General features: G+C 41.0%; 4 protein-coding genes across 12 annotated transcripts; 2 read left to right on the forward strand and 2 right to left on the reverse strand.

The window, feature by feature from the left end:
• The first annotated feature begins 98,115 nt into the window (after window positions 1–98,115).
• LOC121073924 (serine/threonine-protein kinase TNNI3K) lies at window positions 98,116–187,155 on the forward strand. Of its 2 annotated transcripts, XM_040565498.1 has the most exons (27): window positions 98,116–98,240; window positions 98,392–98,559; window positions 100,027–100,119; window positions 113,174–113,282; window positions 115,709–115,794; window positions 117,330–117,427; window positions 118,758–118,868; window positions 131,633–131,731; window positions 132,918–133,056; window positions 136,868–137,012; window positions 137,104–137,208; window positions 137,839–137,933; window positions 138,569–138,718; window positions 141,114–141,200; window positions 143,115–143,171; window positions 143,998–144,090; window positions 144,177–144,234; window positions 144,345–144,539; window positions 144,884–144,988; window positions 163,045–163,097; window positions 164,512–164,564; window positions 165,776–165,908; window positions 169,524–169,633; window positions 176,058–176,117; window positions 177,687–177,856; window positions 180,930–181,009; window positions 186,168–187,155. In XM_040565498.1, the coding sequence occupies exons 1-27, from the start codon at window positions 98,162–98,164 to the stop codon at window positions 186,242–186,244; spliced, it is 2,808 nt and encodes a 935-aa protein (XP_040421432.1). In that variant the 5' UTR covers window positions 98,116–98,161; the 3' UTR covers window positions 186,245–187,155. The 2 variants fall into 2 exon arrangements, with proteins under 2 accessions (XP_040421432.1, XP_040421431.1); XM_040565497.1 differs by lacking the exons at window positions 113,174–113,282; window positions 115,709–115,794; window positions 117,330–117,427; ... (19 more) ...; window positions 180,930–181,009; window positions 186,168–187,155 and adding an exon at window positions 100,957–105,208.
• A 1,726-nt stretch (window positions 187,156–188,881) lies between these two features.
• ERICH3 (glutamate rich 3) lies at window positions 188,882–223,563 on the reverse strand. Of its 2 annotated transcripts, XM_040565678.1 has the most exons (15): window positions 223,475–223,563; window positions 213,106–213,199; window positions 211,443–211,568; window positions 210,485–210,559; window positions 208,534–208,662; window positions 207,788–207,868; window positions 207,143–207,298; window positions 205,604–205,822; window positions 205,003–205,183; window positions 203,462–203,648; window positions 201,185–201,483; window positions 198,845–199,063; window positions 196,996–197,505; window positions 191,062–192,887; window positions 188,882–190,545 (listed from the first exon to the last, which is right to left on the reverse strand). In XM_040565678.1, the coding sequence occupies exons 1-15, from the start codon at window positions 223,492–223,494 to the stop codon at window positions 190,474–190,476; spliced, it is 4,194 nt and encodes a 1,397-aa protein (XP_040421612.1). In that variant the 5' UTR covers window positions 223,495–223,563; the 3' UTR covers window positions 188,882–190,473. The 2 variants fall into 2 exon arrangements, with proteins under 2 accessions (XP_040421612.1, XP_040421613.1); XM_040565679.1 differs by lacking the exons at window positions 207,143–207,298; window positions 207,788–207,868; window positions 208,534–208,662; ... (2 more) ...; window positions 213,106–213,199; window positions 223,475–223,563 and adding an exon at window positions 206,685–206,927.
• A 2,259-nt stretch (window positions 223,564–225,822) lies between these two features.
• CRYZ (crystallin zeta) lies at window positions 225,823–233,861 on the reverse strand. Of its 3 annotated transcripts, none has more exons than XM_040565403.1 (9): window positions 233,753–233,861; window positions 232,129–232,253; window positions 231,631–231,783; window positions 229,932–230,095; window positions 229,045–229,096; window positions 227,510–227,659; window positions 226,983–227,084; window positions 226,792–226,887; window positions 225,823–226,512 (listed from the first exon to the last, which is right to left on the reverse strand). In XM_040565403.1, the coding sequence occupies exons 2-9, from the start codon at window positions 232,243–232,245 to the stop codon at window positions 226,351–226,353; spliced, it is 996 nt and encodes a 331-aa protein (XP_040421337.1). In that variant the 5' UTR covers window positions 232,246–232,253; window positions 233,753–233,861; the 3' UTR covers window positions 225,823–226,350. The 3 variants fall into 3 exon arrangements, with proteins under 3 accessions (XP_040421337.1, XP_040421338.1, XP_040421339.1); XM_040565404.1 differs by lacking the exon at window positions 233,753–233,861 and adding an exon at window positions 233,201–233,315; XM_040565405.1 differs by lacking the exon at window positions 233,753–233,861 and adding an exon at window positions 233,140–233,209.
• On the forward strand, window positions 233,855–242,430 carry TYW3 (tRNA-yW synthesizing protein 3 homolog). 5 transcript variants are annotated; one of them, XM_040565409.1, is made up of 7 exons: window positions 233,856–234,100; window positions 234,222–234,305; window positions 238,962–239,060; window positions 239,909–239,980; window positions 240,279–240,412; window positions 241,038–241,136; window positions 241,245–242,430. In XM_040565409.1, coding segments are annotated over exons 1-7 (663 nt in total). In that variant the 5' UTR covers window positions 233,856–233,926; the 3' UTR covers window positions 241,246–242,430. The 5 variants fall into 5 exon arrangements, with proteins under 5 accessions (XP_040421340.1, XP_040421343.1, XP_040421341.1 ...); XM_040565406.1 differs by lacking the exon at window positions 241,038–241,136 and having other exon boundaries at window positions 233,855–234,100; XM_040565407.1 differs by lacking the exons at window positions 239,909–239,980; window positions 241,038–241,136 and having other exon boundaries at window positions 233,874–234,100.
• The last annotated feature ends 16,062 nt before the right edge of the window (window positions 242,431–258,492 follow it).

Below are 258,492 nucleotides of genomic sequence, written 5' to 3' on the forward strand. Positions count from 1 at the left end.
CAGAGGAAAAGAACAAGGACAGCCGAACAATGGCCACACATTTATTTCCTTGGGTTTTCATTGTGGTTACACTGAGCTTTTTTCCCTTCTCATGTGTTCACGAGCACTAAGGGACCTCTTCAGGTGTAATGGCTACAATAAAAACCTGTACACCATGGGAAGTTCTCAGTCCCCCTGTGAAGTCACCCTGTCCAGAAGTGGCTTTCAAAAAAATACTGTGGGTGTTTTTTTTCACTTGGCGATGCAGAGGAGGATGGCTGGCCAGCATAGCCAAGCGGCAGCTGGGGACAGCCACTGTGCTCTGAGGCAGTGAACAGTCAGGTGCAGTAAAAGGGATTTATGAGAAAGGTGGCCTTGCTGTGCAAATATTGATGGCATCTGGTAGGTGGAGCCCTGTCCAGTGCCAGGGGCAGCATAAAGCAATCCGCTTGCCCATTTACAAAGTGTGTGTCTGAACCCTGCAAGAAAAATTGGGCATAATGTTGTTCCCTCTTCCACAGGTACGAGCCTGGTGGATTCAGAAAAGTCACATTTGTTATAAATCCAGCCTCATTATGCCTGTGTTCCCATCCTGTTCTGTTAGGTCAACATCTGATATAACCACTTAAGAAAAAGCAAATTCAGATTTTCTTCCATGACTTCAGCAGGGAGAGTTCCTCCATCCAAGAAGGATGGCAGCAAAGGCAGGCCACTGACACGGTGCTGCCAGCAGCAGCGCACCCCCAGGACTGTGCAGAGGGGTCAGTGGGGCTCAGTGCTCCCTGCCAGGCTGTGCTGGATGCTCCTGGGGGCACCAAGTCCACCCCCACCGCCTGCACCCAAAGCTCGGTCTGCACAAGAGGTTTGGGATCAGCCCTAGCCAAAAGCCTGGACACGCTCTACATCATCAAGAAGAAGGCTCAACAGGCAGAGTACTTGCCATGTGTTGCTCAACCACAGAACTTCAGATGCTGCAGAATTTATTTTTATACTAAATAGTTCACCTCATTGCCTCAGTTTCGTAACTCTTCATTTCTGACATAGCTAATTCTCCAGAGCAAAAGTGAGTGGAAAATGGGTAACTCTGGGACTGGAATTATGGTGAGGGTCACTGGGTAACGCACATGATGCGGTCATGATTCCAGTTTCTCTCTGAAAGGTTTTGGTGTGTTGTTTTTTTTTTATTTACTTATTATTCACGATTAGCTTTTTTATTTCCTGAGAAACAAGCTGTGTGAACCCAGAGTGCCTGATGAACAATCTGCTGTTATATTTATGAACTGTACAATTGGCCAGATTTTGTGACACGGGTAGCAATTTAGCGAAGGAACAAAAACAAAACAATTTATGCCTGGGTGAAAACCATGTATGCAAAATGTCAGCTCAGGGCAACTTTTCACAGACAATATATAGTAATTATAACTCCTGAAAACAAGTTCATAATGGAATCGCTGGCACGACCTCTGTGGCAGTGATACGAACAAGATGCTGCCGTGGCTGCCGCACACGTGCTGAAGGGGTCGAGGGATGTCAGCTGCCATGAGCACCGCAGGGATGGGACCCACTGCCCACCGCCACCATCCTGGCTGCAGTCCCCTGCTTGGAAGGACAAGTGGAGGTAGCTGTCCACCACCCTGCTGGAGGGGCGATAGGGCAGCTGCCAGCCCCACCAGCATGAGCCCGTCCTGGCTCTGCCCCTCTCCTCCACACCGCTGCGGCCACCAACATACAGCACTCCTGCATCCGTACTCTCTTCTGTCTCTGTGCAGCGGGCCCGGTATATCAGCCAGCTCACAGACTTTCCCAGGTGCAATTAACACACCCTGTTCTTTTCTATCGAGTGGAGCTGAAGAATTTCAGCATGGCATAAATTAATTTAGCCTGCAGTAGTAAAGTGTATTACAGAGATGATTATATTCCCATACTAAAATGCATGCACCTTAATAAAAACCCAGCTAAACAGCATATGGAAAAGGTAACATTGCAGATTTATCTTTTTTTTCTGTATTCTTTTATAGCCTCCATTTGCTTTTGTTCTCTTTTTTTTACCCTTCTTGCTTTTATGTTTGCAAGTGATAAATTTTTCCATGTTTTACATTTTATATTTAGTTTATCTCTTTATTTTGTACTCATTTTGCATCGAAAATGGAATGAGTCTTTAGAATAATACAGCTGATATTGAATTTTTTAAATTGCTATTGGGTATATACTGCATAAGGTGGTTATCTGATCTCCAACTTAATCATGTGAAAATATTGCTATGGGGAAAGCTGGCTTGGTAACAATGAGACCCCTATGCTTTCATAAAATTTATTTAACTATCAACCTATTATAAAGCATTAATATAGAATTCTCTTACATTCTGTGGCATTCAGGTCAGATTTATTGTACATCATTGCTGAATTCACACCAAAAATGAATTCATAAACTTACAGTCTCTATGCTGTATGCTGTTTGAGCTTATCAAGATATACTACTGCACCGAGGATTTACTAGCTACAAAAGTCAGTAAAAATAAACAAAATGGTGGGGTTTTGTAGTTCAAAAGTTGAGATTCGAGGGTGACATAGAACATTATGTATTTGTTCTGCTAGAAATAACGGTTATCTAAAGCTTGAGGAACAAAAGGTAGATTAACACCCTAAACATTTCCAATACCTCAGAAAACACACAGCACTGGAGTTTACAAATGCTACAGTCACAGCTCATGCATGTCTACCATAGCTGTAAAAATAATAACAGCACTTTTTCACAGTGATCATTTATTGCCAGTACACTATTAGTATTGTTTCAATGCTTTTGTAAATATTGGTCTTATGTTCTTTAATGGCGCTACTGCAATGTTAATTTAATACAGCACTGTAGAGCGTGTGGTCTCACTTGGCAAAACAAGCAGCAATCCTGTGGATGGAAATGCTCCACTCAGCATCGGTCTGGACTGATCAGCCAGTGCACATGGGAAGTGGAACAATGCGTCTACTAAACGCTGTTCTGCTAAGAGACCTCTGCTGCTGCAGCCCACCCAGTTACTTCTAGGTGCTGGATTTGAAATCCAAGTGCTGCAGAGTGATTGACATGAGGAAAATCCAAAGCAAAATTATTTTGTTGGTGATTCTGTATTAATCTGCACTCACACAAGGGTGACTGTGCACAACGTTTTGCCCTGTAGCCTGAACTTGCAATGCCCCAAATTGCCTCAAAGTGGAGATGACTCATCTGGCTGCAACAAGAGCAGATAACTGTGGGTTCGGTGGGGTGAACCAAAGCCACAACTCCGCTCTGTCCTTCAGGTCATGCCAGAGCCTTACCATGGAAATGTGAACAGCCACAGGGTGTGTAGGTTTGGGACCTATCATTCATCCAGACTAGATGCCTGTTGAAGAGGGTCTCTTGCCTGACATGTGTTTGATTTCAACTGGACTGGATTTACCTATATCATTTTAGCCTGTAGGACATTTGACACAGATGGCACAACACAAGGCATGTTGCCCTTGGTTAGCAGCTGCAGGTGTGGGCCTTTCACAGGAAGCTTGGAAGCTGCAGCCTTGTAAAGTTTCTTGTATCACAAGTGGGTTTTTATTACTACAATAATTCAATCTGTTCAGGGGCTCCAAGTGAAATTATTTCTTCCAGAATTTTTACTTAAATGCAGTATTGATCGTATGACAGAATGATCACATTGCTAAATTGTAATCTCCATAATAACTGACCCTTGGAGCAACATCCAGATCACACTGTCCGTAGAGGATCCTGTCAAAACTAGGTGACTTTGGCCTCACCTGACTCCAGTGAAAGTGGAAGAAAGGCGATAGCTTTTGTTGGTAAGCCCCCAGATGGGCAAATCCAAATGTATACAGAAACAGAGGAAAGGAGAGAGTTAGTCTGAAAGTAAACAGTCCCTTTTGAGATATTATGTTGATTTCTCTTCACATTATTTAATGTGAGATATTATGCCCTAAGGATGCTATATATGAAGTTAGAGAATTACGCTAAAATAATGTGAATCTGTAAAGTGCTTTTTTCCCATTCTTAGCCCACCCTAAAATGAATTTTGGAGGCATTTATGTCAGGCTGTAGAAGCAAATGGGGACTCTTCATTTTCTGTGCAACCTAATCACTCTATTTTTAGTGAATTTATCTCTATAGGGCCATCAGAATTTCCATGCTGTGTAGGCAAATCCAACACATCTGCTCCAGCTCCCCTTTCCTCAAATGGCTAACATCAGAGATTTTTCCAAGGAAGATGATAAAATGCCTGAGCTGAGAGTTAACAAATACAAGAAACACAACAAAGCTACCATCATGCAATGATGTTTTATATTCTGCAGCTTTTAGATAATAATATTAAATATTATTAATTATTTTCTGTATTTTCCGCAGGGACAGTATGTGGATGTTCTTGCTATTTATTGGTAATGTTGGATGCTGATAATGACTCAAATGACAACTTTCAGCAGTGAATTCAATAGCTATTAATTTCTGAAGTAAAGTAGGAGTGGTTTTAAGTTGGTTCCCTTCTCATTTATGAGACATAAACTTGTGACAGACCCCCCGTGAATCTTTGTAGCTGTTACCTTACCAAAAGGGAAGGTGGAGACTTTTCTTCCTTTTGATTCTGGGAGTCATTACAATTGTCAGTATAAGTTGTTACACCTCTGGAACCAAAGTCAACCACAGCGTAAATCAATGGATGGATCCAGTCCGTTAGTTTCTTTATGTATCAAGGGGCAGTAGATATCATGTTTGATTTTTCAGGCAGTTGATTTCAGAGGCATTTGTCTGATGTAAAACCAAGTTAACAGAGCAGAGAATTTAGTCTACCTGAATCCAACATCACTTTCAATATACTGTTGTGGGTACAGATGTTTCGGAAGAGAGCAAAGGGTTAAAAAGGTAAGATATTGAAGAGATGAATACTTAAACAAAAAGCAAGTATAGCAGAAGACTTTGAATGTTAACTTTCCTTTGAATGCTATTTTTCTTCCATTATGGAAATGGTTAATATAAAAGCATTTCATACTTGTTTTTCCAAAAATTTTTGCTCAAGCACATTGCATATTCCCAGTAGAGAAAAGCAATATCATACAATTGATGAAAGCACTGCACACTGATGAAAGCATGGCTTATTCAAGTTTCTGCAATTGTGATACATATTAGGATCTTCTGCATCTTATTTCCCTGTGTGAGGTGAGATATACAGCTGAAGTTAGCCACTGAACTACTACCTGGAAGTGCGTGGAGCTAGTTATACTGATTGTAGCTGGTATAGCCAGCTGTACTTCTGTCTGTATTGGATCTTAAGGCTTGCACCTTCAGCCTGTATCCAGTGAAGCTAATTTCCCTTACCAATACAGTAGGATTTGGTCCTTCATATTAATTCTAGTTTGGTAGTTCCCAGCTCACTCCTAAGGATCATCAAGTCATTCCTGAGGGTTGCAGTCATGTGAAATCCATAACCTCATGATCGAAAATCTCACTGTCAGAACTCAAGACACCCGTCTAACACCTACACACATGACCTTTAAAGTAATAATATATATTTTGACTGGTTCCCCAGTTTACCTCATCTCCAGCATTTATTGTGATTTCAGACAGTGGGACATTCATCACAAGGTAGTTTTAATGTCATTCCATCAGAAGAAAAACTATTCCTCAAAACCTAGACTTCATTCTTTCAGGGCTGCAGAATCACAGTGCTAAGAAATTAAGCAAGGAATTCTGCAGCAACGGATGGGAGCTATAACAACTTTCCCCCATTGCCACTCTGAAGATTTTCTCAGGATTTGGGGAACTCAGAAAGTTTAATGCAAATTTCTTTATTCTGCAACCATTAAGAAACAATAGAAAAGGCTGTCGCTGTATGTTGACATACAGGCACTCAGGATCGCTGCAGATAGGACATGCTTCATGGCAAAGCAACGGTGGCAAATTCAGGCTCTGCACAAAGGCCTAACAGACCAGGCAGACCCAGAGGTCCCTGCCAATCTCAACCATTCTGTGATTCTGTGATGTGTTGCCTTATTCTCTTGGTCTCTACCCCAAGTATCAGGGCCCCAAGAGCACAATGAATAGGCCATAGCAGCCTCAGTCACAGATCCTGTCTGTGTTCACGTGCACAGACACACACACATCTGCAGGCTGCAGTTTCACCTTGTGTACGTCGGGCTGGAGCTGCTGAAGCCCACGGAAGCAGATGCCAAGCTGCATGTACCGCCTCATGCGCAGGTTTGGGCATTACACGAGCTACATTGCTTATAGCTCTAAAACTTAATTTTAAATGACTAATCATTAAAAGCAAAAGTTGGTCTCTGCCCTCTAATTTAAAGGTTAACTGGACAGAAGGAAGAAAAAATGTAGAAATTAGCTTATGGAAACATCACCCAAATGAGGTTACTCCTGCAGCCAGAACAGAGAAGCTGTGTCTGCCCCGGGCATATCACAGGGCTGGTGGCACTAACACTGACCATTAGTCCTCTGGTTCCTCTTCTGATGCTGATCTGCTGCTCACAGCAGAGCACTGAGCATCCACAGCACATGATGGGGCCTTTCACAGTAATTTTATTACACGTTCTACTGATAATGGCCCAATTTGCTGGAGTACATCAGTGAATAAATGCACAGTACTGCAATTTTTTTCAGAAGACATACCTAGAAAGCATTGTTGATCTGCATAAGCAATATCGTTTGGCCCCAAGTTTTAGAACAATAGTGGTGGCTGAGCTGTGGGGGAAGGAGGGCAGGCATGAGCCTGCTGAGGTGCATGTGCGTGTGGCTGGACAGGAGCACGACCAGCAGCGCAGGCTGCCTCACTGGCTCGCCACCAGAGGCGAGCTCAGGAGCCAGGCTCTGCCAGCCATAGGCAGGTCAGGTACAAGCCTCCACATCGTGTCCTGGGGAGCAAAACAAAAGAAAAGAGGGAAGAAAAAGACAGATCTGAATTTTAGTAAAAGGTTTTAATTTTAAGCATCTTCTGTTTACTCCTCTCTTCTTGAGCATCATCGGTTAGTTAAATAAAAATAAATTATCTTTGCAAACCATGCAGATTAAAAATAGATCATTATTTTATTTTAGTTGCAGTCTGTTTCTCAGCCATATGCCTTTGCTAATCCTACCATGGGCACCATTAGTACCCTTCATTCCAGGTGATCTTTCTAATACAGCCTTTGTGGTCTTCTGTATCTTGTTTATATTAATTGGAGTCTAAATAGTCAGTTTAAGAAAATAAGCTAAATCTATAAATTAGTTTTCCTTCATAGCCCAGACCAAGAGTTTGCTGGGCATTGCCTGTATCTAGAGACCAAGGGCAAAATTAAAAGAAATGTTCTGATAAAGATGTGAAGGAAAAAGGAAAAAAAATCATGAAAAATTTAAAGGCAATGGAAGTTTTGCCATTTTGTTTCTCAGGATGAGGAGTTTGCCCTTGGTGTTTATCAGCATATTCAACCAGGACGTAGCGGAGCTGTGCTGGACCCACTTAGGGCAGGTGCCACACAATCTGAAGGTGGGGCTGAGGTGCCTGCCCCCTCCAGTCTCCTGCTTCTCTTCTCGCGGGGTGTGGCAGTGCCGGTGGGCAGCACGTACCCAGCCGTGCCCACACCCAGCACCCAGCAGTGCCCACACCCAGCAGTGCCCGCACTCAGCATCCATCAGCGCCGCTTGCCACAGCCAGACACAGGCCTTCAGGCTGCGGTCCCTCAGGCAGAGCCTCAGGAACCACACGCGTTCTCCTCAGTAACAGCAGCCTGAATTTCAGGTGCACCAGCCATCGACAGCTCCCACTACAATGCTGCCTGCCAGTACAGTTTCTTCAGGACAGAAAGAAAAGAGCTTTGCCAGTTTTCAGCCAACTTACAACACTGCCCTGATCTCCAGGCCCTGCTCACACACCCTGTAGGACTGACCAAAGGCCGGCCGTGCCTTGCAGCTCCGCGGCATCGCAGGGGAACGCATGGCAAGGTGCCTGCCCACTGCCTGCACACCAACAGGACCCCGCAGGCCCTCAGTGCCCATCATGAAGTCTGAGTCTGTCGCTTTGGTGTCAACAAGTGTCTATTGTCAGGCTTTATGTACGGAGCCATCTCTAACACCCTGGCTTGCCCCAGCTGGAAACCGAGGCACCGCGCACCCCTGCGGCCACGCCGTGTGAGGGGCACTCACGGCAGCCGCGTGCCAGCACTAAGAAGGGATGTTCTCAAAGCCTGCGGTCAGGTATCTTGAAGTAAATCACACAAGGCTGGAGGTATGCATTATATGTCAGTGTATCTAGTGAGATGCAAATTGAAACATAAGATTTTTCTCAGTAATGTACAATAAAAATTCAATGCTTAGCAGCTGATACAAAGCATATAAATATGTTTTCAAATAAGTACAACAGCTATGAAATCAGGAATTGGTAAGTCATAATGCATTTCAGCACAATACTGATGAACCCATTTTTCTGGCACATATGAAATAAGTAGCTCATTTTAATTCTTTATAAATAGCAGATAACAGCTTGAGAGGTATGCTCCATGCAATTCATTTTTATGACTCTGTCTCCTCCACACTTGATGCTCCCATGACACTGGGGTCGGGAGGAGAGGATGTATTATACATTCTTTCTTGCTTTTCTTTTCTTCGTTGCTTTACAGTGTAGCTATCATTCCAAAAAAAAAAAAAGGGAAAACAGCAATTTAGTGCGTCAGAGTACCATTTGACTGATGTGGCCAGAGATCATGTCATTAGTAACTTTTTCTGTAATTTATTTCACTTATCCATACTATCTATCTCTGCTGTTGCTTTGTAATCATCACTCCCACTAGGCATTGTTTTCATATCAAGGCACCAACTAAATGAGCTGAGAATTAGATCTATATTACATCAGCAGTGGGCATTGCAGATATTACCCACACATTAAAAGAGAAATTCAAATGAAACAAACAAGAACATGTTCCTTCCTATTTCAGAAATTGATCCTGATCCCACAGTTTAGTGGCTGAACACTGTTCAGGAGGAAGAGATGAGTTTTGTCACAAGCAAGCTATTACATGAGATCATTAACTGAAATAAGATTACTGCTACTCTATAATTTCATTTTTCTTTGTTCTTAGAAGATTGACTACGCTGGAAGAGGGCTGATCCTTTGTTTAGGTAACAGTCTAAGGCTCTAAAATTTAAAAGTCTTGTTTATCAAGGGATTACACTTTTGCATGTAAAGAAGACCAGCAAAAAAAACACAGGTCCACTGCTGGTGGAGGTAGTCAGTGTTTATCTCAGACACAAAATGCTCCTTGTGTCCCTAGCCATTGCAGAAGTAGCACCACAGTGCTGTGGGAACCAGCCATCCTCTAACCCCCATGGAAAGGCAACAGAGTAAGGGGCATCAGAGCAACAGCAGCCTGACAACATCCATTTTGGTGGTTTTGCCACTTCTGCATTGCAAGTGAAAAAGCACGGCCTGCACCTCCTGAATCTTGTGGCTGTTTCAAATGGAGGCTAATCAGAGGTGCCTCTGAGATGCCTAATGTGGGTCTGATGAAGGCCTAATGAAGGTGGTAAGCTGCACATCTGAAAGCAGCAGTCAGGTTCCTTTTCTTCTACAAGAAGACTGGTATAATAATAATTAAATCAGGTCTCCATTCAGAAGAGAGCTGCCAAGTGTCTCATCTCAGCCTAATTCTGCATCTGCTTCAGCAGCAGCAATGAATTTCCCATGCTGTGTGCCACACTGCTCGACCCGCTGAGCTCCTCGCTGGGGCGCCCCGCACTGCTGCATCCTCCTCCAGCCGCTGCACGCGGGGCCAGGGGGCTCCTCCCAGGTCCCCTCATTATTGTGGTCATTCCCCCACTCTCCCACCAAAGCATTTTGCCCTTCAGTGGTTTTATCCATTGCTGTATCTCCATTTACCACTGGCATATATTGTTTTCTACCCACTCTGTGACATAATAGTATTTTTCAGAAAGGCCATATTCCCCCAAATACCTCTTCCCTCATCTCTCTGTAACCAAAGGAGCAGAAACATGCGGTTGCAGTTAAAACCTGGAGCACAGTAAGCAGCATGTGGGACAAGAGTGACCAAAGCCACCACCATGAGGCTGGCAGCACCACACACCTTGCCCCAATGCCACTATGGTTGAAGACTCCTCACCCACTGCAGGCTGCTCGCAGACATGGGATGTGTGATGGTCCTGTCCCTGGCCCCTTGCAGGGGCTGAGGTGCTCAGGGAGATGCAGGACAGCATGGGACAAAGAGCTTCTGTGTGGACAGAAGCATGGACACACTGACAGTGGTGCCACCAGCCCTGCCAGCCCATCGCATCTTTCTTGTTGTGGGAGATTTGGCTCCAGCATCTGCCAAGGATGTGTATGGACACTTGATCACACCTTATTAAGACTGAAAACAATTAGCCTTCTCCTGTTTCACAGAGTCTTTAGCACGATAGAAATTCAACTTCATTTAATACACAGCACAACAGCAAACTAAGTGCAAAACGGCAGTTCTGTGGACTGTAGCAGCCCATGGAGAACAACGTGTGTATAAATTAAAAATCAGAGTCCTAGAAGGCATAAGTTTGTTGTGGAATGGTTCTTTGTAGCTGTCTTGTGAATAACTAATGATGAATGAATGTGTATTAAAAACGTTGAGTGACGTGGCAAAAGGCAGACCTGGAAGAATCTCCTTTTGCTACACTTGGGCACTGTCTGCCCTATGCCAAAAGCTGTCCTGTAGTGCTGAGCTTGATCTCTTGTAATGCTAGGATTGATCCTCATCCTTGTATCATGGTTGAGAAATAAATGGTGTGAACTGTGTGATCCGTATGTTCAGCTGTCCTCCTGGACTCCACTGCAGCCTTTACAGTGTCCCAGCCCAAGGGGGCATGGAGCTGGTGCACGAGGTTGGGCCATCGCACCGTGCCGGCGCCTCCACGCCGCTGCTGCTGCCGCTGCCGCTGCTCAGGCCATGCTGGGTGCACTGGCAGCTCCTTTAATTGGCATACTTTGGATTTGCCTTACTAACCAAACCAGTTAAGGTAAAATTTACAGACAATTAAAATAAAGACAATTGCATTGGTCATTTAAATAAAACTGTTGAAAATCCAGTTAAAAGATAAAAATTAAGAGGAAATGCACATGAAAGCCTGGACAATTTCTAGAATATTCAAGAAGGAAATGTTAGCATCCAGGTGGTGCTGTAGTGATCCATCCAAGAGATTTGGTCTAGTTTTAGGAGTCATTGTGTTTATACAATTGTCAGTGATTGCACAACCAAAGCTAATTCTAAAATACCAATTGGTAAAGTTGAACTGCTATTCAACTTCTGCAATGTCAATTCAATCTACAGCATTCCACCATAAAGATAATTTATACCAATGACTTTCATAAATTTATACAGGCATATCTCACAGTAGCTTCAAGAAAACACTCAAAGAGCAGCTTCTGATTTCCTTTGGACTTTACCAGATAAGTGTTAGAAACAGCTATTTGTAACCCTATCTGTAGGTTATTCTAGGTTCTACTGTTACCTTAATTAATACTTAAAAAACAGTAAATGCTCTATCTTGCCATTTGTAACTCATTAATCCAAACTCCTCTCTGCTCATAAAAAGCTGCCAGCCTTGGGCAACACCACGAGCTGCCTCAGTCAGTCCCTGCAGCTGCCTGTGGCATGTGGGTGCTGTCCCCACTGCACTGCCCATGCACAGTGACACCACCCTCCAAGCACCAGCACATGCAAGATGACACCCTGCTCGAAGTACTGCCCCATGCATGGTGGCACCACCCTTGAAGCACCATCCTGCTGCACCCCCAGGGAGACACCTCCAGTGCCAGCATGTGCCCAAGGGCCAGGCACTGTTTCTTGGCATTCAACATGTAACACTGGAAAGCAACACAAAATCACATGTGCTGCTTGCACACCTTAAGACTTGCTAGGTTCTTTAAAAAAATATATAATAATAATAATGTATCTTACACATATTTGAAACCCTCCCTAGTAGCAATAATTTTTTTTCTTTCAAATAAAATCATTACTACTTGTCTAGATGACATGCGAAACACAAGCACTGCCATGCGTAGCTGTCTCTTCATAGCTGCAGTTGGGATCCAGCCCCATCTGAGCTGTCTTTGCTCCTCATCTAAGGAAGGGGGCGATCAGGGCAGAGAATAATATTACAACTTTCGCCTTGCTGATGTTTTGGTGAAATACAGTTTGAGGCTTGTTCTTTGCATGTGTTACCTATTCAGAGATTTGCAGACAACGTGAATACTCCTACAAATGTTTTCAAATCCCAGTCTGATTAGGAGCCAAGGAAACACACAACCAAATGTTTGGGTTAATAGTGGCCATCCTTCTTCTGTTTCAGAAGTCTCCGTCCTTCCATCAGATCTGAAATATCATCTGACCAACTGGCTGAAATAATGGATAGCGGCTGACTCCTAGCTGATGCAGCTATAAGTATTAGGCAATTAGGTTTATACTTATCAGCGTGCTTTTCAGCAGTTCAGTCCATGCCCATGTTTTCTCTCCCCTTTTTTCCTTTTGCCGTTGCTCTCTGCTGCCTCTCCCCGCAGCAGTGACAGCGCACCAGGACCATGTGCCCACCCAGGCCCACCACCAGCCTCAGCCATGCCCTGCGGGTGTGGAGACCAGTGTCCTGAAATTCTCCTTGTGATAGCGAGGCAGCTTAGAGGACTCCCAGCATGGCCATGTCCTCACACAGCCTCCCTGAACATCTTCCCAGCACACGGCACGCCTGCCCCAGGGCTGCTTTGTTTCTTCTTCACCAGCAAATTTGCCTCTCCAAGTTTCTGTACGTGAACTTCCACGTTGTGCTCCAGCCTTAGGAGGGTCTCTTTTCTGCAATGAAAGAAGAAGTTGAGGGCTAGGGAGAGGGGACACGTTTCTGGAGGTTTGCTCCCTTGGGAGGAGCAGGACAAACAGCCTCACAGGGCAACAGGCCCCAGGAGTGGTCTCCTGCAGCCACCCTCTACCTCTCTGGCACCCACAGATCTGCTTTGGCTTGCCGCTGCCAGCTGACTGTGTGCCCATGCTCCATTACCATCATTCCGGAAATGTGGAAAGGCTGCAAACCAAAACCTCTACAAATATTTGCTTTAATGTTTAATTAATTTGCTTCAGCTGTGTTTACCCTGCTTTTGTGTTCACTTTCTCCCAACACTCATGCATGAAAGCCTTGCAAATATAAGTCAAGGCTGAAGCAAAAGATCCATTAAGGCTTCCTGCAGCTCTCTAGCGGGAGCGCTGGGCGGCACGGGGCAGGCACTTGCGGCACTGCCCAGGCGCGGCACCGCCCAGGCACGGCACCCACCAGCGGCACCTGCGCTGGGACGCGGCAGCAGCCCCGGCAGCCGGCTGGGACCCTGCCACCAGCACAGTGTGTCCTGACGGCATGGAGCAGAGGCACCGTGGCATCCCACCAGCCCCATGCCCCCGAGGGCTCTCAGAAAGCTGGCATTTGCAGAGCACTCCAAGGCAGGCCAATTCCCAGGCATCGTCACCGTCTTCTGCTGGATGTAAACAGATGACATCTCCCACCCTGGGCTGAGCTCCCCGCTCACTGGTACCCATCACAAAGGGTCAAAGCATCTTCCCAGCATGGGCTAACCCACAAGGGCACTTAATTATATAGATAACATAGTTTGTGTCACAACTGATCAGACTTCATGTTACAAAAGAATCTCTTCTGAAGTAAGAGGTCAAACGCATCTTTTTTTGTGAATGACAGTATGCTCAGCTACTATGAGTAAAATTGTCCAAAGGGGATGTTCTACCCACACCATAATGTATTTATTTATTTATTTATTTGGTTATTTATTTATTTTGAGGAGAGAATTAAGTTGGACCACTGACATTCTTAACTCCAGAAATGCAAATATATATATATATATATGTCATGTGTGGATTGGTAAGTCAGGACAAAATAGAATTCAGTGCACCTCAGTATATTTGAAAGTGATTAAAATCTGTCACATAACAGAAAAGGTGCCTGCTATTTTTTTCTAGCAAGAAGTGATTGCAGTTCCATTTTTGTGTTACTGAGAACAATGGAGGCACACTGTATAGTACGTTTATTCACATTGACTTTCACCTACTCCACTATAATCAATGTTAAAATTCAATCAATAGGACTATTTATATGCCTTAAGTTGGGTTTGTAAATGAAGGTCATCCATGAATTAGGGTCTCACAGTGTAATCATAAAGATTCAGAAACAAAATAAATGTTAAAGCATAACCATCTGACCTAAACGTACTTTTTATAGCAAGCAATACCCAGTGTCTATGAATACTGTGAAACCAAAAATAAAGTCTCTCCATAATGGGATATTTGTTTGCATTTATTGTGCAGCTGGATAAAGACAGAATAATTGTTAGTTTCTGTAGCCCAGAAGAGCACGTACAAGGCACTCCCATTTCCTTTAGTTCCTTCTACTTGGATTTCTTTGTATTATAGGCGATACTAAAAAGTTTGATCCATGCTTTTCCTTAGTGTTTATACATTATTTCTTTTAATAGAGGAAATAAAATGTGAGTGGGTACTGTGTCTTAAGATAGATTCATTGCCAAGTTAACATTAGATGTTATTTTAAAATCTCATAAAATTGACAAGTAGCATGGCTTGATGAGTTGTAATAAAGAAATTTTGTTTGCTTTGAACAGCAGTCAGAAGTAATGGTTATATCTTCAGACTTACAAGAAAATGTTTTTGATGTATTTTATAATTTGTACAAAGAGCAAGAACAGTAGTACATGGTGAGGCCAGATGCCTGGAGACTGAAGTCTGAATGAAGCCATTTAGATTAGACTGGGTGTTTTAGTGAATGTTTCTTGAGTATTGGCAAGAGGGAAAGCATACTGGGGAAAAAGGGTAAAAGGTAAAACTCTCTCTTGTGAGACTGTCTTGATGATGCTGAATAAAAATAAATAAATAAATAAATAGAAACACAATTAGGGGCACAGCGCTACATGGGAAAGCTCTCTGCTGTTGGGCTGATAGCGTGTTGGTGTTTTATGCAACCCAGGAAAAAGGAAAAAAAAAATCAGGCAGGAATGTAGAGTAGCAGCATAAAAAAGTAATGTTCCCTTTGACTGCATTCACCTGGCCTATTCAACTGATGCATAATAGTTTCCAGAGCCTGGCTTTCCTTCCCAGCTGCATCACAAGATGAGGAAATTTGCCTTACAGAGATTTGTCAGCCTGAAAGTATGGAACCCCTGGCAAAGAAGGGAGCACAACAAATGCACACGAGGCCTCCAGTGGTGGACAGGGGCAGTGGCATGGCACTGGGGTACCTAGCACAGCAGGGGCCCAAAATGGCTCAGGATGCTGGGTCCAGGGTTCTGCAGGCCCACGGACACTGCATGCAGGTGCCTGCTGGAGACAGGTTCTCCTCGGCTTGCTTTGGTTTGGGGGCCTGAGGCAGAGCCTAGCGCTTACAGATGCTGTGCCTGTTGGAAGCCCACAGCTCTCTCCCCTGCTCCGTGCCCACTCCACGAGCAGCACCAGGGCCTTCCTTCCTTCCACAGCCCCCTGGTGTGTATGCTGCTTGTGAGGATGCAGGGCTCTGCCAGGCCTTGTGCTCTCCCCCCACACCCTGTGCTGCACCACACATGGGCAGGATTGTAAGCAAAGATCAAGCTTCACAGCCAACACTGGCAAAAAAATTCTGTTTTGTCAAGGGGGACAAATGGAGAAATAATTCTAACACAAGTTGTGAAGGTTGGGATGAGAACTATTGATTCTGAAGTATTTTTATTTCCTTTAAAGCTAGGACAACAAACTATGGATATTAAATGGTACTTTGTGACTAACCAGCTTCTCAGACCTTTATGCTCTTGCTAACGATTTAAAATATAGGCAAGCATGGCAAGACAAGCTTTCATCAGACATTATGCTTACTGCTGTTTGCAGGACAGGAATAAAGTGCACATGCACCTTCTTCAGCTGTGAAATAAAAAATGCATTTGTTTTCTTAAAAGAATGAAAATACCCCATGAGTGCACTGTGATAATGAAAATCAATTCAACCTCTGAGGTCTCCAAGGAGTCACTCTCATCACTCTGTAACGAGTGCCTGCATTCCCCATGCAGGGAGGAGCCCTGGAGCTGGGTGGCCTGTACCCAGCACCGAGGGATGCACACCTCATGGCACCTGTCCCACAGGGAGAACGGGACATGCTCTAAATAACACCCCCCTGCACATATATATTTATATATAAAAATATATATTTGTATTTATATGCAAATTTGCGGGTGACTGGCATGATGAAATACAGAATAAAATGGAAATGCAGTGGGGAAAACCACAGCTGAGCCTTGGTTCATGGCATATACCTCCCAGCTACAGCAAAGAGAATAGAACAAACTTGAATGCACGTGAATCTGAAAGCTGCTTTTGTAGCTTTTGTGCTGTATTTCAAGTAAAGTGCAGGGGGGCCTCACACCAGCACTTGAAGGAAGAAACAATTCCAGTTTGTGAGAGAAGGGAGGTCAGGATACCCTTTACATTTGCCCTTGGAAAAAAAAAATGTAAAAGGAAGAAAATGTTGTTTGAGCAGCAGCGTTGCAATGAGCAGCGTTCCCCTGTGGTCGGGCAGAGGACCGCCGCGTTGGGGTGAGCAGCTCTCCCGCTCCGAGGCCGCAGCCTGCACAGGCCGGGCAGCGCAGCCCACATGGGCCATGGCTCTGAGAGAGGGCCTGGGCCTGGGCCTGGGCCTGGCCTTTCAGGAGCTCCGTGTGCTGAGCAGCGCGCGGGTTCATCAGTGATTTACCTTCCACCGAAGTATTTCACTGCCAGTCTTCACAAGGATCACCCGATGTGCTGAATGCTTTTAAAAACCTGTTAATCTGTTGTGGTGCCCAAGCATGGATTGAGTGCATGTGGAAGTGTAGCACCAGACCTTGCATAAACAGAGAGCTGTGCCTGCATGAATATGCAGGAAGGAAGAAAGGGCTTTCCAAATAAACTGTTCATGGCACATAGCTCCAATGGTTAAATGAAATAGATTCAGAGAAATGCTGACACGTTTTATAAAGTACATGTATCTGTGCCAGACATGATAGAGTGTTCAGAAGAGTGCTATAGATATTTATATATATTCTCTACTCCACAGGGGTAATGTTTACAACGCTCAAGGCTTAAAAAAATAAAAATGTGATTTTTGTTTGTTTGGTTGTGTGGATTTTTTTTGCAAAAATGTTGTCCATGAGGGACCAGGGGAAGGCTGTGCCTCGGCGGGATGGGGCTCACCGTGCCGGTTAGTGCGGACCCTAGCTGCTTCCCAGCTGAGCCCGTCCGAGCCATCCTCTTCATTTTATGTCAACCAGCTATAACTGTGCAAAACCATGCTACTAATTCATATTTTGCAGATTAATTCCAGCAGCATCAACATATTGGAGATTCAATTAGCTAATTTTTTAATGTGTTTGTTTTCTTTTAAAATACCCATGTTGTTATAAAAAATGCCAGAACCTATTTCAATTATTATTACTTTTAAAGCCCAAATGACACTTTTAATATCCTCCTGGATGCTTATTACAGTAGGAAATAGCCACAGGAATCCAGTAACATCTCTCTTTATAATGGATATTTATGATCTTCTCGTTACTTCTTTGGCCTCACCCAGCACTCACACCCATCTTACCGTTACAAGGCAGTAACAGGAGCAAGACTTTGCCACAAGACTAAATGTGAAATAGAAATATTTTAAGATGGCAGACAGTGATAAAGCTGTAGAATAATGTCTGATGGACATGGAGTTGATCCTAGCTTCTCCTGGTCAAAAGGGGAAGCAGTCTGGCCATGAGTGCTCGGTGGCCCTGCTTCCCACCCCACCTGGCAGGAAGCAAGCTGGGCGACTGTGCGTAGGTGTGTGTCACTGGGAACTGCTATGAAGTGTACCTGGCAACCGTGACATCTGGGAATCAGCATACACAAACACCTGAGAACATGCTGCAGGGGCATATGCAGAACCTCGGTGCTTGCAAAACAAAACCTTTCAGCATCCTGGGGTTTGGACCAGTGCACAGATGCAAAGTGTGCAGGACTTCCAACCATCCTTGTTGAATCCTTGAAGAAATAGAGATACACACCTTCAGATAGTAATTTGAACTACCCTTAGTAGTAGCAGATTACTACCCTTAGTAGATTAGTCTGGTGATACAATGCCCCACCAAATTGCTTGCTTATGTACCTAAAGCCAGAAATGGACCTCCAAATGCACTGAACAGAGCGGTGGAGAGAAGCCTCCACTTTCTATTTTCTCTTTCAGGGCAGTGCTGAATGCAAGCTTCAGTGATTTTGCCCAGAATCTCATTTTTACCTGATCAATGATTCCTAGGAAAATCATGCCACAAAGATGTGAAGCATGAAGTTACTGATATCCTCAATAACACGTGTGCCCCCTCCTTAAGTAGGCATCGCTATTCAGAGCAAGCTGAGGTTCCTATGCCTGGGCTCAAAATGAAGGTGCTTTGCTTCAGCAAATGCCCATGCCTACCTCCACCTCAGCTGGCGCCCACCGCCGGCACCAGCATGTGCCATTGCCATGCCAGGGAAATGGAGCTCCGTGGTCATGCCCGTGCCGTGCTGCCGCAGCACTACTCCATCAAGGCCCAGTCTCCATGGATGCTAGGCTTTAGAGAGCAGTATGGAAAGGAAAAAAGGAGTGTGGATTACACTGAAAGAAGGCCTTGCATAAAGCCACTGTGACACACTCATGCTTCTGTGCTGGCTTCTGCCAGAAACTCAAGAGTGGTCAGTGGAGCAGGAAGAAACCCACCAGTGCCCACACTCCTCTCACCTACACCACGTTAAAATATGGGTCTAACAGGTGTTGGTACAGCCAGAGCATGACCTTAGGGCAGTAACTAAAATCCAAACCCATGACCAAATTAAGAATAAAGTACAAAAATAACACACTAGAGAGACGCATTAAAAATACCCATTTACAAATTTACCTTTTAGTATCTGCATCTGCCCTGGCAATGTTTGGAAGATCAGCTGCTTAGCATTTGGACTGGAATTTATTTTGTGAACTGAAGTGAAAAGAGTGGAGCTCAATGCTCATGTTATTGATACGCTGGTCGTCCCAAATTTCTCACCTCACTACCCAAATTGCTTTCTAAGGACCTGATCCAAAGCCTACTGAAGTAAAGAGGAGTTTTTCAATTAACTGCAGCAGACTTTGGATGGAGCCCTGCCTCTTGCAGGGGCTGTTGCTAAAAGTCATTGCTGTATAAGAATTGTATCGTATTTTTATGAACTGGTTCAGTAATATTCTCAGGCTGAGCCCTCAAAGCGCAATGCACAAAAGAGATTGTTTGTATATAGTTTTAATCATAAACTCTCACATCTATGAACAGAAATATATCCTCCTCCCCACACATCCCACAGGGCAGGTATCCATCACCTACCCCTCCCTGTCCGAGGCAGCACAAGCTCACACCAGCCTTGCTGTCCTTGGATTGCTCTCGATTTATTGCTCCTCTGGCTACCAGGGTTACGTTAGCGGTATGCTGTCCACCTGCACTATGGTACAGATCCAGAAGGATTAACGCTGAGGTTCCCTTATGGCTCTCCATAGCCGGGATCTCTGAAGCTGTGAAGAAGTGAGTGATGCTCCCACCACCCCGCAGTGCTCCGCTCCCTCGAATCACGGCACCCTGCTGCGCAGCACAGACTCACGCACAGCATATTGCAGCAACGTACTCCATCACAGATGACACTGCACACACAGCAGTTCTCTTGTTTTCTACACAAAATAATTGATGTTTTATCCATTTTCCACCAGCATTTTCCTTAGCCTGATTTTCGAATACAGTCCTGCTTGCAGAGCAGTTGGTGCACATCAAAAAGAGTCAAACCATAGTAGAGCTGAGCTCAATAATTAAACAAGTAAGACAGTATAAAAAGAAACGAACTTTAAGTGAAGCTGGCCTAGATTCTAACACTAGAATATCAATTTGAAAGCACAAGGCCAAAACCCGCATCCTACAAGGCCTTACAGCTATCAAGACACATCTTTGAATTCCTGCAGAGGGGATCAGCTTTCTACTTAAACTTTGTCACATCCTCCTCACAGGAGAGCCTCTTTTAACTTGCAGATGCCTCTGACTTCCACTGTAAATTACTGCAACTGTATAGCCTAAAAGCAGCAATTGTAATGGCAGGCCCTGGCAGTTTAAATCACTGCATCAAATGCTAACAAATAGTTCTCTCTTCTTCCTGCATAAGCTAAATGTATTCATTACAAAATTAATTGTGCAAATAAACAGATACCGGGACTCCTGTCTGTCCATGGCAGACTAGTATAATGTAATCAGCATCACAGACTGTAATCTGACCTCCTCTTCCTCCGTCTCTTACAAAACAAGGCTTGCACAGCACTTACTGGTAACAGCAGGCGTCTGTTTGAATTCCAGAAGTTACGCATATACAAAATGAAACCTACTGATCCCGGATCAATTGTTTTTAATAAGTCTCTTTGTTGACATCCATGAGTATAAGATTGCACCTCTCCTAAGACTGCCAGCACGCACCGCCCCCAGAAAGCCCCTCGAGCCCCTTGTGCACCTCCCAGGTACCCACAAGTTCTGGTCACCTCAGTGTCCCAGCGAGAGGCATCCCAAAGTGCGCCGCTCCTGGTCAGCCTGCAGCCGACGAGCCCAGCACTCCGCTGTGTGCCTGGCACTGCGCCTCCGAGCTGCACGGCCCTGGGCAGGGATTTCGCACATGGAGCAACCCTCCACACCCCTGGCCTCTTCCGCATCGGCCATCCCTCGGCAAATCCCTGCTCTGTCAGTTAGCAGCAAGCAGCTCTTCCTTCTGTGTCTATCTGATGCATAAAACACCCCAGCCTCACCTCCTCCAACCCCTGCTGCTGCTGCAGTGTTTTGCTGTGGGAGAGTGGCCGTGGTCCCTGCAGGTTCCCTCCTCGCTGCCTCAGGGAGCGCGAGGGCAATGCAGGTAAACCAACTGTGGCAGGACATTTCTCATACATTTTTTCCCTTAATAACCGTACTTGTTTTATGCCCCGTGAGCCCTCTTGCTCTGCATCATCTCCTCAGAAGGCTACCCTAGGCCCTGGACAGTGAAAGAGCCTCAAATGAGAGAGATGGCCACTGCAAGGAGGATCACTGCTGCTTCAGCCCCCTTCAAATGCCTTTCCCTTTGCCTTCTTTCCAGTGAGAATTGTCTGGTGCTTTGGTATCTCCAAGCCATTCCCAAAAGTGCACGCCTGTCTGCCTCTCCCAGAGACACTTCTCATCATTACCCGTAATGCTAGCTGAAGTAGTCTGATGTGAAAACATTAATGACAAAAGATGCTTCCAGTTTCTATGTCAAAAATCCTCCGTAGCGTAGGCTCTATCAGACTTTGCAAAGGTGATCGTTTTAATTTGTAGCCCTGTCTGCTTAGGAGGTGACAAAATATTCAAGTGAGGAAATGATAATGATATTAACATCCTCTCTTGATTTTTTTTTTATCTAATTTAATATTTTTAGCTTTTTTAACTGTTTGCCAGCACTATTTTCTCACAAGCAGGGCACAGCTTGTGACCTCAATCTGAGTAATGTCGAATCAAATGTGATGCACTCAGGAATGCACAAATAAAAGCCTGTTTTCTCTCTCAGCTTTCTGGCCATCATTTGTAGATGCAGACTTGGCATGGGAAGAAGTCTGGTGGGAGCTGTCTCTGATCTGGACTCCTCAGCTGCAGACAACCCAGCGTTTTCTATCTGAAGTGTCGTCTGCACAAAGCTTGGAACCAGCTCTCTCCACCAGCTGAGCTCCACATTTCCCCGGCACCCCACAGAGCCCACAGAGCCCTGCACATGGGGGCATGGACAGCCTCAGCCAGATCGGCCATGGCCACGCAGGCCATTCCCTTACCGCTGCGACGCTGCGACGCTGTGACGCTGGCCAGCCCTGCCACCAGCAGCCTAGGAGCAGCGCCATAAGAGCGTGGACTCAGCCAGCAGAGAGAGAGTGTGCACCAAACCAACTGCAGCACATGTAAGGACAAAAAGTCTGAGCTTTGCACAAGATTTTGAAATAAGCCAGGTGTCAAGGAACATCCTAGTCATGACATATCCCAGGATGATAAATCCTAGAATTGTGCAGACCCATGGAAAAACTCATAGTTATGTAAAATTGTAAAGGTAGGAGCAGGGATGGAAGAAGAGAAATCTCACCCCCCCAAAAAATGAAATTACAAGAGAGACAATAAATCTGAGATTATTCATATTTAAATAGGAGCTAGACTCCTAAGAACAGGGAATTTCACTTGATGAGATGAGATGCACGGGCAAGTAGACAGAAAAAGGCTTGTTATATCTTTATCTTCAGTAAGCCAGAAAATTAGCTCCAACTTCTGCTATCCTTACAAAGGACTGCTATGCCAACCCATAAAACTCTCGTACTGCGATGCCATGGCTCAGCATTTCGAGTAACTTGAGTACTTTACCGCAAGTGTGTGTATCTGCTGGGAGAGGTACCAGCACTTCACCACCACACCCAAGAAAACCCTTCCATGTGACATGGATCTTTGAGGTGTCCCCTGGAGGGTTCAAAAAGAGGGAGATTTGGAGATGTGTGCTTTTCATTTCCATTGCTTTGATAGACTGGCATCATTAGCTTCCCATTTCCAGAGTTAACAGCAAACTTCACAGTGAGTAAATCCTCCCCGTGTGCCTCATGGAAAACTGAAAGTTGTCCTGTTCAACCAGGGCCAGGTTTTCAGCATCCTTTATGCTCACGGTGTCTCTAATTCTGCAGTGTCCTGGCAGAGAGATTAAAACAACCAAAATCCATTACAAGCCCTTAATTGACTTTCTCCAGAAAACAGATGTTTGTATGCATGAGTCATAGTAGTCACCATTCATTATGATGGTGTTCTTGTGCTGCTAACTTTAAATAAACAGCAATGTTTTGATAAAGTTTGCAAAAACATAATTAGTCCTATGGGCACAATAGCTTCGGATTTCAAATACTCATTCTTCAGCTGTAGTTTTTATAGATTTTTTTTTTAATTTTGAAGGAGCTGATCATGGTCTCCACTGAAGCTCAAGATCGGGAAGGTTGGGGTTTAATGGCATTCAAACTGTTATTAAATTATATGCAGGCTGAGAGATGCAGTATGTACTTCTTCTTCATTTTCTTTGTTATATGCATCTGTCACAATCTAAAATGGTGAAAAAGAAAGAAAAATCCACTATAAATACAGTCTTCAACATTAATTCTATTGGGATTCAGTAGCATATAATCTTTTTTTTCATGCAGTCCTTTATTTCTTTATTTCTTTGATGGGCCAAAACACATTCTAATAACAGAGTTGCTCTTTCTGAAAAGCTGAAAAGGAAGTACTGTGTTAAAAGATGACAGGACGAGACGAGATGAGAAAACCACAATGTGTGCGTCATGCTAGAAGGGAATGCGGGGCGAGGGGAGCTGCCCCTCGGTGCACGCGGGACGGGGCCAGCAGAGGGGCACTTTGCAGCTGCTGACACGGGCACACACCTGCGTTGCCAGCAGCCCCAGTCTTATCCACAGCCGTGGCCATCGGGTTGCACGGCATGAGCTGGCACCTGGGGCCAGGTCACTTCACAGGCACCCACGTCCAGTGCTGTAAGAAGTGCAAATCCCTGGGGAACAGGAGCCTTTGTATCCAAACAGCGGTACCTGTAAGGCCCCCTGATGTCAGCTGTAATCAACCTACTTTCAGAGAAATGGAGTGCTGCAGCATACTCATTTCCAACAAATTCAATATTTTGCTGTTTAGCCTGACTTTTAGATTTATTTCCCAATTGACTAACTCGTAAGAGCTTTCCTTGTACATGGGTGATGGCTATTCTTAGACTTTAGGAGCAGTGCATGGTCTGCTCAGGCTGTAGTGAAACAGTGAGTATTTTTTTATTTATTTTGCTCTCTTAAAATGTCAGGATTTAATACTGTTCAGCTTTAGCTCAGCTGCTTCAGCACAAGCACTTCATTGCAGTTTGCCAGAGCCAGGCTTTCTGACAGCTACAGCATAAATCCAACCACACTGAGCCAGGGCCCTTCCCAGCTAGGGAAAATTCCCACTGTGCTGGCAGGGGGCTTTGCTCATGCTTGTTTGTTCTTCTAGGGTCCAAACCAAGATCCCTTTGGGGCTAAAAAATGGTGTTTTTCCAAGGCTGGTGAGATGGAGCCTTTTAAGAGGCACAGCTGCGCTTCTCAGTGGCATTGCTGTTGTGGCCCTGATGCAGGACATCAGATGAGGGCAGTAACTCCTCACCCTTACAGAGCAGTACTCTGACGCCTGATGACACCAGAGTAGCAATGCCTTTAATTTCCTTATTCTGCATAGAGCAATATTCTATAGAGACAAGGAAGATGCTGCTGCTGAAGCTGCGCCAGGTCCCCTAGCAGCATGCGCTGCTGGCTGCTGCTGGCTAACCCGCGCCCCTGGACAAGGCGCTCCCTGCCACGTTCCTGCACTGCCCCGGCAGCACGCTGCAGCCATGGGCACCGCTGGGCAGGCTGGGGCAGCCAGCCGGCATCCCTCCAGTTCCTCACATGCAACTCCGGCAGCTCCCTTCACTCTAACTTAACATCAGCTCCATAGCGCGTTATCACAATTGAATCTGAACAGACATGTCTGTATACATTCACCAGCTTATTTCTCTCTACAAAATTATAGCAGTTTTGGTTATAGTAATTTACTGTGTTTTGTCTTGGGAATTCTCTGTACCTTTCAGGTAGCAAATTCTGGTTTTTTTTGTGTGTTTTTTTTTTCATTGCATACCAGTTTTTGCTCTTTAATCCAGCCAGTGGCCATTAACCCAGCCTGATCCATAGTTCACACAAGCTACTGGTTTCCACAGCAAAAAAACAGAATGTGGTCTTTGGTGGTTTGACTAGATTTATTTCCCAAGCTAGCTAAAGTAAATAGCAATTACTTTTGAAAACCATGTATTTGCTAGGATTTATATTTGAAACATATAGATGTTTTCTTCACGCCTGCCACAAGACCATTCCCTAGAAGGTCAGTGCTCTTGGAAAGCTGGAGCTCCAGCCCACAGGCTACTTCTGAGGACTTCCTGCAAGCTGGGTGGCAGTACTGCAAGGCAGAATAACAGAAAAAGCATGCACTTTCGACAGTAGTAACAGCATCAGGGAAGGAGACAGTGTGAGGGTGCATTCAAGCCAATAAAAGCTTAGGGCAAGCAGGAACCTCGAAATGTTACATTAAACCAGAAGTTTAAGGGCTTCCAGCTTGGACAACCCGTACTTTCTCTCCTCTAGATTTGATCCATCTTTAATGCAAAAAAAAATAAAGTAAAATAAAACATTGAAATTGTCTCCACAAATATTCCATTAATATACTGCTGTGCCAGTGAGGGTGACATGGGAATGCATCATTTCTTTAAGGCTTTACAGATCATACCTAACATGTACCATCATTTCTGTACTATAAATTCCAATAATTTGGGAACAGTTCAGCAAACTGCAGCAGAAATGGAGAAAATGAATGCCTCGCAACAAAAGAGCCTTAACAAACCACACAGATTTTCAAAGCAGGCTGTGTTAGAGGTTAGTTATGCTCCTTCATTTGCTATAGCAACGGACACTTTAGCTGGAATGTGTACGATGTCACACCATTTTCAGCTTTTTTTTTTTCCGTAACCTCTCAGATGGCCTGGAAGTCTGTAAGCATCTCCTAATAGACTCTTGTTATGAAAATTCCTTTCTGGGAAGCATCTAGAGATAAAAATCTTTCACTCTCAAAAAAAAAAAAAAAAAAAAAAAAGGCTTTCTCTGGTGCAATTGTAAAGCAATTTGGCATGCAATTAGTCAGAAAGCAAGAAAATGTTCAGTTCTTTTTTATTCTTTAAATTAACGAAGGGGAACCTTGTGTATGCATTTTGCAGTCCAAGCATTTCAAAAAGCATATCCCAGTGTTTCAGCGGACAGGGCAGAAAAAACAAAGGCCACAAGGACGGTTTTTTGTTTCCCGAGAACAGGCTCATTCTCCAGATCCAGACGCCCCTGGTTCGGGCCGGGGCCCCTTCACAAGGTGCTGCCGAGGGGCGCTGCTGGGCTTGGGGGAAGCGAGCGGGGCCCCAGCACGTGGCTGCCGCCAGCGCCTCCCGGGACCTGCCCATAGCGGCCTGCAGATATGGCTCCAGGCCCCTGCCCCGCCACATCCATTCCATAAAAACATGTAAGGTTTAGACAAAAAGACCTATCATACTCTCCCAATTCAAGAGAAAGTAAGATTTAAAAAAAAAAATGAGGTTTGTAAAAACTGATTTTCAGGAGATCAAATTAGTTGGCTGAATTGAAAAAAATATTTTTTTTTAAATGCGTACGGTTGACTTGAAACAAAAATATTCAGTATTGCCACCAAAGTAAAGATAGGAGGGAGTACACTTTCTATAATTTAAACATGGGAAACATCTAAAGACAACGTTTGAAAAATGAAAGTATCTGAAGAAAAGTTCTGAAATTGTCTTTATTTGTGAACAGAATGCTTGATAGACAATTTGACAAAGCACACAGTAATTTGGGTTTAACTTTCTATTCTTTTAAAGCAGAAAAAATGCAGGTTGAAACTTTACCCACCTCCACCATGAGAGAGGCAATGAAATACTGAACCCTCTGCTGTCATCAGCACATCAAAATTGTGCTGAAACGTTAGAAACAGCATGGAGAAGACCTACAAGAATAATTTGCATCAGGAAGACTTCTTGCAGTAAGAGATTTAGGGAGATCAATGATTCATTTTACCCTGAAATGCTCAGGAGTTGACTTAAACTGATGGCAGAGGGCTTCAACCTAGCACACAAAACTATCTTCACATCTGTGAAGAAACAATATAGTTCTGAATAAGCCAAAATGGATTTTTTTCCTAGATAAAATGCTTTTACTTAATCACAAGGAAAAGGGCTTCAGGAAGGATTTACAGGTTTAATTTTAAAGCTTCTCTTATGCAAGAGGTCAGACTAGCGGATCATGCTAGACACATCAACCATACAATCCACACATCTGTCAATAAAGAGACACTTAACCTGTTTCCTGACGAGCAGGAGTGTGGTGTGCTTCAGGATGCTGAAGAGTTATTTGTCTTCATGGCCTTCAGGTAGAGGTGGGTGCGATGAACACACCCTCTGCTCTGTCCACCTGGCACAGGGACACCTTTGCCACTGCATACACCTGACATCTGTGCTCCTTTGACATCTGCAAAGTACACGGCCAACACCTACAGCCACACAGAAACACAGGAATAAATCAAACTGAGGAAAGGCCACGGAAGGGACTCCTGTAATATTCCCCCTAAACTCACATGCAAAAGGGAAACTCTAAGGCAAATGTACCTCTTGTCCTTTCTCAGCATCAGCAATGACACAGAGCATTTCACAAGTAGCCCCCACCATACCGAACGGTCCGGCCCCCCGTTGGCACAGCTGCGGCAAGAGAGACTGCCAGGGTCCGTGCTATCAGCACTGGAAGCACTGCCTGTTTCACACCTCGGTCATAAAGCTGTGTAGAAAGGATCCAGACTCTTCACTTTCACAGGCACTTAAGGAGCTTAGAGGAAATTAAAGGATATTATAGAAACATGAATTATAAAGGGGGTATTATATTTTATGGGATTTTTCCTCCATTACGTCCCACAGCTATTCTAATTCCTCTCTGACACCAGTAGGCTTGGCAAGATTCCAGGTCACCGAGGAGCATTTGTAGGGAGCACCAAAGGGGGCCTGGTTCAAAGCCATTGGAAACACAGCCCTGGACCTACCTGGGTGCCCGCTGGCCCTGGCAGAGCTTTGTTGCTTCCACACCAGGACCGTCCCATGCTTGTGCACATCCGCACCTGGGCCAGCGCTGCAGGGCCAGGCCCAGGGCACCAGCCCCCCAGGGCAAGCTTTCGCATCAGTTTTCTCAGTCAACGTAACACTGTCTTGGGACATGGGCACAAAATGAAAGGCTTTCCTCCTCCTTTCAACAGCCTTCCATTTCCTACACGCTTAGGGCCAGCTTTTAATTATATACACATGAGAAATGTAATGTCTAAAAGGACGGGGTTGAAGAAAACCAGATGCAAAAGGGAAGGTCTCCAGCCTATTAACTTACATATCAATATGGTCTACAAGTATAAATACCTTCTTTTAAAAAGAACAGTTACCAGGGCTTCCTGACAGGAGCAATACGCAGAGAACACGTACCCCAGAGCACCACATTCGCACCACGGCCCTCCTTGCATTGATGTTATGGGGGAGTCCGGGCCACCAGCAGGGCAGGGAGCGCTGCTCGCCAGCCCGGCCCACCGTTCACAAGCCTGCAATGCATGCTTCCAGTTAGGAATTTATTTCTGAATAAATGGCAAGTAAAATGTAAAAACTTCTACATTTGGACACAGCAGTATGTGATAATTGAGCAGCCTTAATAACAAAGATAAATTTCTGAGCACGTCAAAATATTTATGGAAAAGAGTCAAAGAATTAAAAAATGCACAGTGATTCTTCAGACACTCAGAGTAAAGTTGAAGACAGTATCCCATCTGTAAGATTTTGTTTCATTTCAGTTTCAATTATAAGATTTTATTCTTGCTATTAATTTCCACTGTCATCTGAAATCTAAGAATTTGACATAGTAAGACTCAATTGTGGTGGGAAATGGAAGCTTCTCTACTGTTTGCTGTGTTCAGTCACGAACGCTATATTTTTAGTATTAAAACAAAATTTTAGTGAGAATTATGCAAAGATTACCAGAAGTTGTAAAAGCACATCTTTATATAAATAATGCAATGACTTTGGTTTAGATGAACTCACCACTGCTGATTATTTTCTACCATCATTAAATTAATTTTTGTTGCTGACGTTGACTTGCCCTCGCTGGGATGCAGAGCTCTGCACGCCCCCCACCCACCTCTGTGCTGCTCACCACCGCTTAACTCGTACCCGTGTTGGGAAAGGCAGGGAGGAGAGGCAGCCTCTGCTTCAGAACTCTCCAGTCACTTGTCTGTCTCTGTTCCTTTGTGCTCCTTTCCCTGAAACGCAGTAAATCTTCTCCTGCACACGGGAATTTCATGCCAGCAGTGGCCAATCTGAGAGTAAGGACTGCATGGATGAAAAGGAGCTTGAAGAGAGGTGTTTAATGATCTGCCTTCACTCTCATCCTCCTCTCCAGGCTCCTGAAGTCATTGCCAATGCATAGCTAAATGAAACCAAAATCCTTAGAAGCTAAAAAATGAGAAGAAATCAGAAAGAATCTTTTCAAGTGGCAACGGAAATGCAGGATAACTCTGTTTTCAGCTATCTGCAGGAAATTTTATGTTATGATCCATCTTTCCCTCTACTCCCCTAACCAGCACCAAAATACATTTCATTTTTCACGTCACCTTCAACAAGCATGCAGAATCAGCTGCTGGATAATGTTCTGCAAAGAGAAATCCATGCAGGAGAGGAGGCACAAGTGCCGGGCTGCAAACATTTGATTGCGATGGCAGCACCAAACCTGGGCAAAGAGGAGCAGCCGGCCAGGCTGGTGCCCTCGGTGGTCTGTCTGCCAGCAGCCCAGCGTGGCAGCCCTGTGGCACACAGCAGGAGCAGGCTGTCAGGTGCGCGGCACAGCCACCAGCCCACGGGGGCCCAGGGATGGAAGGTGGGGGCGTCCCCACAGCCCCAGCTCTGCAGCCAGTGGCTCTGGGCAGCAACAGCGCATGCAATGGACCAGAGAGCGGCATCACAGATGAAGCTGGGGTCCTGTTACTTGTTAGATGAATTATTTGTGGAAGAAGGCAGATGGAAAATATAGAAAACCATTATAAATAAGCAGTTCTGCGTTTTGTCAGTTTTCCCATTATGCCATCATGCAATATCAGTAAGCAGTCATTTCTAATTGACTTTAAAATCCATTGTGGAGGAAGCTTTGCAAAGCAGCTGGGAACACACCCATCCCACCAGTACTTGGAGCACGTGCGCTTGTGATGCCCAACAGAAGCCAGCCCCGCGTGCACCGCACCAGCCCCTCTGCCAGGCAGGGAAGGAGCCTTCCCATCTTATCTGCCCAGGGTGGGCACCGGAGCTGGGGGACAACAGAGCGATGGTGGCTTTCAAGGGGCTCTGCTGGGGTTTTGGACTTTTCCAGACATAACTCAAGGTACAGTGAATTAGAGGCAGATTTGCAGGTTGTGTATCCTGAGCGGGGAGGTACAGCTGTATGTCTTTGACATTGCCAAGTAAATTTGAGAATCAGTGTTTTTTTTTCATCATCTGCGGATGAACAGTGACTTTCTTCCTTTGTTGTTTGCTTACCTTTGGGATTATTATCACTTAACAGCACTGCAGGCACAATTAGGAATGCCTTTCATTGACCAGGGCCTCCTTTACACAAATTTAACAACAAAAAAAAAAAAAAGAAATTCCTCCCTGAATTCACAAGCTGAACATATTATATTAGCTCCTGTGAAAGCTCAGAGTACTGTAGTGGTGCCTTTTGTCAGGTTCAACAGCAGCTGAGAATAGGTTGTCACCTGGGCACAGCCACAGCCGACACTGCCTGTTCTCAGAGCCTTACCTCGGGTACAGTGGCACAGTTGCAGCTGTGCAGCTGCTCTGCACCTCTGCATATCCGCTCCACAACCATGCACAGCCACCCCACATCTGTGCACAGCTGCCCCATATCCATGCACAGCTGTCCCACATCTGCACACGCGCACCCTGGCCTGGCTCGGGCTGCATGTCACAAACAGCACTAATAATTCACTACAGCTGGTGACACGCTAATGCTCCCAGCTTGCTTCCTTCAGAGAATCACTAATTTCCCTGTGATAAAAAGTGAATTTTGACGGCAAAGAAGAATTTTTAATAGAGCAGAGGCATTTCCTTGTATTACCTATGCCATTTGGATCGTATAGTTGTCAACTCCTTTCTCCTTTCCATGAGCGCTTCTCACCTGGTGCTGGAAACCGACCCTGCAGCGCAGGACGCCTGCAATGCCCACACCAACGTCCATCCCTGTGCCTTCCCGTGCCATGCTGTGCTGTCCACCCCTCAATCCTCACTCATCCTCCCCGTCACGCTGACTACAGGTGAGGCCGGGGCTCTCTTGAAGGATGGACACACTGGATTTCAGGCGGGCATCCTGCCCAAGCTGGCCTTGCTGGGGCCGCCTCTTGGCTTCTACACTTCAAGTTTTCAGGCCCTATTCCACAGCACTAGAGCTGGCTGTCAGACTACGTTCACAAAGGACACCTGGGCTATTGCATCAAGAAAACTTTTTCAATCCAGCAAAGATCAAATGCAGGCAAGTACAGAGCCAGATTTTCCAAATTTTCTGCATGCCTTATTCCTACTGTTAAGTAGTAATTTTGAACTGGGTCCTAACTGTATTAACCACTCCCAAATCAGAGAGGACAATGATTATACTTATATGGCTGCATTAAATAAGCAAGTAACCTCAAGGCCAAAATACTTGGCCATGGAAGAAACCCTCAGGGCTCATACTGGGATGGCTTTCCTGGTACTCAGTGGAAACCACAGAGGTGCTCCATGGGCACAGCTCTGCGTTCCAGGTCCCTTTGTCCTGGAGCTGTCTCATTTTCCTTAGCAAAGACAACACTGCACAGAAAACCAGCTGTGGTCTGCATGCAGGATCCTGGGCCCCTCCGTGGTGGCAGGAGGTTGCCAGGGTCCTGGCCTCAGCAGGCTCCCGACCCACAGCGCTGTGGGCACCGCTGGGCCCAGCCACACTCACCCACCTGGCCTCGTGCCGTGCTCTTCACGGTAGAAGTGAAACAGCGAGAGCAGAATGGACCAAGATGAGAAACAGGGGTGTGACAGAGGCAGAGGCCAGGGCTGAGGCTGCTGCCGCTCCCAGCTCCTGGCTGAGGGGCTGTGCTGCACTCCCCAACACCTCCCGTGCCAGCCTCTGCTGCACACCACGGGTGAAGGAGCTCATCCGGAGCGGTGCTCCTGCGGGCAGCGATCTCCATGGACCCGCATCCACAATGCTCACACATGAGGAAACAGCCCCACTTATCGCCAAGTCAAAAAAATCAACTATTAGAGCTGTGGACTCTAAGTCTTAAACTTTGTAACTATTTTCAGTGAAATAAAGCTCTTCTGCAAATGTAAGACTTTTGTGGGCATTTTTTTTCCATTGTGTTGAGGATTATGTTTAACTAGGAAAAAAAATGAATCGGCAGCGTGCACACAATTTAGTCAGTAGTGGCAGAGTAAAATCTGTTTTTGATTCAGTTTATGCCACAAAGTATGCATTTTTTAAAAGCACCTTCAGCTTTAATGATGCTTCCCAGTTTGTTGTCTGCCCCACCCACACAGCCCCGTTTGTCCATTCAGCAGGAAAGCTAGCTGCAAACCTGCGCCGCCACGCTGCATGAACCACTTCCCACTTACAATGTTCACGGTGAATGAATCATATTTGCTGTGTGTGAAATTATTTTTTATACTCGTGAAAAGAGCATGAATAGAAGGGGCCTATTTCATTTTTATGTGGCAGTTCCCAGGACAGCACTGCAAATGCTGTGGCACATCTCCAGGGCCTGGCCCACTGAGAACGAGCAGCAGAAGTGGGATCCGTGGAGGGAGGTGAGGGAGAGGGAAAGCCTGATAGCAGAAATCATCTCTAACGGGTCTTTAACAAAGTTATCAGTTTTGTGTGTAAGCCACTAAAGACATGATACTGACAACAGCACAAATAAATTGGAAGTCTGCAACACAAACACTCCTGAAAATTTTATATTTACATAGCATCCAGCTTATTATATTTACATGAACATCTGCTGCAGGTTCACTAAAATCTTTAAAGCAGATGGACATGAAGAAAGAGCTAGTAATTAACAAAGCTATATGTTGATTAAATCAGCGTGTGGTTAATTTTAATGATTACTGATCTTTATTGGGGTCCATAAGACTTCTCAAAATCAAATCCACTTTGGCTGACATGTTGATTAGCCACAGAGCTGCAGAGAACAATGCTGCTTGCTGACGTGCCACAGCGTGGTGAACACCCCCCAGAGTAAGTGGCAGCCTTCTTTGCTTCACAGGGTGAGGGTCTGATCCTGCTTCCAATGAAATTAACTGGAGCAAGTAATTGTGGGCCCATGCCAGAAAGGGCTGTCATGGGCATCCATTGTGGCTTGGACACAGAAACTTTCCAGAATTAATTCGTTTTGAGCTAGAGCAGCCCTTCCAGGAAACCACAAACCAATCTCCATTAAGACATTTTGGCAATGAGGAGTCAGCCATTAGCTCTGGTAGGATGTTCCAGTTATTAAATTACTCCCGCTGTACATAAAATGCATATTTATCTCAGCTTCCAGCTTTGGATCTTCTTATATCCCTGTCTACTTTGAAGAGCTTTCAGTTATCAAACTCCTGCTCCCTGTGTACATATCACAGGCTGAGACCAAATAATGCCTTGCCTTTCTCTGTTGAATTCGGCAGATCGACTACTGATTCGACTCAACTGTTGGTGCCTGGCCCCTTCTCCTGTCCCCCACCCTCCCCACGACCTCGCATAATTCCTGCCTGCAGTCCCTGTCCCCCACGTGTGCCCACAGCAGCTCATAGAGGAGACCGGCAGTGCCCAGCCCGTGCCACCTCTGCTCCCCAAGCCACTGCCCCTGTGGATGGAGGTGGGGCCGGCCAAGCCCCTTGGAGGTGATGGTGTCACGGTCACCTCCAAACCCTGCTGCCGTGTCTGTGCACGGCAGCCCCACAGCCTCCTAGGTTCTCACCCAAGATGTCACGCTGCTGTCAGCAAATGCCATGCAGATACTTGTGTATCGATGCTTTTCCTCCTCTACCACATTTGTCATCTCATTAAAAAAAAAGTAATCCTTATCTAGTGGTTCTTTTTTACAGCACCACAAGTTGATTGACACTAATTAGAATACATTTCCTAATTGTTCATCAGTCAAGCCCCATGTCAGCTGTTCCCTTACCGTGCCTGGGGCCGTGACATGCTAACAGGCCCGGACACACTGCAGTGACCAGCGGGCCCCCAGCCCCAGCCCTGCTCTGATGCCCCCGCCTGTGCTAGCAGCCCCACTCTCCGTGCCACACGCGGCGCCCACATAGCACATGCTTTGAAGATAAATTGAAAACCCCGTAGGTTTGGAACATTTTTACAAAATTTCCACTTTTCTTCAGGCCAGTTCTATTGATGAGGAGAAAACAACAGCAAAGTGTTAATTTTAGAACTTTCAATTTGTGTGATTTGAAAACCACCTGAACTTCAAACACCTACCATGGAAAAGTGGCCACGGTTCAACAGCCTCAAGCAAAAATGCTGCCCAATAGCTTAGGTCATCCCTTAAATACCACTTTAACCAAGAAAACTGAGTCAAGTTGTGCCAGTTGATGGAAGAGAACATGACCACCCCAGCTGGATACAAAGAGGCAGCTCAGCTACCCTGAATTATCTTACCTGTGAAAGCCAGAGTAATTAAAGAGCATGGGTAACACAGTTTTGGCAATCTCCAGCACAGCATAGCAGCTCAGCAGCAGGAACCACCAGCGCCGGCTCAGTGGGCAGCAGCCAGAGGCACTGGGTTGGCGTGGGGCAGCGTGCCTGGGGTCGCGGCTCCCTCAGGCCTGCAGCCCCAGCACCTCTCACCAGCGGCCGAGCTGCACTGCTGCTGGTGCCACGGGGCTTCTGGGCGAGAATTGCCATCACGCATCATGTCAGGCCAAAGCATCCCTCTGAACATACACGTAGCAGGCAGGAGAGCTTCACCTGTCTTCCTGTCACTATTTTGGGTGAAGAAGGCTGAAAATGATTTCTGGGGGAAAATAAACAAATAAATAAATAACAGGGAACCTAGACCAGGAGTTGCAAAAAAATTAAATCCCTTCATGATGTCTGATTATGATTTCAAATGAACAAAGTGTAACAAGAGGAGGCCAATATTGTAAGGTTAATTTATATCTGAGCAACTACAATTTTTCTATGGAAAGCAAAGCAAAATGCCACTCTCACACAGTCTGGATTTTCTCCAGGGCAGCAATCTGCTTTACCCCGGCTTATTTTCTGGTAGGTATGTTCATCAAGTCACATTCACAGGACACCACATGAGCACAAGCTTCCTTTAATAGTTGGTGGAAGAGTGTTGAACAGTCATATAAACAGTTCAGGATAAAGCATAGAAGAAAATTCTCTCAAGGCAATTTCTGGCACACAATGTCTCCAGATAGCATTGTAGGGCCTTCTGCACATCCCAAAGAAGATATGTAGAATAAAATCGGCCCACTCCTGGAGGGGAAAAAAAGAAAAAAAAAAAGTGTATTAAAAATATGTGGACTGATTCTGTTTTGTAAGCGAAACATAAGCTAAATAGGTGTAAAGGAAACCTACACGCCCAGTCCCCACCAGCCCTCCTTGCCCTGTGACGAGTAGCAGTGATGCCAGAGGTGCCTCCCACCGCCCCCGCCCAGAGCAGCAAGGTGCTGGGCAGGCAAGCCTAGGATTGACACAGCTGAAAAGCCTGCTGACAGTTACTCAAGGTCATTTCAGTAAAGATGGAAGAACAGGTTAAGTAATCCAAATAAAAGCCATGTTTATATTTTAGATGTTTAAAGTTTGATATACTTGAAAAAGAATGGCTTAAACAGACTTGCAAAGCCAGCCTGGTGTTACACTAATTACTGTAAACGAATTCACCAAAGTGTGCAAACTGCTGAGTCTGTACTGTAAAAACCTTCCATAAATACCAGGCACTGGAATCCAAAATGCTTCAGCTCGTCCTTAGCAGACAGGATTATCATAGCAACTCTCAGTGTGCTCACAGTATATACATAGAGAAGTATTAGCAATTTAACAGTACTGTTGGTATAAACACTTAAGGCCTGAAACCATACCACTGCCATCATTGGGAATAGTCCTGCCTTCATCTAGCCATATACTTATTTAAAAACCATTGTTCTCTCTGCAAACATTTAAAACTAATCAGCACTTTTTATACTTCAACAAACAGAGCATGTGTGCCACGCTACCTCTGTGCATTTCACTGTAGCAATGCCCTGTAATTTTGTAAATTGTTCGCTTCTGCAAAAGTCTATGGAAACAAAATGGGATTTTACAGACTATTTAAAAGCATGATTTTATCAATGAGGAAGCACACAAAAATGGCCTGATCTCTAAGCAAATAGACAACTCCGATTAAAAGAAAATGGAATAAAAACACTCTAAAATGCTAAACTCAGCCATCACAGATAAGAAATGCTGCCATATGCTCCTGCATAGCTTCGCTCTCATTCAGCAGTCACAGGGATCAACAAAACATTGTTAGGAATTATTTCAGTTAGCATGGATGATACTGCAGAGATTATATTGATTAAACCAATAAATCCCAAGCACAGATCAAAAGCATCTGATACAGAGAAAGAAAGCTGAGTAAAAGACGGGAAGTGCTGCCAAGAAGATTTGCAAAGGTTCCACCAGTCCAGTGTAGCTGGCAAGCCCTGTGTGCTAGCAGAAAGCAGTACATCCCGAGAAGTGGGGCTGGTGCCAGGTAAGGACACTCGTGGGTCTGCCTCAGTGGCACACCGGGCGCTGAACCCCTGGCGCCAGCCACATGGGCGAGGACGTGACACCGCTGTCACCCCGTGGCTGTGCTGGGTGGAGGTGTCATAGAATCACAGCATAGAATGGCTAGGGTTACCTCGAAGATCATCTAGTTCCAACCCCCCATGGTGCCTGCCGCCTCAGGGAGAGCCGCAGTGACCTCGCAGGAGCTCAGCCTGGACATGACAGCCCAGGGACCTCCCCCAGAGGCAGCTCTGCAGAGCCCTTCCCCTCCGGGGCAACGCAGGTGGTGGCACCAGTCACTGAGCATGTAGCATCTCCTGGCCCGCCTTGTGTCTGGCACCTGCCTGCATACATAGAGTCATAGCATCACAGAGACATTAAGATAGGAAAAGACTTCCATGGGCACAGCTTCTATCATTGCTTTACCTGTGATACCGTGTTTTCATTCTGTCATTTTCAGAAAAGTGGTGCAATCATTAGGAAGAGTGAAGTGAAGAAATGGCATAAGGAATATTCAGAGGTATCAAAGGGAAACATACAGAGAGATACCTTCCCCTTCCCAGCCAGCTACTTACCAGACGATGGCAATGCAAATGAGCTACAAGTAAGAAAGAGGTCGGTAATTCTGACCACAGATTTTAGAGAAAAGCCTTTTTCAGAAATACACTTTTAAAAGTAGAGGGAAGATGTTTACTGTAATTCATTTTATATAGTGTCTTTCTTCGTGCTCTAAAGGAGGTGACAGCATATTAATGACAATCTGGCAATCACAAGTGGCATTACCTTGGAAAATTAGCAAACCAGGAAATCACAGAATCACAGAATTGTAGGGGTTGGAAGGGACCTCAAGAGATCATTGGGTCCAACCCACCTACTGCAAAAAAGTGAAATAATCCTACTGTCATCGGAGGAAATACAAATGTAAGCAGAAACAACAGATAGACCTTCAAAATAAACCTGTGAAACTCATTGCCAATGTATATAACTGAGATTGAACATTTGATAGAATTCAGAAAAATATAGGTATGTGTATGGGTGCAGAGAAAAAATGCTGTGATTTCAATAGGATTTTATGGAAGATTATATAAACACTTTTACTTTAGCAAAGGTTTCCATAATTACCCATTTCTGTGTTTTTCCTATCCCTTCTGAAGCATCTGAACCTGGTAAATTGTGGAAGAAATAATAACAACACAGATGGATCACAGATCTGATCTCATATATCAGTCCCTAAAATTTTAGTAATAAGATGAGAATCGACTGGAAATAAATGAAAACTATTAAGCAAGGTGAAAAAGCACATATTGAATAGGAAATGCAAACCTAGAAAGGTAGTAAAAGCTAGAGACCCTGGGGCTGGATTGGACAGTAAATTAGAAATGAAAATGCAATAGAATTTGGCAGCAAAAAAGGTCAATGCGATTTGGGACTATATGTGCCAAGAGTTTCCTTCACAGAGCAGGGAGGATAGAGCCCATTACCAATTTTCTAGATTTAAGCCACCTGAGTAAGTTTCAAATCAATATCCAAACATTTGGATGCTTAACCAAATCAAACCTGAAAACCCTTTTGGATTCTCACTTTGGTTCCTAACATCTTTATGTTTGGTCTCTTTTCTGAGAATTCAATCTATTGCAAAAAAAATGAATCTTTCAAGATAAGCATCTGCAGTTGACAAGAGGCTATTGTGATAAGCTGGGGGATGGCTTAGCATCCTCGCAAACTGGGATTTTGGAAATAGAAAAAATTGCTTTGCTTTTAGTAACACTTACATTTCAGATGCCTGAGAACACAGCCATTGGTTGTCAGAACTTCTGTTTTAGTTACTCCCAACCCAAACCACAGCTATTTTACTTACACAGTACTTTCTTCTGATGCCCATTACCCAGGCCATTGGATAGCACACACCAACAAGTAAAGAGAAGTCTCCAAGTATGATACAAAATAGCCCTTTCATTTCCAAAGACCCAGCAGCAACCTTTCCATTGCCAGAGCTCCATTTACTGTCATTTACTAATCCATAACACAATGAAAAACATCCAGTGAACAAGACTTTCTGCAGGTTTTCCTCTGAAATGCAAGGTCCTTAATATACTGAGCGAGGACTAAGCTTCAGAGCCATCCGCTTCCTCTAAAAATAATCTTACTCATACTTAATGCCACAAGTATTTAAATATTATGGTGCAGTGAATAGTAAGAATTATTTCATCTTTGAATGTGTAGGTGTTGCACTCCTTTTATAACCAAAATTACATCTTTCAGCTGTTCATTATTGTTTGATGTAACTAAATCTTCAATGTCAGGGAAGTTAAAATCACTTCAGCCTAGACATTCACTAGTAATTTTCTTTGAAGAAGATAGAAATTTATTTGACTTGACCTAATGATTGAACTAAGTAGGTTTTCTTCAAGCCATCCACCAAGCGAGACATATTTACTTTGTGTGCTCTAGAGTTGCATTATAAATGTTCCTTTTAAGTACAACAACTAAGGAAGCTTTAAATGACCACACATTGTTGAGACAAATCCAGTGCTAAAACCTTGCTGTTTTTTTGAGACCTGTCTTGAGCTGACTTTGCCCCGGCGGGACTGAGTGCCAAAACAGCACTGCTTCACACCATCTTAGACCTGGGGCATCTGCAGGGAACTGGGTTAGAGGTGAGGACTCTGTCCTCAGCAGTGCCATCCAATGCCAGCATCAGCACCATTGCCAAATTGTTTTACGGTTGCTCCAAAATAAAACAGCATTACAATACACAAACATCTGAGACAACAGAGTTCAAAACAAGAACTGGGTTCAAAATGAGAACTGGGTTTGCCAGTAGACATCCCATTTAATGGGATGGAGAACTGGGACTGCCCTAAATAGGTGGGATGGGCACTACTGCTCCTCATGCGTGGCAAGCCCATGAGAGCTGCAGGAATGATGCGGGGCTTTCCCTGATGACCCAGCAGGCTTTGAACAGTTGAGGTTCACAGTTTCCAAAGTCCTTTAAAGCCTCCACAGTCTGACTCCACAGCTGTAATTCTTGCTTTCTTTCAACTGCTTTGTAAGAAAGTCACAATTATTTCTTGCTGGTCAAACTCTTTTAATTTTGCTATTGTTCCTTTTGACCTAAGCTGCAGGTTAACTGAGACCCAAATTATGTCTGTTGGATACAGCAAAGCACATAGCAAGTAACCTTAAAAAATAGAAGATTGTTTAAAAGAAATACCAAAAAGGCTTGGTGCTGCTAGTTATACTCAGTTTTTAATTCTTGGTCATTACACCAATAAATTATAGGCTCAAATAAATGTACTCTTTTCTGGTTTCCTGGAAGATGGCAACAAAAACCTGAGAAATTTATCTAATTGTCAGCCTCAGTACAATAATACATGGAAATTTGTATTTGGCATCAAACTACTTGAAGAGAAAATGATGCTGAAGGAACTCTTGCTCAGCATCACCCCAAAATGTTCCCCTCCATTCCATACCAGCTGCAGAGACAGCTAATGATGATCCTGGAATGGTTTGCTGACAATTACAGAAGGGATTGATGTACCTTAAACTGTCCCAAATGGCAGTAGTTGCTCTGCGATGTGGGCAGAAAGGTCAGAAATAATGGAACTTTGCTATGAAGCTGTTCCCAGTAACACAGCAAACTCAGGGGCAGCTCCCCCTGTTTCTCTGAGGAAATAAAGCTTTGCTTCGTTTCCTGACTCTGCACCTTTGATTACTACAGAGGTTCCTGCTCCCTGCATTGCACAGTGGTGAGTCTAATTACTGGCAGTTGCAAACTTAAGAGTCTGTCATTAAAAATTCTCTGTAAGTCACACTACTAAGCATTTAGTGGAAATCAGAATGAAGATGCATTACAATGAGGATATCAATCTGAAAACTAAATTGTAATTAAAAAAAAAAAAAGTTATCATTTGGTAGGGAGGGTTGACTAAAATGCATTACAAGTTAATTTTTAAATCAACTACAATAAAATAATGCAGTGGTTGCTATACAGATCAGAGTGAGGCAGGCAGGAAATTAAAAACTAAGGTTTCTACCTGAACTCATCTGATACCCATAAAATACCCCATTCATTATAATGTTAAACAAATGTGAGTCTGTCAGACCTTCAGGTGGTATAAATTAAGAGATCTTCCATTTGTTTCGGTGTAACAGTAACTATTTACACCAACAGAGAAAGCATGGCTTGAAGTCTTCGTCTTCACGTTTAATCTTTTGTCTTTTGCTAAGCTATCAAAAGACATTCTTACAAAAAATTACTCTTATTAATTTTATCAGGCTGCCTTCTGAGGCTGGAAGCATGGAGTCTGATTTTTATCTTGGCTAAGCTGGTATAAAATTGAAGGCATTCACTGCTCTGGTGGCAATACACTGAACTTATCCCAAGCAGCTGAGATAATCTGCTGACAACCCTCCAGTGTTTCTTTTTGAGTTGAGAGACCACATTCAAATACTGATGAAGAGCAAGTACTGCCTGGCTTCCTTCACGCTGACAGTCCAGGTAGACCCCTCCGCCGTGGCCTTGCCGGGGCTTCCTCCTGCAGTCCCACCACCACAGGAGCTGGGTTTTGCTCTTTCATGGTGCCACGAAGCAGGGAACAGCCTCACCCATGCTGTCAGACGGGGAGCCAGTGCCTTATGCAGCTGTGGCTGGCTCGCGTGCTCTGGCAGTAACTCAAGCCTCTGCGTTCCTGTGAGAAGGTAGGGATCTGTGTACCTACCTGTATGACTTGTCCAACATTCGGCAGGCTGTCTATCGTAGAATGAGATATTGAACAGAGGTAGGATAAAAGGTAGGCTGGCAACTGACTCACTTCATGCCTACTGTGCTGTTGCTTCATTTAGCTGACGATCCAGCAGACAATAGATGGTTTGTAACAATGGCTGTCTGCACAGAGACGGAAGACCTCTGTAGTGCAGCAGAAGTGACACAGCAGATGATAACATCATGAAAACAAAGGAGTGAGAAGATGAAATTGGAAAAGCAGTGAGCAGTGGGCATGCAAATGGAATTTCAGAAGAGAGATTAATTAGAATTTATATTTATTAGGGGAATCACAAACCTATTTAAAACATGCTTATCATACATGAACATGAATTGCTGTCTACTCCATGGTTACACACCAGGGCTCATAGCGATGCTACACAGTCTTACTGTACTGGAGCACGCCCTTCTGCTCTAGTATGGAAATCTCATTGAAACACATGCTATAGAAATACAGGATATAGTTACCTTCAGTCACAAAAAAGAGCTGTGTTATAAAGCAAGCAGGAACTCCATCCATAGCCAATATAATATATTCAGAGACAAATCTACTACGGTCCCAGTCTCCTCCCATTCATTCACAGATATCTAGAAGAGGAAAGCTGCAAGGTATCTGCACTGTCAGATGGAGCACCAACGGACACTCAAACAAAAAGCAAGCAACATGCTTGATGAAAATCAGTCCTGAAGTTTGCCCAAAGGCTACAAAGGGGCAATGAGCCTTGTAATGCTAACATCTCCCTTGGGCAGCATGGAAGGACTGCAAGTTAGAAACTGCTTTCAGACCTAGGCCAGTATGAGTACATGCCCCACCCAAAAAATATTTAAAGTTCACAGGCTTCACCATCATCAGGAGTTCAAATCATATGTACATCTTTTGTTTAAAGGCTGTGCTCTGGTGAAGCAGGAGGAGGTGAGTAGTCCTGTTTTGGTCCTGCAGTCTCTGCTCATGCCCGGATCTGGAGGACGGCTGGGCTTTGGTACAAGGAGATGCCTCTTGTGGGAAACTTCCAAGCTGTATACCTACAGCAGTCCTGATGGGCCCCATCCACGCTGCCTGGTGCGGGGCAGCCCTGGCTGGCTGCAGCAGACACAATGCCCCGCACTGCTGCCAGGGGACCAGCATGGCGGGCTGAAAGCCACTGACGTTGACCAAGAATGAGAGCATCCAGGGAACCCATTTTAAAATAAAATTATCAACTGTTTGTGAATATACTTTCACCCTGGCACATATCATTTTTCTGCTTCTGGTAAGGCTCAGCTACTTCAAACACAGGTTTCAGAGCCTTTCCCCTTTTTGTGTTGGGATAAGAAGGATTTTTTAAGGGAGTGGCACCAATTTTTTCACAGTTGCACTCCATGCCAGGCTTTCTTTGCTAAATATCAACCATGTGTTACTAGAGTACTGACTGCTCTTAGTTTCTGTTCTTCTGTACTTTTATTCTTAAACCATGCCCAACACATCCTGGTGATAACATTCAAGCAGTTCTCAAGATACACTTTATGTATCGTTTTCTCTCCAAGAGTTCTGATGACTTTGTAAGCTAATTAAAATAAAGCTTCAAAGGGTTTTCATAATAGATTATAATATCTTTGGTTTCATGACATCTGTTAAAATTTACAACTAAGGATGTCATTTTTGGTGAAAAGTATGTACTTTTACATCCAGCCCATTTATTTATGTATTTATTTAGTGACAGAGCATCTAATTTATAAGAGACATGCAAAGGCAATCATTAATCATACATTTGTCATCCAGCACCTTCCCCAGTAGTTAACTAAAAATCTGCAGACAAGCTGTTTGAATGTTCTGAAGCCAGTCACTGAAAACTTGCAAATAAAGCTGATAATCACCTTTTTATTATCCTTTTTTTTTTTTTTCCTCCCAAAAAAAAGTCAAGCAGAGCTTTGGTAGAAGAAAAATTATGGGCAAATTAGACACTGGAGTCATCTGGAGTTGTCTTGTTTTTTTCAGACAGTCTTTGCACTCTGTTATCGGAATAGTTGCAGAAAAGGTTTCATGCTTTTGTATATAATTCCTTTTAAGGAATTATCTTCTGCTATATTCTATGCTGTAATCAATTTAAAATGCTGGCATAATCATTTAAAGCACAACGTCTGTTCATTTGATTTGCAGTTTGCCTTGATGATCATTCTTAGCCACTGAAAAAGACTCTGGACATGAAATTGTCCATGCAAATAAGTTGTAAGTAATCTGCACAGGAGTTAATTTCAGTGTCTCAAAATACTACATTCCTCTGTCTGTGTGGATATCAGTGTTTTTAAAAAAATAACACAACTCCTCTTTTGCTGAAGAACTCAGCCCTGCCTTGCTCCCCAGCGGTGGTGGCTCTGTTCCCCAGTGCCTGCTGAGACACAACGCTCCTGGGAGCTCTGAACTGACAGCATGCCTGTGGCTCTTGCTTTTGGCCATATTACATACATTTTGGGGTGATCTCTTTGCGTGCTTACAGTGTTGTTCTTGGCACTGCTTTCCTTCTGCAGACAGCTTCAGAGGGAATGTTGTCCTGCTCATTGCCTGGGCTGAGAATTAGCGTGTTTTGGTGTGCCTGACATGGTTGGCCACATTGAGATACAGGTATGAAGGTCATTATACATGCCAGTGATTAATGGATTAATATATTTGCTGAGATCTTGTCTACAATGAATATATTCGGTGTTCAGTGTGAACCCAGAGGGTACGCAGCTCAACTTTTAAAACCTATCTTGCAAAAACTGATGAAAAGAATTGTCCATTACCAGATGGGTTAGATGCAGTGCATCATCTTCATAACAACATAGAAATACTAGTTTATAAAGTACAGTTTTATATCTAAAGGTTGCTGTTTTTTAAACATTAATAATAATAATAGAAGCCTTTTTGTGGACTGTGCTGCAGCAAACTAGAAATTGTCCTTGTCAGTTGTTAATTTAAAGGTAAACGAACTTGAATAATCCAAAATTGTCCATTATTGTGATTTGTTTCTGAAACATTACCTCCCCATTTTGGAGAATATAGACTTTGAAACATAAAACCCAACTAACTTACAGAGGAGTTGGGTATCCGGCAAGCAGAACAAGAATTGCATGACAGTTCCACAAGGTAATTCTTCTAAAATGTGTCGTCAACAGCAGTGACTTTTCAACACCCTTAGGATTTTGAGTGAATACCCTAGAGCAGGGAGCAAATCAAAACTTAGCTAGTTGTCTCAGGGACTTGGCCTTTATCACTTGATAAGAACCTCTTTGTAAATTCAGAGGAAGAGTGCATTGAAACAAAGAAGCCATTACTTCCCCAGTGTGTTTTTTGGCAAACTCTGAAGCAGGATTACAGAAGGAGCTGGTGAGGACAACAGCACGGTCCCCTGTGAGAGCTCCAGCCACTGTGTCAGACGTTAACCAACATCACTCATGGTGTGGGTGGAGGGAGAGGAGCTCAAGCCTTCTTTGTCATCCAGGTCTGACACTGCCTTCAGTCACAGAACACGGTCACACTGTGTGCAGTCATAATTGTCACTCTTTTGCATAAAAAGATAAAAATATTAACCAGGTTACAAGTGAATCTTAGAAAAGTAACAAATTCATGCTAGTGCTACAAAAATGTCCTATACCTCCCATTTTAAAAAGGTTGTCTTCAACCTCTCATATTTTGATTTCTGAGCTTTAGTGCTTTTTAATTATGTAGCAGTGAGAAAACAGCAAAGGGCATCTTTAAAAAAAAAAAAAAAAAGGTTTAAAACTGAAAATTGGTTAGATCACTGATATTCTGAAGTACAAATATAGACAGAACCAGATTGCCTAGGCTACTTACACCACCTCCATGCATTGCAAAACTTAGCTGGCCTCAAACTAGCCTGAAACTAGCCTGATATAGTTGAAAAACACTGAAAAAGCTTAATTTCATCTTAGCATTTTTTTTCTAAACTGGCTGGGATATTCACAGCCTCAAATACTTTGAGTTTATTGTAGATAAGGGAATTTTTGCATTATGACATGGAGTGATTTGATACAGAACTTCCCTTGACTATCTTTCCACACACTGCACAATGCTACAAATATGCCAAGTAACACACAGTTATAGCAGATTTTTTGGAATTTCTTTTACACTACTGTGAAGTGAATTGCAACATCTTTTGAAGTAAAACACTCTTGCAGAAATAAAGCAGACCCCTGTAGCAGAAGGACGATGGTATTACATTGCTTCAGCATGGTACAGTATTTATTCTTTTTGAGAAAATGGCTTTTAGCACACCTTGTATTTGCTTTATCACATTAGGGAAGACAGAAATCCAATAATATTCACACAATTTCAAAATCTGTTGCATAAAATGCATATATCCATGTGATATCAGCATGGGTTAGAAACTTATTTCAACATCTGGAAGCGTGATAGAAGTGAACACTGCTGAATGTGAAAAAGGATCGCTGTGAAGCTACAACAATAACCTAGGCCTTGATTCATCTTGATCTCAAACATGTCTATATCTTCATGCAAACGAGTATCCCAACTCTCTATTGTCTTCATTAATCAGTACAAGGCTGACCGAACAACAAAACATCTTTTGTGTAATTCTTAGAAAACTCACTCCCACTTGACACTTCCACATGACACGTCAAATACAAAGGCCAGAGGTACAACTACGGTCAATGCTCAGCTTACCCACCATCAGTGAGTGACCTGCTTCAGTTTTACATACATTGTATTCTTCATATAAAATTTTACTTAAAACACTTTGTGACCTTCACTTGTGGCTTGTAACCAGGATAAGGAATTAAGAAATGGGGTTCCATCTTTTGAGATCTTTGCTCCTTTCTCCCTCATCTTCACCACTCAGAACAAGCAGCCTTCCCTACAGGACTGTTTATAAGAGCCTCGTCATTGATCAAATATGCTACCAGAATGGCAAGCTCCTAATGTAACTCAGTGGGGCAAAGAACCTTTCTTAGTGCTCTGAGAATGCCAGAAATCACAACAGCCTCTGTAGCATCACCCAAAATATGTTATTCTATTTCTCTGTTTGTCCCCTATATATTCCCCCCAAAGTAAAATTGTTGTGAATTAAGGGCTTTCACTCAGTCTTCTTTTAAGAATACTCTTTTTTTCATACCTATAGGAAATGGCTTATACATTCATACATGAGGAAATGTCATTAAGATTTGAGATGCCTTGGTGAAAAGTCAGGCATTAAATGCAGGTGCACCACAAATGCCATGGTGCAAGGCTTGCCAGGATGTTCTTACCTTCATTTCTTCCTCCAGTAAAGTGTTTCCAGAGGCAGGGCAGGGATCATTCATGCCATGATGCTTTCTAGAATCAAATCATCATTTCTGCAGTCTAAGGCAAAATATATCTGAATCAAAGGGCATCTATAGCAATAATATCAAATATGACATGGCAAGTATGAACCGGCTCTAGTAGCTAAAGACTTTTTGACTTTTTAAGATGTTCAATTGAACATTTAAAACGTTTAGTCTCATATCAGGTCTAGAAAGCACCCTGGGGGCAGGCTTAAGTAACTACGCCATTAGGCAGTGAGCTGCAAATTGTCTATTAAGTCTGACTGAAACTGTAAAATTGCTTTTCACAATGCAAATTAATGTAAATAAGAACAATTGGTTACACATATCACAGACTATCAAACTGATGACAGATGATGCATACTGGTCTTTTTTTCTCCTGAATTAACATAGCTTTAAAGTTAAATTTAGTGTGTGTTTAAGAGGATGTTCCCAGGATAAATTCTACCAAGATGTTATAAAAAATATGTATGTCAGGATGTGTATCCTCTCTTATATGACATAGACCTGTTCTTAAGCACATCAGTGATACTTTCTTTCAAACCTAATAGAAACACCACAAAACAAGCCGTTTAGCAACATATTCATCTACATCTTAACCTCATTCAGAAGAGTGAGATTATGAATCTGTTATAAAACCATTAGGAAGCAGGGAAAAAGCTGAGCATTTCAGAAGCGTCAACAAATGATCAAAGCCCCCGTGTCGATCCTTCGGGCTTCCGTCATTCACTGGTGGTAACAGCTGTGTGCAATAGCAAACACTGTCATTGCTGAGAGCTTTGACTGGGCATCATATTTTTTTTTAAATTTGTTTCAAAAAGATGCAATACAATGCAAATCAGAAAGACTTCCTTTTTGGCCTCATCCAAGGTTAAATTAAGTCACATAGGCGCAACCAACTTAATTCCTTTGGAAGAACAAGGTCTATGTCAAGTGATGGACTCAGTCCTAGCAGTCTACTTCTATTTCACAACTTCATCTTTTAGGAATGTTTCACACTGACAGTAAGGAGCAGACTTACTTCTGCAGCCAGAGCTAAGTTTTCCTATTTAGTGGTAAGGGAGTTGCTCTTATCAGGGATTTTTCTTATCAGAATTAACATTTGTTATCTGAATTTTTACATTCCCATTAGCTACAGAAATATCTGTCATAAGTTTATTACAGACTCTTGCATAAATCAGATATCCTGATAGCTCCCCAGGGGCTGCTTCTTCCAGCCTCTACATCCATTACCCAGGTAAAGGGGGCATGGGTAAGCAGACCATTTGGTAAGAGCTGCCCATACTGCCCACGCACACGGGCAAGGGTGGTCGTGGGGCCGCATTCCCAGTACCATGCACCCATCTCAGCCCCGTGCCAAGGACAGTGATGCTCCACGCAAAGGGCACGGGAGTGGCCGAGCCCAATGCCCTCTCTGGAGCAGCAGCCCACCGAAGGGTGTCGTGACCATCCCTTATTCCCTTCGGAAATGGGCAGAGGCACCTCTTAGAGGAAGGCTGAGATTACCCTTTAGCCACACGCCTCCCGGCTTGCTGTCTCAGGAAGAATGTCATCCCATTCTTTCATTGCTGTACTGCTGTGTTTTCAGCAACATTTTCTTCTCTTTTTCTGTCATTTTAATTGCTGTTTTAAAGAACTGCATTTGGAAAGAGTGTCTGGTACAAGGTGCACAGGTCAAATAAACACCATGTTTGCTTATCTTTCAGAGTAATAAATTTTAAGCAAAAAATAATTAGCCACAAGCTGGGACAGTTTTCTTTCAGCCTTGGGGACCTTTCAGTGGCAATGAGCTTTCTCTGTCTCCCTCTCATTAACATATTGGTAGATATAGATTAATTAGACAAAAGGACTTACACCACATATGAAAACATTGACCTATATTATAGGTTGGTTCTCTCCGTGTCCTCTGGGGTTTGTTCAGGTCTTGCTGAGTTTGGCTTTGCTGAATGCATTAGAATCCTTTTATATCACATTACTCATTATCTGGAACATAACATTAAAAAATTTTAATCCCCACATCAGCCAAGCTGCCCTTCTCTTCCTATAACATTATGGCATTTACTGATACGTTACAGATGAAGGCTTCATTTAAATAAAGTGCAGCTTGCAAACATTCAACAGGAAGATAAAATGGCATCAACTATGCTGTATTTAGCAACCCCTCTCATTGTTAATCCCCTGGAAATGGCTGGAAGTTCAGCAGCTTCCTGCTCGAGGGGCCAAGCAATAACCAGCACAGCTCTGCTGGGGTCACCCCTCTAAGTCACCCCTCTGCTAAGCTCTGTTGAGCGGCATGGAGAGATCAGAGCCCTCAGCTATAAAACCTCCCTGCAGCCTTTCAGCAGCTTCCAAATGTTTTTGATGAGTCTCCACCTTGCCTCCAGGAAGTCTTTCTCCTGCATCTTCAGCGGTTTGATCATTAAGGAGCTACATCTTCAATGGCTGTTGCATCAGGCACTGCTCCCAAAGCTCCACAGAGCTGCACCATAGGTCAGAAAGGAGGCTTGGATACCTGCTTCCCAGATAACCCACAGCCCCTGTGCTGGCAGGGGATCAGACATCACCCTCTCTTATGGCCTTGCCCGACCGACATTGTCTCTTGACATCACCCTGTTCAGACTCCCCCAGCTATAGCATTACTCATGCTGGTAATAAATAAGGCTCAGGTCAGCTTCTGCAGTGGATAGAAAACTGTACTCTCTTCCTGCAGGGTCATCTTGTACCCACATACCCATGGAATAAACAGGAGCCCAGAATCTAAAAAATGGCTGGATCTGTAGTGTTTCCATTGCCCCAGGTCTCAGATGTGATCGTCTTTACAGTCAAGTAATAATTCAATGGAAGATGATATTGCACTCTGTATCTGAATATAGTTCCTTGATAATAGTGCTCAGCATATGCACACATGCTGAAAACCTGCACTAACTGAAAACAAAGTATAAAATGAATTCTGAAAATCAGCAAATTTGAATATTAAAGGGCTGTTTTCTGAGCATCATGGCATTCCCTGTAAATCACTAATGATAAAATACAAGACTTTATGTTACCAGCAGACACAGATAATAGGAACAGACCCTTTATTAGGATTTTTGAAACAGCACCCTCTGTACATAAAATCATACTGATTTATTTTAATGCATGTTGTAAGTAAATTCTTAACAGATGGATGGAGCACCAGAAGGGTAACACAAGGGAATCAGCAGGTGGACAGAGAAGCCAAGAATGGACTGGCACTGATCAGATTATCAAATCCAAATACCTTGAGACAAGCACAAGCTGCCCACAAAATAGGCTGGTACTGATGAGATAAACAAGCAAAAATAGCATAGAAATGCAGACCTTCTCCAGACCCAGGGATCCTTCCTGGAAACTAAAGTATTGCCACAGAGATTTCCAACAGCCTTTCCCCATGTGCCCAAGGCTGACAAGGCCGCTAGATAGGAGACATAGTGCTGTTGATTCGCAGGACTTGTGGCAGGAATTAGTTCTCTCACACATAGGCACAAACACATGACAAGTCTCTTTCACTATTCTATACACAAAACTAGATGTGGTTTGAGAGCTCCCCATTGCTAATGTGTCCTTATAAATACTCTTGACAGAACAAACCAAAACTGAATTATCAGACTGTCATTCAACTCTTACTCCTAGTAATTTTTCCCAAGGGAAAAAAAAAATTTGCTTTTTAGAACAATTACAATGCTTGATCTTAATGACCAGATATGCCTTTTTCCTGTCCTGCTTTCCGATGTTACATGTACTGTTTCACCCTTGTAATGACTTCTCTGGCTGGCTGCGCTTGTCATGCAGCTCTTACCTTGGTCCAGCTTTCACTGCATAAGTGGGGCTTCATCACAGTCCTCACCAGTATCACCACAGGAAGGTATTTGCACTTTGATCTGAAGGGCTGGCCAAGACTCAGTCCCTTGAGCTCTTTCTCCTGAGAGCTGAACAATTTGAAGTATATTCCTGACCCACAGCCTCCACTCAGAACAACCAACTTTAGTATCTTTAGATAAAAAACTTCCATATACATGTTGTGCCACAATTCGTAACAGGTCTCTTGACCGATTTTAATGCTTTACCATCCCATTTCCTACTGAAAAAAAAATAAATAAATAACATTAAAAAAATCTCTCTCTCTCTTTTTTTTTTTTTTTAAAAAAAAAAGAGGGAATTCTAACTGTGGCTCCAAACCAGCAGAGCTCTCACCTACACACTTAGCTCACATCATATACGCTGGCCCATTGGACCAGAAAATTCACAATGTTAAGTGCTCAAAACAAGGAGATTCAAAACTTGCAGAAGAAATCAACCATTTTTGGTCTCTTTTCCACTCTAATGATTGTAGGTGTTGATACAACAATTACAAAGAAACTTTTTGATAAGAACTTGTAATATATATGTCAGTAGTACCTTTTAGCAAGATATAACCTGAGGGTCAATCAATGTGTGCCATTCCACTTGTTACTTTGCATTTTTATACATATCTCTTGACAAGTATTTTTATATCAGAAAAGACTGTTTATGATGTTTGGGAGAAAAAGAGCTTTAAGTCGCTAAACCAAAATCCTAACTATAACTGAAGATTTAGTTTAATTCTCTTATCCTTGAAAGTAATTATTTACTCAAAACACATTTACAAAGGTGATCTATTATATCTGTGTTACACATCTGCAAAAAGTCAAGGAGTTATGCTTGTCAAAAGAGATGTAAGAGCCTAACATACTAAAATGCAACTGAAACAGCTTTTTGCTATCTTATAATCATTGCCTAGATTAAATCTTGCCTTGTCCCTTGCCGTTCTGAGAGCATTTGCACGTGATTTAATAACATCTAGATGGGATTACTGTAATTCCTTGTTTGCAACTCCACCAGCATCGCCATTACAGAATCTGCATTTTGTGCTCAACACCACAGCTTGAACCACCTAAAAGCAGGTCTGTCACAAGGTTTTGATACCAGTCCCTCCTCTTGCCACAACACAACATACCTGTCAAGTGTTCAAGACCCAAAGAGACTTGAGAATAGATTACTGAAGTGAATTTTTAGCTACACACTAAGTTCATTAAGGTCTCATCTTGTAGTCCAACGAGAACCATTAAATTCAAGTGAAGTCAGCCAGAGACAGAAGCGAATCTCAGAAGCCCAAGTAACATGGAAGGGGATTCTTCTTTCACAGCCAGCCTCACAGAAAGCTCTGGCTCTTTTCCCAAGCTTTCTTTTAAGCCCTTGCTTAAATTTAGCAGCCCGGCATGTTGCAGGTGATGGAATGGAGCCTGCGCATAGATCTGCGGGCACCATGCCTGCAGTGCTCGTGTCTTAAGGACTGCAGGAGCAGGGTGACTATTCAGAACCAAACATCGGAGAACCAATGAAAATATCGTGACCAAAGTCTACAGGCCGAAACAAGGACAAGGCAAGCTTTTTCACCAAACCAAAATCCCTCCCAAGTAGCTTGTTGCCTAGACAAAACAAGATACTGCTCCAGTGTTTGACCTTACCCCTTCTTAAGCACTGGAGCAGTTACGCTAAATGTGCACCACTGGTTTGCTGGACCAACCCTTCTCAGCCTGAACTCTCAATGCCTCCATGGCCTTGTGGTCAGATAATATGCAAGTAAAATATCTCCCTCAGCCAGGGCTCATGAACAGTGACAGAAAATAGCATTCAGCTTGTGTGCAGCACAGAGGAAGCTAGAGAGCACAAAGTAAAAAGTTAATCAGTTGTGCTAGAAAAGATGCCAAGAGAAAAGTTCATCCTTGCACATATGCTGGACTTGCAGTGAAGCAGGGAACACTTACAGGAGGGCTGGAATATGCATCTTTGGAATGACAAGTCTGCCGCTCCTCCCAGCCCCAGAGATGTATCTGCTGGGAATACAGCCAGGGATGCCATTTGTGGATTATAGCTAAATGTTAAATAGCTAATAATGGACATCCTGGGGAACCCCCTGCTCCCTCCCCCCCGCCCCCAAAAAAGAAGAAACCTCTGTAACCACCATTACAAAGTGCCCAAAAATCAGCATGAAAGCAATTTCCACATATGTGCTGTCACTGTACTCCTGTACATTTTGCAACAGAGCATTTAAAAGGTCAAATAAAAAGACTTTGTTTGCAATGTAAAAGTCAATGACTTGAAAACATGTTACACAAGTAATCTGCAGGCACCAAGCGGTACCTCCTTTGAGCTGCCTTGCCATGCTGATTGCAATGCAATTTACACAGCTGGGCAGGCCGACAGGTGGCCAAAGCATGCCAGGCAGGTGGCTGCCTGTTAGAGAGTGAAGGATTATGCAAGAGAGAACATTTCCCAGGGAATGAGATTTCATCAGCTATTAACACTGGCAACTGCCAATAGCAGGTGACTGTAAGTACAGGGGGCCATAAATACAGGTTTCACTGTAATGCAGGACACTCACAATAACCATCTAATCATGACAACTGTCTCCTGCATAAGGAAAGCCAGAAGCTGCCCCTTCATCCCAGAACTTTAAAAATCCCTCTGGTGCGTAGAAGTGGAATATCTAAAAACATCTGCAGATGCATGATGAATGCAACCTGCAGAGAAGTGCGCAGTTGAGTTTTACTGCTGCTAACCCAGCACCTCAGCTGCATCTTGGGGAAGCATCTGGATTAGGTGGAAATCCAGAGCTTTGACTGTGAGGGCCATTTGAATTTGTCTTCCCTATTTCTGTGTGTACCTACCAAGATAGCCATTTGGCTAGCTAAAGCAGCATTTTACAGATACCAAAGGAATTATTATCCCCATTTACTTCAGGCTTGCAGCATGCCTGTGATTAGGGAGAATAAGAACAGATGGAAGAGAGAAGTTAAGTAAACTGGCCAAGGTTATATACAAGCCATGAGTGGCAGACTCTCTTTCTGGCCTCTTGGCTGCTCACATTTCTCATACCATTCCTATGTGATATGGAGGATTTAAATGCTACACCAAAATATGGACCAGATAAATATACCTGCTTGCTTAGTCACTATCAAAAAATGTTTGTCAGTTTCCTCTTTTAGCAGATTCAGACAATATCTTAGCATAACTTACCAACTTATGACAAAGATTTAATGTTATATGTGTACAAACGAGACCAGTAACATAAAATAAAGGCTAACAAGCCACCTGCTTCATGACACAAACTTTCATAAATGTCATAAAATTTTATGCTGTCATAAAACAGTGCAATGGAAAAAAACTTCCATTATTTCACTGCAAGGGGCAAAAGCCTTTATGGTGCTTGCCAGGACTTGTTCAGCAAAACACAAAAATAAGCACACAGAAACATATTGAGAAGAAGGACAAGGTAATAAAATTCCCCAGAAAGAAGGCTGATAATTGATGCATACCAGCATGTCTTTGCATGATGGTGCTCTATATCACAGTTTTTGATTGCAAGATTTCTAGCACACAGACTGTGTCATCCTCCCTCCTAGAAATGACGCACATTTTTACCAAGAAATTTATCCTAGACTGAGCAAGTGTCATGAAACACACCTGTAAGGATAAGAAAACAGCACTAACGCATTAGTTTTGCAGGTAGAGAGACTGAAGCAAAGTTGTGGAACAGTGAGGAGGGAAATCCAGTCAATGGCCCGCTTCATCCCAGTAATTATTTCTTAGTGTCACTGTATTAAAATATACTTCATTTAAATAAGGGAACATGATGTATTGGCACAAGCACAATCCAGATTACTTGCCTCCTTTTCTCTCCACCAGTATTCACATTGCTGTGCACATGGACAGCTCCCGAAAAACAAAAAGCAAGAGAACAACACTGCAAGATACCAAAATATTAGTGCTTTGTCCCTATGCTCTGTATTGTTTGGAAATTATTGGGATTTGGAAATTTTCTGTTCAAACTTTTCTGTTCACAATGTCATTTATATCAACACTGGGAAACGTGGAAAGTCTGAAAAAATTAGGCTGAATAAAAAAATTAAACAAAATTCATTAATGTAAAGTATCCTGTTTTGAGTGTATACATTCACAGGAAGACATCAATCTTTCAACCCACATTATCCTGGAACTTCATTTCATGTTTGTCTCAACTATTTCATCCTCACTCTTTCAGAAAAAGAAAAAAAAATGAAAAAGAAACGTTGGCATTCAGAATTCCTTACTGAGTAGAAAATTGAGATGAAAATTTTTTCCTCGTGACAGGGTGCTCAGCACTTTGCTGCACCCCAGCAGTGCTGTGGCCCTGGCACCTTTCATGGTCCGTGGCCAGCACAGCTGCACCAGTGCATGGCTGTTGGCACCACTAAGCTCTCTTTGGTTCATCAGTTTTCTGTCAAATCCAAGATATTCAGATAAATATTTACAGTCAGTGTTGTATGAACTTCCCTTTCATCAACACTATAAAACGTAAAACGTGACCAGCTCTCAGTTAGGACTCAGTTCATTTTAAAATTTCTCTCTGAATGAGAGAAGAAGAAAAGCTGCTTTGCAGGCTGGTCATTCAGGCATCTGCGACGGGAAAGGGCTGCCCAGGATAATCACCAGACCATCCACCAAGGCTGAATCCCCAGCCGGTCAGGGAGGCAAGGCCGGTATTTCTGGACAGCACATCTCATGCAGCCTCAGGCCACAAAGCTTCACTGTCGTGAGCATGAAGTCTGTCAACACCAAATACTGGGCTGGTGTAGGCTAAGGAGAGAGATCCCATCTCTGATTTGAAAGCAAAATGTGTTTTTGTGGAAGGCGCTTCTTATGATGTAAGTGATGTCTTTGTGGGACCTTCTAAGCTGTTTGCAAACATTACAGACCATCCCAGACAGAATAGATTAATGGGGTGACACAAACAACAACATTAGGGAATGCAGAACAAATGCAACAGCCATGGAGTTACACTATTTACCCTACTAATCTAAGCAGTAGGTGGTATATACATATGTTATTGGTATCAAAAAATGAAAGATTGTATACAAACCAGTTAACCAAAACACTGTGTGTTATATACCCTATGAGTCATACTTGTTAACATGAGGTTTTTACTGCATCATGCTACTGCAAATTTCTTGACTAGACATGCATCAAGAAACAAACAAAAAATCAGCTTGTCAGTGTTAACTTTTTACTTTAATTCTCATTCAGGGATCTGCTGCCATTCGTTTCCTGAGGTTCACAGGGTCATCAAAACTAGTTTCCAGAGTGAATTACTGAAGGAGGGCCAAGGAAATTTCTGCCCTACCCACTAGGCAGGTGAGCAGCATCACATGTTTCAAAGTGCTTTTGTGTACTTTGTAGTTTAAGAGCACATGCATGAAATATTTGGCAGCTTTCCACACACCCAAGCAGGGAAACAACTGTGCTGTGTGTCAGATATTACATATTATTTAAATCCCAGCTCCCAGGATCCAGCATCCTGTACCAGCAATAATGACTAAAACTATTGAAAGTCATTAAAGAACTTACTAATCAGACTCCTAATTGAGGATATCTGCTTCCCATTACACAGAGACAAATTAAGCGGGTTAAAACAGTTCCCAGAAAACATCTGCTGAAGCAAGTCAAAACTAATGACAAATAAAATTGTGTTCCCTTTGTGGTTGATTTTTCTCCCATCTGTACCCACAAACACGCTATCATTACTCGTCAGTCCAAAACAACTTTGAAGTACATTCCCATCCTCTCACATCTTTCCAATAGCCCTTTAATCAAAGGTGAACGTAAACTGAAATATTCTCTTCCACACTTAAACATGTTCACTTGTCCACTTGCAGAGGGCAAAATACCATCTATGCCTGGTAGCACAGCACGCCAAGCTGTGCCTGCATCTGCATTCCTGCCCAGGCAGTCTGCAGAGCAGCACACCAGTGCTGAGCACGTCTTACTGTGTCAGAGCCAGACACTTCAAGGTGTGGAGCTTAAAAAATGCAGGGGCAGGGGTAGTGAACTGCATCCTAGAGGCACTGTTGCTGTGCTCCTTTTTTCCAGGTGACTTGCCACTCCACCCCAAGCAGTGCAGATGACTCAGCAGGCACTCAGGCAGCAGGCATTCTGCTCGCAGCTCAGGCAGGATCTAGTAGCACAGGTGTTGGATTTTGCACTTGCCAGCTAGCTGGTTGCAGCCAATATTTGTGTGCGTGTGTGTTTTTGTTTGTGTTTTTTTTTTTTTAAGGAAAGTAGTAAAATCCCAATACCAGACCCACTAAGAAAGTGCTAGTAACCATCCACATTGCCTGCTCAAATGCTAATTGGTACATTGGAGATATAGATGTAGTACACCATCTGGGCAGATCTCCAGAGTCATTCTCAAGAAAGGTATGTTCAGCACTGCATGTACCAGGCGGGCTCTTCCTCCTCTCAGCACTACCAGCACCATTCAATATAGCACACAGCATGCTCCGCTTATTGGCTGGTGCCCGAGTAGATAACCATGATCTTTATTTCCCCCAGAGGCAGCTATCTCCAGACGTCAGTAAATTAGAGAGCCTCCTTGACACTGACAGACAAGTTGTCATGGAGCTATTTTTCTCTTTAACAGAGCTGCAGAGAGCTGTGCCTGCGTATCCCATTCATGATAAATGGCCTGAGGTATTCATTTGCTCACTTGCTTATTACATTGCCCACTAATATCTTTGCTCCAAGTACTCACATCACTGTGGCTGTATAGAGCCTGTTTCCTACATTCCCCATGGACGGCAGCTGTTCTGACAGTACAAAATTTAAAAGGACACCAAAATCAAAGTCCTCCTACAACAGTTTCTTGGTCTAGCAGGTAGCTACACAAATAACATTTCCCAGCCCAGCAGGACCTTCTCCAGACCTCACCAGGCATGTGACAGCTTCCTTATTCACATGGGGCTCTCACACTTCTGCCGCTGCATCCCTACCGTGTTTCCCAGCTCTGAAGACATTATGCAGAGCTGGCCCCGTCTGAAAAGCCATGATGAGATAAACTATCCACTTGGGAGTTTACATTTGTCATCTGACATGGTAATACTTAAAAGCCAGACTGTTGACAGGCTTGAGGCATAAATACATGCCCATAGCCACTCTGATTTTCAAATTACCTAGATACTCAGCTTCTCAGAATGGTTAAGAGGTTGGAAAGGAGCTCTGGATGTCACCTGGCCAACCCCTGCTCAAGCAGGACCACCCAGGTTGCCCAGAACCATGTCCAGGCAGCTTTTGAGGATCACTAAGGAGAGACTCCAACACCTCTCTGAGCAATCTGTGCCAGCAGCCCATCACCTGCACAGCACAGCAGTACTTCCTGATGTTCAGATGGACCCTCTTGCGCTCCGCTTTGTGCCCATTGCCTATTGCCCTGGCACTGGGCACCACTGAAAACAACATGGCCCCATCCTCTTTGCACCTTCCCTTCAGGCATTTATGTGTATTGATGAGATGTCCCCAGATCCTCCTCCAGGCTGACTGTCCTATCTCTCTCAGGCTCTCCTCATAAGACAGGGAAGAGAGAGCTTAAAAGAAAGGGAAGAGTCTAAATTTAAGTCGATGAAAATACTATATTAATAAGAATTGAGTATATTTCCAGAACAATTAAGCTTTGAGAAAATCCTAGTAAGCATCTAGCTGCATCTTTAGAAGCCTAGAATCTTTTAAATAATGTCTTCCAGTGACCAGAAATTTCTGCTTTCAATCAACACACCCATACACAAACTCAGATAAAATTCCACGGAAGATGGTCAGGGAAATTTTCATTCAAACTTTAGTTGCTTCAGTGAAAGCACGCAAATGAACATGGAAGGTCACTAACAGGTCCTGGCTGCCAGCCCAGTCTGGTTTTGGAGCAGTGAACGTGTGTAGTCCAGGCACAGTGCACAGAGCATCTCACAGATGTCAACCAGAGCTCCCCTCTGCTAACCGAGATGCATTTATTGTACATGCAGACTCACAAATTTGGAATCGTAGGGATGGTTATTGCTGAAACAAAGTCATTTGAATCCCCCATCTATTACAGAATTTTTGCATTTACATTTTATTAAGTTTTCACCTCCTTTTCATATTTTACATGTGCAGATAGATTTGACACGTGCTATCAAATGCTTTTGCGAATGTAGGGATTTTTTTCTTTTCTAATAAGAAAGCTGTTCTATGAAATCTAATGCATGCGTTGTCTGTCCTCCAGCTTTATCAGTGTCAAGTTTCCAAGCAAGAGCCATCAGGAAGCTTTCGACCATATACTTTCAAGACAGCTGTTACATATGAAAAATAAAATAAAATAAAAAATGCCCCAAGACCAGCAGGGAGAGTTTTCAAGTATCAGTAGTACCTAGCTGATTAGTACAGAGGTGAGACAGAGCAGGAGCCTAAATCATGAACTTCAGCTGTGCAGCAGAACCAAAGCAAAGCAGAGGACAGCAGTCCTGGTAAGCGCAAACTCAGAGCATCATTTCATTGCACGTCCTTGAATAACTCAGCAGAAGAGATGCTAGTTATACTGGCGGGGCACAGACCCATCCCAGTGATCCTGCTTGAACAACGGATTTCACATTGGAGGCCTCCCAACGAAAGCACCTTGACATCTGAACCTAGGAATTTTTGTTTTCAGTTGTCTTACCTCAGCAAACATGGCAATTTACAGAGGCTGAGAGGATTTGCAAAAGCAACTCAAATCTTACAAAACGGACTAAGCAGTCCATATTAGAAAAATCCTAGGCAACCTTGCATAAAAGCACCTTCACAGTGTCACTCAAATTACATTGAGCTGAGCTCATGCATTTAGATCCTGAGAGAACAGGCAGAGGAAAGTTCCTGGGGAATCTTTATTTTATTTACAGATATATCAGTGCTCTGGAGAGTTTACTCAAAATCCACTATTGATATTCAGATTATGATTAGTGAAAAGGAGACCAAGACCTGCATGACTGCTACAGAAGTGCTCTGACCACACAGCATAAGACTCAATATATGTAAAGAATGGTGTTTTGGAGGTATTGCATGATCCTACTACACAAACAGGGTTCAAGAAAATGAAAACAATTTTTTATTTTCTTTTGATCTACTGCTAACACACTACTAGACTGATTCATGTTGCTGGTTGTGTCTATCTCTGCCCCTCCTCCTATATCTTTCATGTGCAAGGAGGTGTTTTACCTCACCTTCAACGCATTTCAGAGACATCACAGCTTTTTCTGCACATCAGACACACAATGTCCTAAAGCAAGAAGCTGATAGGGCGTATAAAACAGGTCATATAGCAACACAAAAATGCTTAAGTAGCAGAAAATCCTTAGTTAAAGTCACTGTCTTGTTATACTCTCCTTGTCTTGAGATTTTTGTATTATATTTATAGAATATTGGATGAAAGATATTATCAGGAAAAGAGGTGAGGAAAAGGGGAATAATGTCAGAAGAAAAAAAAAAAAGCAGATAAGTTATCACAAATCTTAGCAAGTTACAGATTTCAAAGCTAAATTTGATTTAAATTCTCCTGTTCCCCAGACTCACAGATCCCAGAATCTAGTAATTGGCCAGTGAGCTTTTAGAGAGTTGTGCTGAGCTGGCAGTTCTCATAGTAGTCCACTGCTAAACCAACACCTTAAAAGCATTCTCCTCTTGTCTGCATCATCATCCGCTACAGCAGGGACACTGAAAATGTTTTTCAGAAGGAAGCTGCTTCACAGCCCTCTTGTTGGAGACTGTCTATACTCAACACAGACATCTTTAGATGTGATAAACACTTCTGTACTAGCAGGGACTACACAAAAAAACTTTTTATTTTTTTTTCTAATTCTGCTCCATCTTTCACCACATGCAGCTATAAGCACATGACCGGACCTAATATCTCATATGAGCTCATAAGAAGTAGAAAGATATGCATAAACATTTGATGAAGCTTTCTGGGGAAAAAGGTTGAAAAAAAAAATGTTCCAATTTCATCCAACACATTTTTCAGCTTTCACTTTGAAAATGTATGAGATCCCAATAGACCAATTCTGCTCCAGCACAACACAGAGGTCATCACACCTACCACAGAACAGTAACACGGGGTTTGACTCCCTGTGACCATCTCCTTGGAATGAAATGGGCAGTCATGATGTATCTATATCCACTACTTCTGATGGTTAAAAAAAAGTTAATTAGAACTTCTGAAACAATGAGACATCCAATTTTTCAAATATGATTCATCCTGTGTCTGAACTAGCCTCCTGAGGCTCATTTTCATAGTAAATTAATCTCTCTAATGTCAGACTTAAATTATCAGCAGTGACACACATGACCATGGTGTCAGCAGCAGCAATGGCCTTGCAGCAGATAGGTGTGTTAGTGAAACTGATGATACTGAGTCTGACAATATAAAAAATTAGCTTAAAATTAAAATAACTCTGATGACATCAAATGCAACAGAGACTCATTCAGACCCTGAATGTGTATGCCTCTAGCTGTAAGCTCTCTTTTTCCCATCTGGAAATGATGGGACTAACACTACTAGCCTTATTTGTACAGTGATTTGAAAAGTACCGTTGAAGAGTGCTATACAAATAGATAAAAGACAAATATTCCTGCTGCTCCTAGCCAGTGGAGCAACAAGAGTAGCAATGGCTATTGCTACTACTTTCTGGGGAGGGAGCAGACGTATGGGAAACCTACTAGCCCATATACCCCTGTTGGACGTGCACTCATCATATTGTCTTCTAGTCACCCAGCCATGGAGGACATAGGCCTTGAAACTGCTAAAATTAAACAGGATTTTCTTTCTGGGTTGATGCTAAGCACTGTGTATTACAGCAGAAGCTCCTAAGTTGTGTTCAGCTGTGAAATTCTAAGAGGTCACAATACGTATTGCCAGCTAGGTAAATATAATCTAAGTAAAATGTAGCGATTAAGTATTCTAACTATTCATCAGTCCAGCCTCTGCCTCAGAGACTACAGTTTTCTTTTATATAGTTTTAAGTCATGAGCTAATACATCGCAGAAATAATTTTGTCCACTGCCTGTTTGCAAGCAAGTCAGATAATGTTTCATATTTTTGTTGGCAACAAGATAAACATTTGAAATGAGTTCTAGCAAATATACTGTGGAATCTAAACCCTCATTTCATTTGCCATCAAAATTCTACAACACTTGACCAAAATTTTCTTCTCTTGGCAAGCACTCTTGCCAAGAAATTCATTAGCCAGAAACTGCAAAAAGGGAAGAAAAAATCATTATAAGCACAGGCAGAGTAAATTCATTTGCTGATTAACACAGGTGTTGCTTTCATTTTTCTTTTACAGTCTCAGTTATCATTGTCCATATACAGGACGTGGTAACTATTTAACCACATAACCTTTAGTGTCACTTATAAACTGGACTTAAATCGTGGCCAGGTTCCATATTGATTAAGCCTGGTATGGCACTTTGCTGAAGAATGCAATTGTAACTCTCATTAAAAAATACTATTTAAAAATAAGAGGCATGACTTTTTTCTTATGTATTTCCCATGTGACTGGCTGGGTTTCTCTGTTCTCCCTGGTACCTGTCATTTCCCACATGCACTCTCCCATGACATGCCTGGGCCCTCTCTGCAGCCGCTGCAGAGATGGGCCCTTTCCCAGGGCAGCTCAGCATGCCTCCAAGCTTCCATTTTAACTGCTCAGGAGTCACCCATCCTCCCATACAGCACACACAGAGCTGCAGTCCCACTCCAGGCACCTGCATTGTGTCCCTGGAAGGAGTAAAGACACCATTCAGTTTGTAAGCATGGCAGTACAAACCTCACAGGTGCATTAGTAGATGAGGACATTGATGAGTTTGAGACTACAGGATCTGACAGGTTACCCTGTGATGGGTGTTTGTGTAACACGAGCCCCTGGTGCAACTGGTGATAACTTGTCTGCATTGGAAGAATGCACCCTCCTCCAGAAAACACAGTCTGAACAGTCAATGCCATAAAGGAGGGAACAGCTGCACCATAGTCCCACACAGAGAAATACTTTTGAGAGCTATATTAAGCAGTGGAAACAGCTTCATGGCAGCAAATGCCCTGCAGACAAAACAAGGGCAACACTTCCACAGGTAAATGTGCTCATCCTCAAGAAGGCACTAAGAAAAAGTTAATCTAAATTAACAACAGCTGTGAATCTAAAGCAGATTACTTAAACCTCATTATAACTTTGTGTGGACAACATTATTCAGAAGTAAAATTCCCCTGATTGCATTGAATTTAATTCTTTAACAAATTATTATTGCAAACTGTCAGCTTTAAACCTTCTTTTGAGTGTGGACACGTAGAATAGGCTGGAGGGGGACGCTGCAAACCACCATGCGGCTGCGGGCATGCAGCTTCTCAGGTTTGGCGTGCAAGCAAACCCCAGGACTCCCTGAACCTGAAACAGGGACTGAAAAAGTGGAGGGAAAGCCACATTAATTCTGCCCAGGAAAGCTTATGCATTAAGTAATCTATGCTAAGTGTTAATTTGGACAATTTTTCCTCAGTACGCACCCAGACAAATGGCTGGTAACACAACGTTATCAGTTTTCTTTGAAAAGCCAGCCAGGCCTATAGACAAATATTTTGTAAACTTCAGAAAAGCTTTGCAATTTACACTGTTATTTAAAAAAACCCTCCCAGACATGCAATTTAATGCTACATTCATAAATCTGATGTACAATTAAGAGGCACGTTTAAACACTGTGGATTAAAAGTCAATACACAAAGTATAGCACTGATAAGTCATTCTGCCTTAGCCATATTGTGCATCATTTTGGTAGGAAAAAAACACATACCATCTCTGCTGCTATTATTGCCACAGTTACGCTAACAATTTAAAGAATAATTTAAATTCTGGAAGTTGATTGAGTCACAGAAGAATTCTGGGTGATCACACAGAGATAAAATGAGCTGTAATCCCGGCTGGAGAGAATTAACTTTCTTAATGCCCCGATAGCTCCAGAACAGATGTCCCAAACAGTCTATCCCAGAACATCAGGCAGACACGAGTGCTGCTCAGGCCCTTTCCCACCAGTGGCCAATTTGCCCATGGCGTGGGGAAGGGCCTGGTTTGGTGCTGCCCCCAGCCCTCCCTGGCCCCTCTCCTCACACCCGTGGCTGCCATCCTGACTGGTCTGGGCCCACAGCTCCTCTCCCTGCTGGCCCCACGTCCCAGCTTCTCAGCCTCCCCTCCCACAGGGCACCCAGGGCCTGCCCACCCATGAGCTGCAGCCTTGACCAGGGGCGATTCACCTGAAGCAGCCCCACACACAGCACTCCGCTGTCCCTTCCCTAGCTGTGCAAGCCGTGCAGGCATGCTGCCCTGTGTTTGTGTTCAGCCCTTCACAGAGAAAGTTTCAAGCCCCAGGTGTTTACCACTCCTGAAACAAACACACAAAATGAAACCCAGGGACCATCCTTGCAACCACCATCATTGGATAATTACAAAACAAACTAGGCAACAAAATAAATGAAGTTGGTAATTTATTATTGTTTTATTGCTTCATAAGTGTGCTGAAGAATGTAAATTGGGTGCTGTATTAAAAGTGACAGAAGTGCATTGAATCCCGAACTGAGAGCGTGATTTTACCAAGTTGTTTGTGCTCTTCAGCATCTAAAGACAGTGACGGGGAGGGTGGAAGCAGCAACACAGAGGTGCCAGGAGCTGGTGTGCATAACCAGATAACACACAGGACGTAACTCGAGCATGCGAGCTATTAGACCTACTCTGAGAAACATCACCAGCAGAACACTTGATGGGGTTGAGGAACGGGTGGCTCAGCTCTTGAAAAGCATCAGAAGAAATAGGCATATGGACAAAAACATGACCACTGGCAGGGCGCAGGACATGAGGAGAGTGATGGTGACCAAGAAGACCAGGGAGCCTGGAGAGTGACACCAGGGAGCTGTCCGTCAGAAACAGCAAGAACCGATGCTCCAGGCACTTCTTGTTTAGTAAGGCTTGTTCCTCCTGAAGGGTTTACTTCAGGGTGATCTTGCATTATAAGGCAGGATTACCCTGGCTGCCTGAATTCTGCCAAGTACAAAGCACAGTTTATGAATTATTGAACTCTTCATTTTCTATGCGCACTCTGGGAAATGGCAAGGCTGCATGTTAACAGGACAACCTGCCGATTATTCAATTTTTATGTGCTTTATTAACATGGCATATCAAGTATACACACAACAACAGCACAGTAAAAAAAAAAAAAATGGTTGCTTTAGACTCGAGTATTATGCAAAGCAAATAAATTATTACAAAAAGGGTTCCCCCCAATTTGTTAAGCAGGTTCAATTATCGTGCCACTTAACCTGACTATTTTAATGTTCATCTCCTTCTTACTCCATGTGAAAGCTTTATTACCAGCAGTATAATCATTTAAAAAATAAGCTAAAGCCTTAGACTGCTGAAGAGTTTGGGTTTTAGAGCTTAACTCAAGGTGCATAGCAAGAATTAATGAATCAGAAGAAAGTTGGCACGTACTGTGCCTGCTGTTGAATACATCTCTGATATCGTTGCAGGGAACAGAGAAAACAATCCCTCGTTATAATTAAAGGCAAAAGTATGAATGTAGCTCCTCTGATGCCAGCATGAAACAAAGGTTCAGCAGTTACCTGTGTTCCTTATCACCAGGCAGACAAATTAATAAGATATTACATTTGTTTGTTTGTATTTGCCTCTATCAATCATACATATCTGCATGGGTAGTAGAAAATATGACCAAATCTAATATCTGTCCAGATCAAACAATTTTTTACACACTCTTTGAGTTACTTACTCAGCAAGAAGATAGACTGTGTTAAAGTCAAGTACTTCAACTAAACTGCAGCAAAGTGGGGTTCATATACAATACCACGTAGCAGGCTTCATTGCCTGCACTTCATAAGCTGCTTCTAGGTGTCTGTTCAGACTGACCAACTACTGTTTTTTTTATTATCTATTTGATAATCAAACAAATCAAATATGAAAAGCTCTTTGCTAAGACTAGTTTGGAATGACCACTACATTGTGTTCTACACAAAGCAACTTCATGAAAGATCTTCATGAAACCTATTAAAATAGAATCAAAATTTAAATACAACTTCGTGACTTCCTTGCTGTTTGATTCTCTTATAGACCTGATTCTTCCAAACATTTAAACAGGTCTGTAGTGAAGTGCATTCAAAGAAAATAATCATGTAATCATTTAAGTTAGAAAAGACCTTCAAGATCATCAAGTCCAACCATCAACCTCTCCTACCGAGTTCCATAACTAAACCATGCTCCTTAGTGCCATGTCCATGCATTTCTTAAATGCCTAAACAATAAAAAAAAAAAAAAAACTTAAAAGACTAAATCCCAATTCCATCAGCCACTCCTCATAACACATATTTTCTAGTTCTTTCACCAGCATAGGTGCTCTTCTCCTCACACATTCGAGCAATTCAACATCTTTCCTTCCGTGAGGGGGCCAAAACCAAACAGTATTTGAGGCGTGGTCTCAGCAGTGCCACATAGAAATGATCAATCACTTCCCTAGCCTTGCTGGACACACTATTCCTGAGGCAGGCCAGAATGGCATTGGCCTTCTTGGCCGCCTGAGCACCCTGCTGTCCCATGTTCAGACAGCTGTCAACCAGCACACCCAGCAGCCACTCTTCCCCAAGTTGATGCTACTGCATGGGGTTGTTATGACCCTTATGACCCAAGTGCAGAACCCAGCACTTACCTTTGTTGAATGTTATGCGATTGGACTTGGCCCATTGATCCAGCCTATCCAGATCCCTCTGCAAAGCCTTCCTACCCAGATTGACAGTCCCAGGTAACTTGGTATCGTTTGCAGTCTTACTGAGGGTACACTTGATCCCTTCATGCAGATCATCAATAAAAATGTTAAATAAAGCTGGCCCCAATACTATAAGCCCTGGGGGACACTACTGGTGACCAGTCACCAACTGGATTAACTCTGTTCACTGACTTTTTGAGCTCAGCCATCTAGCCAGTTCTTCACCCAGCGAACTGTATGTTTGTCCAAATCATGAGCAGCCAGTTTCTCCAGGAGAATACTGGGGGAAATCAGGAAGGTACTGAAGGACAGAACTAATTTTCAACATGTAGACACTGTTGACATACATGGGATTACTTGTGTACATGTTAATCGTGCCAGTAGGAATCCTGATGAATCAGTCAATACACTGTGAATCCCAGCTGCACAAATCAGGTATGTGCCAAGAATGCTTCTGAAAAAAGATGTTTTAGCATCTGTTTAATTCTAATGAGGTACTGCAAGCTTTGTTGAAATAAGACCTATGTAAGACAGATGCAAACTTCTTTAAATTTGAAAGGAAAATGTACTTAACAAAATATATAAAGATGGCATCAGGAGTTAGTAAAACTATTCTTATAAAATACAACTATTCAGTATACTTATTCAATCATATTCTTTGTCATTTATCTGTCTTTACATATGTAGAAGAGAAAGATCTACTTCTATTTGTTAGATGCTTAGCTTTTTGAAAGAGTAGCATAATAACTGAATTGATAAGTAATGAAAGCACTAACTGTCATATAAAGATTATGACTCTGGTGCTTGGTAGTGCAATTAAATTTAATGTTTGTTTCTCTGTCTCTGTGAATAACGATAAGATTTCCCTTGTGACTATCTAGGCAGCTGACTGATAACATTAGGACAACTGCTCTGGTTAGCCAGTGCAATTCGTTACTAACCATGTCATTAAAACTAAGTTCTGCAATTACCCTAAGTGACCATAAGTGGTAAGCAAGAAGATAGTATTTAAGTGTAATTACCTATACAATATACCTGCAAAAATAAAATAAAATAAAATAAAATAAAATAAAATAAAATAAAATAAAACAAATTATTCCCAAATCTGGTCACCCCTTAAAAAAAAAAAAAAAAAAAAAAAAAAAAAAAAAAACTCAATAATACTGAGAAGTGAAGTTGTATCCATTTTTTTGGTTTTGTTTTCTATTACATGCTGTAATACTGGTGTGATTAGATTCAGATATCAATTTATAATCCTCATTTTTTAATAAAACAGCTAGAAATACATTAATAACAAGTGAAAATCAATCAACATCAGAAATGGTCTCTGAAGAAAGGGTAAATTGAGAAACAAAACTTGGCACTTAAAACAAATAGTTCTTGAGGGAGAAACATTATGTCTGATATATGTCAACTGTTATCTAATTAAATAAAGGAAAACGTTCTGGTGGCAAGTCATCAAGAACCCTAAAAATCACACTTGTTCTTCAGGAATGCTTATTAGTAATAATGGCAGTATTGTTTCAGAGTAATGTGCATGTTCTTACAGAGAAGTCAACACTATTCAATAAAACCCACTTTTGGAGACAGCAAACATATCACAGTAGAGCAGAATTTGAAGACTTCAGGACTGCGTAACTTCAATGTGTAAATTTAATGCAGATCATTTACCTAGCTCATACTGGAATTTTTTTGTGGAATATATTGCTCACCGTTTTCTCCCACTACTTGACCAGCCTCAGTGGTGTCTCAGGTGTCTGGATAAAATGATCCATATTCAGTAATAATAGTAATGATAACCCTGTCTTCTGCTCATATAAACCAAGTTCCTCCATTTTACACAATAATGTCATGACTACCCTGGCTGCAGTTGCTGCTAATGAGAAATTAGTGATGCCCTAACAATAGGAGAAAGCTGAACATATTTAAGTCAGGTCAGCTCTAATTGCACTGGGTTAATCACTGGGATCCTCCTCCAAGCAAAGCCCAGTTTCCATCGTGCATCCTGCATGTCCATTTCTTTGCCCACATAGGCAGGGCTGCTGCTGCATTTGGCAGACACCAGGTCCAGGCATGCTGGAGGTTCTGGAAGTCAGATGGCTTTAATGCTGCACCCATCAGGTCTCCTAAGTCCAAGCTTATAATTTTCCTTCATTTTTACCATTACAATCATCCAGGCATTACAGCAACAAAACTCTCTATTGTTCAAAACAAAGTTCAGACCTGCAACACCTACCAAATTTATTGAAGGCTTCCTCAATCACCTGAATTCTTGGTGATTTGAACTTATTTAATGCCCCCCAGGAGATTCAGTTAGTCAAGGTTGTACAATATGTGATATACAGGATGTGACTGATGTTAAATTGACTACAGGATAATTAGATGCTAATGTCACCGTTGTGTCAGGATGACATGAATGTCACTAGCACAGCTGTGTAATTTGAGTGACTACAATGTCACCCTGAAGCTTATTTAAGGCACTCCAATTGTGGTACCAATGACGTGTTTGCAGTATTGCCCTATCTGTAGGGTGTGCTATTTGGGTGTAGGCAGACACTACAGTACAGCTGCTTACAAGCACATAGTAACATAACACTACTTCACCTACAGTCGTTGAAAAGCATGCAACCAAAGAAGCAAGAATGAACTGAAATAACGTTCTTCACCTTCAGCTCAGCTCCCACCTAACTCATCTTTCCCATACACTCACACATGGAAATGCCTTTCTCTATTCTCCAAGATGTGGAAAATGTCTTGGACATTCAGAATCTGATAATCCTGAGTAAATGACTACAGTCCATGTGAGAAGAGAAGATAGATGAAGTGTAGGCAGATTTTGGTAGCTTTTCTCTTCCTGAGTTACCACGGACAGCCCTGGAGGAGCACATTGTCCTATGCCAGCAGTCCTCGGGGGGTGATCTAGGATCACAGACAGGTTCCTCCCAAAGCATGTCTCTGTGCTAAGTGTTGGGTCAGGAAGAAGCTTGCCCCCAAATGCTCATGGGGTAGGCACGGGGTTTTCTGCTCAGTACCAGCTCCTTGGCTGTGCAGACCTGGCCTTTGCTAACGCATGATGCACCAGCAACACAAGTCACCAGCAGTACAAGTAGGGGGGGAAAACAATTTGGAAAGGATTTGTTCAAACCCTTTGAACATAACACTTTAGAAGAATGAATTAGCAGAAACTATGTAAATCCTGATTTATTTATACTTTTTTTTTTTTTTTGCAATTTAATGAAGCATAGGTTTTAATGAAGAAACTGAAGAATTAGGGAGATGGGGGAAGAAGGGGCTTAAGGGCCACCAACAAGTAAGCGTAACATGTCATGTTGAATGTGTCAACAGATTATCATAAACAGCTGCATTTCACAAGACTGCACTTAGCAGTTATCTCCTCTCCCCCAGTTTTTCAGCTCAATAATCAATATCTAATCAGGTATGAATCATAATGTTATACAAAGGATAAGAAATTCTGTTCCTTTAAAGGTATAGGATTCCTACTTCTGATATAGAAGTAACGATATTTACACTGATCCACAAAAGAAAAGTATTTGTGAACTGAATAAACATCACTCATACCTGAAGCATTCAAAGCTCTCCTGTGACTCTTTCCCACCTCCTTTTCTTTTGCTAATTATACTCATGGGTCTCCTCCTGCTCCCCACCTCCTCCTGCACAGGTCAGCCTTCCTCCCCTCTCCTTTTCCAGCCCCTTCTCTCCAGCCTTGCAGAAGCAAAGGTCTATATGAATGTGCCTTGGATGGCCATACTGTAATCCCCATCCTGGCCCGAAGCTACTAGTTGTCCCTTCACTTTTCAGTTACACACTATCTGCAATACTTTCCTACAATGCCTATATAAAAACTAAACAAGCACAGAAATGGTTCAAGCCATACCCAAACCCAAAATTGCCCTGCCTGATGCAGGTCTTGTCCATGCAACTCCACTTCTAAGGCTTGTTTTCTGAACTGTCTCCAAGGCAAGATACCTGGACATTTTGCAGTGTGTATTTTCCCTGACCATTCCTTCCACCAGGGCCTCTTCTCTGGGTGGCAGGGAATAATCACACTCACAGAATCATTCAGGTTGGAAAAGACCTCTAAGATCATCTAGTCCAACCTTTAACCTAGTACTAAAGTCCATTATTAAACCATGCTACTAAGTTCTAAATCTATGTATTTCTTGAAGACCTCCAGGGATGGTGACTCAGTGACTTCCCTGGGCAGCCTATTCCAATGCCACACAACCCTTTCAGTAAAGAAATTTCTCCTAATAGCCAGCCTAAACCTCCCCTGGCACAATTTGAGGCCATTTCCCTTCATCTTACCACTTGATGCTCGGGAGAACAGCACAATCCCCACCTCACTACAACCTCCTTTAAGGTCATTGTAAAGTACCATAACGTAATATCATTTCATATGTACACATCTCTCTCCAGCGACTTCAGTCAAGCCACACAAGACTTGTGGGTGCTAAAATACTGACTGCACCAGGGAGGGAAACATGGAAGTCCAAACAGCAAAGTATGACAGAAGAAAGGCAGTTTACAAGGAATTGCGCTCCACCGGGAAGAAATTCATGTGGATAATTGCATATCCAAGCTCCTCAACCTCAGCGAAGTGTTTGTGACAAAATGCCCTCTGCAGAATGAGGACTGAGCAGCACTTGCTTTCATTCCAGGCAATATAATGAGAGGGTAAATGAGACTTCAGCTACCACTGCACATACATCTCTTCTGTTTTTATGAGATCTGGTATGTAAAACCTGTTCTCTTCTGCACAACAAAACAGAATTTATTTTAATCTCAGTTGGATCTTATCAGACATACTGTACCTATCATCTCTTTGACACAAAAATCAGAGACAAAACTCAAAATAAAAAGAGATGGGCATAAAATGAAAAAGGAAAAGGATATTTATAAAGATACGAAATTTAAGTGCACAAATGTAATTCAACCCTCCCTTTTTTTTTTTTTTTTTTTTTAAAGTTGTTGTAGCCAGATGTCAGCCACTCAGAAGAAATACAATCAGGAGTAGCTCTGTAGTCTACAATAAAAACATTCCTACCTATCCTAGCTTTGAATTTAATTAAGAAGGCAACATTAGTCTTTTCATTTTAATTATATTCTGAAAACTGTCTTTGTTAGGTATCTAGAAGTACAGACAATCTAGGTCTTAATAAATATATTCGTCCATGGTTTGTGAGATCCAGGCATGTATATTTGAAGCTTAAATGCCTTGTATTGGGAACTGTATGGAAAACCTGATATTGAAAGTTAAGCTCATGAGGCATCAATCATTGAATGCTAAGCAGCAGAAGTCAAGAAAATGAACTTTTTTTTTTTTTTTGCAGCTATGTCAGAGGTTGAGCTCCAATCGTCATGCCAACACCACTTTCAGGAATACTCACCCAATGAGGTACTAAATGCACTGCTACATGGACACGCACTGCCATGTGGAGAGCCATATTGCAGCAGAGTTTTATGGGGCTCCACAAGGGGACACCGCTGGCCACGCACATCCCACCCCTGAGCAGGAGCCATGTGGGATGGGGGAGAACACATCTGACAACCGCTGTTTCCCTCAGCCAGGCCAGAAAGAAATAAGGTAACTTACAGTACAGCACTACCATCCCATTCGCCAAGAGGCACTTTGCAACCCCAGCACCGCCAAGCTGCCACCTACCATGGGTCTGTCCCCACGCAGCAGCAGCCCCCCGCAGGCATGCATTGCAGCAAGGCCAGCACATCCCCAGGCAGCAGGCAGAATGGTCCTGCAGGGCTGAGCGCCCAGGACTGGAGTGGTGCAGCCATGTCCACCAAGGTCCTTGAGACAAAAAAGCCAGACCTTCTAAATCTGCCAGCTTCTGCTTAAACAGCAGCAACTCTGGGGACACATCCTATGCCAGTAAACAATATTCATATATGCAAGTGACCAGTTAGGTGTATAATTGCCCCTTTATATTCATTCTCAGTTGGAACTTTTGAGTGCTGGGCATGTTCAGAAACTTGACACTAAAACATGCAGAGTGGTACATTAAGGCATCAAAAAGGGTAAATTAAAAGTCATTGCCATGGCTACATGACAACTTATTTTGCAGTATAATATGTTCTATGAAATATGTATGATCCTATTTAATACATACCATTTGTTTTTAGCATTTCATTTCTGATAATGGCCTTTTAATGATAATCACAGTCTTTTAATGATTGTAACAATTAAACTCTTATAAATCAAGATGTTTTATGTTAAATACACTGAAATCCTCTAAAAATATTTATTTTTTCCCTGCACTTTAAAAGATGCTTTGCTCCATTGCACTGTCTGGAATCTGTTTAGAGCAGCATTCAAAAGTCTTCCTGGAGCCTCATTTCCTTCCCCCAGCTGTGAAGGGCTCCTTATACCTGTTTCTTCTTTCCTTAAGGATGTAATAAAGAAGGCAAAATCATGCATCCATTGTTTTCATTTCAAGTGTCATCAATCATTCTTCATCTTTTTATTAACCACAAATCAGTGAAGAACTAAATGTTGGCAATGAACTTGTAAACAAAGAGCTCAGGACAACAACACAACGCTGTCTCCAGACAGCTAGAGACACCACTTGTTCTCCCCAAAACAATCAATATTTATTTTTATAGATTTCACTTTTTTTCTTTCAGAGCTAATATTTGATAGCTAAGTGACTTAAAACTTTCCAACTCTTCGAAAAATCCACATCCTTTCAGTCTTGTTAAAAAAATATTGACAACTTTCAGTAAGGTAATGTATCCAGAGGGGAATCTCATAATTCATTTGATCTTGCAGTGCTCCATATTACATAGGAAGGTTTAATTATACATCTAACACTTACTCACCCTTTTTGACATAGTTTCATTAGATTTTTATTAAGGACAGAGCTAGGAAAATAGAGCACTATTTATACCGTTATTTATAATTCTTTACCTTGTTAAAAAAAAGCAAAGAAGTGCAGTGAAAGTGCTTCTATATATATCTTCATATCTATATATCTTCCCAGGCAGATCTGCCCTGTTGGTTATGCAAGGGCAAGATTTTTCTCCAAATCGGGGATTCACCAAGAAGTTGGAGATGGGCTTGACTGAGACTGTGTATGAATTTGGGTCACATTCAGGGACTAATTTCATCAGAAGAAACATCAGCATTTGGCTAAGTTGATGTTTTCCACCCACCCAGTTTCCTACATGTTTTTTGAAAGCAGGCACTTGATTATCTTAAATATTTCCATCCGTCTTTCAAGCTTAGTTTGACTTATCCAAGAGGTTCCAAAGATCTTTGGAAAAGACATACATGATGTCCTGGTTTCAGTTAGGACAGAGTTAATTTTCCTCCTAGTAGCTGGCAGGGTGCTATGTTTTGGATTAGAATGAGAAGAGCGCTGATAACATGCTGATGTTTTAATTGTTGTAGAGCAGTGCTTACACCAAGCCAAGGACTTTTCAGCCTCTCTCTGTCCTGCTAGCGAGCAGGCTAGGGATGCAGCAGGAGCTGGGAGGGGACAGACCCAGGACAGCTGACCCAAACTGGCCAAAGGGGTATTCCATACCATCTGACATCATGCTGAACAATATATAGGGGTGGCTAGCCGGGGTGGAGGGGGGGCCGGCTGCTCGGGGATAGGCTGGGCATCGGTCAACGGGTGGTGAGCAATTGCATTGTGCATCACTTATTTCGTACACATTATTACTATTAATACTATTATTATTATTATTGTTGTTGTTATTCTTTTCCCTGTCTTAATAAACTGTCTTTATCTCAACTCACAGACTTCACTTTCCCGTTTCTCTCCCCCATCCCGGAGAGGGAGGGGGGAGGGTGAGCGAACGGCTGTGTGGTGTTTGACTGCCAGCCGGGCTAAACCACAACACATGAATAGAATGTATCACCATTTAAGTCTCATTCTCTTGGGAATTCACCTTACAGAAATGAATGCATAAACTCATTCTTACAAGTTCTTGGTACATAATGAAGTGCCTTCAGGTACCCAGAAGGCTACTGAGCTAGGTCTTAGACTGAACCTCCACAAGTCCCATATCAACACGTTCACCATTTGTCAAGATTTGTAGAAAAAGCAGAACACCTTTCAGCTGTGGGCTTCAAACGGGACTGGGGCACACTGAGCATCCCATAGAGACCCACAGAAAACAAGCGACTGCCTGCTCAAACTGTGTTAAGGTAGTAAAGGTGAGGCTATTCTATTTTAGTGCTCCACAGCAGTTTTCATGACAATTAATGAGTGGTGCTTCAGTCTCCAAGGAGAGGTCTCTTAATATCTTCATTAGTCAGAAAGAGTCTGAAGGGAGAAAAGGAGGATTTTCAAGGTCCTAACATGAACCCTGGATAAATGAACACTGAAATGACAGTTTGGCCCATTGCTTTTGTGCTCCTTTACTAAAGCTTTCCTTCTGTGGCCTTGACAAAACAGCAATTTGATTGACTTACCAGCATCAGCTTCTCCTCTCAGCTGCAACTCCCATTTTCAGCTGTCTTCTGCTCACACTCATAAATGGTCATAGCATTACAAGGTGGCATGGAAGCTGACATCCCTGTCCAGGCTGGCAGGGAGCTAACCCAGATGTAAGGATAGTTGTATTTGAAATAGATGATACTAAACCAGATTTGAGAGCTCATAGCACTCCCGATAGCATAAGGTTAGTCGGGCCAGGTCTGAGACTACCATACCTCGCACACAGAGCTCAGCTGTAGCTCTGTAAAGCATCACAACACAACTGTCAAGTGACACAGCGCAACTGTAAGCAGCCAGCAGGGTTTTAAATCACATTACACTGAGCAGTGGCACATCTTCATCCAGGTGATGACTCAACCACCGAGCAGACAGCACTACCGGAGTGGTGTTTTCTCTGATGTTTTCCAGCAGTATATACACAGTACTTCTGGAAAAGACGTGGAAGAAGAGGTAAGCTACCTGCACCCGGCTGATGGCCAAGCCTAAGGAACAAGACTGTCTCTCAAGGGGACAATGAGCACTGCAGCTGTCTGTGTGCACATGGAAGACACAGCACCTCACAGGCTGCCATGGCTGGTGCTGATGCTATGCCATGCCTCTTGCCTCCTTTCCTGCCTGTGCCCCCAACATGGCCGGACCCTGTCCTGCACACCCATGACAGGATGGTGACAGTGTCAGAAGAGGTAACTCTGCCCGGCCTGAAAATGAAGTATTTGGTAGAAGTATGAATCCATTATCATTCATCCAGATACTTTAACATTTTCAATGAATAAAAAAACTCAATTTAAGCAATAATTATAGTAGTTCTCCTCTCTATAGTAACAATGAAAAGTACATTATCACCACCACTTGTGGCAACAACTTGAACTAAAATGGGTTAGAGGGGAAAAAATAATTAGAATGAGACATGCACGCCTGACTCTGAAAGAAAGATTGTTTATGCCTAATACATTAGAGAAATTGCTCAAGAAGAGTTCAGCAAGAACCTGGCTTATCTGTCACATACAGGACACTGCATGCTGGCTCCACAGGTTGCAGCAGCCCAACAGGCAAGAACTGATGCCAGCTGCCAGCAAGAGGTCCTGACAGCATGTGGGCAACATCCCCTGCAGACGGGTATGTAAAATACACCTTACAGCTTTATCTCTAAGAGGCTCTGGAAAAATAGAGATGGAGAAGAGCAAGAGCATCATCTAGCATACCACCTGCCTCAGGAGAATTGCTCCACGCTGTTCACCATTGTAAACAGTAATGTAAGGCAGCATTGCTTATCGGGAGCTAGACCACGTGTCCCTGCATTCACGCTGCGGCCGTGGGCACACCAAATCACTCAGACTTTAACACTATAATGGACTACTCGTTTCATTCTGTTCATGCAGCAATAAGTGGGCAGGACACACTGTAGCACCCTGGCCTCCTTCCAAGTGCAGAGCTATCAGAATCCAACCAGGAAGACACCAAACGAGAGGGGAAGGCAGCTCTTGTGCACCTATGTGTACACACACCTGTGTGGGCATATATACCTATATACTTGTATGTATTACATACTTGTTTTGGTGTGCATACTTACCTGCTTCATATACACAAGACATCTCAAAGCACCTCCAGTCAGCAAAGAACCCTCCTGCCTGTAGCCATACTCTGCCCCATGGTAGCAGAGGATGGATGAAGAGCAAAAGTGTTAAATTAATTGGATGGTCTTTGGTAACATCTATTGATGCTCAACTTTATATCTATGCTTGAAGCCAGAGGGGAAGGAACAAGTGACAACAGCACAGTTCACAGCCACCCTCTTCTCATCATGGCCCTTGGCTGCACGAAGTTACCCACAGACCTTGCCACCTCTGGACATCAGTAGGGTAACAGCTGACATGATCACATACATGTGTCAGCCACTGTAAGGTGATTGTGCACATGGAAGGATCAACCTTTTTCCACCTCCACAAAAGCAGCATAGGCCATGCTCCATGCCATAAGCAGAGTCTCTACTAGCTACCACATCTGCTGCGCTACGTGACTCAGGCCAGCTCCCACCTCTCCCACTGCTGCCCCACCAGCAGGGTGAGCTTGCTCACTCCCTGCTTTTACACACGGATGGGAAGGGGCTGCATAGATGTCACTGGCAGGTGGTGGTAGTAGTATAAAGCAAGGGTTTTTAACTAAGGCAAGGCTTTCACAAAAGAAGCTGCCAATCAGCCTACTCTGGGGGCAGCACTGACCAGCTCCAAAACAAGAAGAAAAAAAAAAGAAAGAAAAAGAAAAAAAAATCTGTTTCCTTTCTATCCCTATCTTTGAAGGTAAAAGTCCCCAAAACACATCAGTGTAAACAGTTGAAGGATAATATATGTATAATAAATAAGTGCAAAAGCAGCAAAAGCTATGTATTAAAGAAAAAAAAAAGATATTGCAAAGGTAGAAGGAAAGTACTGGCAATAAACAGAAAGAAATATTGAAACTACAATCAGGAGTAGTACAAAAAATTATGTCCCACTGCATTAGCATCACATTTTGCTAAGTATACCTAGAAGACACAAGATTTTGTTACAAAAGCTGACATTTGCACACAATCCTGAGGTCAGGAGACCTCCGCAGGGCCAAATGCCCCGTGGATCCCTCGGCTCAGCCGTCGCCGGCCACCCTGCACCAGAGGGCATCTCCCACTGCAGGCAGCAAGAGGGCCATGTCCACAGACAGACAGGGAGCATCCATTTCTATGTGGTGCTGCAACATGGGCTGCATCGAAAAATAATATTTCAAGGCACACTTGCTTTTCAATAGCTTGAATCAAATCCTTGTTTTAGCATTAATTCTAGACTAAACTATGGATCACAGGCCTTAATTTTCCGGGGGGGGGGGAGGGAAATAGCCCCACACCCCTGCTTTTCTCATTTGCGTTTCAGGCCTGAAAAAAATACCCTACAGTCAAACAGGCTTTCTTCCAATTACTTCACTAAAATTTTTCTATTGAACTCCTGCAGTGTGCTTCTCAACAACTTCTAAAAGGATTTATTAGCATTAAGATCAATAGTTATCAAATATTTCCTGATTATATCAAAAATAGATGCTTGTAAACAACATCGTAAGAGTACATTTTGAACTTTTGTAAGCATTTCCTTCATTTTCCTAATGATTTTAAATTCATTTATTTTAAACACTGAGTATATGCTGCCATCTACTGGAATGATAAGTTAAATGATACATTAAGCAAAATTTAAATGGTTTTTCTCCAGAAAACTTGAGAGTATCAACTTCACTTCCCTGCAGTTGCTCTGGTTAATTCTAAGGGACTGACTATCACTTAACAAACATGTATAGAAAGACTAGGCTTAAAACAGTGGTAAAAAAGCAGAAAAGGTGCAAAAAAAAATCCTAATACTCCTTAAGGGTTTGATCTCCTTATACAAGGGGCAAAACTTACCTCTAACTCACTGCACCTTCTGCGAGTTTACTTGTCTTCTTCGAAGCCAATTAGTAAATTGCACTTTTTTTCCTGGACTACATATTTAGGCTTTTAGTAAGTAAAGCACTAGGTGGGATACAAACTTTACAATTGACAAGGACTTGTCCCTGCAGCTCAGCATCAAAGCCGATACCCTGCCCGCTCCATCCTGATGTACTCACCTCATTGGCACCCCCACACCGGGTCCAGAGAAGGGCTCCCAGGGCACAGAGCAGCGTGTGCCCAGCGCGGCCTAATACCCTTTTAAAAAGGGAATTATTTTTGCAACATTGGACAACTAGAACAAATTAGTCATGCTTTAGCTTTAAAATATTGTTACCAGGTAACTTGATTTACCAAGAAGAGGAAAACAAACTGTTGTCTGAACAATTCAAGGAAAAATATTACCAGGAAAATTACCAGAAACAAGCAGCTATTAATTAGTAAAGTACAATATTTAATTATCTCTGTATATTGAGGGTTCTATAGAGCTCAGTCTTGACCAGCCTGTACTTTTCAGTTCCTGTCCCTCCACTAATAACTCGTTGGACAATGTGCAGTCTGACGTAAACACTACATGAATGCCAACCTGGAGGAAAGGGCAGGGCTTGACCCCAGCAGGGGTGCAGCCTGGGGCCCCTGGGGAGCAGGCACATACCGGCACAGATGAGGGCGTTGGGTGAAGCTGAAGAGCACAGCCTCAGGAGTTCACCTGTACTGTCTCTCCAGCAACTACAGCTTTGCATCCGTGACAGGAGCATGCTGTGCCCCAGATTTCAGAGAAAGAAGTGTAGCTTACATTGTCAGTCTCGCTTAGACTTACGAAGGGGCCTTCAGAGCAAATACAGCCTGAGCGCCACAGTGCGGTCCTCCCCTACCCGCCTATCTGTGGGCTCACCACCCTTCCCTCTAAATAAGCACAGTTATGACCAAAAAGCATTTCTCAGCCAGACACTGACATAATGCCTTACCTTCTTTCAAGGATGCACTTCTACACCATCTGAAGAACAGTAAAACTTAACCTGTGTCCTATTCACCCCCCACATAGCTGGCCAGGCCTGAGCCACCCACCCACAGCCCTGCCTAGCCTTTCCCCACGTGCATGCAGATTTCTTTGTACCCCAGACTATAGCTAATGAGCTCCTGGACTGGCTGCCAGCTGGAATTGGTACAACAGCCCTACCTTGCTCATCAAGTTTTCAACATCTGATATTTTGTCACCACCAAGAGATCAGAGCTAATGCCAAGGCCTGAGATGCCAAATTGGCCTGGTGCAGGACACACAGGGAGAAAAGTTTTAATGGCTTACACTACCAAATTTCAGAATGAAAAAAAAAAAGAAAAAAAAAAAAAGACAATGTTACTACTATTTATTTTTCAGTGAAAAATAAGTTTGTGTATCCTTCATCAAGCTGTGAGGAACTTTGCAGAATTAAAGCTATTCAGTGGAATCTCATTTCATTTCTAAGTTCACGTGCCTAACAGGCCAACCTGTGAAATTAGAACTAACTAGTTAACATGCATGCACACACAGTTGTAGCTCTGCCACACCAAAAGTGACAAATTCTCCTAAGAATTGTGTGCATATGGTGCAGCTACTGTCAGTATTTCAGATGTAGCTGTACCAACAGTGGGAAGAAACCTTCGTGACACCTTCTGGTGGGTGAGATCAGACAAAATGGGCATTTCAGGTGGAGCCGCATGCTTCCTTTCCAGCACTGTGCTGTGAAGACGGCGCATGCAGTGGAGCAGGCACAGACACAGGCCCTGTACAAGAAGCACAGCTGGTGCACAATCACTGCTGAAACTAAGAGACGATACCAAACCTTTCATTTCCAGAAAACACATCATGAATAGTCCTTGTATAAATTTGCACTGCTCTTATCAGCTGGCTAATTCAAGCAGTTTCAAGGTCCTCATCAGCTATACTGTTGCTTAGGTGAAGAAGTCCTCTGGGCTAAGAATTTTTACATGTCTAGCCTGTGAAGGATGTTCCTGTTTGAAGAGGAGACTTGTGAGCTATCAAGCACTCGCTGCTCCCACTCCAGCTCACCCACATCCCGGTCCTCCACCAAGGCAGAGTGGGAGCATGTTCATACCTAGAAAAACCACTTGCAGAGCAAAGCAGAGCTCTCTCATTAGACATACAGGAGCAAGGCCACTCACTGCGCTCTCCCAGGCCCGACTTTCTTCGCCAGGGTGGAGGTGCCGCAGACAGCGGCTCGGCTCCCCGGAAGCTCTCGCAGTGCTGGCACAGCCCAGGGGTCGAGGCAGGGGCACTGGGGACGGCGGGTGCCGATGCGGGACGTTCTGTGACGTTGCAGCATTTCCCCTGCTCTAGCATGGCCAGCAGCACAGGAACAGTGAAACTTCGGGTTACTGTGTGCACTTGTAAGAAACATTGAAGTCAGGCCTATTTTTAATTATGAACCATTTAACAGTGTATTTTAGCTAATGCATGGCTAAAAATACTCAGCAGATTAAAAAGACAATTTAAAATGCAGAAATAATCTGGATGAATGATGAAAGTTGTCAGAGAACGGCTAGACCACACCAAACAATGAAAACACTATTGGAGATGGGCTATTAAATAAATATCCAGAATTTCTGTAAATGCTGAACAGGAGATATGATGAAATGTTATTTTTCCTAATCTTTTCATAACATAATTATGGACTCTATACTCCAGCTAAAATGATCATTTATCTTACTCTAAGTATTTCAATTGCTTTTTCTCCAATAAATTACAGATATTACCTACAAATGGTGACTAAGCACATCAAAGAAGTTTCAAGCACTGCTGATAAGCCTATAAAATATTTAACATTTGTCTAGCATATGACTTTAATAAAGTATTTTGTGTCTATTGTTGTGGAAGTTTTTTCTAACTAAATTAGATATTGCTAACTAATTAATTCTACACAGACAAAATAATGGAGGGGGGAAAGCTATTTACAGGTAAATATTCTGAACTGTATTCCTTTTTTTTCTAATACCACCAGTGATGTTAATACTAATAGCAATACATATAAATTATTCTTCTGTGATTTGGTCTGGGGCCTATAGGCAGATTTCTGTGTAACAGCCACCAATACATAGCGGATATATTTCCATAGTAACACATATACACAGAGAATTTATGCAAAATACACCAGAGGCATAATTAACTGTGTGTATGAAAACGCATAATTACCATAATCAAAGTAGAAGATGTGTTAATGGCAGCCAGCAGCCAGGAAAACACTTCCGTGTCACAGGAGGTTGGAGAGAAGGAGAAACCCCTTCAGCCATTCTCACAGCACGCAGCCACCCAGGCAGCACCGCTGCTCTCCTGCTGCACATAGCCTTGGCACAGGGGGCATTTAGAGTCTGCTGCCTTCACAGCAGAGGAATTTCAACCCATTTCGGTGCGGTCAACCCATTTCGGTGCGGTGCTAAAATCTAGTTCTAGGAAAATGGACAGGCAACTGCACGGATTTGCAGTACTTATTTTATCGATGTAAATACTTAATGCCATGGCATTCCACCCAAAATACCAGTTATTTACTGTTCTGGATCACCGAAAAATCAGGGCTAAATAAGAGACTGCAGTGAGGTTGTTAATGCAATTTATTTTTATTTTTTTTTTAGCCAGGTGAATATGAAAGAGGGTCTAGTATCACAGTTTTGTGATTTCTAAGAATGAGTGCTTTTAAGAAATATTACCTCCTTGCACTAAGTCTATACGAGAGTTCAGCTCAAATTATGAAAGTGACCTCAAATTTCAGCATTTCCATAAACATTCATAGTTTGAACATTTCATTTGAGGCAGCAAGGTGATTGTATGTCTTCTACTAGAAGCATTGGTTACTAATTTCATATTGCAAATGTAAGATAGCAGTTCCTGGAAGAAAAACACAATTTGATAAGATTTGGGTTTAGCCTGATTATGTGAAACAATGACAGTCAGAAATAAACATGCTTGTTTTAAATATATTATGCTCTAGTGCAAGAGTTAGTAAAGTAATACACCTATTGAGAGAGAAATCTAGAAGTGGGAGGAACCAGACCAAAGGAATTGCTCCTCAGAGCAGCCACTTATGTGCATTCAGAATCATACCCATTGACATCTGGGACAAAAATAAGCATTTACTGATTTACAGCTAGAAAAAGACTACTGTGGTTATCTAGTCTGACCTTCTAGATAATGCAACCAATTTTAATTCTGTAATTCTTATATGAAACCCATAGTTTCTGTCTGACTAGAGCACAGACATACAATTTGATTTAGTGACTTCAAGTGATCGACCAGATCTCTAAGTGGGCTGTTCCTGTGGCAAGTTACACTGGCTGTTAAATAATTGCAACTTGTTTATTCTCTAAATTTGTCTGTAGCATCAGCTTGCAGTCACAGAAAAAAATTCCTCACAAAGGGTTCTCACAGACAGTGATCACATTGCCTCCTCACTGTCTCCTGGACAAACAAGATAAATCCAGTCAATTCACATGGCTCTGTGTAATTGATTTATCTTCTGCAACACCGTTTTTGTTTTTTATTCCACTTAGCCTGAAGAATAAACAGCTTAAGGGGAGTGAGCTGAACTCAATTACATTTTGTGCATGGTTTATTAATTTACTATTCATCACAAGTATAAATCAAAAGAACACAGTTGATGAGCTTTGGTGTCACTGAGGTCATAAACTGAGGAATCAGTGACACAGCTGTAACTTACAACATCCTGCAAAATGTCTACAAACAGTAGAGAAACACAATATGGAAATGAATTCTCTCTCAGATCCAAAAAACATTAAACTTCACATTAATTTTGAAGCCAATTTTCAGAGCAAAAGGCAACTTGTAAAGTGCCTTTGAAAAGAATACTTATAAATAATACAGAAAAAAAGTAATTTCTGTGTATAGAGAAAAACATATTAGGCAATTTATTTTTAGCATTCATTTAAAAGTATATATATAGCATTTATGGTTCTAGATAAGATCTTATCCTAATTGAACCAGGATATATTTCAAAATTCACACTGACATGCTTTATTCATTATTGGTTTTTTGGAGGCAAAGTGGCTTAAGTTAGGAAAGAGTTCTTTGCCTTTCCTTTACAGTATCTTCACGTTTCCACCATCAAGACTTAACCAACCCCGTGTCAAAGTAACATGTCAAGCACAGAAGTTTTGACCTAGTGAATACCCAAATGGCTTTGTTTCTTGCTTTCTAAGAACTGAGCATGCATTTGCCTCACATTTGCAGTAATCTTGATCTTTTCATTTGATGCTGATGTAAAGCTCTTACAGTTCTCAAGCCCTCTTCTTCAAATTTTTTTTTCAGAATTCTGCTTTCTTTCTCTTCAAGAAACTCTTGAAACTCTTGAATGTAATGACTATCTTTCTCTGTGGTGATTTACATTTGTGTAACCCTATGCAGCATTTGAGTTTGGCTGTCATGTTGCTCATCCTCTGAGTAGATTATTATCTATTGCAGAAAACAGGCCAAATCGCCTAGATCCATGTCAACAAAAAGAATGTATGGCATGACACACATCAAGCATGAGGATGAGGATGGGTATTAGAAAGAATTAAACACAATTAGAAATTCTTTTTTTATTTTCTTTTCCCAACTGAAAGGATAAGCATTATCATTGTTGCACATTTATTTAACTACTTTTGTATGGTTTGAAAGCATCAGCACAACTGTCATATTTGTATCCAAATTTTATCTTGGAAATAGCTAAACTTCTCCTAGAATTAGACCCACAAGTATCTGCTCCAATGTCAAAGCATGTGTTTGCGAAGGCTTGATGTAGCTCTGCACAGCTCTCCACAAGCAGGAACGCTGCGAGTCACCTCCATACCAAGCAGCATGACCACTCTGCCAACATGGGGCCAGGAACGAGGGTCTTTCACGAGGCACCCAGCAGTTCTGGGTGAGATTAACAGCAGATATCACACCTGCTTATGTGCATGGTGACATATCTTGTCCTCATACAACAAGTTTCATCTTATTTATGGCTGATTTTTTTTTACTTCTCGACATATTATGAAAGAATTATGACCATCCCTTCCTCCATGGAGATTTTTCTTGTCTTTTCTAGTCTGATGCTAATCTTTTCCTTTCACAGAATGTCAGCCAACACACTATTTAGTTTTACCCTTTTAGTTCAGCCAAGCAACTTAGCCAGATTGGCTGTGATACACATCCCAATGCCCTCAGTAAATGATATGCTACCTGTAGTTTTCTTTCAATGCAAAAAAAATATAAACAAACGAACCAAAAAAATCACTTCCGGATACAGTGCAATGATGTATGACTTCTTATCTTACACATTTAATTAAAAAAAAAAAAAAGCAGTAACCATTTCTTTCAGTGATGAAATTATATTTTTCCTAGTGTTGTCTCACTGTCTCCCAAGGCATGTCTCTGAAGACAGATGTCAACCTACTGCCAAATTTAGATTTACATTTGTTTCATACACTGTCGATCTGTGCCAGAACAGAAGTGACAGGTTAAATATAGTATTTTCTATCTGAGAGCTAATGCCCTGATTCATCTAGGGGAAAGGAGGGAGGAAAGATGCACAGGAGAAAGAAACTAGTGGATTATTGTTTGGGGGGGAGGGGGGAGGGCTATATTGGTTGGATGGGTTTTTTTTGTGGTAGTAGCCTTTCATAATATAAAGAAGATATATCTCCTACAAAAGAACAGTTGCAGGATCTAGCTGTGCAGTAAGGTCATTAGTTAAGAATATGCGAGAACCAATTCTTATAGGAAAGACTATCTCATTCTAATTAGTTATGGGGTATATTACAAACCTGGAGGACGACGCTTTTAAAACAATTTTTAAAATTTCTATTACTTATGGAAATTCACCACACTGATTCTAGACCTAGGCCAGAATGCATTGCTGCACTGAAAGCCTAGTGACAGTTTTAAACTCTAAGAATTCCTCTAATAATTCACAGTAGGTAGAACTTAACACAGTGTGCCATGGGGAAGTTCCATTTCTCCCTGTAGTGGCAACCATCCTCCTGTTTGTTTGCCTTTCTCTAACGTTAACTTATATTCAATCTCTAGCACATTTGCCACAAACTTTGTACTAAAAGAAAGGCAACATAAATATGAAACCCTTAAGGCAATTGAGGAAATGTTAAGAGCCTGATCTCCTGAAGCAAGTGACCAAACTCATAAGAATAATGCATAATATATAACTCTAATACTTCATAAAGAAAACTTTCATGAGGAAATGCTCCATGGACTTTTCTGTTCTTCTTGGAGCAATGGCAACTACTTGAAGCAGTGGCAAGAAACGTAACATACTTTCACTGGACAGACATGACAAGAAAAAAAACAACACACCTTAAAGACTACATAAGTGGTTCTTCATTGTGTTTATCATTGAATACCTGGTTCCCAGAAAATATAGCTGAAGCTAACTCTTCCAAAATGTTTGCTTCTTTAAGTTTCAGATAATCAGGATTGTTAGTTTTCAATTAATCATAATCTCACTCCACATTAAGACAGGAATTTTCCATATGAAAGTCATTATTGAATTACAATTGTAGAATATAAGCCCATTTAAAGGAATAACAGATTGATGTTGTAAATAAATCACCTAAAAAAATGAGAGGTACCAAACCCAACAATTCTACCAACATTCTTTACTCTGAATTTCCCCTCATCTTTCTTACCTCTTTTTTTTTCTGACATATGGCCTGCATGAAGTAATTTTGTTATTTTTAAACTTAAAAAGAAAAAAAAATCCCAGTCCTGCTCTCTGAAGAGAAAATTATCATTAACTGACGAAAGTAGGACAAAACCATCCTAACTGTAAAGGGTAAAAAAGTGTAGAAAAGGCAGAATAGCAGAGAAATATCTAAGAAGGAAGCAAACTTTTTCATCTATTCATAGAAGTGGGTTTTCTAATGTTCCTTATGCTTGATACCACTAAGATAGTACAGCATTTCTTACTTCAGCGTTGTAATATATGGCACATCTAAATACTCCCCTTGTTCTGAGTGGCAGAGAGCTCATGTAGTAACAATACAGTAAAGTGTTATATATGTATCAATGTATCCTAGAGATTATTGTAATAGATAAATACATAAAATGCCTGTCAGTTGCAGTAGCAATGAAATCATACTGTAGTAACAGTGCATCAACAAAATTAGGCAAAAACAACCACCACTACTACCAAAGGCCTTCAGCTCCTTACTCCCTGTAATCCCCTCCCTCTCATTTCCGCACTGGATCTTCAGGAGCTGACTCTCAAGTACCAGGACCTTTAAAGACCAGTCAAATAATCAAGGATTTAGATTTCACATATGTAGGCACAGTAATTAAGCCTAGAGACCTACCTCTATCTTGTATTTCTATCATACGTAAACTTAGCTGTAGAAGGCTAACAGTGTCCTGTGCTGCACTGGGAGGAGCATTGCCAACAGGTCAAGTCAGGCAATCCTTCTGCACTGCTCAGCACTTGTGAGGCCATACCTGGAGTGCTGGTTTCAGTCCTAGGCCCCCCAGTACAAGAGAGACACGGAGCTATGGAGAGTCCAGTGAAAAACCAAGATGATGAAGGGCCTGGAGCACTTCTCCTGTGAGGAGAGGCTGAGAGAGCTGGAACTGCTCAGCCTGGAGAAGAGGCAGCTCAGGGGGATCTTATCAATGTCTATAAATACCAGAAAGGGAGGGTACAAAGAGGATGGAGCCAGGCTTTTTTCAGCAGTGCCCAGTGAAAGGAGAAGAGGCAATGGACACAAAGTGGAGCACAAGAGGGTCCATCTGAACATTGGGAAGCACTGCTGTGCTGTGCAGGTCACTGAGCACTGGCACAGGTTGCCCAAAGAGGTGTTGGAGTCTCCTCCTAAGAGATCTTCCAAAGGCGCCTGGACATGGTCCTGGGCAACCTGCTCTGAGTGTCCCTGCCTGAGCAGAGGATGGACCAGAAAGAGCCAGAGGTCCCTGCCAATCTTAACTGTTCCATGATTCTGTGATATTTTTTTTTTCTTTATATTGTCTCTATTTCTAACAGACTTTTCTGAAATTCTTAGAAATATACTTTCCTCTGTTTGCAGAGCTCATTTTTCTTATCAATAATAATAATAATAATAATAATAATAATAATAATAATAATAATGCACTTACTTGTTTCCCAGATGAATGCTTTTCACTATTAGTGTTCTGTTCAGGTTTAATGCTGTGATACACAAAGTTTTTCCAATCACACACTGAAGGTGTGCTTTGACTTAATTTGTTCACCTTCATCTCTGACATAACGTCTCCACAGTAGAAGTTTAGGCAAAGGAATTCTACTATAAAAACAACCTTCATGACTATTTCATAGTATACAAAGAAGTAGGAAGTACTCAAAAATGAAATAAACAGGATTTGATATTTTCATTGGAGCTGAAATTAAATGAACCTCCATACTGCAATACTCATTTAATATTAATGAAATACCTAGCCTGAAAGTTTAGAAATTTTAAGAAAATCCATAGTTGAGCTCTTCAAAGCTTATTCTGCGTATCTCAGAAAGGTGGATGAATAATAAAGGACATTTTCATAGACAATATGCCATGACATATGCAGATGAGAAGTAATAAAAATGTAAGGTTTTTCTCAGATACTCTGTGCACGAATTCTGCCAGAATGGGGTGGACTGACCAGCTGCATCTACAAGAAAGAAAATTGACTGTAAAAATATCTGCTTACATCAAAGTTAGACCCATCCAAACTTTGAATTTCACAGCCAAGAGACAAGATGACCCTGTCTGTTGAGAAGGGTAGTCTGCTCTTGGGTTACTGCTTGACTTTTGTCAGATAGCTTGCTCCCCTGGTGTGGATGTTAACACAAAGAACATAGTATTCTGGTAAGCATGATTTAGTCTTCCTTCTATTTAGCTGATTACCAACAATGATTCTACTTAAGTACAATGAATTGTATCTTTATTCTCACTTGAACAACATCAGACATAGCCAGTCTCATACAGATACACCCCAAGAAAAGATGGAACACAAGAACTGAGCCAATGACACACCATGAAGACCAATTTTTCCCACGGTACTGTAGCACCACCGTCAGGCAGTGAGAGGAAATCTTTCTGCTCTCTGATCCCAGGTTTACTCGATTCCTCTGCCACAAACCCGAAGCTGTATGTATGTATGTATGCCCTATTCCCTCTTGCCCAGCGTTCACCTCACGCACACCAAGTGCATTCTCCCACTGAAATCAAATACAAGGATTTACCCAATGAAAACCAGTGCAAACTACAGTCTTAACTTGGCGGGGCGGGGGGCGGGGGAGGGGAGGGGGGAGTTTGATTTATTGATAAACTTAATTGATTTCTGAAGTAACCATAAAATCATGAAAAGAAACTGCTATCACAGTAGACCATCAATGAAAAAACATAATAATAATGTGTAATAAATGAGTACCACAGAAATTAAGTTGGATACAGTACCACTTTTGAGGTCAATTGTGTATTCTCACCAAGAAAACTGTTCAGTTCTAACAACTAGAAAAAATGTGGGGAGGAGGAAAATTCACTTATGGAAAATTATATCATGTGTAGCTAAGCATTCAAATGAAGATAACAAGTATTGATGAGGGGTAAAATAAATGTGCACATTGAAAAAAGTACTCAAATTCTGTAATGATCAGAAGGGAGACTCGATATTCCCACTCAGTTTCCAATAGAACAAAACGGGAAAACATAATTTAATTTAAAAATACCAAATCCAAACAGGTGTCAAAATAATTGTCTTCAAGCAATGCATACTTCTGCAGAAGGTCAGGACAGCCAGGATGGCATGGCAATGGGGAGAGCAGCATCTGTGCCCAGGGGAAGGTGAGCCCAGGCTCTGCCCCCAGAGCCACGGCTGCTGCAGACTGTGGAGCTGGAAGCTCTAGAGCAGCATCCCCTCACTGCCAAAAGACGGGTTTTTTAATGTATAAAAGCATCTTAAACACATGCTTTTAAATATTTCATGCTCATATGCTTACATATGTTGCCATGTGTTTAGCAAATGAAAATAAATTAATTCTAGAATTATGTTTTTTAATGCATTTTCTTAATCTTGAAATGCAGCTGGCACTGGTGACTGAAAAAACAAACACTACCAGGTTCATCTTTCATTTAATTTACATCTGGGTTTGTTACTTAAGGAGCATCAGTCATTCTAAATTAACTTTACACGGATACTCCTTGTTCAATGGTAGAGATTGATTTTAATGCAACAGAAATTAGAAAAATTATGATGTTTTTTATAAAAAGGTATTTTTTGTCCTGAATGGTTTGACTCTGGTCTGTTATGAAGGGTTTAATCGAATGAAACATTGTCTGGAAGAGATCTTCAAGTTTTAAGGAAATCCTTGCTAGTCACAGTTAATATTCATGAAGTACAAAGAATAAGTACATAATTCTTAGAATGTAATGTACAGCACTTTAAGAAGATTGACAAAACATTGCCTGTAAAAAGCTTCATATTAACATGCTAATGAAATAGTTTTCAAGCCATTATGGAGACACTGAAGTTTTTATGGTAATAGGTAATACAGCAATAATGACCTGTAAAATGCACGAGCATAAAGAAAAAAAAAATGTTAAAGGTCCATGCTTTGAATAGCTATTTGTTTAAGAGTACAGCTGTGTTTGGGAATTGCTGTTACTTCTCTCTGGCAGAAAATGATCAGGACATTGACACCATTTCTCCCCTGTCCTAGAATGGAAACAAGAGACTTGCACAGAAAATTCTGCAAAGCAAGTCTTGCTGCTCTGTTATAAATAACACAGCTCTAAATGCTACACTGGAACAAATAAGACAATGTGTTTTGTGCCAAATTTGTAGAAAAATGTGCAAACCTTGTCACTGGGACTATGTTTGTATTTAACCTTCCTATCTGTCTTAAGATCCAAAAATTACTAGTGTACTAGTGTACTAGTGTAGTAATGCTCCTTGTACTTTTCTGGAGTATTTTGTATCAGACACCAAATACAACTGGTGAGAATTAAGCACATTAAGTCCTCCTTGGAATCATATTAGCACACACAGATCATTTCCCAAGAAAAAAAAAAATAAAGCTATCATCTGCTCCTTTCACCCTTCCATTCATAGCCCCTCACCAGCTTGATATCCTGCTGTGCACCTGACTGGCTCCTGAACCGCCTGAGTCTATACACTGCCTTTCAAGCTGTGCCTCCTGCTGCTGGGTTCACTATTTCTGCTGCCATGCCATGCCATGCCATGCCATGCCATGCCACGCCTCTTTCTCCCTGCTGTTTCTCCCACAGTTCCTCTCCCACTCTCTCTTCTCATTCCCTCCATTAATTTTTCCCTTTACTCTTCTGCCTCCCTGCCTCACGCTCCAACATCTCCCCAGAGCTCCCCCCCATCCTGTACATGTTGCCCACCAGGATGGAGATGCTGTGTGGCTGCTAAGGCCTCTGGTATACGGTCACCTCCACAGTGCACAGCTCAGCCAACAGCAGCAAGCAGGCACCCTTCAGCTCAAGGAAGTGAGCTGAAGCCTTCTGGGCAAGGATAGCAGCTGGCAAATATTTTTACAGTACTTTGCATCATCTGGTCTTGGTCTTGACCTTGCTTTGAGGATCTTTCTCAAGAAAACTACAACCACACCCTTAAAAATTCTTGAAGAAATGAGGCACAGTACTGAACTGGCAGCACCCACAAGTTTCTCTAGCGTAAGATCCTGATGTAGTGTTCAGATTTTCTCTTTCTACCTTTCAACTCCTGTCTTTCATTCATTTATTCAATCACTTAGTTAGTTAGAAAGCCTTCTTTTATCTCAAAAGAATGAGATAACTTTTCAGTGTTGGGTACCCAATACAGGACACACCACTGTGCGTGGGGCTGCCTGCCCTGGTTCAGAAAGGACACATGAACTGGAAACTATTCCCAGAAGGGTAAGTGGGGCCCTCAAACACTTGCAACACCTCCTCGAGGAAGAGGGACAAAACAGATTGGGACTGCTCTGCCTAGAAATGAGACCAGTGAAAAATGAGGCTAACGGGGCAGCGTAAGACAGAACCCTAACGCAGCGCCAGTGCTGCTGCTGTGGCCCCACACTGCCAGTAGCTGGTCCCCAGCACCTCGCACCCGCGGCGCTGTGCAGGTGGCACCACTGCCATCACAAGTCACCGCTGACCTGGAGCAGCACATGTTCTGCCATGCTGTGGCAGTGGTTCTTCTGCCCTGGGGCTGGAATTGGCAGAAAACCCTCACTGGCTTTTTCTGCTCCACTTGGAGATAAAGCTGCCATAACTAGGGAGTTAAACACAACGGGCAAAATCATGCAGCTTGCTGCAGCAAAACAGAAAATCACAGGTATATTACTTCTCCATCCTAACACCTTTTCCCCTCACACACCCAGAAGACATTTCTAAGAGATGTTGCTGGTCACTGAACAAGTGTGGTGGCCCACACTCTGCCCGCTCCCTCTGCTTCTGAGCACCAAGGCTCTTCAGATACTCTGTGTCAAACAGCGTGAGCAAAACCTCATTTCAGTGGTTTCAGGCACAGCGTCTGACAGACCAAAGCCACCAAATAAAATTTGGCAAGGTTCTCCAGATATCCCACATGGACATCTAAGTTGTAACACAGTGGTTAATAACCAGCTCCATCAGCCTTCTCCAAACACAGTATACTACTCTGGATATCCACAGCATTAGTGTTTTGAGACTGTTTTTAATTTTCTAGCTGGAGTGCGAAAATGTCACTCTCCCAGAGGAAACACTTGATCTTTCAAAATAATAATACAGACACTGTCACTCTTAGTAAGCTTAGTAGTTCAAGAAGACTATCACTGGAGCACAGCAATTTTTTCTTTTTATTTTTTAATCCATGAAGTAAAAACAGATAAAAATATCAGTAAAACAAATTGAAATAAGAAGGATCAATAAGCAGAAAAATAATGCCATGATCCTTTCTCTGTCTTGATTAAAATTCTGATGGACAGAATACAATCACCCTCAGGAAAGAAATGAGTTGAGGAAATACAAAGACTGAAAAGACCCCATTATAGCTCCAGTCACGAAAAGGAAACTTGTCACAAGATCACCCAAAAGGTAAGTCTTCCTCTTGAAAAAATAACCACGAGAGCTTTTAACCACACATAAAACAAACACAGCATCATTTAACAACAGAAACAACCACCTCCACAGAGTAAACTCCATGGAACATTGCTGTCACTACAGAAAGATCAAGGCCAAAAGCAACTACTATATCTAAAAAAACAGTTCTGTAAAAAATTGATAACCAAAGGTAAGGGTTCACTTATGCCATTTTCAGGAGGGGAGGAGTAATCTAACTTCAAAAATGATCTGTTATTGTCTACACTGAATGACATTAAGCAATGGTATATTTTATCTGCTATACAGGCATTCTTCTACATTGCTGACTTATTTGTTCATGAGAACACTTGTTCATTCCACATATACAAAGACAGAGAACAGTGCATAAATATATTACAGCTTACCAAAGCTTGTGAGAATCAAAAGAAGTATATTCTGTAAAATGCTCTTAGTCCCTCTTACCCCACTTTTGAAACATAATAATATTTTCATGCTCTACTAGTACATTCTTATACTAGACAGCAGAGATAAGAAACATAAGATTTAACCTCATTCTAGAAGGCTGCAACAAAATGAACGTCCTTCATGAACATAATAAGAAAACAACTATGTTAAAATGACAGTAAACTACAGAAAACTTCCAGGCCAAGGAAAATTACTCCAAGGCAAGTACACAGGTATATGTGGAGAATAACACAAATTGTTATATCCTGTAAAGGCAAGCTGGAAAGAAAGGCATATAAAATAAAATGTTACATATAGAGTTAGGATGCTCTACGCTGACTTAACAGAGAAGACTCAAATGAAGAAATGGTTTGACAGGCAGAACAGCATCTGCTACCAGAATAACAATTCATTTGCCAAATCAGAGAACAACTCCATGTCTTAGAACCACATACTGTTCCCAGTTAAACCAATATAACCTATTACAAAAATAAATGGACCTGTACTTACTGCCTAAGACTCTTTCAGTAACATGCTTTCATCTCAGATACTTTTAAAAGATTTAGAAAGGATCCTCATTTTTCATGTTGGAGAAAGAAAGCTGAACACATCAAAGTCCAACAGTTTGAGCACGATGATGTGACTCATCACAGTTACAGCCAGAGCCCATCCTTCGTGACCACAAATACTCTGCGCTGCCACTGTTCTAGCAACTTGGTAACACAAATATTGCAAGAAAAGAAAAATTCCGTGGGGGATAAAAAAAGAAAGGGGAAGGGGAAGGGGGAAGGGGGAAGGGGGAGGGGGAGAGGGAAGGGGGGAGAAGGGGGAGAAGGGGGAGAAGGGGGAGAAGGGGGAGGGGAGGGGAGGGGAGGGGAGGGGAGGGGAGGGGAGGGGAGGGGAGGGGAGGGGAGGGGAGGGGAGGGAAGGGAAGGGAAGGGAAGGGAAGGGAAGGGAAGGGAAGGGAAGGGAAGGGAAGGGAAGGGAAGGGAAGGGAAGGGAAGGGAAGGGAAGGGAAGGGAAGGGAAGGGAAGGGAAGGGAAGGGAAGGGAAGGGAAGGGAAGGGAAGGGAAGGGAAGGGAAGGGAAGGGAAGGGAAGGGAAGGGAAGGGAAGAAGCAAACTGTTGAGAATTGTCTCTTTACCTGAATAATTCTGACATATTTCAGAGATCCCTTACAAGATCAAAATCTGTTCTTTTTGTGAAAATGTCATTTACCAGAACCATAAGGACGACTGTGAATAACATTTACAAGTATTCCACTCTATTTTTGAATCAAAGCTTTCATGCACATGTATTGGTGCTACAGTTGTGACAGTGTAAGTTGAACTGACTAAGTGAGCCACGCCATGTTTCTAATTAAATTGTTTTGACCATTTACAGAACTCTGCTGCTTTCAAAAGCAAATCCTTGGATTTTGATATTAGGAAAAATGTATCCTGGTATGATTTAATTTTTCTTCAAAGAACCTCAACTTTCTAATGACATGTTATTTGACTCCTGGTGTTCCAGTCCTTTTTAGATGAGTATGTTAAATACGTAAAGAAGGCCTTCCTTCTTCAAAATAGTAAGTGACATAATTAACTAATGACTTCAAATTAGTTCCTACTTTCAGGCCTACAGTGTTTTTCCTAAACACATCAAGTCTATTAATTCTGGTATTTCTTTGTGAACACAGCTTGAGTTTATCACCTTATAGAAACACAAAACCAGGGAAGAGATGAGAAAAAGTAAAGACTGGCTCCAAGTCAGTCAATAAGCTCCCAGATTCCACCCTGTTCCATGTTTGAGGGAGTCCTATACAGCCAGGATTAGCATGCAGCAGCATGGTGAGGTATTTCATAGAGCATTTTATCATATCATTATATTTCTAATTCCCATGTGTCAGCTGTATTAGCTTCCATCAAAACACTGGATGTATTGCCAGCAGACCATCAAGGGGCTATGGCTCTGGTGTTCCCAATAACTCTGCTGTTCCTCCTGCTATGGATATGAAGTTTTACACTGCAGAATTTTAGTCTTTTTTCTTTTTTCTTTTCTTTTCTTTTCTTTTCTTTTTTCTTTTCTCTTCTCTTCTCTTCTCTTCTCTTCTCTCGCCTCTCCTCTTCTTTCTTTTCTTTTCTTTTCTTTTCTTTTCTTTTCTTTTATTTTCTTTTCTTTTCTTTTCTTTTCTTTTCCTTTCCTTTCTTTTCCTTTCTTTTTCCCCAAGCTGGTCTACTTGTCCATACATGATAAAAAATTACTTTATTTCAGCTGCAAATGAAGGCTGGGAGAATGGGCCACGTTTCTGCACTATTGGGTATCTGTCTTACAGCAAGGAAGGGCTAGATAAGACAGCAATTCAATGCAGTCAAAGACTGTTCAATTCACTTCTACAGAGATATTTGTTTGCACAGGGTTTAAAAATTCTCAGAGCAATGTCCAATATTGCATACAAAAGAAATTAAATGCTGAAAAAATTATGTTGGTGCTTTAAACTGTGCAAAAGACAAGTGAGTGAAATAACAGCTTTATCTGGGGTGGAAGCTGGGCCATATGTAAGTTCAACTAGATCTCACCTTCTTTTAGCCATTTTTGATTGTCAAAAATAGGAATTTCTAGTAACTTACAGCTTAGTGAAACACCAATATGTAATTTCAGCTGGCTTCCACAGTTCTCTTGCATTTTTTTCAGCTTCTCTGTCTTCTTCATGTATTGCCAAAATTATAGTCAAGCTTAATTCACCTTACAGCAGAATATATTTGTGAACAATGAAGGATAACAGTTGTTTTGATAACACTTACATCTCTCAAATCCTCATCTGAAAAACATCTGCAGATATAATAAATAGGCATATTTAAATATTCTCAATAATAAATAATTTGAGACCTTACTGCTTTTCATTCCCACCTGTATGTTGACCTTTCAGACAGACTGAACATCACCTTCCTCTCGGTAAATAAAGCAAGATTTATTATGGCATCTGCAAGATTTATTATGGCATCTGCTACCGTCCTGGAATAACCTAAATTCTCACGTGAGGAATAAACAGTTAGCTCCATTCTTCACTTGGAGGCTTTCCAGTATAACAGCTCTAAAAAAAAATATTCCAGTTGTTTGCGAAAATATTTCAGTTATACACACTGCCAACCATTAGTCTGTTCAAACAAAAAAACAAAAAAGGAGCTAAAAAAGATGCTTCCACAGATGATTGATTGGCCATATGTGTTGCCATTTGATAGTTCATCCATTTGTTCCTTCATTCCTGTTATTCATTTAGTCATTTTCTGTAAGTAACTGAATGTCAGGAAGGGTTCCTCAGCAGGTCAGATCTCTGCCTTCACATCATGCCTTGTGGTGGGTCTGCACTGCCTGGATCTCTCTATGAGAAACTCAGGGTGAGGAGAAGCCTTCCACTCTGGGGCAGCTCCTGAACATGTATGGCAGCCCCTGCTCTGCCACACACTCCTGGCACTACAGCGCTGTTGCTTTGCAACAGTGGAGACACATTCAGGATTCATTAAACTCGATCCCATTCTCACCACATCCCCCCTTCAACTGTGTGTCCTGGGAGCTTCTCACAAAAAAAAAGCCTCCACAGCAGTCTGGGCACTGCCACACTTGCTGAGATCCAAACCCTGCTCTAACTTCCCTGGACAGAAACTTCCTGCCAACAGATGCACAAGGAGGACCTTATTTATAATGTAACTTTTTGAGAGGATAAATATTTTAAGTGAAAAAACAATACTGCAAATGCCCTACATTCTTTTGATACAGCTCAGGTAACCTCTCCGTGACTTTCTAGTTCTTTTACAAGACTTTGATCAATAGTTTGTCCACATTCAAACACTAGATTTTTTGAAGTAGGAATAAGTTATTCAGTATTCAGTTAACAAAAATAAATAAATAAATAAATAAATAAATAAAGCTATGTGTAAAAAGAGAGTTTCAGATAACTGAAGAAAATGTCCAGGTATAGGTTACAAGCTTACTTATGAAATACTATACACCCAAATGGTAGAAAAAATCCTGCAACGCTAATTGTTTAAGCAAAAATATTGTTGTGCTATCAACATATTTTATCTGACATATTGCATTCCAGAGGGCAATATAAAGTAATTTGCTCTTGGCATGATTTCTTACCACTTACATTTCATTTACTCCACCAAATGTTCATATACACATACAATGAGTTGTGTGTTAATCCATCATCTCCACTTCACCCAGGGACTGCAGACCTAGGCTGTATCTAAGGTTGTTTACACCAGACACTGAAGAACAAGACAGGGATAGCATTATCAGATAGGAGGTGAGATATCATTCAGCAAGTCAACAAAGTGTTTTCTGCTATTTGTGAAGATACTTTTCATAGTGAAATGCAACTTGGGGATTTATACTTAAGTTACAATATCGGTGTAAACAGTTTTGCTATTACAAAAGCTCTCCTGGGATTCTTTACTATGCACAGCAAATCATAGAATCACAGAATGGTTTTGGTTGAAAGGAACCTTAAAGCTGCCCAAATCCCATCCAGCCTGGCCTTAGGCACTCATGGATGAGGCATCTACAGCTTCTCTGGGCAGGCTGGGCCAGGGCCTCGCTACCCTCATAGTACGGAATTTGTTCCTAACGTCTAATCTAAGTCTCTTTCATTTTAAAACTCTTTCATTTTGTCCTATCACTACACCCCAACTCCTGTCCTCCCCAACTTTCCTGTAGCCCCTTTTAGGTACAGGAAGGCCACTATGACATTTCTCCGGAGCCTTCTTTTCTCCAGGCTGAAAAACTCCAGCGCTCTCAGCCTGTTTTCCTAGGAGAGATGCTCCAGTCCTTTGATCATCTTTTTGGCCCTCCTCTGGACAGTCCTTCATTTCAGGGGACAAAGAAATACGGTATAGATGAAAAACTAGTATTTCCTGGAATCAATTATTAGATTAACAGATTCTAAACTATTACTAGTAAAAGCATGAATAAGCATTAATCTGAAATAAGTACAAAAAGAATGATTACCATGAATAGTTGGATTCAGTTACAGACTTTATTTTAGCGAATGCAAACAGACGCTTTAGGAAGTCTGAATAATGACCAGAAGCTCAAAACAAAAATGCATCACATGCATCACATAAAGTCCCAAACTGAAAGAGCAGTGGTGAAGTATTTATTTATTTAGTCTTCTGCCAGCAGTCTACAGACATAGAAGAACTATGGATTTTTGGCAACCTTTTTTTAAATAATAATAATAATAAAAAAAAAAAAACTTAATTATTTTAAGTAGCTGCTTTTCAACACCTCCTGCAGTGCTTTTAGAGCTACTTTTACGGTAGGATTTACACACAGTGAGATTTTATGCGCTCGGCCCCAGCAGCCGAGCACCGAGCACCGCCGCTGCCTGCGGCCGCCGCAGGCTCCCGCCCCGCCGTGCCGCCGGCCCGCCCCCGGCCCCGGCCCCGCTCCGAGCCCGGCTCTTCCGCCTAGGCCGCAGCGGCGCCGGGCAGGGCGCGGAGCCATGCCGGCGGTGGGCGAGCGGAGCGCGGCGCGGCGGGAGGCCACGGGGCGGCGGCTGGCGCGGTTCGCCGCGCTCCGAGGTGGGGCGGCAGAACCGGGCCGGGCCGGGGGCGACGGGGCGGGGGGCCGCGGGCGTGGGCAGCGCTCGGGGCCCGCAGCGCCGGGAGGCGGGCCCGGCTCCGGCCGTGGCGCTGGCTCCGACTCTGACTCGAGTTCCGCTCCGCCGGGCAGGCAGAGCCGTGCGCCCCGGAGAGTTCTGGGACCTCGTCGCGATCACCGCAGCCGACGGAGAGCAGGAGCTGGCGTACCGGCGGCAGCTGTCCGCAAAGCTGGCAGGAGGGGAGCTTCCTCTGGGCGTGCGGTACCACGTCTTTGTGGATCCACCGGGACCCAAAATCGGTGCGCATTTTATGGCCAGCTTTTTCGTTGCTGTGGCGGGGAGCAGGATTTCATCGGGCAGTCCGTTGTGCAGGAAGGTAGCTTTGACTGCAGAGGGACAGAGGGGCCCCGTGGTCCTCTGGTCAGTCCCCAGTGATCAGGATCCCGCTGAGCATAGGACTGCTCTGACGCTAGTTCCTGCAAATGTTGTTGCATGAGTTGTACTCACTTAATGCCCTATGTATTCATTCCATCTTCTTATTCCTCTATCCTGTGCTTATATAATTATGATCATCTTCAGTCAGGCAGAAGTCGGCTTTGTGTTTAAGTGCTTTGACGGCTGTCTCTTGCAGCGGAAGGGCTCCAAAATTTGCTAAAACTTGAAGTATTATTTGGAATACAAACGTAGGTTCCACATCATTACATAGTATGTTATTTTGATTCACGTGCACAGCTGCAAACATCACGGGTTTGGTGCTTTTTGGACTGCGTGTAAGTATATTTTGGCAATTAAAATTTCCATTGTGGTAACTGGGACTCTATCATGGTGGTTTTGAGTGAGTATATGTTGATGATACCGTAGGGCACTCTTCCACATATAGAATACAGAATATCACTAACTCATGGTGGTTTTTTGTTTGGTTGGTTTTTTAATAAATTCTTACTACTTACCTTAACCTGATAAATTTAAACTGATAACTGATTCTATTCCAATACATTAACCACTGTGCAACAAAAACCTAGAAGAAAGTAGTCTTACTATCCATAATATCATCCTATAATAAGTAGTTCACTTTGCTGTAGAAGGTAACTAATCTCAGTAGTATACCTGCAGTATAAAATAGTAGGCAAGGATTAGTTTTCAGCAATCCAGCTGTTCTAAGTTGTAGAAGCACCAAAAAAAAAATCCCAAACAATTATACTTTTCCCTCATTTCCGTATTGTAAATGTCAAAAATACTTTGGAAAGCTTGCATCAACTCACTAGTGAACTTTTGTGTGACGTGTTTCATGCTGGAGCCAATTTTCTTGGCAAGTTATGGCCTGTTGAAATGATGAAACGCTTCAAATGCTGAGGTTGTTCAGAGAAGGAATAGGAGGAAAAAGCATGTCTTTTCACAAGACCTGCCTATTCGAGGTGCCCTTCTCTTTGAGTGCAGAGTTTCCTGAGTGAGTGTCCATCATCTTTGTATGATTTTATCAACTATGGTGCAGTAGAAGGACTGTGCTGTCAGAACTGGTTGAGGAAATTTCAGATGGATATCTGTGCATCCATTTACAGTTTGTTAAAAAAAATTATCTCTGCAGTCACGAGGACTTTTAAAAAACAAATCACAGCTTATTTCCTACAGCAGAATGAAGCAACATTTAAAAAACAATACCTGATCACCCAACCATAGCACCAGATCCCATGTGTGTATGCTTCACATGTCAATACATACATTATTGGTGTTCTTTTCAGCCGGTAATAAAATATTTCTTCCTTCAGGAAATGGTGGATCAACACTTCATGTTCTCCAGTGCTTAGAGAATCTCTATGGTGATAAATGGACTTCTTTTATTGTGCTGCTAATTCATTCTGGTAAATACTGTTTGACATGCCACACTTTTAAATCATACCTTTTTATTTTTTAAAAAATATGTTGGCAGGTAAGTAATAAGAGTTCTGAAATATAGTTGCCTTAGAAAAATAATCCCAAACGTCGCTGATCTGATCATTTGAATTTCAGCTGAAATTTCTGGAGGTGTTGCCGTCACTTAAGCATTTGTTTTCAACACTTAAGTTGTTCAGTCAGTCAGTGGAGAAGAAAATGTAATTCAAAGTATCTAAATTAATCTTCTGCCTTGACATGCCAGTTTAAGCAGCCTGGTTTGCCCAAGGGGGTCCTCATAAATACGTACAGAATGAATACTTACCACCTTACCCAACTAGTCAGAACACTTCCAAAAGGTGTTAGCTGGAAAACTCTTGTCTCTTTTGCAGAGGAAAAAGAAACAAGGTAATAACCGGTCACCTTACCAAACTGCTGCTTATTTGACTCATCTCTGATTTAAAATTGCTTTGAGGCATTTTTTTTTTCTTCTTATTTTCAAGCAAAGAGCAGGAGTCATTTGATTTCGTCACTTTAGTTAATAGACACATGGTTCAGATTCCAGCTCTGAAGCAAAGTAAAGGTAATGAAATCAACCACTGTTTAAATAAAAGCTACTTAAGGCATACTAAATTTTGGACATAAGGTCAGATCTGCCTTGAGAAATGTTTAAGAAGAACGATGATTTTTTAAAAATTTGACATTTTCTAAGGAATACATAGTATATGATCAAGCTATGTAGCCGTACAGGTTTTGTTTATGCTTACTTACACTTTCTTAAGAGACTGTATATATACTCTGTAATTAAAAATGTCTTTTTTTTTCAGGTGGTTATAGTCAACGTTTACCAAATGCAAGTGCACTGGGGAAGATTTTCACAGCTTTGCCTTTTGGTGATCCTGTTTACCAGATGTTGGAGCTTAAGCTTGCTATGTACATTGATTTCCCCAGTCACATGAAACCAGGAATTCTCATTACTTGTTCAGATGACATAGAACTTTACAGCACTGGAGTTGCAGAAACAATCACATTCGATAAACCTGGATTTACTGCTTTAGCTCACCCTTCAGATTTGACAGTTGGGACCACTCATGGAGTGTTTGTTTTAGATCCATCCAGTTTTTCAGGAAAAGGAGGACTTGAATACACATCTTGCCATCATTTCCTACACAAGCCTGATGTTGAGACAATGCGCCAGTGTGGTGCAGTATGTGTGAGAGGGAATTGTTCTCAGCCATGTTCCTCTGGAGACCACAGTGACTCAGAAATGGACTCAGAGTGTGTGTATACAGACAGTATATTTTACATGGATCATAGCATTGCAAAACAATTATTGATATTTTATAAGCAGATGAATACTCTTTGCTGTGAAATAGATGCATATGGTGACTTCCTTCAGGCCCTGGGACCTGGAGCCACTCAAGATTACACAAAAAATACAAGTAATGTCACAAAAGAGGAATCGCAGTTAGTAGAAGTACGGCAGAAGCTATATTCTGTTCTGAAAGGAACTCCACTTAATGTTATAGTCTTAAACAACTCTAAGTTTTATCACATTGGAACTACTCGGGAGTACTTGTTTCATTTTACATCTGATAGCAAACTGAAATTTGAGCTTGATTTACTGTCTGAGGCTTTTAGCATCTTTTCAGACAAAGCTGAGACCTTGGATAGATCAGCAAGTGTCATTCAAAGCATACTTGAGCCTGGGTGTTTTATAGGACCTGGATCCGTTATTGAATACTCTAGAATTGGACCTGAAGTCTTAGTAGGGAAGAACTGCATTATTAGTGGATCCTACGTAAATTTGAGAGTAGACATACCTTCAAACTGTTTCCTGTGTTCATTGAGTATAAAAATTGATGATCAAGTAAAGTATGCAAGTATGGTATTTAGTGTAGAAGATGACTTGAAAAAGAGTGTGAAATTGCTTTCAGATATATATTCACTACAATTTTTTGGGGTCAGCTTACTAGAATGCTTGGACCTCTGGGGTGTACAGGTTTCAAACCAGCTCTTCTCCAGTGATAATACCCAGTTTGGGTTGTGGACTGCTAGGATTTTTCCTGTTTGTTCTAGTTTAAGTGAATCAGTTCGAATGTCATTAAACATGTTAAATTCTGTGCAGCACAAGTCGGCTTTTAAATTGCATGGCTTTAAGCTCCTGTCTGTTGAAGAAATGCTGTCCTACAAAGATGTGGAAGATATGTTGAAATTTAGGAATCAAATTTATGATGAAATCTGTCTACAAAGACAAAAAGAGAAATCTGATTTGTAGAAGGATTGGTACTTGAAGAAATTTCCCGTCTTTCATTGTGGATGATGTATTACTTCCCAGATTGTAATAATCATAAGGAAAAAGTACACAGATCTTCTCATTGGCTCTAGCAGCATGATATAGTTTAGCAGTAATTTATGTTTCTCACTGTTCCTACTGCCTTTTTACAATAGTGTTTCAAATAGGTGTAGGTAAATTGATTTTATTTTTTTTAATCGGGACATCCTATCGAAGCATTAATAATTTTCTTTCTTTTTTTTTAATTTTGTATTTTTTTGTACTTACTGTTTTTCATAAGAGAAAAAGTATTTGTGTGAGAAATCAACCTTTCCTTTATGAGTAATAACATTGGGGTCAATACCTGCCATCAAGTCATGTCAATTTTTTGTAGAAACGTAGAATTCCTGAGTTGGAAGGGACCTGCAACAATCTTAGGGTCTACCTCCTGGTTGTACACAGGACTAACTAAAATTTAAAACATATGTCCAAGAGCATTGTCCAAACACTTGAACTCCAGCAGGCTTGGTGCCATGGCCACTTTCGTGGGGTGGGGATTACTGTTTAATTATTTGGGAGGTGTTAGATTGAGTGGGCAGCTATCAACTTTTTGTTATCCACAGAGATACTGATACATGTCATGGGCAAATTTGCATTTCTCTAAACTGAACTGTCATAGTCCTTGGAGTGATATTTAATCCTCATGCAGACCAGTGGACTAAACAACAGAGAGATGAAGTATTTTGAGTGGTACCACAATGCACATCTTTGGGAAACAGATAATATTACCTATCCTGTAATAACGATAAACAGAAATCTTTTGGTTTCTATTGCTCCATCTAGCTCCATATTCTGTCTTAGGTCGTGGCACCACAAAAATGCTATTCACAGAGAGCATACAAGCCTATGTATGTATTCATTCACATTATTTTCAACAGTTCATTATATAAGTAATCAGTCCATGCTTTTGTAATACAAGGTGAAAAAAGGTTTGCACAAAGTTTATATTCAGATAAATCATTTATTTTTAATTTGTCTTCTGTAATGACTGCTTTTTTATTTTTTCCATTTCACATTATTAAGAATGTGTTGTGTATTCTGTAACCGTAATTTGACAGCAACATAATGCATCTTTTTCTCTTGCATATATCAATGGGTTTTCATGTTTCATTTTGTGTTGTATAGTCTCCTTTTTAATGGAAAAAGAAATTGACCCCTAATTCTCCCAAAGTCAGGATTCAGTTTAGCTTCTCTTTTTTGAGCCACATTGGTGGTTTTACCTTACTGGGCAGCTGAACTCCCAACATAACCGTTCCCTCACTCCCCCTCCTCAGAAGAAGAAGTGGAGAAGAAAGTATGCTGGAAAGAAAAAAAAAAAACTCATGGGTTGGGATAAGAATAATTTAATTAAAGGGGAAGGGAAGAGGGGAAAAAAAAAAGAGCAAAAGCCTCACAAAAGCATAGAGAGGAAAAAAAAATTATTCTCTACTTCCCATCAACAAGCAATGTTCAACCATGTCCCAGGAAGCAGGGCCTTAATGAGCGTAGTGGTTGTTTGGGAGGACAGTCGTCTTCATAACGAGAGCCTCCCCTCTCCTTCCCCTTTCCCACATCTTATTGCTGAGTGTGGCACTATATGGCATGGAATATCCCTTTGGTGGGTTTAGGTCAGCTGCCCTGGTGATGTCCCCTCCCTACCTCTTGCACGCCCCCAACCTGCTGGTGTTGTGGGGGACTGGGGGTGGTTTGGAGTGAGTCTTGATGCTGTGCCAGCACTGCTCAGCAATAGACACAACACTGGTGTGATACCAGTGCTGTTCTAGCTACAAGTGCCAAGTACGGCACTGTATGGGCTGCTGCAGGGAAAGTTAACTCCATCCCAGCCAGGGATGTGCAGTCATTTTGGAGGTTAGCTCCGTTTGCTTTTACTGAACTAGTCTGATTTCTGGGGACTCTATCTTCAATGTGCTGTCAGAGGTAGGACACCTATTCGACTTGTCCATTCTATTGCTACTTGGAGTATAAGATTCTGTTTGTTTTCCAAAATGTTCCCAGAAACTAACTGCTACAGTTACTTTATCATACCAGCTTCCCTATCACTTCAGGATACCTGAAATTCTCTGAGCATACCTATGTGTAATAGCTGCATAATAACTAACAATAGACTCTGGCAGATCTTTTCAGAGGTCTGGCATTGAGCTTTGGTTTTGGTTAGTTTTTCTTACATCCACATATATCCTGTTAACACTTCAGGTTTCTCCTAGAGAATAATGTTTTCAATTTTCTTTCCATGTTTTGCAACCCATTGAAAATTTCTCTCTTAAAACTCTGCAAGTTCTATTTATGAACAATTTGAGTGCTCTGATAATTCTAAGCACTTCTAAAGCTGATAATTTAATCACATTAGCAAAATATCCTCTGTTGAGTTGCTTCAGAAGGAAGAAGAGGTTTGGATTATAATCAAAGATAGGGGAAAAGATGCCAAATCAGGTAGTAATTTGGCCTGCTTTTCAAAGTCACTCTTATTTTAATGCTCAGTATTGTAAAGAAGGACAAATATTATCTAATTTTTTTTATCGAGCTTCCTGTAACTTCATTATTACAGTGTTTGTCTCCCTGCTGACTGAATTCCCTAATGGCATCTTTCTTATGCCATCTACAAAGTAGTACCATGTATTTCATTGCTGAAAGCAACCTGGGTATAAATGGGAAATGGATTTGCTTCTGACACATAAGTAATGGGGAAGAAAAAAAAAAAAGTAAAAATAAAAGTATACTCACTAAACAGTTTTGCATAGTATTGGGGTAGATATGATGAAAGAGCAGCTGGTGTGGTCTTACAGGCAGTGTTCCTTCCCAGCAAACACAAATAAGGAAGGGGCGGAGACCTGGCCAAAGTCTTATACTGTCACGGTTGGCACCTGGGTCAACAAGCTGCCTCTGTCAGTACACCAAGTGCACAAGGAAAAGAAGGAAGTATTGGAGTATTTCTCTCTCAGAATTCCTTTCTCGGAGTGCTCCTGACCTTCCTTGAACCACTCAGATGTGCTGGACCGGCTGCAGGCCAGAAAGGTAAGAAATGACTGCCTCTACTCATACTCCTGCACAAAATGTTATCCTCTGAGACATGCTAGCTAATACTGTTATAATTGAATAAGCATATATTTGACCTTCCAGGTAAGAAACGTTACTCTGCTTTAAGTCTTTATGCCATTCCACACTTTCCTTCTGCAATAAATATTCTTGTCTAAAATTTTGGAAAGCAAATTTTGGTCAATATTAGCCATCAGTAATGTCAGTAGAATGAATGAATTTATTCCACAGATATTGAAATATCTGGATTTGTATTATTTTTCATTTTTAAACTAAAATCAAATATATTGTAATATATATGAAAAACATTAAACAGAGCTCTGTGTTAAAATACTATTTTTATAATTTTCCTGTATGTTTTTATATAGAGTTAGTTGTGTGCATGTTCACATACATGTTCTGTAATTTCATTCTTGGATTCCACATTTATTTGTAAGTACTTTTTATGTATAAGCTTCCACTGTTTTCCACTGAGACACAGGAACTGTGTGTTTGCCCATTAAATTTCTAATGTATCCATAACCCTTTGTGGCTTTTTTTATTATCAATAAAATCATTGTTGTGAAGTAAGAGATTAGAAAGTTGCGGAAACATTCTAACAAATAGAGGAAAATGGACCATGCCATGATAATATTACTGCATGAAGATTGATAATGGTATTGGCAATCCAGCCATACATTTGCCAATGGCTAGTCTAAATGAAAGATTAAAATACACATCCATTGTACTTGATTATTTTTGTTGAAAGCCTTTGGTAGATGAGTCATATTTTTTGCAGGCTTCTTTGAGACTTTTAAATGCTGCAACATGGATTTATCCTGTCAAGCTACAGCAAGTAGATAGTTTTGCTGAATTTGCTGTATCAGCTTTAGAATAAAATCTGAAAACTTGGAATGAATTCTGTGTTTGATTGAAGTCACTAAGAGTTTTGCCTGCGATTTAAGCAGGGGGCAGGACTTTGCCCTGGGAAGCATGTTGATTGAGTAAAGGATGAGCAGAAGATTAGTAGGCAAAGAAAGTGTGAGAGCTGCAGAACACAGAGTAGTGGCAAGGAGAATGTTTAGTCTATAATGGATGTAATGTCACTTCTGAATGAACATGATATTTTTGTCAAGAGAAGAAGAGAGAGGAAATGACATCATCCTTGATGATACAATTGAAAAATAATGTCTTTCTTTAGGCACTAAATAATTCTTTATGTATTACAGCTACGTGTGTAGTGTGGATGTTCTTTAGCTAAAACAAATTATAGTCCTTAACACAATGGATATCTTATAATGTGATGAAATCTCACTAAATTTAAAAGGAATTCAGACTGGAAAGTTCCTGATGATAATAATCTAAGATTGATGTACAAAATACATATATCTATTTTATTTATATTGAATTTTACAAAGTTTAGCTGATCTTTCACAATTTGACTGTTAAGGCAGTTGACAACATTTTTCTTATTCAGCCAGCTGAAATAAATATATCTCAGGGCAATTGAGAGACTTGTCCAAGGACACACAGTAAAATTTAACAGTAAGATAATTGCTCCCAGAGAGTTTGTGGAGTCTCCTTCTCTGGAAATATTCAAAACCCGCCTGGATGCCGTCCTGCGCAATGTGCTCTAGGTTGTCATGCTCAGCAGGGGGGTTGGACTAGATGATCTTCAGAGGTCCCTTCTAACCTCGGCCATTCTGTGATTCTGTAATTCAGGGATTGCTGGTTTCTAATACCAGATTCAGAAAATGACTCACTGTGGAATCCTGGCTTATGATTTTCCTCCAGTCTGATTAATGAAGGATGCAATACTGAAAATGACAGTCAGGTAAAACTTTCTAAGAACAAGAGGAATCTATTGAAACCTGGAGTTTAATTTTGAGGAAGGCTCGTTGAGTTTCCTAGATGGATGCAGAATTTCTATGGGCCTCTAGATCACTGCCTGTCTTCATCCATGCTGAAGCGCAACTGAGGCTGCTACAGTCTCAAAAAAAAAAAAAAAAAAACAGCCAAGATGAATGTTTAATCATTTTACTCATGTCAGCTTTCTTTATTCAATTAGTTTTGCTCTGTTGTGCAATAATAGGCCTCATAGTGAACATCATCTTAATGATTTCCCTGTCTGCTTTGAGAGCATGCTATAATCAACAGAGATTTAGCCATATTGTATATATTATATTATGAACTTTGAGAGAAGGGGATTATTTCAGTAAGCTTTTAGGCAGGAAATTGAAATCAGAGCAATTGGGCACTTAAAAAAGAACACAAGGGAAGGCAGCTGAAATAAATAAATAAACAAGAGCAGTTGGAAGTTATCTTTGCCAGAGGAATTTGGGGAACTGAGTTAAGAAAGAAAGTTCCATCATTTGGATCTCAAAAGAAATTTACATTCTTAGGAAACAATTATGGATATGATCATAACATAATGATATTAAAGTAAGCATCGATTTATTTATTTTTTTTTTTTTAATTTAATCTTCTCAGTAAGTGATGTAAATGGTAAAATGTAAAATGTAAAAAAATGCTTAACTTGGACAAGGAGTTAGTGCTGCTCAGCATTTCCAGCTTCATGTTCCTAAATCTCTGATATAATAGATTCATTTTCTCCTCTCTGCACATGTGGACGATTAATCCCTGTGCAAATGCCACTGTAGTATTTTGATAACAAAAATAGCAGTACTAGTCTTCTGTACACTTCCTTTAATCCACTGTCACATGGAAGCTGTTATAAACACCTGTTTCATTATATGGACTATAGAGCTCCTTCTGCTTTATTTTTATAATAGCATGTTTTATTTTAATGTCCATTTCAGTTTCTGTGACATATCTGAATGTTACCACAATTACATGGAAATGTACAGGAGCAGCTTACAGTAAATTTACTCTTTAAGTAAATGATAGATATGAATATGTTCTAATTAATTTGAAATAACGATCATTTCAAAAGACTTAGTCCTGTAGGGCCTCCCTAAGAAGGACATTTAAACCCAGAAATGGGAAAAGAATTTTGCACTTGGTACCCTGTAGGATTGGACATGACAGCTGCACATTCCATACAGGCAAAATGAAATAAAACCTCTAAAAATTAATCAAATGAATTTGTACACCTGAATACTCTGTAAACATTATATTTGAATACAATACACACTGAAAAAAAAATTGCTTTTGACATGTTAGTGCTACTTGTATACATGTTAATTAGAAATTGCCTAACACAGTAGTAGATGTATTTACTCCTTTTTTGTTTGTTTGCAAATAGTCGGTTAACAGGTTCTGCATTTTTTAATTTTTTTTTACCCATATATTCAATTATTCTGCAACTGCTTCTCAGGGACAATGATATGAATGTTTCAAGAATTCACCTGTTAATTGTTTTCAGAAGTGTAATACTGATGAACTAAACAGTTATGTTGACTTCACTGCCTCACTGCATTATGCTCCCTTGCTGTAGTTTCCAGTCAAAAGCTGATCTTCCCTGAATGTCCATATGAGTTACTGTTCACCCTGAGTGTCTCTATGAATGAACATTCACCTACTCACATTTGCAAACAGTGAATAAAATTATACTATAGAAGCTGATGATTTTTTTTTACCTAACTTCATGATGTAGAAAGAATTAGAGAACAAATACTACGCACGTTATTTGCATCTTTCAAAGCCAATAATTTTACATCCGTCTCATGGAATTTAAATGCTGTTACTTTATAATGCTGTTGTAGTGTAATGCATTTTCTGCTCTTCAGCCCATGGCTTCTTACCTCACCTCCCACTTCACCTTTATGCTTCTGGCTTTGCTTCACCTCGCCTTGCCGTCCGTTTAGATGCTGTTGAAAGCCTTTTCCCTCTAAGCAGTGCCCCATCAGCTGCAGGAGCAGGCCTGCAGACAGCAGCACTGTGCATGGCACTGACAGCAGCCCCAGGATGTCCCCCACAGGCAGCACGAGCTGCAGCACCAGAGCCAGCCAAAAAAGGGGGATCCCTGGGCCAAGGAGCTGTCATGGACCTGTTTCAGACTATCCCATGATTTCTACCTGAACTGACAAATTTCCAGTTTGGGTCCTACTGTGCCTCCAAGACTGTAACTGACCGCCGGGTGAAGCCAAGACCCTCTGCAGGCCAGCTGTGCGTGCAGTGACCGCCATGGCAAGTCCCCCACCTGGTGCTGAGCCCGCTGCTCTGTGCTGCCCAGCATCTCTCACCTGCTCACCCAGGCCAAGTGGGCAGCTGGGGCATCGTCCTCAGCTGCTCTGTGCAGGAAGCCCTGTGAGGGCAGAGAAGATGCAGTGATCAAGCCACAAGGCACTTCCTGGAATGTTCAGGGTGTTGTGGGGAGAGGGTTATATTTTTATGTCCTTGACTGCAAGGGTTTTATTTGTAAATCTCAGACTTTTACAAAAAAGGACAATATTGTTGCTGTTTACAAAAGTGAAATCAGAATGCTTTCATCCATAGTAGTGGAAAAGTCTGGAACAAGGCATGCCTCTCCTGACTTTGATCATGCCACATGGCCGTTCTTCCACGGACCTGCTGTAGGATGGACACTGGGGGGCGGCCACCTGCCTGAGGGCCAGGGCTGCTAGGAGTGCCTCGGTTGTCGGCATGTGAGGGAGTGCTGTGGGCACGTAGGCTGATCCAGCGCAGCATAGCTGAAGGCAGAGCCTTTCCAGACATCCAAAGCTGGTGCAGCTGCCTTCAACCACACCGCTTGTGCACAGAAGCAAGCAGAGGGCAAAATGCAGCAGTGCAGACATGCGCACAGTGGAAATGGGGAAAACGCCGAGCCTCACACACCTGAGAGGTAGGTAGTCGAACTGCACTTAGCAGTGGCAGCCATTTTGACACCCGGTGTCAGCCAGCAACCTCTGGCTGCTCCAGCTGCAGGCCCCTCTTCCAGAGCTGCTCCTAAGAGCACTGGTGACAAAGAAATAGGCAGATCTGTCTTATTTGACAATCTAAGGCAAAATTCCTTAAGATTGAAACCTTCCTGCATGAATGAATCACAAAACGCTCAGAAACCTCCGTTAATGTAAAAAGAAAGAAAGTTTGTTACTGAGTTCCTGAATCCAGACCATGGAAATAGATGTGTGCTGGGGTGTCCTGGCAGGCCTTTTTACCATGGCACACTAATGGGTAGGGGAGGTGGCCAAAAACTTGTCTTGGGCTGCACAGCCATGGCTGCCTTTTAGAAATTTGAAGAAAAACAAACATCACTAAGCTAATAAAAGCAGTGGGAGAGCAGACACCCTTTGCTGTGCTGTATTTACAGCTCTTCTGGTTGCTTGGCAACTGAATGAGGAGTATCAGTTAAGAGGCTGGTGCCTTTTTGCAAATATTTGGTTGCATATCACAGGGCATATTGTCAAAACAGTTCAAAGTCTTCTGAAATACATCCGTGGTTTTATGTGTAAATCAGTGCAAATAAATGGATGAGCTCGTGATGTGTCAGGAACTATCACAGGAGTGCAAGTTTGTTTACAGTGGGATGCAGCAAGTTGAAGATTTCATGTATGTGTGTTACATTTACATATCTTCTTGCCTGAAATCCTTAACAGAAAACTAAACAGAACAGCTGCCAAGGTCAATCAACAGACTTTAAACATATATATACATATATATATATATATATGTACACATATCACCATACACATATATAATGTATATGTCAAATACATTTTAAAAAGCAATAAAAGAAGGAAAAGAGAGATACAGAAAACAGCACAAATCCTAAAATGGGCTGGGAAAATGAGTTTAAAGTGGTTCCATTTGATAGGAAACATAGGTAAATGGATATGAAGGGGGTAAACAACAGACAAGCACACCTGCGCTAAGCAGATTACCAAGGAGATTCAGTTTATGTGAGTGAAAAGCAATACTATTTTGCAATTAATTGGTCTTCTTTCTGGGTTCTTAAGCGGAAGAATCATCTGTGCACTCAGTCTAGATTCATTGTGTCATGGTTTGTTTGTGTTTGTGTTGAGCTCTGTTCACTGTTCAACCTAGCTGGATCATGTTTTTTCCTACATTATTGTGATATTGGGTCCAAACTAATAAAATAACAAACAGTACAAATTAGATTGAGCACAGCATTTATTTATGTATTCATATAGATCCCGGCCCTCAGCTGTCTTGTCCATGGTCTGCTTGGAGTGTGAGGAAAGCAGCTCAGATACGTCCTCCTTCATTTCTGGGGAAATTCTATCTGGAGCAGGAACCACAGCACAACAAACTCAGGAGTCTCCTTCATTCTTAGTAAGTCTGAAAGAGGTACCAGCCCAGTCTTCTCCAGGTTAAGTCTTTCATTAGCAGTCTGATGGACATGTTAGCCTGTAGAGCTGATGCTGCCTGTGGTTGTGAAGGGGCTGGAACTCTGTGGTGGTTCTTTACATAAGGACAGAAGAATGCCAAGTAAACGTACTGAATTCCTGACAGCAAACTCATTTTCTAGTTTAATTCACTGAGACTTCCTTGGCATAGCAACACGTACAAATATTACTTAAGTGCAAGAAGTCAGTACTCTCTGATATGATACAATTTACACTTTATGACTAAAATACCCAGAAGTTCCAAAGCCATTCTGTATGTTATAATACATTTTAATGTTAAGAGTTGAGATCATCTCTAGCCTCTTCAAACTAAGGACCCTCAGCATGCCTTGGGGATCCCTAAAGTATGCTTGGGAGTCAGCTTCATAAATTCCTTTTTCCGTACAAAATTGGGAGCAAGCTGCCAAATCACCTCCTTCCCACCAGTTTTAGGTATTCAACAGATGAACGCAAATATTTCTGTTGAAACAGACAGTAGATATTTAAACAAGCTGATTAGGTACCTTTATTGTTTTTTTACACTTGACAGCACACACTGCTTTGCTCTGTGTCATTGTTGCATGACATTCCATTTGGCGCAGGGTTTATTTTTAGCCAGAGACTATCAAAGTATTTTTCAGTGGGACTGTCACTGCTCTTGAACAAGGAATCGTATTACTGCAAGACTTTGCTGAAACAAAGAAGATACATTGAACAAATGGGAAATTATAAATCTAGACCAACCCAAACTTGTACTGGTAATTAATGTTGGCTTTTTTAAATACAATATACCATACCTCCATCTACAAGAAACAAATCATATTTGATGAAATAACTCATTGCTAATTTACTCTTGAGTTCACGGATAAGGTGTTATATTGTTCTTAGTTTACATTGAATAGTCCAAATCATATATGCAGTCTGTAAAAGACAAAAAGCTAGTAAATTAAATTTCTTTTTGCTATTATGTAAGATCATATTAGCTTAATTTATTGCATTGATTTAACTCATAATTCATTAGAAAAACCTTAAAACTTTGGTCTTTCTATGCTGTGTGTCTATGCTAAGATTTAGGTAATAAGAATTGAAAAATGCAACCTATGGTTAGAGTTTTCTCTTGTACAAATTAAAAATATTTCTGATAAGGATTCATATGTATTAGTTGTCTATGAAATCAGTCTATATGTATCTATGTGGGTTGTAGCAAGAATGGTTTAATGGCTGTCACATTGTAATTAAACTTCAATACTTCGATAGAAAAATATATGAAATAGTGTATAATTGTGTGTTTAAAACTTAGTGTTTTGGTTAGTGGTACATTCAGATTTCAGTTCCTGGTTTTTGTATGTTTTGAAGGTTTCATGAGTTGGTCTTTTTTGTTGTTGTTAGATGAATGGAAGAAGAAAGTTAGTGAATCATATGCTATTATTATAGAACGATTAGAAGATGACCTGCAAATCAAAGAAAAGGAGCTGGCGGAACTGAAGCATGTTTTTAGGTAAAATATTCAGGAAACCTGCTTATGAATGCCTTTCAGATGAGTATTTGCTATTAAACAATATTTTGAGGTTCAAGTGTTTTCTTATGGAAGGAGCCCATTCTTTAGTGTATTTCTTGGAATATGTCCTTACAGTTGTGGGTAAAAGTCTCACGACATAGTGCCAGAATTAGTGGCTGTTAATTACTAAATCAACATTTTGTAGCAAACATCTATACAGTTTTGTAAACAAATTAGCTTTAATAGTATGTCTAATTTTATTATGTACTTTAAGTTTTGCTGTGTGTTTCTTTAGTCAGGAACAGGAATTAAGTAAAAAATCTAAAACACTTAAGCAGATTGTCTTCCAGAAGTGAATTTCAAATTCATAATTGCAGTCACTTTCTAAGGACAGCACATGCTAATAACCGTGTTTACCCGACAAAGTAACATACCTACATGTTCATCACCTGAAAAGCTCAAATAGAGAAAACACCCAGCCCATTTACTGTGAATAAGTTAATTTAAGAAAATTTTCTGGTAAATAATTTCAGATATCAAAGCCACTTGAAAAAATAGAGGATTCTAATCAGAATACATCACAAACTCAAAAAAAAAAAAAAAGTGATACAAATTATCCATCTTGGTCAATTTCAGCTAGAATAACTATCACTGTTTGAGCTTGTTAATTGAAGGAAGTCCTTGGGCTTGATTTTGCAATATGCTGACCATTTTGGCTGTGATCCAGTAAGATACTTCAGCACTTCCCTAATTTTAAGCCTGTTTAGTAGTAATTATCTTAACAAACTGTAGCCAGAGTACTCATTATTTTAGAAAAGCAAAACAGTTGCAATACACTCAAAATTGAGATACACCATATAGAGATATACCATATAGGTGAAAGTGCTTAATTCCTGTATTAGATAAAAGAAACAAGAAACAGCAATTTTAAGGCTAGTAGATCTGTTGCAGCAAAGTTTATCAGTCCATTTTGCCAACTGAAGCAAGTCTCTTTAAGATGTCAGCCAAACTCCTCTTCTTAGATAAAGAGCACTGCTCAGAGAAATGGTGGACACTGGTTATGTTGCATTGACAAGGCTTTTTTATTTTATTTATTTATTATTATTATTATTTGGCCAGGATTGAGGAACCAGCCAGATTTCTAAAATATCTGTAATCCAAATCTGGCCTATTAAAAAAAAAAAAAAAAAAACAGTTCTCTACAGTAGCAGTGGTTATTTTCTGAAAACTTCTTATCTCTGAAGTACCAGAAAAAATAAGTGATTCCCCCCTCCCTCCTCCCCAGTAAGTTTTATTTATTAAAAGAAGTTAGGACTAAGAAACAGGATAGTTGTTGGAAGATAAGTAGAAGATGCTAATTTGCCTGATTGAAATTAAATAAGTAGCTGTTAAAATCCCTGCCATGAAAGATTTGGAAGGTAAATAAAACAAATTTTTCAAAGCCCAGCAGAGGAAAGAAATGTCATTAGCCCCACTTTACACTTAGGGAATATATACACATGTCAATGGGTAAACTGTTCTGTGCTGGGCGGGGTGGAGCACAGGGAAGCACAGCTGCAATAGTGAAAAGTAAATTTATAAAAGTCAATCTACAAGTAGCATGGCACCTGTCATTTCTTGTATAAAAGTTGTCCCTGTTCTATTCCTATATCTCAGAGTTAGTAAAGCAATGATTTACTAAGAAGACCACCCAAGAAATAAAAAGTGAGAATTTCATTTCTCTGAAACATGCAATTATGTCCTCAGAAAGGAATTAGGAGGAGACCTAGATTTCCTAGACTTCCGTTGAGGTCTGCAGATTCCCAGACAAGCATACTGCTTGGTTCTCCTAGTTGCTGATGCTTGAGCATGTCAGAAAATACCAAATGCTACCAAAACAAATGCCCCTTCTCCTGCCCTAGTATTCTGATTCAGAGGAAGGACTGGATTTGGATGAAACCAGACCTTAAATGCTGGTAATTCACGTACAGTAGTAATCTGGGGATTCTGTCAGCTCCGTTCAATGCTATCAGAAATGAAAAGCCTATATGTAATTCTTAATAATGTTACAGCTACATGCATAAGATTTAAAGGAGTGTATGTGCTTCTGTAGTTCTTTCATATAAATATTTCTATTTAATGATTTTATTGTGTTTCTGAGATATCTTTTGGAGAACACAGACACACTTCCTGAAAGGCTTTTTATTTTCTATTGTTCAGAAAACAATCGAAGTTAGCCACTAACTTAATTTACTGAAAGAGATTTCTGGACTACTGACTTGATATCAGTAAAGTATTTCTATATTTACAGAGTGCAAACTGGGTCTAAATTCAGCCCTGTGTCTCCAAAAAATTCCATTGAGATTTCCCTTTAAATGTTTTCCAAATGAAAGAAACTATGCTAAAAGATGAAAACAGTAATCATCTGTAAAAATCTTTTTCTTCAGCTCTGATGAAGCATTCTGCAAAGTCAATTTAAATTACCGCACAGAAAATGGCCTCTCTCTTCTTCATTTATGTTGCATATGTGGGGGTATGTATTTGAAATATAATGTTTATTAAGCATCTTATTTACCTGGTTATTACTTGTTCTGTCTAATAACTGTCAGGAAGATTATATCTTCAGTCAATTTCTGTCTTTCTGTTGTCATTGCTGACACTTGGATAAGCATCCACAAGTATCACTTGGAACTCTATTTGCCAAGCTGGTTGAATCAAGTTACACTGAACCTTGTTGTAACTGATTCTTTAGTCCAAGAGAAGTTGTGATTGATAATGTGGCATATTTTATTACAAATGTTCAATTAATTCAAAATTACTTACTATATTCATTAGTTAATCAATCCATATTCATCAGGTAGTATTTTTCTACAATTATGTATTCTGTACATGGCATAGACTTCAGGATGGGGAGCTAGTTTTAATATTTTTTGCAATACATAAAATATTTAATTTTTACATGTATTTTTATACAACGTATAGCCATTTTTCTAGTATAATGAATATATATGTATTTTATATCAAAGTGATTAAAAGAATAACTCAAATGCTCTGTTGAAAAATATCAGCTGATAGGATTTTTGCAGATAACAAATCAGGGTATGCAAGAAAAGAGTGCAAGATGTCTTCCAGCATGTTCATAAATGCACATTAAGTGTGTAATTTAATTAAGTGTGTAACTCTAACCCACATTGTTCCTTTGTTATCCACCTAGTGTGTCATTAGTTCATGAACAATTTTGCACTTTTTACACTTGCTGAGAGAAGCAAAGAGAATTTTACCCTAACATTTCAGCTCCACAAAATATGTACTAATAATATGCATAAATTATTTGCTCAATCTTAGTTAGATGTTATCATCAAGGAGGACTGGATCCTGCACTGCTGAACACCAAATGGATCTTTACTCTTAATTTCAGAGAGTACAAGATCATATCTAAAGATGACATCAGTACTTGGTAACATTGGAGTAAGTGGTGGGAATGATGAGAGGAAGTTTAAGAAAACATACACTATTAATTAATTAGGTAGAGTATGTGAGCATTTAGTTATAACACCTGACATTGTCCTTAAATATAGTCATGATTATTCAGAAGGAAAAACATTTTTTGAGATCATCACTGCATCAGGAAAGTAAGCATAAAGCTGCTTTCTCAAGCTGATATTCATTAGTATCCATCAAAACTATTGTCCCTGTAATAATACTGTGTACAGAGGGAGACCAATGCTTCACTTCTGAAAGGACGTAGAGTTATGTGTCTGAGAAACCAGAGCTTCTGGAAGCATTTGTTAATTAATGGACTTCTTCGTAGCATAGTCTGGACGTTAAAAGAGGATTCTGTTTCTTTAGAAGTTCAACTATCCTTAACCAATTCTTATTCAAGTGTGAACAGTAAGCCACTTCACGGCCAGGTCCCAGTGTGTAAGGAGATGGTGCTTAATTCAATTTTAAGGGTGCAAAATTTTTATTACCTATTTCTCTTTGCTTTCAAACTCACACTGATGTTTCTTACTTCCATCTGCATGTTTTTTCTGTAAATAATTTTGATTTCCAATTTTCATTCTAAAGGTAACAAATCACATATTAGAACTCTTATGCTAAAAGGACTGCGCCCATCCAGATTAACAAGAAATGGATTTACCGCTCTGCACTTGGCAGCTTATAAGGTAAACTATTTTGAATAGAAGGTAAACTACTTCAAATAGAATTGATGAAAAGCAATCAGAACTGAGCAGCTTTAGTTGTCTGAACTCTCCAGTTGAACTCTTTAATTGCTACTTCTAGTGAAAATATCAATTTCACATTTCCAATGAACAGGAAAATAACCTATAAAGAGCACATGTACAGGAAATCAGCATGTATTTTTGCACTGTCATCCATGAGGATATGATGTTGCTTTAGAAATATTGATTGAATTATGCAATGCATCTCAGGATAGAGGATTATTATTTTAATACTATAGCTATTAATAGAAATAATCTCAAAGGACTTTATTTTACAGTTTCTCTGGTTTTTGCTTCTTTTTTGTTGTTCTTACTCAAGTTTCATGTACCGATGTAATACTAATTTTCTTCACCATTATATTCATCTGTTAAGACTCAACAATACCAGTAGCAAGGAACAGAGCAAAGACTGCCTTTTTTGAAAGGATTTTTATGATTCTTATTATGCAGATGGAGCATCTTGGAAAATTAATCCATCTACAGACTAGCTCCAGATCTACAAAAGCATTTAGCTTTTTAGGGCAAACTAAAATCAAATTTAGGAGTTTATATTCTAGAATACATTGTTCAATCCTTATACATCCCATAGGTGCATAAAATATCTGATCCATTATGCAACCAGCTACCATGCTTCAATGTCTAAAACTATTTGATAGGAAAAGGGATATGAACTTTTTGCTGTCCATTATTATCAAAAAGAAATTCCTAGTAATTCCTGGAAATAGGAAAACCATTTCAGTATGAACAAATATTATACTTCCAAAGACATATTTTAACTGCTGTTTCTCTGGCATTGATTCATTCTTGGCCTGAACTCCTTTAGTGCTTACTTCCAGGAGACAGAGAGCAATAAGTAAGTTTGGAGCTTTTAGCATCTCTTTTGTCCTTACATTGTGTGCACTTCTCCTTAGCAAACAGTGAATATAAATTGGAGAAGTCTCTTCTCTAGGCTGGATGATGACAGAAGATAGATCCCTAAGAAGTAAAAATTATGATAGCTCTGTTTGGTTCAGTTAGAACAAGTAATAGTGAGAAAAATGGCTTCTCCTATTAGTTCTGCCACCAGACCAATCATTTCAATTCTGTGCTTAATTTCACTATTTTTAAAGGAGAAATTATTAACTAAATGTGTTAACATTTTCTCAAGCATGACTTTATTACTATCATTTGATAGTACCCGTTGCTGTTGTTATACCTGGAAGGATGTGTTTGATATTGTGAATATGTTTGATACTTGAGTCCAGAAATAATGTTTTACATGCACACCTTTTAGGACAATGCAGAACTCATAACAGCACTGCTGCATGGTGGAGCTGATATTCAGCAAGTTGGATATGGAGCCTTGACAGCCCTTCATATTGCCACAATAGCTGGTCATCATGAGGTATGTTTCTCCTCTTGTGTACAGGAAATGATATGAGTGAGTGCCAATATTAGGAAGTCATTTTGTTTGAGATTGATACCATTCAAAACAAAACTCAGAATTGGTTTAATATAGTTAATTTATTTATTTATTTATTTTCGTACATTTTGGGGAAAACCACATCTGTATATCGATTTTTACATTGAACAGATATGCCCAAAGGGCCTAGATCTGTTTGTACATCTCTTACCTTAATATAAATATCTTTAAAGTCTTGGCAATAAACAGCATTGCTTTAAATATCAGAAGCATTAACCAATAGATACATGATGAAACATTGTCATTCATACATTTCAGAATTCCTGAACCTGGATATGGGCTGAGGCTTAGAAATGCTGTCCCTCTGAGTGTGAAAGAAGCACAATAAAAGAGGTTTATTTCCTCTGCTAGGTCTCACAGGCTCTGCTCCACATCTCTGTCATTTTTACTTTGAAAGGGGAGAGGGATTCTCAGTTTAGAGCTATTTTAGCTTAGTACAGAGAAAACTATTATCAGGGTAAGTCATTTGTAGCATGAATCTCAGACACCCATAGTGGTAAGTCGCCTGTCAGTTGGAGACTCCCATCTTCATTGTTGTCCCGAGAAGCCTTTCTCTTGCAGAGTAGAGGAATGAAGAGAGGGATGAGATTCCCTGGATACCTATAATCAGGCCCTTTCCTTTCTAGACATGTTGTCAGTCATGAAACTGTTTTCTTTTCATTTACCATCTCAGTTCAGTCATTTTTTACATTTCACTTCTGTCACCCTGGCAACAGCTCACTCAGTGTAATTTATTATTTTTTTAACCTTGTGAAGTACTGAGTGTGCAAAATTATTTTAGTAATGAAGGGTTTATTACTCTAAACATACGCATGAATTGGGCATTTTAATTTTTATCTTCTTTGGGTCCATTAAGCAAACAAAGATTTTGTCATCTGTTTGGTAAGTTTTGACTTATATGGAGTGCTAGACTAATTCATCAAGACAGAAACATCAGATTTCTTTGAAGAGAGATAATAAGCAAGAAATGCAATAAAAAAGTAACTAACTATGAAGAAGGAAATATAGATGATATTAATAACCAGCTTTAAGCTGTGAATTTAGTATTACATCTTAGACTTATAATTGCACTTCCAATATAAGAGTTTGGCTGGATGACTGGAACAAAAAGTGGCTGTAGTTTTGAACAGAAAAGAACTTAACATGTATGTGCATGGCAAGAAAGAATGTATGTTTTATGAACACCCAAGTTACCACAGTTACTGAGATTACTGATATAAAGAAAGCCATCTCTTCTGCTACATTTTCAGTCAGATTATACAGACGTACACACTGTTTATCATACATATGTAGCTACAAATAGTTAAATAATTTTATACTGAATGAAATGGAGATAAGACATTTCTTTTCAAACAAACAGTTTTGTTGGAGAAATGATAATTCTAGAAATTTTGTATACCATCTGAAGAAATCTGCCAACATGTAAGTACCTGGTGTAAGAAAGTGCGAGGGTAGCCACTGAAGTTCAGCTGAGGAACAGTGACACTTCTTAATCTAGACAGTTTAGATTTTCTGTCTTTGACTTACTGTCTCTGTTTAGTCTGAAGAAACCTTGCATTCTGTAGAGAGCCTGTGTATATGATGAAGGTTAAATGGAAAGAAGGTTAAAACAATTTACAGATGGACACCAAAGAATTCAATTAAAAAGCTGTCAGTCTTCAGTGTTTCAGTCAACAACTCTAACAGTGATCAGGGGACAAATCAATCTCTAGCATCTGTTTGTCTGCAAGTGAGGAAGCATGTTAACAGGGCTGGCTAATAATTCATATTTTGAAGGTTAGATTTTTGGGATGGTATAACTAGGCTCCTCTGTATGCCTGTACACAAGTGAAGCTGAGAGTGGGAAAGGATGTGAGTGTTTACCTTGCAGCATTACATCTCTAATCTCACATGTGATGTCATTCCCTTCAAGTAGACATACAGGGTTTTTTTTAATCATTTAATGGAACTCTTCCTTGTGTATCCTATTACTAAAAGAGTTTAAAAAACAGCATATCTTTTTGTTTTGTGCAAGACTTATGATGGAGATGCTAAGCGGAATCTTAACCCTTTAGTGATCTTTTTAGTTTTTTTATGGAGTGTGTATTTAGTATTTCCTATATGGACTGTGTATCATTTGGTAATGATTTTTATAAGGAATTATATTTCACCTGGAGGAGATATCATATCATTAATGAAATTGTACTTGTTAATGGAGTTTGAAGACTTCAAATTAATTCTATAGAATGTGTTACTAGTAAAAGGTTTGTTAAAAATACTGTTTTTATCACATAATATTTTCTGGATAGGAGGGGTTTCCTCCTCATACCCTGTACTTGTTAACTTAGTTTATTAATCAGCACAAGTTTAGTACCTGGTTTTGTCCTAAAAGAGCTATTCATAACAAGTACCTTTTGTAGCTGAGTTTGTTGTTGTTGTTGTTTGTTTGTTTTTAATTGCTGCCTCCTGTCATATTTGTAAAGCAGAGTCTTGTACTGAGATCTGCTAGTGTGATACCATGTGTCTAGTTCTGGCTAAACTCACTGTATGGGATTTTGATGCAAGCTGAGGGTCATATTTTTTAAACAGTCCTATGAACAGCTCTTTTTTTCAAAGACTTAGTTGCATAGACCTGCATATATCACTGCCTGAAGTAATGTCCTTGCCCTTCCAGCACCAATGAGTACGTGATCACTGGTTTGTAGTGTTCTGATGCCAAGGCTGCAGGTGTGGGAGTTCTGCATGATATTTGCAGAAGGCTGTGTAAGCATGCCACTACATAAATGAAAGGTCAACTATGCCACTTAATAGGTATTTTGCTCTGGACTTCAGTGATGCCATTGTATTTGTTTATTCTCCAGTCTCCTTTTTTGTCCCTGGAAAGTGAGAACAATTTAACAATTATGTAATAAAACTATTGGTTACAGCAGTCATCACTAGAAGTAAAACAAAAGGAAATGAGATTATTTTGTTCTGTTCTGCATGTGAGTTGCAATGAGATGAGAAAAGGTATGTCGTTACCCACAGAAGCTAACTTCTCAGCACAGGGGTTGTCTCTGGCATATTTCTGCTGTTTTTGTCACTTGAGAGCGACATATTCTGATCCACTACTAACAGCAAACTATGATTCATTTCAGACATTACCTTTTTTCCTTCTCTATGCAGTCCTTTCCAGAGCCCACAGTTGATGTGTTCACTGAGAGAATATTCTGGCTTCAAGTCACAAACTGAGTCAGAGCCTTATGCTGTGGCAAAATCTGCTGCAATAAGGACATGTTTATAAACCATTATGGGGTAAAGATGTGTCTAAGTAAAGAAGTACAGTACAGCATGAAGAGATAAAAGTTTACTATAATTTACAGCTATACTTCATACCCAAACTTTCTATAAGCCATAGAGAATTATATTACCTGAACTCAATTTTCTTGTGTGCAATGTTAATGTAATCTTCAGACCTAAACAATGCTGACAAACATGAACAACATGTATAAAGAGAGGGACTGGACATATTTATATAGTTGTGCATGCATAAAAGCTTTTCCATTTTGCTGATTTGTGAGACATTCAATGTGTTTTAAAGTAAGTTACATTTACTCCAACCTTGTGCTTCATTTTACAACACTAGGAAAGGCAAGACGTAAAACACAGGAAGAAGCAAGACTGAAATATGGGCCACTAATGTAGCTTGCTGTATTGGATCTAGTACAGACATACAATTGAATGTTATTCCTGAAAAGGCCAAGTAACTTGAGTAATGTAAGGAGAGTCCCTATCTCACAGTGAAACAGCATAGCAAAAAGTGTCCTTGAAAGCTAAAGCCCTCTCAAGTACAGGTATTCTGGTTTTGCCCTTTGAGGACAACATGTCTTGTCACGTCTGCAAATTGTTCTAGAGCTGCTGTTGAGTGCTGAATTGCTCTCCTCACGGTCACTCTTAACATAAAAGTATTAGAGGCTGTCCCTATGTTTGTGTACTAGCCTTTATTCCTAGAGACTTTACATCACATGCTGGCTTTGATAACATCTGAAAGTGTTTTAAGTGTTTTGCAGTTGAAAGATATTGAAGGTTGTAACTGAAGGATGCTGAAAAGTTGATGACCTAATTGGTAATGTTTGTTTTGCTTGGCAAGCAACTCTGAGCTCTGTAAGACATCCATACATACAATTCTGTACAGTAATTATCACACTATGCATAAAGCACGAAATCCATTATGCTGTATTAAACAGAAATCAAACTTGTTGATACTGATGTCAAAACTGAAAATCTGCTGTGCTCATATCTCATGAATTCTCAGGGCATCTTCCACAGAGGTGTTCAGATACCTTACATTCAGCATATGGTTATTGTCAGTGGAATAGCTACTTCTTTTCCAGCTGTGCTGAGACTGACCATTGAATAAATTCTTTTGTGATAAAGCTGGCCTAAGGTCTGCAGACTGTGGCAGGTACTGCCATTGTAGTAAGCAAAGTGGTTGTAGTACATTCACTGAAAATGCAAAGGTTTATGCATTTTCTAAGGATCTGTGTTTTCCTAGGAACAATCACAGCAACAACAGAAACCTCTTCTCTGACCCAGCTCCAGCCAATGCAAAGAATGACTGTGTCTTGCAACCTCAGGTTTCCACCTGGATGCACAATATGCTAATTTTATATTATTAAGGCACTTGGGTTGCTGCTTCTTCAGGTTTGGGTATTTTTTTACTAAAAGCGCAGGTCAGTCATCCCAAAGTCTGAATTTATTCTACTTCTAAAGTGAGCTTTTGGTTACCATGTACACTTCTGGTCCTGTCAATCTTTTGAGTATAATAAGTGTGAGGCAGATGGAAAATTCTCATCTGACCTATGCTTTATAAAACCTTTTAAGTGTTCATATGAAGTCTTGTGATAGCTACCAAAGATTATTTGATGTGACAGTATTCCTCCCAAATTTATATGAAATACTGTATGGCATAATACTTTCTAATAGATATTTGAAGTATTAAAAGATAGACTTATTGACAAATTAAAGGGTATGCAAGGAAGCACAGAGGCCAAAGATGCATGGTGTTGTGCCCTGGCTTCTACTGATGTACTGGTATACACAGTGGCTGAACAGCCCAGAAGCTGATCACAAAATCCCCATTTGAAACTTCCTCTCTTGTCCTTATGGCTGAAACCATTTCATTTTATGCCATTATATGAGGTTCTTGGTAAATGAAATTCAGTTCTGAATTTGGACAAACTTTCATGAATAATTTTCATATATTTACAAAAGAGGTGGTATTCAGAATACTTATGTACACAAGTTTAGCTCTAAAGTTCACCTAGTGATTAAAGGTATCCATTTCCAACTTCTAAAATAAATATTAGAGGAATGATAAAGTACATGTGTTTCAGTATTGTGAAGAAACTGTTCTGCATGTTGCCTTGGAGCTCATTCTTTCATTATAGACTTTGTGTGGGCAAGTGCTCGACATGCCCTTGAAAACAGAGATCCAAGATAGAGAAGGATAAGAAGTATGATTGGACCTGTGTGAAAAATTGGTGCCTGTCAAGTAGAAATACAGGAGTTCACTGAGCTTTATAATCCCAGTATTCTGGGAATTAGATAAAAATAAAGGATATGTAAAGAACAATAAAACTGAAACAGAACAGTATGAAAGCTAGACCCATTTGGTAGGCAATAGACATATTAAATAAAAATAATGAGAACCATATATTGATTAAAAGTCAGACTGCTTTTTATTGTGCTAGTATCATAGAGACAGCCTCAAAACAGAAATAATTTGAACTTCCCAAGTGTTTTAAAAGAAGACGTCATGTTAGTAAGACATACAAAGGGGAATACCTTGGCACCGCTCATGCCAGGAAATGACCAGGTTTTAATATTTAATAACATGAAAAGATCAGGTTTTCAGTCCTGAGTACGAAGTAAATACTGCATACAAAATTCCCACATTTTCCAATCCAGGTAATTTAGTATTTAGGTACTATTTGAACAAAAATAAATTTATTTATTGCTACAATGTATGTAAACAAATGCATACATACACCATGAACTAATACTAAATCTAGTTTAAGACTTCACATTCATGGCACTGATTGGTTTGTGTTGCCAGTACAGAAAATGTTGTTTCCTAAAACAAGAGCCATTTGTCCTTGGAAAAGGCAACTTTTTTACATCATTCTTTTCATTCTCTTGTTATGTTTGTCCTACATTTCTGTTTGCATTTTCCTCCAGAGCTAAGAAGACTGAGCTTCCAGTCTTAGAGTGCATTTCTATCAGGGATAAATACTTTTAATAATATTACATTTAGATAATAAAAAGATGCTAATATAAGTAGAGGATGCAGAAAACATTGAGTAAATACATACTTATGAAAAGATCCTTAAGACAAATAAAGAAATAAGTGGGAAATACAAAATACTCTTCTCTGCATTGGGGCTTCCAGTTATTTTTGTCATATCTGGTCTTATCTTGCAAATGTCAGTGGAAGTCCTGCTATTTGTTTCCTTAGCTTCCATTGAACTTACTGAAAAAACAAGATGCTGAGTATCCTACATGGATAAGACCATTACCTTGATAAGAAAATTTATTGTGAACAGTTTTGGAAAGCCCATGATTTCTTCCTTGGAAGTGATCAACTCTTTATCAGAAGTATTCTCCGTAAGTTGAATAGGACTGTTGATGACGCATTTGGTTCACTGGCTTAGCTGGGGACTGAAGATCTATAGTTCAAGTTCAGGCTTTTATTTGTTTCTTTCTGTATAGATCTTTGAAACTGTCTGTCAGCCGAAAATCTCCTTTGCTAGATTAAATAGCTTATTTTGTCCAGAATTTCATTAATATTAATTGAAATATGAAATGATTTTAAACATACACACACAGAATAAATTTAAGAAAGAGAAAATAGATTTTTGTTATCTCCCTGATTTCAATAAGTTTAATAGTTATTCATACAATTAAATAAATAAATAGCAGGGGTACATACCTAATCCATTCAGTAGAATCTTTGACTACAGAAAATGACTACATTTAAGAGAAAAATAGAGGAAACTGTAGGGGAAAAAAATAGATTTGCTCCCCAATTTACTGAAGAATCAGTCTACAGCTTTCATTCCATCAACACACCTGAAACAATTACAGCTAGCAGTTCTCTAAAAGGAGGATACTCAAAGCCATCAGCATGAATGAAATGTTCCAACTCATTTGAACCAATGTGGTATATAAATATTTCATCTGTTCTATGCTTTAGTGTAATATTTTACTTCACCAAAACTATGCTGTTTGCTTACTTTATCTATTAAAGGAAATTGGAGTTCTCAATTGGAAGAATGAAAATTTAATGAAAATTTATAAAATATGCTGGAAACCATATTAGAAATGCTACAGATAAGTTTAATAAATCTCTCATTAACTCAGGTATTTTTGCAAACATTAAATGTTTCCAGCCCAGGGAGGTCATTGCCAAATAAATAATGCATGTGCCTCATGCACATGTATGTGTTAGCCAGTATTACCATGCTGGAAAACCAGCACCATTGCCTATTTTGTTTTGTAAATTAAAGCTGTCATTCTGAGATTACAACATCTTTGGATGTGAGAACTGGACTGAGAGTTGCAAGCAGGATGAACCAATGCTACTTAATTTTTGCAACTTGCAAACCTGAGAACCTTAAGTGTAAATGTTTTTGTAGCAAGGATATGTTGAGGAAAACGGAGATAGTCCCATCTTATAAATTTTCTACAGTAATAAACCCCTTACCATTCACAATTCAGCTGTTATTTCAGCAATTTTGTCACTTCCCGTCTTCACTTGAATTTTACTAGTAGTGGGAGTAAGATCAGATAGTTTAAGAAGCCTTGAAAAATTAAATTTATGTGAGTCTAAATGTTTTTTTAATGTCCTCTAGTTCTTCTTTCATTTCCTTCATTATATGCTAATGCTTCATTTCCCAACTGCTTGTATTACCTGATAATAATTTTTCAAAACTTTTCAGAATCGTTCTGGAATCACAGAATCATAGAATGGTTTGGATAGGAAGGAACCTTAAAGATCATCTAATTCCAACCCCCTGCCATGGGCAGGGACACCTCCCACTAGAACAGGTTGGTCAAAGCCCCATCCAACCTGGCCTCGAACACTTCCAGGAATGGGGCATGCATAGCTTCTCTGGAAAAAAAAAAAATAGTTGTCACATGGCATACATATGCCTGCAAGATAATGGGGAATCAAAGATCTTCTTCAGTATTTGCCTCTTTGTGAAGTTCCAACCAGTTACAAATAGGGCTAGAACTCACAGGTTTTGAATTCCACAACCTTTTTAACAGCTACCAGCAAACTGTGATGGTAATTGAAGTGAAGGATGCCTTTTACAGGCAATGAATGGGAGCACAAGATGTTCAGCAAACACCAGTGAAAAAGTATTGAGTTGTAACTCAGGCAGCTTTTATTAACCTGGTGATACTAGCTACCCTGAAAACAGTGAGACATTTGCAACGGCTGTGCTTTCTGCCCATGAGTGTCCTTTGTAACAAATCAACGTGACTCATTTTTAGGCTAGAAGAAGTCAAATTAAATGCAACATTTTAAAATTATTAAATTCACAGTGATCTCTTTCCCAGAACAGTTCTTTTAGTAAGATTGCAAAAAAGTATTTATAGTATTCTTTGTCTAGCATCTACTAATATCAGAAAAAAAAAAATTAAAAAAATATTTTAAAAATCCTATTCTTTGGCTATCCTGTAGCAAAAACAATCTTGGGGACATCATAATAATTCAAGACACCAGTACCCGAATCTTTCATTATTTTATCTCTGACATTTGTTTCATATGATTGGACCAGCTAAGATAGAAGAGCATACAAAAACTTATTGCTGGTCTGACATCTGTCCTTATGTCTTAAATGAGAGTGTATATTAAATATTTCAGTATATTTTTTCCTTAGAAAGACAATTAATTGTGTATTCATCAGCAAGTTATATTTAAAACATTCAGAAACCTCTTTAGCAATTTCTAAATTCAGTCTGATAGGGTTTGTTCTGAAATTCTTACAGATACACAGAGGTAAGCGTTATAATATTTTAATGCAAAGACACTTGGCTGGATTGATCATATCTACATTTGCAAAATTTGAGGAAATGAGGCAAATGTTTGCCACTAATATTTTTATTTTAAAAGATTAATTAATAAATGAACTGTGAACGTCACGATACATATTTTAGCATAGGACTGTACTGGTGTCACCTCACCTCAAGTACTGTGTGCAGTACTGGGCATCACAATCTAAGGACATAAAACTATTAGAGAGCATCCAAAGGAGGGCTATGAAGGTGGTGAAGGATCTGGAGGACAAGACATGTGAGGAGCAGCTGAGGCCCCTGGTTTGTTCAGCCCAGAGCAGAGCAGGCTGAGGGGAGGCCTCATGGCGGCCTGCAGCTCCCTCACGAGGGGAGCGGAGGGGCAGGCGCTGAGCTCTGCTCTCTGAGGACAGCGACAGGACCCAAGCGAACAGCATGGAGCTGGGACAGGGGAGGGTCAGGCTGGGGGTTAGGGAAACATTCTGCACCCAGAGGTGGTCGGGCACTGGGACAGGCTCCCCAGGGATGTGGTCCCGGCACCGCGAGTTCAAGAAGTGTTTGGACAATGCTCTCAGACACAGAGTCTGATTTTTGGGTGTTCCTGTATGAAGCCAGGAGTTGGACTCGATGATCCTTGTGGGTCCCTTCCAACTCAGGACATTTTATGGTTCTGTGATTCTATGACTGGTGCAAGTGCCTTAAGTGTTAAAGCTGTTTTCTCATTTTAATTTTACCTGCTAAAAAGTCAATAATCATTGATTTTATTTTCTTAGAGGAATTCTTATCCCTTGCCCTTGTCCAAAAGACAAAGTCCTGATATATTCTGTCTTGTTTTATTGTCTTGACTCCTTCTAACCTTCAGAGTAGCTTAATTAAATCAGTCTTTGAAGTGAACATAATTGACTAGAATGTTCAAAAAGCTTCTGATTAAACCTCTCATTAAAAAAAAAAATTATGAAGAGAGAACCAATTTTTAACTCACAACAATGCTTTATGGGAGGAAAGGTGAGTAATCACTTCCCTCATTCTACTGGTTGTTCCCTCGTTAACATAGCTCAGGATGCTGTTGGCTGCCATTGCTGCAAGGACACACAGCTGGTTCATGTTCAGCATGCTGGCTACCAGGGTTCCCAGGTCCTTGCCAGCAGAGCTGCTCCTCAGCCAGGCAGTCCACAGATTGTGCTGTTGCAGTGCAGGACTTCACATTTGTCCTTGTGGAACATCATATGGGTCATGTTGGTCCACTCTTCCAGCCTGCCTGGGTCCCTCTGGATGGCAAGACTGCCATCAAATACACCAAATTGTTCCCCCGTAATTTGATGTCCTTTGCAAACATGAGGAGAGTGCTGTCCATTACTGCCTCCGTGACCACTGTTAAAGGTGTTAAACAGGACAGGTCCCAGTGCAGACGCCTGTGGTACTCCACTTGATGCTAGCTTTGGGGTAGAGTACAACTGTTTAATTGATGCCCCCCAGGTCCCATTATTCAACCAGTTTTTTTACCCTGCTAGTTTTGCGTCCAGTTATACCATAACATCTCAATTTTGATACAAGAATATTTGGGAGGTAGTGTGGAAAGCCATGCTGAAGTCAAAGTAAATGCTAAAAGTCATTTAGCCACTTAACCACTGCTTTCCCCTCACCCACAAACCTACTTGTTTTATCACAGAGCACAGCCAGGCTGGTCAGGCAAGACTTAAACTTGGTAAATCTGCACTGATAGATCTGTACTGACTGTCCCCAGTCACACTGAGGCATTGAGAGGTTGAAGATCTTTCTTCTATCTTTTTTTTTTTTTTTTTAATCTGGACTTTGATGTTGACTACGGATCTAAGTTGACAATTGTAGTTTTTAGTTCTGTTGACACAAAGTCTGGCTATGGCTGCATGGGATACTTCTCATCTCCAGGATTGCCTTCATTCGGGAGTCCCTTTCCTCCTGCTGTTTTCTGCCTGCTTACTTGCATGTGCTCAGATCTCATATGTCCCTGGGGCAAAACCACAGCAGCCAAATGCAAGCATCAGCATCTTCTGGGACTTGTTTGTCATCTAATTCATGAATGATGCTTGCTGTTTACCCCATTCCCATCAGAAGTATGTCTATCCCTGCCTAATACGCTCCCAGGATATTTTAGTTTCTGAAGAATACTATTTGACAAAGATGTCCAGCATTCCCTGTTAGTACTGAGGTGCTGAAGAATAATTCCACAGGACAAAAGACATAGCAATTGTCTTCTCCCCTGGTCTGCTTTCAGTATAAGGGCTTAGTCCTTGAAACACTTAGGTCTCTTCTATAATGCACTGGGCCTTTTTCTATCCTGTTGAAGTCCCTGAAGAAACAGAATTGGATTTCAGTGCTATTTCCAGGGGAGGCTTACAGCTGACATCATAACAAAATAGTTGAAATCAATTAGCAACACACAAACTTGAGTATGTCAGGGAATGGACCTCACACAGAAAATGTATTGTCAGTCACATGGAAAAAAAATAAATATAAATTTAAATTGTGTAAAGGAATAATCCCTGGACACTAATATTGCGTAGTAACAGGTTTTAGTTCTCTGAGTACTTGAGAATGACATGGATTTAAAGGACCGGCCACATCACTGTATGTGTGAAATTGTTTGGTGGTCTCAGCTTAGGTACAAGTTGACAGAAATGTGCATCATCATAGCTGGCATTAAATGACATAATCAATAGAAGTCTCAATGAGGGGATACAGGTATGAATATAAGCATATAAGCTGGCTATTACCCCTTCTTTGTGATTTCTTTAGACTGCCAGGAAGGTGTTGCCCAGTTACTACTGTACTGTGGGTGATTCACAGTCCAGCAGCCTTTGCTATCATTAGACTCAAACATTTTCATCAGAATGATATGTAGAACTGCTTAGATAATGCATGTTGTGAGCCACTGAGCGTTCATAAAGACTCCCTTGTATGAAGAAAAAGAAGAAAGAGGGAAGGCAAGGCAAGGCAAGGCAAGGCAAGGAAAGGAAAAAAGAAAGAAAGATTAGCAGCTTTTTAAGCTTCAATAAATAATCCAAGGCAGTTTCATTTCAGACTTCTATTTTGACAGTTATTCAGAAAGCCAGTGTTTGATAATTAATAGCTGTTTATGACAACATTGGCCTCCTGAAAGTTGAAAAAGTGATAATTTGAAAGAAAATGCTTAAGGTTATATGTTGAAGCCAAAGGGCTATTATCTTCTAAAATACAAAGAAATCTTTACACAATGAGGGAATTATGCTTGAGGATTTACCTGCATGCATTTACATTTAAAAGGATCTTTCATTCTGTTTTATTTACTTCTGAAAACTCTGATTGTTTACTGCTCTTTGTTCATAATGGTTAAAAGAAAATTAAAGGACAGAGTTGTTTCTGTGCCTTTTGCTTTGCAACTCAAGCTTTTTACTGGCAAACATCTTCAGGCTAATTTGTAAAGCATCAGTGACATTCAGTGTTCAGATAAAGTACTGTAAATTAATCACTTTTACATGTTATACACAGTTCTTCACTTTTATATCTAGCTTGTTTAGGGTTTTTTGCTTCTTTTAAACTGGTGATGTAAGGATTAGAAATCTTGTTTTACTAGCTGACCTCATATATACAGTGCTTCTAACTGGAATTTTCTGTTTGTTTCCTTCTAGGCTGTTGATATTCTTTTGCAGCATGGAGCTTATGTGAATGTTCAGGATGCAGTATTTTTCACCCCATTGCATATTGCTGCATATTATGGCCATGAACAGGTAACTAAGTGGAGCAATTTCTGAAAGTTGAGTGTTGGAATACTCCAGGAAACTTCAGGTTTATTGTTAAATATTTTTACTTTACATTTCAGAGGGACCTACCATGAAAAGAGCTCAATTCCTGGTTGCTCTAGAGTCTGAATATTAACAGGAAATATCTACACTTTAGTCCTCTATGCTAGACCCTAGCAAAAATTGGTATCTTCCCCTCTAGGTCTCTTGAAACAAATGATTATCTAGACAGCTCCGTTAACCTATAATAGGCTTGGACCCATAGACATATTTAATTTGACTCTTATTCATCCCACATTTCAGAGATTGGATAAGGAATGTAATGTGAGTACACTACCTTAAGTCTCTCTAAGGAAGTGAGTATCATTACCTACTAATAATTGAATGGCAATTCTATTGGTTTTCCTTAGAATTCACAAATTTAATTATAGACACTTTAAAGTTCACGGAAAAAAATATGGATTAGAGAGATGGATTTTCCATGAAGTATGGTGCATATAACAAGTTCAAATGTGCTTGTTGCTTTCACACAGATCATGAACTTATTGAAACACTATCTCAAATCCTGACCAAAGCCAGCATCCAATCTTCTAATTCTCTTCTTTTACTGAAGTATTGTCCATATATGGTTAATGTAGCAATCCATTCATTTGCCCTGAATAGTTCTTTTATGTCAAATGTAATAATGGGTCTATTTTGGCTTATGTAAGTCATTCCCCATACCTTTCTTTGGCTAAAAGCATGTACTCTGGGCCATTTTCAAGTTACAAAAGATGAGCTCTAGGTAGAATGTATTTTTCATTTCAGTGACATGATACTCAGAGCGCATTGTAGAGTTATAGGAAAAGCTTTTGAAAGAACAGAGACCAGATGCACAGATGATTGAAAATGTTCCACTTCTGTGGTTGAATATCAGCAAGGTGCGAACCATGGATGTGTTCCTGAGATCCTTCTTTTCATATACATGCACCTCATCATCCAGTAACATTAAGAAACTCCTTGTATGTTGGTCTGAAAGATTAGTTTCTTTATTTGCCATAAACCACTTTGAAAAAATAATCACAGTCTTGATGAGCTGCCTACATATAGTATTATCCAGCGCAATATTCCATCTGATTTTGTGAAAAGATTTATTTTCATGTGGTATTTTAATCAGTCTTGATGAACTAATTAGGTAACTCATCTCTTGCTAAAATTTGGAGCTGATGTGAATGCAAGTGGGGAAGTTGGAGACAGACCTCTCCATTTAGCTTCTGCCAAAGGCTTTCTCAATATTACAAAGCTCTTGATGGAAGAGGGAAGCAAAGTTGATGGTAAGAAAAGATATTTTTAAAAATCATCTTTAACATGGTATTCTATAGATAATCAGGTCTTGAGTCTTGAATTTGAATTTAATTTCCTAACACTTGCTGTGTGTGTGTTTGTCTATTGTCTTTGGGCAACTGAAACCAAGCTAGAGGTGAAAGACAACAGGAGAAAACAAAATTAAGATTTATATACAGAAGTAACATTATTGAGACAGTCATCCAGAGAATGCGTGGCTGTGTGGTATATATTTCCAGTTAAAATTATTTTAATGCATAGTAAACTTTTAGTGAATGAGATACAGATGAAGGGTTTTAAGTCAAAATTATGCAGCAAGTAATTTAAAGTAATTCAGGTGAGAAATTTCACAAGCAATGTAGGAGCAGAAAATAGAATCTTTTTAGCACATCCTTCATTATGCTAAAAAAGCTTCATATGCTTCATTGTGGAACATTCACACATACTTTCTCTTATTGGGTTGGACTGATACAAAAGTCTGTTAGCATTCATTTTGGTGTTCTATGTAAGTTAGTTATCTATGCATTTTATTTTACAGGCGATCTCACACTTTTACTAGTAAGACTGTAAGATTAAAGTTCAGTACTATGTAAGTTTAAATTGCATGACAGTGGATCTGTCCTCCATTTAATACAAAAATACTTTAAAATCTCAGTCTGATGGAGACTCTTGTACTCATCCTTAGTAATTCCTGAAACAGTATAGTTATTTGCCACAACTCTCTTCTAAAGTGTTTTTGATTTATTTTGTTTTGTTTCAACTATGAACTTCTCCTCCTTTGTAAGGCAATATTCCAGTTCACCTGTGTTTCTTTTTTTCTCCCATTTAGAAATCAAAAAGCTATAAATTAAAACAAAACCCCCCATTCCATGTTGTAATTATATCATTCCAGAGGTAAAGAATATGGCTTGCAAGTACTTGACATCATTTCTAACTGCATAAACAAAGGAGATGACTGTTTCCTTCCTCTGTCTGTCTTACACCTCGTGCTGCAGAAGCTCATGGCTCTAACACCCCTGTCCTTCAGGCCATTCTATGGGTACATATTCTAAAACACTGACGTTTATTGTTATAAAACTTTGACATTTATTTCCCTCTTACTCATTACACGTCAGAATGAATCTGTCTGGTAACACATCACAATAAAAAATAAAGGCTTACATGTCACATGAATCCATAAAGTGAAGAATAATTTTAGAATAGAGAAATAAAATGATTTACTTTTGTTTACTCCTTTTCATACAAGACTGCTAGAAAGGTTGGTGGGGACAATTAATTAAATTTTCAGAGCAAAAATTTAGTATAATTTACAGGAATTCCCAGGAATTCCTTTTTTTTTCTTTTTATTTAGCCTGAAGCATAATTCATCTTTGGAATTCTCTGTCACTAGACATCAGTGAAGTTACAAGTTCAGCTCAGTTTAAAGGATTGACCATTTCTGTGAACATTCAGTATTACTTCAGAAAGGTTTTAAAACAAGGTTTTATTTTAATTAATTGTTCCTTATAATAACAGAGAATCAAGACAAGAAGGAACCTCAGAGTGCATTTGGTTTACCCTTCATCCTAAGGAGGGTCAGCTATAGGAAAGAATTGTTCCTGGCAGGTGTTAAAAACCTGCATAGCACAAGTTTGGACACTTCTAATGCATAGATTATTCTTTAGTACTCTATTAATTTCTTGTAAACTGTTTGAAAGATCTGGTGTTAAAGCAAATTGAGAACAAAATGTTAGAAACAGTAGAGTGGATTTGACATTTTTATCAATTGTGGAATCAACCAGTGTTATTGTTCTCACTCTAAATATAGAAAGAAATTTACTAAGAATCACATAAATATATGCTCACTTTTAAAAGTGAACAAAGACCTTCTCTGGATAATGCAAACAGTACTTGCATGTCCTTGCACCAATGGAGTGTTCTGCATAGAGCCTTACCCGGTCTCCTCCTCGATTCTTACTATATGAAGAAAGAGGACACGTCAAGTATATCCCTATCTATTTCAGGCATGCCTAGGAAGGCTCCCAGGTGCTGGAATGTGGTTGACTGTCCTGTAAATGGGTATAAGGCTCCCTGGCATGGATGTGGTGCAGGGTAACTGGAAGTCTCAAACAATTCCCACCTGAGTTGAGGAGCTTCAAGGGACTGCTCCCCAGCAGGCAGGCTGCATGCAACTACCCTTAAAATGATTCGGTACAACTGGTAGATAGCAGCAGTTCTGTGACAGCTGGCCTCAGAGCCAGGAATGTTCCCTGTCATGTTTAATTCATTGGTATGCATACAGCCAGAGTCTCACACTACTCACTTGATAATAACTATTTCCTATAATTATGTTTATGTTATTCTATTACAGAATTATTTTAAAACAGATATTCATAATAGGTGTGTAGGATTTGTGTTTGTTATGCTAAAATAACATCAGTCAAAATTAGATGGTTTCAGAAATGTGGTTCTGCTTCTGTGTTATAACTGAAACATTTTAATCTAACGGATTACTTACTGGTAGGTATCCAAGAGCTTTGCTGAACCAGGACCCAAACCTTCAAGAAGGAGTCTTGGTCTGACTGAAAGCTAATTGAACTGATTAATTTTTTTTTTAATTCTCTCATGGCTTGCTAATGTTATCTATCCTACAACAACCCATCTAGTGCCCCCAAAATGTCTGAGAATTTATGCTTAATCGAGAGTTATTTAGAATGAATTAATTTCAGTTTTCTTTTGCTTTTAGTCTTATTCTGTTGTGTGGTGATTAAAGCAACTGTTTTTGCAGCTAGAAGGATACAAGAATAGGTATTCAGCAATTTAGTACAAATAATTTTACCTTCTATTTTATGATAAGTCATGTACAATGTACAGAATGCATGATTTTGTGATTTAAAGTGCTGGAAGGGCATTTATCTTAAAAGAGGAAGACCTCTGTATTGCACGTTTTTTATTTTACATGTGAAAATATGTTCTACAGAGACAAATACCGTTCCTGCCTATAAGAAATATTCAATAACTCTAGTTTTGCCCATTCTAATATATAGTTTAATGCTATGTAAAAGAACACTTCTGTCATTTTAAATATCCAGCACACATATATAATCATCTTTGGAGGGGAAATTAAATACTGAGCAAAATGGAAATGTTGGAAATCCAGAAATTTGAATGAATTCTCCCCTTCCTCTTTTGCGTTTTATGCATTTATATTTTAATTGTGTCTATGAAAAAAATATCCTATTGTGTCTCCTTTATTTTTAAGGTATTTTTTGTCACTGTATATCTGATTTTATTCTTTTATTCTACTGGTGACACTCAAAGATAACAGAGTCCTTAAAAACAAGTGCATTTTCCTCTCATAAGAGCACCAAGGACGTATGTTTCATCGTAGTATTTTTAATTAACAGCTGTTGTTCCATTCAGTTGAAAAAACTTCAGTGGGTAGCTTTCTTACATAGAGTAACTATGAATCTTACTTTTAGTTAACATTGTACTACGTACAACAACAGTTGTTCTGTCTACAGGTGATACGTAATCCTTGTTTAATTCCTGGAAAGCTACATGAAAATATCCAATACATCTGTTACTGGAAAAAAGCAGTTATATAACTTTGGTCCAAAAAATGGTCTAGACAAGGTAGTATAGATGATCCCAATTAATGCAGCTCACAGAAATTTCAAATTTAAAGAAAAATAATAATATTTTAGTAGAAGATATTTTCATAATGTATATGCAATATAGATAAAGTATTATTGAATATTCAGAACAAGTTATATTAAGTATAAAATATTTTCTTTGGTCTCTTTCTGGCTCAAATGACAGTGAATGCTCAGGACAACGAAGATCATGTTCCTCTGCACTTCTGCTGTCGATTTGGACACCATGAAATTGTAAAATTCTTACTCCAGAGCAGTTTTGAAGTTCAACCACATGTGGTTAATATCTATGGAGACACACCTTTACATCTGTGAGTCATGTGGAGAAGCTCTGTTTTACATAGCTTGGGCCTAATTAAAAAGTTGGCATTGTTAACAACTCTTTACTGACTTCATCTTCAGTGCTTGTTACAGTGGAAAGTTTGAAGTTGTAAAGGAAATAATTCAGCTCTCAGGAACAGAAAGTCTCACTAAAGAAAATATATTCAGTGAAACGGCTTTCCACAGGTGAGATATTTAAAATACCATTATCAATAGAATAGCGCTTATAGATGCGTGCAGTGCAACACCTGAAATAACAAGCATCTCACCAGCCAGGTGAAGAACAAAGTAGTGAGCTCAACATGGATATTACGTTTATATCTTGACATACAGGAGAGGACATGGATTAAGAGGTACAACCAGACTGTGATCAAGGAGAAGGAACAAGGCAGAGAAGGAAATGTAGGAAGGGCATCAGGTCCACCAACATCTGTATGAATAATAGTTTCTCTTTCTGTCCAGTTTGGAAGCTGACTGGAGTTCTGCCCAGAAACCTTCTGGATTCTAGATGTTCTAACCTAGAAATGAGGTGGTAGAACACAGTTTGGTTACAATGCTGTGAGACTGCAAAGTGTTATTTAAGAGAACTCTGAAAAGCAGATTTTATTAATTTATAGAAGAATAATTAGAATGCTCATGAAACAACAGACATGAACATATTTGCTTTGGTGGATTAATCATGCATTTGCATTTCTAAAGATCCTTTATTCTGTTACGCCATTTTTATCTCTTTGTAATTCTTTTTAAATCTTTGGCTACACAAAGTATTTGTCCTCTCATGGACTGTAGCATTCACTTTTCCTTTCACTTTTGCAGTGCTTGTACCTATGGAAAGAACGTAGAACTTGTAAAATTTCTTCTTGACCAGAATGTTGTAAGCATAAATCACCAGGGAAGAGATGGACATACAGGTAACATCCTCATCTTTATTGTGTATTAGTGCATATACCAGCACCAAAAAAAAATTGCCATACACACTCAGGATTTCCAAGGTAACTAACATGGTAATTCAATGATCAGCATCCAATTACCTCTCAGAGAGATCTGAATTTTTTTTAAATATATTTTCAAACAGGCTTAAAAATGCTAAGAGTTCAGTGAGGATATGCCAGCTTGTATATGACTAGTAAAACCTGATGTAAAGTGATTCTCCCATAGCTGGACTTCTAAGCAGGTCTAAGAATTGGGCCTAAGTATTATTCTGCTAGGGACGGTGCATAGAGGATATAGTGTCTAAAGGGCTGCATGCCTCCATGTCTCTACTACAGGAAAAGAAAAAAAAAAAAGGCTTCTTTACTTCTACTTGTTTTTCCTCGAATGCAAAGTTGTTAAATGTGATTTGTAGGTGGTAGAGTAAATGCTGACATGTTGTATAGCAGGCAATAGATTGGTTCTTGCAGCATTATTTTTCCATCTCCTGCCTCGGGTTTTTGTTTCATAATATATTCCTTTATCAGGCAAATTAGTTTGTTCTTTGTAGGTGTTGCTGCAAGTCCTATTATGGTGTTCTGACAGTTGTGCTTACCATGCTTCTCTGATGTTCTAGGATTACACTGTGCTTGCTATCATGGTCATATTCGTCTAGTACAGTTTTTACTGGATAATGGAGCTGATATGAATCTGGTAGCTTGTGATCCCAGCAGGTCCAGTGGAGAAAAGGATGAGCAGACCTGTTTGATGTGGGCTTATGAGAAAGGTATTTCAATTTTCTGGTTTTCACTACAAAATTCATAGGAACAGTATAGGCAGGAGATAAAAGCACAAAATAACCCTTCAGTCCCTGTAGACTGAGAGCTCTCACCATCTGCTTTCTAGTTCATGGCATGAAGGGTTATAAAAACAAGCCCTTATTTTTATCTTCCCAGATATTCTGTTGAACATGAATTTACTTCAACACAAAGTCAAGGACAGAAGTATTTGTGTGCTGCTAAAACAGGAAACAGAGCCTGTTCAGAAAGGCTGCTGGGACATACATGAAGACCTTTAATTTTATTAATGAAGGAGGCATTAAAAGGAACAACACATCAGAGTTAGCAATCTTCAGTTCTTGCAAATATGGATCAAAGCAGAGCATTTTCCATGGTTCCTGGTATACTGTCCATATGTCAGCTGCACAGTGTGTTGGGTTTATGTGGCAAGGGATGGGTAGCAGGATGATCTGCAGGAGTGGCCTCTGTGAGAAGACACCAAGAGCTGCCCAATGTCAGAAAAGAGCCAGGTCTAGCCAGCTCCAAAAGGGACCCACTGCTGCCAAGAGTTGAGCCAATAAGCAATGCTGGTTGTGCCTCTGGGAGAGCAAAATAAAGAAAAGGGAAAACCTGCTGCACAACAGCAGTGAGAGTAGAGCAAGAAAAACATGAGAGAAACAATCCCACAAACACCAAGGTCAGTGAAGGAGGGGAAGGGCTGCTCCAGGTGCCAGAGCAGAGGATCCTTTGCAGGCCATGGTGTCCCACGGCGGAGCAGATCTCACGCTGCAGCCCATGGAGGAGCCCCTGGTGGAGCAGGTGGATGTGGCCTGGAGGAGGCTGTGGCCCATGGAGAGCCCCTGCAGGAGGAGGCCCCGGGCCAGAGCTCGGGTCTGGGGGAGCTGCTGCCCATGGGGAAACTGGGTTGGAGCAGTTTGCTCCTGATGGATGGACCCCGTGTTACGGACCCATGTTGGGGCAGTTTATGAAGGACTCCCATGACTACTCAACAGCCATGTATTTATGTGGACTACCCTGCAGTTTATTATTCCTGGCATTGCCATGCTTATGGACTGTGAAAGGATATTTAAGTAGTCTCTTAATTGCTTTGGTGACGAAGTTTCCATCTTCGGGCTAGCATTTATGTTAATTTAATCAATAACACTTCAAACATTTATCTCAAGCATCCTATGAGTTTGGATGTCCATAAAGCTGTTATCTGTAGAAACCTGTCCTTGATTTAATTTCCTATGTTTTAGAGAAGTATTCCTCTTCTGACACTCTTTGGTGTGAGCTCATGTTCCTAGCAGTATACTGAGCCAGCAGAACATCTTTCCTGGAGAAGATAGTTTCTAATAACAGAATGAGAGGGGAAAAAAAAAAAAAGGCTTACCTACCTTTTCTGCTTTGTCACTGAGCAGGCAGGAAACTGCTCCAATTAAATGGAGCTGCAAGAGCTATTGAAATTAAAGACAGCATTTGGTACATGATCAAAGCATCACGACCTTATTGCAAAAGCATGAGGTCTTTTTCTTCTTGCCTGCTCTCATATTTGTAAGCAGCAATCAGGAACATTTCCTATTAGCTTGTGTGTATGAATAAGCAATGCTGAGCCCAGCCCTTTACAGTGAGCACAAAACAAGAACTCCAAAATGCTGTTTTTTCTGTATGTTTTCTAGGGGATGGGGAAAAATACAAGTTAAATTTGGAGGACTCTGGGACATTCCCCCATCCTCCAAATCATTGCAGTACTATTTATTATGAGAATGATTGTAATGAAGTAAAACAGTAGACTTTAAGGGCCTTTCAAAAACATGATATTGGCAAAATATTCTGTACGAAAAATACTGTAGAAAAATAAATAAATAAAAAGAGAGCTTTGAAAGGCTTAGAAAGGATTTTTGAGCATTACCAAGCAGAGTTTTGTACATCAGACATCTGAGAGACTGAGTATATTGTGTGCACACAGACCTCTGGTTCTTTACAAGAAGAATGATGAGTATAGCAACTGTCTACAGCAATATAGTGTAAACATTTTGTCCAGTTTAAAACACCATAACTGAAATATTTTCAGGCATTGGTTTCCCTTCTAAGGCTTCTTGAAGACTATGATCAACCTCCATTTATATATTTCTGTAGCAGTTTTTTTTCTTCTATTGCCATGTATCACGTTAGTATTAGATGAACTCAAAATAATATGCTTGTTTTTATTGGTAGGTATTTTCCCAGTATTTCTGTAGTTAAAAATTATATTAAATTTTAGATTAGCATTGCTGCATCCTTGCTTACATGTTTCAGAGACACAGTTCTTTTTTTTTCTTTTAATCCCCTGATTTTATATAAATTGATTTTTAAAGTGACTATTGAGTTTACCTACAAATACTATATTCCCTCTTTCTTTAGGTCATGATGCCATTGTGACCCTTCTGAAGCATTATAAACGACCTCAAGATGAATCACCATGTAATGAATATTCACAGCCTGGGGGAGGTATGGTCTGAGCAATTACTTTAATTGCTAATCGAATGGTCTGATCCAAAGACCACTGGGAGTCTCTGGGAGTGTTCCACCAATGTGAAGGAGCATTGGATCTATTCTGTGTGGCACAAAGAAAACTAGTGTCATGAGAATCCCCATTTTCCACGTATCATATATCCCCTTTTTCTGTCAAAATTCTTCCTTTATCTGAAAATAGAATTGTCACTTTCTATTCCTCGCTAGGAAGAAAAACTAAAAGCTGTGAGATGATCATTTCCTAGTAATCATTACTCATAGCTTTTTACATCCTTAATACCTTGTTTAGCCATTCTCTTTTTGTTGTCTACCTCTGATGTTTCTTTGATTACTGACATTCAATATATTTCCATGCTCAGTCCCTTTCATATTTTTTAATATCTTTAGATATCTAATTCACTCTTGGGAAGAATTAGTTATCCTTTTTTGCTACAAAATTACTCATTTGTATTGGCATCTGTATGGCAAGTGGCAAGAAGAATATTAATTCAAGCAGATAGATAAAACATTTTACAGCGTTTTGAGAATGTTCCTATGGAGAAGGTAAATATGTTATACATTGCAGCTTGTCCAGGTCATTGACTTCCTGTCACGTAAATAGGAAGAACCCGACAGTCAGCAACAGGATCATTCTCCTTCCTACCTTTCCATATCTACAGAGTAGTTTAACTTGTTCCAGGTTTAGGTTTTGTACATATCAAGTTCATGTAAATCTTTAGAGGACCAAGTTTATTCATGCATTGGAGATCCATTTTGGCATTAAAACATCCAGAGGGACTTTTAATGTTGACTGTTAAAAAGAATTCAGCTCCCATTTAAGTAGAAAAACAAGATGAAATTTTTGGTACACAAAGCTGAGGTCTTTTGAAACATCTACTTAGTGAGCTGAACAGACCAATTTACTGGCAGCCCAATTGTCAGAATTTATTAATATGATCTGAGTACCTTTACAAAATATGATATAAAACGCTACATTGGCCCTTCTTAACATTAGTGAAATTCAATATTGTTCTACAGAGTTTAGTGAAGCTATAAACAAATCACATTCAAGAATCTTAGAATGGTTTGCTTTGGAAGGGACCCTAAAGATCATCTAATTCCAACCCACTGCCATGGGCAGGGACACCTTTCCCTAGACCAGGTTGCTCAAAGCCCCATCCAACCTGGTCTTGAATACTTCCAGGAGTGAGACATCCACAACTTCTCTGGGCAACCTCTGCCAGTGCCTCATCGCCCTCTGAGTAAAGAATTTCTTCTATCTAATCTAAACTTACCCTCTTTTAGTTTAAAGTCATTCCCCCTTGTCCTGTCCCTACACTCCCTGACAATGAGTCCCTCCCCAGCTTTCCTGTAGCCCCCTTTAGGTACTGGAAGGCCACTGTAACGTCTCCCTGGAGCCTTCTCCAAGCTGAACAACCCCAACTCCCTCAGCCTGTTCTTTTAGGAGAGGTGCCCCAGCCCCTTGATCATTTTTGTGGCCCTCCTTTGGACGTGTTCTAATACTTCCATGTCCTCCTTGTGCTGGAGGCCCCAGAGCTGAACACAGTGCCCCAGATGGAGAGCTACTCACAAGAGCAGAATAGAGGGGGAGAATCACCTCCCTCACCAGCTGGCCATGCTTCTTTTGATGCAGCCCAGGATACAGTTGGCTTTCTGGGCTGCAAGCACACATTGCCAGCTCATGTCAAGCTTCTCTTTGACCAATGCAGCAATATAACATGCCACAATCTTTTGTTTGTGAATACTTATATGTATGTTCATCCTGGTGTTGGTTTTATTGTTCTTGTTGTTCTTTAAGCAATCATTGACTTGTTAATTTATCTGTATACTTATCAGTATGCTTATACTATCTTTGAATTCCATAAAACTCATTCTGTTCTTTTATTTCAGATGGTTCCTATGTGTCAGTTCCATCCCCTCTAGGAAAAATTAAAAGCATGACTAAAGGTATTCTCAATGGCAAGGGAAAACTCAGAGTTTTATACTCTGCTACCCAAGGTGTTTTTCAGCCTAAATGTACCACACAAGATTCATTATTCCTGGATTTCTTTTCATTCAAAAATGTAGTGTTGTGCATAAGCAGTAGCTATATCTCCCTAGGATAATTTCAGGAAACAATTATGTTGAAATGTTTCTTCTTGGTGTCTGCAGAGGTGCTCAACAGCATGATAATTCCTCTATGCATCTTACTTTCATTTTCTTTAAAATGTATATTTTTTTGGTTTTTAGGAGAAAGGGTTGTGAATTAGTACTTATGAAATACACACACATCCATGAATAAATTGCTTTATTCTGAAACACCTGTAGATAAAACATTCAGATGAATATCTGTACTTCAAAATATTTCACTTTTGGTGGTCCTTTCAATTTTCTATTTCAAGTGGTCAGTCTGGGTTTAATCAAATCCTTATATCCTTTACATAGCAGCACTGAAATGTTCCACTGAGAAATATTCTGATGAACTTTATAGTAATAAGCCAAATAGATTTACAAGAGAGAGATGTTTGTTAACTAAATTAAGTTGCAAAATTCAGATTCTGTATGTATGTAAGATTTTAAACCCAAGAAGGCCCAAGGCATCTGTAATGTTGCAATTATTTATTTGTTATTGGGGTTTATTTTGAAAGAAAAAGGAATAGGATTACCAGGCAACCACTTTACAGGAGGAAAATCAGTTTTTACTTTGTAATGGTTTTGTGAAGTTAAATTCTTGTATTCTGTACTTCTGTGTGACCCTGCATTTTACCAATAAGATAACTGCTTTCTTTTGCAGAAAAGGCAGATGTTCTTCTCCTCCGTGCCGGTTTGCCATCACACTTCCATCTTCAGCTCTCTGAAATTGAGTTCCATGAGATTATTGGCTCAGGTACCAGAAATAAGAATGCCTCCATTTTAAATGTCTGATGTTCATAAGAAATATCTTATTATCATATTTATTTTAAATTATTTTAGGGTCTTTTGGAAAAGTATATAAGGGACGATGCAGAAATAAAATTGTAGCAATTAAACGGTAAGCTTGCCAGCCTTTTCCATTCCACTTGGTTGATGACTTAGTTTGAAGTATTTTCATAATGATTTTATTATGTTTTTGTCTTAATTTTGTCTCATGTAAATTCTAAGCTACCGAGCCAATACCTACTGCTCCAAATCTGATGTGGACATGTTTTGCCGTGAAGTTTCCATTCTCTGTCGACTGAATCATCCATGTGTCATCCAGTTTGTTGGAGCTTGTTTAGATGACCCAAGTCAGTTTGCAATAGTCACTCAGTATATTTCTGGAGGATCACTCTTCTCCCTGCTTCATGAACAGAAGAGGTATTACACTTGGTCTTTGCTAGGGCTTGTGGTACAGAATTTGAAAGACAAGTAAATTTGTACCGATGTGAATGCTAATCATTTCACTACAAAACAATAGTAAAAGGAACACAATAGAAAAAAATTGGCTTTGATTCCGATTATTGGGTGCACAAGGGAAATTAATAACTAATCAAAAAAAACATAGTCATTTTGTTATATTCTATACATTTACAGTACACAGATTATATAATATTATTTTGTATTCAAAACAACATTAAAGGTTCTAGGATTTACAGATATTTACATTTATTTTTGTCTGTTTATTAACTTTGAGTAATACTATATTTTTTTTCAATATATAGAACTCTCGATCTGCAGTCTAAATTAATCATTGCTGTAGATGTAGCTAAAGGTATGGAGTACCTCCACAATCTCACACAACCAATCATACATCGTGATTTGAACAGGTAAGTGTCTTTCTTTATTCTAAAATTCAGGGAATATGAAGCTTCAAAGCAACAGCAATGGTCTACAGTCTCACCTATGCTTGCAGACTCTTGTAACTGTGTGGTATCTCATTAAAACTGGTGGAGCTTGGAGGAGGGTCTGCTTGCATCAGTTGGACTGGGTAAATGGGACATGATACTTTCACATTTACCGGAGGCTTTAATACATTTTACTTGAATGACTTGACACATAGTAGTCAATTTCATGCTAATAATTAATTGACAGATTTCTTATCTGAAATTGCGAACTATTTACATTCTATTTGTATATATTAATCACGCAGGATTGCCTTTTTACAATTTATGCAATGTGGTATATCCTCCCAGTGTATATTTGGAATCCAAGGAATTATATGATTCATTTCACCAATTACCCCTCTAATAATTTGGGACCTAATTTAAAATAGTCACTAGCCTATTGTCACTAGTTTAGATTAACTGCCTAATGCTTATACTCGCACTGTTACATTAGGTAGTCTACATTAGAGTCAGTCTAGACTGACAAGGGAGTCTGCCTGAGTCAGTTATCCAGATTTCCCTCTGGAAGTGAAACTGATTTGAAAAATACTCACTGTTTTTATGCAAACTTCATGAGACACATTTACTGAACTGTAATTTTCACTGAAGGATGCAACTGTTAAAAACAAACAAACAAAAAACTATCTTCTTACATTTGGCCCACTGATGTTCAATATTTCTTAGAAACAAGAAACATTTCTACTGAGTGGAATTTCCTTGTGTTATGTCTATACCAGAATTCACTTAAACTAGCCATTCTGTGCTAAATTCTGCTTTGGGAGCAGACTAATCAAAATTACCTATAGGCATATATCAAGAAAAGCAACTAGACAAAGAAGTTAGTGCTGAACAGCTGTTGCACTTTTTAGCCACAGGTTGTTTGCAAACAGCTCCTTCAAGTATATATATGATCACTGTGACAAGAAAGTTCTACGGGAATAATTTTTTAAGAAGTAGGATGAATTGAGTTACAAAATGGGTTTTCTTCAGTATCAGACATACCTTTCTTCATTTGCCATTTGTTTTACTGCTTGTTTTAAATAGAATTAAGAAGTGTTCATTTTGTTTGTACCTCAAGTGATTGGTCCTATAGGGTTATGATGATACAATGAAGAACATTTGCCCATGTCTTGCTCCAAGTTTTCATTTCCTAGCAATATTGAAAGGTGCATTGAAAAATTTCTTGTGAAATACACTCATTTTGGGGGGAAAAGGAGATTAATTTTTCCCTTGCTGAGTGAAAAAGTAAACTGATTGTGAGACTATGCCTAGCTCAGGGTTCTGGTATCAATTTGTGAAGGAAAGATATAAAAGAGACAGCAAGCCATTTTCTGTACATTGGTATTGGCATCTTCAAGAGAAGAACATGGCCTTCATACATGAAAGGTTCAGTTTTCTTGCTTCAAGTGTACCTACAGTGACAACACTACAAAGGACACCTATAAATTAAGGGACTTCAAATGGTTACATATTTGAAGGACAAATACATTTGTCCTTTATAAATGGGAGTTTTCTTGAGATTTAAAGCATGACATGAATACCGGGGAGGGGGGAGGGAGGAAGAGAGAGAATAGACCTGTATATAAGAACAGTCATAGACATGCAAGCCAAAGCTGACCTCACTTGGTATCCTGTCTCTTGCAGGGGCCCATTGTGAGAAATTTGAGAGCCAGGCATATATATAATGATTATATTATGCCTAGCTGAATTTTCTCTCAGTCCCCAAGAAATTTTGGTTCAAAACAGTACTTCTAAAAATGCTCTTGAGGTCCCTTTATTAAATGAAATATCTCTATTTGTGGTTATGAAAGAAAAAAACATCCCTGCATACTGAAGAAGTTAAACAGAAATTAACCTCTTGTAACCATTGCCAATTACACACCCAATTACTTGATTTAGATGTGCAGATATGGTGTTTCTGTATGGATATGATGTTCATATGATGTTTAGGAGAATATTGATGACCTGATTTATTTATCGGTATATACTGACTATATGGAGACCTAATAGAAGTATATTAGTATAAACCATATTCTGCAATTTTACTGTAACAGAGCTACATAAAATTTGTCAAATTTTATTTTATACGTTGCTTTGATTGACTGAACACTTTCAAAGCTATGTCAATTATCAAAATTCTTGTAGCCTAAGAAAGTCTAAACCTACATTTTAGAGGCCTTTGAAATGCTTTATTTTGACAATTTAAATATTTTTTCTATTCTTGCTATTCTTTTAATTTTTACTTCTAACTTTTTAAGTGAAACTAAGAATTTAATTCTAAAAAAAAATAAAAAATAAAAATTGAATGTTTCATCACATAAACAAGTGTAATTCTGTTGAGAATTATCTGCTCCCCATTTTTATTCAATGAGGTTATGCTCCATAAAATGTTCTGAGTCAATGCAAAACGAAACAGTCCACAAAAATCACTTATTCACACATTTTCATGAATTAGCAGGATACACTGGGACAGTCAAACTCTAAAGTGCACTTTGAATTCTCTTTCAATGCATTTTGAACTGATTACAATTATCAAATGATTTGGCTGCAAAGTTTTGCAGGAAACAAGTCTGACCAGTTAAGGAGGAATTCAGGTTTCAGGGAAATCTTACAAGGGATAGAACAAAGTGTATTCGTGATTACATTTGTAAATAATGCCTGTCTCAAGCACAGGCTGTCAGTGCAATGCTGATCCAGGTGAAAATCCTCCATCTTTGTTTTACCAGCTGAGCAGTATTTGGTCGTTCTGCAGTGTAATCTGGCAGTCAGAAACTTCTCAGATCATGCCTTCACCTTCGGAGCAAAGACAGGCAGTAAGTGGACAGGCTGTCCACTCTGCCACATTTATATCTGCCCTGACAGTGACATGCTGAGAGAATCCAAAAAATAAAAATTTAAAAAAAAAAAAATGGTGAGCCCAAGTATGTTCCCTCCCTGCACCTGTTGGCTGCTCTTAACCAGGTGGTGCTTTTACTAAAGGAAATGTTGCACCTCTTGATCTTCTTAACAGCTTCAAATATCTTCTCCACAGCTGGCAGATTACCATCTAGTCTCTTATTTCTTGTTGTGTTACCAGTTCCTTATATCATTGTTTTCTAGTTTTCAGGGGTATGTCCTGAATTAAGTCAGCTTTTGATAAAGTCAACTAATGTTTCGTCAGTTTCTGTCTCCCAGTCTTGCTGCTTCTCCTTAATATAGAGAATGCTCAGTCCTGACAGTTTGGCATTTTGGAGACTATCTTTGTTATAACAGAGATGATGAAATACTGGACACAATTCACTTGTTTCTGTCTTGTTGTTTGGATTTCCCATTAAGGCATATACTTTCTTCTACTGTTTTGGAAAGATGGATGCAAATAGTTTTTCAATCTGTTTGGTTATTTTGGAGTTGTTGTGGTTTTTATTTTTCCACTTGAGAATTCTCAGTTTATTTATAGCATAGCACAGTGCTTTCAAATAACAGTCATTTTCTTTCATTACTTGATTTCCCTCCCATTGTTTGTTTTGTCTTTTTTTCTTTACTTTAAATATTTCCCCATAATTACCAGTTTATATCACTGTTTATTGGTTTATTTGATATATTTGTTACAATTAAAAACATCTATGATTGGATCACTTGTAAGAGCTAAGATCTACTGCAGGTCTGTGCACTCCTTCATTTATCTTTGCTGATACCTGAGTTCTCAGAAGGTCTCTTCTTGCTTTCCTAGCTATGAAAATAGTATCATGACGTGCATATTATAGTGAAGGATGGTGAAATACCTAACTGTATTGAATTGTGAGATTTTTACGTAAAAATGCCTCCTTTTGCTAATAACAAAACATGCTTCTTAGTTCTGCTAGTCTTCTAATAAAAAAGTATTCTGACAGGGAATTTTTGGGCTTTGCTCTCCCACGGGATGTCTGCACAATGGTCTGAACAATTTCCTGCCTTTTAATTGTCATCATTTTCTTTTACAAGGTATCCCATCTAAGTCCTCAGTATTAAGAGGAGTTTTCAGTTCTTCAATTTGGGCCCAAGTCAGGAATGCTAACAGTTTCTAACTATGCGCCCTTTGGCAAATGGATCCTAGCCCACCTCGTATGACAAAGTCTGGACTAAGGGGAAAGAGAAACTGCTGATATTATAAACTTCCTGTTGAGTGAAGAAGAGCTTGGCACTGGACAGATGTTATCTACATTAAACTTTTTTCTCAAAAAAATATAGCTGTTTATAACATCAAGGCGGCTCCACCAGTCCTAGAGACTTTTGAAAAAGTTAAAGAAAAAAGCTGGTTCAGGCCTTAATGAGTGTCCAATCTTTAAAGTAAAAGGTGGATTCGCTAGAAGTTGCTGTGCACAAAGCAACCTGGATATCAACCTGCAAAAATGACCAGCTAGAAGAATGGCTTCTTACTACCTTATTTTTATTTTTTCCTTTATGTACCTATAAAATACCATATACCTAGATTCTCCACTGCATAGCGTCGATGTCCTCCTCCTAACACTCAAGATTCCTTCTTGTCATGCCACTATCTCTGACTTTACACATCTACTTTCTTACTGTGTCTCCTTCATATAACCATAATACTTTCATAGTTTACTTTCAGGCCATCAAACTTTGGAGCTCAGAGTGAGATGCTTTCTTTTGGAGCTGGGCTTCTTGTCTCTATCATGGCACAAGCCAAAATCCCCACATCTGAATGCTACAGTCTAAGTAACTCTCTCAGGACTGCAAAAGATTCAAACCTTATGGTTCAGTGTTATGCCTTGTCACTACTGTCTGTTAGAAAACTGCTTCTGCACAAAAGGATTTTTAAATAATGTTTTCCACACACACACAAAAGTGTCTCACTAGAGAGCCCAAAAGTATATCATTGCCTAACAGAACTTATTCCAGATCACATTTGTAAGGGTCAAAAGATAAATTGCTATAAGGACATCAGTGTAGCTGATGTACAGCGCTGAGAGTAGCTTAACTTTTGAAACTTTTTAGTGTAAGAGCAGAAGTCATGTTTTCAGCATGAGTCCCAGTCAGCCCACAGACACAATTACTAGATGAAAATCTTTATGATAACTGAACAGAAAGACCAAGAATGAAAATCTGACCCTTTCGTGTTAAGTTTTGCCAGTGGCTTCTCAGAAGCCATATGTTTTTTTTTTACCTTTCATTTTCATATAGCTTGTAACCCTCTATGTGAGTTCTGAAATCTAATGCAATGCACATAATGAATTAAATGAATCTGCAACATGGCTTGATGGAACAGAGAAGAAAACGAATCTTTCATGTCTCTACCCTGGAAAAGGGGTTATACTTCTGCTGTTTTAAGAATAATTGGGAGTTTTATTTTGCTTTCCAGCTTTGGAAAAGAAGTTCTGACAGCTATCAGAAATGGTGGCATCTATCAGCTTATTACTACGTAAATCAAGTCTTATAGCGGTGAGCGATTGTAGTCACAATGATTATAGCACTTTAATAATAATAATAATAATAATAATAAAAGACTATTTTAGTATCAATTTAATTTAAGCCATAACAGCTGGACATAGTTGGACTAAGCCTTTGAGAAACTAACCTTCATTTGATGGCTGTAACTATCTGTAAAAGTTTCTAAGAGCTGGCTTAGTGAGAAAGATGAAAGAGAGGATGGAAGCCTGGTGGTAATGGGGATGGTGTCTGCAACTCCTCTTTGTTATAAAATCCCCTTAAAACCTTAAAATAGCAGTTGCCTTTCATTAAACCTACAGTGTATTAAAGGTAGAAGGATCTTTTCATGGCCCTGTTCTTTGGGAAAGGAACATGCACTGAATATTCTTTCTCTGTCTCTTGCCCTTAGAAAGAGAAATTGTATCTGCCAGGCTCGCAGAACTACTTGCTTTTGTAAAAGCCAGGGCAATTACGCACTTTGATTCTTTCATCTTTTTTTCTTTCCTCTGCTTCATGAAGAGAACGATGCTTGGTCTCACCGTTTCAAACTGTGTGTGGCCTTAACAGAAGACAATTAATTGTGATTCTCCCGAACTCATTATTAACCTTCTGTCAGCTCAGATCAAATTTATCTTCCTGCATTTCTCAAAACAGAGTTCCTTTTGCATCATCTGTGGTTTTCAAATTTCCAAGTGCCATTGAGGTAACAATAGTGTTTGTGAGCTGAATCTTCTAAACCTTATTTCTGTGGGTTATATGTTTTTACCTTAGAAAAATTGGTAAGTACAGTGTTCACTGGAGGTAATGGCCTGACAAACTCCTGCTGGAGACTACCGCCTGCTTTCAGATATGTTCATACACTCAGCACCAAGATGGGCATTTCAGCATTGTTTTGTTAGAAGCACTTATGTATGCCATGTAAAGACAGGGTGAGAGGGTCTGTTTATTGATTTCTTGGCTTCTCCACAAAAACTGTCAAACCAGGTCTTGACTGAGCTTATTGTCAGGCTGGGTTTATTCAAAGCCTATACAGTCCTTGAAAAGATTGAAGTTGGAGCTACGGCTCAACACATTTTCTTCCCATCAAGAAATCGTGATAATATTTGTTGCTACTGACAGAGGCCAAATTTAAACTGAGGCCACAGAAAAGTTTGTACTTTTGCATGATTCATGTGCCTACATTCAAGCAAGGGTACAACATTTGAGAGTCTCTCTAGTTAGCCTTACATTTGATTAATGTTTTTATTTGCTATCTGGTGGGGGTCTCAAAACAATTCCACATGTCATACTAAAATTGCTTAAATATTTTTGATAGAAAATATATATGGAAGTTAAAATCAGATTTAATATAAATGATGAGAGTCGTGGTTACACTGTAACCATTACATTTTTGTAATTAAATTTATTATCCTGAGGTTTGAGTTCAAGTGAAACTAGAAATCTTAAAGATACTGATTTGTGGAAGTCCTGGCTGGGAGAGCTTAAGTTTTATCTGTCCTAAAAACTATGATTTGGTAGAATTTGTATTCCTCATCTAACTGTTCTTGCTCATAGCTACAGCTCTAATATGGTCAAATTACACTTTTTTTGTTGAGACCATCAACATTACTTTCATTTTCCCTTCATCATGTCTGCCAGCTTTTTCATTTCTTTTTTTCGTATACTTTTCACTCTCATGATTTTACTTCGTTCGGTCAACATTTTGATGAATATCATGTAAGCATTGTTGCATCCACATTCATACACTTTTATGTAAAAATTATGTGGTAATTTTTTTTCACCTTGCTAAAGCATTTTGTGAATCTTTCCCCATGTTCTCAGTTTTTTTGAAAATCTGTGATGCTAGTTTCTAAGCCTTTCTCTTTTATTTGGTAGCATGTAATTGGTGTTTTTCTGCTTCCTCTCGTGTGTTCTTTGCTGAAAAATTAAATCAATTGGAATAGCTTCCCTGATCAGTAAATCAATTTTCAGTACTCTATATACACACTTTTCCTGCTAAGAAGCATTTTACAAAAGGCAAAAGAAATCTTGCCTTCATTGTCATGATACATATTCTTGTACTGGATCTTAGATATGGTACATGCCTTTCATTAGCAAATATTTAATTAGCAAACATTTATTTGGCAAGTATTTTGTTTTGTCCCTGAGCTTGACTCTTTACAAATCCCAAAGGATTTGAAACTGTGGCAATAGTTCACCTTCCCAGTTTCTTTTAACAGCTTCCTCTCTCATCAAGTTTCTGTATAAGGCACAGAATCACCTTTTTTTTTTTTAAAACCCAGTTAAGTATAGAAGTGAGGAGATGTTATTCCACCTCTTTTCAGCTTTTCTGGTTGCTAATATTTATGGCACATCTTGTCCCTGCTGTAATATGTATTTTCATTCTATGATAGTATCAAAGTGGTTCAAAAAACAAGTGAATGTGTGTGTAAAACCTCAGGATTTCCATTTTCTCCTAGAATAAGTGATATTGAACAAATTTCAGACTATATCTGAGCTGCTTGGAAAAGTACAGACGATCCCCTAAGCTGCAGGTCTGTTAGGATTAAAGACTGGTGCAGTTCCACTGCACGGGACACAAGGGACCTTCTCCCGGTGCTGGACTCATGCAGCTCAGGGCAGGCTGTGTGCAAAAATCTGCATGCAGCACTGACTCTGTTGTGTGGCTCTCACTCTCCCAAACTCCCCCATTTAATGATATTTTACCTCCGAAGCATGTGGATCCTTCTCTGCAGATTAAAATGTCACAAGCACATGTTAAATAATCCTAATTCATGCTGCATATAAAATAGTCACTTCAGTGTTACTGACTCTACAAAACGTTGACATACATGAGTTGACCAAACTGTGATAAATGTAATGTTTTGTGTGGAATATGCATTAAGTTCCTTTTTTTTTTTTTTCATTTGGCTGCTGGCAGTGCTTTATCTTGATCAACCACAGAAACAATCAAAGAAAAATAATCAAAGCTTCAGTATTATTAATTTTTAGTACCTGTTCTTCACAAGTTTGCCTTCCATTTGCTATTTTACATGCATACTACAAAGTCTCTCCCAGGAAAATAAAACTTTTTCAATTTTTGAAAGAAAAGCTTACATCTCCAGACATCCTTCTAGCATAATAATGAATTTTGATTCATTGTTGCTGTTCTGTGAAATGGAATTCACAATAAATGGATTCCATTGAGCCTTTTAGAGAACCCAAAAATAAGTGTTAGCTTTCCCATATATCCTAAACTGTAACCATGCTCGTCAGTGAGCATATGGTCACTTCTTTTTGTACTGACTGATAGAGTACACCTGTCTCTGTCATTATGTTGGTGTTTTGAAAACACACATTCAGAAAGGCACAGGTCCCACCACCAGTGGTATGCCCCAGCCTCTGCCGTCTGAGGAAATCAGTTCTAAGGCTGTCTCCAGTCCACACAGAAGGCCTGCCTTTGTCCATGCACACTGTCAGTGCCAGGAAACCCTCCAGTCTAGCACCCTGATCAGACCATGCGGGTGTCTTTTCCCAAGTGCTTGAAGAGCCCTGGGTCTCGCTGCCTGGTGAAGGGAGTGTTAGGGACAGAGCAGGGGAGGGTGCAGCTGAGAAAAGCATGTCTTGTCGGTACCTTTGGCTCCAGGTCCCCGCTCAGTGACCTGATTTTGCGACACTGGGCTTCTTCAGTACTCTGTTGGTCTGCGTGCCACCAGTTTCCCTAGTTCACCCTTCTCACAAGCTGCATCTGGCCACATGCCCAGGAGAGTTGTTGCTGCCATATGTTGCATCAAGAAAAGAGAGAGCATGCCAGCTTCAGGACAGTGTGACTGAGAGTCCTGTGCTGGGTGTTATTCATGTTAGGAGGTCTTTGTTGGAACATTTCCTTTTAAAATACCCGATGAAGCACCTGCGCATTTGCAATAAAATACAGGCTGTTCTGGCCAGCCACCTTGCTTTTGCTGCATCTCCCTACAAAGAAAAGAGGTATAACTACCTGTTAAAATCCAGCTTTGGTGACAGCCACGTGTTTACCTTGAATGAAACTTAGTGAAGCACCAGAAAAATAGAAAAGAATACAAAGGAGCCATCCCATTCTCTCCAGTCACACTGAGAAGCAGCCTTTGCTGTAGCTGGCCTACGATCCTTGCGATCAGATGGGAGAATGGACAGGAGGGAAAGGGGGAGAGGGAAGGTCAAGAGACAGTGTATTCAGTGGAGGAAAATAGAATCCAGTTATGGGTTTTAGGAAAGCAAAGACCTGCTTTGGAAGTGTTCTAGACATGCCTGCCTGCAGGTGTAGACAGGCATGACTTTGTGTCTGCTTTGAGCTTGCTGGAAATGAAGAATGCCTGCAGTGCTGTATCTGTGCTAAGAAGTTTGCTGATAGGGCAGAGTGCATTGAAAGCAGAATTGTACCAATGCACACACTGACCCAGAGCTACCCAGTCTGCCACAGGGAAAATAATGCCCGTCTGTGTTCACTCAGACAGGCGCAGCACCAGAGGGCCCCCTTCATGGGCCCTCTTGCATGACCCCTGCCAGATCATTCATAATTTGGTAATATCATCTGTCTTGAGCCCTGAAAGGAACTGAGAAATCCTTTCTCGGTTCAAACATTATTTCAGCATTTTGAAATTGCATTTATATCTATGCTGCACCAGTCTTATGGGGTTTATATTTCTAAAAATGGAAGAGAGAGCAGGGAATCATAGTAGAGATTTTAAATCTGTATTTCTACACATTCACTTTTGAAAAAAGCAGTGTACTTTTGAGAGGTGTTGGAAACCTTAGTTCACAGGTGTACGTGAGAACTTGGTGTACGTGGTGAACTGTACGTGAATCAAATGATAGTTATTGGCTCATATGATTTATTTAGCCAGCTTTCTCTGCTACATACAGTACACATGGCAACATGTGATTCAGAAACATTTTTAAGGGTATAAAAGGGCAGCACAGAAATGCTTTTAACTGATTTGAAAGCCAGACTTTCTAATGTTAAGACTGTTCTGCACACACATATTTCCTTTTGGGAAAAAAAAAAAAAAAGTCAATATTACAAGAAAAGTAATTTGGACACTGATGAAATCAATATGTACTACAGCTCACATAAGAAGTTTGTGTAGAGTAATATCCTCTGAAATCAATGCCCATTGCAGGATACAACCATTTATAACTTCACACAGATGTTGTGAAGTTCACAACAGATCCACTGTGAGGTTAAGAATAAAGGATCTCAAAAGCTGAAAATACAGTGAAGTGAATCAGATTACCTTTTAGTATAACTAGATGCTATCCTAGTTGAAAACTATTGTCCCTTATTTTTCACAATGTATTGACTTGAAACTATGGCTTTCCAAACTGTCATCAACTATCCTACAGTTCAGCTTCTTTTCTAAAAAAACCTTCAGTTGAGAGTGTCATGTTGAACAAGACATGAATCTGAAATAATACTGATGCCTAGGGAAAAAAAAAAAAAAAAAAAAAAAGATTCAAAATAGCCTGTTTCTACACATACAGGAGTCAAAGAACATCATTTTTCTCAGTTGGGAGGTATTTTCAAACACCATACATAGTCTTTTTTTCATCCTGCTCTGTAAATAATAAGACCAAAAAGAATCATTTAGTCATCACTCAGTTTAGGACTGAGAGATATTATGTGAGTCAACAAACCTAGTCCTCTGCTGTCACAACCAACCACTTCATAGTCTGATATCTATAATGTAGGCTGTAAGTTTGGTTGACTAATGCATGTATTTCACTTGGAATGCCATTATGTATTCGAGATTTCAAGGAACAAATAATTTATTAATCTTTTGATAGTTTATCTGCACTTAAAAAGTTGGAATTGCCTTACATCTATCAACTTCTATCAACTGGCCTCTTCACATTCTCTTGGATTATCATAAAACTTTTATTCTCTTAATATTAAGTAGGTGCCTTCCAAAAAGGCTATTTAGTGTTCTTTGTCTCTTTAGAAAAGCTTTGCATTTTCCTCCTAGCTCACCTTAGGTTTTCAGCCACTAATCCTAAATCGTAATCCTAAACTCTAATTTGAAGTTGCATGGTGCTGTGAGTATGCTTATGTTCCTAACTTCCTAGTGACTGCAATTTCATTGTATTAAATAAATGTTACATGTTTGTGTTCAGCTTTCCAAATCATAAACAACTCCATCGAATGTCGTGGACTTGAGTCACACTAGGAGTTTTCCCAAGTGAAAGTCCTGTAGTCCAGGTGGATGGCAATATGAAAATACTGAAATTCTAAGCATGCAGATATCTTTTATTATTCCATAACCATAGTTTTCTTAACACAGCATATCTGAAACAGTAGTGCTTAAATTGTGATGAGATTCTGTTATTCTGAAGGCATCCTCTCAGTTCTGAGAGAGACCTGCTTGCGATCACTGGCCTGGCATTTCCAGCCTGCAAAACCAAGAGAGAGAAACTAGTTCTTTGTTGTTAGTTAGCTACCCTCTGGAAAAGTGCTCAAATGTGCTACACACCTATGAAAATAGGAGTCTTTCTACAGCCAGTTCTGAGCATGAGTAGCTAAAATGTATTTGTATACAGGGAGGGAACACTTCTGTTTTGATAACCATATGCTGTCAAAGGTAAGTAAGCAATGTAGTAAAATGACACATCATTTTGTATATTCAATATATTATGAAGAAGAAGAAAATAAATGCATCTGAAAGGCATTTATGGATTCACAGAAGCCCATAATTGTATAAACATGTATATAGGTGTTTATTCAGTGCTTGGGGACTGAATGAATTATCCTAACAATCCCTGTCTAGTTTGTTAGTTTGTTGCATGACGAGATGCTTGCATGCTGAGAGATAAAAGAAAGACTTTCTTCTTTATAAGAAAGAATTTCTTCTTTATATCTACTCTAAACCTACCCTCTTTTAGTTTAAAGCCATTACCCCTTGTCCTGTCCCTACACTCCCTGACAATGAGTCCCTCCCCAGCTTTCCTGTAGCCCCCTTTAGGTACTGGAAGGCCACTGTAACGTCTCCCTGGAGCCTTCTCCAAGCTGAACAACCCCAACTCCCTCAGCCTGTTCTTTTAGGAGAGGTGCCCCAGCCCCTTGATCATTTTTGTGGCCCTCCTTTGGACGTGTTCTAATACTTCCATGTCCTCCTTGTGCTGGAGGCCCCAGAGCTGAACACAGTGCCCCAGATGGAGAGCTACTCACAAGAGCAGAATAGAGGGGGAGAATCACCTCCCTCACCAGCTGGCCATGCTTCTTTTGATGCAGCCCAGGATACAGTTGGCTTTCTGGGCTGCAAGTGCAAACTTCAAATTCCACAGTTCAGACAAAAGCCATGAAATGGGGGCCAGTATTAGGAGAAAGATAGATTTTCAAGATTTATGTTTGAAGATTCACTAAGCTATATCTACAGCGTCACACTGCTCTTAAAACCAATAGTCTCTTCTAAAAGACCAAGGACTATGTCTGTCTTTGGGAGATGTAACCAAGAGTGTCAAAAAATATGATTTGATTTAATACTCATTGCCATTCTCTTGGGATTAAAAGACTGAGAGAAGGGAAAACGATCTCTCCTTTTATTGTCTTTCATTTTCCCTTTTGGGGCTATTAAGGATTGGATACAAGAAATAAAATAAGATTTAAAAAAAAAAAAAAAAAGGATATATACCTGATAAAGGCTATTATTCTTTAGTGGTTTAGTTCCACAATATATTGACAAGCACAAGCAACAAATGAAACTATCTTAAATTGTAATGCTATGTAAGATAACAGAGTCAGCAAAAAGATAATACTACCTATTCCAACATTGCCCATATTTTGTTCTTTTTCTCTATACAGCACTTCTTAGTATTGGCAAAATAAATGTCATTTAAATTATCTCTCCAGAATGAACATGTGCATTTAAACTAAAATAGGTGTTACCAAAGGGTATAATTGATCCATATCACAGAGATCCACAGTATAAGAAAATTCAGAGGTAATGTCACATGCTTACAAATTGTGCATTGCATCTCCCTCTAGTGACCAGTCTGCATATAAGCCTAGATCAGGACTGTGGAAACTTTCCATCTGAACTATATTCTACCAAAGAAGTTGGGGAGGGAGGGGTTGGTTTCTTTGTTTGTTTTCTGTAATGCATGAAGTTTATTGCAATTCCGCTGGGAATGTTCCTTTTGATACGTGGTGTTTTTGCTAGTTGAAGAATGTAAGCTTCTAGGGTTTATTGTAATTTGTAACATGTGCCAGCATGGAGGGTAAAGGCAGACTGGAACACTTTAATCATTATTTATTATTTAGGTATTTACAGGTGTGCAGGAAACAGTTTTTTTTCTTGCACAGCACGTTATTAAATGTCTCATTTCCATCTTAATTTTCTTAATTCAGGACAAAAACAAAAGTTGAAATCTTGAAAAATTCCCGAGATACCTGGGTTTATTTTCTAGCCTGCTGTTGGAAATGAGTTTATTTGCAAGAACTTTAGGTTTAATTTTCTTTGTGACATTAACCTGGTCTCTATACTATCAACTTCCTGCAAATGTCTCCATCCCAGTGTCCTTTTGTTAATAACTCTAACAAACATATGCATCTTATGGATAAATCTGAGCAGATAGCAGAAAAATTAGCAAGAACTCATTTAACTTCTTGTTATTGCTGTGCTGTTGTTGTGTTCTTCCTAGGAAGTTGTATGAGTTAGGTTTTGAGAAGATGACAAAACTTTTGGAGTATTTTTTAATCTGGTAGCCTCTCTGTGTAAGTAAGATTGCATGAAAGACTATATGCATTCTGCATGAGCCTTCAGTACTTTGTGACCAGAGTCAATTAGAGGAAGTTTGTTTCACAGATCATTGTGATAACACATCTGTTGCAGATATTACTGAGTTACAAACTTAATGCGTGTGCTGGGCACATGTAATAGGGCAAGCTAAAAGCCTTTCAGAAAGGTTTACATTTCGGTAACGTAGGCTATGCTATAACCATTTAGATGGTTGTGCCAGTTCAGTCAAAAAGCCTTTTGACCCCTTCAGTGTAGTTGTCTCACCAATGAGGAATGCGTCTTCTTTTTTCAAAACATATCATCTGGGTCAGCCACAGTTCTTAAACTGAATCAAGAATTCAGAGGGGTTGAATGGCCTTTGTTACGTAGAAGGTTGGAGTAGTCCCTAAAGACCTTAATCTGTAAATGCAAATATTAGCCATTTCAGGATTGATAGGATGGATACATATGTAGGGTTACGTTTCCTTCCAGATATCCATTTCCATCACTGTCTTTGAACAAATAATATGTAAATAAAGCTGAATTTTCTTCACATTACCCTCAATAAATGGATTTAAACCACCACACAAATCTCCTAATTCAACTCGTCAGTTCTAGTAGTTTTAAGATAAATCCAGTAGGCTTAACTCTAAGCTTCCAAATAGATCTCTGCCAACAGTCAGTTAAAGTTCTCGTTATCCAATCCTTTACATTCACTGAGGCTTGCAGTTGCTATGGTTTCAAATATTTCACTAAAACTAAAACACTTCTCTATGTGCCAGCACAACTAATTATCTTAGATAAATAATTTCTTTGATCTCAGGTGCCCTGACAAACAAGTCGTACAAGTGCTGACCAAACAGAAGTTTTCCTGCATTTATTTCCTCCTCTCTAACTCCAGAAACTGGGGCAAAGATGAAGATTTATATTGAGATAAATACTTAATATGTATGCCTAACATATAAACATCATATTTTCCTGGGATTTCTTGCTGTCCTCAATTCATTTAGCAGAAGTGTACATCAGCTTCTCCTAGGCTATGCCTGAAATCCTGGGCATTCTCCACTGTGCACAGTCAGTTCTAGTTGTAGTACATGGAGATGAGGTAAACAAATGCAGGGAACAAGCTGAAGTCAACAGTGCAGTCCTCACACATAACTCCAGCATTTTAAGTATTGGGCTTAACGCACAAGTGCTACACAGCGTTTCTGTCTGTGAAATTCTGCTTGGTCAAACCACAGCTATGGCCACAGTCCTAAGCAGAGTGTGCTCCATGGGACACCAGCCATTGCCTCAAATCCTTCCTTGCTACCATTCTCAGATGCAACCACCACTCTCCAGGCATGTTGATTTCACTGTATAGACCAGTTTGTCAAGGGAGCTTTGGAAGGACATGCCAACAAGTGGTTCCACTATCACAATCAAAATGCACTGCAATTTTTGCAAATGTAATTTTTTATGATAAATACAAATTGTAATTCCTGTGTGTGTGATCCTGGCTAGCCTGTACATCAAAATATTCCATCTAGTGGATTGGTGATTTTTCTGTATCAGCTTTCAAGGTGTTATCATCAAGCTGCTGAAAAATAGCTTCTATATATTTTATGGTCTCAACTATCTAAGCAATTCCACATCAAGCAGATGGGTTCGCAAACTAATGTCTCTAATAATGAGTTCAGATTAAAAATTAAGCCTAATTACCTCAGTTCATTTAACCCCTAAAATGCGTCTGGCATGCTTAGGGCTATCATCCTGGTTAATTATATTCCTTGTGCACTCCAGAATGTTCTCACGCTTTATATGTCTGGATAACTTTTCTGAGGCTGGTGGACCCATGGTAAATGTCTACTGAGCATAGCACCTCTGGGAGTGATAGCCATTCATGATGAAATACAAGGACAATACATTGGTAATACACCAGGGTGATGTCAGAGCAGACATCTTACAAAGAGAGTATTTTCTTTTGATCCTAAAGACCCTGATTGTTATGTCCTGGGTTTTCCCAGGAAGGGGAGAAAAACATATTTCAATCTTTTCTAGTGCTTTCTGCTAACCTGAAATTAATCTTTAAGTAAAAAGAAGCTATGGCTGATCAACCAGTCTTACCTCTTTTGCTATCTAATCTGCTGTCATGATGAGAGCTACACACAGACCACAGACCAGCATACAATGTCCACTTTTCGATGGGCATTGGCTTGAACTTGCAGTAGATTTTCCAAGTTGACATTCATAAATACAGCATAAGTACTGATAATTGAGATCCACTGGCCGAGTTATTGTTTGAAAAATTAGCCTGTGCTTGTGTGTTTTAGTAGAGCGGTAAGACAGGCCTCGTACATCAAGTGAAACCCAGAAGTTTGAAATTTCATTTGTAAAGTAATAGAAAAATGGTTATTCTTCCATGTTTTGATTTACCCTCTTTGAAGATGAAACGACTGCTATTAACAACAGACTTCAAGAACTTAGTGTAACTGTTTATTCTTGCTGATACTAATCTGTTTACACTGTAGTTCAGGGAAATTTTGCTGTTAATTCTTTCTAGACATCAGATCTTTCTCATAAGGCCTGTGTGCCTAATAACATTTTCAACTCTTAAATTTCTTTGTAAACCTCATCACAGGAAATTTAGGCTCCTCTCTTTAACTTGGCTTTCTCTTGGTATTTCGATCTATGCTGTGGCATTGCCACTCTGTCACTCAGGCGTTCCCAGGGCCTTAGGGTGGCCCTGATAGGCTGGGCTTACAGGAACAGACACCACACCAGCTTTAAAGATAAACAGTTTGTAAATAATAGTTTAGTAATAAATGCAAGTAGAACAGTAATCTGGGGTGAAACAATAGCAAATCCATTAATTCAATAGTGGCTAAACTTTTACCCAGGCATGCAAAGATGAGCGTAACCATGGTTATCGGGCGTGGCAGCAGCAAGGCGACTGCTTTCTGCAGGAGGTTAAACTAGACATCTCCAGTGATCCCCTCCAGCCTTAGCTGGACTGGTTCTATTTTTCGTTTGTTTATGTATTGGTCAACAGGCCATATATTGTACATAATATGTTTGCTAACTTTCTGAACTGGAACATGAATGGAGGGCAGGACTGAAATCTTACCTCCAGTGATATCAACAGACCAATCTCCATTAGTGTTATCAGGGACAAGTTTTAATCCTAGACACTGAGAAAAGCTACAGGATGGATAAACAGATGGAGATATTTTAAGAAATACAGTACCTTTGTCTCATGAAAGCATCATTTGTATTAGAAAGTATGGTTATTAAATTGAATAGGACTCCCTATTGTGTCTTTTTTTTTTTTTCCCCAGATTAATGGAGGTCTCGCTTCCAGTGATCCATTCTATATGGGACTCTTCAGATCTATTCTTGCCCTTCTACACATTGACATAAATTAGGAAATGACACTATGAATTTACAGTTAGGGGAAGCGTGAATTACAGTTTGGGGAAAGCCATAAAAGACAAAAGAATCAGTCCACATAATTTTATTTAAAATATCACTGTTTTTATATTCAAATCTTTTTCACTCCATCACTGTGATTAAGTACATATATTTAATAAAGCTATTATAATTGATCAATAATTAATTACTGAAAATGTTTTGTTCTAGTACTGATTAGAAATTGGTATTTCATTAATGAAGCTATTGGGTTTGCCTTCTCAGAGTTTATGTGTATTTTATAACAATAAATAGGAGAGACAGCTGAAGTGGTTTATCTATAGACATTTATTTTCTTAAGTAAGTGACTTGAAGTCATCAAGATTTTAGCTATGAATCAAAAACTGTAAAATTTTCAGCAACTGTAAGAGACTATTAAACAATTATCTATAATAAATATTTTTCTTTTTTTTCCAGTCATAATATTCTTCTGTATGAGGATGGACATGCAGTTGTTGCTGATTTTGGAGGTAAAGAGTTCTTATGAAAAATCTACAAATTAACTTAAAATTTTCTAAATCTAAATATGTGCTGACTAAGGAAATGTTGAGGAAGTTTGTTCTTCATTTTGCTATTATGAAATGAGAGAAAAGGACCCTTTTAAAGATGAGAATGCCCCTATTTTGTGTCTCAGACAAGTTAGCAGTTGCTGTGGAGTACTCCACTGTATATGTGAGAAGAAAACCCAGATGACGGTGAGATTGGTGCATCTCAGTTTGAGTAAGTTTTAGCGGTGGGTTAGAGGAAGCTAAGTGAATGCCTCTAGTAGAGGACGTGTCCTCCTCTTTCAAGACAAGTGCTCAGGATCTGAGGACAGTGTTGTGCATAGATCTGTTGCTGTTAGCAGCCAAACTCCAGGGCAATAGGACAGGTTTCTTTCATTTTACTTAAAATAGCAGAATGTAGTTCTTTATTTCAGTTATGGACTTGGCATTTTCTATTCAAAATTAAACTAAGCTATATTTTATGAATCTGTATCTTGTGCATTGTCCTGGTGTTTATCAGTCAAGCTGCACAAGAACGTGTTCTTGTTGGTGCAAGAATGGAGTTTGGGGAGTTGGTTTTGACCTAGCTCCTGAAGAACTACTTCACCTAAGACATGGCCATTGTTACTGCGCAATATCACCACAGATGTGATCCCTAGAGATGCATGGATATCAGCTTAACACAGGGGTGTGGTGTTAGCATGATACTATCTGTGAGGGATGCAGTGCTGACCCAGACTTGCTGTTGTCGAGCTTGCTGGAGCAAGGAGATAGCACAAGGCTTGGACCACATGGGAATGCCTCCTTGTCTGGGGTGTTGCTGAAAATACTCCTGTTCATATAGATGAAAGCATAAGTGTATTTTCCTGATATGTCAAAGGCATCTGAAGTCCTGCTTGGGAACTTATTTATGTATCACAAAATAGAGTACACATTACCTTCACTGTATTAATGCAAGATCTTGTCACTTCTAGGTGTGCTGCTTTTCTGACATTAAATAAGACTGACAAGCTTCTTTGGTACTGAATGTCAATGCAATGCTCAGTTACTGTTTGCTGTAAATCTAGATACACTGATATTGACCAGTACAAATAAATGTGAGGTTCCAAATTCTGAGCTGGATCCTCAGTTGCTATAAACTGCTATTAATGTCGACAGAGCTATGTAGATTTATACCAATGTTGAATTTGGCAGGCAGGTTTGAGATGCCTCATTGTCTCTATGCACCCTTGTTGAATATCAGCCATCACAATTTGCCTGGATTTGGCCTGGATTTTCAAAACCCCAGTGCTATTAAAAAATACTTTTTACCGAGACTTTATTATTATTACTATTTATAATAAGTCTGGTATCTATAGTGGCTTGACAGTAAAACTTTTTTTTTTTCTATGTGTTTCAGAATCGAGATTTTTGCAATCCCTGGATGAAGACAACATGACAAAACAACCTGGGGTTTGTTTCTTGTTTTGTGCCACATAGTTTGTATAAAACATACAGGCAAGCTCAGTTTAGGAGAAAATTATATTAGAAATGTCATTTTTTGATGGATTAGATGAAATGGTATATTGTTATAGCTCTTTTTATATTTTTTTATTCAGGCCTCTTTACTAGCAGAGATTAGTGAATACAAAATATATTTTCTTAATCTGCAGCAGAAAACAATTTTTTAAGGCTCTTCCTTGGGCTCTAATGCCCCCCAAATCCTTAGTAAAGCATAATTTTTTCTATCCACCCTTCACCACTCATATACACACATTGGTGGCAGGTGGTCCCTATTTCTAATGAGGAGTTAGTTATTTGACACTTATTTTCTTTCAGAATTCTTTTCTCCATTTCAGGCATATTGTTAAGAGACACAGCTTTTATAAGACAGCATTGTCATTACAGGTTTTAGTCCAAGTGCATTCTGTGTATCACACTGTGGTCATGAGGCTTTCCATCCTCATAATGACTAATTGTGGAATGCTAAGTCTAGGGTTCAGCACTCATCTTTTCAAACAGTTGCTATGTGCACTCAGTGTGGAGTACCTACTGCAGCTGTAGGCCTGGGCCCTGTCAGGCTTTGATGATCAGGGTTTGATGATGTCTTGCTGAGAAGGGCTGCTTTGTAAAGAGAGAAAGGTTAGTTAGTGAGGTGCCAACAACTGGCAAAGAGACTCTGCACTCATCACTCCAGTGAAAGGGTGATTGATTGCTTGTGAAGCAGCCTCAGAATTGTGCTTCTGCAGAGAGCAGTAATATCCCAGAGAGGGCACTAGCCCAACACAGTGGCCATCAGTTTTTCCCTTTGTCAGCTAGAGTAGTATTTAACTGGTATTAGATGGCAAGCTCAGACCTTATACTGTGGTCTTCAGACTATGTAAGGTTGAGTGTTTTGTTTTTATTCTAGCAATAATCTCTTCCTTAAAGCCTGATCACTATCTCTATAGGGTTGAAGCATTTATCATAGTAATGCTGTTATGTATCATGTGAAATAATTTACTGCCTGAATTTTGGATGCTATGGTGAAAACTTTTCCTGGAAAACTTACCAGTTGTTTTATTGAGCAATGGAGGCAAGGAAATAACAAAAGAAAAGAAAAATAACAATACAACTAGAGGAAAAGAGACACGCATGAGGAAGTAAACTCTCTTAATGTGTACTTGATGTTTCCGCATATGCAGAACCTACGCTGGATGGCCCCTGAAGTGTTCACTCAGTGTACAAGATACACCATAAAAGCTGATGTTTTCAGCTATGCTTTGTGTCTCTGGGAGCTGCTAACAGGTGAAATTCCTTTTGCTCACCTAAAACCAGGTAAGATGCTCAGTGAGTTAATGTTTAAAGATCAGTTACACTGCAAGATATTAATTGACATTTTACTAAAAATTATTGTTAAGTGCTAAAACTCAGTGAAAGGCATAGAACTACCCCACTATAATGCCATATACTATTTATTTTTATCATTCTATATTAGAGGTTTTTGACCTCCCGTGACATCAACACCAGCCTTTCCAGTTTGTCCTCCTATGGCATGGGGTCGATTTGTGACCATGCTGTTGTGCAGCTCCCTCCACACAGGAGATGGCCTGGAAGAATCCCACTGATGGATTGTACTCCAGCAACTGAAAAACTTGTGGAAATTGGGAGATTTTTTTGTTTGTTTTAAGTGGTTTTGGGTACAATGAATACAGTTGCTGGGGGAACAGATGTGCAACATTTGTCAGATGGCTTTCAGGCAGATTTTTTTGATGTTTGGAGAAAGCATGGCCAATGGCAGCATTCTGACCTTTAAAAAGGTGAGTTTCTCTTCATACAAGTGTTTGTGCCCAAGCAGAATATAAATGTTTGTAATATTGTATGGATGCATATTCTGTAAAAAGCAACTTTGAAGGTGCTGTATCATTTTTAATATGTATAAAACTCCTACATTTACGACATATGTTTACATAATGTCTATTCAGTTAAAAACAAATCCCATATTTTTATCAAAGTATGTATTTCAAGGTGAGAAATAACAGGACAGTTTTTAGGAAGAAAGTCTCGTATCTGTAAAACACTGTCACTCTAATTATGCATCAATGACTTTTTTTTTCTTTTTTTATTGTTACCTTTGTGCAGGCTTAGAGGTCCAGGAAGCCATTCTTGTGAAGTTCATTGTCATAATTAAGTGTTGAAAGTAACACATGATTATAAAATATCATGCTAACAAAATCTCACTGATTGAAATGGATGTATTATCACATCAAAAGCTTCTACCATCATTCCATCTACCTTACTGAACCTAGTACGATATCCAATTCTGTTAATGTGTACTATATACTGAATAAAATACCTATTCATCAGTTCTTTACCTGATGAAAATGAATAAATGTTTTTATATTGGCTTATAGTTACTCTGACCCAGAAGAATGATAGATGAAACAGCCAGTCAAAAACAGAAAATATTCAGAGGTTTAAGGCTATTACACAGGAGAGTTGAAAAGCATAACTAAGTTCAGAATTTTGGGCACCACCCAAAACCTTTTTGACTCATATTTGAGAAGAACGGATTCTTGTCAGTCTAAAGTATTTTTTAAAAGATGTCATCGAATCATAGAATCATAGAATATCCAAGTTGGAAGGGACCCACAAGGATCGTCGAGTCCAATTCCTGGGTCCCCAGAGGACCACCCAAAAAAAAAAAAATCAGAAATCAGACCATGTGTCTGAGAGCATTGTCTAAACGCTTCCTGAGCTCTGGCAGGCTTAGTGCCATGACAACTTCCCTGGGGAGCCTGTTCCAGTGCCTGACAACCCTCTAGGTGAAAAACCTTTTCCTGATATCCAGCCTGAACCTCCCCTGTCGAAGCTTTAAGCCATTCCCTCAGGTCCTGTCGCTGGTCACCAGAGAGAAGAGCTCAGCGCCTGCCTCGTGAGGAAGCTGTAGACCGTGATGAGGTCTCCCCTCAGTAGCCTCTTCTCCAGGCTGAACAATCCAAGTGACTTTAGCCGATCCTCATACATCTTCTCCTCTAGGCCCTTCACCATCTTTGTAGCCCTTCTCTGGACACTCTCCAACAGTTTCACGTCCTTTTTGTACTGTGGTGCCCAGAACTGCACACAGTACTCGAGGTGAGGCCACACCAGCGCAGAGTAGAGCGGGACAACCACTTCCCTCGACCAACTAGCGATGCCGTGCTTGATGCACCCCAGGATGTGGTTAGCCCTCCTGGCTGCCAGGGCACACTGCTGGCTCACGTTCAGCTTGCTGTTGATCAAAAGCCCCAGATTCCTTTCTGTGGGGCTGCTCTTCAGCATCTTGTCCCCCCAGTCTGTCAGTATAACCAGGGTTGCCCCTTCCCAGGTGCAGAATCTGGAACTTGCTCTTGTGAAATTTCATAATGTTGATGATTGTCCAGCTCTCTAATTTGTCCAGCAAACTTGCTCAAAAAAACCGTCAAGTCCCTCATCCAAATCACTTATGAAAACATTGAAGAGGACTGGTTCTAAAATGGAGCACTGGGGAACCCCACTAGTGACGTGTTGCCCACCTGATGTAACCCCATTTACAAGAACCCTCTGTGCCTGACCCATCAGCCAAGTGTTCACGCATCTTATTATGCTTTTATCTAATTGTGTTCTGATCATTTTGTCCAGAAGGATACTGTGAAAGACAGTATTGAAAGCTTTACTGAAATCCAGAAATATTACATCGACTGGCTTCCTTTGGTCAACTAGCTGGGTAATCTTGTTGTAAAAGGAAATTAAGTTTGTTAGACATGACCTTCCCCTAGTGAACCCATGTTGGCTCTGACCAATGACCACACTGTCCTTTAGTTGTCAGCAGAAGTTTTGCTGACTTTGGTACAAGATTTTACCAATAGGTAATATATCACATACCTTTGGTGAAAATAAATGGGGGGTGGAGCATTTTTCATTGCAGTTTTAATTTGGTTTCCATTTGCCTTCTCTTTTCACGGCATCTGATAGGCAAAAGATTAATCCAATAGTATCTGACTCATACTTTCCAAACCTCATCAGGGTGCAGTCAAAATTAGACTGTGTTTACCTCTTCTGTCCACGTACAGTTACAATACCACAGGATTTATCTGATATTATTTGCATTCTGAAATATCATTACAGTCAAAAACTGCAATGAGAACAGAGAATGGATGACATTCCTATGACAAAGACTGTGATGAGAATGGGATATGGTTAAAAAATACAGTATTGTTACAATTTCATGATTGCAATCTTATGGTTCTCTGCATATTCCATAGCTCTGATCTCATATCATTTTAAAGTGCCAGGCAAACAAAGGAGTTTACTTTGCTTTTGATACAAGTTCAAAATACATTTGTTTTCACTTGAAAACATTTTGCTTAAAAAGAATGCAAGGGACTAGCCATGTGTTTGGATTCAGTAAATGTGTTATCACAATTGGGAAAATATTTTGGCAATTTTATGTTGGTCTGTAGGGGCTATAGCTTATAAAATGATATGCACTAGACTTTTACTAAAGAAACACTTTGAATTAATTTTAGTAATAGAATGTAATAGAACTAACCACAGGTTATTTTAAGATATCTGAGTTGTTACCAATTTATCTGCAACTGGATTACACGTTATCCTGTCTTAATAATTAGGAGAATAATTTATTAAAAACAAACGAAAAACAACAACAACAAAAAAAAGGTTAACTCATTTTTTTTTTAGGGATGAACCTGAACTAGATTGTCTTTCCATTCAGGACCATGGATGGTCTTAGCTATCTTTAAAAATGGTATGGATTTGAAAGCCTCTTTAAGCCACAAGTTTTTATCCACAGGTGTGGTGGCTATGGACTTTTGTACCTGGGGTGTATGGCAGTAGCAGATAGTCTGTGTCTTCCCTAGGAACACCTGTAACACCTGGATGCTCACATATCTCTGTTGGGCTGTTCCCTTGCAGCAGCGGCAGCAGCAGACATGGCATACCACCACATTCGCCCGCCCATCGGGTACTCCATCCCCAAGCCCATCTCTGCCCTACTGATGAGAGGCTGGAACGCCTGCCCTGAGGTGAGTGCCCCGGCTCCACACAGCTGGAGAGGCAGCAGGACAAGAGGTACGGACACTTAGGCCAGCCATTTGTCTGACTTCACAGGGCTTCCCCAAAAGCACCGGTTACCGTGAGAAGTGCCACTGTAGATTATCTGGGACAGATAATGGTGAAATGCTGAGAAATACAGAATAGTTGGTGAGTTGAGGAGGAAAGCAAACGATTATTTAGACGTTCAATTAAATTTTGAGTAATTATATTATAAAAGTTTGATTGTGACTTATACTGAGTGGAAAAGTATTTTCTGCTCTCAGACTTCTGTAGACTTTTTCTATGAATTACTGACTTTTCTCCACATCAAAAGTGAAATTTGCATCATCAAAAAGAGGAACCAAGTTACTGTGGAATTGTGTAAGCTTATGTTTTTCTACCATGCCCTGAGGTTTTTTCCCTGATACACTGAAAAGATACCAGCAGAAGAGTTGTACAGAAGACAGCAGGACCCGAATACAGCCAGAAGTCCCCTCCCTGGCCTTTCTGGCACATCACTGTAGTCCCCCTTCTAGGAACAGCTGGGGATAGGACACACAGACAGAAGTTATGGGAATTCTTGTTTCTAGGGCTACTTTCTTCATGGCAGTTGATTTCAGCTCATAGCACACAAATTTTCTCACTCTTTTGTGTTCTTTTTCTTAAGTTGCTATTAAGATAAACGCTAGATTCTGTTTTTCTTCTCTCAAACAGAGCATAGTAAGGCTAATGAAGATGCATTGCCTGGGCCTAGAGACCAGTCCTAGTAAGGTGATATCTTAGCGATGCGTTTTCAGAACCTTGGGTTTTGAAGTTGAACTAAGAATGTTTTGGATCTGCTCAGAACTTCTTATATGCAAAACTCTGGGTTCCAAGTAGCATCTCTAGCTAATTGTTTGGAGAGCTTGTGGTGACTGGTTATGAGATCTCCAGCTAGTAATCTTAAAAGCAGTCTACCAGGCTGTGAATGGAAGAGCACTTGTCCTGGAGAGAGGGCCAAATACCAGTCCCTGCCACCTTAGGAATGGAATGGATATGTGTGCTTTATGATGGAAGAAGACCAGAAATCTTAGTAAGCTATGTGAATTTAAGATAGAATTTAACAGATGCTGGTAAATAAATAAATAAATAGTATTTTCCATCAAGCAAACATTAGTAAGACAAGCACAGTGATGTTTTAAGCACTGCACCTTGTACATTAAAGAGAACAGATGTGAGTTCCAGCATTGTAAATGTGAATTTTTACATTAAATTAAATTGATGCTGTATGTTTCAGGTCACAAGAATCAATTGCTGTTCTGGTCAGTTAACATTTCCTGTTTTATCTTTTTCTTGCTTGTATTCTGTGTTGTACTGCTTGGCTCTGAAAGAACCAGATGTTTGCTGTCTGATTCTTACCATTACCGAGACTCTTTAACATCCATGATTGTGTTGCTGCTTATTTAGAAGCATTAGGTTGACAAAATCAGGCAAGCTCAAGCCTCCTTTTGAGGCAAAACTCCCACAAGGGATGCTGAAGGCTTTTGTTCTTATAGGAGTTGCTATAAAAGAGAAACAGGAACATGATTTGCAAGCTGTAGAAATATTCTGGCTTTTGATTTCTGTTTCTGATTATACCTTTAATCAAAGCTGTATATATAGCTAAAAACATAATATTTAATAACAGAACAGTTGGCAAACAATGATCAAATGAAAAAGAAAAAAAAAAGTGTTTTTTTTTTTTTTTAGTTAAAAAACACTGCTTTTTTATGATTGCTCCAAGCAATCATAGCAGTATTCCCATGGAGAGGACACTGAAGCATGGCAAAGGGAAAGGGGAGAAGGGGGAGAGGGAGAGTTGTGATGAAGTTCACAAACACTCTTCTTTGCCAAGTGCAGATGAAGAAAATGCTGTTCACCACAGCCCTTGGCTGAGCAGCAGGAATTCATACCAGTGGTTTGCTCTCTTCATGCTGTGTATTGTAATCTCTCTGTCAAAGCACAGAGAAAGTTCCATAAGCCTGTCCAGCTGCATTTCCCAACTCACTGCCATAATCTGTCTTACCTGGGTTGAACTGCAGGGGCACAGCCCTCCTCCAGTCTTCCACTTCAAAGTGCTTGATATCAGAAGCATCTTGGATTTTTGTGCATCCAAATATTAGATTTATTTATTTATTTTGCTATACCATGACATGACATATTCATTTTAAAAATTGAAAGCCATCTGTTCCATTATGTTTCAAAATTACTACATTGCTTATTATTATCATTTTTACTGTTCTGAGATGCATTTCACATGCACTGTTCTGCCAGAGTGGTTCATTCTCATAAACTATACCACTGCTAATCCTAAAATCGGCCTCTCCTATTCCAGCTTTCTAAACCCCTTATGGGTCTTACTATTATTTCAATTTGCTCCCTATATGATATGGAATGTAATTTTCAGAGGCTTAAAATAGTAAACATGATGAACACTTTTTTCCCCTATTGATAACACTGGCAATTTTCAGATGGGATTTTGATTAATGCTGATAGACACAAACCTCTGAAATGAGTTACAATTAATAAACTCTTCTTTATAACAGAAAGCAACTGTACTCTGAATTTCAAAAAATATGTGTTGCATTTGCTGTAATTACTCTCTCTAGTAGCCCAGCAGTTTCTGCAGGATAAGAGTCTGATATAACATAGTTATTGTGGTAAAGTTGTTACTATGGCACTTCTCTCATATATTACAATTAAGATAGTTTTTTAATAAGTGGGGAAGTTTGGCTGATTACCCAATTAACTCAATAGCAACGGCATTAAAGAAAATAAAATGCATGAGTATTCCCTTCTGAGAATATACAACAGTGGTTAAAGAAATATTGTTTTATGTTGGGTTTTGCAAGCTATTGTTTTTTCTGCACTAAAGATAACATGAACTAACTAGTTCAAACTAGTAGCCTTTAGTGCCACAGCAGGATTTAATGGTGCTTGAGACCATCCAAATACATGGCAGACAGACAGCAGTGACCCTTCACTAAACAGTCTTTAGATCTCGGTCCTTATTTTGAGCATGAAATCTTCCAAAGCAGATTGATAACTAGAACGCTTCTGATGCCACATCCCACCTGTATTTTCTGACTGGATGGATTATACACAGACCTGTGTATTTGCACATGACAATTCAGCTGCAACTATGAGAGTGTGTGGGCACCTGTGCTGGCTCAGACCAATCAGTGTTGTCTTACTGACAGTGTTATTGTTCTGGCATGTGTAGATCACCAGAATAATGGGTTTTGTTTATAACATCCGGGCTTTGACAGTGTTGTTTGGTGATAGAAAATGTCAAGCAGTCAGATGAGTGTCATCTCCATGAAGTTTTTCTCACAGAGGATTACAGAGATGGGTACATCCTGTAGGTCCTTTCTGTGCGTCTGTGTATCAGCCAGGCAAGTGACCCTGTGTCTATAATACCATCTTTGCATACATAGCTGCAGCAGTCACACACACATTTTTGCATATTGCCCTCAACTGTCTGAAAAGCCAAGAAAAATGCTCCAGAGACTAGAAATTCAGTTTGTTTAGAAAATGTTCCATGAAGTAGGATAGCTACATTAGGAGACACATTGGACGAATGGGCTTTGGGTTTGGAAATATTTTTTTTCGTATGTTTGGTTTGCTGGTGCTATACTGGCATTCAAGGACTTCATTTAACAAAATGAGAGTTTCAATATGGATGAATGGGAAGGGATTTTAGAACTTCTATAATTTTCTGGTGTTACAGAAGCCTTGTCGCATATGCTGCTTCATATTACTGAACCAGATACTCTGACTTTGAACTTCACGCTGGAAGCAGAGTCCTATATTTTTGCCCTTAAGTACCATTTTTAGTTAGCTTAGCTTAGAAAGACAGGTTTTTGTGTTCCTAAACCTATCCTTATTCTGGTACTTGAGAGCAAGCTGTACCACTGTACCAAGACAGTGGAAGAGGGAGGTTTGTGTAACTTCGGGCTACCGATTGCTTTCAGAGAGTTTTGCCCCCTTACTGTATTCCTGACTGGATACTTACCTAATATTTCATTTTGAGAATTGCAGATAAAATGTGTTTTCTGTGCATGGCATAGTTAGCTTATTTCATAGCTATTTTACTTCATTTTTGTTAAAGTTTCCTGGATACTTGAATATGGTCTTGTCTTCCCCTTTTATGAGCTAATGTTAGGATGGAGTGGAGGGTGAGGGGGGCAGTTTGTTTGTTTTTTCCATGTAACTATAAAGCATCTGCTAATAACCATCAGCAAGCAACTCACATTCTGTTTAGAGTTATTAATAAGATGTCATAGTAAATTGTTGACTTAAGCAAGCAGTATGTAATGAATAGAGTCACTGTATCTTGTTAGCATTTCCACAGCTCATTTAGCCCCAAATAAAAAGAAAACATCCTTTCAGAATTTTAATGCACTTTGCTGCTCATCAGTATCACTTGAACATCATTTAATCTTACTGATGTTATAGAGCTGCATGGCAGAATTATAAGGCAATTGATAGCTCAATCAGCCAGAAGATAACTTGAATTTTACACAAAATGTGGGCAAAATCTTACCCAAATGAGCTTTTTTAAAAGGTGTTCTGCTACATAAAATTACTTTACTCTCAGTAACAAAGATTTTGGATTACTTCTGAAGGCCTCAGAAAAGTTTCAGGACAGCCATAGGACAAAGAACATTACAATGTTATCACCTTCTAGTCAGCATTTGAAAGGTTTGCTGTACAGTCAAAAGACTATCCTGAAACAGTGAATACAAATCTAGAATACTGCTATAAATTCACTGCACAGCTTAAAAAGCAATTCTTTTAAAGTGTCTCAGTTATACCATGTATGTATCTAGCATGTATAATAATCGTTGACACAGTGATAGCTTCTGAGCGTAAGACACAAGAAGAGGAACTGAATGCTATTAGTGAACCACCATAACAAGTAGAATGAGTGAAATACCTAAATGGTAAAAAACATCACCATATAAATATCCATTTTGCAGAATTTCACTGTAGGTGCATAAACATATTATTTGTCCCTGTATTTATTTAAAAGAGGGGTCATTTGTTACAGGAAAATGGTTGAACTTTGGGGCTCAATGAGTGTTCACAGAATTCTCCTAGGTTAGCTTAGTTTAAAAAACAAAACAAAACAAAAAAACCCTTAGGTAATAAAATGATGTCTATCTAGATGAATTTTGCTGAACATCTATGAAATGCCTCCAGATTTGAAGACTTATCCTTTTAATTGTATTTAATTTCATTCAAGGTTCATCCCAACTGAAAGTTAGTTCCTATGTATCATGTCACTGTTTCCATTTATCAAGTACTTGAACATCTGCTTTCTGCACACTCCTGAAAATAGTTGTTTACAAAGGCAAATGGATGACTAGAAAAGAAAATTAGACTGGCTCTTAACCAGCATTTTCCATTAGATATTTTAATTTGTAAGATTTAATGAGAATCAAAGTATTTGCCATAGAATCTGTGGCTCGGTACAAATAAACATTGCTTTAGGTTTAGTAAGTAAAACTCTTATTTTAAAGGCACTGGTCAGTTCTTCCATAGTCTCTGATGGGCTTTTGATCAAGTTCTGTTGAAGGTGGTAGAGCTTGTCACATGCAATAAATGAAGTATTTCTTAAACACTTTGTAGACTAGAGCTCAGTGATACTCTAATATTGCAAGAGAGGGGACTTAGGTACCTGGTCACATACCACTTTTATAACAAAATCCTTTATAAAGGGAGCCACTGAAATCACCTCACAATCAAGTTTCTGTCCAGTCATCACACAAGATCTCCTTTCTTCCAACCAGCCTTGCACCAGCCAAAGAAGAGGCAACTCTGAGAACTCCTTGACCCTGTGAAGGATACCATGTTTGGAGGGAAGTTATTCGCATGGGAACATTTTGCTAGGCACAAGTTATTCACAGCAGTGAATAACTTACAGCAGTGAATAACTTATTGAAGCAACTTACTGAAGCCTGAGATTTCTATGAGATCACAGTATCTTTCCAAAGTAGTTCCTCCTTGTTGGTTTTGTTTGTTTATTTGTTTGTTTTTTATCATCTGGAATATCTCATTGCAACAGTTGGCATCATGTGACAGAAAGAACACCAATATTTCATTATATTACTGAAATCTTATGACCTAATCATTATTAGTTCAAGTCTAATTGTTACAGGAAAAATAGAATAATGCAGTTAATGTTAAGCACACGACTCTTAGTTTCATAGCTTTGTACTAAACCTGCAGTTCCGATCAGATTCCCAAGCAGACTGACAGCAATGCAATGAAAATCAAAGAAAAGGAAATGGAGTGGATTTGTGATTCATCATATATCTGTTAGTCTTTTTAATCATAGAAGATGTCCCTTCTATTTTTAACACAGCTCTGCTTTTTCTATTGTATGCACAGGGAAGACCAGAATTTTCAGAAGTGGTCGCAAAATTAGAAGAATGTCTGTGTAATATTGAGGTAAGGACCTTATTTCTACTGTGGTATATCTGCGTGTATGCAATGTCATAAGGAATACAAATAAGGGAAGCAGCAGGTGCTGAGGAGAATGGTGGCTTTTGAGTCTGAAAGTGCACTGAAAGTGCTTGAGTTGCTTCATCCTGTTGCAAATCAACACATTGCATTTTTAAGACACATTGTCAGTAATGGTTTTCATGGGTGTCAGAAGGAGGCAGTGGGCACCAGATATTGCTGTGAGTGTCAGCAACTACTCAGAGAGAGGAACACTGATGAGAGAGCGCGACCAGTGGGGTGGAGGTGTGGTTCACATTAGTCCTTGGCAGGTTGTTTCCTCCCATTCATCAAACCCAAGTCCGCTTGGTTTAAGAAGAAGAAAAGACAAACTGGACAAGACCCATGGAAGAAAGGTAAAAACACAAAACATAAGAAGGATGAATGCAAAGGCAAATTCCTGCTCTGCCCTGTGGCTATGCCATAAATGGGTGTATCAGCATTCAGCCTGGTGTAAAATAAGTGGTCAAACAGCAACTAAACTTGAATCAGGGTTGCAGTTCCTAAAATTATATTTTCTGTGTGCACGTGTACGTATTTAAGAGTTTAAAAAAATATAAATCCTTCCTTTTAAAATGTATCACTGCTCTTGAGCTTAAGGATCAGAAAAGACACCTATAATCTACTGCATTTCTTCATGTTCTGACTACAGTTGGTTGCTCTACACGTAGGTGGAAGCTTTTAAGTGCAAAACATTGTGAAGCACTATATCACAAGAAACAGTGCCATCTCGTGGGACACCTGACTTCTATGATACACAGGCAGCAGTGCATGCAGGAAGAAATCTGGATCAAGAGTTCACACACACACAAAAAAAAAAAAAAAACACAACTTTATTTAGCTTTGGAGTTAGACTTAAGCTCCACTGTGTCCAGGGCAAAGCCTTGTTTCTGGGGACAACTCTCCACTTCCCTCTAATTCCTGCTCTTCTTCTTGCTCAGCAAATCATTTCTTCTCCTTTGAAATATCTCTGAATCCAGGCATGACAGGAACTTTTTGTGCCAGCAAGTCTATGGCCCTGCTGCTGCATACATGCATTTGTACATACACACATATTAGTGTGCTAGCCCTGTATTAACATTGTCCCATCAGTCCGAACTCCTGTCCTGAGACACTCAGACAGGACCACTCTGATCAGGCAGTACTGCCACCTTTCTGGCACAGGTGGGAAAGTCTCACACAATGGCTCCCACTAGGGAAGCAGCAATGCCTCCCAGCTGCACACTGAATGCTCACAAGCCAAGTAACTTGCGTCTGGGCTAAAGTTTATCTTCTTGAAAGTCATCCAATCCCAGCTTGAAAACTGCAGGCAATGATGAACCAACCACTTTGTTGGCAGGCAGCATCCAGTTGTCCTCCTCAGCTGTTCAAAGCCAGAAGGCTTTTTTTTTTTCAGCCAAACGTTAAGGAAATATGGGACACAACTTGTGAGAAAGAAGGAGCTGAGGAAAGATATGTATGGATGTAATGTAATAACAGTGCCTTTTGTGCTTTTTTTTTTTTTTTTTTTTAATCCAGTTAATGTCTCCAGCCTCTAGCAACAGCAGTGGTTCTCTGTCTCCTTCCTCATCTTCGGACTGTCTCGTTGCACGTGGAGGTCCTGGCCGTAGTCATGTTGCAGCATTACGTAGTCGTTTTGAGTTGGAATATGCTTTAAATGCAAGAGCTTATGCTGTTTGGTCACAGAGGTACGTTCCACCCATTTCATGCTCAGGAGGGCTCTTACTCTGAAACAGAGAGAATCCTTCCCAGGGCTGTATGGCTCACTTGGCTCAGATGGGAGTTCTCTATGGCAGGGATTGTCCCTCACTACCAGGTGTGGCTGCATGAGAAGCAGGCAGTAGAAACACACCCTGGGGTATGCAGTACACAGCTGATCCACTGCCAGGGCCAGCCTGGGAAAGCACTTTTGCAGTCTTGTCTTCTCCTGTAGCTGCTCTAACATGGTGGTCTGGGTTATCTGAATGCTGAGGAAGCTGTCCTGCTGTCAAGACAACTGCTAAGCATTTGCTTTTTTCACAATGGATAACATCAAATTAGTAGAAAATTGCAAGCTTCCCTGTATGGACTCTACACACAGTACCACTATTTTATCACATGCAACCAAAGATTGATGACTGCCTATCCAAGGGGACAGAGACAGGTGGTCATTAGAAGGATGTCCCCTCATGGTCTGGGAAGGCCAGTGATTATACCACAGTGTATTTCAAATGTGGAAATTTTCACCAAAGAAAAGCTAAAAGACACACTTTTCTTTGGGAAAAAAAATATATATATTCCAGTGTGTGGCATCAGTAGCCAGATGGTAAATAACAGGCTAGACCATCGGCAGCACTGTATAACCAAATGTTGTGGTTGGAAGTAACACCTGGTACTATTGCAGAGCCTTACAAACCTTCTTCATACTGTGAGCACTGGCCATGCTTTGGAGAATTGCTCATACAGTTACTTCTGTGAAGTAATTTCCATTTAGGGGAGCTGAGTCCTACAGGAGCTTTTGTGTTTGAAGAAGGAGTTTGTTATACCGGAGGCAGTAAAACTTCTAATGTTGTTTGACAAATAGAAAAGGCAGTGCTAGTCTGCTGCATCAAAATAGGATGGCAGGACCTGCTAGTTATCCTCTTAGCTCAGCTCTCTCAGCAGAAACCTAAGCCCTGAAGAAATGTGCTAGGTGTATCTGCTCACTCCTAGCACAAGCATGGCTTGTTATTTCTGCCAAAATATTAGGCAGACATCCTTCTGATGAGGAGGAATAAGGCATGTTTGAGAAAATCCAGTTGAAAATCCTAGAAATAAGCAAATTTGGGAAGAAAGAACCCACTGAAATGCCATGAGTGTGTGTGAGGAAAATTGCTTACTATTACATTTATACTTACATGGCCCTTTTATGGAGTGTATAGCTTGTGTCTAACCAAGAGTCTGAAAACCATTCTCTGACATGCCATCAGCCCTATTAGATTCTTCATATTAGTGGAATTTATTTACTGAGAGGCATTTGTATGGGCAGGAAGAACACCCAGCTGTCTGACCGTAAGTGCCTGAGGTGAAGATAAAACATGAGGAGAGTCTGGTGATCTCAGAGAATGGCTGCGATAGAAAAGCGAAGTAATTGAACAGGTGTCATTTTTTAATACTGTGTTTCTCAATTCTGGATTTTAGTTTTCAGTTTTTTTCATCTCGATCACAAATCATGATATGATCAAATGAATGATTTAATTAACACTGGCTAATGGTGTTGCACTGAGAGGAGCAAGCACCGCCAGGTGCTGTCATTTTGCAGGTGAAAGCATCCAGGCTAAAAAGGAGACAGGCAGAAACCAGGCTGTCCCAGAAGGTACCATGGCAAGAAATACAAAGGCAAAGTCCCTTTTCCTTTAGGAAGAGGAAGGGATCTCTGCCTCACAGAGCACTGCTGTAGCTGTTCCTACTGGGGCACGTCTTAAAATTTGCATTTCATTCAGTTTATGCCCATAGAAGGATAAGAACTCCCAACATTTTCAAGGCAAAGCAACATATGGGTTCTCTATACAACCACAACATTAAAGTTAATATCTGAGGCAGTCTACCCTACCACTCAGGAGACCTGGCTTTGAGGGCAAATTTAGCAGTCTCCTGTCTCTGTCCCATGGGGACTGAGAGTACTATGAAAATGAAATGGTCTCTTTATCTCTGCCAGAAGAGCTGTGCGCTTAGTCTAAACTTTACCCTTTAGCACCACTTAGCAGTCAGAAATATTAATAGCAGAGCAAGCCCTGCCCTTGTGATTCATTCCTGGTAACAGGGATGTGGAAAGTCAGACATACAGTCAGCTAAAATGAGGAGCTGGAGTAGAGGAGCATGGTAAATCAATCATTTCACTTTTGGGGGCTCTGACAGAGAGGCAGATGGCAAACACCTGCAGACAGATGCTGAAGACTTCCATATAAAAATATAAATCACACCTAAAACGTTTATCTGGCAACATAAGGTACCAGCTGAATTTCTTTGCTTTGATGTACACTGCCTTGGCAGGACATGGAGGTGGGGACTGAGGTCAAGATGGAAAGAATGTGAACTAGCCTTTCATTGTCTATAAAGGACCAGATTTTGCTGTTAGGTGTAATAGATGCGCACGAAAGGAATAAGAAATTGGTGTATTTAGGTTACAGCGTAGACACAAGAGAGAGAAAAGGGACACTTGAAAGTGCCCCTCTTGTCCTGTAATTCAGTGTTCTCAATACAGCACTGAGGCTTGTTAGCACAACAAAATGAGCTCTTCTGTAACCCCACCAGTTATTTAAAGTTGTATGCTTTTATCAAATGCTCTGCCATACAAACTAACAACATTCAAATCTATAAATAGCACCCAGGAAGGCTCATCTAGAGGCACAGCATTCAATGCAAAGGGAATGGCTTCTACAGCTTTAGTAGTTTTTCAATTATACAACACCCTGAGATGATTAATGAATTCACTTTCTAATGACAATGATTTCTTAGGATTTCTTTTTTGTAAGCATAGGCATTTTCAGAGAGAATGGGCCCTATTTTTTTTTCCCCAGCTGGACTGTTTTTCTTGGGCTGTCCCCTGTTTTATCTGCCGACAGCTTCGTGTCCTATGCAGTACTGCACAGCATGCAACTCCATTCCACAGCAGAAACAACCCAGCTAACGAAGCCTCCATCTACTATGGATATATATATATATATATATATGGATATGTATATATACTATATATATATATATATCTCTTATGTAAACTGACACCTCCTGTCTAATTTGCAGCACTGGGCAACACCTTTCTCAGGGTCTTTCTTTGGATGACATGAGAAGAAACTTCCAGTACCCACCGATTGACAAAAATGGTGAGTTTTTGCACAATACACTTCTTAGCATCTTGCAGTGTTTAACCAGTGCAGAGCTATGGTCTCCTGCAGTATCAAAAAGCCTGATGAAAAAATTAATGTTCAATGCAGACTGCTAGTTACAGTCAGTGAGAGCTTGTGAGGTCTTACCCATTACTCCATGCAGCTCATTGCCACTTTCAATCTATTTGTGCCTCAAGCTTTTTGGGAATGGGATGTTCTGTTTTATCTGTGTGCATGGATCTGTGAATAAAGAGAAGATTGTGGCATCGTAACTTCACTCCTCTCAGAGGACATCCTGTCATTCTGCTCCTCTCCAGAACAAATGTTCTGACTGTTTCTTCCTCTTGCCTTTCCTTCTTGCCTTTTCTTCTTGATTTTCCATCCTACTACATTTGAGCATGTTTTTATGCATTGCCACACAAAGAGCAACCTAGCATTTCCTAGCCCCTGTAAACCTTTCTTGTTAAATAGATCTTGTTCAGGTCTCATCTTGCAGGCAGCAACATGGGGTTCAGTTTCTCATCCACCCTTTCTGAATGGCTCATGAGCTCACTACCTGCTTCTTTATAGTTTCCCAATCAAAGAGTAGTTTCATCTTGGAGCAACTTTTAGCCCAACAGCATAATTTATAAATACATCCTTAAAATAAAGAGCATATGAAATGTAGTTGGCATTAGGATGCTATCCACCAGATTGCATTCAGATATCTTAGATAAATCTTTCTTGGTGGGGATCTGAAGGTCAGATTCTTAATCTCACCTTCATGCAGATCTTCATTCACACCAGGCTCAGCTGCTGCATTCTAGAAAGACCTACAATTGGTATGAAACAACTTTTGCTATGTGCTAGCTGTCAGGATAGTACGTTTTATGCCCAGGTGCTCAGTAATTTTCTGTGCAGCAATATGGAAGTGGGCACACCTACCAAGTAAATGATTTCAGAAACTCCCCCAGCTGCCATCCACCAGCACCAGCTGATCTGTTCGCCTGAACATCCTAAGATGCTCCAGGGCCATGTCAATGGGATGGCACTTCCTTGTTTAAATGCTGACACGCAGCCAGGACCCATCTCCTGTGATTGTTGTGTTTGCTGAGCAAACATCAGCACAGCACACCGCAATTATTTGTACCTCATGAGAGCACCACAGTCCATGCTTCCTACGTTCACCCAGAGCCATGCAGATATTCTGGCTCTCCTCAGACCATGAACAGGCATGAAAATCCAGGAAACCCTGGATACAGAGCAGTGTATGAAGGTATTTTCTGAAACGATTGCTCAAGGGATAAGCATGCCAGAGCGCTGCCCATATACCCAGCAATGCCAGATGCAAAGCAAAGCTATGATACACTTTTACAAAAGAGCCACAGGCCAGGGAAAGACCTAGGCTTTGGCACTGCCCATGCCAGCTATTGGTTTTGAAAACTGGGTAGAGAATTTTTTTTATAAATGCTTGTATCAGATTTTGGCATGTGACTGACAAAGGAGACAAACAGAAGTGGTGGGAGCCATGAAGCTGACATGGTGGAGAATGACAGCAATATCTTCAGTGCCAAGGAGCAGAGCTGGACTTTGAAGACAACACAGACTTCTGAGGACACTTGTACACTGTGGTCTCTGACAGCCAGGAGTTCCCACCAGGAAGGTGTTTGCTAGGATCAGGGGGTGTTATGTGCTATGTTTGATGTAAAGTCTTTGTTTCTCCCAGGCATACCTACTGAGTATGTATGAGCAAAAATATGCTTTTCTCTATGTTCCATGTGCTTTCATGTGCTTTTCTCTATGTTTGAATCACAACTGTGTTGACACTGGTTGTATGATGCTGCTGTCCTCATTCAGAGTTTGCTGCTGCCAGCTAAGCTGTCCCCTCTCCTGAGACACCCTCACCCCTTTCCTGTCATCTGTTGCCACTTTTCTGCTACTTTCCAACACATTTTAGCAACAAAAGAATTTTGTTCTGCCTGAAGCATATATACATCCTATTTGTTATCTTTGTTGTTTTTCACTGGCCCCAGTGTGTCTGTTGCACTACCTCCCCTCCTCTGAACTGAGCACATTGGATGAGAAAAAGAAAAAAAATGGTCATATAAATATTTACTGAGTACAGTGCTAAGAGCAGTGCTGATGCCATAACAAGCAGTGAGCTAATGACCTTTGAAACTGAAAAAAGAACAAAAATGTTACTACTTTTCTTGATGTATCCATATTCCACATCTGCACAAAGTAGTTCCTCAGGGCACAGCTTTTATCATTCATCCAGCAGCTGAAAAATTTGAGGAGGAAGAAGCCAGGAACAAAACAGGGACTGTTCAGTGAACTCCTAGAGTAAGACCATCCAGGAAGGACTGGAGAGGGTCTCTCAAGTCTGCACTAGAAAAGGACAAAAGGTAATTAAGGGCTGGTCAAAAAAGAAACCGTCCACGGCTTCATTTAAACTGTGGAATTAAGGTGTGATTTCAGACTCCACACATGAAACCTCAAGATTTATTTTCAAATATTCCTGTTCTTGAATTTTAGTTTCCACAGAAGAGAACAAAAGTATGCAAGTGGGAAGGGAGGTATTCCCCAGCCAGACCTCCATGTTGCTGTTCTGTACACCAGGATCATGGTGCAGCACAGCTTGATCACAACCTTCTTGAGCCAAGAGCTGGCCAAGCTGAACCCTGCAGTAACTCAGGTAACAGTGGAAAAAGCCAGAGAGGTACAGAGGAACGTCAAGATCCTGGTTGATGGACACAACAGGACTGGAAAACTCCATGCCATGTACTTCATTTCATCAGGCTTATGCAGCTCAAAGTTGAGTCCTGTGGTGTCACCAGGAGAAGTATCTTGAGGAACATCAGAATCACCATCCCCTGTTACAAAGCACCAAAACCAGCTGCTCTGGAGGCCCTCCATAACATGCTGCAGCCCAGTCACCACTCTCTCAGACTGCACCCCAGCCTTCAAGATCCTGGTAATCAAGCCATTGCAATGCACAGCAGCACACCAGAAAACAGAAAGCCCTGATACCATTTTTATTAGAGTGCTTGGTCTAATGATTGCAAATATTTACACTCTTTATTTATGGCACATAAACCAATTTCACTGTTGTCTCTCCTTATTCATCTCCATTTTGATCTTTTTTTTTTTTCATTTTCTTTTTGCATAATGTTTTCCATTATCCTCATTTGCACTTGCAGTCTGTAAGCAATAAAGAATATATTCACTCTTTTTCTTTCTTAGTAAAAGCCCTAAAAGCACCCTGCTCCCATTCCTGCAAGAGCCCTTGTCATAGTGAACAATTTTCTTCACTGAATGTGTTTGAAAACAGGAATTTTACAAATAAACACAGCCATGACCTCTTCAGTGAAAGCAAAGGACCTGCTCTTTGTGGGAAGTGTCACAAATTGTGAGTTAAAAAGTACATTGAAAGGAGCAAAATCACGAGATAGATACACAATGGCCAAAGAGAACTGTATATCCTCTAAAGTTTAAGATTAGCGTAAACAGAAAGTTTAACTTTAGCTTTGCTTATCCTTGCTCATCGCAGCACTCAGACACAGGCAGACAAGCTACTGACATTGCAGCAACAACCACCAAAGTTTCCCAACAGCAAAGATGGTCTTGACAAGGCTTGCAGCACAGCACCTTTCCTGCAGCACAAGGAAATGCATGCATTCCCTGAACAGCTGTGTGGCTGTACAAGCCAACGCTGTGGAGCAGCATAGTGCCATCCCTGGCCCTTGGAAATGGTACCATCCAGCTGAGAGGAGACACATAGGGCAGACAAGAAGAAACCCATGGGAGTAAGGCAAGCCAAGCAACCCAGTAAGCTTGCTCCTGGGTGGTACAAAACTCACAGGCACAGCAAGAAAAGAAAAAAATAATAATAAACAAAAACACAAACAAAAAAACACAGGTTGTGATTGAGGGGTTTGGAAACATGAAAGCATTTAATAAAGCAAATGTTCCCCATTGTGTGGAAGCAGTAAAGTCAAAGAAACTGGTGGTGAAGCATGTGGATAGTCTTCCACCCAGCATGATCAGAGAAACCTATCAGAGTGCAAAGTGCCGTCACCATGACCAAAGATGCCGTTAAAAGTACATCATGCTCTTGTAATGTGCCCCATCACAGACCACCACTTTGTGAAGCACAATGGCTTTAACTTCAATGCTTCAATGAAGGCACATGCCTCCTTCACCTCCCAACATCCAGGGCACATCCAGCATGCATGAAAACAGTCATGGGCTTAAGATTGCATATTTAGAACATGAGTAAGATTTCCTTAAGGATACACTTTACATCCAGCTTTCAAAACACAGCATGCCACGATTAGAAGATAAACCAAGGGTGCTTATGGATTACAGCTTGGGGATGTAATGGTCACTGCGATTTTAGTTACCAGAGTCCTAATTTTATGCAGCTGTGTATATTTTCTGTTTGGCAGTAGGAATTTGGCATGGAGGAGCATGAACAATGTTTCCTAATTCTCTCCCAGCCCCTACACCCCAGAAAGTTTTTGTGCACTAGCTTTCTTTGTTCCCTGAGCATCTGAGAGGATCTGTATGATGCATTGTTATCAGGAAATTTGAGATGACTACATGGGATTTATTTTTATGTTTGTACAGTAAAACAAGGAGAATGGGAGCAGCTGACAATGGCAGCGTAAAGGGAGAAATAGTTTCTTATTCTTGGAAAGCTCATTGGAAACACAGCACTGTCAAGAGCAGTTGAGGTCCATTTTGTAGTGTCAAAAATTAAAAAAGTTAAAATATTTTAAAAACACTTGTCAGAATGCTGATTTTGAGCTCTCCTAAGCTCTAGTTGAAAGGACAAAAAAATATATATTTTTTAATGCCAAATGTTATTAAAACACTGAGATTTTATGTCAGATTTTATGTATTTCTTTTATGTCAGTCACCAAAGTTTCTTTGTGTTTGCCTACATTGCATTCATTCCATGAATGATTGGGTCTGTTTACTTCCCATTTAAATTTCTCCTCAGTAGATGATATTGAATGGTGACTTGCAGACAGCAAAAAGGTATGTGTGATCAGTGCCTATTTATCTCAAAATGATACGCGCATTATTTTGTTGACATTGTCACTGCAGGGGAAGGTAGGAGAGAATCGCTTCTGTGTCATGATGCACATGAACTTCCCTCTGCATCTTGCAGGTTACGTGTCGGATCCCATGAGTACCATGAGATTTCATTCCTGCAGCAGCAGTGGTAGCTTTGAAGAAAGCAGCTGACAGCATGGACCGCCTTCCTGCAGAAAGTCACCAAAAACCGGCAGCAACTGTTCTTACCATATCAGCCCAACTCCCAAGCATCGCGTGCTATATTGACGGTCCCTAAACTGAACCCTTTATTCGCTGACAATGAATGTCCCTATCATGTTATGTGCTAGCATCTTTTTCTGCTGACCTTGAGGGGGCTTTTTCTTTTGGTGGTGTGCATCTACCCTTTAACAAAGTGAATGCCTGCACTTCCAGCCTGAGCATTAAAAATCTGAAGAGGTGAAAGTAAAGGTGTGTCTGTTATAGTTTCAAAGCTCTGCTGCAAGTCATTGTTACCTCGGTCCGCACCCCCTGACCAGCAGCTGCCCTGGAGCCCCAGCCCTCCTCGCCACCACGAGAAGCAGCCTGTCCCTCCTGCCACCATGCCAGGCTCCCCAGCTCCTGAACAAGATTGTCTCTTTTTTGAGCTCCCCACAGTCACAGAAGCACCCTGTCCCTCATTCTCAGTACCTCAGGCTCACACAGCTTGCCAGCACAGCAGCCCCACTACATCTTTTTCTGAGCCCTGATCTACAGTTGCTTTCCTGCTCTCTGAGAATAATAAGGTACTTGGGTAGCCATCATAACTGTACTCTTCCAGACATTTCTGTCTTCTCATCTGCTTCCTTGTTTTAGTTCGAGTTCCTTTTTTTTTTTTCTTAAAAAGTACATGCTTTAGTTCGGTCATTTGGTGACAAAAAAGCAACATGGGAACTTCAAAATAAACTTTTCACCAGAAGGGTAACATGCAAATCAAATCCCAAACCACCTATGTTTACTGCAGACAAGTAAAATCGTTGTCCCACAAGAGTGATAATCCTAAAGCAGAACAGAGCTACATTTTTCACTCAAAGCAGTTCCGAGGCAAAGTGTCATCTAGTGCGTGCTGAGTGTGCCTGCAGGGACCAGGTTTGCAACAAATTTCTCACTGGGAGTTTAAAAAAAAAAATGGGGAAGGGCAAGACAACTTGAACTCTTCTTCTAGAAGCAATTACACAGTTAAAATTGTGTTGTTATTTTTCTGGAATCTGTTTTGAAAATAGCAAAATTTTGCTGCAAGCAACACTGCTATAATATTATTCCTTAATTGCATTTGAATACACAACTGTCATGTTAGGTGGGTAGAAATGTGGGTTCACGATTACTGCATGTTGCTCTGTGGATATTATTCAGGATGTTGCGTTCTTATGACTACAGTGTCTGAACTGAGCTGTGTGATAAGGCATTGTGCAGTGTGACAGACACGGTCTATAAATCAGTAATAGGCGCTGCTGACTCATGTCTTGCATGCTGTTAGTTTCATAATCCTGAAGCCATAAAAATGGGGAAGGTTTCATTTAGTGAGGTTTACAGGTGTTTTTTCCATTTGTTTTGTTTCACCTAGGGAAAAATCTTCTATCAGTCTGTAAAACCAGAATATTGGGAGCTTGGTTGTTTTTTTAGAGCAATACAAGAAACTCTGAGAGCCAGCATGTTCCTAACCACAGGACTCATTTCCCTAATTGTTAAAATTATACACACAAGAACCATTTATAAATATTGCAGTATTTTAAATAATGTATTATCAGTTTTCCTGTCACTTACAGTCACTGCTGCCTTACTCTTTTGGGATTTCCCTGATGACCCAGATCTTCTGCAGCCAAGGAGTGTCTTGGGAGTTCAGGTGCCTCTTAGAGACCAACTCTTGCCTTCTTTTCTAAAAGGTTGGAATGGATCTAGTTATATCTACTACTGCAAACTCACACCACCACTTAATCATCTCCAGAGTGCTCTGAATGTCAGGTATCTTTAAAGGAAGATTCCACCCATAAGGAAAAAAAAAGAAGTGCTCTCATGGCTGAAGTGCCAAGAGCAGAGGCTGGAGGCTGGCAAGAAGCTGCTCCAGGAGGAGTCCCCTGCTGGGGCGGCCGCATGCACAACACTGTGGGGCAGGGGTCCTGCCACTGCCTCGCCTGCTGCCATTCATCAGCTGCAGAAAAGACAAGGACGCGCTGGGGCAGGGACGCTGCCCTGCAGCTGAAGCTGGAGAGACCCCTGCCTCAGGCACAGCCACACGGGGCTCCCTTGCCCCAACGTGGAGTCAGTGCTGCAAAAGGGACTCCGTTCCCGTTCCCTGTGCTCTTGTTTTACAGAGTGAGAGTATTTAACAGCATTTTGAGATGCTTTGCTGATCACTTTGGTACTTACCTACAACACACAAATCTCTTACCTTTCCCATTTTCATCCTGTGCTCAGTAAAGCAGATAAATGTCAAACAAGACAGTTGTTTGGTTCGTAACTTGCCTGAGTACAGCCTTGGCTGTAATCCTGAACCTTCCAGGGAATCACTGCTAAGGCAAATCCCTGCACTCCCCCCTTTCGCCTTTGTCCACCCCTAACACTTGAGCAACCTGTGTATGCATGTGCATTCGTAAAACACTTTGGTCTGGTCATGACCACAAATCTGTATGATCCAGTTTCAGCAGCACAAACACTCAACCCAACATTACTTAAGCATTCAGTTAGAAAGCAGAGATAACTGCTGAAGACAAGGCCCTACTTGATTGCCAAGTATTATTCTTACAATTCGATCATTTGCAAAAATTCAGTGAACTACACAGACTGATACATCATGGTTGTTTTTTTGTTTGTTTGTTTTTTTAATAGACCCAAGTAAATATGCAGATGTGCAAATATGTAGAGAAAAAAAAACTCTGGAGAAGGTCATTAGCATTAATTTAAATTCCGAACACTTCGTATACCAGGTGTATTCAACTGTAGAGTATGTAAACACAGGTTATCTATTTACTGTAGTTTTTTATGTTGAGCAACACTGGAAACGTCTTGGTCCAAAGAATAAGCCAATACTGATTTTATGGACACTCCCTGGTTAAAAGGAAAGGACCATTGCTGAGTTCTCAAAAGTCGAACACATGCTTTGTAAGCAAATATTGCCTATCTTGCACAGAATAAACATTTCCACTGCACCACAAAGGATCACTTAATGCAATGCTTTGTTTAAGCTGCTGATGACAGTAAAGCTATGAGTCTTCTTTGTCTGCTTTCTTCTTTCAAAATACTTCCTGGTATCCAGATTAAAAATACAAATGCAACCGTCTTTAGTACAGGAGGAAACAAAAATGAATTGATTGCATTTAAATTTGCATGTGTTTAAATGTGTATTGATCTTAAATAATTTAGAGTAACAAACCTGTCAAAATCCTGCTTGTTTCAGTTCCATTCCTGATCTGAAAACCCAGCTACAGCCACGTGCCGCTATGGTTACCGCCCCTGTGCCTGGTGGGCAGGACCTCAGGGTCCCTCCAGAGGTGGGGGAGCTGAAAAGGGGATGGGCAGCAGAGACCCATAGCCAACCCGGGGTTGAAACGTCCTTATTCTGAACCACATGCTGCCACGGGACCAGCAGCAGTTCCACCACAGACTGCATGGGCCTGGGGAGCTACACCTAACACCAGTAAAAGCAAAAGGCTCAGGCTTTCCTCATTTACATTGTGAATGAGTTACAACTGCTCTGATTTAACATTTCCCAACATCTTTTCAAAGTTCTGAGAATGCACTGAAGTGTGGCCTGGCTCTGCATGGCAAGCAGTCCCCAGCAGCCACCCCCCTGTGCGGCTGCTGCTCCCCGTGACAGGACTCCTTCCCACTCCTGCTGCAACACCGCGGTGCCCCTCACCAGATCAAACCACTGATGTGCTCAAGTGCCCTGCGCACGCCAATGAAGACGCAACCCCATCTCACAGTGAAGAGTTTACAGTTTAAAAAGCCAAATAACTCACAGAAAAATGCACAGAGTGGAGATACAGTCAAGCACATAGACGTACATTTCTGGTCCTACAGTAACACACACAGAGCACCTATCCTTAGCTGTCACTCCTATCAGCCAGCAGAAGCAAGGGGTGTCTGGGGAGGATGGGAAGTTCCCCACTGAAATATTTCTCTGGGTTTTGGAAATAGCAAGCGTGGCAGCTGTGGAACAATCCTTGTGATTGTGGTCTTCATAACTACGAAGGAGTGCTGTTCCCCGGGCTGGCATGCACTTGCTAATTTGAGCTGTCCGCTGCACACCGAGAAGCTGCTGTAGGAGAACGTGAGAGACAGCTGTACTCGCAAAGTAAAATAAAGGAGTATCCTGAAGGGCACAAATCTAGTAGATGTGTAAATGTTGCAGAAAACAGCACTGAAGAAGCTGCAGAAAAAGCTTAGAGGACAGTTTCTTCCTTGTCCTGGGGCCCTATGGAGGGCATGACAGCTGCATCCAGGTTTACAACATCCTAGGAAATGACGAGAAAAATGTTAGCTTTACAGAAAATAGGCTAAACTGAGGTACGGAGATACCACTGTAAGACACTTCCTGCAGTTAGATGCCAGAGCAACTGGAGAAGCCAGCTGCCGCTGCTGGCCTGCAGCCCAGAGCTCACGGGCAGTGACAGCAGCAGTGGTGACACTGAGGCCACTCCACATCAACAGCAGCACTGGGAGCAGGAGCAGTGCTGCTGGGAGCCAGGAGCACAGGGCACTGGGCATGGCTGGAGGGCCGAGAGGACACAGGACTGCAAGCCTTAGCATCATGGTGAAGGTACATGCAACAGGACTTCAGGAACAGGTAAGCACGCAGAAGCTGCCACGCAGAAGGATTTGTCATCCTGTACCCCAGCTATCAGTGGCAGATTCTTAAGGGGAGCATAAGAAAGCAGCAGTGAGAATATGAGACATCCTCTGCTCCCAACAGCCACGAGCCTGGGGATGTGAAGAGGAACGTGCCAGCAGTAGGATCAGGCAGGACTCACCTCACGGCAGCTCCCATTCGTGGCAGCAGCTCCCGCATCTGGGCTTCCTCTCACAGGACTTTCCTTCCTCTGCTCCTGCGCCCCAGAGTCACCCTGTGCGTCTTCCAAGACACCCTCGGCCTTTCTCTTCTGGGCACCTTCACTGAGGCCAGACTGTTTCCCTTTGATTTGTGCTCCCGCCTGCACTGTCCCTCCCTGGACTGCTGGACCCTCTGCCACTGCCACCCCCATCCTGCTCTGTCCCCCTGCCCCTGCTCCTGTCCCCCTCTCCCACGCCCCCACCTCATCACCCATCCGGCCGTCCCCAGCCACCACCGCCTCCAGCCCCACCGCTCCCCCCACCGGCTCCAGTCCTCCCCCATTCCCTGCCTTCCCCACTGCAGTGCCAGCTGCCTCCCCAGCTGTGCTCTCGCACAGCCCCTCTGTGGGCAGCGCTGGTTCCTCCACCACCTCCTCGCCAGGAGCGCTCCCTGCTCCCAGCACTATCCCATCCCAATCTGTAGCACACTCCAGCAATCCCTGCTCTGCAGCTTCCAGCTCCTGTGGACCTGCCACTCCCCCCATGACCCCTCCACCTCCCAACTCAGCTCCGGCTTTCTCTGCAGATACTCCCATCACTAGCCCATCAAGTTCTTCTCCCATTGGTCCATCTGGCTTTGCTTCGCTGCCCAAAGATGGGTTTCCAGTCAAAAGTGCTTCTGCTAAACCCTCCTCGTCTTCTGCTGTTGCTGTCTGCTCCAACGGAGATGACCCTTCACTTGCAGGATCCCTTCCAGCCTCCACCAGAGCCCCTAATCCAGATGCTACTTGTAACACTGGACCCTTGCCTGCATCCACAGACTCCTCCACCACCTCCTCTGCTCTTGGGACAGAGCTCTCTTCCGCTTCTGGTGGTCTGTCAGTCTCAGATGTTGCTGTTCCTTTGGCAGCATCCTTCATCTCTGCCTTCTCTTCCCCTGAAGCTTTCAGTTGGGAAAACTCATTTGGCTTTAGTTCTTCCCTGCCTGTGCAAACTTTGGTATCCCCTAATGTTTCTCTGAGAGCCCCAGGTTTCTCCACAGCCTCCTCCCCTTCAGAAATAGCTTCTTCTACAGCCGCCGCTCCTTCAAGGCCAGCCACTCCCGTAATCTCTTCTTCTACCAAGTTTGCATCCTCCACAGCCTCCTCTCCCTCACATACAGCATCCTCCACAATGCCCTTCCCTGCAAAACGTCCCTCCTCCACAGCCTCCTCTGCTTCAGACATGGTGTCACCCACTGCCTCCTTCAACAGAGGCTGTGCCATCCCCACTGCCTTCTCCACCCCAGAGGCCTTCTCCATGGCCTCCCCCCCTCCAGAGAGCTCCCCGGCTCCCTCACCGCTCCCAGACACTGCCCTGTCTGCCTCCCTGCCCGCCGGCCCCCCCACGCCTGCCGGTTCCTCTCCCTCGCTCCCCAACTCCTGCAGTGCTCCCGCACTCTCCATCACCCTCGTCACAGCTTTCTGCCCCCCAGCTACCACTTCTGCTCCAGGCACTCCCTTCCCTGGCTCCTTTTCCTTGGCATCTCCTTCTGCCATGCCCCCCCTGGCAGGTGCCAGTCCTTCCACAGCTAGCTGACCCGCCGCCGGCACCATGGCCACTGCCTCTCCCTCGGGCAGCACATCTGCCGCCCGGGCCGCTTCCCGTCCTGCCTCGTCAGTGTGAGTATCTCCCTCCTCAGCTACACGGCCTTCCTCCACCGGTGCTTGTCTCTGCCCTGCCACCTGCCCTCCTCGTGCCTCTTGTTCTGCTGCCTTCTGCACATCACGTGCTCTTGTTCCTTCTGCCAAGAAAGCTCCATCTGGTGCTAGTAAGACACAATTGAAACATTAGTTTTACTGAGAGCTGAGTTAATGTTAAGACCGGTTTACAGGGTTAAAAACGTTATTTCTCCCAAGTAATGAAGGGATACAAGCATGGTGGCAAGACAGAGACTTGCCATGCTGCTTCTTATCATGCACCTGTGCTCTGACTAGGTTTCTGGTGCTGCCATTCTGGCATCTGGCGTGATAAATTTAAGCAAAAATGTCGATGCACGACTGGCTTTCAGTTCTGACAGTTCTGCCTGCCCTTTCCTACTCCTTTCTCCCCCCCTCACCTGCCTAGCAGAGAGCTTGTGTGTGTACGCAAAATAGCTGCAAGCTTGACAATAACACTCAAAATTCAGAAATAGGTGGTAAACTGCTCATATAAAATATGCATACATGGGAAGAAGAACATAGCTGGTCATGCAAAGTAATTGCTTCCCATGCATTCTGTAATTATACCTGGGGAATAATACAGGGCCTCTTCCTACACCCTGGGAATTTAACAGCAACGTTCCTCATTGAATTTGGTGCTCCAGGACCTGTCCCTGGGCAGACACCTCCAGCAGGCTGCGCTGCTGTACCCATGTTTTGCACAAACACAGCAGGCTCTTATTTAGAAAATGGGAGGTTTTGTGCCAGTGAAGAGAGCAAGGAGCAATGTCCTCCCCAAGCTACCCTTTTGCAAACTGGGCAAAGGCTCTCTTGCCCCAAATCGTCTCACACTGTTTGACTTATTTGATGTTCTTGCACAACTGCTGCACTCCAAAATCATTGCTTTTTGCTGTCTGCTTGGGCAAGCACCCATGCAACAAAACCCCATCTCTGGAACAGCAGCCAGAGACTCCAGGTGACCAACATGCCGAGAGGAAAATATTGGTCTCTCATCTCTGCCAGCAGGACTGGAGCCCATGTCTGGTTTCCCACAACCCTTTCACTGGCCTTGCTTACTCCCCTCTGCCCCCATCCCTTCCTGCCCTTCAGAGCTGGACGTGATCACTCACGAGGTAGGTCAGCTGCACAGGAGCGCAGAAGGTGCACAAGGCAGCTCAAGCAGCTGCAGACAGTAAAGGCGCCAGAATAAAGGACAGGCTGAGAAGAAATTTTACAGAGAGAGAATGGAGACCATGAAAGGAGAGGAGAGAGCACAGAAAGCTGATTCCTCCCACCAGACCATGCATCACCTGAACACTAGACCACACTTCAAAATTAATAACTCCATATTGCATGTTGCAATATGAGAAATCATGCCTTCCTGCAAAAGCACCTTGCACCAGGTGTATTGCTTATATGTACTACTAGTTTCCTGCCCTGTATATTTAAAATTCTTCTTTTATATATATACACGTGTGTATATATGTGTGTACATATATAGGTCTTTCTTAATTAGTTGTCAATCACTGTCATATTTAATGACTAGACAAACTCATGGGCATCAGATCCATAAATAGACACAAAAAGGCGTAGGCAGGCATTTTTTTCTAATAGCTATTGTACACCACATCTGAGTACAGGAGAGCTGTGAAATGACTGAAATACAGAAAACAGAGCCTCTCGTGTCCTTGTGAGCAGCATCTTCTCTTGCCACTGTGAGAGACAAACTACCATGAGAAATGTGCCTCTGGGCTGACCTGTTGGACACTTCTGCTACTAGGAGGTCTGCTAGAAAAGAATTGGTTGCTTAAAAATAAGTACAATAAGACTGACCGACCTAGCAGCTAGTCTCATTTGTCTACCTGCCTCTGCCATGGAGTGACAAATAGCCTTCCAGAATCTGCTCTGGAGGATGCATCTGTCCCTATTTAAGAACATATTTAACCCATGGAAATACTGTCTTGCCTCAACACATTTATTTGTAGAGGTCTTCCAAGAATTGCTGTCTCTTCTAGGTGTCATGTATTCAAGACACGTGTAATTGCATTTAACTGAATGTTCCCTCCAGCAATGTATTAAGAGAAATAGTTATCAGTTCTTCTGAGACTGGAGAAAAAGCACCTGATTTTTTATACACATAGCTGTGTATATGGAATTTAATCTGTCTGCTGCTTCAGAATCAGAATCAATGAAAAGTTCCGCAAGGAGTGGGAGAGGTCTGGTTCCCACAGTCTTCCTTGCCACAAACTTGCATTCTTCTCTTCCCAAATCCTTGCTTTTCCCTTGCCAGTGCACACCCTGTGACCTCTCACTTTTTTCCTATGAAAGTGCTTTCAGCTCTCCTAGTGTGTCTGGGGGCTCTTAGCCCTCAGCATTTTGGAGGGCTGGAGTAGTGGAAGTTGGAATCACATGGGATATTTTTAACTATAAACATCCTTAAATTTTGCAATTTGAATCTTTATCATGTTTGCCACTGTGCTAAGTGCCTAGAAGAAGCTAAGATTCCCACGTGAGTTTTGTTACCCCACAATGTATCTTTCGACATGCTAATTATATCTTAAAAAGGCTATTATTTTTTTCCTTTATTTCTCTAGACACAGCTTCTTAGCAATTCCTTATTTGCTATAAAATTCACCTATACAACTCTTATGTGGACAAGGAAAAAGCCGTTTTCAATTTAGGATTGCAAACTCCTATCTGTATTTTTTATGATTCAACAATTTTTCTTGTTCTTCCTCTGTCCCTACTTGATCTGGTCTACCCCTGAATCTCAGGTAGTCTTCTGGCAGCAGAGATGATGCAGGGCTTGGCTAAGAATGCTGTTTATATATATCTATATATATAAATGCTGTTACTGTGTAACATCGGGACATTCTATCTATACTTGATAGAGGGTCTCTGTTGAAACCTATAGCCATAAAACCAAGTGCATTGAATGTAAGCATATGAGAATTTATGCTAAGAACAATGCTATCGTCTTATGCTAACTCAGCATGAGATTACTACCTTTACACATTCATTTGATCTCTCTTTGGCTTTGTATTACCATGTAATTTCCTGTTCTGTATGTTTTTAGAGTTCTTTCTTCTTCACCAGTCCTTACTCAACTCATCTGAGCCTAGTGGTGAAGCTGCTTAAATTCAAGTTCCTTTCATACAAGTGAAGAGAAGGGTTCCAGAAGCAAACATCTTTGAAGACTTCAGCATTATTCAATGAATAGTATGTTACTGTCTTTACTGACTCAATTCTGAATGCATAACAAAGCAAAAGCAATGCACGAGACAGTCAAAGTAACCCAGCAGCAACAGATTTGTCAAGCATTAAGCTCCAGCATTTGAAGAGTGTATTCCACACACAGCTGTCTTAGATATATGCACTGCAGTAAACAGAAAGCAATAGAAACAGAACAAAGAACTCAAAACAAAAGAAAAGCATTATACGTTCCACTGCTAATGGAGCATAGACAAAGACAATTAGAAATTTGATCTGCCATGGCTTGTGCCTCTCCTTCTTTACGTAAACACCAGTGCAGGTGACCATTCTTTTATACTGCCTGATTTAACTACATCCAGGAAATTTCTCCCATAACCTAAACGACATTGTAAAGCAAGGGCTTATATTTTTCCCCTTCCTCAACTATAATAATGCAGACATTGCTTATATGGCTAACCCTCTTTTACGTGCCCATTATCTATAAAGGTAAAGTTGAAAACCACAAGATGCCCATTTTGTCAGAAAATTAAGGTGTCACACAACTAACAGATCTGCTCCTTGTCAACAAATCCATGAGAGAGTAAAGCAAAACAACTATGGAACTACTGATGTAGTTTTGATCCTCATCTGCTCCACCATGATTCACATAGCATTTTTTTGGCGTTCTTTTTGAATCTAGTATTTCCACATTATAAAGAGAATTCCCCAGTCTGGCACACTGATTCTCTTATAAGTAATGAATTATGTTTGGATTTTATAGTAATTTCATGATATGTGAAACCTAACTTGTGAAGTAAAAACAGAATAGCCAAAGCCTTACACTGGAAATCCTAGAAAAGACAAAAAAATGAGGTTACATTCTGGTTATTTAGCTCACAGCAATATATAGAGAGTATTTCAGTAGCTTGAAAATAGTCCAGCAACTGCATTCCCCTTGCTGCACCATGACTTAGTATAAAGGCAAATACAGCAACAGTTGCATTCACAGATCACATCACAGTTTTGCAGGGGGACTGTACTCACCACCTCCTTCGTCACTCTGAGGAAATTCTTCATTTCTATTCTCCACTTCCATCATATTATTTTCCAAAGGCACTAGAACATCTTTCTCCCCATTGTCCCTCTTGTTACTTGCATTCTTCTCCCCATCTTCCTTTATGTTACTTTCTACTGCCCCAGCCTCTCTGAGTTCCCAATTAACTTCAGGACTTTGATGCTGTATTGCCATTATGTTTTCATGAAAAATTTCAGTATCTTCCCCTGCTCGTAGATCTTCCGGTTTTGTCTTTTCTGCTTCACGTATGCCTTCCTTTTCCAGTGTAAAAGTTTCCTGATTGGCCTCTGTTTTGAACAGTTTATTTTCCCCATTCTCATTTCCGTATTGTGCATGTGCTGTGTTATCAGATGCCTTTTTGATATCATACTCCTCTTTGCCCTTAACATTTTCTACCATCTTTTCAACATCAGAGTCATCTCCACTGCTATACTGAGCACTGGTGGATGAGAGAGAGAGAGAATGTGCAGACCTCCAATCTAGAAATAGAAAACAATTTTATTTTAGTATTCGTCACTAAGACATTTGCATTCATTGGCCACAGACAGATACTCATCTGATATCAACCTCTGAATTAAACCATCTGAAGATATTGTGACAAAACTCCAATAACAGTAATAGGAGAGCATTGCCCAAATGTATCAGTGTTAAAATCAAAGCCATTTAACATATTTTTTTCTGATAGTGGAAATGAACCTCAGTAGCTCCATCAGTCACAAAAAATACACTTTCAAAAGCCCCTGTAAATATGCTTAAGATGAGTTTTAGAATAGTTTCTTGAGCTCTGTTTGATAAAAGATTTCAACAATAGCAGCAGTCCTTCAGTGCACTCCTGTTATAGAATCATAGAATCAATTCAGGTTGGAAAAGACCTCTAAGATCATCTAGTCCAAGCTTTAAACTAGTACTAAAGTCCACCACTAAACCATGCTACTACTTTCTAAATCTACATGTTTCTTGAAGACCTTCAGAGATGGTAAATTATCTCAGTGATTATCATAAAGATATCCAAAATCATACGTAAAACACTCAAGTTGAATAGGAAATGAAGCTCACTGTATCCTTTAATAAAACATACATGGAGCATCATTTGAAATTCATAAATGGAAAATTTACAGGGAAAAAAAGCATAATTCTTCAATAACATTTAACCAAACAGTAGAGATTATTGCTCTAATGGACATTGCCAGTGTCCAAAGTTCACATGGATTCAAGAAGAGGTTAGTCAAACTCAAGGAAGAAAAAGCCATTTAGGCCTACTAACTACAAGGGACCACCGTTGACTCCAGTGATTTACAGTGGTGGGAAAACACAGTGGGGAAGCAGAGCCAGAGATCTAGCAGAGTATAAAATTGAGGTTTATTCAGAATTTATGTCATTAAAGACAGCAGTTCTGAAATGCAAGGTGTTTTGTCAGGTTTCCTGGTGACTTCTCAGATAAAAGTGCACATCCCCAGGAAGTGTAAGTGGTCATAGCTTCATGGATGTTGTTTACCATTAAGTGCTTATCTGTCCCAAGTATTTAGAGCTACTAATCTCTAACGGTGCGGACTGGTGCCATCTCTATTCCTGCAACTAAACAGTTCAGCTATGTCTACTGTGAGCTGACACATGCCTACATTTCCCCATAGGGTTAGCTTTTTTTCCATGACAGTTGGCGGAATTGATAAGAACACAGGTAAGATAGCTATCTTTTACCAGTTCAGTAGGCATTACACGATCTTTTCTATGCAGACTCAACATACTTTACTGGACATGCACAACATATAAAACATGCATCAGGTCGACTTCTCTAAGCCTCATTATAAAAAAACTAACCTTGTTTGTCATCCTCCAAGTCACTGTCAGAATATCCATCACTTTCATCTCTCTCACTGACAGAGGCCTGCAGTGCCTTCTGTGAAGAGTTTTCACCCTCCTTCTCATAGTCTAAATTATGTTTTTCATCATCTGGGGATGACTTTGACATTCCATTTCTTTGATCACTAGTCTGTCCTTCTTCATTAACTTCTTCTGCTTCAAAATCTTCATCATAGTCTAAAATAAAAGAATCATACTCTGAGACAGGAAATGGAATTCACAACTACTAAAGTTCTTTTTCAGCAGACAAAGGTTAACTTCATTAATTTCCTTTTCTCTTTTCATTTGTTCACTCGTTGTAAAACCCATGAGACAATCTAAAACCACAGACAGGAATAGTAAGAGCACATTATCGTAAAAAAGCATCACAGTCTTCATAAATAGAGTAGCACAAATGCAATAAAGCTACTGAATGATGTGCAAAGTATGATTAATACAATAAAAACAATAAATAAAAAAATCATTAGCCATTGAGAGGACTACAAGAATTAAGAGTTAGGCAAACTCAAAAATAAAATGCAAGACACTCTCTTATTACAGCAGAAAAACACATTGCAATGAGAAAAAAAATAGAAGCAATAGAAAAAAGTGGAGAAAGGTAATATATGGTAGCACAAAGTAAGACAAATGACACAGCTAATTAACAAAGAATTGCCTTACAAACTGAGTTAATTAATTAAATCTAGGCAAAGGGTGCTGCAGAGGAGCATTCTGCTATCACACTATTCTAATTTGCTCAGTTAGTTCCCAGATGAAATCCTAGTACAAATGACGCTTACAGCAGAATTACTATTTTTACATCAACAGGGTCTGGATTTCTTCCCAGCCTACTAGCCTGACATGTAACATAAGATAGATAACTTTGCTCAGCTCTATAGGTAAAAGCTGTCTTCATGCATATGCATTAAAGCATCCTTTCCTTTCCAGCCAGGAGTGCACTATTTTAAATCCCAGTCACCAGAAAGACTAGAGATGTCTGTGATTTCCATTTAAAATTCAGTAATTCCACTGCTACCACTAGCTCACTGCACATGCTGCAGAGAAGCAACACACCTACATCATGATGGAGAACTGTCACTACTGACACACCAGCTGTCCCTCTTGGCCGTAACTTCTCACCTTTCACCATAATTGCTCACTTCTTTTTTCTTTCCATCAGTGCTTTTAAGGTCCTGAAGTGACAGAATGCCATGGGCAGAAGTGACAGTTATCTGATTCAGAAGCAATTAAGCAAATAAACAATTACCCAGACAACACAGATTAAGGGAATAAGTATATTTATTTTCAGTATTAAAAATCAATTGAGTTTCCAACTGCATTGTTGGAAACAAGGCCTCTTTAGGTAACTGTCAGAAAGATGCCTACCACCCTGGAAGGAAAAAGGCTTGATTAATCACAAAAGCACATCCGCTAGGACTAACAAGGAAGCTGTGCAGTAGCACTGCAGAATTATGAAAGTAAAAATAGGATTAGGAAGTAAAAATGAAAATCTCTGAGTAACACTTACTCTGAAAAAGGCATTTAAACAAGGAGTGAGTGAAAGAATAGGCGGAGCTAGCTGTCTCTTCCTTTAGGGGCAGGCAGAGGTGTACACAGACTGATGACAAGAGAGACTAGTATTAGGTGGCACTGGGAAAATGCCACATTCTCCGCATGAAGTTGGAGCTGCTACACATCATTTTTATACCACAAATATCATCTTTGTCCACCACATGAAACATCCCTTGGGCAAAGTTAGAGCAAGGGCAGCCTCTCTCTGGTCTTTGTTTTTAAATCTCTGTCAACAGAAACCAGGTGGGGCTCAATCAAAAGGGGTAAGGTCAGCCAGGTACAGCTATCAATGGGAGTGCTAGGTAAAGGGAAAGGATGATCATCACAGCAGGGTCAGAGCAGAGGAGGCAAGAAAGGTGAGCTGGGAGGCCAGGGACAGAGGGAACGAATGTTCAGACGAGTGAGGAAGCTGGAGGTTAGGGTGGGTGGCAGGTACATGGTGCTTGGGGCTGTGTGATGGAGAAGGGACTGGAAAGCGCTTTACGTGAACAAAGCATCTTGCTGCCGCTGGCAACAGATAAGACCGAGGTATTTCACCTGGCTCTCAATCTTGGTGTCATTTTGCTGCTGTATGTTCCTCCCAGCTATCAGCCACTGATAACTTCACCATCTTCACCATTTTTCTCACACATGAGCTGTCCTAAGAGTGGACACCACCAAGTGAGCTGGAGACCCACAGTCCCATACCTTCTCTGGAATTACCCTCTCCTATTTTTCATCCCCTGCTTGTATTTTGGAATACTGTACCATTTTTACCAGTGTCTTCCTGACTATCTTCAGTCTCATGATTGAATAGTTTTTTCCTTTCTTCTCCTCTATACTCCTGTCCAGTCTCCATTTTCTCTTCAATGGTTTCCACACTTGCTTTATGACCTGGTAAGATGACTAACACCAAATCTTTGCTTGATTTCTGCTCAACACTGCTATCACTTGGCTCACTGTGCACTCCACCTTTCCAGGAACCCACTTGCTTTTCCTCATAGTCCTTCTCCATTGTTCTCTTGGGAGGGGATGGCTTTTTGTCCAGACCCATTGCAATAATGCACCTACAAAAAAAAAAAGGAGAATTGGAAAGTATCACATTTTTCTGTCAGTGAACAATGGAAAAACAGTAGACAGTGAGCTCTTCAGCTCATTACCAGTTGTGAGATCAGGCATATATCTGCCTCCACTTCACCTCTCAGACTACAAGAATACTGATAATGACTGGCTTTGAGAAGCACCCTAAAATCCTCAAGTGCTCCATAGACACAGATGCAATTCTCCCTTGAAGGACAGTAAGGCTATCTGCACTTAAACGTGACAACTGAAGGATAAGCAGTTTAGAGTCAAAATTATCAAAAGTGTTCATTAATTTCAAGCTACACCAAGCATGATCTGCAAAGACACAATCACTGTGAAAGGCAGACAAGCTCCAAGTCAGAGGTGTGCTGGATACAGATCCTGCATTATCAACAAGTAAAGCAGTAACACAGGTTTTATGAATATAACATTTTTTAATTTGCCTGCTGGGTCAAATAACTGTGGGTGAAGAGGGGTATTGAATTTGGATTATTTAAAGTTTCTGTTCTGTTTTTTATCTAACAGTAATCCAAACATCTGAAAAACAAAACACTTTGAATGACTTGTTGAGACTGCTCCTCTTGTATAAAAGGAGTGCCAAATTCCCTTTCTTACAGTTAGGAGAAACATGTAAGAGACCAGAGTTCCTACTCCTGATTTAGCATTACTTGCAGACATAATGAACAACTCTACACCACGTATGAGTGTGAGGACATTGTGTTGCATGTAATAAGTTGATTCAAATCTGCAGGCAGAATGAAACTGAAACTGGAAATTTCACTAACTAATCTTAAGTCTCTGTGGATAATTGTATTTTCTTCATAGAAAACTATGTCTTAAAAACATTTCCTCCACCCAAAATGCTTTTCATATGTAAAGTTTAGATGTACTTTCTCTCACGTTACAGCTGTTTACAAACTACTGTGAATATCCCATCATCAAGAAGTCTAGAAATCTTTTAGTTTTGCAGGCATAAAATGTAAATGTGCCAATTTCTAAGAAGAGACTAATTATTCCTGGTACTTTTCAGGGACCTTTGAGATACTCAGTCATAGAATCATAGAATGGCTTGGGTTGGAAGGGACCTTAAAGATCTAACTCCAACCCCCCTGCCATAGGCAGGGATGCCACCCACTAGATTAGGTTGGCCAAGGCCCCATCCAGACTGGCCTTGAACACTTCCAGGAATGGGGCATCCACAACTCTTGGCAACATATTCCAATGCCTCACTATCCTTAGAGTGAAGACTTTTCTCCTAATGTCTAGTCTAAATCTAACCTATTTTAGTTTAAGGAAGTTTAAGGAAGATTATACTAAAATTAAAGCTTCTTGACAAAACCACAGTTGTTGCTCACAGCACTGACCTCTGCCCCAAGATAATGGAACTCTTCTCTGCACAGATTTGTTTTCAGAAACATGGCTAACGTTCAGTACTGCCATATTCTGTAGCCAGGAGTATTACAGCAGAATTACACTTTAGAGGCAGAGCTGTTCAATAAATGATCTTTTTATCACAATCACAAAGAAAACCCCCAAAACTACAACTTACTAAACAACACTCTTGATATTCCCTATCGCTTCCACCAGAAACATGAAGGTGGCGTGCTTATACCACTCCACACCTATTCCTCCAAACTCTACTGTTGATGATGCACTGAATGCCTTCCTGACAAGCTGACAGATGAAGTGCTATGATGCAAATATTGTCCATTGCTATGTAAACTCCACAGAGTATTTGAAGAGGCAGCACAAAAGTCAGCTGACTTTGATGACATCCTTGAATGTAGGAGTTTGAAGGGTAAGCTTAATTATGCAGGTTGCAAGGGAGGGGTACTCAGAAACTGACCAGGTTCTACAGAGCTGTAGAATGCCAGAAAGATTTCGAAAGAGGAAACAAGTGATAAATACTCTAAAAACTGGGCTGCTGAGACCCTGTGAAAAAAACTGCATGCGACTCCATACCTATAGCAAGGCGATGCTCCTTCCACATTAAGAAACCCAAAGTATCCATGTCTGCCTCCCAGCCTGGAACGCTTCTGATGTTTGTACTCACAGCAAGAGCTCAACCTGTCCACTTGCATCCCATTGAGAAAAAAGGTGAGGCTGAATGGGAAACCATGGTGCCTCTTTGAGACAAACTGGAAGGTCTCTGAAACCACAGGAATGAAAGAGTTCAAAGAAAAAGGTTATGCTTTATGGTCAGCCCACTGCACTTGCTGTATCTCATCTACATCATTGCCAGAGCATCCAGCCCTCTGAGGTCGGGTTCTTCCATTCTCAGCTGTATTAGTTAGTTGGTAAAACTCTACCCTCCTCCAAACACAACAGTCTTATCTCTTTCCAACCCAGGAGTACCAGGATGGACGCCTGCAACAAGCTAATACATCGCCAGTTTAGCCACTCGCTGCTACAACATTAATAGAAACCAGAGACTCTCATCTCAAAAAAAAAAAAAAGACTTTGCCACACATATTAGTGGCTCTGGGCCTGAAGTAATATGATCTTACTCATAGCAACGCTAAGCAGCTGAAAGCTACCGTTTCTGAAGTTTTTTCAAGCTACTCTGCAAGGGCACTGTTAGGCATACAAACTTTAAGAGCACTGAGGCTCCTACCCTGCTCCATTCCAAGAGAGACTGATTTGTACTGCCTTTAATTACAATTCATGGTATCCTTCCAAAGAAAACTGAGCACACACAAGTAGGGAGGAAACCGCACTACTCCAGCAGGTTCCCTAAGAGGTATGAATGTGGCTCAGAATAACAGGAGGACACACAAAGGACACCTTCTTGCACAGCTGGGACAAAGCTGCAATGAGTACCTTTAAATCAGATCTGTGGACACACTGCAATGCACCCATAACCCCAGTGGACAGACTGAAGTGCAGCGATCTCTGCACCATCTTCCCATATCCAGTAAAAATGCAAATGCAGACAGCGGGTTCTGTGAGCTGGAATGAGGGGTATAGCTCTCTTTCTCACGAGTGAAAATCTCCCAGTCATTTCCTCTTCCTAATTTTCCAGAACATAGTTTGACTTTTACTGATGAGATAAACCAGTGTGAGTAACCCTTAAGATATTGATGGAGTCACATTCATATAAAAGAGATGGAAACTGGGCTCTCACTAGGTACTTTTCTTTCTGGAATAATAGACATGCATTGATATATTATAGCAAGTCAAAAAAGATAACATTTATGGATGGTTTACTGCTACAACTATTTTATTAATTTTGTATAGAGATGTATGATTAATCTAATCTAACAGTATTTTGATAAATCAGTTCTCTAAACTCCTTCTAACAATTTCCAGAAGTAATTGCAACCTCAATTTCAATTATGAAACTGTAGATCCAGATTTCTGTTTGAAGGCAGATGGTGAAAAATCCCTGGATGCACATATCTTGACTGAGCTCAGCTGAAATCATTTTGATATCACATCAGTATTTTAGCCAAAAAGATGATGTTGCCAGAATCAAAATGAACTCTTCCACTCTTTATCCTTACCTCCTTCCAACAGCTTGCCTTTGTAGACACAAAGGTTTTCTCCTCCACAGTGCTGTTGACAGACTTTGACTTCATCTTTATAATCAGCATCATCATGAGATAAATGCACACTTTTTCCTAGAAAGATCATGGTAACAAATGCATTGCTGCGTAATGAGGGCTTAGGTAATCCTCCAGAATTCTGCAGCAGAAAATACATAAAAATGCACTCAGCTTCCAACAATAACAAAAGGTGAGCACAATGATGATACACATACTGCATAAACCTGAAGCTTTCACTCTTAAGACAGTCCTTGAGCTGCTTAAGCTGAAAAGTGTTTTGTAGCATACAGAAGGGCAAGGAAAGATTTCGGACTGAAAATCCACTGCATTGAATTGCCTGAGATTGGACAGACCAGCTTTAATGACCCATATAGTCCATTCCAATCCTGTGTTCCTGTAACTTCTCTTCCAGGAGGCATTACTGGCTGGAGATCTAGTGTAACAGATGAAGTTTTCATACACTCAGCGTGCTTCATAAATCCCCCTGAAGTTCTGAATATATCAGTGAGGACGGTAATATACCTGTACTTAAACAGAGAAGTAGAAAGAGACAACTTACCTTTGTTAAAAGTTGCTCTAAGCCATTTGGTGCGGTGGGGGGGCAAAATCGTCTCGCTCTGTGCATCCCATTTCTTGTTGCCTTTACACTCTTGTCTCCTTTTTGTAGAGGGGGAGGTGGCACTGGTATCACATAATTGTTAATGACAGGGAGTCGATATGGGGATTTACCAGTCACATGTTCCACTGAGTTCATAAGTCTTAACTCAGTCTTCTCCCCCTGAAAAAAAATTTAACCATGTTAAACAGGTCATGCAAAAATAGCTACTGAACATATTGAACCATGGTTTTGCTATTCTTTACTTTTAGAAACACACATACTTCTAGAATTGCATACCTCCACAATTTTGTTCTGTGAAAACATTTCTGTGCTAAACTCTTTTTTCCAATTTGCAAAGCAACAGGCACAAATGGAGAAACCAAGATCAGATTGGCTGAAAATGTCACGCATAGATATACACAGTATTGTAAACCACGTACTACTAGTAACCATGCAGAGTCCTGTTCACAAGCAGATAGAACTCTGCACAACCCCACAGCACTGCTGTATTCTCTCCACTGGCAAGCAAATTTCAAAGGAAGCAGAATCTTCCAATAGTAGCATGATTTGGCACCAATTATATGAGGTGGGGTTCACAATGCTTCTTTCCCATTTGTAGTGGAGGTTTAGTCCTCCTTCAGGAGGAAATGCAGACAGAACACCAGGGTCCTGAAACGGAAGACACGATATTCTGCAAGCATTGCATGCACTGGATCTGAGCTCTTTGACCTGTCTTCATAATCTGTAACTAATTTAGTTGTTTTGTCAGTAGCAAGCATTAAAGAAACCATTTAAATCACACATAATTTGAGAGTAGACATATATAACAGTACTAAATAAAGCCAGAAAATTCTTGGAGAAAGGATTGTGACCATCACAATCCAGAGCAAACACACAGCAGAGGTGAGCTATTCATACAGTGTCTGCCAGTCAGTGGTACCAGGTCATAGTCCCATTCCAAAATCTTCCAGTCCCAAGGAACTCCTAACATAAGCCAGTTACATAATGGTTTTCTAGGACAGAATACAAATCCAAATCTCACCTGGGAGTAACTGTGTACACTTGAAGACTGTTTTGTTACTCTAAAGAGTTCTTGCTCTCTGTCCCCACTAGTGGGGCTTACTAGGACGAATGGTACAAAAAAAGAAAGGTTTTTGCTACTTTGCAACTGTAGATGAAAATGAAAACTTGTAAGACTGTGAGGAAATATTCCTGAGTTATCAGTGTTAACTGCATGCCTGCCTTTTTCTCTACGTAACAGATCTTTCATTATGAAAGAGAAGTCATCACATTTTTCCTGGCTGTGACCACGCATTAAACCATTAATATAATGTCTTGAAAATTAAGGGGAGGATAAGAAAGAGAGTTTAGTGAAAGCTGCTAACCATTTGATAGGCGTATTATCTACATTAAGTATATAGTTCTGGGAACTACAGTATTTAGCAGTATTACAAAACTGTCACTAAGATATATTATTTTCAGAATGAAATATGGCCTCACCCCACTAGCTAACTGCTGATCATTTTCAAGTGCATGGCACTTTTGTTTAGAGCTTGAAGTCTTTGGAACAGACCCTACTACAGCACAGCTGTGAAGTGGCTGGAGTCGAAGTGGGTGTTGCATGTTTCCTGGAGCTGTATGTGGTCGACAGGAAGTCTAGAAAAGGAAAAAGAAAACAGCTAGAAAATCTCAGTGTATAGTTTCCAGTGCAGAGCAGTACCATACAGAAAAAAATATATCACTGATCAAGATAATCAGAAGTGATGAGTGGAGCTCAGGTACCTCCAAATTTATTTTCTAGTACCTTCTGCTTCTGAAGAGCAAGACTCCTTTAGGGATCTCTAATTGAGCATCCAAAAACTGGAACTTCCAAAATAACCCTTGGCCATAAATCTAGCCTTTGTTACTGTCCATTCACGGTCTAACTTTGAAACAAACATAATGAACTCATAAAAAACCATAGCAATATGCTCTATTTTGCTGACTTGAGCAGATGGATGCAGAGAACTCATAATAAAATCATGTCTATTTTTGTTCAATACTCATCATTTTTCTGACTTTTATTTATTTCATCCTTCTCTTTTATACCCTTCAGAATATCAAGTTAACATTTTAACATCAAAAAAAAATTTTAAATTAACTCACTATCTTAAAAAAAGAAGTCTCCTTGGATCGGTGTTGATAAGAAGGATGTCCACCACTATAATCTGTAAGTCCAGGTGCCCTCTGTATGGGATGAAGAGAAGAAGATCATTCAGGAGTGAAAGTCTCTTTTTCAATCTGCACAGGTTATCATTATTGAAATGAAGACCCAGTTAGAACTGTACTATATATTTGGCCTTTGACCTTAGACTTTGGAATCACTGTATTTCAAGAGTATATTAACATTCCTTCTGTACATGTTAACAGAGAGTAAGAGGCTTCTGAGTCAGAGCTTCAAAGCAAAGATTTCTGGAATTAATCATCATCTTATTTCATCCCTTCAACTCCTTTTTCTAAAAGACCTCCCTTGTTTTCAGGATTTTACAACATGTGTAAACTTGCCTACAGCCACAGTATTTATTGACCATATTTACTGTACTGATACATACCCAACCTTGAGTGACATGGCAGATAAAAGGAAAAAGATTAAAGCAGATTTATCTCAAAGCAAAATTAATTTTATGTGTTCTAATGTGCCATTCCTGCAACATTGGCTTCCCTAAATTTCTCTTTAGTGACACAATCCTGCAAACAGGAAACCAAATACAAGTGATGAAGAATGAGGCTCTAGTCTGCAACAATCAGGACCATCAATGGTCTAGGCTAGGCACAGATGTCATAGGTATATGTGCACACTTTTGGTTATGTGTGCTAATATTATAGCATATGAAGCACTTGATGAAACTCACCATTTGTGAATGGCTAGTTGGTTCTCCAGCCACTAAAGGATGGAGTCCATAATGATTTCTGGGACCAAGTGGCGGATGTGGGGAGTGCACAGGGCTAGCACCTTCCACTGATCTTCTGGATCGTTCCACCTAAAAGAACGAAAATGAACGTATCCGAGGTATTAAAAATTAGGTATCAAACAGCATGTTTGAGCTTGCCTTCTGCCTCTCTTTCATTGGACAGTTAAGACAATTAGCTTGACTAGACCCAATGGATGACCTGCTAAGGAAGGAAGGAAATCATGGGAAGAAGGACAGAATGAGAGATGGATAAGGGAAAATACTTGTTCCCTTCTCTGATCCATTCCTCTGCAGCCCTCACCAGCTGCTGATCCTCCCAAATTCAATTCATCTGCCTTTTTTTCTGTGCATCTCCCAATTCTTAGTTTGGTTGAAGGTCTCTCTTAAATTTGCTTGCCTCTGCCATTTCCTTGCCCTGACTGCTGCCCCTTCCTACCTTTTTTTCCTCAAAAGCTCCCCAGTAGACTGACTATACTTCTGGAAATAGAGAGCTATGTCTCTCATCCTCATTTTCTCAGTTATCTGTCTTTCTTCTTTCCTTTTAGATTAGTTACTCAGACACTCACTGAATGTGTGAGAAAAGAATAAATTACACTGCAAATTCCTGCCAGGTTCTTGAGTACCAATGTGGCATCGCAGCAGAGAAACAGATCACATATCCACAGGCATCTCCCTTACATCTCTCACTGAAAGAAGCAGTTTGGGTTTATGTACCAATATTATCCAAGTGCAGAGTCCCTTAATAGAAAGCCTTAGTCACACTCCTTCCCCACAACAACTATGCTGCTTCCATCTTCTAGCAGCAGAAGTTCCGTCAGTAAATGATGTCTTTGCAATTACCAGAGTTAGTGTTTTTCAAGTACATCTCTTTTTTTTTCTTGATGAATTGCTCATAAATGTATTATTTAAATTCTAAAAGACTTGACATTGTTTTTCAACTGCTCAAAGAAGCAGCTAGCTTCTCAATACATTCTTCTTAATGTATGCAGGCTCCTAATAAAGAAATAACATGTTGAGGATATTTTAGCCAAAATGAGAAAAAATTTTCCCATAAACATTCAGATGACTTCATGGGGAGAACAACCATTGGCTTCTGTGGGATTTCATGGCTCTGAAACCACAGAAACAAGCTTTACTCACATCACACCAAAGTAAAGACTTCTGAAACCTCTCTTCATTACTTACGCACTGTTTCTAGTAAATATCACGTGGATAGGCAAACAACTGATAGCATGATCTCAGTGCTCAGCAACAATCAAATGCAGATAGTGGCTAGAATTACTAGGAGAAGAACCGCAACACTTATATTAAATTATTCATCCAGTTCTGGTTTGCCATTTCAAACCAGAAACAGTAGAACCAGAAAAGGTTAAAAAAATGGTAACAGTAATGAGAAGCCTGGAATGGCTCACGTATGAAAGATTCAATGACTGAGGCTCTTCAGCTTGGAAGACTGAGAAGGAATATGAGAAAGGTATGTAAAACCATCAATGCCTTGGAAAAGGGGAACAGTTATTAACTTTTACGTACCAAGAACAATGGAGCATCAAACAGAATTATCAGAAAGCAGATAAATGAATTATTGTGCAGAAATGCAAGGACATACTATTTTCATATAACTCTTAATAAAATTCCACAACCGAGAACACTGCAGAAGTAGATTCAGAAGGACTCAGAAATATGCATGGAAGTTCCTGAATTGCTGGATAGAAGAAGGAGATGTAACCCAGGGCAGGATCATCTTCTGCTTGCCTGTTTCTTGTACTTGTCCCATAAACATCAGAGACAGGACACTTGGCTCACTAAATCTCTTGTCTAACTCATTCTGGCTGTTATTTAACAAAGCCAAATTGCCATGTCCTACCTGTACTCAGTAGCACTCAAGCCTTACCTTGTTCTTCTGCAGAACCCTCTCCTTCCTCACAGAACTTTCAAGTTTCCTTTTTATTTCCAGCTGATGATGACGCTATTAATGTAAGAGAAAGAGGAATCTCGTTAAGAGACATAACGAGATATCAATGAATACAGGAACACTTGTTTCTGTTCTGTTTATCACTTGCCTGTTCCCTGGTCATTACCCTCATTGAACCCTATTATAAAACTGCTATTGACTCAATCCACTTGCATTATACCTGTGTATCTTAACATTGGCAAGGGACCAACTGAGCATTTGTACAGCTGTAGTGATTAACTCCATCCTTGATACACAGCAGGAATGTGCACAAATTTAGTACTCAGATAAGATATGCAACAATTTTTTAATTAGTTTGACTGGAAAAGTTTTCAAACAAACTAGCCCTGTGAATATCATCTTATAATCTATTAATTTTAAATAGTTTTACCCTCATGTACTAAAAGAAATAGGTGGATTCAGGTATACTAACTACTAAAGCTGTCATCCCATAGAATGTATCACAGATTTATCATCTGATGGAATGAACTCCAAAGCGATCAGCTCTCAGCAGAATTACTGGCTCTAATCTCTCCCATGCATGCAACTTATGCTACTGTTTCCCAACAAGCTTTCCCTACATGCTTTCTTCAGCCTGTTGCCCCATTTATAAGGTGACTACCAAAGTGCAGTAAGTGAGCCACTATGATAAGTGCTCCCAAGGCTGGGCAGTGTATGGCAGTGTATGGTATCCCTGTCCGTGGCAGGAGGGTTAGAATTAGATGATCTTTAAGGTGCCTTCCAACCCAAACTATTCTATGATTCTATGGTAACAACTAGAGGCCAGTGGAGACTTCACACAGGCTACATCAAGCATAAAAATTATCCTAGATAACAGCCACTAGCTGTCAGCAGGGAAGCATCTGAAAAGGCTTATCCATTCCTAGTAAATGCATACCTCCATGTCAAGGACCTTAAGAAATATGGCCCGAGCCAGGCACTCCTGTACATATCTCTGGTGATCCCTCCTCATAGCATTTAGCCGGTATTCTTTCTCAGGTATTATTCTTCCGCTCCTTGAGATCTGCCATAAACAAATAATATGTAACTAAAAAGAAGAGGAGAAGACAGAATAAAATATATTTCTACACAGAGCACAATTTCACAGGAGGATTACTTTCTCATCCACTAGCCCTCATCTCTGCTTCTGCCATGGTGCTGGGACTCGCTTCCCCAGCACAGAACTGTAGTTTCTCTCACCCCATGGATCCTGTCAGCCAAATGAAGAGATAGGAGAGAAGCAGTCACATTTCCTAAAAGCTGAGGCTCAATCTTACTCTTCGTGTGCTGTCACCTAACTCAGTGGAGGGGAATTAAATACTTGCCTTCCTACAGTGTAAGGGTTGCATCTGCCTCTGCTAAACAGAGTCACACCTAGGAGTGCTTAAGTGCCGGTCCTCTCTCTTTCACAAGAAAACATGATGTTTTTTCCAAGCTGAAATGTTTGATCCTCCACATACACTGCGCCATGTCATCTATTCCTGTGATCTCTTCCTACCACTGTAAGTAAGCGGCTGTGTCCAATAATCTCTTTGTTTAATACAGAGGAGTTGTGAATTGGAACGAACCGTCTCATTCATCACACGAAGAGAAACAGAAAATGAGTGCCTTGTTTGTCCACACTAACTACAGGCAACACCGCTTACATCTTTCAGCCCGTCAATATCATTGCACTACTACGCTAACAAGGGCAAGGAAATAGTGATATCTGGGGAGCCTATAGGTGCAAGCAGAACACTTTTTACACTTCCCCAAGTCTGTGCTCCTTGGCATGAGGTTCTCCCACCGTCTAACTACGGATCCCCATCAATCCTGTCAGGGACTGGGTGGTGGAAACTGAAGGGGAACCCACAGCCCAAGGCAGCACCAAACACATAACTTCTCTGCAGCTTACCTGCTGGTACATTTAATCACCTCTTCCTACAGCTGCTATGTTGTCAGGGTGCCAGAGGCAGCTGCTGGCTGTGGTCTGACAACAGGGGACAGGAGGCTGAAACTTTTCCTTCCAGCGTTAAGCTGGCAGCAAGGAGCACAGCAGGCCATGCAGCAGCCATGCCCCTGTGGAACCACCACCCACCACCCACCTATGTGCCAACATCTCCATAGCCCAGGTGGCCCTTGGACCTGGACGTCCCGAAATGTGCTCAGTACCAGCAGCAGTATTTCCTCATCTGTACTACTGTCTTTAAAACCACTCGGCACATGGAGCTAAGCACTGAGCTCGGAATTACCTGTCTTTCCGCTGTTCTGATTTCAGCCTTATGCACTACAGCCCCATCCACAGCCCTGTGATATCTTGCCAACCAACACTGGGAAATAACACAGTGAGAAATGTCTGGACTGAACAAACCTGCCCTGAGTCAGAATGTGATCATATGGTTTTGATCTGGCACAGCATCATTTCATGTGTTTGGCTAGCTGGTCAAATTCTTACCAACAACAACATGTACCTCTAACAAATAAACAACAGAACCATCAGTGTTTTGACTTTTCAATATTAAATTAAGCACAAAATTCTTTTCTTTTTTTTTTTCTCAGAAAAGGAAACTTTTCAATCTCACCAGTCCTGATCTCTGAAGATGTCGTCTTATCCTGGTATTGCTGAAATACCCAGCCAGGTGTTTGTCTGTAAGGCTATTGTAGGTTGCAAGAAACCTGAAATGAAATCAATACAGATGTCATAAAAGCCTCCTGACAGCCTACTTGCTACAGCTTTTTGCTTAAGTATAAAAAATTACCCAATAGTTTGCTGCACAAAATGCTGTCTCGATGATTCACATCCAGTATTTTTTCATATAAATGCCCATCAGATTATGTAAAAGTAATATCTTGTTGCCCCGTGAAGATTCATATCAGAAACAAGTGACTTCTACACAGCGTACAGCCGCTCAGAGCTGAACAGTGTACCAGTACCAAGGCACAGGTTCCAGCAGAGCCCACACCTGAAGGCCTCTTCCAAGAACTCCCACAAGAGCTGCCCCAAATAATAACCTCTGACCTGTGGCAGGTCAGTCTCATGCCATACAGAATTTGAAGCTGGATTCCGGGCTGAGTCCAGCAGACAGAGATCCCAGCCCATGCTTCTGCAGCAGGCCCTGCTGGAGCTTCACAAGCTATTGCTAACCACCAGGAGAGTTCCCCAAAGTCCTGCGCCATTGCACTCCTTCCACTGCCCCAGCACGTGCCCTGTGCTCCCCTTCCTTCCATTGCCTGCTAAATGGTGCCAGAAAGGGCAGCCAGTTTTTGCCAGTTTTGCAAAGCACTGCAGAATAACTTGGTTATTTCAAGTTATTGGAATTGGGTTGGGAGGCACCTCCAGAGGCCTTCTAGTCCAATTCCTTTGTGCAGATGAAGTCTGATGTAATATGCTTGAGCATATCAGTCCTCAATGCCAGCTCTCAGCCATTAATATCTGGTATTAATTACAAAAATGCAATTAGCAGTACAAAAAAAATGTTTTTTTCAGTCTACTTATGTTAGCAGAAACTTTTAACACATACTTTTAAGACATGACACTTTCGGTAATATTTTCATTAGTCTGAAAGTCAGTATACACATTATTATATTGGGTGTAAATCTTCACTCTGATTAAGAATACTTATTTGTGTTTTCAGCCAAAGCCATGTTTCTACCTGTTTTTATGGTGCCTTCCTGTTCTTTATTGTTCCCACCATCACAGACATAGCGTATCAAATTCATCAGTTGGAACACCTACACAGAAAACTAACTGGTTTCAATTCTGGGTATAAAAACATAAGCTTAAATCTTCACCCTCCTTTGAATCATTTTATCAGTTGGGATTCAGCTACGTGTCTGATAAAATGTTGCCTGGCCAACCACTAATTTGTTAATGAATAGAAAAGTCAATTTCCTCCATTTCGCTCTTACACCAACAGAACTCACAAGCCACACAAGAAAACCCATCCATGACAGCAAGATTAGGAACTGTCCCGTCTACTTCAGGGACCATTCTTTCGAACACAACAGTTACTCCAGACTATTTAAACAAACATCCAAGAATGCTTGTCCCACAAATATATTTGTAAATTCAATTGCACAAAGCCTGTACAGGGCAAGAGTCATGACTTTTGTGATATTTACAGGCTACAAAGCATACGTTACTCTAGTGCACTTTTTTTCTGGCTGTTACCATATCGTAGCAGTTTGTCTGAAAGTGCAGCTAGCATTGATGAGAAAACTTTTTTTTTTCCCTCTAAATACAACTACTTCATTTTACCAAAAATTATTGGGTCTACTCTATGGGACTGATTTGCTCAAGTTAAATTTAAAAACAAACAAACAAAAAACTACTCTGCAGGAAACCAAAGAGTTTGTATAGAAGGCCAGCAAGCACAGTCATCTCTTACACCATTCTGTCTGCATGAATGACAGTCCTGATACACTCACCAAGCTGCTATCCATTTACCACCTTTTTGCAGAGGCTGCTGAAAGGATGAAAAAGAGTACTCATCAAAACTGGGATATCAGAAGATGGCTGAGAAGTGAAGGACAGTGCCTCTCTTTCAAGAATCCAGCCTCACCTAGTTTAGAATTCACAGACACTGAAAAACCCACCATCCAGTTCAATATCAACTTATGCAGGTCAAAGCTAAAGACACAGATCTATTTTGCCATAAATATTAAATATCCAGATATTACAGAGACTGGTCACCTTGTACTGCAATAGCTCTCAAATGTCACTCAGTCTAACAGACTTCTGGGGCTATGCTATTTTAGTGGACAGACTGGTTGTGCTAGACTTCTTTCTGCTAATCTTTTCCTATTTAATGATCTCAGATTTAAGGTACACGTCTTCTTCTGTATCCAGAGCAATATAAAAAGGGACCAAAATTAAATGCAAGAACCTCTCTAGTTTTTTCCAGCTCCCAGTTCTATATACTGAAGATTCTCTTTAATGCATACATGTAACAATTTGAAGTGAACAAACTGCATCTCTTCTATTTATTGGTGAAAAACTGTAAAACCAATAAACACGGATAACCAGACAATGTAGACCAAAGCCCTCCCTTGCTGTACCCAAGATATGCCACACATCTCTGGAAAGCGAACAGAGCTCAATCATTGCAGCTACCAAAGGTCAGTGCTTCCAAAAATTGTACCTAAGACAGGAGGGTTGAACACAAAACTGAAGCATCCATAATCTATTTTTACATAGTTCTTAGCATAACTTTACCTTATTTCATCCCCTGCAAAGCAGGACAAACAACAGTGTGACAGTAGGCTTAATTAGGCTTAATTTTTTAATGTTCTATATCCATTCACATCTGTAAAATGTATACAATCAGATACATATTGCATAATACATTCATAGTGACCTTTCATCTGTGTAGGCAGAATATGTTTTAACTACACAATAAGAGAGCTCTTCTTCCCTTTGGCTTTAAATTTAAATGCCACTATGCCTCTATTATATATCTTTCAATGGGATTATTCAAGATAAATGTCTATTGCTAGGCTGAGTTACCATGCACAGAAGTATATTCAAGGAAAGAAAGAAGAATTTAAAAAAAAAAAAAAGAAGAGGAAGAAGAGAGAGAGATGATGAATTTACTGGAATTTTATCTGGGGTTTCACAGTAATCTCACAGGTAGCCTACCAACAATAAATTGAACTTTAAACAAACAATTTAGTTTACCCTGTTATGCATATTGATTAAACACTGGTACTATAGCAACTGTTCTGCATTACTTTCTTCATCCATTGTTTGTATTTGCATTTGAAACTGCAAAATTACATTGGTCGCACCTAAGTGTTTACTTATCGCCTAGCAATTGCATATGGAGGCAGAGGAGAAACTCTATTCAATTCCTTTCCATTCCATTTGATTCCTTCCATCTAATATTTCATGGACCATGGAATTAGTTAAAATACAGCTCCCCTCTGACCACACAGACGTAGCAAATGTAGTTTCACAGACATCTTTTTATACTTTTCTCATTTAAATTATGAACAGGTGAACTAAATTCAAAGTTCAACAGAGTATTGGGAGAAATAAGAAAATGTTCTGGGCCTGAAACAAAACCCATGGAAGCGTTAGAAAGAATGCAGCTGAATCCAGCGGGCTTCGGCAGAGCCACACCGCCAACAGAAGCCTGAACTCCCCGCCCAGATGAACGAATGCCTCCTGGCCGAGAAAACAGGGTGCCAGAGGGAGGAGCCATGCACAGCACCCCAGGCACTGACCCGCATTCAGCTTCAAACCAAACGCAGAAAGCAGGGGCTGGCCCTGCAAGCCTATGCTCACTTGGAAGGACATCTTCTGACAGTTTTCCTGCTTACTTCACACGCCCAGTTCACCTTCCTCCAGAAGATTTCAGGCAGGCATAGGTGGGATTGGGCCATATTAGTACTATGCCTTGGCTTGGTCATAATCCTTCTGGAGTATCCCATTGGCATCAAAGGATCAGACTTGTGCAGTGCTCCAGAGAATGGAAGGCAGGCATACTTTCCAGTCTATGGGCTGCCAGGGTAAGACATTATCCTCTGAATGAGATCTGTGCCCTTCATTCACACACGTATCTTCAGCGTATCTTCAAGCCTAAGCTTCAGCCACAGCTGGTGTTCCCTTGTGCCGACAGATAACCATAGCACAGACATGTGAGTGTGGTGAAAGGGCCACATCCCAAGAGCTATTCCTTTCAGTCTCTGCAGACTCACAAACCATAAAAATTCAGAATGCTGCCTACAAATTACAAAGGTAAAACAGACAGGAAGATGATTCAGAAAGATACAGTAACAGAGCTGCTACAACACAGATCTGGGCTCATTATTAGCTTCACAGAATAATGCAGCAGCCTTTAACTTCTGAGCAAGTTATCTGAGATATAATACTAAAGTTATCTAACTTGATATCAGTCAGAAACAAGCTCCCCAGCAAAGCAGATTATTGGTTTCATTTATTCCACTGATCCTGCACATATTAACAGCAAAAAAAAATAATAGAAGTTCCTGTCAGAGAAGTTATCTCCTTCAGATTTAAATATTGAAATTATACACAAATGTCACCTCTAAATCCTCTATAACAGATGAAAGTGCAGAACTGACAAAAATGCTTGTTAGAAAAACATACAGCAAAGAAAAAGCATCAGTCTTAAACAGTATTACGCAAAATGCTTGTTACTGTTATATCTTAGTAAGCCCAAAAAGTCATTTTTCTGGATATTGCTGGGAGTTATTTTTCTCTGTCCATCTTGTTTATTCTCTTATTTAAAAAATCTGCTTTTTTATTACAATTGCAGGGATTTTTTCTGGCACAGAACCTAGACTGACTGACCTGTAGTTTCTGGAACTAGTTTTGAAGCTCTTCTCAAAATTAGTATCTCACTTGTTTCTTTGGTATCACTGCCAATGACTACATATCATCATTCATTCAGTAATTTCATATTTAAGGCTCTTCAGAATTCTTGGATATACACAGTTTGTTCCTGATTTTTTTTAATCAATTTGTTCAAAATCCTCCCTCACTTGCATCTAAATTTGAGCTGAGTTCCCCAAATTCATGTCCAATCAAGACTGATTCAAGTTAAGAAATCTTACATTCTTCAACAGTGACATTTCAGACATAGAACTTTTACTACAGTCACTGAGAAACAGTAGCATTGTATTTTAATGAGGAGAGGAGAGGAGAGGAGAGGAGAGGAGAGGAGAGGAGAGGAGAGGAGAGGAGAGGAGAGGAGAGAGAGGAGAGGAGAGGAGAGGAGGAGAGGAGAGGAGAGGAGAGGAGAGGAGAGGAAGGAAAGGAAAGGAGGAAAGGAAGGAAGGAAAGGAAAGGAAAGGAAAGGAAAGGAAGGAAAGGAAAGAAAGGAAAGGAAAGGAAGGAAAAAGGAAAAGGAAAGGAAAGGAAAGGAAAAAGGAAAGGAAAGGAAAAAAGGAAAAAAGGAAAAAGGAAAAAAGGAAAGGAAAGGAAAGGAAAGAAGGAAAGGAAAGGAAAGGAAAAAGGAACGGAACGGAAAAAGGAACGGAAAGGAAGGAAGGAAAGGAAAGGAAAGGAAAGGAAAGGAAAAGAAAGGAAAGGAAAGGAAAAGGAAAAAGGAAAGGAAAGGAAAGGAAAGGAAAGGACAGTTGGAAGGGAACTTTCATGATCATCAAGTCAGACTGCTGACCCCTTCACAGCTAACCAAAAGTTAAAGCACATTATTCAGGGCATTGCCCAAATGCCTTTTGAACACTGACTAGCAAGGGGCATCAACTGCCGCTCTAGGAAGCCTTGTCCCAGTGTTTGACCACCCTCACAATAAAGCATTTTTTCCTAATGCCCAGTCTGACCCTCCCCAGCCCAGCTTTGTGGCATTCCCGCACACCTGTCATTGGTTACCAGGAGAACTAGTAAAAAGGAAAATTGTCCCAATTTACACACAGCTTTTATTAACCAGTCAGTTCTACTGAAAAAGAGCAAACCTCTGAAGCTCAGTTAACATGGATCTGCCAAGGCGGGGAAGAGCTGCCAAGGAGCTCTCCCATCAGGTGAGGCCAGCTACAATTCCCATCCCCAAAGTCATCTGAGCACAAAGACTTTCCGGACCCCCAAAAAGGTGGGAAACTAAGCCAGGTCACTTCCTCACCCAGGGCGCACACTCTACCAGAAGTCATGACGTGTGGGGCACATGCTCTGCGTGGGTACCTAATGGCCTCAGGAAGCCCAGGCCAGAAGGAAGCAGAGCACCCCCTGTGCCAGCCACCAGCGCGGGGCAGCAGACTCATCCCCTCCCAGGGCTCTGCACTGCAGCAGCTTCGCCTTCAGCCTCTGAGACAAGCAGCATTTCCGCTGCTTGCCTCTCACACTTCGGTATCGCTTACATTTCCAGGGTGACACCTTCACAGCCCATTCAGGAAAATTAATTGCTGTCACTGGAGCCAACTCCTCTTTTTTCCCCAATAATAGAAGTAATAAATTAATAAAGGCAACTACAAATACCCAGATTAACTGGCAGAATGGTGCCACAGAAACTGGAAGAGCCACAGTTTATTTTGCCTTTTTAAAAATGTATTTTGGGGCTAAAGTACAATACGCATCAGTCCAAAATGCACAGAGAACTCCCTTCGCAGCACAGGGAGTCCAGCCATGTGTGACAGACCACACAAAACATAAAACACACTACAGCTGATGACTAGGACTTCAGTAAATCAAGGAACTGCCCATTTGGAACTCTATATTCTACAGGAGTTTCATTGCATTATCGTTGCTACTGTTATTTTATTAACAGTATCTATTTTTTTATCAGCTCACAGTGCACCTTGCACTGTATTCAGAGCCAGTGCTGTGTATCACAATGGTTTTGATGACCATTCTCAGTGATTTGAAGGGACATCACGACAAAGTCACAGCAGGCCTCTTACATTAGTTTTCCAAAGCAAATGTTCAAGGTTAATAATTTACAGTGCAATGAAGTCAGTGACTGCTCACCAAATAAATAATCTAGGAGGGCATCAAACTTTAGTTATTGATTAGTAGAGGCACAGGGAATTACAGCTCCTGTGCCGTACGTTACAACTGCAGCTTATTGCTCCAGTCAAACAACAGTCCCAGCCCTGACCGAGAGGCATTCCTAACCTTTAACAAACCACTGAATCTTGCGCTGTTTCTGCTGGATACATAAACAAGAAAAGCTTGTTTGGCTTTCGGGCAGAACAAATCTAACTGTAACGCCAATGCACAAGCTGTCAACCACAAACAGCAAGTTCAATATCGCACAAGGCAGGGGCACCTGCAACAACACAATCTGTTTGGGAGACAAGACGGCTCTCACAAGGCCTTCCAACCAATATCTGCCATTCCCTCCATAAGGAAATTATTCAGCCACCATGAACTACAGCCTTCTTCCCAAAAAAGACTGTCAGGGTCTTTAAAGTTCATTAAGATCAGATTTGCCAAAGTGTTTTTTTTCTGCAGAACTGGAATTCAGGATTAAATCTTGGAAGCCAGGACTTTGTGAATCCTAGCTGGGAATGGCCTAATTGTCACACGTGCAATAAAAAGATGGTACAATTTCATCACTGACATTCAGGAAACAGACTGCCGCCTTTGTTACACTCTGCAGCATAAATGCTGATTTTGTTTGGTGACTCCAAGTTCAAGCTAAGCGAAGGAAATGCAGAAAATGACTATGACGTGTTTGCATTCCTCTCTCTTTGGGCCTCTCCTCTTCCTCTTAGCCACCACAAAAGGAGGGTCTTGCCGTGTTAGGATACAAGCTGTAACACTTGCAACTAGGCCTTAGATCACAACCCTTCTCCAGAGAAGGGAAACCGGGCACCTGAGCAAATGGGTCACTGACTGACCCAACAACTGCAAAGCCTTTGGACTTTACCCCCAGGCACAGCTTGGTGTCCAGTACTACTGCTTCTTTTATGAGAAACCATGCTAGAACACAACTACTGAAAAAAAAAAAAAAACCTCACTGAAATCAGCAGACAACTTGAAAGTTTAATGGGACTTTGGATTTTAACAATAATTAATCGCTTTATTTCAAGCCCACAAAACCCTTAAGCACATGTGCAGCTTTACTCAGGTGGTAACCAAGTAAGGGAGAGGTTGTGGTTGCTCCGAATCACACTGTATCTCTGCTCAAATATTTGCAGGACCACTTCAGCCCCAGTCATTTGGTCTCCCACTGAGACAAGGACACACAGGTCACACCTGCCTGGGTTTTTGTTTCAAAAGCTTTACACAACTTTCCCTACCCTTCTTCAGATCTGACCTACTTAATGGCCAAAGCACTGAGGATTCTTTGCCCAGATACTCAGTGAGAATGTTATAACTTATTTTATGAGTGCTTTGCCACAGGGGGATGGTCACCAAGCTCAGAGGCATCTGTAGGTCTAACAAGCAAATGAAAGTGAACTTGTTCTATTGGTACCCAAAAGCAGCTATGCTGCACTGGAAGCAGTGACTCACTCAACGCTCAGCCTGAGCCTGGTGCAGGATCCTTAGGAAGCGGAAAGCGCACAAATGTAAAGTCCTGGTGGCCATGCCCCTCCGCACAGCCTGGCTGTGAGCTGCTCTGCTGGAAAGGCCCTGCTGGGTCAGGAGGGCACAAGCCAAAGAGGTGCCAGCTGCAGGCCCCAGCAGCAAGGGAAGCCAGCGGCACCCTGGCTGTGCAGGGGGGCATGGCCAGCAGAATGAGGGAACAGTCTGTCACCATTACTTGGCCCTCACTAGACCCCACACGCGCTGCTGTGTCTGGTTTTGGACATTTGGAGGCCACTGGAACATTGGGAGCTAGAGCCCTTGCCATGGGAGGGGAGACTGAGGGAGCGGGAGCAGCCTGGAGCAGTGGCAGTTCTGAGGAGCCCCTTGCCAGGCCCTCAGGGAGCTGACAGAGAAGAGGGAGCCAGGCAGGCCCCCACTGCCATGCACAGTGGGAGGACAAGAGACAACAGATGCTGGTAGAAACACGAGAGGTGCAGGCAGGGTCTGATGGAGAAGCTTTTCCTCGTGAGGATAGTCACAGGGTTGAGAAGTCGCCCACTGGGAGTGCAGTTTCCATCCTTGAGGTTTCCAGGATCAGTCTGTATAAAGTGACCTGGCTCGGTCTCACTGCGCACAGGGGACTGGACTACAAACCTCATGCAGTCTTCTCCACTGTGCATTATTTTTTGACCCTATGATTCATTTGGCAGTTATACTAGGCTGGCATAGCTTTACACTTTCTGTAAAGAAACTGCTTTACACCCAGTCTGTGAGGAGCATAGGGAAAACCCACGTGTTGGATGAAGTGGTTTGCTTCATCCACTTCAGCAAGCTCTCTGTAAGTCATGGCTGGGCAACTTTCACTGCTTTCAGTGTCAGATGCAGACTGGAGGTATTCCTTGACATAGTTGTGAACAGAACACAATCAGCCACAACACTGTTGTTTCCCAAGAGACGAATTAAGAACAGACGCCTTCCAGACTGCAGAAGTGCCATTTGCAGTAACTAGAGTGAAACAATCTTCCAAGAATAAGATTCTAAGTATTTTGTTAATACTTAATTAATCGTATATATTCTATACGGTTCTTTATAAAAGGGTTTTTCACATATACCAGCTTTTTCAAAGGATTTTAAATAATTAAATTATGCTACAAGTTCCAATCCTGAACACAACTAGACATGGAAAAGGCCACTAAAAGACTCCTGTTGTGCAATAAACTGTTGCATGGCCTTGAGCAAGTTACATTATGATTTCTTTATTCAGAACATTGTCCGCTGAAACAGAATGTCTCAAATCCTGCTGTGGATATGGAAATCTGCAGAGGTCCTCAATCACAAATATCGAGGAGCTCACATCAACTTGGGGAACTCTGGAAATTCAGAAACCTCCAGAGCTGGGTCAGACAAAGAGGAAGGCGCAGAGCCAGGGGCCACTCAGGCCCCGGGATTACAGAGCTCGCCTCCGCGCAGGCTGCTCGAGGTCGGTCCGAGGCATGCATCACAGCAGCCAGACTCCTCACAAGCATCCAAACCACTGCTTTGTCCACATTGGAGCGCAAGAAAATACCTTTAGGTCTTTCGGGTCGTTTGCAGCACTTAAAGTCATTGCTCTTACAAAGCCGAAAATGCACATAATCATTAAGAAAGAGTCGCCTACCAATTCAGACCCTTCAGGTAAGCTGTCCCGCTGCCCGAGGTAGCAGGGGAACGAGTACATCTGCACGGTGACTCCTGCAACAGATTCCCACCCGGCTCCTCGTCTCCCCCGGCAAAGCAGCCCAGTCGGGCCGCCCCAGTGCCGAGCCCGGCCGCGCTTCACCGCGGAAAAACCGAGGGGAGCCGGAACATCGCGGGGCGCGGAGGGGAAGGGTCGGCACGGGACGAGGCGGGGCGGCACGGGACCGGCGGCTCCGCGGCTCCAGCCGGCGCCTCAGGCCTCGCCGCGCCGCCGCCGGGATCCCCGCCGAGCCCCCCGGCCACGCGCCCGCCGCCCCACTCACCCCGGCCGCGGGTCGCTCATGGCCGCGCCGGGCGGCGGCGCCCAGGGGCAGCGCTCGGGGTCCGCGCAGCGCGGCCGGGCGGGGGCCTCGCGCTGCCGCCGCGTCCCGCGCCGTTGCCAGGGCACGGCCACGCGGTGACGCCGCTGGGCGGGTCCGGGGCTCCCCGCGGGCGGGGAGCGGGCGCTGCGGCGTTCGGGGGGCGCGGCACGGCACTGCCTGGCACGGCATTGCTTGGCACGGCGCGGCAAGGCACTGCTTGGCACGGCACCGCACAGCGCGGCGCGGCACGGCCCGAGCACCCTTCCCCCGCTTCCAGGACAAATAGCAAGCCCCGAGGCACGCACGTTTGCGAGCTCTGCGCTTGCTAGAATAAGCGAGATGCGATTCCCCGCCCCCCCCAAGTGCTGCACTTCCCCTCTTCCAGCAGAGGCACAGCCCCCGGCAGCACCCCTGTGAAAGGCCTTCTGCTGTCCTCAGGCCTTCTGGGCTTCATTCGGACTTGTCTTCCGTAAAGGAAGCGCACACCAAGAACGTCAACATCCCCCTGAGTTTTGTGTTTGCTGCCCCTCCATTATGTCCCGTGACCGTATGGATGGGGTAGCACAGATCACATACACCTAAAAGATTAGGGAGAAATGTGACTAATGAGGGCTCTAACAAATTTAACTGCAGCAGCTGAAAAAGTTGTCTAGCCGAGATGATTGTCCCTTCACTGCTCATTAGTGTCTCTCTGACAGCGAACACAGCCTGGAACAGCCATGAACAGCTCCCACTTGCAGACCATAATGAAAGTGAACTTGCACTAATACACAATAGTCCTAATATGAATTACTGTAACTGAGTCATGGGCAAATTTAGGTTCCTCTAGGGAACCTGCTTTGGCAGGGAGGTTGGACCCAATGATCTCTTGAGGTCCCTTCCAACCCCTACAATTCTGTGATTCTATGATTCTTTGAAATTTGTTCCCCCCACCCTTGGTATGACAGAGGTGACAATGTCTTACACACCAGCTGGAGCCCAAAATTACTTTTGCAACAATACCAGCAATAAAATTCTGGTCTCTCAAATATGTATCTCCTGCACTTATACTGAAAGCACTCACTACAGCTTTCTTCCTCCCTCCTGCATTTTGTGTTCAGTGCTATGCCACTATTTTTATTCAATTTTTTCCAATATTAAAACACCCCTTTCCATTTGTGCAAAACATCAAAAATGCACAATAGAATTGTTATTCTACATTTCTTCACAAAACAGTCTGTTATGTTTTCTTACTTTGCTATGTTACCTTTGTACAGAGAAGCCAGCAGTGTAATAACAATAGTAGAGCTACCCTGACACCTTGTGGTGAGCAACCCCACAGCAGACACTGCTCAGGACAACTCCGCTCTGAAATTTCATCTCTTAACACTATCTATCTATAATACAGAAACTGCACTAAGCAAGAAAGGGATAATTGTAAATCATAAACCTCTCATGTAACACCCCCTGACCAAAGGTCAAGCTAAAGAGTATTTAAAAGCATACAATATAAGTAAAAACAGGGAGGAAAAAGGAAAAAAATCTGGAAGAAAAAAAATTATTCAGTTCTTTTCTACTGCAGCTAGATATGTAGTTACAATTAATCATTTCTTTAAGGCCTTACTCCAAATAACACAGGTACATGACTTAACACTCTCGCCCATCAGTCACCCCTCCAGTATCAGTTTCCCCCAAACATCCTCACCATGCTTAAGCCACACTGGGTCGAATCTCACCCTCCCTGGCAGCTGTCATCAGGGGTGTCCCTGCCAATGGGTGGGCTGTCAGTGTGCAGGCAGCTGACGGAGAGTCTGAGTCCACACCAAGAAGAGGTGGCTCCTTTCATGTAGACTTTGCTGAGTCCGTTCAAACCAGTTAAACATGAATCTGGTGCTGTTGATGAGCTCTGCTCAGCTCATGTTTCAGGTAGTTGCTAGCACATATTATTGTCTTCGAGTTTGTATAACACTTGCATTTTTTTCATTCCCTTTATCTGTGTGGTCTTACAATAGTGGTCCACTAAGCATTAAAACAAAATGTTAAGATCTGAGGAAGAGGCTTAAAGAGACAGATTGTGGGCCCCTCTCTTACCTTAATACTTTAACAATGGATTACAAACATGGAGGAGAAATCCAGACACTTCAAAAGATTTTGCAAAAGAAATGGCTACCCAGCCATTTCCCATCAATAAATCAGCCACTTCTGCCAATATGATCAGTTGAAAAGTAGCAAATATTAGCATACAGCTTCAGGGTTACCATCCCTTTGGATTAACTGTGACACTTTCACCTCAAATACTAAGTCAGGTACTCGAAGGACGAAACTGCCTCTGCTTTCAAATAGTTCATATTTGATTCATCTTTTGAGATGGTAAATGAACCATTTTGATAATAAAAGCTTTGATTCCAAGTAAATTCTGTGACAAAGGATGAACAAAACATTAGCTAAAGAATTTACAGTCCTAGTTACATGCATATAGTAAGCTACATATATTTGTCTATCTGCTTAAAAAGCAGGCTTCATTTTGCACTACTTATAGCTTCCCTGTAAAGAGGATGATCTCAAATTCCAGTTTAGATACCAGTTTCCCTATCACTAGGTTTCCATCAGAAGGCCACATCAGCAGAGAAAAGTTATTATTTCCACATCAGCCAAAAAAGTTACAAAAATTAAAGTATGCCCAACTCAATTTCTTAGAAAAAGAAAATGGATTAATGAATCAATGTAATTAATTAATGTAAGCTAGCATTTACTGTTCCTCTCAAACCTGATCAAAAGTATATTTTATAAAATATATTCAATGAATCATACAAGCAAAGGTGCAGTTAGAACAGCTAGAAAATAAATGGAGGAAGACTTTATGGAAGGAGCACCATCTTTCCTCGAGCACCACTGCTATGAATAATGTCTTCATGAGCCTTAACCACTTTCTCCAGTGGATATTCGGAGCCTACAATTGGTTTCAGCCAGCCAGCTTCTATGCCATCAAGAAGTGCTGTTGCACATTCATGCCTCTCTTCCTACATAAAACAAAAGACAGCATTTACCACAAGGTGTTTACATTTTAGAAAAGTATTAATAATTTCTGCAAGTTTTAAACCAAATTTTACAACCCAAGAATATTTTATGATGTTCTGAGATGAAATCAAAATATAAAAGAACAAATAAACAAGTTCCTTCCAGAAAAATTATGCTTTCTTCACCCCTTTTAAAATAGACAAACTATTTCAACTGGAAATACAGAGGTACTGGAATAGGTCGATAGAACATTCTTTAAAAGAAAAATGTTATTTTCATACCTCAGTTGCAAGGAACAGACCAACTCCTATTATGCTAGATTCTTTACTCATAGTGTCTCTTGGATTTATCTCAATGGTACCTCTACAACCCACGACCTGTTACAATGAAGTTAAAAGATAATTTAAGATATAACTGTTGAATTGCACTGCTAAATACGCAAAACTCAAGTCAGTGAGTTTTATATACCTACCATCACCCTTCCTGCACAGGACAACAAATGCAAGTCAGTAGCAAGATTGATGTTGGAGAGCATTTCTATTATTATATCGACTCCTTGCATTTTCGTGTATTCCTATGCAAAATACAATAACATGTTATTAAAGTCACTCTAACTACTGCTTTGGTGCTGTTGCATATTTCATATGCTACTGATAACATATATTTTACAGTTTATTATTTAATTTTTTATGTACAGGCTTTGTAGTAAGGCTGAGTTAATAATTTTAACTTTAGCAAATTTTGATAAGCTGAATTATGATAAATTATCATATTGGCATTTGCTGAAATGCGTAAGTTTTTAAATGCCATTGCCTGTGAAGAAAGCTCAGCTTTTCTGATTTGGAAAATCTTTTCTTTTTATAGAAATGAATCAGACAGTTCACTATTGCTCCTAAATAAATGTATTTTTAAAAGCTTCCATGAACAACTGTTTATATATTTTTGTAAAGTTAATAAGAAAAATAGGTGCTGCATCAGCTAGGCCTGATACATACATACCTTTATTTTATCAATGTAATTAGCTTCTCTGTGATTAAATACTTGGTGAGCACCATTTCTCAGAACAATATTCATGCCTTCCTCAGTTCCTGCTGTACCCAAAACCTTTAAACCACAAGCTCTGGCAATTTGACATGCTGCTATTCCCACCTGAATAAGAGGAAAAAGGAAAAAATTAAAAATGTTTTGCCTTTTCTTTCTTAGCATTTTGATATGTGATAAATAAAATTTATCAAATTTTATTTTATTTTTATTTGATTTATTTACATTTATTTGACTTAGAACTTAACCATTTAAAAAGTTGGCCTGATACTTTTTCATCTATAATAGGTAATCTGGATCTTAAGGATAACCCAATAGTCTTTGGTAAATGAAAATATGTTTCTGGAGACACAGTAAAATTTTGTGTTTTGTTGTATGGAAAAAGGTGGACTTTTTCCCAGTAGCAGATCATCAGATTTTAATTATATTAAAAAAAAAAAAAAAACACCATCAATTAAAATGCATTACAGCCAGACCGATTATCAGTGAAAAACTCAAAAGGAGGTACATTTTTAAGAATCATTATGGAAGACAGCATGACTTTACAGAAAAGATGCAGCACAAACTATCTTTTCTCTTCAGCATGTGATTCATCCCTATATGTGTATCTCACAACTTTTGTAAATGTTCCTTTAGCAAAGGATACAATTCCACAGAAAAACAGATTTGGACTATATGTTTCAGCAAACCAAAAATCAATATATCTTTTCAAGAAAGCAAGTAAAATATGTAACTATAGAAACCCTACATTTAGCTTACAGAAAAAAAAAAGAGGCTATGATGCTGAATGTCATTGCAGTATCTTAGAATGATATCAGAATTCTTCCCCGTATGAGACTGCCAAAATCACTTTTTTGCTGTCTACCAAATAATTCGTAAAACTGTCACTTTATAGCAGTTGTTTGGCTCATCAGTAGAAGCTGAACAAGAAGTGCAGAGTATGAGACATGAGTTAAATTCCTATGTTGTGTGGCAGAGATATAAATTTACCTTGTCATGTAAAACCAAGGAAAATTAGATGTGCAATTTCACATAGTATTCAGTCATCAATTTATATGTTCCAGTATCTCTCTGTGGGTAGGTAGCTGTTAGCTAGTAGTAAAAATATCCCAGAAATGCATAGTTGCTACATAACAGTGATTACTTCTCAGAGAACTGAAAACATCTTGTATGTATTTTAAAATTACAGCTTTTTATTATTAGCTTCATCTGAAGAAGACTGATTATACAGCTCCTGGATCAACTTCCAACTGCAGCAATGTGTTTATTATGTGACTTCTTTATTAGGGGCCTTATGCAATCACTCATGCAGTTTCATTGTTGTTAGGGATAACAGGGCTTTTGCTTTAAGAAAAAAGTATCCTAAAGTGTCTGAAAGAAAAACCTATTTTATTAATCAATTTATTTATACAAATGTGACCGTAAATCAGACAGAAGCAGATAGAAGGACAGAAAACAGTATTTTCTATAACCTGCGTTCTCAAAATACTTACACCCCCACTTGCACCATGCACTAAAACACTTTCTCCTGCTTTGGCATGGCCTCTGAAAGGAAACAAAAACAAACAAACAAACAAAAAAAAAACGGACATTACAATTATGATACATAATCATTAAATATCAGAGTGCATATACTGACATTAAATATTATCTTTTACACATAATTACTTCCAGTTTATGTTATGACTAAACAGGTATAATCAGACTCTGGAAAACAAGGAGACAAAATAAACCTTTTAATTTATGAATTTAAGTAACATACAGTTACGTCAACATGCAACTAGCAGCACGTAACAGTCTGATACTGAACCCCAATTCACGATCTTCACCTGCTAAAAAATTTAAAATAAACCACACTAGTTTTAACCATTTGTTCTATTACACCAAACCAGACTTTCAATTCTAAGTTCTCATCTAGCTGACATGGAAGTCTGGCTTTTACTCATTATACAGTCCTGCAAACAGGCCTATATAGAGAGTCTCTCTACCAGAGAGGCTCATAAAGAAAAGAGATGATTCTGCTCTACAGCGCATTGTCAGGTTAATTAAGAATTAGAACTATTCCTGGTTTTCCTCCCTAGCTAGAACACCAGTGAGCACTGAAAAAGAGTTGCACATTTTATTATGTGATACATACTGAAGAAGCCTTTCCACGTCTGTTCTCTTAAGAAGAAACACTTAACAGGAAAATACAGTCACTAGCTTCTAGGTAATAATCATCTGACAATTCTCTCAGTATAACAAATTTAACTTAAGTCTTTTAAACATTTTGCACTCATTAGCTTCTCCATCCCCCCATTTTACAGCACAATGAAAACATGGGCTTCAGTATTTTAAACGTTCAAAAGTAAAACGCAGAAGCTTAGATTTGGCAACTTACTTTTGGAAAAGAGCACGATAAGCAGTGAAGTAGGGTATTCCAATTGCTGCTCCTTGCTTGAAGTCCAATTTATCCGACAAAGGAAAGACTCGATTAGCTGCAGCAACTGCATAATCTGCATAACCTCCAGAGATCGCATCAATGCTAAAAACCTTGTCTCCTTTCTAGAAAGCAGGGAAAGGAAATAGAGAAATTAATAATTTGTCTTACTTCTTTCTGTAATAAACATTAAGAACCAGTTTGGTCTATTTCTAACAGCTCTCCCGTTAAAAATGAACTGTTATCTTTGCCAAAGAGAAGATTTTTATAAATGCTAATGCATACAATCAATGTAACAGCAACCATATAATTTCATATACTTAGATTTGTGTCATAATTACTGCTCTACAGTGCTCTACAGTGTAACACACAAACCTACTGTCTCGTTAATATTAACCTTAATAAATTTGAACATCAAAGAATTCCATCCACAGATTCCAAATGAAAAAAAAAGTTTTACAAACACAAAAGAAAGGTTTCTTAATTATTTTTGTTTAAAAGTGGAAAAAAGATACACTCTTAATATACCCTAAAGTAAGTAAATACTGCAGCTGTTCTTCAGCAGCGAATACTCAAGCCATCAATTCACTAGGTTATGCAGGAAACAGACCACCTAACACTGTACTTTACATGTGTGCTTAGGTGCTTCAGTCCTGCTGGTGGACTGGAACGCCAGCTGCTGGGGTCCGGGTAGGTGTCCCACCCAGTATGTATCTGCTCGCAGAACATCATCATCATCCATTAAATTTCACAGTTACTGAGGTCTGATTTTTCTACTATTTGCGTGTCAACTGCCATAAATACACAGCATGCAGACTACTCTCTCTTTTATTCAAGCAATGAGCATCATGATTTCCATAAGAAACAAAAAGCAAACATAGCAGATACAGCAAGCTACTGATAAGAAAACATGAATAAACATGATTCTTCCCTCTGGATAACCAAATCTCTCGCCTCTCCCACAACAGTTACACAAATTTGAAGTTGGGAAATTCCAAAACGATTTTAACAGTAATTTATACATTTGTCTGAGACCAACAGTCTACGGTAACTTGAAAGGAAGAACAGATGTAAAAACTATGTAAATTTCATAGGTATCTTTTAGCAAAATGACAATTGCCTTCTCTTTTCCAAAATATCCTCCCCCCCTAAGAAAACCTAAGTAAAATTACTAGACTGTATTTGACCTGTCTTAACAACAATATATGTAATTTATGCTGTTTTTTCTTTTTTTGGTCAGCAAATAAGAGCTATTTTCATTTCCCCAAAAGCTATACAGAATTATTTAAGTTCTGCATGGAATTACCAAATAAGAAGCATACAATTTCAAATATTTCTGTGATGCCATAGAAGTACTTCTGAACCACAACTTTTGTACACTTGATATCATTGCTTTAAGCAGACAAACTGAAGTGCCTTGTCCGAGACCTTGTAACTCTTGGAGGTTCACAGCAGCCTAAAAAACTTCCCCACAATTCAGTCTGCAGACACTAAATTGCCAGTATGATCCTGCTGCAAGCTTTTACCAGTCAATGAAACTGATTTTCTCCCCCCAAAATAGATTAAATTATTATAAGCAATAAAACAGAAACAATAATAAAGCAATCACACAGAGAGGATTCAATAAGCAGTAATGAATTAAAAACCAATGTATAAATACCTTGAATGCTGTCACATGTTCCCCAACACTTTCGATCACACCAGACACATCAGAGCCAGGAGTATAAGGTAAAGCTGGTTTTCTAGCGTAATTCCCAGAACGAATATATGTCTCAACAGGATTTACCCCACAGGCATGGACTTTAATTAATACCTAAAAGAAAGTAACTTTGTTAAACAATAATTTAAAAGGTTTAAAGTTTTGAATTCACAGCACAGTATCACAGCATTTTAACTAAACTCTTACAGTCAGCAAAAAAACAACATTGAACTGAACTAAATCAGCACTGAACTAAAGCTATTTTCAGGCAATCCTTTATGTGGAATGTGTACAGCAGTACATAGAACAGTTTAAAAAACAAACATCTGCTAAATATGATGTCTTGGACAGTATGAACAGGCTGATCAGCAAGTACAAACTCAGGATGAAAAGCGTTGCTTTGCATACTTCACCATTTACACTCTGAGTGTAGCTATTCAGGCCATACAACTCATATACCTGATTTTCTTTTGGGACAGGAATTAAAACATCTGACTGGAGTTTAAGCACTTCAGGGCCACCAAATTCAAACACTCTGACAGCTCTCATTACATTTCTTGTGGTTGCCATAGCCATCAGAATATCTGGAAAAAAGACAGAAAACAACCTCCTCTCAAGCAACTGATTAAAACAAGCCTCACTCCTGATTTAAATTTTGCTTTTAAAAAAAAAATCTCCCCAAGAGGCAGAAAAATAACCCCACCATTTGCAGGACTTCATGGGTATTAAGAGTCACATGCAAATAATTTATCTGTAGAAGTATTTCTACAACAGCTTCTGTAAACATTGCACTGGCTATACCATATGCAGAGATGTGTGGTACTTTGGGGAAAAGCACTGTCAATGTAGTATTACCTTCTTGCACAATAAACCTTGAGTTGCTGAAGAAAAGCCTGTTGCACACTGGCTGACTGGCTAATCTAACCACGTAGCACTGCAGTCCCTGCTTCGCTTACTATCAAACTCATGTGCAAAAATGAACAAAAAAAAGCAAAACAAAAAAACCAACAGCTTTCAAAACTAAAAGATACCATAGAATATTAAAATAAGTCAGGAAAAAATAAAGTACAGATTCCAGTTCATAATTGCAGCTGGATTTGGATTTAGCCGCTGCAGCTGTATGCAGCAGAGATGATGGATCACAGCCCCGTGCATTGATGTAAGTGATGACAATTTATCAACATGTCAAGCTGGGACTATCCCAACTGCATCCATTCGTAAGCTATTAACTAACACCACAAGCAAAGCACTTCTGCTGCATGAAAAGTTGTATGGAAATCCTTCAGGAAGATGAACCATTCAGACAGGATCTTTACTGGGCACAGCAAATCCTCACGGGACTGCACAGAAGCATACGCGGTGCTGCAGGAGACCTACGGGTCGTCCTCTTGGTCAGCCTGGCCACGAGCTTAAGGACGGTAGCAAGACGCAGGCTTTCTGGCCACAGGCAGTTTGAGCTTTTAAACATACCTGACTTCACTGCTGTTTTTCTCTCCTAACGCAGACTGTAACGCTTCAAACGTTTGGTTACCTGTTCGAGCCGAGAGGACCAGCTACAGCTTCTCGCAGGGATGCACGCTACGAACAGTTCCCCTGGGAGGCGGCAACAACCCGCACCGCGCCGCGCCGCGAAGCGCCAGGTACGAGCGCGGCGACCGCCGGCCGCACCGCAGGCCTGGCCCAGGGGCGGCCCGGGGGACGCGGCACGGCGCGGCACGGCGCGGCACGGCGCGGCACCGCAGCGCAGCGCCGCGGGACGAGGAGAAGAGCCGGGCCCGGCTTCTCCGGCGGGTGGGCCCCGAGCCCCTCGGGCCCGGCCCCGCGACAACGGCCGGGTCTGGGCGGACGCCCCGCGGCGGAGGCCCCGCAGCCGCGCCCCCTTCCGGCCCCCGCCCCATCAGGCCCCGCTACATCAGGCCCCGCCCCGCCCCGCCGCCCTGCCCCCGCCCCACCTCCGCGCTCTCCGCCGCCTGCAGCGCCCGGCCCCGGCAGCCGCCGGCTGCCGCCGCGCGCTCCCGCCCCGCCGCCCGGGGCAGAGCGGAGGCCCGGGGACAAATGCCGGCCCCTCCCGCCGGCCGCGCACCTCCGCCGGCCCCGTCCCGCGGCGGCAGGCGGGACCCTGCTGCTCGGCGGCGGGGCGCGGCCGGGGGCGGGCGCTGTACCTCCGGGCGCGTACCTCCGCGGCCCCGCCCTCGCGCGAGGGAGGGAGGCTTGGCCCTTGCGGGCGCCCGTCGGCCGCCGCCCCCCGCCCCGCGCCATGGCGGCCTTCGGGCGGTGGAAGGCGCAGCGCTTGGCGCGCGCGGACGCCAGCCGTAAGGGCGCTCTGGACGAGCGCGCGGCGCCCGTGGTGCGGCTGCTGAACGGCCGGGCGCGGTTCTGCACCACCAGCTCCTGCGCGGGCCGCCTGGTGCTGGCGCAGGGCGGCGCCGCGGTGAGCGCCCGGCGGGCGCGGGGCGGGGGGGGGCCGCCGCGGGCGCGGGGAGGGGGCTGGGCGGGGGCGCCGCGGGAGGCCGCGCTTCGGGAGCCCGCCCGTGACCTGCTGTCCCCGGCAGGAGGACGCCGAGCGCCGCGGGGCGCCGAAGAAGGGCTGCGCGTGGCTGCTGGTGACGCACGAGCCGTGCCGCCGCGACGAGCTGGTGAGCGGGGCCGGGACGGGGCCGGAGCGGGGCCGGGCTCCAGCCGCGCCGTCTGCGCGCACCGGGGCTGCCGCCGCACAGCGAGCTTTCCTTCAGGCGCTCCGCTTCGCAGGCTCTCGGCGCCTGTTGTGAGGAGAGCGCTTTTACGCCGAGCTCCCCGCCGAGCTGTAACCGCAGCCGGTGCGGCCCCGCGGGAACGCCTTCCGCCCGCGGCGGCACGGGCAGGAGAGCAGCGATCTGCGGGGCTCGTGCAGCGGGTGACCTTCCCCCAGAGAGGAATTTCGTAGTCTAAGACAGGGATATTTCTTTTCAAAAAACGTCCCGTATTCAGAATAAGCATGATTGGTGCGTTGTTCTTCTTTTTTTTTCTAATAAGTATTCTTCCCTTCCTGAAAGGCTCCTTTTAGAATAACTGTGTTTTTCAGCTATTCCTTGTTTTTCCTGCTTCTTGGGTTGCCAGCGAGGTATCAACTGGAGATTAATTCTGGTTTAAATGCCTTCATCTCCAAAAGTAAAATAAGACATAATTTTTGTAGGATACTTGCTGGTATTTTTACGATGATGACTGAGTCATTAACAGCCAAGGCTGGGCTAAAGCAAAATAGCATGTGCCTTGTTAATACCAAATTGCTACAGGAAAATAGGTATTGGCCTAACAGAAGTTCCAGGGCAGCATCTGAGATGACGCTCACTCCACAGGTGCAGGATGATGTGGCCTTCATCCTGTTCTCCAACAGTCAGAGCCTGAAATCTGCGTTACAGCAGTAATTGTGAAGTGCATCCTTCAGAATGGGTTGGTTCTGGTTAACAAATATTTCCTGTTATCGTCGTTAACTTCCATAACCTGTGGCTATTTCTGCTTCATCGTTTTGGTCACCAGTTTAAGAAGCAACCAAAATTAATTCCTTTGCTTACATTAAAGGTGGACATGTTTAGGTTAGCATGCCAGTGAGTGAGTGTGTTCATTTCGTATGTAGTAGCTGCTTCATTAAAAATGGTCTTGAGCCCAGCTTGCTGTGAGAACAGCCTTCATTTATAAGCAGACACTTGAAAATAGTGTAACAGTGAATCTCTTACACAGCATTTTTAATTTAGTGTCTTAAAATCCCCTGAAATATAAAAAATATATTTTTTTTATTTTGCTTTCAGAATACTATGCTTTCTACGTGCGTTTCTTTCCATGGTCTGTCCCAAAATTGAAGCAGTTACAAGGCTCCAAATTCCTTCTCTCAAATCACAGCTTGCTCTGCCATATGCATACGTTTGCACACATGCATATAAAAAATTTCCTCGAAATATTCTTCTTCACTGGTATTTGTTTTAGCAGAACAGAACTTGCTGCTACTTCCATCGGTATATTTCAGGCTGAGTAGGACACAGTAGGATGTTGCTATTGACTTCTGTAAGAGATAATACTCTGATCTTTCCTGTTCCTTTAGCAGGTAAACTGGAATTTTTTAATGCGTGAATTGTAAGAAAAATGTCTTTGAATATTTTTTAAGCACCTTTGATAAAGGTTTGCCAGTCCAATATTTAGGAAATGAGAAGGGAAATCAGAATCATATACTCTGATTTGCTTTTCAGCTTTCAAAGTGTTTGACGTCACCATGTATGTTAATGAGCATGAGATGTTTATTTTATTTTTATCCCAGTATCCTCCCAGTACTTAGAGAAAAAGCATTATGTATTATTAAGGACCTCTTCACAAGGTTATTGACATGACACAAGCATAATCTCAGAATTACACAAGTGACATAAAATTGGTGTACTTTTTTTCCTTCACAGTTTACTGGTGAGAGTTTCAACCACCTTCAACTTTGGATTTTTGGATGTGTGTACAGCAGAACTGGGGTAGCCAGCATTTAGTACTTCAGGATATACACATGCAGAGTGTTCAATTCTACCAGGACCTATGCATACATAGTTTAGTCCACCTGTATGTATGGATGGACCTATAAAGTATGTCTTCAGCTGCTGTTTATTGCTGACAAACCTTTCAAAGTGTTAGTACAGGATACCTCACAAGTACTTGACTGTGAGTATACGGTTTCTCATGAGTGCATCATCGCTCATCCCTGTCTCATGAGCAGGTTTTGCCAAATGCAGGGGGCTATGTGCTGTTCTTGTCAGACTCTAACTTACCCAAGCTAGGAGCCATACAACATGGAAGTGAAAGTGTTTGCTGCAACACAGACATTTGCCCTTTCTAAAATAGGGGCCGTTTTCTGTGTTAGTAAATGTGCTGCCATGGTTTCATTAAACGATATCAGTCATTTTCTGCTTCATATCTCTATCAATTGCTCTTGTGGTTGAAAGAGGGATTTTCATTCTTGTGAGCTTTCTTACTTACCAGTGACAGATACTTTCTGTCATTTCATGATAGCAGTTAAATTTTGACTATTTAGACACTGGGTTGGAATTAGACGATCTTCAGGGTCCCTTCCAACGCAGACAATTCTATGATTCTGTAACATGAGGTACCTACTCTTGTTCCCACTAGGTATTCTCCCATGCACTTAAATGGGAGCAAGTCTGGGCCTCAAGGTTTGTAGAATTAATAGGGAACTACTGAAAGTAATTTTCTATTAATTAGAGTTTACAGAAAGTTAACTGTTTTAGAAGCAATAAGATGATTTAAAAAAAAAAAAAAAAGCTTTACCAAAAATGTTTTGTTCCATTAGTAAGCTTTTTGATGAAATAAGTATTGTAAGACAGCTGTGAGGTGGTGCTAACAAGCATTGATAATTTTAGCCAATATGGCTTTTGTAGCTATTCGTATTCTCACTGAAAACCTACCTCTAAAGTATCTGCTAAATTAATTAGCTTTTGCAGAGAAACAGAAACCCTTAAAAACACTCTCACTGGAATCACACACGCTGCTTACAGCTAATAATGCGTTCTCTGTTATAATACTTGTGGCAGAGACAAGTCTGTCTAGCTTGGCTTCCAACCACAGTAAATGCCAGTCATTTTGCTGAAGCAGGACACTGTTGCTCAGATGGCCAGAACTGAGTTTCAAACAAGGGAAAAAATCTGAAAAAGCAATGAACATGTTGATGTCAGGTCCTGGCCTGTGTTAAGGCCCACGAATGCCGGCTGCTGCGTGTAGTGGTACCCCCACTGGCACCAACACAGCCCAGACAGACGTGACACGGTGCGGGGGCCTCAGGGTGCACACAGCCGCCTTGTGCAGGGCCCTGCAGGGGAGCTGCACCGACTCTGCGTAGCCTTCTGGATAAGGAAGCTTTTTCACCACGCTCTCAAGCAGGGCATGTTCACCTCAGTGGAATGCTGTGTCAACACAACTGGTTTCCAGGTCCAAGCAAATGCTAAGTGAGTTAGCTTAGGTATTTCTGTACAACACGGCATTATGCACTGTTGGTCATTTCTGTTTCTCATCAGCTTTAGCACAGCCGTGGTTACTTGGCATTTTTTAAAATCTGGCACATGAATTACAACTTAGACATTCAGGAAGACCTGCTTTCAACTCAAAATAAGAACATTTACAGATGGGATGATGCATAAATACATTTACGTATTTTGCAATGTTTAAATGAAAAATGTGTTACTTCAGCAATTTTCTTTTATGTCATCATGCCTTAAAAAGCATGTGAATTTGATTATTTCCTGAAGATTTTATTGAATATTTTTGTCTTACAGAAAAGATGACAGGCTAGATGAAACAAAAAAAAATACAGGAAAGTCATTGAAATTTCTCAGGTTAACGTAGCAAGCTTTTTAGCACTGTAAATTAAAGGAAGTGACGGTGAACAAGAGCCCTAAATACAAGCAGTACTTAGGATTAAATCATAAAATGTAGTAAGTAATACAACTGCATCAAAGCAGTCTTTCTGAATGAAAAAAAAAAAAGTTGTATCAGCCCTTAAGGTTGTTCTACATAAAGATAGCATTGAAAAGTAGAGAAATTGTACTAATATGCTGTATAGAATGTCATATAGTTCTTTCCACACTTGCAAATCCAGAAAAAAAATGTTACTAGCATCTCATTCTTCTACCGGAACTTAGGTCTTAAGGTAACTTCTTGAATTGTTTAATTAAGTTTTGTGTTTTTTTTGTCGTGTGTTTATATCTCTAATTTCAACCCCTGAAATGTTTTTCTGTAACTCTTACACTGTAGGCTATGCATTATTGTTTAAACTAGGATTAAAATGTGATCAAATATGTTAGACCATAAATTCAATTGGCTGAAGCCCAGAAAGTTTTCTGAAGTTGAGAAATATATTTCAGAAAGTAAATGTTGTTGTTGGTAAAGAACAGTGTAACAAAACAAACACCTGACTTCTCAGGTTTCATCTGATTTCAGTTAAACAGTCCTCTTGCCATACTGTACTGACCGTATCAATTCATTTGAATATACAAAGAAATAAACAGGGAAACACGTTAAAAGTTTTTGAAGTCTTATCTTACCATGAATTTCTGTTAAACCTAATCAGTTTAGCAAACAGAATTGTGGAAATCTGTGGAATTTTTGTGCATTATGAGCAATGAAAAATTGAAAGCAGCTGAAAGAACAAGATAGCTTGGATCTCATTTGCTACGTTTTTAATGTTTGCTTCATATGCTATTATTTTCATTGTTTTGGTACTAACAATACATATTTACAGTATTAATATAAATTCTTCATGTATTTTTCAGATGACAGCACTAGAAAAAGCCACTGGTGATGTTGTGTTCAAGTTTGAACCATTTGTTCTTCACGTGCTTTGTCGAGAGCTGCAAGATGCACAGCTTCTGGTAAAATTACATCAAGTAACAATGTAACATTGTTGGTCTGTTATATGCCTTGCTAGAAAAGTAAAAGTATTGGCTCTTGAGTAAGTTTTAGCACTTGAAAACAGTCCCAGATGTGCTATATGTTTAACAACTATGGTAGTAAAAGCTGATGAAGAAAACACAGCTTTAAACTTAGGAGAGATTTTGCTGTACTTTTTAGAAAACAAAATTACTTAACTACAGTTTAATCTTCTTGTTTGAAGCAGGTTGGCTCGTAAAAAAAATTTTTAAGCAGTGAGCCTGGATTGCTTTTGCTGGCTGAAATTGATTTTTTTTAAAATGTTGTTTTGCTACTGGCCAAGCCATTTGGCTCCAGCGTTTCAACTAGTTGAGTAGCACCTTTGTCTTCTGCTTTTTCAGAGTGACTCTGGAGAGCAATGCATGACGGTTTTGTTCCTTCATTAATGGAGAAGAGAGTTGATTAGGTTCTTTTAAAGTACTGCTGCAGTTTTAACTATGAAAGTGTTGTATGATTGTCTGTATGGTTACCAGCTCTTCAAGATGCAATAGTAAAGTGCCAGGAGGGATGTTAATGGCCCATCTGGATTAATGGTTTAGGATTAGACAATCAATTGGCTGTGGTTCTTTTGAAAACCATCCATAAAAATTTGTGGCTCCTTGTGGGTTTGATCTTAAAACCATCTCAACGTAACTATTACTGCATTAATTCAGGGAAATTGTTTTGAATAAGTTCTTTTTTTTTTTTTTTTCCCAAAACTGAGTTTATAAATTGCGTTGCAATGCATCCCTAGTTATTTCTTGCTGTGAAAGTTTATATGACATGTTAACGACATTTATTTGTGCTGCAGCATTCAGTGGCTATTGATTCTGGGTTTAAGAACTCTGGTATTACCGTTGGCAGAGGAGGAAAAATTATGATGGTAAGGACTTACCTTCTTACCTGTAAAGAATATAAAAAATATTTCATTAATGTTAACCTCAAATATTTACAATTTAGACTGTGGCTCTTAATGTGAAGCACAGCTATCAAAGAGAAAGCTATTGCAAAGAAATAACATTGTTTTATTTGACAGCAAACTAACTGTGTGGATAAGTTTGGGGGTTTTGTTTGGTTGTTTTTTGTTTTGTTTTGTTTTCCTGTAATGAATTGCCCATATTACTTACACAACCTTCAAAAAAAAAAAAGTATTCTAGAGAAATCCTTCTGTGTGTTTTTAGGCTGTCCGGAGTACTCACTGCTTAGAAGTTCCATTGAGCCACATGGGGAAGTTGATGGTCTCTGAAGAATATATCGAATTTCTGATACACGTGGCTAATCGGAAAATGGAAGAAAACACAAGGAGGATTGACAGGTTTGTTAGATAATACTAATCCTATTCATGACATCTAATTCCAAAAGTGAAAAATGCATTGAGGGTGTTATTTAAGGGGGGAAAAGAAGTAAATAAACATACCCCAGATGTCTAAATTACAATTTCAGTTAGTTTTTTTTAGCTCAGAAGACTATAAACTATTGAAGCAAAAAACCTATAAACAACGAGTTTGCAGACTGTGTGTTACTGAGTAGAATTTAAGTGTGTTTTTTTTTCCTAATGATTACAGCAGCATTAGTTTTTCTAACTCAGTAACTGGTTCAGAAGTATTCAGAACGCACACTTTAATCCACTAAATGCTTTGTATAGTTTCCAAAACCAATGTGCTTCATGAAGGTGCTAGAAGGCTACACTCTAGGGGGTCTATATGTTTATTTCCAGACGAGGAACAGAATAGGCAGAAGAGCCAAAGAGCATGAAGATCAAAAGGATGCTGAGGAGACACCTATATGTAATAAGATCAGTTTCTTTTTATATGTCCATATGATCATCAGTGCCATCATTCATCAGATATGTGACCTGATAACATTTATGTTTTCTGTAAGATTAATTGGATCTTAATGGGACGTGAATATATTCACTAATAGACTTCTATTATTTGTAGCATTGTGGCATCACAGAGAAAAGTGGAACGACATACCCAAGGACACATGCTTGTATTTCTCATTTTTCTTCCAGAATTGGCTAGACCGTTTCAACATTAGTATTTTCTTAATGTGTTTTGATTGCATTCCAAAAGCATTCATTTCTCAGAGTAGTTTTGCAGATTCTGAGCAAACCAACAAAAATAACTACATGCTTGTCTTTCTAGATTCTACAAATGCTTACGGTTAGCTTTGGAGGCAGACAGTGCAAACAACTTGCCTTCTGAGGAGACGGAGAAGTATCACTCGGTGTACGTTCACAGAAGAAAGAGAAAGACCATTCAAGAACAAGATGTACACACCTCTCCAAAGGATCATAGTGAAGAATTAGAGCCTGAGGATGATCCAGATAGTAACCTTGGTATTTTTGCTGAAACCATGATGTAGACTAAGGCATTTGAAAGCAAATGGCAAACTGGATGATAATTACAATGTTCTTTATAAGAGACAGAAATTGCTCTAAGTAGTAACACTCCCATGGACATTACCAGAAAGAAAATTAATTAAACAGAATTGTGGACAGATGTAATGCCATAGAAGCACAGGAAACAAAACCTCAATGTTGTTTTTTTGGTTTTTTGTTGTTGTTGTTAATAGCATTGTTGAATTAACATTCTCTTACTGTGTTTGTCAGTTATCACAGAAGTAACTGGTTTGCTATAGCCTTTGGCCCTGTTCTTTATAGAAGCATTTCCCTTTCAATTGCTGGGTTTAGGCCTGCTGATTTTTTTTCATAGGAGAGACTCTAAAAACTTTGTTATCCTTGAAACTTTTTAGACGCTGTTGGAACTCAGAAAAGTGTGCAGCAATGTAGATGGCCCTTTCAGAAAACACAGCCACTCATTAGTCAGCTGAAGTACAGTACCCAGTCTGGAGGTTAGTACAGAAAAGAAAAACTTAAGTATGGCTGCATGCAGACTTCAGCCTTGTGCCTCCAGCATCCCGTCCTAACTATTGCACTGAGCAGCAAGGTTGGCATTGTTTTCCTGCACTTGCTCTTTCAGGCTCCAGCCCCACTGTGTTCACCTGTTCTGCTTCCCTTGGCCAGCAGCTATTGAGTGTTACTTTTCTTTGCATCTTTTAGCCAACTCTTTAAACTGTTATTTCATTAACTCACTTAGAAACATTTCTATCTGGTCAGCACCCAGCATCAGTCCAAACTGTTGGGCAAAAAGTCAACCAAGTATATGCGAACAGGCTTTCTTACCAGGGTATAAAATACTGGCATGCCTTAAATGTTACAGATGTTTGCACTGTTTAATCTGTATATATTCCTGTATTGTAGCTCTGAAAAAGTCAGTGCATACTGGAGTTTATTTTACAGAAAAATGATGAATTTGTAAATTTTAGCAACAATGTATTCTGAGCTGTTGTTTTTATGAGTGAGTGGTAACTAACACAGCCTCACAGGACCCTGACTGAAGGAAATGGTTTATTTGGTACAGTTAGGTGGTTGTCATTGTTTCCATTACATAAACCTACGTCTTGGGGACACTTTAATTCCACTGTAAAAAATTTGGCATGCAAGGTAGCAGTCAAAGGGAAAAGTAACTCGGGGCTTTAAATAGATTCTGGAAGACTGGTTAGACTGTGTCTGCAGTAGCAGGCTCTCCAAAACAAAACAAACAAACCAAAAAAGCTCATGCCTTTTGTGGAGTTTGTTAGCTTTGCTAACTTACACATTGAGCACTTTGACAGGGGCACGTGCATCCGTTTGGGGCATGGGAAAGCGAGAGACCAAGACATCTGTATGGGGAGAGTGTTGTCAGTCACACGAATGGAAATGGCCTGTGCTTGATGCTGACCTTAGCTGTTGGCTGCCTGCAAAGAATGAGCAATTGGAGACAGGCCTGTTCTCTTCCTCGGTGGAGGGGACAAGGCGCTGCTGACAGATTGTGAAGCTTAAAGTGAAGAAATGGTTGAACGTCAACTGCTGCCACGGCCGCGCCCGTGGGACGCGGGGGCACCGCGGGGCACCGTCAAAGGGGCGCTCCCGCAGCCTCTCTGCGGCCGCCGGCCCGGGGCCTGCCGCACTTGTGCGCAGGTGTCTCCGCCCGAGGCCCCACCGAAGCCCCTCGTCCTCCGCCTCCGCTACCCGGCGAGACCGGGACGCGCTCGGCCGCGGCCCAGCCGCGGGAGGGTCCGACAGACGGCACGGCTCGGCTCGGCACGGCTCTGTCCGGCCTGCAGTCTGCGCGGCGGCCCCTGCGTGCACCGTGGCGGGGGTGCGGGGGCTGTTGCAGAAGCTCGGTGCGGGCCGGCCGAGCCGCCGCCCGCAGCAGCCGCCCGAGCAGCGGCGCGAGCGACGCCAGCTGGGCCCGGCCGCGGGCCGTGTCCGCGCAGCACCGCGCTGCGCCCTTCGGCCGCTCGCTGCCCGCCGGCGGCGCGGGACCGCGGTGCGGGGCCGCGGGGCCGCGCCCGGCAGGAGCGGGCGCTCGGCGCCGCCTCGGTTCGCGTCGCGCCCCCCGAGTGGAAAAAGCCGGGCGCGACAGGCACGGCCCCTGCCCTCACGGTGCGCGCCAGCACGGGCGGGCTTTGCGGCCTTAGAACCACCGCCCGTGTCAGAACCCAGCGTGCGGTGCGAGCCCGCATCCCTCGTAAAAGCGATACCACATTCGGAAGGCTGCGGCTGCTTTGTTTAACAGTCGTAACCGAACTATTACCATCTCGTTCCTTCATACGTGTTAACTGCAATCACTGAAGACTGCTAGAGAGTCTTCATACTTTTAAAAATAAAAAGAAACAAGACGCTACAACAAGAAAAATAAGCAGTCGCGTGATTCTGAGCGAAGGATTAGGGAATCATTTTACTTAAATACTTAAAATCTTGGGCCGCTTTTACAAGGCTTTCCAGATTTTTTACGTTTCAGAAGGTGATGCCGCAGCCTGTGTTCCACAGCCCCTGCGCCCTGGCAGCAGAGCACCAGCACAACCCCTGCATGCACCACTGCCTTCGGCTTTACCTGCATGCCTGGGGACAACCACACTTTTCCAAGATTCACGAGTTCCTTTTGAGATTGGTTTTGTCATGCTCTTCTTTACTTCCGGCTGCTCTAACTAATTCTGTTATGCTTCTAAAGCAGTGTTCAGAGTCAGACTGCCTGCATCCAGGTGGATGGCAAGGGCACACATGACACCGGACAGCAGCCTTTAGCAAGGCAATTCAGGGGCTCTGGGAGAAGGAAGGAATTGCTGATAAGCAAACATTTTCCTAACATTGACAAATCTTTGCCATTTGTAAGTGTGCTTAGCTACTTAATTAATGAAAGGGTATTCTCAGCCCAAGCTTTTTATCTGCTTTTGCTTTCTTAAAATACCAGGTCATTTTTAATGACAATTTCATTCGCCTTGCATTAAATTGTTTCTGGGGAAGCAGACATACTCATTCACTCTAGTAACCGACTGTCTCGTCTCACCCCTAACGTTGAGCATCCATACCAGAAAAATCAATGGAAGTTGTCATTCCTCAAATCAGAGCGAAAGCTTTAGCCAGTTGTGCTCACAAATATACTGCATCCAGCAGGCACTTCAGCATGAAACTCACTTGACTGTGCCACCAAGACAACCGTATGTGCAAATCACAGAAGTCACCAGCACAAGTATTTGCTTGACACTGTGGCTTCTTCCTCTGAACCATAAGTGCCTTAAATCAGTTTACAAGAACGTAACAGAAACAGCATCAGATTGCAGTGGCAGACATTGTTTCCAAATGTGGTTAAAAATCTCATTACAAGACCGCTTATGAGTTCTCAATCACCACTCCTATGGATGCTTTACTTGAATTTGCCTGCGTCTGTGCATTTAACAACAAGCAATTACATAAAATTTAGTCTCATTTTTTAAAAATAGCTTTGTACTATTAAATACATCCTGCACTGGCGTCTTAGAAGGTCCTCAGTACTTCCGGTTACTGGAAATATGTGATTACTTCACTATATCTTGGCAATTTGATTTTACAAAATGCGATATTAAGGAAGATGTTTAAATCCTGCTCTACCAACAGCTGAATACAATACCACTGCAGTATGCTGTGCATTAAACAATTAACAAATAAATAACTTTGAAAGGGAATTTAAGAGTCTTTAAAAATAGATAATAATAATGTGCGTAGATTTTTTCAGCTGCCCACATAATTTGTTTATACCAAGAGAAAGTAAAGCGTGTTAGAAACACTGTGGTGTGACAACAGCAGACAACATCTAGACATCAAAATGAAAGTGTCTTCAGCTCCTTTTTAAAAACAGAGACCAACATCCAAATCCCCCATAGCGATTATACATGAGCTTTTATTCTGCCTTCTGCATACAGTTTATTTATAGTAACCAAGCAGATAGAACACTTCAGTCAATTTTATACTGGGTGGGGAAAAAAAATAGTTTTCATTTTCTGCATGACACCCTGAAAAAAGGCATATTTTTCTCAAACCCACCTGTAGGTTTTTTTAAATCAAAAAAAGAACATTTTCTTTCATCAAATAAAACTGTGATCATATTTTATAGTTATTGTAATTAGCTTTTCTGAAGAGGAGTCCCAAAAGCTAACGATTTAAGTGATGTTAAATCACTTCGCCTCAGTGGCAGACATGCCAATTTCAGCACCTCGTCACAGGAACGTGCACCTCTTTGTTCTTTCTCCACCCCGCAGGCATACATTTAAATGAACGCTAGCGCTGTGCTGCCACAAAGCTCAACACGGTGCGTTCCTTCCTAACAGAAAGCAAAACCCTGACCTGTGGCGCACAGGTTGCCGGTGGCGAAAGGTGTCAGAATAACCGAGCCAGGGGTGAGAAGGGTCAGAAACACCCCGACCTAGAAGCCCGTGACAGTTCGCGTGCGGGTGGGTTCGCTCCGCGCACGGAGCAGGCTTCCCCGCTTCCTGAACACGCACCTCCGGAGCACGATGTCACAGCGCTTTTAACACGTCGCGGGGAACGCAGCAGTCCGTGCAGCGGGGGCGCACGGAGCTTTGTTCTGTTACGGTGGTGCTGCGAACTGTCCCGGACTGCCCGGGCCCGTCCCGAAGGCCAGTGCTGCTCCGAGCGGTGACGGCGAGACCCGCCCGAGGGGCAGCGCCGCGGCTCCGGCCGCCCGCCCCGACAGCTCCCGGCGGCTGCAGCCCGGCAGCGCCCGCACGGCCCCGCGCCGCCGCACCCGGCTGGCCCGGAGGGGCCCCGGCGGGCGGCGCGGGCAGGAGGCTGGGGCTGCCCGCCCCCGGCTGGCTCTCGGAGGCCGGACGCCCTGCCGGGCCGCTTCGCCGGAGCAAGGCGCCTCGCCAGCCCCGCTCAGCCTCAGCCTTGTCCGCACGCAGTACATGAAGCGCGCAGACGACGGCAGGAAAGGTGAAGTATCACGCCGATGCTGCTTCTAATCTTGGAACTAGAAGCGCTCGCAATCTGGTTCTCCATTAAACAGTTTCACCAGTGATACTGGAACTTTAAACTGCGGTTCTCTGCACCCGCAACTCACTGACATCTAAATTAACAGGTGATTTATTTATTTTATTTATTTATTTTGCGTGTTCCTCTCAAATTCCCTTAATTCTCCAAGTTCGTTATGCACGCAGGGAGCTCAAAGTCCTTTGCCATACCCCACGCCCCAGCCTGGCTGCAGATTGGACTGCATCTTACAGCCACTTAGTGATGTGGTTTTTACGACAAATGAAAAAGATACCTTTCACATCACAGAAGCTGTAAAGTCTCAAAACAAATAAACAGATTACTACAGTTTTACTTAAGGCTTCCCGTAAAAAAACAAGAAATGCAGTATTTCAGCTTCATAGCAAGTCAGTCGCTAGGCTTTTGCCTGACGATGTGTATCGGAGTCTTTTTTACTCGCAGAACTATCTTTGAAGAGAAAAATCATGTCTTGTGACTTGTCTCATACGTGCTGCTTTCCATCACTAGGAGTCATTTAAACCCACTCTCCTGAAATACTAAACAGCTGCACTGGAAAAACCTGTTTCCCTTGGAGTGACCACCAATTTTCCACTAATAGAGATGTAAATGTATCCTATTGCTTTGTAAGGTTTTCTGTCCGTGGTTAATTACGTATCCGTGTTACCCTGACAGTAATACTCTTTTATAACCAGCTAATTTAAATATTTTTCACATAACATTGCTGACAAAAAAATCAAGGAATATTTACAAGTGAAATGCTCCCAGAGTTTATGCATATAATCTACTTTTTTCCATTATTTTTCACCCCTCCGCGGCATATTTTAGACTTAAGTTCCACTGAGACTGGATCAGGTTTTGTTTTCTCACTGAAAGTAAGCTCACCTCAAAATATTGCAGACAAATAGCAGTGATGAGAAAGTAAAAGGCAGCAGAATTCTTAGCGGAGTTCTGTGCAGGATATATGTTTTCCCAGCCCCATCTTCACCTCAAAATGACAGGCAGGACCCAAGGACATGCCACTTTAGGGAAAACATATGTGGGGATGCCGTGACTAGTTCTACATGGAATCAGCATTTGACCCAAACTGTTCAATATTATAAATGACCATTTTCCCCTCATTCTTATTACCTAGATATGAATGTTCAAATTCAAGAATGTGCTTTCAAATCCACAGCACTCTAGGGTAATATTAAATGAACTCCATTTAATAAAACACATTCCAAGTTGTTATTTTGATTGGAGCATTAGACTTTTTGTCTTGCAATAAGTAGTTCAGATTTCACCGGGTCACTGAAAATTTTTAAATCGGTCTCTCTTCAAATCAAATTTAAAATACAGACTTAGAGAGCAATGGCATCAGATAACTACACAAAACAGAGATCAGGTGTATAAAGCTGCAGTAAAACTGTAGCTGTGTTTATCTCCTGAGTCAGTGAATGAAATTTTGCCATCCTCCAAACTATACTGATTATCCTTTTCATAAAACATATCACATCAGTTCACAGAGCTCGATCATCCAGGGAGATGATGACATCCTATTTTGTCCTCAGTTCACTAAAATAAGAGGTATTTTGATCACAAATACCTGCTATTATCAATACGCTACCATGATTTCAACAGGACAAACTAACACAGGTAAAGCTGCACACAGGTCCCCCTGGCTTTTTTGTTCTGTGACACACTGCATTTGTTTTTAAGTGCTTTGTCATTCAGAACAGAGGCATCCGACAAGTCCGTGTTCTGATCCTGGGCAACTGGGGCACTCCCTGGATTCATGGCTATAAGATGCAGTATCTCAACCCCCTGATTCAGCGGGTTTTCCCTATAAAATGCATATGTGAAAATGACAGCAGATTTGCAGAGGACGTTTGAATAAATATTTACATACATTTTGAAATACATATACATTTACATAGGCAGTTCTCCATGCGTGAAACAGGAAAACAAGTGCAATAAACGTAATTAAGATATCAGGGTTCTGGACTAATACATACTGCATTCCCCATTAGAATAACCTATCAGTTAAATGTTTGTTCTCCTCTCTCACCATGCTGCTTGTATCAAGGTGGCACTCCGAGATGGGGACAGTAGGGTACCAGCTTGCTCAGGCTGGGCAGACCCCAACCCCAGCAGGGCTGGGCTGGCTCCACGAGGGCTGTCCAGGGCCGCCCTGCGCCCCACGCACACAGGGATGCCTCGTTGATGTGTGCAGGTGCTGTGGTGCCCGGCAGCGCTGCCCCCTGCCTCACCACTCATTTGGGAAGTTTCTGACGCACGAGGCTTCCCACCCATCACAGATCCCAGCAGACCTGCTGGAGTGGGAGCCCCAGGCCCCATGCAAGGCTCTGGGCAGCACTGCAGGAACAACGGGAGAGCCTTTTCACTTCTCTTTGTGTGCCTCCGTACATGCTTCTCACACACTGAAGCCCTGTGATCAGAGTATCACCCTCGGCTTTTCTTTCTTATATATTTTCACTTTACATTACTTTCCTTCTGGTGTGACATCAATGAGAATCAGTGTGGTGGAAGTGGTAGAGCAGCAGCAGGAAAAAATATCTGACAAACAGCAACAGCCTCCCAACACCCCTTTAAAATAATAACGATTTACCAAATGGTTGGGAAGTTGTTATAATTCCTTTTCCAAATTATTGCTCGCCCTTTAGATTAGAAATGAGGCCAGGGTTAGCAATCAGCCATAAATGGTAGGATTTCTGAAGTAGAAGCACTTCTCTGATTGTGAAGTGGAGGCCATTATTGCCTTGATTGGGTCTTTTTTTTTTTTTTTTTTAAAGCTTGCTTGATTTGAGGCTGAGAGCGCACATTCACTACTGTACTAGCAGCAATCAGAGCTTTCCCTGCTCTTTTTTGCTCAGCGATTTAGGGTCCACTACTTTGGCACAGCTGCCACCTTTTAGCCTCCATCAAGAAGAGATATTTTTAAGTGAACAGCATTTTGTGTTTGTCTTTTCTCCCTCCACCCCTCTCCTTCCCCACTCTTTTACTCCTTTTTTTTTGGATCCTTTTATTTTTTTTCCCCCGTTTTTTTTTAATGAAAACATTGTGTGAATTTTAATTCCAAGTATGAAGTTGAAAGAAGATAGCTGAAACTGGCTGGGGTATCACCCAGACTCCATGGCACATAACAAATCAGCAGTTACCTGAGAAATACAGATGAAGTGACTGTCTCATATGACTGAAGTCAACCAAATCCATGGATGGACCAGCTCTCCAGGTGCTGCTTTTAAAGTTTTGTTCACCTGAAGACCAGAGTCTGGCTAAGAACTTGTATTTATACATGTCGTTCCAGAAAGCATCCATGTTAATGGCTCATCATATTTTACAACTCCTCCCAGCTTTGCTCTAGAGATATACAGCTGTTGTGGGTGCTGGTGATGGGACAAATGCCCAGCAGAGCACCAGGTCTCGCCCCCAGGTTTCACTGCCACTTCCCTGCACAGGCAGCAAGGAGCCAAAGCTGCCATTGAGAGGGCAGCCCAGCTCGCTGACAGGCCAGCCATGTTCCAATGGCAGCTTGCAGAGCTGCAGAACACACAGGCACTTTTGGGCTCGGAAACACAGAAACACATCTGTAGGAAGTGACAAATACCTACTTTATTTCTTCAATTACTATTGCTCTGATATAGCTGAATTTTGCTTCAGAGTACATTTGCAGGCAGAAACTCTATGTCAACCAACACTATAAAACATAGCTCCATGGTCCACTGGCATACCCCTAAAAGTTTACCCCTAGCAGTTTAGTGTTGAAATGCTTCCAAATCCATGACTGTAACGGCACAATGGGATCTGGGAACGCAGAAGCCAAATTGTACTATGTAATGTAATGCTGCATGAAAAAGGTCATACTTGCTACTGCATGTGAAAACAGGAAGAGTAGAAATAAAACTAATAATCCTGGGTGCAAGACACTGCAAATACAGCAAAATGGATATTTTAATACACATTTGTAAATTCTTTTCTGTTTCGTAGCCATTTGTTTTTCAAAGTCATCATTTGGAGTCAAAGTCATCAGTCAGTACAACAAGGGGAAAATTAGATGCACACACAGATCATATTTCAGCCCAATTAGCAAGTTTATGTGAATGAGGTAATGGAAGATTCACTAAAAGAGTTACTTCAGAAAATAGAGGAATCTGTTTCAGCATCATCCAGGAACAAAAGTCATTAGTCAGGCTAACAGTGAATGCACAGTGAAGCTGAAATGTGATGACAGAATTTACTTGCTCTTTTAAACCTACATTCACCGTGTGTCACTGCAGAGCACCAGCATACACCTTCCCCTGGAAGTGGTATAGCACAGTGCTGAGGAGAAAGTCGATGTGATTTGTACGTAATGCTCACCTAAAGAAGCAGTGCCTTTCTGCCAGCCACGCTCACAGCAACATTGCCCAGAGGAGCAGGCAGGCAGAGTGGGTCCACAGTACAAAGCAACCAGTGCTGCACTTTGCAGCTCTCCTAGGCTGGGAAGAGCAGTGCCCTGCAAATGCTGCACAGGCACCCACATTTCCTTCTGAGGCCCCGCAGTGCAGCTGGGCTGGCCCCTCTCTGGCACATCCCCACTTGCCAAGCTTGTGGGTAATCACAAAGGCAACATGCCATTCTCATTTACAAGGAATGAGTAAGGAGCCCCAAGGACTGCCAAAAGGCAAGGCACTGCTACAAATCTTTGGGAACAAGTGGAGGAAACAGACCAGAAAAAGCCAACTGGATGCACCATGTACTAGTGATGGGGGAAAAAAAGGCCTTGCTCTGACCAATTGCATTATACACAATTAACAAGTCACGCTCCGAACAAAAGTAAAGGCTCAAAAACACTGTGTTGTATTGTATTTACCTTTAATTATCACTGAGTCCAGACTGAACTGCACAGGACTATAACATGAAAATACCAAGGCAGGACAAAGACAGAAGAGCCTTTGGCTTTAATTCACTAAGCATTTCTGCTAGATATTGCTAACATAACTCTCAAGGTGACAACTGTTTTATTCCCAGTTGACCCCAGCACTAAGAATCAAGCCCATTCACCCGCTCTCCTTGTACTAAGTTAACCATGCCTAGCTGCACTTGCCCAGCTGAGCTGCTCACCTCATCTGCACAGTTAATTACATATATTCTGAAGTGTACTGCAAGGAGCTTCACCTGATCTTCATGCCCACAATCACAGGTGAAGCTTTTGTGCCCGCTGAGGCAGCGGAGCAGCTAAGCTTCATACCAGCTCTGGAGATAGACAGGCGGACCCACACAGCAAAGCGGAGCAGAGCAAGGTGGCGAGCTGCTGCCAGGCTTCTAGAGGTGGTCAGGGACTTTGCTATGGGTAAAGGCTTGGGAAATCAACAACGGAGCTCTATCCATTATTAGCAACCTTATGAGTTGTGCTAATGCATCCATTACATTTGGGCCAATAGAAACAGAGAAGAAAATATAATGGAAAATGACGCAGAACACAACCCATGTCCACCTCTCCTATCTAAGCTAATTAAAATGGCAAGCAAGTTTGGCATAATGATGACAAAGTCAGTCCAATCCAGAAGCGGAAGCCCAGCTGGAAAGACGCCCCAGACTGAACACCCAGCCCGTGGCATCCCAGCACCAGCCAGCAGTGGGGCCCCTCGACTGCCCTTCTGCTGCAGCAGCAGCCACTGAAGCACAAGAGGCTCACCCACTGCCCGGCCACACACAGCAGCACTGGTGCCATCGCCCTGCCATGCTCCTGCTGCCCCAGTCCTGTGCCCTGACCAGTTGCTGCCATACCCCACGGGGTCCTAGATGCAAGCCCTGGGTGCATGACTGAGCGTGTTTCCCTCCCTGCCTGTCTCTGCTGATCTGGCTCACCATTTCAGCCCTTTGGCTGTGGAGCAAGTCTCTGTTTTATTTGCAAGTAAATCTTGAAGTCATTCGTAAATTATTTTGGCTGTGCTAAGCAAGTACATTGACGAGTAACTGTGCCATGCAAAGGTTACATGCCACAGAAAACTTACTTCGGGATAACTTATACCTTTAAAAAGCTGTACTTAAATGAGGTTTCTCTTTCACATTGCCAGAGGCAAGATCAGATCTGAAAAGCCAGATTAAAAAAAAAAGGAAAATTTAGAGATGTAATCATGTATAGTATCTTAGGGGCCCCCTAGAGAGAAACAGAGAAAACATGGTTTCTCATCTTCCACAAAACATAGCTTTCACTTATCTTCCTTTTTGCAGTGGTGTAAAGGCCAGTGAGGAGGGATGAGATAATGGTTACAAAAAGGCGTGTTTTTTATAGCATAGACTAGAGATTGGCACAAGGCTGAACTTCCCCCTCATGGACCTCATGTTAAGTGCAATTTTAAATAAATGTGAATTCTGGGTGGGACAAGAAAGAAATCATTCTGACAGGTTTGTTGCCATTTTTAAGAAAAGGGTGCTTGAAGCTGCTGAGTGGATAGGGGTGCTAAAACAAGCCATGTGGAAAAGATGTCAAAGGGTAGAAAGCGGCAAGTGTCGAGTTTGCAGACCATTCCTGCATTGCTCACATACTGTCACGTTCCCACAATGTGACATGATATTACTTTGAAAAATGAAAAAAAAATCTAAATTTTGAACAGCTGTTTGGTTAACACTTCAGCCCAAATGAAATCTTGGAAAAAGCAGCAGTTATTTATCTGGTACAATTATTTATTATATTTCTAGGGATTTTCTTTCAAAATGCATATTTCAGGAGAGATTTTGTTAAAAACAGACATTGAAAAATGCCAGCTAGTTACCGTCATCTAGCAGCATACTCAGTAGTTTTGTCCAGGTCTATTTTCTCAGCTCTGAGAAAGGTTTGCCAGTCTGGTAACATGCAAGATCCATACATTTCTCTTGTATGTTAGCTAGTTTTATCTACTGCAGGGAGTTGCTATGCAAGCATTATCAAAGGGAAAGGAAATGACCCATCTTACATATGTGTAGTCATTTTCCTTGAACAGAAAAAAAAATACCCTTAACTTCCAGCAAGGCTTTGTGGCTCTAGTTACCATAGTGAGCTGGCAGGCAGAGGCCGGGTAAAGCTCTCTTGATCAGCCATGAGGTCTGTCACATTAGAGAGGAATGCATGTTTTTATTTCCTCCCTGAAGTCTAAAGTTGAATGCATTTGACTGCAAGGGTTCAGAACTGTCACTTAATATTATCAGCTACATCTACGGTATGTCCAAGCAACTCCCCAAGCCCCCTCCCAAAAATTAAGAGGGGCAGAGCGTGTGCACGCGCTGCAGGGTGGTAGCATGTCACATGTCCTGTAACAGAAAGGGATAACCATCTTTGTACAAACTTGACATCTATAAATTGATTACATAAGTGGGCAGTGGTGGTCCTTTCAAGTATGCTCCTTTTGTTTCAGTTTTACAGTAAAATTACCAGCAGCAGTTTACAATTAAGGGAAATAATAATAACTGCATATGCTTTCATCTGCACATACAATTACAATAAACTGCATGCTTTAATAGGATTGTGAAAAATCTGTGTTTGACCCATACAAAAAAGTAAACATTCTTGTTCTGGATACTATATCATTATCACAACAAAGGGAAACTCCTGAAATCTGATGATTTAAACATCTGGAGAATGTTAATCACTTCAAAATGACGGATGTTTTTTATTTTAGCTTTTGACAGACACACTCCTTTCATAGATACATGATTATTTACATAAATTACATCACCAATGGGAAAAAAATCCAAAATAACTTCAAAGGATAAAGAGCTTAATTAAAAGGAGACTTTTATTTTTCTTCTCTTGTAGAGCTTAGAATAAACAGAACAATTTTCAAAGTGAAAAGGTAACTCCAGTGTTTTAAATATGACACAGTTGTGCTTTAGGTTTTTACCCCACGTGCAGGGCTTTGGAGGTGCACTTTAAAATAGAGCTACGGTGCAGTAACAAGCATTGCAACAGAGAAACAGGCTAAACCACTGCCTCAACGGGCAGAGTGTATTATGACACAGGCACGAAGTCAACCTTTAGTTCAGTTCTTTAAGCACTTCTTCAAGTGCACAGGTAGGTTCTGATACTATTCTGATCTCTGTCTGCCTGCAGGCCTGACTGTTCTCTTATCATAAATTTCATATAAATACACAGCCACTAGCTTCAGCACAACTACTCTCAATCAACTCATTTATTTTTATATATGTATTTGTGGAGCAGTATCATGTTCACCAAAAGCAGGATCAATGAGACCTGCATCAGGTCCTTCAGCCCTCTCCCCCAGTGCTATACATCAGGAAACAAATTCCACATCACAGCCACTGAGCAGTTGTGAGAACAGACTCGGCTGTACGGTTTGAGCACCCAACTCTTCTTAAGACAATTTCAAAGAATGCTGCAAGAAGTAAAGGAAGGGAAGGTGCAGGGAAACTTGCATTGTGTAATGTTGGCAGAGAAGTATGACCACTTTGGATACAACCTGGTAGTTGCTGGATTTAATACAAGAAGTTTTGGGGACCACCGGACATTTCAACATTATGTTAAAAGGATAGCTATGCCCATTTAATTCATCGTCACTGGGCCAGTCAAATTTGTAAGAGTTGAGGAACAGCCAGAATTGGACAAATCACAGAAAAGAGAAGAGGGAAAAAAGAGAAGGGAAAAGGGGAAAAAAAGACAGCAAAAAGCTGTGCTTGGCCGTGCGGGGGGCGGTGCTCCCACAGTGTGTGCCTCTGAGCAGCCGCACGCTGCCTAACACTGCCTGGCAGACTTGCCGCAATTTAGCTGATCCACTACAATTTCCTCCTACACTCTGAGCTGATCTGCAAGCTGACCTTAGACAATTTGTCTTCTTTCTGGGAGAAATGTCATCCGAAAGGAAGCTATTAAGTCAAGAAGGTAATTCTGCAAGAGCAGTCCACTGTATAAACAGAACTTGACCTAAGGTAATTTATTTCTAGTCCTTCACAAAAGAACTTAAGAGAGATGATCAATATATTTCAGAATCTAAATATGTCAATAAAAACAGGAATGTAAGAACTTTAGACAATATTTGTGAGAGGCTGTCTTCAATATTAGAAGCTCAGTTCTCTTCAGTTTCTCAAACAAATCTGAAAAGATTTTGTATCTGCATTTCACAGGATAAACATCTGTGGATAGTAGAGTTCAGCGTAAAGTTTTGCTGACCAAGTATGTCATTTCATTTCCTTCACAAATGTATTAAACTATTCTGGTGCCCCCAACACCTAACACTTAATGACAAAGGTTGACTACTTACTGCCTTAATTCTTAAATAACTTTTAGAGACTACTAAAAGTTAGAAATAATTAAAAAAGAGAGATAAAATACTGAAAGAAATATGAATTCCTGCCTTACAGTGTTGAAATCAATGAACCTGGAGTGCAGGAAGAAGCCTATCTTCATTATTAATGCTTTCCTGATATTTTGCTTTGCAGAAACCAAAGTGATTTCCTTATCTAAGACATTCACTAAGACCAACCACCAACTTTTTCCTCACACGCAGCATACCAGGCGGACCACACTGACACCCAACAGCTCACAGAATGAAGCCAAGTCCCTGCTGAAGGCGGGGAAGCCATCCGCACATCAGTTCCTCCAAGCACAGCTACTGCTGTCCTAGCAGGGTCATGTCCACCCCAGGCTGGCCATTGACAGTGCCTGTCCTGCAGATCACTTTGTCCTGCTCAGAAGCCACCCGTCTGTCCAGGCACATCTTCAAGAAGCACAGATGACAAAACTAACAAGCACTGTGCTCAGGGTGGTGCCCACAGCTGTCAGGAAGAACTTGCCTCAACATCCCAGGCCATTTCTCATTTCCACTTCCCCAGTGCCAAACATGGCTCTCAGCTCCAGCCATGGTTACTTGGAACCAAGTGAGCTCACCTCGCAGGAAACCAGGGAGGTAGATTAAATGAATCCAACACTTCTCTACACCGATTTTGATAAAGTTCAGAGGTATGAAGGCAGGAAAATCAGCAAAGTAAGTTCTGCCAAGAGACACCTGGGAACAACCTCAGAAGTGAGTGGGTTATGTTTTGTAGGAGGAGGAGAACCCAAGTGTGGTTTTTGGTAAAACCATGGGTGGACAATGTCATCAGAGTTTCAGCAGTGTGCACAGGAATAATGTCACAGGTTCTACATCAGATTCATTAAAACTCTCTTCTTGTATATTAAGTATATGAAATGGTTAATTGTATTTGGAAAGCACATGACTTCCCAAGCTATAAAGAGCAGCTCTCCCTTTCTTGCCTGGTATTTACACTTACATTAAATAACACACTTTCTAGAAGTACCAGTATTTGAAGTTCAAGGAACCTAGCAATATCAAATGTTTCCTTAATGGCTGCACCTGGATCTACATGAGCTCATTGTATACACCTACACCCAAGTTCAAAAGAACTGGCCGTTCTGTTTGTTTTCACCAGCAAAACATGAATATGTGTCTGACAAACTTAGAATCTGCTTTTTGTTCTTGCTCTTGTCATCCAGAAGGGATTTTACAACATACTGCAGGCTCTTCAAAATCTACTTGAAAACTACAAAACAGAATGAAAAGACAACTCAGTTTGCTAACTTTGGACCACCCCATTGCTTCTGGTTTCCCCACCATCAACTGGAAAGACTTCTTTATATTTTGTGCCAGAGAAGTGAGTCTGTTTCTTGGCATTATTTGTACATTCTTCCCTCATTCCACATTTTCCACTTGAAATTGCAGTTTTTTTTCCACAAGGGGTTCACTTTTTCTGCCTGAAGCCAAAAAAAAAAAAACCTTCTGTTTCCTGTCCAAACTTTATTCCTGACATAGTGCAATAAGCTTTTGGTAGTTTGGGGTATATTTCTGGTGGAATGACTCATATCATGCAGATACTTTTGCAGTCTGGAACAGAGTGCAAACCTTCCTTTAACAAACAACATATTGCTAATAAGCTTTACTGGACCTAGCTCGGGATAACTACAAGCCAGGTACTACAGACTCACTTCTGGGCACTTCCCCAGGAAAAAAAAATAAATAAATATATATATATATATATATATTATATATATTTATATATCACATCTCTGCATTCTGGGTCTGGCTGCAAGACAACTTTTATATGTATTAAGCAGCATATGGGGCACAGGGAGACAGATGCCAGGGCTGCCCCATGCACTGTCAGATGAGCTTTTTCAATGGCCAAAGAGGCAATGCCCATCCTGCCTGTGTCCTTTTTCACTTGTTGTGACTGTTGCCTCTACACAGCATCAAAGCCAGGGACAGAGCTGCCCACAACAAGGATCAGAACATCACCTCAAGTCTACCTGACAGTCAGGACAGTAGTCCCTTGTCAGGTTCCCCTTGCACTGTTTTCAAGCAGTTTCTTAAGTCTATTTTAAGACAATGTTTTTCTGTGTTCCAGTTAGAGAGATGGAGCTGCTCTTCCTAAAAACGCTCCTCCAAAAGATCAAGCCACTTCCTCTCCAAGTCAATTATTATCCTCCACTTTTTTTCTCCATTGACAGTGTTCTACATATTCAGGAAGCCCAATCCAGGCATTTTTTTGTCAACTCTCCATTACACAATCCATTTTTTTCATAACAAACTTCACTTGTGCCTGTGTACAAGCATTCAAAGTTCAAAGACAGGAGAAATGACAAAAAAAATTGTTAAGTAACTAATTTTTGGTCCTTAGAATGAAAATCTGGTTTCCAAACAGCTCTTCTCATTCATTGCTGTGATGTCAGGCCAGAAGCTTGATCCTACTTTGCAGAGAAGCAGAAACCCCAGGCCTACGTGAGTACACACAGAGGAGCACTGTGGGGATGGAGAGTCCTGGTGCATGTTGGGATGGTCAGTGATGTTTTTTAGTCCCATCCCCCCTACTCTCCAAAAACAAATAACAAAATAAAATAAAATAAAACAAAACAAACAAAAACACCACAAGTCTATTTCTGGGGTTCCACCTTTCTTCAGGACTAGCAGACTTCAAAGTAGCCAAACTTTGTCATGGAGTCCTGGCAATCCCCAAGGTCAGCTATGCTCAGCAAGAACGTGAACCGCATT

The sequence above is a fragment of the Cygnus olor genome, chromosome 8 (genome assembly GCF_009769625.2).
Source record: "Cygnus olor isolate bCygOlo1 chromosome 8, bCygOlo1.pri.v2, whole genome shotgun sequence".
Lineage (NCBI taxonomy): Eukaryota > Metazoa > Chordata > Aves > Anseriformes > Anatidae > Cygnus > Cygnus olor.

What these genes read in the sequence shown, in the direction of transcription:
- LOC121073924 (XM_040565498.1), top strand. Translation starts at nt 98,162, where the DNA reads ATGCCGGCGGTGGGCGAGCGGAGCGCGGCGCGGCGGGAGGCCACGGGG. An exon ending in GATGTGGGCTTATGAGAAAG is followed by an intron (nt 138,719 to 141,113) that starts GTATTTCAATTT and finishes CTCTTTCTTTAG; the next exon opens with GTCATGATGCCATTGTGACC. An exon ending in AATGTCTGTGTAATATTGAG is followed by an intron (nt 176,118 to 177,686) that starts GTAAGGACCTTA and finishes TTTTTAATCCAG; the next exon opens with TTAATGTCTCCAGCCTCTAG.
- ERICH3 (XM_040565678.1), bottom strand. Translation starts at nt 223,494, where the DNA reads ATGAGCGACCCGCGGCCGGG. An exon ending in ATGAGCGACCCGCGGCCGGG is followed by an intron (nt 213,200 to 223,474) that starts GTGAGTGGGGCG and finishes ATTTCATTTCAG; the next exon opens with GTTTCTTGCAACCTACAATA. An exon ending in TAGAGCAACTTTTAACAAAG is followed by an intron (nt 205,184 to 205,603) that starts GTAAGTTGTCTC and finishes TTTCTGCTGCAG; the next exon opens with AATTCTGGAGGATTACCTAA.
- CRYZ (XM_040565403.1), bottom strand. Translation starts at nt 232,245, where the DNA reads ATGGCTATGGCAACCACAAGAAATGTAATGAGAGCTGTCAGAGTGTTT. An exon ending in CTGTCCCAAAAGAAAATCAG is followed by an intron (nt 231,784 to 232,128) that starts GTATATGAGTTG and finishes ACTTTCTTTTAG; the next exon opens with GTATTAATTAAAGTCCATGC. An exon ending in AACATGTGACAGCATTCAAG is followed by an intron (nt 230,096 to 231,630) that starts GTATTTATACAT and finishes CCTGCTTTCTAG; the next exon opens with AAAGGAGACAAGGTTTTTAG.
- TYW3 (XM_040565406.1), top strand. Translation starts at nt 233,927, where the DNA reads ATGGCGGCCTTCGGGCGGTGGAAGGCGCAGCGCTTGGCGCGCGCGGAC. An exon ending in CGTGCCGCCGCGACGAGCTG is followed by an intron (nt 234,306 to 238,961) that starts GTGAGCGGGGCC and finishes TGTATTTTTCAG; the next exon opens with ATGACAGCACTAGAAAAAGC. An exon ending in AACACAAGGAGGATTGACAG is followed by an intron (nt 240,413 to 241,244) that starts GTTTGTTAGATA and finishes TTGTCTTTCTAG; the next exon opens with ATTCTACAAATGCTTACGGT.